This window comes from Crotalus tigris, unplaced genomic scaffold, assembly GCF_016545835.1.
Source record: "Crotalus tigris isolate CLP2741 ecotype Arizona unplaced genomic scaffold, ASM1654583v1 scf7180000017933.3771270, whole genome shotgun sequence".
In the NCBI taxonomy this organism is placed as follows: Eukaryota; Metazoa; Chordata; class Lepidosauria; order Squamata; family Viperidae; genus Crotalus; species Crotalus tigris.
This window is the reverse complement of record NW_024096726.1, coordinates 2,636,735-2,849,321: the sequence shown is the minus strand read 5'-3', so window position 1 is coordinate 2,849,321 and position 212,587 is coordinate 2,636,735. Positions and strand designations below refer to the sequence as shown.

The 212,587-nt window shown below is 38.6% G+C and overlaps 7 protein-coding genes across 11 annotated transcripts; 2 read left to right on the top strand and 5 right to left on the bottom strand.

The window, feature by feature from the left end:
* Nucleotides 1–6,401: 6,401 nt before the first annotated feature.
* Nucleotides 6,402–10,212, bottom strand: LOC120308505 (transcription cofactor HES-6-like). Its single transcript, XM_039344658.1, has 4 exons — nucleotides 9,757–10,212; nucleotides 9,509–9,595; nucleotides 9,311–9,392; nucleotides 6,402–8,447 (listed from the first exon to the last, which is right to left on the bottom strand). The coding sequence occupies exons 1-4, from the start codon at nucleotides 9,850–9,852 to the stop codon at nucleotides 8,002–8,004; spliced, it is 711 nt and encodes a 236-aa protein (XP_039200592.1). The 5' UTR covers nucleotides 9,853–10,212; the 3' UTR covers nucleotides 6,402–8,001.
* Nucleotides 10,213–30,902: 20,690 nt separating this feature from the next.
* LOC120308503 (transcription cofactor HES-6-like) lies at nucleotides 30,903–37,267 on the bottom strand. Of its 3 annotated transcripts, none has more exons than XM_039344657.1 (4): nucleotides 36,347–37,267; nucleotides 35,277–35,372; nucleotides 35,076–35,151; nucleotides 30,903–31,760 (listed from the first exon to the last, which is right to left on the bottom strand). In XM_039344657.1, exons 1-4 carry the CDS (start codon nucleotides 36,407–36,409, stop codon nucleotides 31,348–31,350), a joined length of 648 nt encoding a protein of 215 aa, XP_039200591.1. In that variant the 5' UTR covers nucleotides 36,410–37,267; the 3' UTR covers nucleotides 30,903–31,347. The 3 variants fall into 3 exon arrangements, with proteins under 3 accessions (XP_039200591.1, XP_039200590.1, XP_039200589.1); XM_039344656.1 differs by having other exon boundaries at nucleotides 30,904–31,757; nucleotides 35,076–35,154; nucleotides 36,347–37,260; XM_039344655.1 differs by having other exon boundaries at nucleotides 30,905–31,760; nucleotides 35,076–35,154; nucleotides 36,347–37,259.
* Nucleotides 37,268–50,664: 13,397 nt separating this feature from the next.
* CAB39 (calcium binding protein 39) lies at nucleotides 50,665–103,966 on the top strand. 3 transcript variants are annotated; one of them, XM_039344653.1, is made up of 10 exons: nucleotides 58,289–58,528; nucleotides 59,533–59,572; nucleotides 80,584–80,742; nucleotides 84,254–84,418; nucleotides 92,913–93,031; nucleotides 95,721–95,889; nucleotides 96,674–96,733; nucleotides 98,932–98,997; nucleotides 99,581–99,724; nucleotides 100,477–103,966. In XM_039344653.1, exons 3-10 carry the CDS (start codon nucleotides 80,629–80,631, stop codon nucleotides 100,663–100,665), a joined length of 1,026 nt encoding a protein of 341 aa, XP_039200587.1. In that variant the 5' UTR covers nucleotides 58,289–58,528; nucleotides 59,533–59,572; nucleotides 80,584–80,628; the 3' UTR covers nucleotides 100,666–103,966. The 3 variants fall into 3 exon arrangements, with proteins under 3 accessions (XP_039200588.1, XP_039200587.1, XP_039200586.1); XM_039344654.1 differs by lacking the exons at nucleotides 58,289–58,528; nucleotides 59,533–59,572 and adding an exon at nucleotides 50,665–50,838; XM_039344652.1 differs by lacking the exon at nucleotides 59,533–59,572 and having other exon boundaries at nucleotides 58,290–58,528.
* Nucleotides 103,967–114,915: 10,949 nt separating this feature from the next.
* LOC120308501 (integral membrane protein 2C-like) lies at nucleotides 114,916–127,697 on the top strand. Its single transcript, XM_039344651.1, has 6 exons — nucleotides 114,916–115,213; nucleotides 119,567–119,734; nucleotides 122,542–122,730; nucleotides 124,430–124,540; nucleotides 124,994–125,144; nucleotides 127,174–127,697. Exons 1-6 carry the CDS (start codon nucleotides 115,100–115,102, stop codon nucleotides 127,263–127,265), a joined length of 825 nt encoding a protein of 274 aa, XP_039200585.1. The 5' UTR covers nucleotides 114,916–115,099; the 3' UTR covers nucleotides 127,266–127,697.
* A 2,501-nt stretch (nucleotides 127,698–130,198) lies between these two features.
* LOC120308500 (tubulin alpha-3 chain) lies at nucleotides 130,199–141,882 on the bottom strand. Its single transcript, XM_039344650.1, has 5 exons — nucleotides 141,737–141,882; nucleotides 140,736–140,958; nucleotides 133,631–133,779; nucleotides 132,604–133,284; nucleotides 130,199–130,876 (listed from the first exon to the last, which is right to left on the bottom strand). The coding sequence occupies exons 1-5, from the start codon at nucleotides 141,737–141,739 to the stop codon at nucleotides 130,580–130,582; spliced, it is 1,353 nt and encodes a 450-aa protein (XP_039200584.1). The 5' UTR covers nucleotides 141,740–141,882; the 3' UTR covers nucleotides 130,199–130,579.
* A 9,754-nt stretch (nucleotides 141,883–151,636) lies between these two features.
* On the bottom strand, nucleotides 151,637–152,560 carry LOC120308466 (G-protein coupled receptor 35-like). Its single transcript, XM_039344549.1, has one exon. It carries the CDS (start codon nucleotides 152,558–152,560, stop codon nucleotides 151,637–151,639), a length of 924 nt encoding a protein of 307 aa, XP_039200483.1.
* A 13,683-nt stretch (nucleotides 152,561–166,243) lies between these two features.
* Nucleotides 166,244–178,855, bottom strand: ST6GAL1 (ST6 beta-galactoside alpha-2,6-sialyltransferase 1). The gene is made up of 4 exons (XM_039344548.1): nucleotides 178,835–178,855; nucleotides 178,004–178,105; nucleotides 171,190–171,364; nucleotides 166,244–166,485 (listed from the first exon to the last, which is right to left on the bottom strand). The coding sequence occupies exons 1-4, from the start codon at nucleotides 178,853–178,855 to the stop codon at nucleotides 166,244–166,246; spliced, it is 540 nt and encodes a 179-aa protein (XP_039200482.1).
* Between the last annotated feature and the right edge of the window lie 33,732 nt (nucleotides 178,856–212,587).

Here is a 212,587-nt window from a genome sequence, read left to right as displayed (position 1 = left end):
CTTGTACCATGATCTTCCTTATCCTAGTTCACCATCAGTTCCATTTTACTACACTGGTAAAAGTACCTAAAGACTTATCAGTAACATATTATGGCCTTCTCTTTTGCAGTCTAATGCCAATTATAAACATTTTTACAATAAAACTAATATCACTCATCTTAAGAATATTCTTTTGAATCCAATATGGATTCTTATTCCCTTCCCGATAACTGAGGTAAACTTTTGAATTTTAAAATCTTTTTGTAAAGTATCTCCTGAATTATATGTCAACTGTCAACATTCTTATAATTATATTAGGGCAGGAATGAGCAAGCTATAACCCCTAATTTCAAAAGGTGATTATAAAGAATTCATAATTCTGGGGGGAAAAAACAAAACAGTACTGTTTCTGCACAGAGGATGATGGTTCCCACCAATTTAGGTATTACCTTTACCTTCCCCCACTCCTTGCCTCAAAACATTCTGCAATTAAACACATTAAAATAAATATAAATTTAATTAGGAGCAACAAGATCCACTCATATTATTTGCTCCAGTCTGTCCAACTGTGTCATTTGTCCATTTGTACACATGTAGAGGGGCCGTATGCAAAGAGGAAATACATCATCAAAAGAAGAGGACAAAGAGTGACACTTACAAGGATTCATAGATGTATATATTTAGAAATAATTATTTTAATTCATAAAATAGGAAAGAAGGTCAGCATAACTTGTTCAAATGCATAATGAATCTATGACACATATAAAACTCTTGACTTTGCCTTCTTACAGTTTCAACTGGATTTTGACAGACAAACCTTCAAACAAATAATTGTTCTTTGTAAATTAGGCAGTATGGCTTCCTGAATTTGAGAATCAAGAACTAAATCATTTCCATTGCGATCAACACCATGTTAAGAATATGTGAATAGGAATGGCAGATTGTCTGGTTCCTATTCACTTGATTGGATTAATTATGACTTTTCATAGCCATAACAAGCTTTATACAGGTAACAAGCAACTCTCTTCTCAACAGATGAGAAACCAGAAGGCATCAGCGATCCTAGACTGATAATCCAAGGAGGTCTTTTCACCAAAGGATTAATTCCATCAATTTCTTTTAGCAATTCCTCAAATCACAAGTATGCTTTAGCATATTCACAGATAGGCAAATTTTAGCTTTTATTTTAGCAAATAAAAGCAATGAAACTTGTATTTATAAAGTGGAATTGTTTATTTCATGAACATTTGAAACCCTGGAAGTATTTCATTACTGCAATCAAAGACCAAAAATACACTATTTACAAAATTGATAAAATGATGAGCCACAATAAAACTATAAATACTAAGCAGTCATGTTTTGATTTGTTGTGTGGAATATGAACTCTACAAATAATATTTAGAGACATTTAATGAAATTATGTTAACTTTGTTTGAGTTGTATTGAAGTAAGAATTCATCTGAATGCCCTAGAAACTACAGATAGTCCTCGACTTATAACAGTTTGTTTAGTGACTGCTCGAAGTGACATGGAAAAAATGACATGACTTATTTTCACGCTTACGACCGTTGCAGCATCCCCAAGGTCATGTGATCAAAATTCAGAAGCCTGGCATCTGACTCATATTTATTGTAGTTGCAGTGTCCTGGGGTAATGTGAGCACATTTTATGACTTTCTAACAAGAAAAGTCAATGGAGAAGCCAGATTCACTTAACAACCATGTTACTAACTTAGCAACCAAAGTTATTCGCTAGACAACATGGCAAGAAAGGTATAAAATGGGCAAAACTTTACTTAGCAACATAAATTTGTGGCTGAATTGTGGTCATAAGTCGAGGACTACCTGTATTAACAGGGATATATATCATACACAGACATTCTTATAGGAGAAAAAAAATGAGCTATGATTTCCATAAGACCCATCTCACACCAATGAAGCCATCTTCTTATGGGATTTTCTTGTATCTTTTTTCCAGGATAACTCTTAGTACCATATTAAAGCATGCTGGGGACAAAACTCCCCTATATTTTGAAATTACATTTGACTTACATATCTAGCAATCGTGAAACAGGCTGACCACTAGAATACATCCTTTTTGGCAAACTACTTTGTGCTCCTTAGCTCTTTACAGTATATCTGGATTCATCTGGATTCTTTTTACATATTACAGAGTAAGAAAGATGACCTTAACAAAGATATACAGGAATCATTATCTAGGCAAAAGAGGCAAAATTATTTTTTAATTCCAGAACAAGAAGATAACATTTGGAAGCTGTTCTCATGCTTCCCTAATCGCTGATGGAGGCATATCACCATCAGACTTGCAAGATTGTGTTGTTAGACCTAATCTTAATTAGGTCTAACAACACAATCTTGCAAAGTCACAAAGTGACATTGGACTTCTTATGAAGCTGATTTCCTGACATAGTCTTCCTACTAAAGCTGATACATGTATAGATGCTTGGCTTTCTAGTTCACTTTGGACAGCATTCTCCCTCATATATTTAAACAAGGTGAATACAAAAAAAATCTGTCAGTTTTGAAATGAGTCTTTTGCCATGTGAGCAAATACTTGCAAGCAATAATCAAATCTACCATCATGTGGATGCCCAAATAGACCTTAAACAACCAATGGAGAGAGAAGGTTAGTTGGCCATATCCAATCCTTAATGGATAATCCCCCTTCTGCACTTTTGTCCCTGCTGGCCATTTAAAAATTAAATGAACTCACTTTGACAATATCATCTGTACACACTGAGAACCATTATAATGTAGGGGTTACACTAGAATGGAGAAAAACCAAATTCTAGTCCACCCTCAGTCACAGAGGCTTATTTGGTGAGTTTGGCCAGTTACTGCCCATCTGTCCAACATACCTCACAGGATTGTTATGGGAAAAATAGGAGGAGGAAGCATTAAGTATGCTGCCTTGAACTTTTTCAAAAGATAGGATATTAATCAAATAAATACATTCCCCCCCTCCATTGACGTTGTATACTTAAGTATCAATAATTTTCCTGTGAAGCCTTTTTATCAGGGTCAACATTATTTACAAGAAACTTTATTTTGATGTTAAAGCTAATTTCTCTAAGCATCTCCAATCTATCTCTTACTTGTTGCAGCATGATAGGGTAAGGAATGTGTGTGTGTGTGTATGTGTGTATAGATAGATAGATAGATAGATAGATAGATAGATAGATAGATAGATAGGGAGGGGGATTACAATCAAATACATTTAAAATCAATGAATTGTAAAGTATTGAGAATCCTTGGCAAATCTAGCATTATACCAATATAATAAATAACTGCCCAGTAATAGATTGCTACAAAATTTTTGTTCCTTAACAAACAACAAAGTAATTACAAAGCATAATAAGACTACAAAGCAATCAATACAGGAGGAAGGAGGAAGTTCGTGGGAAGAAGAGAAAAAGGATGACTACTTGTATAACTGCTGGAAATCACATTCCCCCCACCCCTTGGAGTGTTCCTCTTCCTGCCTTTATCAAGAAAGTGTCAAATCTGACACCTTTGCAATAAAGAAGTGAAAGTTTTTGAAAACCTTATAACACCTAATCAAGGGATGTAAACTTTCTGTAAACCTAATTTGTGGATTAAAGTATCTCTTAACATTTCTCAAATGCTTTTTTTGTCATTTTAATTATAAATTAGCCAGCTGAAAAAGGAAAGGATGAAATGGTCTTCAACCTACTTTTCTGAAAGAATAACTTTACATACTTACCTTCTATTTTAATTCTAGTGCCCTAACTAATAAACAATACAGTAGAATTCCTCTTTGTCTTTACTGTATTACTCATAACAATCCATCCTTTTAAAAAAATCTATTGATATATCTCAAATTCTGAAATCAAATCTCCCTTCAGCTTGAAGCACAGCTACTAATTCTTAGTTTTGTGCCCCCCCCCCCCTCTCTGGGTGTGTTCCCATTAGAATTCGTTACCCTGAACAGAGCAGGGGAACTGCAGCAACAATCACTGAAACCCCCTTTCCATTTAGTGGGAAGGAGGATCACCAGCACTGTAACTGGTTAAACTAGTTAACTTATTGTAAACTGAAGCTGAAAATCATGTTCCTACCTTTTTAGTAGGCATTAACAACTGAGTATAGTATTTGTTCTAAAATTGCTATTGCTTCCTCACTTCTAAGAAGCTTGAGTCTTGAAGCATGGATCTTGGATATCATCCTTTATTTCAGTCTGTCCCTTGCCCTTGAGTCCCACCTCCTTGATAGCTCTATATCTTATTTCCAGTTATGGAGTTTTCCACTGATCGATTGTACCTTGTATGACAGCATACTATACATACACACAACATACCTGATTCAAGACTATTACTATTGATGTCATCTTGAAGCCATTCTGTCCATGACAGAACCGAGGGGGTGAGTTCCTGGAGTTTATTTTTTTATATTTAATTTTTATTTAATATTTAAGGGAAGATAAAAACTAATATTAATACAAAGCAAAGATTCTTGCACTTTTAGGTTTCTCTTTCATCTCTTTTATTTCCTTTTCTTGGTTCATATTTCTTTGTAGTTCCTGAAGTTAACTATTGGCTTATTTTGATGGCTTCTTCATACATACAAAAAAATGCATGAAATATATGGGAGATCTTTTTCCCCATGCAAAAGATAATTTGATAATGAAGATTTGGCAGTTCTGACATAAAATCTTAGTGCAAAATATGGCAGGAGCAGGCGGGATTTTACCATTATCTGCTCTTTCCTCTGAAACAGAAGAAATGGTCAACTTATCTATTATGAGAGGTTCTGACTCTATAGTGATTCTGACATAAAGTGTACATGTGAACTGGATTTTATTTTTGCCGTTTTTTTTTTACTGTACCCCCATAACAACAAAGTTTCATTGTTGAGGATAGTTAAATTTTAAATAGCTGAGAATAAAATCTTCCACACTCAAATACTCAGTTTTGTTGTGGCTACATTGTTGTGTAGGTTATCCCAACTCTGGCTGCAGCCTCCTGAGCGGCTACACTTACTTTCCAAGGGAGATGGGGGGAAAGATCCAGTTCAAAAGGAAAATACAGAGCAAGGTGAGAAGAATTGAAATCTTCTTGTAAGACTTAATTGACAAGGTCTGTTTATGTTTGTTAGACTTGCTATCTCAACACATTGTATTATGTATTGTTTTTCACAAATATACACATGCCCAATTAAATACTTAAGTGTTCATATCCTTTCAAAATGCTAACTTTTCTGAACTTCTTTGTAAAAGCCTAATGATATTTACTTACCTTATCCATACTTTAACTTAATAAATGGCATATTGACATGCCCCTCATTTATCCATTCGAAGTATTAAGAGGTTTTATAAAAGTATTATAAAGGATAATTTAGTAACATTTCAGTCTTAAATGATTTCAGATCTATAATCTTTAAGACACAAATTTCCTCTTTCATAGACCCATACATACAGATTTCTAAACTGATGGACACAGGACAGAAGTTCTAAATGTATATGAGGCCATCCTAATGCTTTCATCAATGAATGCAGTTCACTATGTGCTGTGTAGCTTAGAAATGCACCTCAATTACTTCAAAAACTTCCAAAAAGCTCTTCCAGAATAGCTTGATTATGTAAAAATATGTATTTACATACACTATCTTTCTTCATTCCAGATGGAAGATTACAAAACACCTTTTATTACAATGTTCATTATTTATTAACATTTAAATTCTGAGAAGTATTCTATTCTGCTCTGTCTGCATGTATATGAAATATTTTCTAAACTCTTAACTTTGAGAACATCTTTTTACTCTCAAAATTGAAATAGAACATGGCACTGTCAAAAATATTCTAAATATACTTGTTTATTGTGTTGATCTTTTAGTGGTTCCTCATCATGGCTAAAACATTGTCATTTTTGGATGGAAAATGGGACTCTGTAGTTCCTTCACTACAATATATTCTCATGGTCTGCAATACAGAGGAAGAAACCAAGGAAGGATATAAAACCATTTTTGTTCTTTATTTCAGTGCTTTTAAATGCAAACAATCTTATCACTAGAGGCAGGTTATGTTTGACTTTAATGGAATTTAATCACATTACTGAATGTAAGCTAGTTCCATTGCTCCAAATACTCATACTATATACCATCAGTAGATCATATTTTAGCCATTGTCCATCCACTGCAGGACGAGGACCTCTTCCGCAATATGATCCTGAGCTTTCTTTTGCCAATTGGGCCTGCAATATTTGCTGACACTGTCAATCCACATATGGTGTTATTTCCACTCTCAATACTATTGCTTGATTTACACAAAAAACCCTTCCTCTATCTATCCTAGAAACAGAAAGGCCTTTCCAAGGGAGCTCATTCCTTCTTGGGGGGCAGAAGGGGAGAGAGAATAAGAAATTAGCACACTTGGAGAGAAACAACTCTTGAGCCAGGCTTTTAATTAAGACCATTCACAACAGATGGCCTAAAAAGCAGTTTACAATGCACACATTTTCCACATGGTTTCCGCTTTTTATTGTTCCACATAGTTAACAAAAAGAACTATTACACAGACAGCCCACATGTTTATCCCTCCCTTTTCCTAAACTGGGGCACTTTCATAGGTTTAACAACTTCTGCAATCTGGTGCCCAAAACACTGGATCCCAATCATCTTTGCTGGATGTACTGGCTGAGGATAAAGGAAACAGAGGATAGCAGATAGAGAAGACTGGCATAGGTATCTATGATATGAAGGCTTCCTGGAAAAATAACAGTAAGAGTACTAACACTTGTTTTTTTTTCAGAGACAAGTGAGGAAGGATGCAGTGGAAGATTGGTTTTTTTTAAGTTGTGGTTATAAGCTTTCTGAACAATTATGTGTCATTAACTGATTTCCATTCAACATTTCATTTGTCTAAACTGTCAAAGTTATTAGTTTTAAATTGGTTTCTATGCACATTTACTTAGGTCCAAGCAATACTCAACCCAGTTATCCTTGCTTCTAAATGAGCATGCTTGGGTAGCTTGAAAATCTGCTGAGATATATTTTCAAAGAATGAATCTGGAAGACACAGAACAAATCTGAGGAATTTAGTGTGCTGAACTCAAGATCTGTCCAAGAACAAATGACACATTCCAGCTTCTCTGGACTTGAACAGACAAGTTCAGTACAAGAATTAAGTGCTTAATTACCAATGTTTGCACTCAAGGGTACATATTTGTTAATCACTAACATGGAACTGAATATCCAGAGCAGAAATATTGTGCCTTAAAATACAAGCAATCAGCGAACTTTTATTTTAAAACAAGATTAAAATAAACATTTGACAAATGAATATATATGACACAGTAAAATTCATATTCATTTTGTGCTAGACGTGCACAAAACCCATTTCTAGAAGGCATCCTACCACCAATGTTCTAAAACTTTACCTAATTCATTTCTGGTTTCCAGTTTCCTCTTCCTTCACTGAAGGAGAAATCCTAGAATACTAAACTCAAGAAACTAGCTGCACCAATCCCTTTCAGGGATTTTCCTTGGCTTTTTTTAAAAATCTATCATTAAAATATACGAAATTCTGCATTAATGCTTTACTTCATGCCTTTAATTGGCTTAAACCAACAAATTCTCAAATCCACAAGGACTTTTTCTTAACCCAAACTACAGTGTATTGGAGGCACTTACTACATCCCCACAAGAAAAAAGTACGTTGCAAAAACAGTGCTGTGCATCAACAAAAGAGCTCTTTTGCATACACTTCCAAATCTTTTAACCCCACACCTCTAGTAATAATTAAGAAAAAAAACATACAAATTTCAGTTCTCATACTCACAGATGAAATGTTAAGTTACTTAGCAATTCAATCTGTCAGGATTTGACAGTGAAAGAGTGTCAGCTATACAGTCCTGCATACAGTAATTTTATGGCATAAATGCACTATATCTGAAATCCTCACCGTCTATATTCCAATGGCTAGAAGAACACAGGGCTCAAGTATTCTCCCTATTAGGTAGATCTGTGTTGTTTCTTGTGAAGTTTATTACCATGGTCTCCACAAAGACTTCAAAAGGCTGGAGGAAGGCACATTTTGACTCTGAGACCCATTCAGTCCATCCAAAGAGATGTGGCTCTGCTCTGCCTCTGGGTCTTCCAGATCTGAGCAAATCTCTTCACTGGAGGAAGGTGAAGGAAGAGATGAAGTGAGACTGGAAAGGCTTAAAGTTCCATGTGATTCCCCAGGCATTTGGGAAGGCCCATCTCCACTTGGCCACTGGCTGATGGAGGGATCTGATAAGACATCCACAATCAGGTCTTGAAAACTGCCTTCATTCAGGGGCATTGACTCCAAAAGGTGATTCAAGAGCTCTGCTGCAATAGTAGAATCAATCCCAGGACAATTGGAGACAAATGTATGAACTTCATGCATGCATTGAATATATCCAGCTGCAAAGCGTTCACTGGCCTCTCGCTGCATTTTGTCATCATCTGAGATGCAGGTAAACAAGGAAACACACACAACCAAGTCACAAATCACTTTCTAGTTCTTCCATCAATAATGTATTTGAATTCAATTCTCCCCCCTTCTCATGTTAACTAGACGTTTAAACTTTATTACACTTGCACTCATGTCTGTGAAAAACCCTTTTAAACTAACTTTAGGATCTCGAATGGAAGGATAATCAGAATTTATTTCAAAATTTATTGGAATAGCCACATTATTTTCAAGAGGGAATGTCTGATTGACATAATTAAAGCCTTTCAAATTCTATGCATAAAACTTATTTTTTGGCATTTTTTAAAATTTCACTTTTATGAAGCCACAGGGCTCTTCGGGTTTTGCTGCATCAGACTAATGTATCCAGTTAATTAAGACTGGTAAAAATAACTATGGAGATAAAAGATACAGAGAAAGGAAACACTGAAATAATTAAGAGTAAGGAGTGGAATAAAACAGGCCAAGGAAGAGGATCTTTGTTTTATTCTAAAAGATTATTTAAGATACGTTTAAAATATGAACTTGGGCCTAATCCAGTTGTAAGAAAGGAGTAATGCATACTGTCTAACTGAAGAAAAGAACAACAAAAAACCCCTAACAATCACAAAGTACTTTGAAAGAAAGGTATTACTGTCTTTCCCAGAGAGTAATTGCAATTAGTTCAATTATGAACTACATGAAAGTAACAGCCTATGTTCTCGATGAATGTGTCTTTTAGAACTGTTATCCCTTGTGCGGAAAAACTAAGCAGGAGCATCCCCTGCGGGAGTTCACTCGCCAATCTACCGGAGCGTCCCTTTTAATGTAGCCAACCCCTCCCCCCCTCGGAGGATGAGGCGCAGCCGACACTCACCTAGCGACCTGTTCTGCAGAATTCCCTGCACTCGCTTCACCGTCAGCTCCAGCACCTCGGCGTTCTCCATCTTCGTCTGGAACTAGCAGGAAGCAAAAACGCACAGCGGAACACAAGAGCGTCAGCCCGAGCCTCCCCGCCGCCCTTCTCGGGTTCCCTGCGAAGATCCCAACCCCGAATATTCGCCGGCCAAGTTACCTCGGTTTCCGACAAGATGAGGCGTAGCTCTTGTAGGCTTTCGTTGATTCGCGCTCGCCGCTTCTTCTCCACGAGCGGCTTTCTTGCCTGGCAAAGGCGGGAGGAAGAAAAAGGAAAGGGCGTAACTAACAACCGCTGCACGCGCGTGTGAATGCACGAGAGCCAGCTTGAGTTTCAGGGACACAGACACAACTCCCCCCCCCCTCCCCAGTTGGCATCTCTTGCCCGGCGGCTCCCAGGCGCCTCACCTTCCTATCTCCTCTGGCCTGAAAGAAATCCTCCTCATCCCGGCTCGGTCGGGTTTTTTGGGAGCGAAAGGAAGGAGACATAGCGGTAGAGGGCATACGCAACAAAAGCAAACGACAATCAGACAGGCTGGCGGGTAAAGGGGAGGAGAGGAAAGGCGGCTCCTTATGGCAGCAAAGCCGGGCTCCCAAAAGCTCTCCTCTCCCAGTGCTGATCTTCAGACCCCCAACCCCACTCGGCCCCCCTCCCGGGGCCGCCGCCCCTGCCTTATTAATAGTATCTGATTTGCATGTCAATGAGCCTATTGGACGCCGTGCGCAGAGAGGAAGCTCAAATGTGGAACCGAACCACCAATAACCAGCGGGCGCTTTGTCTGTTCGGAGGCCGCCAAAGCGGCTTCCCCGGGCCTCGGAGGAGAAGCAGCGAGGAGGGGAGAAAATCGGACCAATGGACGTGAAGTCCCTTCCTACGTGCGTGTAGGGGGGGGAGGGCGAGGATCGGTTGTTCGGAGCGTTTTGGTTTGTTTTGTTTTTTTTATCCCTCGCTGCTGTTGGCGTTTTTTTTTTTTTTTTGCGGAGCCTTTTAGTCGCGTCGGTTATAAGAAGAGTGGTAGAAATGGAGCGCTCGGTCTTCCTAATAAATTTCGTTACTAGATTGGCTAGAAAGTTATAATTCCAGAAACTGGCCAGAATGAAAACTGCATATTGGGGAGAGATATCTCAGGAATGCCTATATTTATGCACAGACATTGAGATTTGGGCAATTGTATTGTATAACAAAGACATGTGGTCGGGTCTATACTGTAGTAGCTTCTGTCTCATATTTTGCCATTGGGATTTCTTTCATATACAATATTGTACTAGTTTACATCTAAACTTGAAAACATCAGTCAAGTGAACTGTGAAAGAACAATGAAAGCCATCTTATGGAGTGACACCAATATAAAGTAGTTTCAGCTTTATGCTAACGTGGTTGAACATTCACAAGGCAACACTTTGTTCTTGGAACTAATGCTAATATAGCAGCACTGATAGATACGCCTGGCACATCACTAGCAATTCTGCAGAGGCCCACTATCCATAAAATTGCTCACTGCTTATTTCTTTATATATGAAAGCAGTATTCTGAACATGTTTGATGATGTCACAGAACATGGAGCACTTCAGCCCCCTTTTTTTTGCATCATAGCACAGCTGAAAAAATAATCAGGTAACTCACTGTGTACAGTAGAGTGTGGAACTGCCGGCCAATGGGCCAGTTTATCATACAGAGGCCATGCCCACCCCAGCTCTGGCAGTGCAAAAAAAAGTTGCGATACATCGCAACACATCATGTGACACGGCAAGTTTGATACCCGTGGTATACAGGCTGTCATTTATATTCCATCAACAGAGTATAGGGGCGAATTCTATAATGTTTGCATAATGCATGGAACAGAAGAACAACCAAAAACCTAACCAGGGCAACCTGTTATTTCTAAAATTGTACGTCCTGCTAGTGTTTGCCAGAAATTTGCACAGAAGGTTGTGCAGCTTTTTACATGGGAACTAATTCTCAGTCATAATAATTAAATAGTTTGGTAACAACTTTTCCAATTAACATATTTTATTAAAAGACATAAGCTTTCATCAAATGCACAGAGAAGCTGGACTGATGTATAATTTAAATTACACATCATTAAATTAAATTGACATGAAAGAGGAAGTTAAGTTGAATCCATATGAAAATATCATCAAATCTATCATATATATAGCCGGACAGTATGCTATGGTTGCATTTGTTCTAAACCACTTGATGGAGTTAAACCAGACATTTAGGACATTGAGTTAACCATCTATTGAAATCTATTGACAAATCAACAGAGTCAAATCAATTTCCAGGAGAGATTATTTTAAAGACCATGCAGACAAAACTATAAAACATCACTGGTTGTTAATAACAGCTTACAGCTCAAAATACTCAAATGCAATGTTAATATGCCAAAGCTCATATTGGACAATGGTACTATGCTTTTTTAGACACTGGGTGGCATGCCCATATTTACATACAGACTACAATCCAACCTGAGGTAGATTCTCACAAGCAATGAAGAACAACAGGACAATTATATACCATATGTATCAGACCCTGTAAGAAATCCTGGTGTCTACTTTGCCCCCAACCATACCATCGCAGGCCCCAACAAGATTAGAGGGGCCCTCACATGCTCTTCCACCAATATGATAAATGATATAATCTGCCAGCAACACCCCTCAGGATTCTACATTTTGTGTAAAATAATTCTTGGGAGAGAAATTTGGCATCAGGATTCAGAACAAGGACAACGAGAAACAGCATTTCAACCTTGGACATTCTATAGCAGATATTAAAGTGACTGTTTTGAAAAAATGGGTAACTTCATCACTCATCACTGAATGGGAAGTAGCTGAATTCAAATACATCAAAAGTTTTCAGGCATTCTCCGAAAGTTTGAAATAACCTATTCCCTCTTCATAATAGTATCCTGTATTCCACAATGAAAACATTTAGATAAATAACAATCATAAGAATGATAATTCCCAGTTGCCAAGCAGCAATAAACCATCTCCCGTAAACAACAGGATCCATTATGTCAGGAATTCTAATATAAGCACAGAAATATTGTGACTTAGCATAGAGGTAGCATACCTCTGCTTGACAAGCTGCATGAGAAAATGGTTTACAGATACAACAACTTTAGCCATCATTACATTTCCATTAACACATTCAAACTAATAAAAAGGAGTCTTGTACCATGCCTTTTGTCATCATTGAATTGCATTATTGTTCTACATGTTTAACTATCTCTTACAGCTTTTCTCAGTTCAGTGCATTCCAGATTGTTGGGTCTACAACTATTAAAATTTTTAAAAAGAGAAAGAAAACCAATAAAGTAGTTAGTCCAGCACAAAGCAAATCAAGCTAAACCTACTTTTGTTTTTAAAACAAAAATGCAGCAGAATGTCACATAAGTACAATTACACAATCATAGGAACTAGGAAATTTTGGAGTCTGCATAATTCAGTTTGATAATATTTGAAAAGTATATACCTTGCCTACTTATCTTTCTTATGTAGAAAGGAGAAAACTCTAATACCAGTAGTTACACTGTTTTGACTGACAGTGATTTGGTTTTAACAGAAAGGTTTAAAAAAGTCAAGATGGTGGCCATAACTGTATGGTTAAAGCCCCACATTCTACGTATGTCACTTCCACAATGCACTTTTAAAAAGGCTAGATTTTCTATTGCAGAGTCACCTTCTTGACTCTGACCTATCCCTATGAAAGTCATTGGCGGATGGAATGGAATCCATCCTCAGGTGCTAAAAGAGGAAAGATTATTTTTGCCAATGATTAAATATAGACAGACTCTACATCAGTGGTTCTCAACCTGTGGGTCGGACCCCATTTGGTGTCAAACGACCATTTCACGGGGGTCGCCAAACAACGCAGTCCGCCATTTTTTTCCCCTTTTCCTTAGCTGTGCTACTCCCTTTTATTCTATTGGCTTTTGAAAGCCAATAGAATAGACTCTCTTGAATAGAGTCTAATTCTATTGGCTTTCAAAAGCCAATAGGAATTGTCCAGTCTGTCTCTGCCCTGCTGAGCCCGCCAAAAGTCCCATTCTGCAAACGGTGCTGCACCAGTTGAGTAGTCCTCAACTTACGACCGGTTGAGTAGTCCTCGACTTACAACCGGTTGGGGGTTGCGGCATTAAAAAGGTTGAGAACTACTGTTCTACATGAACAGAATTTTTCTTTAAAAAGTAAATGTAATGGTTTGTGGAAATGGGGAATGATCTTGGGAGACAGGAGAAAACCACAGACTAGGCAATGGTAAAAAAAGAAACGTGAGCCCACGAAAGGCATAGGGGCGTGCAACTATCTCAAAAGGAAGCTTACTTAGTTTCTTGGATTGTAAAGGTAAGGGGAGACAGATGTACTTTCAGACTTGCAAAATTCTGTTAATGTAATCTTACAATAAAAATAGAAGTAGTACATTTGGGTATGCTTCTTGTCTGGACTAACTCGAAAGTTGACAAGATGTGAGTCTGCCGTATAGCATCATATATCATGTGATATCTTTCCAGGACAAGACATGCTATATAAAAACCCATCCCATTTTATTCTTGATTTCTATTAACAAAAATCCCTGAGGTTCCTTTTTCGTTAACTGCTGGGTATATTGTGCTATCAGCACCATAGCTTATTCTGATTCAAACATTAAACTGCAGTTGGTTTTATGCAAAATGCCAAGCATTAACCAATGTTAATAAGAACCTCATTCAACATACCAAGCCAAAACAAACAAACCAAACCATATTGTGGCTTGGCTTAAAGTATGAAGCGGGGCAGGATCAGGACAGTGAGTAAGTAACAGCAAAGTTGTTATTAAAAATTATTTTAACATAAATGTCACTGCAACTTTTTCTTGTAATAGTCTATGTGTTGCTGATCTGGTGTCTTTGCAAAACTACAGATTCAATATCCAATAATTATTAGTGTTGTTGCAGTGCTTACAAATGTAGAATGGAAGCATGTAATAAATTAGTTCTGCTTTTTTGCAGAACGAGTTAATCATTTTGAATATTTTGCTCTTTCTCTCTTTCAGGGTAAAACCTGCCCTGAAAATAAGCCTTAGCTTGATTTTTAAGGGTGGGTCTAATATAAGCCCTACCCCAAAAATAAGCCCTAGTTTTGGGGCGAGGCGCATGCCTAAAAATTAAGCTAGGGTGGAGGTGGAGCTGCCTCACACGCCCCGGAGCTGCTTACTGTTGCAGCCAGGCCTCCCTGCCTCGCCTCACTGGCCCACTTCTTCTGCAGCACCCCGCCCCTGGCCTGCATTTTGACATCAGAGGCCTTTCCAGAAGGCCTCTGTTGGCAAAATGCAGGCTGGGGGGGCACATGCATCAATCCATTCTCGGCTGCAGAGGCATTTCCTTCGGCTGCAGAAGAAGTAGGCCGGCTGGGCAGGGCTGTCAGTGCCATCGTTGTGAGGTGAGACCATGGAAAAGATACCCCCAGAAAATAAGACCTGGTGCCTCTTTTGGAGGCAAAAAAAAACCCCAATGAGACCGGGTCTTATTCTTGAGGAAACATGGTATTTACCTATTTACAAATTTTCATCACTTGGCTTTCCATTGCAAAAAAAAAAAAAAAAGATTCAGGAGAATTCAATAGAACTAAAATCACTGCATTATCTTTAACTAATATTCTCTATGATACCTTAATAGCTGCTTCAAATATACTTATTTTTTCCCATTAAGAAAAGCCATATTAGTTTCATACTGAAAACATTTTCTCTTTATTCATTTTTGCTGCTGGCATTTTCCTTCAAACTAAACAGTGAATTTGTGAATGTGAATGTAACTTGATGGTGATGACAGTTGGCAGCTGCAGTCCTGTCAACAGGCAGAATCAAAGGAAAGCATTAGATCTTGTCCCTAAGGAGGACAACAGTTGTTTGTTCTGTCTTCTCCTGCTCCCAGTCACAACAAGGATGCTGTGTTTCTGTTTGTCAATAAAATGAGATACAAATACTGTAGATGTAGGATCAGTTATCATAGACACAAACAAGGTATATGAAGACGCATTCAAGTGTATTTTTATTTTTTGTCAAACATTTTTATAAAACATTCATTTTTGCCTGTTTTGTTTAATTGTTTAAAATGAAATTAAAATGTTTAACTGTAAACCAAGAACTGTAAACTTCTTTTCACAGAAGATCTATAAATATACTGTTAATAAAGGAGGGGGGGAGAGAAATCCTATTAATTTTGGCTCAACTCAGAATAAGTTTGATTTATGAGATTAGTTTTATCATATCAGATACTGCCTTTTGTTAATTCAACTGACTAGCACATAAGTATATATAATAAACAGTGGAAAAGGCAAGCCAAATATGTATTTTAAGTATTGTAGAAATCTGAATGGTAATTTATGAACAATCATAAGGGAACATTTGTGTGGTGATGGAGATAAATTTCTTTTTATTACTATAGAGTTGTTGTTTTGTATGTATCCAAGAATAAATAGCAAAAGCATGAAATGACAGACAAATACGCTTTTTTCTATGTTATATATTTATTCTATTAATTCTAGATTTTAATATTAAAATATTTAAAAAATATTAAGCTAAAAAAAATTCTAATCAACTTCTGGATTAGCCCCTTAAAATAAATCATGCTAATCTCTCAACCATATTTTTAAAAGTGGAGATTCGTAGAAACCATAGTCTATATTTCAGTGCCTTAAGGAAATCATGTCGTTTATGCTACAAAATATGAACAGTCCTAAAAAAGCTTTGCATGTCTACATTCAACAATGATTAAGGTTTATGAAACAGCTATGGATATTTTATTTGCCTGGAAAATATACCACCATACATTACCATGTACAGGGTCATAAAGAGGGTTGTTGTAATATTATATAAGATAACTATAGGATTACTATATATTTACATATAATAACATTATACGGGAACTATAATAACCCTAGTTTTTACATGTTTTAAACTTTTGCATTTTTGCAATGGTAAAGTAGAATTCGAATTTTGTTTGAGTACAAATACAAACAAAAGAACAATGGAGGCCTCTTTAACTGTGTTTCCAAAATTGTGGTCCTGGTAGTCCCAAGTCCCTCTCAGAGGTCCACAAACTCAAAATTATTCACCATACTATGTTGAAAAACAATACAATATTATAATCCTATTAAAAATTGTGACAAGTGGTAGCAGTAGTTAATGCGCCAACTTTAATATTTAATATTTATAAATATAAGCCACACAAATAAAACCTCTTTTGGGGTTCTCCATAATTTTTAAAAGTAGGAAAGCATCCTGAGAGAAAGAAGTTTCAGTAACCTGCTTTACACTATGACAAAATTTGTAAAGGCAAAGATAAAGTTGGCAAAGGTATGTAAGATCCATTGGCAGATAAAAGAGACTATAAATGACGTTTCAGCTCTAGGAAAGGGGCAAGTGTGAAACAGAGACTAAAAATAATTACATCTTAGTTCCTTATGGTACAATAGGAGACTGAGGAAAACTCTGGCAAGATTTCAAGCTTCTATTATTATACCTTACAACAATGAAATATGGTTTCAGTAGTCTTTGTGTTGTCAACAGCTATCTCCCAGCTGCAAATGTCCTTTCTCTAGCATCCTTTCTCTGAAGAGGACGGTGATCATCCAGTTACAAATTTATTTGGAAGCAGCTGATTATCTAGATCCATTTCAGTCTGGCTTCAAGTCTAATTGTTGCATCCTGAGGAGGTTGATTGGGCTGAATGATGATCTGTTGGAAGAGAGACATGAGTGCTACTGGGTTGATTCTTCTGGTTCTCTGATGGTTTTTGGCATTGTTGCTCATGGGATATTGCCAGAATAATTGAGCAAGTTCAGAACTGGATGCCTCACACAATAGCCCAGGTTTATATGCTTTCTCCTCTTATATATATAAAGCTGTGGGATTGGTTATCTGGAGATACTAACTTCAGATATACAACTTCTCCCTCTTGGGAGAGGTTATATAAAAGCACTCACATATCATTTTTATATTTGTTTTTATAAAATAAAACATCTCCCCAATCCTTGTAGGCAGGTGTAAGGAAACCACCCATCCAGTGTCCAGTGCATTTGTATCTCTACAATCTAATCAATATAATGGGCATGTTTTTTTTTTAAAAAAAGAACTCATGACAATATGAGGCCAGTAAAATTTCCACTGCACCAAAAATATAATAGTCTAAATGAGCTCTTATAAAATTTAATCAGAAGAACCAACACATCAATCTTCATCACTCATTGGTGAGTTACCTATTTGTATTTTGGTATTGTTTGGTTGGCAATTATTTGTATAATCACTCATCTTACTAAAAAGGATTCTGGGTGGCATACAACAAGCGGGAACCACAGATATAAAAGTAACAGGTAAAAAAGTATAAAAATCTACATTAAGAAATAAGTAGTATAAAAACAAATATACAAATTCTTTAGTGAAGAGAAAATAAAAATGGCCACCCTGAAAATGGAGCCATATAAGCATATTTCTGGTTCCCTGGGAATCCCAAGCTGATAACAACGTTGAGACATTCTGGAATGTCAAAAGGAATAGAGTTAATCTAAATTTGTCCTAATATTATTAAACATTATCTTATGCTCTCTTCTCTGTTTCTTTCTAAAATAAAGAGTAAATTCTTCAAGAAAAAAAGATATCTTTGCATTGTGGCCAACACCTTTGTTTAACCAGACATAACCTGAGAAATTTTGAGGATGAACTCCAATACGTCTAGAGGGAACTAATAGGATGGGATACACAATTATTTCAGAAAAGTTATCTTTGATGTAATAAGCTATTAATTTTTTCCATGTGGCTTTCCATTCCATTTAGGTTCACTGAATAATAAAAAATATTTATTTATTTACATTGTATCTAAAAACATGCATGCATTGTCAAAACCATTTCTTTTCCCTGCAGGAATGCCTCTTTTTAACATAGGGTTATACAGTAGAGGTGACAAATAGATTTAAGGAATTAGATCTGATAGACAGTGTGCCTGAAGAACTATGGATGGAGGTTCGCAACATTGTACAAGAGGTAGCAACTAAAACCATCCCAAAGAAAAAGAAATGCAAGAAAGCAAAATGGCTGTCTGAGGAAGCTTTGCAAATAGCTGAGTAAAGAAGGGAAGCGAAAGGCAAAGGAGAAAGAGAAAGATACACCCAATTGAATGCAGAATTCCAGAGAGTAGCTAGAAGAGATAAGAATGCCTTCTTAAATGAACAGTGCAAAGAAATAGAAGAAAACAACAGAATAGGGAGGACCAGAGATCTCTTCAAGAAAATTGGAGATACGAAGGGAACGTTTCATGCAAAGATGGGCATGATAAAGGACCAAAATGGCAGGGACCTAACAGAGGCAGAAGAGATTAAGAAGAGGTGGCAAAACTACACAGAAGAACTATACAAGAACAAGCTTAACCTCCCAGATAACCACAATGAGTTGGTCCCTAGCCAGACATCCTAGAATGTGAAATGAAATGGGCCTTAGGAAATCTGAGCAACAACAAAGCTAATGGAGGAGACAGCATTCCAGCTGAGCTATTCAAAATCTTAAAAGACGATGCAGTAAAAGTGCTACACTCAATTTGCCAGCAAATTTGGAAAACTCAACAGTGGCCACAGGATTGGAAAAGGTCAGTTTACATTCCAATTCCAAAGAAAGGCAATGCCAAAGAATGTTCAAACTATCACACCATTGCACTCCTTCACATGCTAGTAAAGTTATGCTTAAAATCCTACAAGCTAGACTCCAGCAGTATGTGGATCGAGAACTACCAGAAACACAGGCAGGATTTCGAAGAGGCAGAGGAACTAGAGATGAAATTGCCAACATATGCTGGATCATAGAGAAAGCTAGGGAGTTCCAGAAAATATCTACTTCTGCTTCATTGACTATGCTAAAGCCTTTGATTGTGTGGATCACAACAAATTGTGGCAAGTTCTTAAAGAGATGGGAGTAGCAGACCATCTTATTTGTCTCTTGAGAAACCTATATGCGGGTCAAGAAGCAACAGTGAGAACTGGACATGGAACACTGATTGGTTCAAAATTGGGAAAGGAGTCCGGCAAGGCTGTATACTGTCGCCCTGCCTATTTAACTTATATGCAGAGCACATCATGAGAAAGGCAGGGCTAGATGAATCAAAAGTTGGAATTAAGATTGCCGGGAGAAATATCAACAACCTAAGATATGCAGATGATACCACTCTAATGGCAGAAAGTGAAGAGGAACTAAAGAGCCTCTTGATGCGGGTGAAGAAGGAGAGTGCAAAAGTTGGCTTGAAACTCAACATTAAGAAAACCAAAATCATGGCATCCGGCCCTCTCAATTCCTGGCAAATAGATGGGGAAGAAATGGAGGTAGTGACAGATTTTATTTTTCTGGGCTCCAAGATCACCTCAGATGGGGACTGCAGCCAAGAAATTAAAAGACGCTTGCTCCTGGGGAGGAAAGCTATGGCAAATCTAGACAGCATACTAAAAAGCAGAGACACCACCCTGCCAACAAAAGTGCGTATAGTCCAGGCCATGGTTTTCCCAGTTGCAATGTATGGCTATGAAAATTGGACCATAAGAAAGGCTGAGCGCAAAAGAATTGAGGCCTTTGAACTATGGTGCTGGAGAAGACTCCTGCAAGTCCCCTGGACTGCAAAGCGATCAAACCAGTCAGTCCGAGAGGAGATCAAACCTGACTGCTCTTTAGAAGATCAGATCCTGAAGTTGAAACTCAAGTATTTTTGGCCACCTAATGAGAAGGAAGGACTGACTTGAGAAGAGCCTAATGCTGGAAAAGATTGAGGGCAATAGAAGAATGGGACGACAGAGAATGAGGTGGCTGGATGGAGTCACTGAAGCAGTAGGCGTGAGCTTATATGGACTCCAGAAGATGGTAGAGGACAGGAAGGCCTGGAGGAACTTTGTCCATGGGGTCGCGATGGGTCGGACACGACTTCACAATTAACAGCAATACCATAGGGTTAAAATTTGATCTTTTTCTTTTTTAAACAGTTGGTATTGCTATGATTTATTTTATAATAAGATTGGTATGTGAATCTTAGAAAAACCTAGAATTTTGGACATTTTATATTTTATAAATATAAAATATAATAAATATAAAGTATTTCATATATCTGACTGTGATTTATTCTACCAAGGACTTTTTAAGCATTTGCTTCAAAATACGTATTCTTTAGAATCCATATTATTTTGTACTCAGATAAGTGTGAGGGAAGGTATATGAATACATGCATATTTACATTCTTCCCACCCATCATTTATTTAAGGTTCTGAGTCAAATGAAAGAAACTGGTTTCAGGAAAGCACCATAACTATTTGTTCTGTGAATTTATTTTAATCTGTATCATGTAAAGTATGGTGGGTGTTTTAAACATTTATCCTAGAAAATTTAGTGGCAGTGTGCTTGCTGCACCAACCATATTTATCTTCTAGACTATCTCATGTCTGATCATATTGCAGTCACTCTCTTCCATGCCTATCCCCCACTAATGAGATAGATACCTACTTTCTGGTTGACCAAGTATTTAAATAATTTAGAATAAATTACTTGTTTTCAGAAAAATAGAGGGCATTTCTGCAGATTATATCTCAAGAGGTCTTCTCTCTTTCTTTTCTTGGAGTAATTGGAGATCTTTCAGTCATATGACTACAGTATTACCCCAATTGTATTGTGACTGAGTGAGATGCAAAAATTGATTAATTTCATTGTAATGAATTTGGTATATGTGCAACATATTCACTAACAAGACAGGAAAAAAGAATAATCCATATTTTTCAGCAAAAAAGCAGGCTATACATTACACTAGGTTATAATGCAATGGTACTAATCTACTTAGGGAGAAGTAAGCAGTGGGGTACCACAAGGTTCTGTCTTAGGACCAGTACTCTTCAATATCTTCATAAATGACTTAGATAAGGGAATAGAAGGGGAATTCACAAATTTGCAGATGGCACTAAGCTGGCAGAAATAGCTAACACTCCAGGAGACAAGCGCAGGATCCAAAAAGATCTTGACAGACTTGAACAATGGGTCCCATCCAACAACATGAAATTTAATATGGAGAAAAGCAAAGTTTTACATTTAGGCAGGAAAAACCAAAGGTACAAATACAGATTAGGTGAAACCTGGCTCAAAAGCCGTAACTGTGTGAGAGATTTTGGAGTCCTAGTGGACAATCGCTTAAACATGAGTCAGCGGTGTGTGGCAGCAGCCAAAAAACTAATACAATCCTTGGTTGTATAAACAGAGGCACAGAATCAAAATCACATGAATTATTAGTACCATTTTATAAAGTCTTAGTAAGGCCACTCCTGGAATAGTGCATCCCAATTTGGTCCCCACATTACAAAAAAGATGTTGAGACTTTGGAAAAAATGCAAAGAAAGCAACTAAGATGATTAAAGGCCTAGAGTCTAAAACATATGAAGACTGGTTGCAGGATTTGGGTTTGGCTAGTCTAAAGAAAAGAAGAAACAGAGGTGACATGATAGCAGTATTCCAATATTTGAGGGGCTGATACAAAAAAGAGGGGGTCAAGCTATTCTCCAAAGCACCAGAGGGCAGGACAAGAAACAATGGATGGAAGCTAATCAAGGAGAGAAGCAACCTGGAATTAAGGAGAAACTTCCTAACAGTGAGGGAACAGCTTGCCTTCAGAAGTTGTGGGTGTATCAATGGAAGAGACTGGATCATCACTTGTCTGTATAGGGTCTCCTATAGACCATTGTATAGGGTCTCCTACTTGAACAGGTAGTTGGACTAGAAGACCTCCAAGGTCCCTTCCAGCTCTATTCTGATTGATTGATGTAGTTATAGAAAACATCAGTAGTTAGTCTAATAGTAGAAAAAACATAATAAAGTATTGATTTAAGACTTGGTCTTAAAGGCCTGACTTGCTTTTTTACTTTATTTTTTCTTTGTTGAAAAATAAATGCCTCATGCTTAATAGAACAGGTATTTAAGACATCCTTCTATGGCCTGGTCCATCCAGCTGTATTGTATAACATTCTAGTCATTCCCCAGTCTTTTAACTTTCTTCTTCCACTTGCATTAAATTCATCTTAGTGGCTTTGTTTTTGTTTAGTTAACTTTTGTTTGGTTGGTTTTTGTATCAATGGGTTTGGGCTTCCCTGTATTGATTCTTTGCTTCTCTGAAAAAAATAGCATTTCAGGTTCCAGTTCATACACATGAAATGCATAATTATTGTTGGGAGTCAAAACAAGTTTTGTGGTGGGAAAAACAGCATTGAATGCTAGAATTTGCAATGCCCTCTGTGATTCCTTTGACCTTGTACCCTTTGTTGATTAAAATATTAGTACACTGGTGATGGTGTTTTTTCTTTAAACAAACAGACAAATACTAGGAAGTCTGACTGAAGGATTTAGCAGATCAGAGACTTGTCATCACTAGCCCCCCTTCCCCCAATTCTCCATTCTGTTTCCCCTTCCCCCACCCACCATCTGTTTGCCTCCTATTGTGGAACACTTAGCTTTCCAGGTCCCACTTGGCAGCCCCTTCCATTGGCTCTTTTGCATTAAATGCACTTCAAGCAGACAGGGACTTACTAAGGCTTCCTTTCTTCTCTGTCTACTTTCTCTGCTGCCTTCCTTTCCCAGCCTTCCTTTCCAACTTTTTGATCAGTCAGAGCTCTGTAATTTCAAGGATATGATATCTGACAAGATTCCCTTGGTGTCTAACCAGACGATGTACCAAAGCTTCTCCCAAGTGTTAATAATGACATTGTTTTTCATTATAGTTCTGACCAGAGCAATGGGCAATCAACCTTGAAGGATAAAATAAATGTTTGCATTTATGTGCTCATGCCCCCTTTTCAATCCTAACCAAACCGCTTCTAATGAATATCTGCTGTGAAATTATCTTCTCAGACATGCCATACAAATATGTTTTCTTTCCATCCTATTTTCCTCTCTTTCATAAACATAGGAACTTGCTTTATATAGTGTTAGGCTTTACCCTGTGCTCTTCACAGATTACTTGTTAAATTACTAATTTGTAGAGTAAACAACAATGATTAGTTCATTCATCATAATAAGCCATAAATAAGGTTGCAAACTATTTTAGTTTGGTTTACCAAATATATTAAGGCAATGGAAGCAGAACATTTTTTGACTTTGCATGTGGATATCCAACTTTGCTTAAAAAATACTCTGTTTATGTCAAAGAAAGAACTATATGTTATTTGCCAATAAAGTCCTTTGTCTATTCTGTTTGTTTTTGATCCGTTGGATTTTAGATTGTAAACTCTTAGAGACGAGGACCTGTCTTATAGATAATGGTAATAACTATGCTGTATTCTCATGATTTGACACAAATGCAGAGATAGACTTACTATGTGACATGAATATGATCAAAATACTCATCCAGTCCTCCTATTAACTATTGTTTTAGAAGGGAAGTAATGAATATTTTTGTTCAAAATATGATAGTTAAATTAAAAAATCTGGAGAAGAAAGATTATTCCATATACCATATCCAGTGTAAGCAGTCTATGCATTATGAAGATACAGTATTGTCTGCAAAGTGAAATTGAATATCTTCCACAATAAATAGTCCTGCTGATAGAACTGTCTGCTGCACTTCTAGAGAGAAACTTGGAAGAAGACCAGTATCTAAGAATTGTGTCATGACTCCCTCTCCTGGTACTGAATGAGTAATGTTATGATAGAAAACACTCTAGAGCAGCGATTCCCAGCATTTTCTATACCCCACACCCCTAGAACGCTTCTGATATATTCTCCCACCCCCTTACAAAAGTTCAAAATAACAGCACAAATTATGCATATACACTATAATTTTGAAATCCCAAGTTTTTGCATCCCCTGGAATATTGTCTCGCACCCCCGGTTAGGACCCCCTGCTCTAGAGACTAGACAACATTTACTTTTGATAGTTCATTTGAATTTAAGGGAGAAAAAAAAAACAAAGTTTCTTACAAAAGGTCTGGAGCAAACACAGAAAACATGGAATATGGTGTATGATCCTCTTCTTGATCAGTTCCCCATTTAAAGAGAGAATAGAAAATTATCATTCCCACTGTGGAAAGAGAAACTGAGTTTCTTTAGATATCAATGTACACATGTGTTGTCTTCAAGTCAATCTTGTCTTCTGGCAATTGCCTGGACAAGTCCAGGTAGTGGGGTTTTTGGCACTGTCTAAGGTTGAGAGAGTGACTGGCCCAAACTCACTCAAATGGCTTCGTGCCTCAGGCGGGACCAGATTCACAATCTCCCAGTTTCTAGCCCAATGCCTTTAATCACTACACCCAACCGATTCTTGTACATGTAGCAATAAAGGTATGGAATTTGCTCATAATAAACAAATTATTTAGGATAGCTAATTTTTAAAACGATAGCAAAAAGCTCCAAAACTGTTCTCCAAACTATAGTTAGCTAAATTATATCCAATTTAGTTCCTTACCTCTAGTATTGAAAAAATGACTAGTGTAAGAAGACTAAAACTTAGTCTCAGCCAATTGCATCCAATGTCTCTGGGCAAAAAGAACTAATTTTCCTCATAATGGACACTATCCAGCTAAAACATCTAAAATAAATTTGGATAAATTTATGGAAGATAATGGTTATTAGACATGATTTTGCTATATTATCTGAAATATAAGATAGCACTAGCATGGGTTTAAATAATTAAATAATTCATAGTTGATTGAATATTTACTGATACCAATTCAATATCAATTGAATATATATATACTGATATCAATTCACACAATATATTGCCAAACCCCAAACCATACTATGGCTTCACATAATAAGTCAATAGCTTTCCAAATACCACTTGCTATGAAGCATCTTCAGGAAGATGCTATTGCTTTCATATCACATTTGGGGATTTCCCATGGGGAAATCCATTAGAAATAGAATGCAGACCATTAATATTATTTAGCATGATTTTTCTTTTTAATGTAAGATAGCCACACAGTCACATTATAGCTAGATGGACAGCATAAAATATAACAACAACAACAACAACAACAACAACTTCCGAATTCAAACAGACAAGCACCTGCAGCATAACACCCCGGACTTAACAATTGTTGATAAGAAAGACAAAAAAGTCTGGATAGTGGACGTGGCAGTGCCTGGAGACAGCAGAATAGACGTGAAAGAACTGGAGATGATAACAAAATACAAAGACCTACAAATAGAAATAGAAAGACTATGGCAAAGGCAAGTAAGGATAATACCAATAGTAATAGGTGCCTTGGGTGCAATTCCAAAACAACTGGAACATCACTTGAACACCATTGGCATTGACAAATTTGCCATTAGTCAATTGCAAAAGGCGGCCTTACTAGGAATTGCTTCCATCCTGCGACGATATCTGCAATACCATCAAACATCCACATCTGCCTATCCCCGGTCCTTGGTAAGGACTTGATAGGTAGACAAAAATGCCAAATCCAGTCTGAACATCTGGCTGACTGCGATGATCAATAATAATAATAATAATAATAATAATAATAATAATAATAATAGGATAATTATTAATAATATGGCGATTAAAATATACATGTTTTTTCAAGAATTCCCAGAACTCCTGACAGAAATCTTTAAAAATTCCTGGAGAAGAGCCAAATGACTGAAGAGCAAACATAATTCCATCAATATAAAAGGAAGATAAAACCTTACTTTTGAGTCTGGATACTACAGACAATTTAATACCTGAAGTAAGCAACATACTAAACAAACAACAAAACCTGCAAGCACCTAGGAATGAATGCTAGCATGCATTTGTCAAGAACAAATCATGTGAAACAACCCTTTTCTTTTTTATGACAGATTAATTAGTTTAATAGAACAAGGGAACATTATAGTTGTCTTATATTTTGATCCCAATCAAGCAGTTGATTTTCATGATATTCTTGTGGACAAAGTACATAATGTCAGCCAAATATTACAATCTGGTCAATTTGTGATTGATAGGACAAACGGTACTAGTAAGTTGTTTACAGTGACATATGGATATGGGTATCTGTCTAGGGCACTGGGCTCAACTATGTGCTATTCAATATATTCATAAATTATCTAATGGTAGAATGGAGAGGGTGCTTATTAAATCTGGAAGACACCAAGCTACAGGGTTTAGCTAATTCCTTAAAGGGCAAACTTATGATGAGCTCAGCAGATTGAACAGAGCCCAATTCAATAGAATAGGGTCCACTGATATCAAGCATAAGATTTTGCAACTGGGTAATGACATATCAAAAGAATAAATACTGGAGATCTGACTTGACAGCAATGAGAGAAAGATTTATGAATTCTAGTGATCCTTAGTTTATTATGAGCAAGAAGTGTTGATGCAGCAGCTAGAAAGGTTAATTCAAGCTTGGTTTCATTATCAGAAGTAATTCCTTCATATTACGGAAGTGATACATTTGTTTTGTTGTACTCTGTACTGGTAATAACACACTTGGAGTACGGTATTATGTTTTGAACTGGGCACCACACCTTAGGAGGGATGTAGAGAAGGTTCAAAGGGAAGCTGCTAGGTGAAAAGGAGTCTGGAAAGCAAGTTTGATGAGGTATGATGAAAGGAAATGGATTAGTGATTAGTTTGCAGAAAAAGGGGTGCTAAGAATTGGTACAGAAATAGTGCATAAATTGAATCTCTCTTTGATGAGCTTCCACCCATTGTTTCTTGTCCTATCCTTAGGTGCTTTGGTGAATATGTCAATTCCATCTTCTAAATTGCATTGTTTAGTTCCCTGCCTCTAATATTGAAAACATGACTAGTGTAAGGGTTTTTAAAACTAAAACCACATCCAATGTCACTGGACAAAAAGAACTACATTTCCTCATAGTGGAAACTCTCTAGCTAAAATGTCTAAAATAAATCAAGATAAACCCTGTGGGACAGGATAAGGAGTAAAAATTGAAATTAGAAGGAGATTTAAGCAGAATATTAGAAGGAATTCCACAATGGAACAATATCACTAAAGCATGGTGAGCCTTCCTTAATAGTGGTTATTAGAAGGTGACTAGATAGACATCAATGAAAGATGGTATAATAGAATTCTGCTTTGCAGGGGGTTGGACAAGATTTATTATTTATAAAGTTTATAAACAAAAGCAACAATATCATTTTCATAATCCAGTGCCTAATCGTGAAATGTCATGTTCCCTTTTGACATTCTTGTAGTTATTAAGGCAAGTTTTTCCTGTCAATACTTAGTCATTGGGATTTGTTTGGTAAACAATAGGAAATTGTCTGCTAAGAAATAGGCATTGGACTATATTGCAAGTACATGTTCTTGATTTGCACTCAAACATTCTGGACTCCTATTAAAATCATGTAATTACATTAACATTGCCCTAGTTATATTTTGCAAGTAAGAACACAGCTGCCAAGCCCAGCTGTATGAAGTATTTAGGCAGGAAAAGTAGGATAACAGGTATAATTAGCTGTTGCATATAGTTATGAGATCTTATAAATTTAATTGGTTTTCTATCATGTGACTTTCTGCAAGCCTCAACGTGTTAATCATGGTGAAATTTGTGAGCAAGTCATGAATGGGCTGTTGCTAAGCTCTAATACAAAATTGTTCCTGGCTTATAAATTGTAGTAAACTTTAAAGAATTTCTTACATATCCACCAAGGAAGCAACATTGGCTAGGGTCATTCAGCATATGAAGCCATAATACAGGTAAACTTATACCTGCAGTTGAAATAGAGTTTGTCCACAACAGTCATATATCATAACAGTTGGTCATGTGAATGACCCCATTTTACAACCTTTTTTGTAGTTAAACAAATGTGACAGTTGTAGAGCAAACACTGCTGTTAAGCAAACCAATGGTATTGGTGAAGCATTGCTGGATTTATTTTATTGCTGAAAACCGATCCTTTTCAGCAAAACCATCATAAAATGTGACCATGTGGCCACAGGATGCTGCAAAAAATTTTGTTTTTGCATACAAATAAAAAAATGGCAGATGCAAAGGCTGTTCTGCATGGAGTTGTCTGAGATGATGGCTAAAATCTTGGCACACTTATCTAGGAGCAAGTCCCTGTAAATCAAGCAGGACCTATGTTTGAACTAGTTCATTGTAGAATAAAAATAATTCAATTATGCCAAAGAATAGTTAAAACAATAGATTTCCACTGGTATTATATGCCGGGAATACAAGATACTGAGATGTAAGCAATTACCAGGCTGAGCCCAAGGGAGGGGTCAAATGTGTCATCAGTCTCAAGTCCCTTTGTACCCACAAGAGAGCAAAGTCCAGCCCACTTTGAATCCATTGACTCTTACCTACCACCGATTTGCTTTAACCATTACTAGTTCAGATTCTTTTAGAGAGCTTAAGCTTGCAATAAATCTTTATATCCATTTGAAGTTCCTGGACTTCCTGATTTTCCCTATGCTTGACATTAAAGGAAAAAAGCAATGCAGCTTTGAATAGGAATTAGTTATGATTAATATCATGGACTGAAAAAAGAAACAATTAATCAATCCTGATGGAAGACTGACTGTACCCCTGAATTGGTTCACAATAGTCAGGCAACATACAAGTTTAAATTCTTATTATGGTTGTTTCACAGTCAAGCCAATTGTTTAATCTGGATTTGACATTCTTGTCCACTTATCAAGTCCTTACCAAGGACTTGGGATAGGCAGATGTTTTTGTTTAATAATATTAAAGGTATCATCACAAGATGAAAGCTGTTTCAAGTAAAGCTGCTTTTTGCAGCTGACTGGTAATTATTTTGTCAATGCCTATGGTGTTCAAGTGGTGCTCCAGATGTTTTGGAATTGCATCCAAGGCACCTCTTACTATTAGTACTATCTTTGCTTTCTTTTGCTACAGTTGTTCTACATCTATTATTATGGTTGGTTGCACAGTCAGCCAAATGTTTAGACTGGATTTGGTATTTTTGTCCACCTATCAAGTTCTTCCCAAGGACTTGGGATAGCAGATGTTGTTTGATGGTGTTAAAAAATATAGTCACAGCAGGCCCATCCATCCTAACCCAAAGCCAGGAGAATAACGAGGTCTTCAAGGCTTTATGGAATGCTAATAGGGTGCAGACAACATGGATTTTAAGGGAGATCTCATTCCAGAGGCAGGCACCATGACATAAAAGACATGTTACCTTAGCCCTGATAGATGCCACTGATTAATCAAAGAGACCCAGCCAATTCACTTGGCATATACTGGCCAGGCAGAAATCTATGGGAGATAAGTCATACATATATTTAATGGCATGAACATGCATATATTTAATGGCATGAACATGTCACTCCTCATCTGAAATAGTAATGTTGACTTGATATGTGGAATTACATTCAGGCTTCCAGCTATTTTAAAATACTGTAATAGATTTTCTGCAAAGGCTGACTTTAAACAAATATATTTATACCACAGCATTCAGATAACCAAATACAGCTTTTCATACATATTACTAAATTGGGGTAAAATTATAGGATTAACCGGGGTGATGGCATTAGTAAGTAAATAGTATCTAATCCATGCTATGCAATAAATTGCACTACCTAGATTTGTAACCTAGGACCATGCTTAACTTATTTTAAGTACTTTCAATATAGGTAGTCCACCACTTACAACCACAATTGAGCCCAAAATGTCTGTTGCTAAGCAAGACAGTTGTTAAATGAGTTCTTTCCCCTTTTTACAACTTTTCTTGCCACAACTGTTAAGTGAATCACTGCAATTGTTCAGTTAGGAAAGCAGTTGTTAAATGCCCCCCCACTGACTTTGCTTGTCAGAAGGTCACAAAAGGTGATCAGATGAACCTGGGACACCGCAACCGTCACAAATATGATAGGGATGCTGCAATGGTTATAAGTATGAAAAACGGTCATAAATCACTTTTTTTAGTGCCATTGTAACTTTGAAGTAGGTAAGTAAGTAAGTTGAGAACTACCTGTATATGAGTAGTCTGGAAGCATCCATTTGATTAAAAGAAATGCAACAACATGTTTTAGCAGTGTGAAGATGCCAGTTATTAAGAGTTTTATGTCCCATTGAATTTTTGATAGACAGATCTTTAATAGAAATGCTGGTAGATTAAAGGAAATGGATTGTGTGCTAAGGGTGCAAAGTGTTCTGCATCCACCTATATGTAAGATAAGCAAATGATCAGCTTGTGCCAACATAATTTTTCTACTGTATATTTAGGGTTTCAGGACTCTTCTGCTGTAAGGAAATGTAACCATGTAGTTAAAAAAAACCCTAAATGCTTCCCATAACTAATATATTAGCAGCTTAACTAAAACAGTCTATAAAAATAGAGGGCAATATGTTCACAAGCTACTTGAAGCAATATTTTTATTATTCTATTGAAACTTTACAAATCTCACATTTTTTTTTGTTCTAAAGATCCCAGCTTCTACAGTCAGCAACGTCAAGCGCTGCACATTCTTGAGAAATTGAATTATTTGAAGTGACTGGTGAAAAAAAAGTGTTTAGGTTCCCCCATTTGTTTTCTTTAAAGCATTTAGCTAGGAGAAAACAAGATGCCAGATACAAGATGATTTTTTCATTTATTTTCACAGAATTAATAGAAATAAGCTATGCTGTTTATTTCCATAATATTATGGGCTCAGGTAGGAAGAGTGTATGTGTTAGGGAGAGTTTAGAAAATTATCATATAAACCAGAGACAAATGAGGGTGTCTTGTATTTTTTTAATATATTTATTAATCCTTGGTTAATTTTAATAGCATAGGAAAAGGAATATTATAAGTCATATACTGTATACTAGGCAGCCCCAGAGAAGATTCTGTAAAATAATTTAGATGTATTCATTAAATACAATATAATAGCAGCCTTCTATAATGCAGGCTACATAGAGATTTCCTCCGGCTTGAAGTACCCTGATCTTTAGTACACTTACAGGAGCAGACTTGCTCCAAAAAGTGTTTTAAAGAGACATATCTATAAGATACACATAAAAGAGGGTCTAAGATTAGAAACAATTTTCCCCCCAAGATATCTTTACCATGGTCTCCACATATCCAATGACCTCATGTTAACACCATTATGTGCAAAATGAGGTTGCAAAATCTCCCTGGGATGTGGCAACTCATGCTGATTACATCGAGATGGTGGTTGTGACTGAAATGATTTTTTCAATCCCAGTTTGACTTCAGCTGGATACAACTGATCCTGAGATTGGCTAGACCCTGTTGTATTTCCCTTGCCATTCACTGGAGTGGAAGAGTTCAGGTCCACCTTGCAAGTCTCCTCACTGGATTTGGGCAAGGATTTCAATAGATGGTTCAATAATCGTGCTCCAAGTGTCTTGTCCATCCAGTCACAGGTCAGGAGAAGGTTGTGGACTTCATGCATGCACTGAATATATCCCGTGCTGTACCTCTGCTGAGCTTCAAGACCCATTTTAGAATCTGCTAAATGAGGAAGAGAGATGCTTTCAATCATTTAATGCATAAAAACTCAAATCTGTTGAACTGGCTCTTTTCCCATAATAAATAACTTTAAATAACTTTAAATTCCTGTTTTGGATCATCTATCAGGATCCAATATTTGCAAATAGACATGAAATGGATAAAAAACCCCTAGATTATAATTATTCTTTTAGCTTAATACAAAGGAATTGTAGAATTTTTGGTGCTCTCTGAACTAGATTATTTGTTTACAGATGTTTCATTACCCAATGCCATGCACTGACTATGTTATCTAGTTGAGTAATGAAGTGTCTGCAAGCAAACAACCAAGCTCAGAGAGCAACAAGGACTGTACAATTCAGCACTGAGCTCCATATATTCTCTTCTATTGGAAACACTTATAAATGTATTTAAAAAAAACATTCTGAACCTATTATATGAAAATCTTTTTATGCAAGGAAAAGCTGTTACTTCTCCAGATAGCACATGAAAACCTTTTGAGGAACATTTAAATAGAGAAAGAACACTCTACCATATATATGATTATTATATATTACATAAACTCTACTGGCAGTGAATAGATAATGATCCCAGTAGGCACTGTCAGGCATGTAAAGAGTACCAATTAATAAAGAGAAAAGAGTTACAGGGTAAAGGCTTGATATATGGGTGCCCATTATACCAGACTCTTTTCAAACATTGGAAAAAAAAAACAATTCCAAACTTCTAAACTACCTTTACAAGGTGAATAGAGCAACTACATTAATGATCATATCATTGATACCGGTAAAGGAGATATAGAATAATCTGGCAAAGACCTTATTGGCTACCAAAGAGAAAAAAATGAAATTAAGAATAATTGAATGTATTAGTATCCAAGCCGTGTGTTGAAATTAAGTTCTGTGCAGACATGTGACAAGTGAAATTAGTTGCTAAATTCAATAGCTAAACAATGCCTCAATTTACTAGAAAGACTAAGACCCCATATGTCACTCTAACCAAAAGATTTTGGCAAATATCACTGGAAAATAAAATTAAAAAGGCACTCACTATCTCCAAAGCTATTTCATTTTAGCAAACTGTCCTTCAGAGCACACAGGGCCCTGCTATGTTCCAAAGATTTATACATAAAATCCTGGCAAGGGAAAATATATAAAGCCTACAGTGATGATCTACTGATCTTCTTTTGGAACAGCTAAATCCCAGATGTGTAGACTACTCTTTGCTAACTTTTGTTTTCAGAGCACAATTAAAATATGATTCTTCACATTTTTTTTATATCTTGGAAGAAATAAGATTGTGCTATCCCAAATGGTGGTAGATCAAATTGTTTGCTTTGAGTTGTATTAATTGTTTTTTGTTTTTTGTTATATTTAAAGCTACAATAATAGTAAGGCTACTTAGAGCTTCAGAAAGGCATATACTTTGTAGTAATAAACCAATGAAGTTATACTGTATGTAGTTTAACTTGAGAAGAACTTCCAGGCACATACAGTAATTATTTAAATTATATAAAGGTGCTTAGAATAAAACTGGCCAAATGTTGCCTAGAATATCAAGAGTGAAATATCTAGGGTTCCTAGTAGGAAATAGGAGTTTCCTAAATTCAAACTAAGGAAACCTAAAGTCATCCACAAACTAAGAAAATCTTTTCTAGGCTAACTGGATATTCCATCTGGTTATTCCACTCAGGCTTATATCTTACTGACCAATCTGAAAACAAGGACTAAAAGAGATAGGGAGATTCCAGAGTTTCAAAAAGCATTTGACGATTTAAGAGTTCATGTTAGAGCCCTATTCTTAAGGGGTCTAACTCTGACTGAACTTTCTCTGGAAGTAGCCATTTCTGATGTAAGACACAAGGCAGTGTCAATACAAATGGATAAGGACAGAGATTGTCCTTGTGGTTTATCCAGGGCTTTTTTTCTCATAGAACGCCCAGAAGTTCTGGCACCATTTTGGGATGGAACCTTGTAGGGTAGGCAAGGTGGGTTGTATGACATGTGTGAGTTCTGGCACCTTTTTTTTTTTTTTTTTAAGAAAAAAAGCACTGGGTTTATCTATGTACCAAAGAAGCTCACACCCTGACAACAATCAAATAGTATGATACAGTAAAACATATCTATTCTCACATGAATTATTGAAGTATGAGGTTTTCTTATGGAAGAGAGAATGCCATATACTACAGAGCCACATTAAGCAAGGCAGCTCAAATGTAGCATCTTTAGCTGCAGTAGAAGAGGATTTGAAAGAGAATGGGCTGCTCTTTCACCCAGAATTATGGTGCTAGCAGGAAGTCTGGCTTGCAGCCTGATGACAGCCAACAGCTCCAAGGAAATCAAAGGCTTGTAGTAACTAAAATCAAGAACACACATAGTGCCAGGCTAGGCGGGGGCAAGTAATTCAAGGACCCTAGCAGGAGGCACAGATTGGGCCTCAGCCCACACTGAAGTTCAGAAAATTAAAGGATCCAGAAAGGGTTAATTAAGTTGTGAAATAAAGGCTAAGGCACATGGGTAATCTGGCTGAAACAGTAACAGGCATTGTGTTGGTAAGACAGTATTATGACATTAACTCTGAAGAACACACTGTATCCTCTGAACCAGGGCTGTCAAACTCAATTTCACTGAGGACTGCATCAGCACTGCGGTTGCCCTGGGGGTGTGTGTGTGTGTGTATGGCCAGAGTGGGAGCAGCCTAATGGGTGGGTGTGGCCAGTTCTACATCATTCGTGTTAAGGGGGCCTGTGGGGGCCTGGGCAGGAATGGGACAGATCTGAGGGTCTCTGACAGAAGGGGGTGGGACCGGGGCAAGTGCCAAGGCATGGTCCACTGGGGCAAGTGCCAAGATGGCCACCACAAAATTGTACATTGGCTCCCGGTTGGCCAGGGCCAGGGCCAAGGCGGCCGTTCCCTCACTGTTTCCAGGATGGCTTCGCGGGCCACATGAAACCACTTTGCGGGCCTCATCTGGCTCCCGGGCCTTGTGTTTGACATGCCTGCTCTGAACAATGAGAAAAGGGGGAGAGGGTCAGGGAGGTTTATATCTAAGAATCTTGAACCCAATAAAATTCAAAAACTATTTGTGTGCACATCTCTGGTCAATTCCCAAATAACCATGTTATGTCATCATTTTATACAATGTACAACTTCACTGAAGCTAAATATATACATACCTTGTTTCTTCTCCCTCTCCCTCTCCCAATCTCATTCCTGCTTCATTATTTCTTTGAATAACTTTGCCAAGCTATTAAGCTGGGTTTCATATACAAAACAGGAGCAGCTGCAGTCAATATATAGGTACAGAACATCAACTCACCTATATTTCTGCTGTGTTGGATATTCTGTAGATGTTTTACTGTCATTTCCAAGATATCTGCTTTTTCAAGTTTTGACTGCTATTTTAAAATAAAATAACAAGAATTATTATCATATCCTATTTGAAAGCAGCTGAAAAATGAAATACAGATGGATATAAGGAAACGTGGGAGCAGAAAAATGTTAAAAATCTTATGCTTACATCAAGCCGAAAGGCTCCAACAACTGTTTCCTTGAGCTGGTCCAAACAATTGTTAATCCTCTCTCTTCGTTTCCTTTCAATCAAAGGTTTTCTTAGCTGAAATAATTAAAAGAGAATATTAGGAATGGCTTTCTTGACTTTATACAGGCCTTTAGATTTTTTTTCTAATGCAGATTCTTTTATCATACAATGGAACAACATATATGGGAACTATCAGACAATCTTTATGATCAGCATTTAAATAATTACAATTATGGAACATTTTCTGCAAGGCACATCCACATATATAGTGCAGGTTTAGATTGATCCAGTCAAATAAACAGATAGTATAATCCTATGCATATATATTCAAATTAAGTCTTAACTTTAGTCAATGGAGCATATTTTCAGATCAATCTATATTGGGTTTCTAATAATCTCATTATCAAGAAAATGGTTTGTGAGTGTAACAGGCACTTCTAAAATTTAGAAGTATAATTTGCTTTTCCTTTATCTCATGTAATATCAAATTTTATTAATAGATTTGTATTCTTGGCTACTCCTTTCATTCACCCATCCTAATTAGCCCTAAAGAGATTTAAGCTATTTTAATGAAAACCTTAATAGGCAGATTATCCAAGCCAGCTATGCCCTGTGCTTTTTATTTTTCTAACAATATATATTTCAGTTTAGCACTGTCCACAAATGTAGTCTGCTTTTATATACTCGTATTTTTCTGCTGCATCCTACAGCTGAAGACAAACTGTTATATTGTATATTAAATACATCAGTATATATAAATAGATTGATTCACCCTCAGCACTTTTGCACATACAATATTTTTTACCTCGGTTTGTCTACTTGCTATATGCACTTTTAGATTTCATTTCTGTCAAGGGTTGGAGATAAGTAATTACCTATTATAAGGAAATAATTCTTGAAAAAGCAAAGAAACACATCTAGATAGTATACCTATGCAGACAGTTTTTTAACAACCCCACAGAGCCACTGAAAAAGTATGGCACCCTTACTTTATCCCTTCAGAGATGGCAAGTTTCTTATAGTGAATTTATTTATAAAATAATGCATACCTTCCTTTCCTCTTTGGTATTAGAAAGTTTCTGCCCACAGCTGGCTAGGGTTGTAGCTGTCATTGTAGTCCTGCAGGCCTGCCTGAAGGCTTAGGGGAGAAAAAGGAGAAAGCCCTATAGCAACTGGCTTCTCCCGTTGTCTTCTGGAGCATTCTCTGTCATGAGAGCTGCACTCTGCTAGCATTTATAGCTGGATATTAGCATGTGAATGAGGAAATTGCTTAGCTGGTCTCCTTTTCCCACAGAAGGGGTTGAGGCCAGAGGCTTGTGACATCAATCAAGGCTGACAGGTCACTACTTATCAATGGCCAGATCACACACACAGTGTCTAAAGAGCGACAGATGTCCAGCTTCATGAAAGCTTTGCTTGGTAGAAATCTTTTGTTTAAGGAGGCAGAAAACAAGTGCCAGAGATTATTTTGCTCCCTTTTCAATCAGCATTGATTCCCAGGGGAAAAAAATATCAATAATCTAAACCATAACCCAACTGAGAAATATCTGGGCTACTGAGGTTAATGGATATATTAGCTTTGTATATGGATCTTTCTTGGTTCACCTATTTTCTGCCCTTTGGAAGGTTGAAGAAGCTACATGATGTTCCTTTTTCTACTCATTCTAGAAATAGACTTTCTGATTCATTATAAAACTATGATGGAAAAGTTATTGTTGCCACAGAAAAGGTTGGGGAACTCAACCTGGAATTTTTCTGTAATAATAATAATTTATAAATAGGATGCGCACTCCAAAATCTAACAACAGACTTAATAATTAGTGTCATGTATCAGTAGCCTTAAAGGTGACTTCAGGATGATCAGTCCTAGGAATGTTTATTTTAGATAAGTTTCATTGTGAACATCAGTTTCTTAGGAATATCATCATCAACATCATCATCATCAGAGTTTGAGGGGACTTTGGAGGTCTTCTCGTCTAATCCCCTGATCAATATGTACTAGCTCTAGGTAAAATATATATTGTTGTTTTAAATTGTATCCAATCTTTAAAGTTGAATGCACCATAAAATAATCTTAAAAACAAAACTTACTTTGAAGAAATTATGGTAAAGCAAGAAAGAAATAGTTAACTCTTTTCCAATTCATTAAAACACATCTTAATTAACACAACAGATTTCAGGACAGTGGCAATCCTGTATGTAATTATTTGATGTCTTGTATCAAGGAAGGTTACATAATATGAGTTTCTATCTGCTAACATCATGGCTCCATATTGTATAAAAATATATTGATTTTCTTGGATAAATATATTCTGCAAATCACTTCTCTGATCTATAGGTTTAACATTAACAAGTATAATTCTAACTTTAGAAGATTGAATTTGAAAATGCCCGTTGGAAAAAGAATTTTAAAAAAGTATTAAGAAAGAATGAGAAATGTGACATTGATTTTCTATCTTAGGGAAGTTTTGTTTTATATGACAAAATATCACTAATGGCAATTTTTTTACATAGAGTTATTAATTCTTGCACTTTTGATACAATCAATTAATCCAGAATTTCAAAAAAAAAAATTTTTTTTCCTTTTTTTTTTTTTTGCTTCATGCAAACATGTAATACCTCTTCCATCCTGGAGAAGGATGGTGGGGCCTTTACATTTTTCTGGCTCACTTCACATCACTAGATATAATCAATATTTCTTCAACCTCAGAAAATAGCAGAGAGGAAATTACTGTAACTCTTGGTGATCCAGGAGCTCATCTTGAGTTAACCATATTACCTATAATTTATAGAAGAAGAAAGGCCTGAGAAATTTCAGCATGTGGTTTTGTTTTCGACTTGCTGAAAAATAGATTATGACTACAGTGCTATAAGATATATCTTTTGTATTTGGGAGTAATATTTCTTCAGAATCAGGAACAAGGAAAACTATCTTAGATAGAATTACTTCTGTTGAGAAACATATAATGGTTCAGTGACTTTCCAATCTAAATAACTTGGCACTAATTCAAAGTCAAGAAGTCCATGGTGGAAAGATCATTGTGAAAACTGGTTTTTTTTGGCCACATGAAATTTGCTCAATGACTATTGTTAAGTCAATGTTTATTACGGTCAGAGACCAGAGATAGAGACCAGAGCAAGTTAAAAACACTCAAGGAATATCCAGTTAAAAATTAGAATAAAATAATAAATAACAGATAAAATCTATATTAAAATCACAATTTGGCATCCAATCTGTTAATTACACAGGAGCAAATCACAGCATGGCCTACCTATACTATAATATCAATCCTTAAACTGTGAGGCCTGTAGGAATGACTATTGAAAGGTACATGCTCTTTTTCTTCTTCTTAGCATTATTCCTGTGCTATGGCAGGGTCTGCTTTTTGGCAAAGCTGTCTCTATTTGGGTTGATCCAGGGTGTTTTCAGGGGCAATGCCCACGTAAATGTACATTTCTGAAAAATATTAAAATAACAGCAATTCAAACTTAGTTTAACTTGCACAATTTCAACAAACCATTGTTTTGTTTGGCTATTGTAATCTACAACTTCATTTATATTGTGTGTAGTGTTGTGTCAATATATTGGAATTACAACTGGAATAATTTAAAAGCTTCTTATGGACATGGATTTTTAATGTTATCAGGGTATGGGACTTTTATTTAGAAACACATTTTTGTCTGTTATTTATTTTAGTTCCAATAAAGATCTAATCTAGTATTATTTCTGCATCCAGAAGAGAAACTTTGGGCTACTGACTACTAATGACATCATAGTGCTATGTGGCTGAGCTGCCACATACAGTAATAGTATGTGGTACATTTTTTACCCCTATTTGACTTAGCAGAATTGCTTGGATTCACAAGGAGTTTTTGATTGATGTGCCATACCAAGGCATGAATCACGGCTCACAACCTATACTAATTGAGCTCCCTAATCATACTAAATCAAAACCAAACAAACTATTAAAAAAACTTTCAACTTTGCAAGTTCAGTCCAAACTATAAAATTCCAATATATCTGTTAAATTAAAAAAAAAGAAGAAGATATATCCAGTTAAAAATCTCCCATGCATCTACTGTGTCCCTTATTGCTGTATAGGCTGCATGAGTCCAAATATGTTACTTTTGTAGGTCAAGATATGTTAACCCATGTGATTACTATTTTTCCATAAGAATTTATTCATATATTGGAGGAACTATAGAATGATATTGAATATCTTTAGCTGGAGATTATTTTTTTATTTTGCATTTATGGATAGTATTGAAATTTTGAAAACTGTGTAATTATTCTCATTCAGGCAAAGTATGACATTTGTCTGTATAACTGAGTGGGAAATAGGAGTGCAAGTGCAAATATGTCAGCATGTTATTCAAGAGTCTACTCTGTGATTTGCTTTCTTCTCCTTTTTATGTTGCTCAATGCTAGGTTTTTTAAAAAGAAAAAGAAAAAGCCTTGAACTGCAAAGCTGTCCTTTTTTTCTGAATTTCCTAAAGCAGTGGAAGATTCATCTTAATTCTCCTTCCTGTTTTTCAGTATGTGTGAATATTTCATATATTTTAAAAGAAAACAGCATTAACATCTGTTCCTACACTTTTTTAAGATGACAAGAAAAGGAGGCTTGAAACTAGAAGACAAAAAAAAGGCAGATGTTAGTGAATCCCCTTCAAGGCAGATGTCTATTTTTTTTTCCTAAGAAAAAATGCTTTAAAAATCAGGTTTAAGAATTCATAGGACACGCGACTGCTCAGCTTGTGGAGGGATGTGGGAAAACTCTAATTCACAAAGAACTTATTCAAACCAACCTAATAGCCATGAAGACTCTAATCATCAGCAGGAAAATAGACAGCAAGTCCACCAAAGAGGCCAGTAGAGAAAATTAACCCTTTCTGATTTGGTATGTAAAATAAAGATAGAATTCTCATAGTTGGCCATTCTCATATCACATAGCTGCCTTGCCAAAGAATTCTGTTTACCATATTAATCTATGCAATGCTCAAACTTCTGGGTTAATGATTATGATTTACAGAGGGTTCAAATCAATCAGATTTTTTAAAAAAATATTGTACAAAATGAGTATATGTCAGGACTCAAAGGAGCATTTGTTCTTTACCTCAGGTATAAAGAACATTGTATAGGAAATTAACCTATGAATATCCTCGTCCACTTAAGGAGTTTACTAAAGAGGGACCACAGTTCTTTAAATCAAGGATTCTTCATTTTCTCCTTATATTGGAATAGATACCCCAAGATGTTAGGATCCCATAAGAGCTTTCATGTCAAGCATGCTTGAGCAGTTCAAGCAGCTAAGAAGTTTATTCCTGTTGACTATGGACTGCTTTTAATCTTAGTTCCATAAAAGTCAGGATTTGTGCAGTACTACATTAGTGGGGGAGGAGGGGATGCGAATTAAATTAGCAGTAGACAATGAGAAGTTAGCAGTAGACAATGAGAATTAGCAGTAGACAATGAGAAGTGTCAATACTTATTGAGAAGAATGCAGTCAAGCGGGCTCTGAGATGAGCAACAAGAAAAATATGAATGGATGGGGTGGAGAAATTCTGGTGTTCCAGAAGATGGTACTGAATGCAACTCCCTCCCTTACTATTGACAAGCTACTTGGATCTGTTTGGTGTCAAGGATCAATAATCTCTTAAGAGTGATAAGTCTCTCTCCTTCTCTCTCTCTCTTTCTCCCCTTCCCCTTTCTCTGTGGAGAGAGAAAGAGAGAGGGAAGGAAGGAGGAGAGGGAAATAGAGAGAATGTGTTTACAAGAAATAACAATAATTCTGTTCAGTTTCAGAATTCCTTAGGAAACATTACTTTAAGTGGGATTGAAAAATGAGTAGCTGTGAGAAAAGTCTGTCAGCGCTTAATAACTTTTCAAGCATAGAGAAAGTTGACTTATTGAAAATGATGAATCCATAGTTTCCTTTTCATATTACTCATTAATTGCAAACAGGATGATTGTTTTTTAAAAAGAATCTACCTATATAAAAATATTTAATGATAAATTTTATCTTTTCCAGGCTCAAACACCCAGAGTGGTTTGGTCACCAGAATTTTTTCCTCATAATAATCCATGAAGTAGACTGAAATAAAACATCTGTGATTTCATGAAATGCTTACTCATGTTTAATTAAACTATATTTTATATCATAAACTAATTCTGAGAATATAACACACTTGCCACAAAAGCTAGATTCATACAACACACTTAGACATGTGTCATTAATGTGTGACTTAGTATGATGTGTGCAATCCAGTGGAGTAGTCAACATCTCTCCCTCCCCATTTCTAATTAAAAACTATATTTTTATTGTTATTGTTATTAGAGTTATTTATTTTTACGGTTTTATTACTTTCAATGTTGTAAGCGGCCCAGAATTCATTGTGTTTATTATTTATTAAATTTATTTGCCACCTGTCTTGCCACAGGTGGCAAATAAATTTAATATATAATAAACAAAATAAATAAATATTCAATTTTACATATTGAATCTGCATTTTTCCTTTGGCCACATTAAATAAATGATACTAACCTGTAAGTTAGCTTTAGCTTCGTGTTTTCAGTGAAATCACTATAGTTATTAACTTACATTCTGTATTCATTTTATCATTGTGTCTTATTCAATACATCATAGTTAAACCAAACATGGTTTCATGTGATTTGTGAATCCAACCGTTATGGTTTATATATTAAGAGATAATAATAATTAAAGTAAGGCATGAACCAGCAATTATTCTTAATAGCCTTCTATAAGTGACCTGTGCATAGGGGTTAGCAGCATAGGTGCATAAGAGTTTCCACAACTATTCCTGTAAGAGAATCATTAAAGCAAAGTAATGTTCTAAAGCATGGGTGTCAAACTCACCATGTCATGTCACGTGATGTGTCATATCGCAACTCTTTTGCATTGCCGGCAATGGGGTGGGCGCGGCTTCAGTATGATGAAACCGGCCTGTGGACCGGCAGTTTGACACCCCTGCTCTAGAGCTTGGTATAGTCCTATTTGTATTTAGTCACTGAACTATAGTAGCCTAGTTTATATGAAGTTTCTATTTAAGCTGCAGCTTTAATGTTTGGAATGGAACTAAATTAAATTTGTGAAACATACTACAAGAAGTAGTAGTGTTACAGTATAATAAACAATACGGCAATAAACAATAAACAAAACCTTCCAAATGCATGGTTGATACTGGTACTATTACAGGAACAGTTGGACAGCTTTTGAAATAACTAAGGGAACTACTGTCTGCTTCTATGAGCTAACATGAAGATACAATAGCTTAGCATAACCACTTCTCAAAATCTGGGCAATCCTCAGATGTATAAGATCTAAATCTCAACAATAAGCATATTAGTTGGAAATTTTGTGGATTACTGATGACTTACATGGAGTGTCCCCAAGTTGTAAAATGGTACCTTTAAGTGTATCCTGCTATGTACTTTGACTTTAACTTTTCCCAGTGCTACATTTTTGGAACAGTCCTTTTAACTAGTGTTTCAGACTGTTGTAGATCAGTGAATAAACATCCTGTATCAAGATGTTCCTTTTACTGTATTAAAATAATATTTTAAAAATTGAAGTTATACAAAACCAGAAAAATGTCATGCCATTAATAGAGATGTATTCATAAACAGGACATGTTTCTGTTATGTGAAAGAAAGAGAATAGTTAGGCATGCTAAAATAAAATTAAAGTGTAAGGTTAAAAAAAACATACTAATTTGGAAAAAAAAGATAATGTTATAATATCTGAGATCTTATACTAGTATTTATATTTTACACAAAATAGATGCAGCCATATGCTTAACTATATGTCAATCTACTGATTTGAAAATTCTAAATTATACTTTGTAAAAATCTTCCAGTACATCACATAGGATATAAAACAATGTATTTTATGTAGTCTAGTCAGACAAACCAAACTGGCAGTGAACCACTTTCTGTAGTTTCATCACAGATCACCGATCATAGCCACTGGATCAAATGGTTAGGCTCTGGTACCAGGAAATGATAGGGTTAAGTAGGGGGAGGCCAACTGCTGGCTGAAGGCAGGTGGTAGGCCTGTATCTGCACAGTACAAGGCTATTTGTATCTGAATGCATAAAATCTTTTAGAGTAGTAAATGCAACCATAAATCAGGATTTTAAAAAGAGACAAACTCTCATCCCATCCAGACAGTCCTTCGGGCAATGTGTTTACACAAAGAGCAAAGGCTTTTTTACAGCATTAGGAAAACAAGGCAGATGCAGATGCAGTTTGAGCCAAAGAGATTTGGGATGAACAGTCAAATTACATCTGGTCAAAGTTAAACACAAAATCATTGTAGATTTCAGTGGGAAAAAAGGAATATACTGTAGTGATAAGGAACCATCCCACAACTCTGCTTTGTTTGATCTTTTTAAATATTGATAAGAAACTGCATAGAACTCAACTGAAGGATTGGATCATTTGGTCCAGTGCTCCCTGCTGATAGTAGGTATCTAGAAGCCTTAAAGAAGGGTCTTACTCTGCCTACTGACCTGAAGATAAATCTCAGATATTCTGCTTGTATGACAGGACTTTGCTAATAGGTCATTTCTCCCTGGCTTATAGTTTGGTTTGGGGATGATTAATAGCCATGGCATTTCTTTACATATCTTCACAATAGGCTATGTTCTTTGTTCTTTGCACATATTTTCTTTTAAAAAATTAAATAAACTCACTTCACCCTACTTACAATTCCTGATAAATTTACTGGTAATCTTAAATATTTTTTTTAAAAAATAAAAAGAACAAAGTAATAAAAGAGTCAAATAAGGCACAATTCTTGTATAATAATCCTTTGGTCCCTAGGAATATAGATATGGATTTCTGACACTATAGATATCGTGTTCTGAAGTTGGAATCTGACTTAGAGGGTGAACACTAATACCAGATTCCTGCTTCTTCTTCTGAAGTTGGCTCCTTCCAATATTGGTAGAATCTAATAATGTAGTGAAAAATCACTGAAGTGGGTGGGGTTGAGTTGGACAGGGGCTGGAGATGCTTTGAATCCAGATTTTACACCCCCCTCCATTTTTACATCTTTTGTGGGTAGGTGTGGAGTGAGAGAACTAAACCAACCTTTAAAGTTATATCAAGGGTTTCTCTTATATTTGTTTGTGGTTATATAAATTCTGGTGTGTGAATGAATTAGTTAACAAAGCATGATATATCAACAGTGTGCTGAATATACTAAATGATACACAGTATTACATTGCACGCACTGTCTTGGGGTTTCTTAATTTGGTTTTATTTCTGAATCAGATAACTTTTGCAAAATTCGTAAGCTGCTAGATTCAGCCTACTTATTAGGACCTTTGTCAAACAAACAAACAAAAATCCCACTAGTCTTACCTCACTTGACCAGATTTTTCAGTCTGCTGCTCTCCCAAAACTAACCATACTCTGAAAAGACCATGGTATCTAAGAATTAAGGAAACAGTGCCATTTGGAGAGTGGCAAGTAAGAAAAGCTAAAGGTCAGAGAAAGCCACAATAGTAGGTTCAAAATATATGAAAAGGGACATCACTTAATAATAACCATAGCCTAAGTTCTTAGGATATTAAAATCCAAAAGCAGCCTTATGGAATGAATCCAGTAACATATAGGTAGTCCTTGACTTACAACAGTTCATTTAGTAACCATTCAACATTACAACAGCATTGAAAAGTGACTTACAACCATTGTTTACACTTACAACTGTTGCAGCATCCCCATGGTCATGTAATCAAAATTTGGATGCTTGGCAACTGACTCATATTTATGTGGCTTGCAGAGTCCTGGGCTCATACGATTACCTTTTGAGAGCTTCTGACAAGCAAAGTCAATAGGGAAGCCAAATTTACTTAACAACCGTATTATTAACAACTACAGTGATTCACTTAAAAACTGTGGCAAGAAAAGTCATAAAATAGGGAAAAATTCACTTAACATATGTTTTGCTTAGCAACAGAAATTTTGGGCTCAGTTATGGTCATTAAGTCAAGGACTATCTCTATAGGAAGCCTCTCCTAATAACAAAGAATTAGTATGATAAGATCATGTGTTAATTCCCTGATCATGAATTTATAACTTTAGAGTAGTTCTATAGTGGTTCCAGTCATCAAGGTATACAAAAGCAATGTGGTATATTTCAGCTACCACTCAGCACTTTGTGACCAGATCTCTAGGCCAAATTATTTATGAAATGAAATGAGAAGTATGGTGGAAGACATCTTCCCCTGGCCCAGGTTCTTAATAAAAGTCATCCAATGTTTTTTATTACTTGCAGGTAGTCTTACCTAATATGAAAACTAGGGCTTAGCTAAATAGATGTAATTTCTCGCTGAAGCTGACCTTTCTCCCATAAGGCTTGGCTCTGACATTATCAAACTCTTTTCTGGAAGCAAGAGGTAGAACAGATACTGCTACAAGTGTATGTTTTCTCCTCAGATATTATTGAGAATAAGCAAAGGGCATGAGAGGCAGGAAGACAAAGGCAGGATTTTTGTAAATGAGGTACTGTAGATAAAAGCTGGTTGCATAACCCTCAATCAGTCTGATACTTCAAACAATTTTCCCCCCAAATGTAACCAGTAGCATTTTAGCCTGTTTTAATATTCTACCTTCAGCAATCCTTAAGGAAGATATAAGAATACATTATGTTTGCAATAGTGGTGAACACTCACCCCAATACATTATGTAATGAAAATTCTGCATATTCAGGAAGGGTATGTTCCAAACATTGGTCATGTCATTCCATAAGGCCATCTGTAGAAGGATATCTGCAGAGTTCTGATAGCTTCACAATACAAAAATCCTGATGGCTTCAGATTATAGAGAACCTAAAAATCACATGACAGGTTTTGTTCCATTGGATGCTGAATACTGTATAGCATTGTTATAAGAAATAAAACATTTAGTGACATAAGAATTATTGCATTTAGTATGTTACATAAAATGTATTATTCATTTTCAACAAAAAAACCAATGTGTTTTTATCCAAATTTTGTTAATCCTTTTATAAGGTTACAGTGTACAATAATCCATAATAAAAATTCATTAAATAATCTAAGTTGGATAATATATATTTGTGAATCCTAGATGCTTTTTTGTTGTTTGATTGAAGATCTTCAATGAACTATTCTATCATGGCAGCAAAAAATACGAAATATAGGTAGCTTAACTCCACCAGATTTATCTATAGGATATTTTGTGCATCCTTTCAACTTTAAATGTTCTACTTTAATAATAATGACTAGTATCCTTTATGGACCACCTATACAAAATAGCTGACAACAGCTGTAGTCTAAGCCCTTTCTATTAGAACTCAACCTATGGTATGTCCAATTGGGTAAATTTGGAGTCACTAAACTGTTTCTCCAAAGACGCTAACTAGATAAGAGATTAAGCATTTATTAGAAATCCCCCACCACCATCAATCTACAGGCTGATATTAGAGCACAAAATTTGTGAGCCATGAAATCTGGTCTCATCTTATAATAATGTATAATATTTATTGAAGCCTGTAACGAGCTCCACATACTTATCAAGGGTTGTAATCCAAAAGTGCATGGAATGGGGATACACTTTAAGAAAGATTCAGGAGTTTTTAGGAATAAATTGAATGCCTTAAACATTTGCATCCCTTCTGTTCCTTAAAAATCTCAAATCCATAAAAAATGTCCCTCCTCCCAAAAAAGAAAAGAAATCTATGCCTACCACTCTATTTTTTCCTATGCTGGTTTGGTCTGCTAGAAATTGGAGTTCAGGAATAACTGGGTCTTCTTGTTCTTCATAGTGATTAAAGGCAAGAACGCTCTTTGTCCATAACAATTCTTTGTGATTTAATTCTTTCTGTTTATCTTTAGTTATTAAACAAGCAAACATAAGGATGGTATTAATGGTATAATGTTCTATAGTTTATGACTCACTTTTAGGTCTTAAGAGCAAGAACATGACAATCATCCTGATAAAGAAGAATAATGGAAGATCTCACCCAATGTAGAGGCAAAAGTTTACAGAAAGCTATTTCAGATTATGATACCATTACACCACAGCCTTTTTTCCCCCTGAAACAAGACCACACTTTTCATAGGACATAAGTCTGTGAATCATTTGCATGCCACATAAGAAACATGCAGTGGCTACTACTCAGTGACAACTGTGCTACAAATTACCTAACAAGAAGATACCCCATCCACAACTTTATTAGGAGGAACATAGTTGCAACATTAGGGCCTTTAGGGCAAGTAATTGAAAACAATGTAAGAAGGATTCTGGAGCATTCTTAGATGAAGAATTTGACATTAATGAGCAATGTTTTCTTGGGGTGTTAGACAAACACTGTTATGCCAGGAAAAAGGGTGTAAGAGGAAACAAGAGAACCAGCCACTACTACATTACTAAAATATTTAACCAAAATCTAGCAATAGACTGCAAGCATATATGGTGTAGAGAGAAATCGCACCGGTAATTAGCCATAGCCTTCAAGATATTACAATTCTCATTAGCCTCAAGTTGTCTAATGGTGAGGAAAGCTGGAATTGTAATTATTCGGTGTGTAAGTTTCCTGACTTGTATTAGCCAAAATTTATCCAAAGACAGAATTCCATCCCATTAATACTCTTGTTAGATATTCATCCTGGCTAACAGCTTCAAGAAAGACAACTGACTAAGTTTCATATCGGCCTGAGAGACATATGAGTATATGGGAGCAACGATATATCACTTATGTCACCATGACTTCTTTCCTCAAATTCTCATACTAAAGATTAGCAATGATATTGAGAATTCTCTAATAATAAAAATAATTTGTGGAGGAGGGATTAGCAAATGCTTTTCATTTATCCATTTGTAGGTGGAGACAAGTTTATTATTGAAAAAAAATCTTACAGAATATTCTTTATTTGTTTTGAATGAAAAATCAGCATATATTTTTCCAAAACCTTTTCTTTTGCTTTTCTTGTTGATTTTCCCACTCAACTTCCCTTTAATTAAAGAGAAGATGTGGGAAGTAGATCAATGAAAGTCATGGTTATATTTAATTTAAAACATGATGGTTAATTGTGTTCAGAAGTAGAGATCAAAACAGAAAACAGAATGTTACATTTTAAAGACCTCTCTTAAAATGATAATAAGGGAAGAGATTACCTCTTGGTCTCTTGTATTTGCTTTCTTCAGTTTTCAGTCATCCCATGCCCAAGAAGGCCAAACTGTATCCCATTTCATTTATTTTTATATCTCTTTTCAAACTTGCTTCCTTCATACAGTAATACCAGTGCATATGGATTTCCCCTTATATTAACCTTGGAATAAGCTTGTGAAGATCATTGGAATGAGATACAATCAACCAGACCCAAGAGTTTAATGCTTAAATGGGAATTTAAAGCAAGTGGTCCCTAGGACTGATCTTAAAATGGAAGAAACATTTACCTACTTTCTGAAAGCCATTTATTTAAAATGAGCCATACTAATTATAACTTATTCCAAAGAATAGGTTTGGTGCTTAGAACTGTGGCAATGGCTTTGACCTGATGCTTACTAGCATTATATTTATGGTCATAAAACCTCCCTTCCTATATTTTTAAAACATCACAACAACTCAGTATAAGTGTTGTGCTTATGAAGATCTGGGATTCAGCCTTACCTGGAGGGTTGAAATCTTTCATATGTATGTATCTAGGACCTTCTGCATGCAAATTAGAGGAGCCAACACATGTCCATCTCCAAATTGTGCAGTCGTATAGTCTTTATTCCTACTATTGGGTCTGGGAAGGATTAGTATGTACTATACATGAGGCACAAATTGCTTCCCAGTTTGCCATCTTCAGAAATACTTCTCTTGTTCCTAGTAAGCAGAAAGTGTCTGTCTTAAGAACTGCCATATAGATATTCTTGATTTTAACCTACTGGTATTTCCAAGGGCACATACTTTCCACTAGATTTCACAAGTTCCTGGAAAACTGGTTTTGATAACAAAGCAGGAACTGTCTATTGGCTGAGTAAGTCAGTATGTACATTCTACCCTGCCTGAGATAAATATACCTTTTCTGTGCTCATGACACAACTTCCTTAAACCTCTTGGCTTGAACGTGGGCCAGTAAATGTGTGTGCCAATACCACATCCTGATTTCTAAAACTGAATGACATCTCTCACTTAGCAAGCTCCCTTCAGTAGCCCATTGGATATTTTCAGCAGTGCAAAGAACAGAATATACTTTGAATTTTCTACGTGTGAATTCACATGTAACATTTTTTTTAAATGGCATCAGTAAAGCAATCTATTTATTAATGACTTTTTTAAGGGGTTTATTTTCCTGTTAGGATTGTAAGTATGGGACAACATTTATTAATAAAGGAAATGTCTAAATTTCTCAGAAGTCATATTGCTTCTTGGTAAAATGCAGTTTCAACAGTAGTACATCAGGATATAGTACATCATTTCCTTTATTAATAAATGTTGTTCTGTACTTACAATCCTAACAAGAAAATAAATCTCTTAAAATGCATTGGATTCCATACTCTTCTTGGAAACTAACAGAACTATACTATTTTTATGGGGTATTTTTTGCTAGCTTAAAAAAATGGAGTACAAGTATAAAATATTGACATCACTAGCTGTTTTTATATATTTTAATATCTTTTAAAGAAAGAAAAAAAATCAAGAACTTTTATAAGCAATCATATTCCTCTCCTCCTCTTGGGTTTTAGTTTCAAATGTAGTCTCCCCAGGATGATACTGCAGGACTAAAACACTCAGGTGAATAGGTGTCTCAGGAGGAAGAAAAACAATTTCTACAACAGAGAAGATAATTAGATTGCCTTAGAGGATTATGGATTCTCTGGCTGGGAATGCACTGGAGTCAAGGTTCTACTAGAAAACCAATAAAATGTAATTTTGATTTAATATGTTGTATGAATACAATATTTATGGTTTGAAACCCATGATTTGTGAATAAGTGTACTATGTGAAGAGATCCAATTGTGACTTATGCAACAAACAGTAGCTAAGCACCAGTGGATTAGTATAAAATGAAGGGACTTCTTTTATGTATTGTACAGCAGCAATGAAATATGCACATTAGGGATACTTAGCAGTAGCTTTTCTGTTCCAATAGGGTCAGATTAAATGATCTTTGCATTCTCTATCAACTCTATTGTTGTGAACTTGTTTTTAAGATAACATGACCTTCTTCGTGTATTGAATGTATTGCTTTTTCAGGTTTAGAACCAATCCTAGCAACAATGACTTCCTTCTGCCTCATGTACAGCTCCATTGTTTCCAATTCTAGCACAGACTCTGTTCGCTGAAAGAGCCATTCGAGACTCTAAAAGGAAATGATTCTCCTGAATTGCTAACTGTTGCTGGGTGTGGGTGGATTATATCGTGTGTGCACAAGTTTCTCTGGAAGAAATGATGCAGCTTCTGCGAGTGGTACAAACACAACTGAATTAAAACAACAGAACAGCATGTGAGATATAAGAAAGGATTCTCGTTAGTCCCACAGAAGCAAAAGAAGTGGCAAAATAGTGAGTGTGACTTGACTTTTGATAAGCTTCACAATGCAGTTTTGTGTTATGGCTTTCTCCTCAATGAATCTTTGTTGGCATTTTTGTCACTTTTTTTTCCTTTAAACTATTACATACACATGTTTATAAGCTGAAGTCAAACCTTTTGGAGGAATTTTAAAAAACCAAAAGCCAAATGTTCAGTAATATAATTCAGCTTCATACTTGGAACCTTCTCTTTTGCTGCTCTGCATCTCTTCATTCCCTCTTTTATACTCCTCCTCCTCCTCCATGTTTTATCTTCCTTTGGACTAACCACAAAAGCACCTTCCCTTTTCCTTTTTCCTTTGAAACCTCAGAGGAATTAGCATACATTTGCATTGCATTATACCCGTTGGTCTGCATGTTTGCATATAGTTTGAGGTGGGATTTCTTGTTTTCCTATTTTCTTGGAGTGGTGAGTATAATAGTAGTACTCTAAGACTTCAGTTGGTTGCTAAGCGTTACTGAAATAAACTTGTCCATCTACAACAGGAGGAAGAATGAATCTGAGGACTGTGGCAAATCATGCACTAGAGATGCCTATAAGGTTAAATGGCATATCAGACATGCATTTTCTCTTAGAGCTTTAATGAACACAGCACATCATTTCTTAGGAGACAATGCTCTGAGATGTTACAATTATTCCATGATGCTATGCATAAATTTATTACAACTTTGCTATAGCTATTTACTAAAAATCCACATGTAGATCTACTACTTCTGTGGCAAAGCGAAGCTATTGCTTTTGCTAAAGCCACCAACCTGACATTCCACTAGTTTACATTAAACAGGACCTACATCTGGGTGATAGAGAAACCTAGTGGACTGTTTTCAATCAGATCACAGATTCAGAAATGACTGATAGAAAAAAAGTTTATTTACTAACTATGGTATCAATGCCTCTTAGGACCTTTGCAAGGGGCAAAGGAAAAATCATGCTTGAGATGTGGAAACACTTGCATTTGGAAAGTCAAAACTGCTAGTGAATAATCCCATTGTCCCAATCAGTGAATATGAAGAAACTAAGTTGGATGCAATCAGGAGCAAACAAGTTACACTTTTTGATTTATTATGCATCTATAATCTCTACTTGAGCATTCTTAAAAAAATAGATTGCATTTCTAGTATCTTGCCTTTTGTGTAGAAATACAATGCAGTACGCATTAAGGAGTGGGATAATTTCATGCTATTTCTACAACAGTCTAGAAAAATAGATTGGAACAAGATAGTGAGTTACCAATATTCACCCATGGGCTCCAGCAATTAAGTGGGAACTTAAACCTTAGTAACCTTCATCCAAGGGCAACATTAGTACTGTATGCCATAATATCTTTATGTGTTGTCTGTAAATTTACTAGATACCATGACTATATAATCAGAAGTGAGATGCAGCAGTTTGTTATTCCTCTTTAGTTTTTTATAATGAGCTGATACACATTCTCTTCTGATATCTTTCATATATTCATTTGCAAAGATTAACTTGGAACTACAATTTAAATGTTTTCAAACTACATCCTTTTATTGCTTGGAACATGGTTAATAGTACTTTAATTTAAATAGAAGCTTAAAGATCCAGCTTCCAATGTGAGGATTCTCAACTGAAACTATGTTTAAGTCTATCTATATCAGTGGTTCTCTACCTTTTTAATGCCGCGACCCCCAACCGGTCGTAAGTCGAGGACCACTCAACTGGTCGTAAGTCAAGGACTATTCAACTGGTGCAGCAACGTTTGCAGAATGAGACTTTTGGCGGGCTCAGCAGGGCAGAGACAGCCTGGACAATTCCTATTGGCTTTTGAAAGCCAATAGAATTAGGCTCTATTCAAGAGAGTCTATTCTATTGGCTTTCAAAATCCAGTAGAATAAAAGGGAGTAGCACAGCTAAGGAAAAGGGGGAAAAAATGGCGGACTGCGTTGTTTGGCGACCCCCGTGAAATGGTCGTTCGACCCCAAATGGGGTCCCGACCCACAGGTTGAGAACCACTGATCTATATGTTGTGAAATAAGTTTTCATTGCATGTTCTGATTGGTGTTCATGGATACAGTTTGCTAGTCTTCTGCCTGTCTGTCCTATATAGTGGTTGTTACTGTCTTTTTTCTTCTTGGGCTACTGGATCTTTTGTTTTATTTAAGATTTTTTGGGGGACTTTAGTTGGTTTGTATACTACAGTGGTGCCATATGGTTGTAATAGTTGTTTCTGACACATTTTTGATATATGGTCAGGCACTTTTTGATAAAGTGGCATGAGTATTCATTTTGTTGAAAAATGTGGTCTAGCGTCTGTTTCCTTTTGCTGGCATTCTGGGTTGCTGCAGTGTCTTTGTGCCTGTCTGAATAATGTTCCTACACAGTTCCTCTTGTGGAAGATTGGGTTGTTACTTTGCTAGTGGAACACTTGGCTAACGTGGGTGGTTTTCAAAAACATTTTATTGGCCACTTGGGAGCAGAATATTGGACTATACATAACTTTAGATTGATTCAGTACAACTGTTCTAATGGTTTATCTTCCAGAGCAAAGCATTAGTGGTTTATTACAAGAAATATATCAAGAAAGTTTCCAAATTTCTGCAGAAAATCTAAATGCTGGACCATAACTAAATCATGGAAGAAATAAAATATAGTATATTTCTGTCTGAGTGAATTTTTTGATCTTATAATTTCAAAATCAGTATAGGATCAATAGTCTGAACTTTAAAAAAACCTAGTACACATCTAGAGATTATATTTGAACATTATGATTGAATATTCATATTATACCTACAAATTCTTTCTGAATCTAGTATGCCCTTCTTCAACTTAATGTTTTCCAGATAGGCTAGTATTACAATTCCCAGTATCTCTATCTTAAAATCCAATGATATCTAGAGAGTATGAAGTTGGCAAAGAAAGCACAGTACATTCCTTTTTCCATTCAGTTTCAGGTACAACCATTTGTTGAAACTTGAAAGCTTTAACATAATTACAACCTACTATTATTTTAAATGAGGCATACACAGACTTAACATATTGGCTTTGAAAATTTGCTAGTCTCTCACAAATACAATGAAGAAAATATTAGATTAGAAAACACAGCCTTGGTCCCAAGAGGCTAAAATAAGCCTGCTTAGAAAAGCCTTCCTTAGACAAAACCACAAGTTTCACTGTATTTTGAAGCCACAGAATGAATGCTCCAGTTGTCTTTTTTCTAGCAAAGGTATCCATAAAAACTATAGCTATGAGACTGAGACAAAGGAAGCAGTGCAATCCTATACTTGAGGTCACTGGCACTTGAGGTCACTGGCACTTGGTCTTTAGTTAAATATGCTCAGTAGCCTTATATCTTTCTGTTGAGTTTGTAAGCTACATGTACCTCAAGGTGCTTTTTGCAAGCTTGCCACCCAGGTGAAAAGGAAAAAACCTCACCTTCAGAAGCAAAGAAAACTTCAAAAGTGCACCTTTGAAACCCCACCTTGTACTGCCTGAGTCAATCAGCAAAAAACAGCAATCATACAAAAGGGATGCAATTAAAGTTTAACTTTTTTCCTCCTGAAGTCCCAGTGACCCACTTCCACAAATATTTATTAAATATTGACTTGCACCATACTAAATTGTAAACTAGTCAAATACAGTTTTCTGAGCACGTTATGTGATTGCTGAGTCTATGGCTCAGTATTGTGTACTGGTGTACATGGTGTAAAGGGGAAGGCTTTGGATATATTAGTCACGATGTCAGTAGCTGGTCCAATCAAAAGATGTACAAAAGAGATGGTTTGCATCCATCAAAAAAAGGGACTGAGTTACTCGGCTATAAATTCACAGATTTTCTGGAGGGAAATTTAAACTAAACAGCGGGGACAGGGAGTTAATTGATACGGAACAACCCTGTCCCCGGCAATTTAAAAACTATAGGGCTATCAGTCCATGTAGCACAGATGTGTGTGTGGACAAGAATACCAACCTTGCTACCAATCAAAATGAAGCCTTTAATAGCGAGTGCCACATAAAGTGCACTAACCAAATAGGTGGTAAGACAATAGGGGAACTCAGGCACCACACAGGTTATGTAGAAAGGAAACACAGGGCCACCCACAAAGGACTCAACTGTTTATACACCAATGCACAAAGTATGAACAGCAAACAGGGTGAACTAGAAATTCAGGTTAATGAGGGCAGATACGATATTGTTGCCATTACGGAAACATGGTGGGATGAAACTCACACATGGAACCCACAGCTAGAGGGATTTAAATTATTTAAAAGAAACAGACCAAATAAAAGAGGAGGTGGAGTTGCTCTCTATATAAGAAATAACTACATCTTCACAGAAATAGAGTACAACAATGCTAAAAACTGTCTTGAATGCAATTTGGTCAATATAAAAGGGGGGGGAAATGACATTGCCATAGGTGTATACTACAGACCACCCAACCAAACAGAGGAAATAGATGAACTTTTGCTAGTCAGCTAACTAAGGTAGTAGGAAGCACAGCACAATAGTAATGGGGGACTTTAACTACCCTGACATCAACTGGGAGACAAACTCCGCACCAAGTGGAAGATCAAACAGGTTCCTGGCAAACCTAGCAGACAACTTTGTCTCCCAAAAAGTAGAGAATGGAACTAGGGGATTAGCCATTTTGGATCTAATTCTCACTAACAGAGATGAAATTATAGACGGTGTTGGAGCCATAGGAACCCTGGGAGGAAGTGATCAAGCAAATTAGAATTTAATTATAGAAGCACAACCAATAGAACACAGTCAAACTAGAGTCTTGGACTTCAAGAGAGCTAATTTCAATAAACTTAGGAGAAGGGCTTGGGAAGGATTCCATGGATGAGAATCCTCAAGGGGAAAACAACTCAAGAAGCTTGGGAAATTTTGAAAATGAGATAATAAAAGCACAGTCTAGCACAATACCAACAAAGAGGAAAAATAACAGCTCTCAAAAGAAACCAGCATGGCTGCATAAAGAACTCTCTGACAAATTGAAAGATAAAAAGGACAAGTATAGAAAGTGGAAAGAGGGGAACATAACTAAGTCAGAATATCAGCAAATAGCCCGAGCCTGCAAAGATGAAGTGAAGAAAGCCAAGGCTCAAAATGAACTAAGGCTTGCGACCAAAGTCAAAAATAACAAAAAAAGCTTCTTTCAACATGTAAAAAACAAGAAAAAAGTGAAGGAAATGATTGGTCCATTAGTGGGTGGAAGTGGCAAGAAGGTGACAAGCAACAGGGAGAAAGCAGAACTATTTAACTCATTTTTTGCATCTGTCTTTACACAAAGGGAAAAAACAGACCAACCTATCAAAAATAGTGCCACAAAAAACAAAACAGAAACACAAGTTAAGATAGGCAAGAAAATCGTTAGTGAGCACCTGTCCAGCCTAGATGAGTTCAAATCGCCAGGACCAGACGGATTACACCCCAGAGTTCTCAAGGAACTGGCAGATGTGATATCGGAGCCACTGAACTATATTTTTCAAAGATCCTGGAACACAGGGGAACTACCAGAGGACTGGAAAAGAGCTGATGTAGTTCCCATCCTCAAAAAGGAAAAAAAATGGATCCAGGAAATTACAGACCTATCAGCCTGACCTCAATACCTGGGAAGATCCTGGAAAAGATAATCAAACAACGAATCAACGAACACCTAGAGGCAAACAAAGTCATTACTAAAAGCCAACATGGGTTTGTCAAAAATAGATCATGCCAGACAAATCTTATTGCATTCTTTGACCAAGTGACAAAATTAGTGGATCAGAGGAATGCTGTGGACATAATTTACTTGGACTTCAGTAAGGCATTTGATAAAGTAGATCACAACCTACTACTTGACAAGATAGAAAAATGTGGGGTAGACAGAACCACCACCAGATGGATCCGTAGCTGGCTGACCGGCCGTACTCAGCGAGTGGTCCTCAATGGAACTGCATCTATATGGAGGGAAGTGTGTAGTGGGGTGCCCCAGGGCTCTGTTCTGGGCCCAGTACTCTTCAACATCTTCATCAACGATTTGGATGAAGGGATAGATGGGGAACTCATCAAATTTGCAGATGACACCAAGCTGGCAGGAATAGCCAACACTCCAGAAGACAGGCTTCAGATACAGAAGGATCTGGACAGACTTGAACACTGGGCACTAACTAACAAAATGAAATTCAATGGTGAAAAAAGCAAGGTTCTACATTTAGGCAAGAAAAACCAAATGCACAAGTACAGCATAGGTGGCACCATGCTCAATAGTAGTAACTGTGAGAGGGACCTCGGAGTCCTAGTAGACAATCACTAAATATGAGCCAGCAGTGTGCTGCAGCTGCCAAAAAGGCCAACACAGTGCTAGGCTGCATTAACAGAGGGATAGAATCAAGATCACGTGAAGTATTAATACCACTCTTCAATGCCTTGGTAAGGCCACACTTGGAATACTGCATCCAGTTTTGGTCACCACGATGTAAAAAAGATGTTGAGACTCTAGAAAGAGTACAGAGAAGAGCAACAAAGATGATTAGGGGACTGGAGGCTAAAACATATAAGGAACGGTTGCGAGAATTGGGTATGTCTAGTTTAACGAAGAGAAGGACAAGGGGGGACATGATAGCAGTATTCCAATATCTCAGGGGCTGCCATAAAGAAGAGGGAATTAAGCTATTTTCCAAAGCACCTGAAGGCAGGACAAGAAGCAACGGGTGGAAACTAATCAAGGAGAGAAGCAACCTAGAACTAAGGAGAAACTTCCTGACAGTGAGAACAATTAATCAGTGGAACAGCTTGCCTCCAGAAGCAGTAAATGCTCCAACACTGGAAGTTTTTAAGAAGAGACTGGACAGCCATTAGTCCGAAATAGCGTAGGGTTTCCTGCCCGAGCAGGGGGTTGGACTAGATGACCTCCAAGGTCCCTTCCAACTTTACTACTATTACTATTACTATTACTATTGTATAAACGCATACGATTGCATTAATTCTGTAAACCACAGTTAAATTAAGCTTGGCCATGGTCACAACCTAATTATATGTGAGATGGGAGAAAGCTTACATTTCTTCTTTCTGCAATCTTGGTGTGTTATGGTTATGTTCGCCTGACATACCAACGAACAAACTAGCCCATCCTATTTTAACCTAGCTTGCTGTAAAAGCTCGGACTATACAATAATTTATGGTGCAGGATGTTGTGCACATCCAGAAAACGAAGCAGGGTTAAATAGTGCACAGTTGCTAAATATCTCGATAATATTGAAAAACACTTTAATAACAGGTCAGACTGTGACTGGCGATACCGAAGAAAGGCCACCGCGGACTTTGCCCAGGTCCAGCGGCATTCCCTACCGGCTTGCCATTGAATTCTGCAGAATGCCGGCGGGCGGTGAAGAGCGCCTGGGCGGCACTAGCAGCTCTGATCCCTCCGCGCCGCAGAGGGAAGCAGCGAGCTCGCGTTCCAACCAGGGCTCGAGCTTCCTTTCCCTTCCCGCCACTGCTCGTCAATCGTTAGTATCCGCCGCCGGGCTGGTAAGGGAAGAGAAGGGAAAAGAAGAGCGGAGAGGGGGTCGGGTCGCTGCACAGCCAGGACCGCGGGGCGAGGGAGGGGCCAGCGAGGCCGACAACTAGTCGGCTGGGGCCTCGTCTGAAAGCGAGCCGACCCTCCAACGACAGCAGGCCGAGGCCGCCCGACGCCTCTTCGCCAGAGGAAGAAGGTAGGTTGCGCTGGGTCTGCTCGGGCCTTGCGGGCCGCAGCTGACCAAGCCCAGTGCGGAGCGGAGCCTGGGGAGGAGGCATCTTAGGGAGCACCCTTCGCTCCTTTTGCTTTTCGAGGCCTGGCCGGGCGGGGCAAGGGCTCTGCCTTCCGAGCCGCCTGGTCGTGGAGTGGGCGAGGGAAGCGTGTCTTGGACGGCGGGGGGGGGGTGCTCTGCGGACGGCCTGGCACAGCTTGAACTTCGTTGGGTGGAGAGAAGAGAAGCAGGTTTCTCGTTCTCGTCGTTTCACACAACTGGGGCTTCTAATCCACCTTCTAAGCCTCACCGTGGAACTGCGAGGTGGTGCTCAGTTCCGGCTTCACTGTTAAGAGGGGGGGTGATCCAAAAGGGCCGCGCTCCTGGGCGACCCCGGACCGCTCCTTGCCTTTTAGTGCTGGGAGAGCCGAGCATAGTTAGCTAGGTAAGCAGAATCCAGGAAACTTTCCTTGCCTGGAACGGCTTACCCATTAGTCCCGTCTCTCCGTGTTTAGGGAAGAAGAGACCTTGTTCAATCCGGAAATGTTAGGTTTTAAAAAAAATGCGGCCTTTAAAACTGAAAGGCAAAGAGATTCTTGTTAGGTTTGTTCAGCCAGTTTAGTGGTGCTGCAGAAATGAAAAGTTATTTGCTTTTCTCTTGCAAAACCATTACGCACACAGAGCCCAGTTTAGGTAAACATATCTACATCGATAAAAGTAGCACATCTTAATTGCTAGATCCGTTTGATAAAAGTTCTATATGAATAGGCCTGGGACTGTGTTTAAATATTTAAGTATCCTACTAGTTATTACTGTGTTACGAGAGATTTACTGTATGTTATTCTCGGTGGTATGTTATCTTAGTTAATTGGTTTGACCTACTCTGGGTATTCATCGCACTATAAAGCTAGATAATTTTGGCTTCCTAATGTTTATAAAAATGCATGCTTCTGTATTGATTTTCATAGAGCTGAAATTTATTTTTTCAGTTCTTGGTAATGTATGAAGAATAGCAGAAGACAACAAAAGGTAGTGTAAATTTTTGTTTGGAAATTGTAGATCAAGGTTTTCAGAAAATGTGTTACTTAATGAAGATGCTTCGTTAAGTACAGTTTAATGAATATGTTTCAAATCATACAGAAGTTACAAATATGGACTATAGACAAACTAATTCTAAAAGCTGAGAAATGAAACAGAGAGAGAGAGAGAGAGAGAGAGAGAGAGAGAGAGATCTGAATAAGCTCTTGATCAAATGAGTTCCTCTTTTTCAGTGGAGAAGCTGATAATAAAACTTTCCATGCTGATTAGTGAATGCAAAATAGAAATGTAAAGGTATAAACAATTTCCTTTTTGTTTCTAAACATAGAATAGTTATAAAGCATAAACAAAAGTGACCATTTTGAATTATGTTTCTTGATGAAATGTCCTTGTAAACACATTCCAAGAAATGTTAAAAGAAAGTTTGTTTTTGATAAGGCTTTATATGACATATGCTGTAAATAAGGCTAATAAATTATTACAGATATATATGAAACTATTAAATTCTAAATTTATTTGTAGATACTAAGGAAAATGGGTATAAAATTAAATAGGAATTTTTTTATACTTAGCATTCAAGTTATAATTCATTTATCTTATTTCTGCAATGTGATATTTTTAAGAACTTACAATGCTACATTGCATAGAAAATATAATTGGGTACACTAAATTGCTTAAGTTTTTATCTTTATCTTCAAAAGATCATTTTTTTAAAAAATAATTTACAGCAAAGAAGATGAAGTATAATTTGATGCATGATAATTGTTTATTATTTAAGACAAAGATAATGTAACTTTCAAAATTGTTGTCATTTAATAGCATCATTTCTTTTCAGAGAACAAAGATATGTAAATAATATAGTCAAACTATGTAAGAAATTAGTTGATGTAGTTTTTCTTCACTGAATCCTAATAAAGCAGGATTGTTGCTTAATAACATACATCAGATACTTAGGTAACAGTTCTAAATATGTAAATTTAACTATCATAGATTTTCTTAAATTAAGCTCATTTTCTCTCAGTATCAGTGTTTCTTCTCTCTCTCTCTCCCTCTCTCTCTCTCTCCCTCCCTCCCTCCCTCTGGTGACATTTGGGACAGCTTTTTATGGGGCGTCAAGGTTGCACTTAGAATGGAGTATTTGAGAAAGCCTCCCTGGCTTTTTGGATATCAGCCATTGTTTCCACTAACCCTGTAAATATTCATTGCAATTACATGCATTTTGGAAATCACATAACAGCTTACTGTACACCCATGCCTACTGATTGTTTCAGTGTTAAAAGACTCTTAAGAGATTATATCATGTATTACTGTTAGTCACAGGCCAATGACTGGTTCTGTGAAGTTATGTCAAGAATGCTCTACCTCCCTGAAATGTCTAGATTCCTAAGATAAAATGTTTGTTCAGGAGGGGAAGAATGTTTCTGATTCTGATATGATTGACACTTTTTAATATTTGTTTTTAAAATCCTATTCTTACTATAGTTTTATTTTAATAAAGCTACTTAGTATCTGTCTAGTTCTATACTTCTTTAGAAATACTAGCATTTTAAGTAATATCATATTCATGAGTGTGAGACTAATATCTGCAAAGTTAAAGTTCAATGAAAATAACATCACTAATTATAGCTCCTAAGATATATTTCCATATGGCTTGTTCCTTTGAGAACAATTTCAAGGCAATTTCTTTAAGTTGAAAATCATCTTACTAAATCACACATGTATTTAAATTTTACTAGATTTTTCTTGATATTTAATTAGACTTAGTGTGTATATTATATTAATATGGTAATAATTGTAGTATATTTGGGGGCAAATTAGATTTTCCGCTATTGAAGTCTAACAGTGAATTTTCAGTATCTTTGTCGCATAATCAGCTGATTAAAAAAAGAAAATGGGATTGCTTCCTTAATAGAAAAATCCTAGATGCTCATAATGATTTTATGAAAGCTGTTTACTTGGCAAATCAAGACTCTAAAATCATGTCGGAAGTAGCGGAATTTTGTTTGGCATCTTGCCAGAAATGTAGGAAATAGAAGAAAGTAGAGAGTATTGGTTTCCTTTTTCATTATTGCAATTTACATTGATTTATGTAGTCTTATGCAGCCTGTATATCTCTGATTTTATTTTAAAATGAAAGTGTAATGCTCCTTTGCTACTTGTTTGAGATAATAGTATGTTTGACTGGTTGGTTTAGAAACCACAACAATGTTGTATGTCTATATTTCAGGATCAATTTCTACTTCATATTTCATGAAAAAAAATCTGTTCTGAAATGTTAATGGTATGGTGCTGGTCTTTTCATTGGATGGACACCTGTTTTTTAAATTAATAATTGAAGCCGAGCCAGAAATAACCTAATTCTTTAATTTATATTCTAAGAGGAAATCCAGCAGTTAAAAGTTGTATAGTAAGATTTACAACTTGCTTTCAAAATAAAGCATCTTTATTTCAGGAAATGTTTACAGAATAAATATTAAATCGATGAAACTGATGAATTCAGTCATAGTTATTTTTCATAGCAATTTAGGTACTGTAAAATCAGGCAATATTGTGCTACCTATAGATTTTTAGGATCAAGTTGACAATTTTGTTATCATATTTAATTATTTGGCAGTGAAAAGTTCCAATTACAGGTGGTATATCTAGAAGCCCTTTCACTCTCTTGTGCAAATAAATATTCTCTTGTTGAGTATTTAAGCAACACCTGATGACTTAACTGTACTGAATTTTGTCACCTCTTTCCTGGTTGTGCTTGTAAGAAACAAAATTCCAGTCATATTAGGGCTGCTTCATGGGACTGTACTGAATCACAGTAGTGTAAATGTGTGAGTTTATCATCTACACAACATTTTTTCGAATATTACAGAAAGGATGGAACTTACGCTATTACGTTTTGTTTGTTGACACAACTTAATTTGTAACATGTATTAGCCTAATGCTGATATAATCTTTCAAAATGTGATAGTTTTATATTAAATTATTTGTATATTATCCTTGCAAACAATCCCAAACTGATTTACAGATTTCAAAGTAAGTAAATTGTTGAGGTTAGGATTATTTTTATAGTAAGTAGTACTTTGGATGGGGAAGGGAACAAAGTATTTTAGTGTGGGTGTGAGCATGGGCATACATGTAATACCTGTCACCTTAAACCAAATGTCTTTTTATGAGATCATATTGAAGCTCTGGACAGTTATCCAATCCCAAGAAAAGTAATAGCTTTATATTGAGAGGTGCTTTGTAAACAAACATTTCTAATGCATACTTACATATTTATATTATGTATAAAAAGACAACTTTACAGATAGTCCTTGTTTAATAACCTAATTGGGACCAGAATTTTGGTGGCTAAGTGATGTCATTAGGTGAAACATCACATGACTGCATTGCTTAGCAACATCGGTTTCAGTAGTCCTAGTTCACAGGTCGGCAACCTGTGGCTCTGGAGCCGCATGTGGCTCTTTGAGCCTTCCCCTGTGGCTCCCAGCCTCCTCTGCCATTTGCAGAGAGAGACAGAGAGAGGCAATTGCGCCTCTCTCCCCCCCCCTCTCTCTCTATATATAAGAGTGCACTCACAGTGTTCTCCGAGGAACTGAAAAGCTTATTGGGCGGAGCTCCTCCCTTTGCTGCGTCTCTGCAGGAAGCAGGAAGGGCAGGAGAGAGCTAGCTAGCCCAGCTATGCTGACTCAGGAATCTGGGAGTTGAAGTCCATGAGTCATAAAAGAGCCGAGGCTGCCTACCCCTGAGCTTGTTGGAGAACGGCTTGAAGCCAGCTTGCCAGGTGAGCCACAGATAGGAGAGAGGGGGAGAGAGAAAGAGAAAGAGAGAGAGAGGTAGGGAGAGAGAGAGAGAAAGAAAGAGAGTGGGGGAAGAGGATTGGCAGACCAAGGGCAGATAGAGGGAGAAAGGGAGACAGAGAGAGACCCTTTTGACATCTAAAATGAAGATAACACTGCATATATCCTTTTTTACCTGTGTGTGTATGTATATATATATATATACACACACACACACACACACACACACACACCTATAATAAAGGTAAAAAAGGATATATGCAGTGTTATCTTCATTTTAGATATCAAAAAGGTTTTGCGGCTCCCAGTGTTTTGTTTTCGGTGGGAAACGGGTCCAAGTGGCTCTTTGAGTGTTATGGGTTGCCTACCCCTGTCCTAGTTGTTGTTATTAGGCCAGAACCTCACACTTCTCCTGCCCTGCCTCTCTAGTCTCCACTTCAATTCCCCTCATTTTCCTATCTCTCCCCCCCCATCTTTATCCTTTTGGCTACTCTACCCTCCACTGCCCCATCACCTTGCACTCTATCCTGCACTTGGCCCTTTGTACTCTATCTCATACCTTGGCCACATCTGTCACCCCCTTTACCTTTGTTGTCTTCTTCCTCTCACTGCTGACAAGGCACAGCTGTCCATTCACAAAGCAGCTACTAGAGAGCCAGAATGTTAGGGATAGCAGGAACATTGGAGTGCAGGACAGAAAAGGCAACAGAACCAAGGGCGACCAGAAGAGTAGTCAAGGGAGGAGATAGGCAAGTGGGGGGAAAGCAGAAATGTACCCTGCAGTACTAAATGCAGGTGGACTACCAAGCACCTGAATTTTGATCATGTGACCACGGGAGTTGCAACAGTCAAAACTTTGCAGACCAATTGTAAGTAGCATTTATCTCTATCATAACTTTAAATAGTTGCTGAACAAACACTAATGACTACCATTTATGACCTTAGTGCCCCTCAGTCACATGATCACCATTATAGTCAATATGAATTATCCTGTGTCTGAGCTGTTGTTTTTATTCCTTCCCTGTAGAGAGAAAGGGGTTACAAGAGGGTAAGCAGGTATGCAATGGGAAATACACATTGAAATTAATGTGGCTTTTCTCCCCCCAACAAAGAATGGAGAGATTGTCTAAATAAACAAAAGGGGGGGGGAGGAAAAATCCAAGTTAAATAAATAATTTGCCTAACTGTAGGCAGTCTCTCCTATGCATGGCTTTTTTTGTATGTGTGTGTGTTCTCCTCTCGACTGACAGAGTAGAGATATTGGAGAAGAAGGGATTTCAAGAGAGAAGGCAGGCCCACAATGGGAAATACACCGGGCTGTTTACAAGTGAGCTTGTGGCTGCCAGCTTTGAGCGTGCTTGAGCTGCTAGTCTACTGCATTCCTTTCAATATGTATTCCTTATTGTATGCCTACTTACCTCTTAGTAATCCTTTCCTCTCCAATGAATATAAATGGAAACAATTCCCTGCTTGCTTATTATCCCAGAATTTGAATGAGCATTCTAAAGGGTGGGAAGTAGAGAAAAAGAAAGCACAATTTTGTGATTTTCCATTTATTGACGATTTCACTTAATGATGCAGCTGCCAGTCCCAATTGTAGTTACTAAATGAGAACTACCTATATGCTGCATATTGTTGATTTACTGTCAGCTAAAATATTTGTAGACAATGAACAGTTTTAAAAAATACATAAAAATGAAGTGGGATAAAGCACAGAATCAAATGTAATGTTACAGAGTTCACCAACATTCCTGGATTTGTGGGTGGGGGGAAGAAGATGGTTTTGCGTGAGCAGCCAGCAAGTCCATGCATGAGCACACAGCTCCATTTGCATGAGCGGCGTACACATGCGCCTGCCACTCATGGAAATGGAGCATGCTTGCCCGCTGCTCACACAAGTGAGATGCGTGCATTCACCAGCCATTTCCGCAACCTGGTTGCAATCTCCTCATGGCCCACTAGTGGGGCACGGTCCACAGGTTGGGGACCCTGTAATACAACATGATATAAAACATCAAAACAATCATGTATTTTCTGATGCTAAGATGAATGTCATTCTAAATTGTAATGTGGTGTTTGCTTTAAGAGCAGATTGTCCATGGTAGTAAATGTTGGAGCAGAGAAGGCCATCTTTTGGCTGATGCCAAATGAATGTCTACATAATATACCTGTAGGGCTTGTGAAGTATCTGGCATATCTGTAGCAGAAAATGTGTTCTGTCAGTTGCCATAATCCCACGTTGTTGTGCTTCATTGATTGCTAAAAAAATCCCATCCTTTAAATCTGGCCTGGGAACAAGTTCTGTTTGAGAGAATCTGAACTACGTCATAGATTTTGTATGTGAACTTTTTATTAGAGATGGGGAGAGTTTATCCAGGTTTATTGACAATAGTTATTTGAGCCAGTTTAGAGGTCAAAAATATCAGAATAGTGCAAGCAGTGAAAGCAGTGGTATTCCCCGTGACACTTTAGGGCAGAGGTCCCCAACTTTTTGGGCACCAGGGACTGGTGTGTGGTTTTGTGTGCTGCCTTTGCTTGTTTGTATGGACCGGTTGCTACATGCCATGGCCCGGTACTGGTCCACAGACTGGGGGTTGGGGACCCCTGCTCTAGGTAAGCAAAAGCTGGAATTTGAAGAAATAGGACAGAAAGAATATTGACTCTTCTGAATTTTAGTGTTGATGAAGTCTCCCGAAATTGTCATGGACAGCCAAAGAAAAAAACCAATGAATCATCAAGCAGCGCAATCACAGAGGTCTTACTCAAGGCACAAATGACCAAAAATTATCTTACTTTGACAGATTATGGAAAACCTAGCTTTCTGGAGAAGGGAATGCTGAAAAAGGTGTAAGGAAAAAGAAGAGGAGGATGACGAACAGCAAGGGGGATAGACTCAGTTATTATGATGATAGGTACATCATTGGAAGACCTGAAGGACCAGGTTAGGTACAGATCCTAATGAAAAACATCTCATAGTTGACAATGAGTTGAAGGCATATAATCAGTGAGTTAAAAATTGGTTTGATGGTCATGACTATTCTCACAGATGCTTTATAATCCCAAATGCAATAAATTTTCAGATCTTTGAATAGAAATAATTCCTGCACCTGTTATAATACTGAGTTATAATATTGTCAGTATTATAAATGTAGCAATTATGAGACTGATAACTTTTTTTCATTTTTGTCTACATTGTAAATCGGGCAATTACATGCGGGCCTTTGTGTTCTTTAAACGTCTTAAACCTGTACGCCTGTACAGGTTGCTATCAGTACTTACGCATTTGAATGTAGCTTATATAATTGCTATTACAAAGTGTTAGACATCAGTTGTACATAGTTTATTGATTAGAACCATTCCTTAGACGCATAAAATGAGAATAATTTACATCTTATAAAATTGTTCAGAATTTCTAAAAGATCTAATTATCCATACGTTACGTTAATTATAATGGCCATTATACCACAATCAGTTTCAAAAGCTGAATTATTGTTCTACGTGCATTGGCAATACAAAGCTATTTCAGTAACAGTGAATTCTTTTAATATTTATTTGGAAGTGTTAATGAAGACATAGGAGTGTCAATTTATGTATGCATTTTTCTTGATTAAATAATAACTGACTTAAGTGTAAAGCAGATATGGGTATTTTATGGCTTGTGGGCCACATCTGGCTCTTTCTCCCTATCCAGACCATAGGCGGGGGTGGGGGCAGCCCTCCACAATGTTTCAGTTTCTCATGTGGCCCCCTGGGAATATTAATTGCCCACTCCTGCTGTAGAGAATAAGGAAGATTACCTTGACAAAGATTTGCAATTTCCTTTGCTAAGATGATAAAGTATTTAAGTCTAGAACATCCAGGTAACATTCAGAAGAGGCTCAGCCAGACACCTCCCTAATTCTGTGACTTACCAGAAGTTGGAAGGCATACAACATAGTCAAACTTACAAGGTTTTGTTATTATAAAAATAAAAAATAAAATAAATAATCATTTTTGAGTTCCTGTAGAGTTGATTTGTTGGTCTGGTGTACCTAGTGAGGCTGACACTTAGGGACTTTTGCCATATCAGTCAAATATGAATAATCCTGGTCATTTAAGTAATTTGATAAAATCAGCTTTATTCTGTTGCCTTTGCTTGAATAATATAATAGTTTAATGAAAATTTGTGCTTACATACGTGTTTTCCCAAAACATATGTTTATCCCTTTTCTCCTATGAGGCTGTTCAAAATGTTACCCAGTTTGATTTGTTAATACAGTAAGGTTATCGATAGATTTGTCAATGTAGCATGATAGCACTTTTTTCATTTGCACAGCAGCAGTTCCATTTATGGCTCCAACAGTTGTGATATGATATTAGTAGAATGCAGCAATTAGCTAGGGGCAATTGTTTGCCATAGGCAACCAAAACATTTTGAATCATTAGATTTCATGATTGCGATGAAATTTTGTCATGCATAATTTCTTTTGAAACTAGTGCTTTTTGCAACTTACATGTCTGACTCCACAGTGTCTAGGGAAGCTAAATGATGTGCTTTGTAAATCAGTTACAATGGGTGTGTTTGAAGCAATCTAATTCAGGCACATACACTTTAAAATAACAAAAATATTGGAACTGTGTGGAATTTATGGCATCCTCTTTGTCATGAAAGACTCAAGTAGCCTTTTGTGTGTTAAAATAGTATGCAAATTCCTTCTTCACTTAATATGGAACTATTGCCTTATTTTCTCCTTCACCTCCCCCACACTAAATATGAATTAAATAATTGTATAATTATTTTTTCTAGAATAGTCTTTTATATAATTATACTTCTGGAATAGTCTTTGCATTGCACTTATGAGTATTGGAATGATGTTCAGTTATAGAAACTTTTGTATTTTCTTTCCACAGTCTCTCTGATACTAAACATGCGAATGAAAAACATTCCTTTATCATTTTCAGGATTGAAATATGCAGAAAATATTTTATATTGCTAGTGGAAATTAAATTTCCCAGCTGGGTGAGCAATACAATTTATAAATACAGTCCTTGACTGACGCCCCTCAATTGGGACCGGAATTTCCATTGCTAAGCAAGGCAGTTAAATGAGTCATGCATGATTTTGTGACATATTTTGCCATGGTTGTTAAGTGAATCACTGCAGCTGTTAAAGTGAATTGCATTCTCGTTAAGCAAATCTGTCCCCCCCATGCTTATTGGAAGCCAGCTGGGGAGGTCGCAAATGATGATCATTTGCTGTAACCACGTGACTTTGGCGATGCTGCGATGGTCATATGTGCAAGGACCAGTTGTAAGTCATTTCTTTCCGTGCTGTTGTAACTTTGCTAAAGATTTGGTTGTAATTCAAAGACTACCTGTATTTGTAATTTTGCTTTGAGTTTTTAAAAGGGTTTTCAGACACTATGGAATTCTTTTATGTGTAAATATGTCATTAAAATGTTAGGTTATAGAAAAGTTGACTAAAAGTCACCTCACATTTTAAAGAACCTCTTCAATTAGCTTGCAATGTGTGGATAAAGTTTTCATTAGCAAAAGTGTTTACTTCTATTACAAATGAGATTTCATTCAATTATGTGAAGTGAACAAATCATTCAGTGTTAGCTTGAATTAATTCAGGCAATATGAAAAATGATATATTTGCTTTTAATGTCACCGAGACCTGTATTATAAAATGCTACAGTTCTTTTATTTTAAAAATGAGTTAAAATGAAGATGAGGAGTATAACATATTGAAGTTATGTTTATATTATGGTAGATAATTACTAGATTTTTTCCCATGTCAATCAAGATTTGAATGAAATTGTGAAAGAGACTTGACAAGTACATTGATTATGCAGAAAAGTATTTTACTTTGTTGAATTGTTAAAATAATTTGAATGATACAGTGTTATATTTTTAATTATGTTGTTGATTCAAGTTGAAGGAATAATTCAATCAAATTTTCATTGAATTAAAGCTTCCCAGAGTCATATTAATAACTTTTGGGTTCTCTTTAGGTATTATCCTTCAAAGCAGAATAACATGATAATTAAAACTGTTACTGTTTGATTAATGAATATAATGAAAAAATGTCACCATGCTTGTAGAAATATTTAATATAAATACTTAAAGGGTTGGTATTTACATAGATTGTGCAAAGGATGACAAATACCAAATGTGCATTGAGTACATTACCATTAATCTATGTAATTATAGTGTATAAATTATAATTTCAATCCATGTCCTTATTTGGTGTAGGCACCAAGTTTGAAACTGGGACATTGTGAATTTTAGTCCTGCTTTAGACACAAAACCAGTTGGATGACCTTCAGCCAGACACTGTTTCTCAGCCCTAGAAAGCAGACAATGGCAAACTACTTCCAAAATCTTGCCAAGGAAATTGCAGGGATTTATCCAGGCAGTCTCCAGGAGTCAAATCTGATTTGAAGGCATAAAAAAATTCATACACCCCTATGTCCTAATTAGTTCTGTTATTATGCAAAGGGTACCATAACAATAGCCACCATTTCTCCAGCACCAGAGATGAAGAATCCACCAATGGGTTAGCTCTGCCTTCCTGCCCATTAGACCAAGTCAGCCAAACTTGCCACACCTGTCTTGGGATAAGCCACTCCCAGTCTTGACTTGGTCTTCAGCCCAGACAGACTTGACAAATTTGGCTCCCGGTCTAAGGCAGGTAGTAGAGACTAATACATTGGTGGATTCTGTTCTCTTCACACTCACAGCTTTTTCAGCAGCGCTGGGATGAGCGCTAGGTGAAATAGTCTGTAGGAGGCTCGGGGTGGGTCTTTCCCTTTCCCAGATCTGAAGCTTTTGCTGAGGCTTCAATTCCCTCCAAAAGGGGAAAGCCCTTGTCAGCTGTTCAGTGCTGGGACCAGCGCTGCAGCCAAAGCCTATCAAGTTCTCCCGGGGGTGGGGATTTCCCCTCCGTCCCATCACTGAACTGAGAAACTGGCTGGGTTTCTGCTCCATCGGATTGGCGGCCGCCATCCTTTCGGATCCTTTTCTTGCCGGTTTTCTTCTGCTTCAAGCAGCCGCTGTGCTTCTCATTTCTTCGGATGGGGGACTCAATTGGCGCGACAGAGCCTTACCATTCTTCCCTTCACCCTCAAGCGACCGCTGTACTGAGCTGAGCGGTCGCCTCACCGCTACACCTGTTTGTCCCGGTCATCATTTTGGATGCCGAGACATGCCGCGGCAGCAGGAGGCACTTCCATCGTGTTCAATTTTCCCACCATTAGAGCGGAAGTCTTTGTGAGCGACCATCCCTTCACACCAAACTGTTCTGGTCGCCATTTTGACTGCTGGGACAAACGTGGCAGCTGATCAGGCCGAGTAATCTCTGGTGGAGGTTTGAGCCTCCCCAGGGAGGAAGATACAAGGATCGGTCCCTCTTTCTCCTCCTGAAGGAAGGGAGAGCCGCGTGGCTGCGGAGGCCATTGCCAGCGGTTCAAAAAGAAAAACCTATTGCACCGGCCCGCTAACATTTGGGCCCACGCATAATCCTCAACATTCTAATTCTCACAGCTCATAAATAAATAATAATTAAAAAAATATTCATTAAAATTCAAAATTCAAATTCATCATCCTAATTCATTGAACAATTCTTCAGAAGCTTCTGCTCAGTGCTCTCTGGTGCAACTCATTGCCCTGACCACATTTGTAGCATTATCAGGCGATCTACGAGCAAGCAGGTTCGCCATGGCTGTAGACAAGACCGGACCCCAAAGGGGAGGGGAACAAGCAGTCCGCTTCTTCTACCGGTCGGGTGGTCAGAAGAGCAGGACGACTAATTCCCTGCTTTACCTGCTCAGCCTATCTCGCCAACTGATCCACTGCTAAAGCTCCCTCGGTACCGCTGAGATAGCTCACCTCAGGATGGAGGACTCCACAGTGTCTCAACCTAAGAACATTGCCTCCCCACCCATGAGCTGCAAAAGGCAGAAATCCTCCAAGCAGGAGGCTGCAGGTAGGATCAAAGCAAAGGCCAAGACCATTTCTGGAAGGAAACCTTCCAAGTTGGCAGAGAAACAAGCTAGCAGAGGCACCAGGCTTTGGCGAAAGAATTCTCCAAAGTGCAGAAGCAGGCCAGGGCAAAGGCGGAGCAAACAGATGACGCGCTCTTTGATCTCCCTTTGGGGCCCTCCTCTACTCAAGGGGTTTGGTTCCCGGAGGGGAACCCTTCTTCTCCCGGGATGGATCAGGTCCAATCGATCTAACAACCGTCACTGTCACTGCGGGTCACACATTCGATCCCAGAGGCCACCTTCACCCCCATAGCAGCAGGGCTCGGGGGCTGAGTCCAAGGGATCTCCTTCTGAGGATCGGCTCCAAACCCTGATCACTCAGGCGGTTGACAGGGTGCTTGCCGCCAGGTCACGGCATTATAAGATAGATCGATTTGCATCTGCGGACGCTTCCTTTGGAAGGAGGATCCTTCAACAGGTGGCTATTGGGGACGTGGCTAGGGCCTCCGCTGTTCCCCCCCTTGGGACAGTGAGGCTTTGGTATGTCCCATTGGTGGGTTCTCCATCTCTGGTGCTGTAGAAGTTGTCTTACCTGAACGCCTTTTCTCAGCACGGAGATGGAGAATCCATTCCCACCCTTACGGTCAGTTAGGCCATATTAGGGGTCCGGGAGCCAACACGTCGGACTGCCTTCATCAAGACTTGGAGTGGCTTATCCCAAGACAGGCGTGGCAAGTTTGGCTGACTTGGTCTAATGGGCAGGAAGGCAGAGCTAACCCATTGGTGGATTCTCCATCTCCGGGCTGAGAAAAGGCGTTCAGGTAAGACAATGCCCCTTTCATGCATGCACATAGTAAATGATCAAGGATATGAAAACCAGTATATGCAAGAGTTCAGATGAGAACAGATTGTAGAGACCAGGTAATTGGATTTTATTATTTAAATGGACCCTTATAGTTCTGATTCTATAAATTGGTTTCTTTTATTCTGTCGTCATTATGTGCATTATACATAGCAAACCAAAGATGTTTCTTTTGGTGTGGTGGCATTTGATGATGTGCAGTTATTGAATAAAGTGACTTAAAAGTTACAGCTTGTGCCTTTCTATAAGGGCTAAAATGCTTTATTCTTGTCTTGTTGAATATTATTGGTATTCTTATATTACTAATTATTATTCTTTGTTGTGTATTATACTGGTAGTCCAGCATGTTTGTTTCAAGATCAAAGTTACTTGTTTTGGGTTTACATGTATTACTGAATGAAAAACAATGCAAGGAACTGTATCTTTGCCAGTATTCTCACATGATCACCATGAATACTATCATTGTGTTAGCATTGTCATCTGCCAGTTAACATTTAAATCTAGATTAGTAGCTGATATTACTGTAGCTATTTAGTGGTATAAAATGTACATTTCTGCCCATCAATGTCAGAACATTTCAGCTTTAGGCTTGTTTATAGTTTAATTATATCATGTGTCTTGGATGCATCACAATTTGGAAATTTTATAATAGAAATAATTAGCTGTGAATTCATAGATTGAAGCTAATGTCCTTCATGATTTTAAAATACAACAAAGCATATCCAGTTCAATGTTATATTGATTATACATTCATTTTAGGTATAAATTATCAATTGTATTGTGTTTAAAAATCAATTAAAAAGGATAGTATAGTCTCAAGCTCTTAGAATGATGACATTGGGCTTTGACAGAATTTATGAAATCTCCCCACTCACCTGGGCAGGAGGTAGGCCCAAGATCTGTGGGTACCTAGCCAGGCCCAAAGGACCCAGTGGAGTGGGAAGGATAGGTGGGTGGGAGCAGTTGCCATCTCCCTGTGGTTGTTTGTAAGGACTGGCTAAGTGCCTGAATTTTCATCACATGACCATAGGGTACTACAGTGGCCATAACTTCTAGTGCAGATCATACAGGTATTCCTTGACTTACAACCGTAATTGGGTCCAGAGTTTCTATTGTTAAGCAAGGTAGTTGTTAAGTGAGTTGCATCCTATTTTACCATTTTTTTGCCCTGATTATTAAGTGACTCACTATAGCTGTTAAGTGAATCATGTAGCTGTTAAGCTGATCCAGCTTCCCTGATTGACTTTGCTTGTTGGAAGCTGATTGGGAAGGGGGATGAATGGTGATCACGTGTCCCTGGGGACACAACCATCATAAATACATGCTGGTTGCCTAGCACCCAAATTTGATCACCTGATCATCTGGATGCTGCAGTTGTTGTAAATGTGAGGACCTGTTGTAAGTCAGTTTTTTTTCAAGTGCTGTTCTAATTTTGAACTGGCTGAATGTCAAGAACTATATGTTCCTTTGTTCAGTATCATAGTAATTTTGAATGGTTGCTGAATGAATGATCCAGGACTAACTGTACGTTTACATTTCATTTTTCTAGCATTTTATTTTTGTGTTTCCTTCTTTTGACATTGTACAAAAGTTGCTGTCTAAATGGGGATCATATGACTAAACACAGAACCCCATTATTGCTACAATAGCTCTAAAGTAATTAACTCTTAGTTGTTTCATTATTACCCTTTCAATAGTTCTGTTTGTTAATTAATTCCGAACTACTAATTGTTCAAGTGAGGTTCCTAATTCTAATTTTATGAACCAAGCATATACATATTCCACTTACAACAGTTCAAAGTTACAGTGGCACAGGAAAAAGTGACTTAATGACCTTTTTTACACGACCATTGCAGCATCCCCAGGTCATGTGATCAAAATTGAGATACTTGACAACTGGCTCATATTTATTATGTTTGCAGTACCAGGGTCATGTAATCACTTTTGTAACCCGAGGAGCAAAGTCAATGGGAAAGACAAATTCACTGAACAACTGTGTTACTAGAAAAGTTGTAAAATGGGGCAAACGTACTTAACACATGTCTCACATAGCAACAGAAACTTTAGGCTCAATTCTGGTTGTAACTAGAGTACTAGCTGTATGTGAGTTTCAAAAATATATACTGTATAATATTATTGGTAGGAATAACACAGTGATGGCGAACCTTTTAGAGACTGTGCCCAAACTGCAACCCAAAACCCACTTATGCATCGATGAGTGCCGGGTAGGTGTGGCCCATTGGCTGGGTGTGGCCAACTGGGTGGGCGTGGCCAACTGGGTGGACGCGGCTGTGGTGGTAATGGCAGACTGGGTGGGACTAAAAAGTTCAATCAATCAATTCCAACTTTGCAAGATCTTTTTTTTCCCCACGAGAAGTTGAAATTAATTGAACCTTTTTTTTTTTTTTTTGCACATGGTGGCAGAGGACTAAAGCGAAAAGGTTTTATAAAACCCAGCTGAAGGCCTAGGACTGGGGCGACGACGCGCGTGCCCACAGAGAGGGCTCTGAGTGCTGCCTCTGGCACCCGTGACATAGGTTCGCCACCACTGGAATAACAGACAATCCTATAATGGACTGCTGAATAAAAGTCAGAACAAGAATATATAGTACACAGAACTTTTTTTTCACAATACTATGTAAACTTAGATTTATACCAGTAGTTCAACTTTAAACAAATTTCCAGAGCTCCTTAGTTTTGCTAACTTGGAAACTGAATCAGTATGAATATATAAACAAGCAGTATGTTGTTCCTTTCTATCACTGTATAATAATCTTACTTTAAAAGGCCATAAATGCATGTAAAATATTTGAAGGAATTATTGAAATGTGTAAATAGGTCTGAGGCGATTTTGGGACTCCTTGGCATGCTGCAACTTAGGGGTTTCTTGGCGTGCCACAGCTTTGGGCTGCAACCCCCCCCCCCCCGAGCCACAGCATGTAGCTGCAGCTGCCCCTGGAAGCCCCAGCTGTTCCAGCCCAGTCCTAGTCGCAGTCACTCTTGCTACCTTGCACTTCAAAGTACTTGCAGTCTGCTGCCTAACTGACCTTCATATGTTCTTGCTCCTGATGATGATGAGATGTGCCTGGCCACAGCTTTGTAAGGTATATGCTGGCCATATGAAGCCAACTTGCAAGGAAACTGCAATCTTAGGAAAATAGTCTTGTGCAGCCAATACCTATCTTGAAAAGGACTTGGTCAGCAGTGCGACAAGATGATGGAAGTCAACTATTAGGAGCCATTGTGCGCAGGTGCCATTGTGCGTAGGTAGCCGAAGGGAATAGATGGGGGGGAAGATGGGGGGAGTGGAAGCACCTTGGTGGTCCTAAGTGTGGATGTGGGTGTGGGCTAAAGGCCTGAATTTTGAGCACATTATTGCAAGGGCACTGCAGTGGCCTTTAACTTTGTGCATGGGTGGTAAGTCCTTTTGTTCAGCTCTGCCTTAACTTCAAATGGTTGCTAGACAAATGGTTTTAACTTGAGAACTATCTGTAGTTCTCAAAGCCAAATGCAGTCATTGTTTAGGAAAAATGCACTTTAATCTGTTATCTTCGATTGAAAGAAACTAGTTGATAGTGCAGTCCTATATGTGTATTCTCTTAAGTAAATGTGTTCATGTACTTACTCCTAAGTAATGAACAGCAACCTTAATTTAATATAGAAACGGTATACATCCCCTTCTTTCCAAACAACCCTCAGCTGGAGAAGTGCTAGAATCACGACTTCAGGGAAAATGGGAATTTGGGTAGGTGTCTGTGAAATTATGTTACTTTTTTAGAATAAACCTTTTGTTGGTATTTAAGTATTTTTCATCTGTTAAATTATTGATGATTATGAAATATGTTAAAACTGCAAAGTTATTTTTTCTTGATCTACCAACATTATATGACAGCACCACAGCATATTCTGAAAATATGCAAGCTTCAAAGATTTTATGTCACCAAGAAAAGTTATTTGAAATTTGATATTAGCTATCTCTTGGAATAAGATGGAGGATCTAAAGCAGGGATGCCAAACTTGCAACATCATGTGACATATCACAATGTATGGTGACTTTTTTTCCATTGCTGGCAATCGGGGGGGGGGTTCACCATGACGCATCCAGCCCGCGGGCCGGCAGTTTGACACCCCTGATCTAAAGCGATTAAATACTTAGTATGTATGGCAAAAGAGTTCATTGAGTTTTGTATTTTTTAGCTTTCAGGATGATTGGTCACTCCTGACTTGCCTTCCAAATGAAATCATACACAAAATATTATAGCCTGCAGGCAGTACTTGCTTTAAATTTTACAGTTGGAGAATTGGAAATGGACAGGAAATAAATTTACATTAACTCTTCTTTTTCAAAATTGTTCTGCATACGACAAAGAGGTAGGGAATCTGTGTATCATTTATTCTAAAATCCCAGCTATTTTGCTTTAATATCTGAGTATTAGCCAAAATAGCCATCCACTATTTGAATATGATTAAAATTTAGACTCTTGTATATGTTTATTTTTAGAAACTTTTTAATTAATTGTGGCTCTCTCTATCATACAAGTAGTCCTTGAGTTAATACCATTTGTTCAGCAACTGTTCAAAATTACAGCAGTGCTGAATGAATGTTACTTTTGCCCGGTCCTTGAAGTTGCAGCTTGTTGACCTCCTTGGAAGCAGCCCTCAGTTGGTTGCCATTGCAAAACCTTTGGAAATCTTCTGAGGTCTTCTGAAGCATGATAAAAATGGGGTGTGCTATTTGGAGAATAGTAGCAGTCAGATTTGGGAAGAAGGCCTGGTGCAGCCAACAGTTGCCTCGCGTAGGACTGGGCTGGCCTGGCCTCAGTAGCAGAAGACACCTATAGTCAGCTGGACACAATGGGACCTTGGAATATAGGGTAGCAGAGGCGATGGGACCTTCTCGGCTGCTGCTGCTGAGAAATACAGTTGTGCAGGGTGTTATTTTGCTTTCGTGTATTCTTAAATATCGCATAGCTCCTAATTCTTATTATATGTTTCCTTTCCCCGTAAAATAGATTAAGATTTTTTTTACAGCTTCTTGAATATTAATCACCCCTGTGCATGTTTTTGATTTGGCACTTCTCATCTGCTAACAAAAACATTACAGCTGTTTTGTCAAGTAGGTTTTCTTTTTATTTTGTCATTCATAAAAGACTTTTGGAATCTAAAACTAGTTGCTTAATAATTTATGAAAAATATTTGCAAATACAAACCACTTTGTGTGGTACTGGCATGTCTCATATAGTATTTGAGAAATAGCTAGTAACAGATGACTTGGAAGAGGTATTTTTCCAGGATTAAAAATGTTGTTTTAATTAGAATATTTAATGAAGATATTTTAATAATCATTTTGCTGTGAACAGTTTTCTATAACCCAATCATCTAAAGTTCAGGAATGTTTTTCTATATTCAAATATCTCTGCTTCTCAATTTCCCATTCATTTAGCCTTCATTTTAAATGATGTCTCTTAATATTTATTTATTTATTTATGAGACTTATATACCGCTTTAAGTACAAGCACTCTCTAAGCGGTGTACACCAGTAAGCAGTGTGTGTGTGTGTGTGTGTGTATACACACACACATACATACACATACACATACATACATTGCCCCCAACAATCTGGGTCCTCATTTTACCTACCCCGGAAGGATGGAAGGCTGAGTCAACCTTGAGCCGGTGAGATTTGAACCGCTGACCTGCTGAACACAGTCAGCTAAAGTGGCCTGCAGTACTGCACTCTAACTGCTGCGCCACCTCGGCTCATGATTTAATTATTTACATTGGTTTTTAACAATTCTTTTCTTCTACTCTATATTATTATATCATTTAAATTGCTCAATGGAATGGAATAGAGTAGACACATCAAACACAAGGCCCGCGGGCCATATCCGGCCCACAATTGGCCAATATTTGGCCCACGGAGATCTCATGGCGATGGCGAGGGACTGCACCCCACTGCCCTGGCTCTGGCCCTGCCCAGCCCGGCAGCCCCCAAGGCACATGCACTGGAGGCAATGAGCACACGGGGGCTGCTGTCGTCTGGCAGCAGGGAATGCATAGTCTGCTGTGAATACTGGGCATGTGATGTGTACCGCCGGATACACCTACTTGGTCCCATTTTTTTGTTTGGAGAATAGGTCGCCACTGGACGTGTCAGCCCCCTCAGTGTTGCTCTTGGCCCGCAGGTGGAGTGCATTCCCCTTGCGCACCTTGGTACCTGCCACAGCCATGGCTGCCAGCTGCTTTTGCAGGTCCATTAGGCCACTGCCCAGAGTTGCAGGCCCATCCAGCACAAAGGAGGCGAAGCAGTCAGCTAGGAAGCCCTGAGTAGTGGTGGTAGAGCACGCTCCAGGACAGCAGGCAAAAGGCCATCTCAAGCAGGGAAAGCCGGATCCCCATCGGTGCCATGACTGTCCAGCCCCAGCAGAGATGGGAGGAGATACGCAATCCTGGCTGGGCCTGGGCAGCCATGGCGCTGATGTGGATCCGGCTTTCCCTGCTTGGGATGGCCTTTAGCTTATTGGGCATGAGCATGCTCTACCACCTCTACTCTAGTTTCCTAGGTGGCTGCTTTGCCTCCTTTGTGCTGGGCGGGCCTGCTGTTCCGGGCGGGGGCAGCTTAATGGACCTGCACAAGCTTCTGGTGGCGCCAGGCCAAGGCAAGGCTGAGGTGCATGAGGGGAACAGGCTCCACATACAGGGCAAGGGCAAAATCTGCAAAGAGGCCAAGGAGATGACCAACAGTGATCTCTCCAACTCCAGGCAAAAACAGATGGGATGGAGTAGGTGCATCATGTGCCTCCCACCCCCTCACCTACCCTACTCTGCCTGCTGCTAGAAGGCTGGCCCGGTATTTGCAGAGTGTGCCAGTCGAGGGGCCGGCAGACCGTGGTTGCTGACGCACACCGTCAGCCCCCATGCACTCGCTGGCCTCTGTGTACGGGGGCTGATGGTGTCAGGCAGCAGCAGCCTCGGCCCATGCCTCACCTTGCCCCGTGGTAATAGCATCCTTGCCCTGCCCCTTGTTTTGCCTCACCACCCCGCAGAAGATTCTTGCCCACCGACCTACCCGCCAGAGACCCCCCCCTGGATCTCCCCCAACCCTGTCCAGCCCCCACAGGCATTCCCCCCCCATTGAGCAACAGTGAGGTGGTCACACCCACCCACTCAACTCTGACCACTGCAGCCACATCCACCCAGTGGGCCACATCTACCCGGCCCCCCTGAGGGCACCACAATGCTGATGTGGCCCTCAGTGAAATTGAGTTTGACACCCCTGGAATAGAGGCAGCCCACCAAACCTAATTCCTCTGGAAATGCTTGAATTCCACCTCCAAAAGCTCCAGCCAGCCTTAACCATGTTAGTTCATATTTGTGAGGACTAACTAAGCAATTACATTTTGCTTCCTGAGTACATTTCATGGGGCAACTACCGGTATGTTCCCTTAGCTTCACCAAGCTGTTTTTTGTAAATAGCCCTTTAGTTTTTTTTTAAAGGCTGTTTTTGTTCCCAGTCATAAAGTAACTTGAGGGATTAATTATTAAATAGCACTTTCACCTACTTGGATGCTGAGAAACTAATTAAATAAATTCAGGTTGAACTTGATTCCTGTGCCGATATCCTTACAGATAATATATCTTTTCAGCAACAGTATGGAAGTGATTTTCCATTGCCTTTTCCCAGAATGCCTCCAGACATGATATTCTCTGGAACTGTCTTGCTTAGTTAGTGATGAAGCCTGATCCTGCTTAGTTTCTAAAACAGATAAATTTTGAGTAGGAACTACCACCTGTATATTTTATAAAATTGAAAGAGTAAACTGCAAAAATTGTGTGGAACTGTTCTATACCAGCTGCTCCCCCCAAACCTTTTGGGTGTCAGGGACTGGTTCCATGGAGGGCTTTTTTTCTGTGGGCCAGGGAGAAATGGTTTTGCTTACTGCCTGTATCCTGCACATGCATGGATTGGGCTTCACTTGCTGGTGGGCTTTGGACTGGTGCCGTTCCACAGTTGGTTGGTTGGAGACCCCTCTTCTATAGAGATAATATTTTGCATATTTAAGATGGCTCTAATCTGTAGTTTAAAGCATTTGGTCTGCAGATGGTTTTTGGAAAGTTTATTGCCCAAAATATTAAAAAAGTCAGAACTGTTTTGTATCTGTAAGATATTAATTTGAAAATTAATTAATTTGGATAGGCTAAATTCTAATTTTTATAGAGATTGCTAACTTCTGTAGAACTAACCTTATACTGATATACTCCAGTGTATCTGTGGTAATTTGAAGCTGAAAATCTCAGGCTGAATTCTGCTTTTTTGTATCCAGGTGTTACATACTTTCTTTACTACTCTTAACTCTCTCCCTTCTTAATTTTTAGGTAAAAGAAGACTTCTAGAAGAAAAGACACTTGTCGTTTGCAAGCATGCCATTTCCCTTTGGCAAATCACACAAGTCTCCCGCAGACATAGTGAAGAATTTGAAAGAAAGTATGGCAGTTCTAGAAAAACAAGATATTTCTGACAAGAAGGTAGAAAAGGTAAAGTTTACATTTTCTTTTTATGGAACTGTCCTGGAGGGATTGTTTAACGGTACAAATTTTCCCAAGCATTTTTGTTAATCCTCAGCAGCAGTATCTGTTGTTTTATTTTTGGCAAATAATGATTATAACCTTTGTAGAAGGACATTACATGGAACATCGACTGCCGCTGAAGCTTTTCCAACTCTTACTAATTTGTTATCAGCATTATTTTAATAACATTTATATTTTTTCTTTGAAACTTTTCTCTGTTCCCATATAAACAAACAAAAACTTTCTTTACTTTCCCGTTTGCATTTTCACTGTCGCCTGATTTTCTTATAGTTTATATCCCACTGTTCATTAATCAATCATTACTCTTTTAATCTACCAGAATTCTTATTTGCCTAATCTATTTCTCAGTTGAAATGGTAACTTTATGATTTCAGAATTAAGAATTCAAATTATATAATTAAATGTTATTTAAATATTTTTATTGAATTGTTTTTAATTTTATATACATTTTATTATATTTGTTTTTTTATGTACACTGCCAAAAGTCACATGATTGAAACAGTATAAAATCTAATAAACTTCATTGAAATTTAAATTTACCATACTTTATAAAGTATGGATTGCCCACAGAACTTGTTGGGGCTAAGAAAACAATTTAAATGATTAAACTTATTTTCCTGCATATATGAAGCAGAGGAAATAACCAGAGGTCATTTTACTTTTTTGAATTTATAACTGAGAATGCAGTCATATAACAATATTGCACTCCCCTGACTTTCTAATCATAATTCAGTTAAAAATCTATACAACTGATGCATGTGTATAATTTTTATGCAGTGTAATTTCTTATGCAGTTTTCCTCAACATTTATTGAAAGAAGCCAAGAACAGTTTGAGTCTGTTAGTAAGAGACAAGCTAATATCCTGACTTGAACATAATAAGCAAAGGACAAGGTCTTTTTGTTTTTGGTTTAAATTATACACCTTGAAGGAGAAGCCTGTTCTTGGGATTTTGGGTGCAGAATCCTAAATAGTTGCATTTAGTAGCTGGTATATTAGGGTGACTTTTTGTCTGCTTCTGAATATATGTTGATCTAATTCTATCTTTTTGGTTAACCTCAGCATTTATTTTTAAATTGGCAATGTGCTTGTGGTGTGTATAATTACTCTTGATGCTATAAATAGTCAACTGTATGAACTTAATTAATAGTCTGTCTCCTCTTTCTGCCTGACATTTTTTTATCCTTCCAAGAGATTATGATAACTGTTTTTTTACATCCTCCAGACATCCAATATCTCATCACTAAGCCACCCTAATGTCCTGAAAATAATGCCCATTGGTCCTACCAGTCTGGTTTCCTTTCCCTTTCATAGAATCATAGGGCTGGAAGACACCTTGAAGGTCTTCTAGTTCAATCCCCTATCCAAAGCAGGTGTTCTGACAAATGTTTGTCGATCTTTTCTTGAAAACCTTTAGAGATGGAGCACCCACAACTCCGGAAGGCAAGCTGTTCCACTGATTAATCATTCTCAGTGTCAGAAAATTCTTTCTTATTTCCAGGTTGCATCTCCCTCTGATGAGCTTGAGCTTGCATCTATTGCTTCTTGTCCTACCCTTTGTACTATGGAGAATAAATTGTCATCGTCTTCCCTGTGACATCCCTTCAAGTAATGGAAGACTCGTGTCTTCCCTGAGCCTTATCTTCATTAGCCTAAACATACCTAGTTCTCACAACCATTCATTGTATAATTTAGACTTCAGAACCCTTATCATCATGGTTGCTCTCTTTTGCATTCTTTCTAGGGCCTCAGTATGTTTTGTGTCATGATGACCAGAACTGGATACAGTATTCCAAATGTGGCAATACTATAATTTCCCATGATCTTGATGCTATTCCTCTGTTGATGCAGCCTAGAACCAGCTTTTTTGGCAACTGCAGCACCCTGTTGACTCATACATAAGCTATGATCCACCTAGATCCCTCTCACAGCTACTACTGTTGAGCCAAATACTTATTCTATACTTATGTATTTGGTTTTCCTGCCTAAGTGCAGGATGTTATTTTTTCACCACTGAACTGCATCTTCTCGGATGGGCCAATGATCAATCTTTCAAGGTCCTTCTGAATCTTGAGCCTATCTTCTAAAAGTATTAGCAATTCCTCCCAGCTTGGTGTCGCCTATAAATTTGATTGAGTTCCCCTTCTGTTCCCTCATCTACATCATTTATGAAGATATTGAAGAGCACCGAGCCCAAAACAGAACTTTGATTCTGCCCACTTCATTCTTCTTTCCATGTAGATGTAGTTCCATTGAGGACTGCCTATTCTACATTGTTCTGTTTTGCCAAGAAGTAGTCTGTGGTTTACTTTGTCAAATGTCTTACTGAAGTCAAGGATACTATATCCATAGTATTTCCCTGATTCACTAATTTAGTCACTTAATTAAAGAAGTCAATAAAGCTTCTGTTTTTAGCAAACCCATGCTGGCTTTCAGTAATTGCGTTCTTCATTTCTAAATGCTCACATTTCTCTCTTTCTTTTCTGGAGTACTGAGCTTTGTGACAGGATATACCCAGCAAAACAGCTGGGAATATGCAAGCTTTTCCAATGTGACCATTTTGTGACATATGTATGACAATGTGTCAAAAACTAAATGTATTTAAGTGTGCGAAATAACTTGGCCCCCTGTTTTTTTTACAGACTATAACAGCCCAAAAAATAGTTAGCAAGCATGTTGTAAAAATATGTAAAATAGGGGTATTCTAATAGTCCAGAGAATCTTTTACAGGTTCCTAAATAAGAAACTTTATAATAAAAAAGGTGTGATTCGGACGTATTTTATGGGTTTTCAGAAAAAGAGGGTGGCCTAAATGAGATATCTTCAATTCCAGAATTGTTCAGCTTAATATCTGGGAGATCAAAGGTGCTTTTCCAAAAAGCAACTGGAATTTCTTGTTTTATTTTTCCTTGAAAAATTTTGCTTCTCATCTAAGAAGCTTCTTCAGTTCTGATGAAGATATTTTTACAGTGATAAGGATGCTCTACTGTTATGATAAATTACATCCCATAACTTTGGGATCTGATTATTTTTGCAGTGATTTAGTCATATTGAGTTTTGGGTGTTGCTAAATGAATTATTTTTGAAAAATTGGAAAGGTAGTAAGGATTTGATTCAAGAGATATATAACTTAATTGCTTTTGGAAATAGAGTGTTATCTATAAATCATACTATTTAATGACTAAATATATTTTTTACATTGATTTTATGATATTTTGTAATGTTAGTGAACTATCTTTTTAAATATAGAATGAGAAACTCCTTTGCAATTTGATATACATGCGTTATATTTCCCCTTCTGTTGTTTTTTTGTTATTTGCTTTTTTTTTGTTTTTTTTGTTTTGATCACATCTTTTTTCTTCAGTAAAGGTGTGTTAAGATAAATGAAAAAAAAGTAGTAAAATTAGTAAAGAAACGATTTTCAGCTTTAAAAGTAACTAGCCTTTTTCTTTGTGTAGGCTACCGAAGAAGTTTCAAAAAACCTAGTTGCCATGAAAGAAATCTTATATGGCACCAATGAAAAGGAACCTCAGACAGAAGCTGTAGCTCAGCTTGCTCAAGAACTATACAACAGCGGTCTTCTTAGCACCCTAGTAGCTGATCTACAACTCATTGATTTTGAGGTAGGAAAATATGTACTAATGATGATTTCAAATTTGAATTTCATCAAAAATAATTACCAGAATAGATTATTTTTTTCTAATCTCCATGCATGGAATGTGGGGAGAAATTGGGTTCCTGCTGGATTTATGGATTATTCCTTGCAGCTATTTTTTTTTTTGAAAACTAAACTAATTCATGACTGTAACAACTGAAAGAAACCACATTGATGTCTTTTTGGATAGAAAAGGATTTCTTCGTATATATAGTTGTATAAGATTATGAAACATACTCTGTCAACAAGAACTGACAGTGCCCTAGAACATTCCAGAGCTGACAAGTAATTTGCATAGTTGGGTATCCACTGAGGCCCATGGAAAGTTGAGGGATTCATACAAAAATAAAAAAGAAAAACTCCAGTAACAAGTTGAATGAATCTCTTTCCCAGAACCTGAATATGCCCATTAATTCCATATGGCTATTCTATAAATGGAAAAATAAAAACTGCTGAATAAGCTACCATTGTGGGAATGTGGTTTTCTCTCATTACCTACATTATTAGTTATTTGTAATTTTTATATAACAAACTATGTACTCTGCCTTTAGGGCAGGATGAAAAACATTGAGGGCAACTAGAGTTTTTTGATAAGCAAACCACCTTCCCTTCTCTGTATCACAAGTGACTTCTGTCTGAAGGCTCCCTGTGTTTCAGAAGCAGTAAGAACTGGAACATGTGAGAGAGAGAGGTCTAACTTGGAAATGAGGAATTTCATGACAATGAGAACAGTTAATCAGTGGAACAGCTTGCCTACCGGAGTTGTGGGTGCTCTACCGTTGGAGTTTTTTAAAAAAAATATTGGACAACCATTTGTCCAGGATGGTATAAGGACTCCTGCTTTGGGCAAGGGGTTGGACTAGAAGACCTCCGAGGTCCTTTCCAGCCCTATGATTCTATGAGGAACACGTGTTCAAAAACACATGTTAAATGGGAAGTGCAGAACCTGTTGACTAATTTTGAAGCCTGGCCTTTATCTTACTATTTTTATAGAATGAATTACATTTGTATAACCTAGTAATGGAATATATCTTTAGAGATGTGCATATATATATATATATTAAAATAGTTTTTTCTATCAAAAGGATGTTTATTCTTTTAGACTAAAATTTAACAATACATTTGATCTTCAGTAGCTTCTTGACAGATACAGAATATGATTATACGCTATCTCACTAAAGACAATTATTTTTTCTGTTTGCATCAAAAACATGGAACTTTTCTTCTTCAACACTTCCCGTGTAATATATGTGATTATCATCATTACAAAGTTACATCATTTAGAAATGGAAAATAGTTCAAATAAAGTGTTACTGTAGTTCATAATCACGTTTTTATGACAAATGCTGGCATTCATGATAAATCCAGAAAAAAAAAATCACAGGACTTGAGGCAGAGTTGGCTGGGCTATTGAATAATTTTTGATTATTGTGATATGCACTTTGAGGGAAGTGGTTTCTAGAAACGTTAGTCAAAGGGAAAAACTACTGCTGCTTTGAGTCAGTTTACAGTGGAATTACAAATATTTGTATTTGGACTGTAGTCAGTCAGTGCCTCCTGTCTTCCTACAGAAGTATATTTTGCAGCATTTATTCCTGTAGTCTCATCTCTGTCCCCTTAGTAATATAACTAACAAGTTATATAACCAACAACCAAAAAAATTAATAAAATATTTGCATTCTTTCCTCCTGTGAATAAATACAATGAAATACTAAGAAATCTAAATAATGTGTGTAAAAGGAGGAGAATCACAGAAAATGATTCATTATAATCAGCTGTTGTATTGTCTGTGTGTATAGAATAGAGAGTTGTGGTACATACAAACATTTGTGATTGGCTGATTCTTTCAAAGGGATTAGAAACATTCTCCAGCACTGGAGATGGATAATCCACGCAGTGGGTTGAGACTGTATTCCTGGCCAATCAGATCAGTCAGCCAAAGTTGCCACGCCCTGTCCTGGACCATGATTCTCCAGTCTTGACTGATCTGGCCACACAAAAAGACATACAACTTTGGCTCCTGGGCAGGTATAGTTCCTTTCCATTGGGGGGGATTTTCTTCTAGTAGCTGAAATTGCTTAGTTTAAAAGTTAATTAGAGATAATTTAATTCAATTTAATTGATTACTCAAAAATTTCCTAGCTAAATTGTAAGACTCAGGAAGTCAGATTCCCTACAGGGGAAACCACCCCCACTTAAAAGGGGAAATCCCTAACTCCCCTCCCTAACCCAAACCCCAACCACCTTCCAGCAGCCGCCTTAAACAAACGAGGAGGCTCGTGCAACTCCTCGCGTTAAAAAGAAAGAAAGAAAAACAGAAAGGCAGGCAATTAGCGAGGGGAGCGAAGGACAAAGGGGACGCATGCTGGGAGGGAGATTGATTAAGGGAAACAGCTGGCGTGCGAAGGAGCAGTCTCTTTCACTCACCAGGCTGCTCAGGATTTTTAAACAAGGCGCCATTGTCTGCACAGCTGGGAGCACGCGCGGCTCTTTGTTACAACCGCACGTGGCACAGGCAGCCTTTTTAGCACAGGCGCAATAATCTCCTGCTCCTTTTAACACATGCACAGTAGTCTCCTGGCAGCGGCGGCCATATTTTTGTCCAAACAGGGGATCTAAGGCTCCATGTGAAGCATAGGTTCAGCCGCTGGAGTGAATTAATAGGCAAGCAGTACTGGGGTACTAAAGCATCTATTATTCATTCAGAGACATTCAAATCAGACACATAGCTGCGGGTTCCAGGACTTGGTGTCTTCAATTTAAAGTAAATAAGAACCTTTCATAGCTAACTGTGTTTAGTTGCCTTTGGCTCTTTCCGGACTTCGGGTCCCCCATTAGTGGCCCGTACGCGTCTGGATTTAGTGGTGGGTTCCAGGCATCCCCAGTCGCGTGCCTGTCCTTACCCACCATAGTCAAGCCGGGTTCCAGGCATTCCCATTACCGTGCCTGTTCTTATCCATGCACAGTGACTAACTCTGACAATTTTGCAGAGTCTGCTCCTGAGTTCCAGACGCCCCCAGTAGTGCGCCTGTCCTTACTCAAAGTTGGAGCTCTCCTACTACCTGGGTCCCCCCTATCGCGGCCCGGTGTTAGTGGAGAATGGAGGAAGCAATCATTCCCTCCACTGGAGCCCCGCCTTCATCCTCTGGAGCACCTGCTTCAGAGGATTCGGAATCCTCTGCAGCCCCTAGAAAGGCTGCAAGGAAGTCATCAAAGAAGGCTGACAAATAGGCAATCAGAAGACACCAAGCCCTAGAAAAAGAGTTCAACAGAGCCCAGAAAAGGGCCAGAATTGAAAATAGGCAGAATGGGGGGATAGGTCCTGATCTACCGCTGGGTCTTCCTTCATCCCCATGGGCCATTTGGTCATTAGGGAACTCATCACAGTCCCAAACAGAGGATGGGATAGGCGAATTCTCATCGCTCTCCCGATCCACCTCCCCACGGAGGTTACAGGAAACCCCGAGGACCATGCTAACCATAGCACCTGCAGGGTCGCAGGCAATGGTTACTCCTCCTGCATTGACGGGGGATCTGCTAGCTACCCTAATAGCGCAGGCAGTGGACCGTGCATTTGAGGCCAGGGCTCAAACTTCCAAAGCCAAGCCTCTAGGACTTAGAACGAGGCATCGGGAGGAAACGGAGGACCATCAGGACCTCTCCTCCTTCTCAGACTCGTCAGTCTCCGAGGAAGATTACCTGGACCAGCCAGGTACGTCACAAGGGATTCAAATGTCTGAGGAAGAGGAGGACACCTCACCTCAAGGGCCGTCCTTCAGCGGCCTGTTTAACCCTTCTCTTTTTGTTACCATTCTGCGCAAGGCTGAGGCCACAGCCCATCTGGGGCATGGGACACCAGCGGAGCCTGTCACAGTTGACACGGAGGCTGAGCCGACGTTCGCCGAAAAGGTAACCACTCAACACTGCATACCATGCCCGACCATGTTCCTAAACACAATAAGGAAACAGTGGGCAGCGCCAACCTCCCTACCGCTTCCTAGCAATGCGGAGAGGAAGCTATTTAACGTAGCAAGGGAGCTAGAGGGAACATTGGAGGTGCCGATGGTGGACGAACCCATAGGTCTCCTGATATCGGACATGGCCATATCAGGAGATTTTGCTGAGGCTCTTAAAGCCGAGGACCGAAAGAGTGAGTCCAACTATAGGAGAACGCACCAGGCAATAGCTTGGGCTACCAGGGCGACTACCTCCGCGTCCTTTTTCACCAGAGCCACACTTTGTTGGCTCCGTGAGTTACAGGGCCGGGTTCCCATGGAGGATATACGCACTCACCAGGAACTCAGCAAAATGGTAGCGGTCACGGAATATGCGTCGGACGCGACACTTTTAGCGACCAGGTTTTCAGCCAAGGCAATGGCGGCAAACAACACGAGCAGGCGCATCCTCTGGCTAAAGAACTGGCAGGCGGATATCAAATCCAAGTGGAAATTGGCTTCGGCTCCGTACCAAGGGGCAAAGCTGTTTGGTGAGGCACTAACGCCATACCTTACAGAGAACAAGGACAAGCGCAAGGTCCTTAAACACATGCTTAAAAGGCAGGACAAGAGACCCGGCTCCTGGGGAAGGAAACAATCCTTTCGTACGGAAGCCAGGGTCAACTACTTTCAAAATTCCCAACCCTTCCAAGCTAGACAGGATAGGGAAAGACAGGGGGACAGACAGAACACAAGACATAGGCAAACGCAGGGAAGACGGCCCTTTCGGGGGAACAACCGCCCCTTCCGCCGTACCAGATGACTCCCACCCAGACCTTCCCATAGGGGGCAGACTAGCAGGGTTTGCTCCCCAGTGGGAAGAGACCACCACGGACGTATGGGTCAGGAACACCATACATCATGGTCTATCTCTAGAATTTCTCTCAAAGCCCCCAAACCGCTTCCGCCCGTGCCCCTGTCCCACAAACCCAACAAAGAGAAGGCTCATGAACGAGGCCGTTCAGCACCTTCTAAACATACGGGCCGTAGAGCCGGTGCCTATGAACCAGAGAGACCAGGGGTTTTATTCTATCCTCTTCGTGGTCCCAAAACCCTCGGGGGGTTGGAGAGCCGTTCTGGATTTAAAAAGGCTAAATTTCTACATAAAATACCGCAAATTCAAAATGCAGACACTACGCTCCATCCTTGGAAGCGTAAGGAAAGGGGATTTTCTGGCATCGATCGACCTCACGGAGGCATACTTGCACATCCCTATCTCTCTGGCTCACCGCCGCTTTCTACGGTTTGCCTACAGGGGGCACCATTTTCAATACAGGGCACTTCCATTCGGCCTGTCATCAGCGCCCAGGGTGTTCACCAAGATTCTGGCGGTTCTGGCAGCACACCTAAGAAACGTACCAGTCAGAGTCCAGTGCTACCTGGACGATATTCTAATCCAGTCATCGTCCGCCTAGCAGTCTCGGGCGGACCTAAAATTAGTGATAAAACTGCTGCAGGACCACGGCTTCTCGGTGAACTTTCCAAAGAGCCATCTAACCCCAACTACGAGAATACTCCATCTGGGAGCGGTCATAGACACAAAGGAGTGCAAGGTGTACCTATCACAGGAACGCCTCAGCAGCATAAAGAAAGCCGTAAAACAGGTAAGCCGCGGTCAGTCAGTGACGCTGGTCTGCCTCTCCCAGCTGCTAGGGAAGATGATATCGACCATAGCAATAGTTCCTTGGGCAAGGCTGCACTCAAGAGAACTGCAATGGTTCATGCTCCCGTTTCAGAGACAGCAAATCAGTGCATCCCGGAAGAAGGTAGGCATACCTCTGAGAGTACGACACTCCCTCAGGTGGTGGCTATCTCCAGCTCCCCTCAGGGGGTCCCCCTTCAGGGAACCAGACAGAGTAGTAGTCACAACAGATGCGAGCTTATTCGGCTGGGGAGGCCACTTGGGGACCAAGTGGACACAGGGCCGCTGGTCAGCGGTGGATCTCCGACACAACATAAACTGGCTCGAGCTGCGGGCTATTCACCTAGCGTTAAGGCATTTTCACAGCAGCATAAAAGGCAGGCACGTACTGGTCCTGACGGACAACGTGACAGCCAAGGCCCACATAAACCGTCAGGGGGGCACACACTCTCGCTCGCTCTCGGCCGAGGCCCTCCTACTGGGGGCCTGGGCGGAACAAAATCTGGCCTCCATAAAGGCCGACCACATATCGGGGGAGGCAAACATCCAAGCAGATCTGTTGAGCAGATCAACAATAGATCACTCGGAGTGGCAACTACACCCGAGGATCTTCAGGGAGATCTGTCACTGCTTCGGGCTTCCCCAGGTGGACCTTTTTGCCTCTCCTTCCAATGCCCACCTAACTCGCTTCTTCTCCCGATTCCCATCCAGGGGAGCAGAGCAGACGGACGCATTACGGAGCCCATGGCCAAGGGGACTCCTGTACGCGTTTCCACCCTTACCTCTCCTTCCGGCGGTAGTATGCAAGATTCTGCGGGAAAGGGCCGAGGTAATCCTTGTGGCCCCTTATTGGCCAAGGAGACCTTGGTTCGCAGACTTGAGGAGTCTCTCCCGCACGAATCCATGGCGGATTCCTCCGGAGAGGATCTCCCTCAAGCAGGGGGAGATCTCCCACCCAGAGCCACAATGGCTACAACTAGCCGTCTGGCTCTTGAACGGTCAATTTTAGCCAAGGGGGCTTGCTCACAGGGTGTAATTAGGGTCATACAGGCATCAAGGCGCCCCTCCACGAACCGTATCTACGAGGCCACGTGGAGAAGCTTCCAATCATGGTGCTCTAAACAGGAATTGTTACTCGAAGGGATCACAATTCCCAAGATCCTAGAATTTTTACTAGATGGCCTAGAGAGGGACCTCTCGCCAAACACACTGCGCAGGCAAATCGCCGCCCTCTCAACTATACTTTCTGCCAGCCCCGGTGAATCCTTGGGCAAGCATCCCTTAATACGATCCTTCCTCAAGGGGGCTGCGAACATCAGACCGCCAACCGTGCACAGGTATCCATCGTGGGAACTACCACGAGTACTACAAGCTCTTACCAGAGCGCCCTTCGAACCACTCAAAACATGTGACATTCGCTACCTGACCCATAAGGTAGCATTCTTAGTAGCTATCACGTCAGCTCGACGGATATCCGAGTTAGCTTCTCTCTCAACGAGGAAGGACCTGTGTCATTTTCACAGGGACAAGGTAGTCCTAAGAATAGACCCTTCATTCATTCCAAAGGTCAACTCCTTTTTTCACAGATCACAGGAAATAGTCCTACCAGACTTCTGTCCAAACCCAGCTCATCCCCTGGAGCAACAATGGCACACCTTGGACGTACGAAGGGCACTAAGACATTACATTTCGCGCACAGCGGAATTCCGACGCTCGGAAGCGCTTTTCATATCCTTCCACCCCGCTACTAGGGGCCGGAAGGTCTCGTCCTCTACCATCGGTAGGTGGATTAGGGCATGCATCACTGGGGCATACCAGGCGGAGTCCTTGCAAGTCCCCAAGCATATCACGGCCCACTCCACAAGGAGTGCTGCCACCTCAGCAGCATGGGCCATGCAGGCTTCTATTGAAGAGGTATGCAGGGCAGCCACTTGGGCCTCGCCCTCTCCATTCATTCGCTATTACAAAATCGACAAGTACTCCTCTGCAGAGGCCTCCTTCGGTAGGATGGTTGTCCAGCAGGTTCTAGACCAAAGTTACACACGGGACCAGTCTATTCCCCAACCCAAGGGACAATAGGCTTTGGTATGTCCCACTGCGTGGATTATCCATCTCCAGTGCTGGAGAAGGGGCGTTGACTTACCTGAACGCCTTTTCTCAGCACGGAGATGGATAATCCACACCCACCCTTATAGACTAGGATAATAAGGTATATTTAGTGGAGCCAAAACGTCTTACTGTCAGTCAATGACTGCGCTCGAGTCAAGACTGGAGAATCATGGTCCAGGACAGGGCGTGGCAACTTTGGCTGACTGATCTGATTGGCCAGGAATACAGTCTCAACCCACTGCGTGGATTATCCATCTCCGTGCTGAGAAAAGGCGTTCAGGTAAGTCAACGCCCCTTCTATTTTGACATGCTAATAATAAATTCAGAGCTAGTCAAGATGAACAAGGGGTAAACTATGATGGCTGGAGAAGTTGGGTTCTTGGTGGCAAAGAGAAATTTTCTTCTGTAACTTCAGAATGTAAATATACAGTCATAGGTGCAGTTGAAAGCAGTAGTTAAAAACTTTTATTGTAGGATAAAATAAAATCCTGCACAGGGAAATTAGTTTTGGTAAAATTAGGCAATAAAAAGCTGATATATGTTTGTGAGTGTAAACTAATTATATTTGCTATTCAATAGAGAATAAAAATATATATTTATATTTATAAAATATATATTTTATAAAAATAGTTATAAAACACAAGTCCTTCGATTGAATCAATCAGTTTGTCTTTAAAACATAACCAACATAACATCCTAGTTTGTATTTTTGATAGGGCAAAAAGGACGTGGCTCAAATATTTAACAATATTCTGAGAAGACAAATTGGTACTAGAACACCCACAGTTGAATACATCTGCACTCAGCAAAATATATTGTTCATGCTGTTAAAAGGGTATGTATTATATTGTAAATATGAAATGATTGTTGTTTTGCTGATATAAAACTAGTTTACATTTAATTATTTTCTACCTGGGTAGGGCTATAGTATCTATACCTTAATAATTAGTTGTATAAACTTGACAATTACTTTATAATTGTAATTATAACGTGTCAACTAGTTTGTAGACCTAAAGAACTGCTGGTATTCCTGTAATTATCTGCAGTGGCAGGAAAATTCTGAACTTCAATTACTTGTTAAAGGACCTCCTATCCTGCCCCCGCCCCCCAAAAGCCCATTTCAACCAAATTTCATCTATGGACCCTTCCAATAGTCTTGTTAGCACAGAGGTTCCCAATCTTTTGGACACCAGAGACCAGTTCTGTGGAGTGAGGTTTTTCCACGGACTAGACAAGGTGTGGTTTTGTGTGCTGCCTGCATCCCATGGATGGGGCTTTGCTTGTTTGTGCAGATCGGTTGCTGGAATGCTGTGGCCTGGTACTGGTCCATGGATCAGGGGTTGGGGATCCCTGTGTTAGCATAACAATAAGAAGTTTGAAAAGTTTTGCATCTGCTGGTTGTTAACCACAATTTATTATGTCATCTTAACTCTGGGCAAACTACTATTAAGTTTAATTAGTGGAAATGAGCCTTGTTTCAATAAACCATAATGACAGAACGGGATATTATACTAAATTAAAACTAATGTGACATGCAAACATACCAGCAACATGTTTTCAACTTAACTTCCAGTTTCCCTGCAAGATAGAGGAATTAAAACCTGTACTTCTATGAAATTCTTACCACGTTAACTGTAGCCTAGCATTATTATTTTTAATAATAATGTTTTAGAAACAAATCTACTATATTTTAATGAAGAGAAGGATGAGGGGGGACATGATAGCAGTGTTCAAATATCTCAGGAGTTGCCACAAAGAAGAGGGAGTCAAGCTATTCTCCAAAGCACTTGAAGGCAGGACAACAATGGATGGAAACTAACCAAAGAGTTAGTTTGACTCAAAGCAACCTAGAACTAAGGAGAAATTTCCTGACTGTTAGAACAATTAACCAGTGGAACAACCTGCGTCCAGAAGCTGTGAATGCTGCAATACTGGAAGTCTTTAAGAAGAGAGTGGACAACCATTTGTCTGAAATGGTATAGGGTTTTCTGCCTGAGCAGGGGGTTGGACTAGATGACCTCCAAGGTCCTTTCCAACTTTATTATTATTATTATTATTACTACTACTACTACTACCACTACTACTACTACTACTACTACTACTACTACTACTACTACTATATGGAAGGTACATTTAAGATTTCTCTGAAAGGCATTAGTCAAATATCCCTGCAGAAGAATACTAATAAGTGTCTTATTTTAAAAATAAGCTTCCTGTTCTTTTAATGTGTCTTCATAAGTAGCCTTTAAGCGTGGAATTGTTCTCATTATTTTGTTTATGGGTTTTAATTTTGTAATTGTTTGCATATTTTGTCACCTTGCTATGGAAATTGGCCCTTAAACATTGAATGTTTGCTTATCATTCATGAAGTAGACTGAAGTCTTCCTGCACAATGTGCTCTGTGTCTCTTGATATACAATTCATAGCCTTGTAGCAATGAAGAATTATTGGTTCAGTTTTCTCAAATAAAGAACAACTCATTGTGTATGTTCCCCACCAGATTGCTATTTCCTCTGCTTGTATCGTGCATTATTATATTGGAGCATCATGCTTCATTTGTGTTCACAATCACAAACAAACGTGAAACCTTTCAACAAATTAATAGTGAAGTATTGTTGCTGTTTAGCACAGAGGAATATTTATAATTTATAATTGTTTTTCCCCACGTTTGGGGGAAATGAAATCCCTTCCTGTCATTTAAAAAAGTTAAGTAATGCGAGAAATAACAAAATAGAAAAGTTTGTAAACAGAAAAGTACTTATTTCTTTTGACCATTGTTTGCTTCTTACTCAGCACATGAACAACAAACACAATGCATTCAAAACTTGCAAAATGTTGCTTATTCCTTCAAACTCAGCAAATAAATAATACACTAAAATTCCACCAAATTTTAAGGTCATATAGTTAAACTGTAAATTACTTAGGACTTTGCCAGTAAAATCAACACTTGTTTAATGAAAGTCTGAATATTATTCAGAGTATGATGGTAATATTCCTGGAATTCCATTTATGAAAGCATTTTGAAATCTCATTCTGCTTTATAGGGACTTCTGATATGAATGTAAAAATAGCAAGTCTTTGGATGCCATTGGCGCCTCTCGGTTCTTCTTTAAATTCCCACTGAAGCCCCTAGCAGTTGGCAAATCCCTTCCCTTGCACAGAGTCCTTTGAACTTTATGTACACTCTTGGGGGGGGGGGAGGCGAGATAGCTTTGCTAAAAGAAAAAAGACCTTGGCAAATGCAGTGGAGAGTAAGCTAGCATTAAGTCAGCAAAAGATGAAAGAGAGAAAAGTGGAGGGGAAAGCACACATACCTGTATAGAAAAGCGGGATACATGAACCATTTTTTACCCAGAATGTTTTTTTTCTCCTTCCAAGCTTATCTGAACATAGAGACATTCATGCAGTAGAAGTGTATCAATAAATACGAACTTAAATTTTTAGGAGGCAATTTAGAACATACATTTATAATCTGCTCTGAATGTATGCCTTTTTTGTTGATACTATATTTCTTACCTAAACAGGTATGAATCTCCAGAAATTGCTCTGAATTGCGGAATCATGTTAAGAGAATGCATCAGACATGAACCACTAGCGAAAATAATCTTGTGGTCAGAACAGTTTTATGACTTCTTCAGATATGTGGAAATGTCAACATTTGACATTGCTTCAGATGCATTTGCCACTTTCAAGGTTGTATTGTTTATATTCGACAATAGTTAAAAATTTATATCATGACTGCTCAAATTCATTTTGGAAAATATATCAAAGAATCAATTAGAGAGCCACAAAATAACATTATTAAAATTACAGAAATAATACCAGTATTAAAATGTACATCAATCTTTTACCAAAGAGATAAACAACAGTGTATAGCTTTTCAGCTGTTGAATTCTAGAAACATAATGATGAAGGTTAATACAAACTTAGTAATATTGGGGTGGGGCTGCAGGTTCTCCATCTCTGCTGAAATAAAAATTGCACAAAAATTGCGATTGCATAGTTTTCTTGAAAATAGACGTAAGCTTAACTGAGTTATGTGGCATATGAATAATTAAATGGAAAAGAATACAGGTAGTCCTCGACTTACAACAATTCATTTAGTAACCATTCAAAGTTACTGGAAAAAGTGACTTAAGACCATTTTTCACAAACCGTTGGAGCATCCCCATGGTCACGATCAAAATTCAGACGCTTGGCAGCTTTCATATTTATGACAGTTCCAATGTCCTGGGGTCATGTGATCACCTTTTGCGATCTTCTGACAAGTAAAGTCAGTGGGGAAGCCAGATTCACTTAACAAATTGTAAAATGGGGCAAAACTCACTTAACTAATATCTCACTTAGCAACAGAATGTTGGGCTCAGTTGTGATCGTGAGGACGAGCTGTATTGTTAAAAATTGTTTCAGATATCCTGAAATTATAGAAAAGGAGAGGAATTATCTTTTAAATAACAGTGTATTTTCTTATTTCAAGGATTTACTTACAAGGCACAAATTGCTAAGTGCAGAATTTTTGGAACAGCATTATGATAGGGTATGTATTTTTATTTCTTTGTTATAATTTCTTTCAACTATCAGAATAATCATCACATTATGAGAGTAAAAAACATTTCTTGTCCAGCTAAATATCTATGAATAAAATTGTTTTTGTAAGAAGCAAACAACATACTCTCACTGTGTTGCCGTTCCTGATAGTGATGCTAATCAGAGAAGTACATATGACAACCTTGCTCCATCTACTGGCCATAGCTAATGATAAAAATATAGAGTTGACTGTTTATAATCTCAAGTACCGTATATTCCAGCGTATAAGACGACTGGGCGTATAAGACGACCCCCAACTTTTCCAGTTAAAATATAGAGTTTGGGCTATACTCGCCGTATAAGACTACCCCTCTTCCAATGCACACCAAATAAAAATTAAAAAACATCAGATTTGATTTCAATATGGTAATTTTAATTCAAATGCTTATGATATACAGGTACTTAGCAGGAAAACTGTCATTTATAAACATATAAACATGTTTATATGTTTATAAATAAATATTTTATATTTATATAAATAAACATTTATATAAACATAGCTGGCTCAGGAATTCTGGGAGTTGAAGTCCATGAGTCATAAAAGAGCCAAGTTTGCCTACCCCTGTATAGGCCCTAGGGAAAAAGTGGACAAGCTAATTCCATGAGGGAGGAGGGAAAGGGAGCGCAGTTTCTGAGTTCTCATTGGCCACTTGTAAGCCCAAATGAGTAGCTCAGGGTGTGTGCGTGCGCGTGTAGGCATGCGTGTGACTCCCCGGGTCCCTTCCATTGCCCTCCCCCCAGTAGCAAGCTTTGGCTTAGAGCAAGCAGGCTGCACACAGGGATCTCCTCCTCTCAGTCTTCCACCCTGCGAATCCTCCACAGCCTCCCTGAGCCAAGTGAGCAGAAAGCCTGCCTGTTTGTCAAAGGCTCTGCCTTGTCAATCACACACACACCTTGATGAAAATTGCCCTGCCTGCAAAAGGACTTCTCAGCAGTTTTTTAAAGCAACACTACCAAGAATGAAATTGGCGACAGCCAAAATGTTTAGGGAAGAAGGAAAGGAAGCAGTTAATAAACCGAGTAAGAAAGGCATTCGCCCTTCGAAAACTTGCATTTCCACAAATGTGATAAGTTGCCCCCTTTTCAGGTAATGGGGGGGAATAAATGCTTTCCTTTTAATTTGTTATTAAAACTCAGTGCACTATAGTACTTATAGATGGGAGCCAGATTGACCAGCCAGGATCTGTCATAAATAACACCACAAATGTACCATGCAAGTTTATTTAGACTGGGGTAGAACTGCTTGCATAAGCTCGGTGGAAGTCGACATGGGAAAGGATTGTGTAGCTGTTTTCTGTCCCCACTCCATTCCTGCTTCGTAAATCTGAGAGGAATTTAGCTGACACCCCTCCCCTTCCAGACCCATAAGCTCCACCTCCCCCAAGCTACTCTCACTGGCAGTGAGAAGTAAATGCTGAAAAGCCTGCATGAAGAAGCGCTGAGAAGTGCCTCGAATGGACGCAGATGCTTAGGTTTGTTTTCATTATATAAAAAAAACCAACCTACAACTCTTTTCCCCCCTTCCCCATTACATGGGCCATCCCTTTCTACTTCCTTTGAATGAATTAATCACGGGACGGCCACTACCAATCCGCAGTTCTGGAGGGGTGGGCAAGGAATTGGGATGGCAAAAGGGAGGGAAGAAGAGAGGAGACGGTTTGCAATCTAGCATTATAGAATGGGGAATAAACCTCCAGGAAATCTTACCATCACGACAGCCAGATGCCTATCGTACTCCCAGTATAGAGGCTGGAAAGAGATATCTTTAGTTGATCGGCTGGTTTTAATAATAATAACCCTAGGACTCTTTTTGAGCGAGGGGGGGGGAGAGAAAACTTGCTGAGTAATATTTTTCCAGCGTATAAGACGACCCCCGACTTTTGCGAAGATTTTAAGTGTTTAGAAAGTCGTCTTATACGCCGGAATATACGGTACGTTTGCCTAAAGAATTAACTGAAAACTCCATTCAGTAAGCTGCAGAATACTTATTTAGTTGTTTTATGTATGTAGTACAAGAAAAATACTAAAAAAAATTAGAATAGTCTCTAAATGCATTGTTGTTTTTATTATTTCTAATTAAATGAGTCAAATAACTTGGGATCATTCTGTTGATTGAAAAGGCCATAATTATTTTTTTCTCCCATCCAGTTCTTCAGTGAATATGAAAAATTGCTCCACTCAGAAAATTATGTAACAAAACGACAGTCACTTAAGGTAAAAAAAAAAAATCACTATGCAATGGTATAAGAAGACTTAGTTATTCTGTTTTTCTATATTAAAATAAAATGTGTCACGAAGATTCTGAATCTTAGGAAATTTGTATGTTATTTATGTAACTTGTTAACACCAATTCTATAAGTATGTGTTGCAGTCAATACTAACTAAAGCTTTTTAAGCATGTAATATAAATTTCTCCTTTTTACTATAAACACTACTCATTTTTTTAATTGGAAGCAGCAGTAGTAAAAAGATCATTTTGCCATTTTCTTCCACCTTCCTTGCATCTGTGGTCTACTCTGGAAGAAGGCGTCTATATTTGTTCTTCGTGCTTCCATATGACAATTATTGGTCCATAAGGCAATGATGACCTCCATTTTTTATGATTTTTGGAATGAATCCAGATAATTTTAATAGTTTACATGGCAGAGAATAGGGCATAATAATAAATTACCTAGTATCACTACTTATCTTTTGGAAAATAAGAATTATGCAAAAGGAAATGCAACCATTGGCTCTGTTAACTATTGTGTGCTTTATAGTTCTTATGAAAAACAATCCTGTTTGTTTATTGCTGTAGCTACTTGGTGAATTGCTACTGGATAGACACAACTTCACAATTATGACAAAATATATCAGTAAACCTGAAAATCTCAAGCTAATGATGAATCTTTTACGGGACAAAAGTCGCAACATTCAGTTTGAGGCTTTCCACGTCTTTAAGGTAATGCTGATTTACAATTACAATGTAATACAGTTGCCTAGTAAGATTTGAATAAATGGGAAAGGGATGGAGCCAGCAATATTTTTTTGTATAAGTTTCAGAATCATAATATGTAAATCCAAGTAATTATTCTTATTTTTTAAATCCAGCATCACAGATCTAAACTATGGTATGAATAAATTTATTGCTTACGAAAATAAGTATCGGAATGCTGATTTTAGTTTCTTAATTAATTAACTCTGCCTATTTATAGAACTTTTAAATGGGTCTTCTTTGTATTTTGCTAGTCTTTTATGGATATTTGATCTACTTTCAGTTTGGAAACAGCATTGGAAACACTGCCTAAAGAGAAGCATGGTGGCCTAGAGGTGGAGCTCTTGCCTCACAATCAGGAGGCTATGAGTTCAATCCTAAGTAGTGGCAGATATTTCTCTCTGGGCACAAAGAGAAAATATCTGCTGCAGACTCCCTGTAGCATCAGAAAGAACGTTCAGCTAGTAAACGCTCAGCTCCCTTGAGTTGCCAACTCCACCCTAATGCAAGAGATTACAGAGTCATTAAAAGAAAAAAAAATGGAAAAACTGCCTACATTGTGTAATTGTGATTCTGACAAATTTTATGCATGGATTGCAATATTGTACATTGTACTTCAGTCCTTGTAAATTTCATGCATTGTATAGAGAAAATCGTATTCTTCTGTTAATATTTGCCAGTGCATTCTGATTTTAATTTTTCTGAAAATTGTATTGCAGGTGTTTGTAGCCAATCCTAACAAGACGCAACCTATATTAGATATTCTCTTAAAGAACCAGACCAAACTTATTGAGTTTCTCAGCAAGTTTCAGAACGACAGGACCGAGGATGAACAATTTAACGATGAGAAGACCTATTTAGTTAAACAGATCAGGGATTTGAAAAGACCAGCACAACAAGAAGCCTAATCTTCTATAAACCCCTAAAATATTAAATCCAAATTCAGCATTTGCTGTTAGATATTCAGCATCAGGCACTCTTATCACTTCATGAGGAACATTACTGCTAATCCGCTGTTCAGTGAACAGTTTGTTTGTTTTTTCTTCTCTTTATTTTTTAGTCCGAGTTGACAAACCTAGCTGCTGCTTTCTTGCACAATGTGGACTTTCTTGATATTTGTGTCTGAATTCAAGCACGCCGCTTGTTTTTAGAAGTCCAGGGTGGGGGTGGGATGGGAAAGATTATTGGTTCATGAAACAAACATATAAGACAGTTTGAGATAGGAGAGAAGGTATTAGACTAGTTTATAACAGGGTGCATGCTAGCAAATCTGATTCAATCCATATGTTTGCACTTAACCTTGTATGAGATGCGAGCACAATGTGATCTGTGCATATTTGGCACCATAGTATAAGATTATATGCCTTGATTTTTTTTTTAAAAATGTGCAGTGCTTTAATTGTAATCAAAGGGGAAATGTATCTAAGATGTGAGCTTTCTGGGATGAACAGTTGTCTTGCAAATAAAATTGATACTGAAACATAGCAATGTCTAAGAATGACATCTCAATGTTCATGAGGAAAATGTATATATGCCTTTCATTGCTTTATAGTTTGTTTTTGACAGTGATTTTCTGAGAATTGAGATGTAGACTTGGAAATACATTATAAGAATTTTTGTTACTTTTACTTCAAATTGTGTTTCAGACAATAGAGCTTAGCAGTGACACTTCGTGTTTCTTTTCAACAATGCTTGTTTTATTCTGTATATAACTCCTACGCTGCTCATTTCTTTAAAAATGATTTAATTTGTACAGCAGAGGAATGTTAATGTATTAGTCTGTAACTTTTACCTGATACTGATACTGAATTTTGCAAAATGAAAGCTCATGTAAAATGTTACCTTGGATCACATGAAAATACTGATTTCACATTTCTTAAATACTGCAGCATTAAAAAGAATCCATTTTTTTCTGTATTTGCAAGTATAATGCAGTGCCATCAGTTAAAGTAGACTAAAAATATAGCTCTGGAACCCACTAAACCTGTATTCCTCAATGTTGGCCTTCTCCATTTATATCAGTGCTGTGTTTGGCCAATTGTAAATTATAAAGATTATGCTAAATTAATTCAGATTTGTTTTTCATGTGGGTATAAAGAGAATCTCTCTTTTCATATCGTTAGTATAATAGTTGTGTTGTATTTAACTTATATTTTCCCATCAACAACCATAATTTTCATAACTGTCCTAGTGTCAATATCCTGTTCCTTAATGCTGCAAACTATCAGTATTTTTTTAAAGACTGATTTTGCACCACTTTTTGTTACTGTGATCATAACAAAATGCTAGATATATCTAAAGTATGTTATCAAAATCTTATCTATTCACCATAATAGTAGAACTGAGATGACAACCAGCCAACTTTTTGAATTAGGAGTATGAAAGTTCAAATTCCGCATGACTGAATCTGATTGAAAATGCTATACAATTATTTATTGCTTTCTAGCATCTATATGATTAAATTATTTTACAAATGATTAATTTGCTGATTGACATTTTAGCTAATTTTTAAAGCCTTCATAATGGAAGTTGGAATAAAGTCCAGCAAATAGAATTCTGATAATATTGGATATATGTTTCTTTCAGCAGTCATAAGCCATTTGCAAAATGATCTGTAATATCTACTGAAAAAGATCATTATCCTCTATTGCAGTGTTTCTCAACCTTGACAATTTTAAGGCATGTGGAATTCTGGGAGTTGAAGTCCACATGCCTTAAAATTGTCAAGGTTGAGAAACACTGCTCTATTGAATCATTTATATAGACAGGCAAAAGCAGCCGTGGAGGTGGTAATATTATAGATCAGTACAGTACTTTGTCTTTTTTTATATTTTGGTTTAGTATAGCTAAGACAAGGAAATATTAGGTGGCAAGTTATTCTCCATTATGCACAAGGCTTCCACTTTTAGAAAAAAATATATAGACATGCTAAAAGTTGTATATCTCTGTGTATATATATCTATATGTGTGTGTATGTGTGTGTGTACACACACATCTATCAAAATAGATATATGAAAGTTAAAAGATGGATCTGGATATTGATTTTGCTTCTCTTATTTGGCATGGGACAAAAGGTTATACTTTAAAAAAACATTAATCCTTGGAGTGTTGGCTTTCAAAAAAAGTTGTATTTAAGACCATTTGATGTGCTATTCATATTAAACTATTGTACTGGAAATGGTTTCTTATCTGTGTGAAGGCTTAAAGATATTACTAAAAGTTATTTAATGTGAGCTTTTGGGTTTTTTTTTCCTAAATGTGTACAATTGTAAATTTACTTCCATGAAAGCATCTCATTTCTTCAAATGAATGCATTTCTTATTAGAAGATCTGGCTGGCCCCTTAATTTAAATTGAAATAAAATTTTGAAGAAACACGAATTGTGTGCTATATAATATGTATCAAGAAGAAAGTTCACCCAAAAGTGAGTATTTCTCCTAAGAAGTATTCCGCTTCTTGTAAAACATTGGCCGTGCATTTAAAATTTTCATATACGTACATAATATCAAACCAGACATATTTACCACCTGGTCTATTCCTGGTTTATGCAATTGTTAGAGTTCTTAAAAATTATTTTAAGTTAAATTTTGGTCCTTCTAATAGAAATGGTCAAATATATTTGGAATTTAAAAAAAGACTATTTTTTTAGGACCGATTTGCTTTGCAGAAGTATTTGAGGTTGTACTGCCATTGTCTTCTCCAAAGTATCCGAACAACTATTTATGGGTGAATATGTTGAGAATAGTAAGGCATCTGAGCAGTTTTCCTGCTACTTGAAGAGATCACTAAGTAACTTCACGTTTCAATCTTTAGAGTAGAATTGCCATTGAATATTATATATAAATCTATGCCATATCATAAATGGTTTTGGAGTTCATAAATGATTACCTAGGCAGCCTCCATATATCAGTTTTCTGTAAGAGTAGTCCTTTCTGCCTCCTAAAGGTATACTCACTGTTTAAAAATTTTATGCAATTTTTTAATAAATGCTCAGATCCGCAGCACCAATAAAAAGTGCTTCTTCCCTTCCCACCCCCCAAAACTCTGCTAGATCTTATACAAAAGTGTATTAAATTATTAATGATTACGCTTGTTCATCACACTTAAATTTTTGTCTTTGAAACTTAACAGAAATGTTAGAATACATACATTCATACATCTTGGAATAGCATATTTGTAGAAATAAAATGCCCTAATTTTTGCAAGATTCTTGATCTGGTCTTGAATCTTCTTTTGTCACTGCTCCCGGTAGAATCAAAAGAAAATGCATTATAACTACAAGCTGGCAGAGGAGCTGAAAACCTATGAACTTAAATCAGAATGAAGTGGGCTAAACCAAACTTGTTTGTACCAAGAAGAAAGTAGGTTTAAATATTAAGTGTACACACAACTGGGCTTTCAGTGAGAAGCATATAATTAAAACATGCCTAAAATCAGCACACTGCATGTCCTGCGTCTTTGTTATCCTCAACTAACGTTTGGGGATGGAGTCGGTATTCCTAGGTAAGACGTGCAATGGATATATGATTGCATCAATTTTACCATTGAAACCAAGTCTGCCCCAAAATTACCACTATTATCTATTAAATTACAAGTAGTCCTCGATTTACAACGGTTCGTTAGTGACTGTTCAAAGTTATGACACTGAAAAAAGTGACATGGCCATTTTCACACTTAATAACCATTGCAGCATCCCATGGTCACGTCATCAAAATTCAGGTGCTTGGCAACTGGTTCATATTTATGAGACTTGCAGTTTCCTGGGGTCATGTGATCAGCTTTTCTGACCTGGTAAGCAAAGTCAATGGGCCAGTTTCATTTAACAACCTTGTTACTAAATTAGTAACTGTAGTGATTCACTTAACTGTGGCAAAAAGGTCATAAAATGGAGCAAAACTCACTTAACAAATGTTTCGCTTAACAACAGAAATTTGGGGCTCAATTATGATCGTAAATCGACGACTACCTGAATTTTAGAATTCCAATCTTCCATTTAGGAGGAAGGGATCTAGTTTTGTACTGGTAGTCCTGAATCCTACACTTTCTATCCTATCCCTCACAGTTACGGGTAGAAGGATATTGGCATTCTTCTGTAGAGTAGCTTAGCTGAGAAGATCAGATTAATGATATTAGGCATATATTCAAATCAGGCCATGTGAGGTTTTTTTAAAAAAAAACAACACTAGAACACTAGAAATACGTTATATTACATATCTTTTAATTTGACTATATGGCTAGAAGAAGCTATATAGTAAGGATATAGAACAGTGTTTCTCAACCTTGACAATTTTAAGGCATGTGGACTTCAACTCCCAGAATTCCACAGCCAGCATTGCTGGCTGTGGAATTCTGGGAGTTGAATCCACCTGCCTTAAAATTTATCAAGGTTTAAACACATATAGAAGAAGACAGTGCTTCAACTAAGAAATACGAAAGAGAATAAACTTCCTTTACTATCTAATGAGAATTGAGCATATTCAGAAGGCAATTTACTTATTTCAATATAGAACTAGAGCGCCTTTTAGAGTGGCTTTTAATAAAATCACAAAATATCATTAAAATAGCAATAGCACTTAGACGTACATACCACTTCATTGTGCTTTACAGCCCTCTAAGCCAGGGGTGTCAAACTGCCGGCCTGTGGGCCAGACGCGTCATGCGGAAGCCGTGCCCATCCCATTGCCGGCAATGGCAAAACTCCCGATACGTTGTGCGACATCATGTGACGTCACGAGTTTGACATGTCTGCTCTAAGCGGTTTACATAGTCGGCATATTGCCCCACAATCCAGGTCCTCATTTTACTGACCTCAGAAGGATGGAAGGCTGAGTCAACCTTGAGCCTGATAAAAGTATCAGCATCTGTAATGGAGCCCTGCATTTTACTGGCAGCTAATGCACTCCTCTCGGAACAGAAGTAATATACGCCCAAATACTATCCTTACTTTAGCATTCTGTACCAGCTCCAGTCTCCAGACCATCTTAAGAGTAGATCCACAGAAGATGTTACAATCCAGTCAGAGCTGATTAACTATGTGGCCAGGCTGTCTACAGAAATGGATGATTATCTAACTAAGTTGTGCATAGATACACCTAATAGAAGCCTTACCATTAAGAGATAAGTAGAAAATTTAAGAAAGGAATGGCAAAATGGAACAGAACAGAAAATGCAGAATGGAGATCATAGCTAGTGATTAGTTATGATGTTTAGCCATTCTAATATTTTGTTTCAGAACCTATTTGTTTCTAAAATTTCTAAACTTGTCCTTGGTAAGTGACCTAGTTTCGTACATGCTAAGGAGAAATTGTCAGAAATTAAATATCTTGCTGTATTTGTCAGAAGAGCAGAATGTACTTTTAGGCATCTAACCCAATGCAATGGATGGCTAGAATACTTCACATGTAGCCCATTTCAGTTTTGCATGTATTTACTCAAAACTTTTGGAATGTCACTTTCTCAGATGTAGTTTTCCAGGAAAAAAATGTGAGAAAATGCAAACATTTTCTAGCATCCCAAATTTGGTGCAGACAACCAGCACAAGATCTGGTTTTATATTTAAGGACCTTGCTGTGAAACTGATATAACAGGCTGAATATTGTCTGCATTTCCATGTTATTAAAGAATCTTTATCCAGCTGCTATGATTTTGAGAATTTCTGGGGTTTGATTCTTAATTTCTCAAGCAGAAATGTTTGTAAATTTACCCTTAGTAAAATTTAAGAATGGTATATGTTCTCCCATAAAACTTGTGGAATGGGTTTTCCTCTTTGTTTCCTCTCTTCTTTGTTCCACGCAGCTTCCTGGATATTTGCCAGTTATTCACAAACCGCATCTAAGCTTGGCCTGCCCACCAGACATGGAGTTTACAGTATCCATAATTTCAGTCAATGAGTTGGCTGTTGTGGGCATTGTAGTCTGCCCACTGGAATGGATTTGGTTGGGAGGATGTGTACATATTACTTTTTTTTTCTTTTTAGCAAAGGTTTAGTTTTACAATTAACTAGCCAGTTTTTCACCAATATACTTGTGTTAGCCTTTTTAGGTAGACCAGATTAGGAAAGAAGACACTCATCCAAAAAAAAAAAAAAAAAGACATTACTTTTTTGGGCTGAAATTATAATATGGAAAACTTGACAGCATTTTTCTTTTTCTTCCTCTTACACCAAAAGGAATCAAAGTGGGGCAAACATTCTTTTTTGTGCCTTCCTGTTTTTGAGCATTAAGTTCCTGAACTAGTGGCTGCTGAATAGTAAGGCTCTTCTACAACTTGGGAGTTAACTATATATTTGGATAGTGACTCCCTTTAAAATCTTGGGAATAAAACAAAAAGTATATCTCGGTGCCCTGTAACATACGGCCTGTTAACTTTTCAGATTGCCCGGCTTCATGCCTAAAACCAAAAGTAACAAAGAAAATGTTTATTTCCAATAATTATCCTCTGCATTATATGCATTTTGAAGGCATTCTGAAAAAAAATGAAGGAGTCTATAGTGCAATGCTTTTTTTTTTTTTAATATGTCTCGCTCACCAGGAAAAAAAAATCTAGTAAAGAAACATCTGGAAGGCTAAATGAAGTGGTGGCACTGAGGCAGTCATTTTATCAGAACGGCCATGTGTTTTCAGCTTAGAAAGGTTCGGAACCCTGGTCCAGCTGCTGTAGGTCTATCGGAAACAATGATAACCGTAGTTTATGCTAGCCCTATCCTTATGGGATAAGCCCCTGCCTTATGGACTATTCTCCCCTCCGAAATTAGAATGGCCCCAACTTTTCGGCTTTTTGCAAAGTTTTAAAAATTTGGCTGTGTTTCAGGGCCTGTAGCTTGGAATGTGCTAAGGACCCTGTTGCTTGGCTTTACTATTAGTTGATTAATCATCATTGCTGCTTTTTGTACATATTTATTTTAAGGAGGTTTTTATTGTTTTAATGTTTTTTAAATTGTTTTAATTGTTTTATAATTTTAAAATTGTAAGTCGCCGAGAGTCACTTGGTTGAGTTGGGTAACTATAGAAATTGAATGAACGAATAAAGGAATGAATGAATAAATGGAATGAAATAATGAATAAATAAATAATAAATACTAGTCTTTTGTTATGCCTACATATCAAAGGTTCTAAGTTAGCTGAGGACATTTGAGAACAGATAAAGGCAATAATGTGAAGTTTTCCACAGGGGTTATTCCAAATTAACCAAAAATATTTGCTTCTACTGCTAGTATTTTACATATTAAGTCCTGAAATAAACTTTGTATTTTAAGACATTTTGAAAGACTTTATTGAATTTATTGCCTGGTAGTTCAGTTGCCTTGACATAAGTGATCTATCACCTAGGCAATGAAACTGGCTACCATAGAAACTGGAAGGCACCATTCTTCACCACCTAGATTTTATCTCAGCCCGAAAAACAGCTGCAGTTTTAGAGAAGTAGTTGAGCCACCCTGTTTCAGGAAGTGTTAAACTGTTTTCTCCCAAAATTAAGTTTGTTTTCATGCTCTTTTCTAGAACTCTCAGAGTAGACTACACTGTTAATGATTTAGTCTGCTTCTTATTTACTCTGAAGTAAAACCCACTGTATTCAGTGAGAATTATTCTGGTATATGTGTGCACAGAATTGCAATCCTACAAGAATAAAAATATATAGATTCTAGTGCAAGTTACCTGTCACATTAGAGAAGCATTTGCTTTGTAAATTGAGCAACTACCAATAAATTAAAATTTGTTAGCGGAAGAATATCTTAAACCCTTACATTTTAAAAAAAATAGCAAAAAATTAAATACATAAATAGAGTTTACTACATAATGTACAATCAAAATTTATCCCTCGCGACACATACGCACAAAGAAAAGAAAGGGATAAGAGTCTGGAAAATTTTCTAAGGAAACACTCCAAACAATGTGAGCAGATTGCTTGATTGTTCTTTACTGCCCTTTGTTTAAAAAAAGAACCACAAATCCAATTCTAATGTTGACAGACCACATACATTAGCATTCTATTGATAAAGTCAAGAGTAGATTTGTTCTTCCAGTGTTGCATAGCTCAGTGCATTTGTCCAACTTCTGTACATATTTAATCTACCAGATATCCTAAATGCTGGATATACAGTCAAGCAATACATGTGTGTTCTTAATCAGCAACAATTATTTAGAAGTCATTTTAATCTATAACTTTAGTTATCCCAAAGATGCTTTTTCACAAGGCAACTGGACTTTCTTGTTTTTCTTTGAGGATGTTTCCCTTCTCGTCCAAGAAGCTTCTTCAGCTCTGACTGGATGGTGGGGAATGGAAAGATTTATACTCCAGCAGACAGCTGTTCATTTGCATTCAGACTTTGAAAAAGAGTTATATAAGACCTAGTAATAATTTGTTAAAAGGCCTAATTTACATAGAAAGTAGATTTACCTAGTATATAGTGAACGTTTTTTGTGAGCAGAAGAGCTGAGATTATATCTACAATCAGTGTCTCAAAGGTGCTTTTTCAAAAGGCAACTGGACTTTCTTTGTTTTTCCTTGAAAATATTTCGCTTCTTATCCAAGACGCACCTAGGTGTCTTTTGAAAAGCACCTTTGGGACAATCATGACCTGAATGACTAAGAATCTCCATAGATATCTACAATCAATATCTTCCATGTATGACTTACAGCTTAAAATGCAGGTGTATGAACTGATTTTCACACAAACTGGATACTCAGTAGTTGCCAATATTGCACAGATCCTGAGGAGGCAACAAACTGGATAGTTGTTCAAAACTGAAAAAATATTTCAGATTTTAAAAAATGGATTACAGATTTGTATTTGCTTCCCACTTATGAGAAGGGGCTACATATTCCTCAGAAAATGTATGATTGTAATGATTTATTTGTGTTCCAGTTCATTTTGAAGCACCTTATTGTCATAGAAGTTGAAGCATTGCCCTATTAAATACTCTAAATTCAATTTGCATATAATCCTACAAAAAATCTGTAAATATTAAGATTTACAAGCAAAAAAAGGAATCTATTCAGATTGTCTCCAGCAAGTCATAATCATAGAAAAATGACTCTTTTGCAATGATGTCACAATACCAGCTATATGTACTTATAGCCCATATTTCATATGCATATTTCCTCAATCTCCCCATTGAGTCCTGATTATCGATGCCCATGGCTATTACATGAACCACTTTTTTTTAAAACAAAATTTTATTTATAATACAATTAAAAAACATTGGATGTAACGTGACATTCCAGTATATACATTCTTATCAAGTTGTTCCACATTTTACAATCGATTCTTCATCTATAATTGTACATCTAAGTTTTTTATACAGTTCTTATTCTAAAATAACATATATTTCTATCTTAACGCTAACCTTTAATCCCAACCGTCCTCCTCGAATCCCTCCAACAGTAAAATTTATCCCAGTACATGAACCACTTTCTTGTTGTTGTTAGTTGCGAAGTCGTGTCCGACCCATCACGACCTGATGGACTCCAGGCCTTTCTGTCCTCTACCATCTTCTGGAGTCCATTTAAGTTCACGCCTACTGCTTCAGTGACTTCATCCAGCCATCTCATTCTCTGTCGTCCCCTTCTTCTATTGCCCTCAATCTTTCCCAGCATTAGGCTCTTTTCAAGTCAGTCCTTCCTTCTCATTAGGTGGCCAAAATACTTGAGTTTCAACTTCAGGATCTGGCCTTCTAAAGAGCAGTCAGGTTTGATCTCCTCTAGGACTGACTGGTTTGATCGCTTTGCAGTCCAGGGGACTCGCAGGAGTCTTCTCCAGCACCATAGTTCAAAGGCCTCAATTCTTTGGCGCTCAGCCTTTCTTATGGTCCAACTTTCACAGCCATACATTGCAACTGGGAAAATCATGGCTCTCACTATACGTACTTTTGTTGGCAGCGTGATGTCTCTGCTTTTTAGTATGCTGTCTAGATTTGCCATAGCTTTCCTCCCCAGGATCAAGCATCTTTTAATTTCTTGACTGCGGTCCCCATTTGTGGTGATTTTGGAGCCCAGGAAGATAAAATCTGTCACTACTTCCATTTCTTCCCCATCTATTTGCCAGGAATTGAGAGAGCCGAATGCTATGATCTTGGTTTTCTTAATGTTGCGTTTCAAGCCAACTTTTGCATTCTCCTTCTTCACCCGCATCAAGAGGCTCTTTAGTTCCTCTTCACTTTCTGCCATTAGAGTGGTATCATCTGCATATCTTAGGTTGTTGATATTTCTCCCGGCAAACTTAATTCCAACTTTTGATTCATCTAGCCCTGCCTTTCTCATGATGTGCTCTGCATATAAGTTAAATAGGCAGGGCGACAGTATACAGCCTTGCCTGACTCCTTTTCCAATTTTGAACCAATCAGTGGTTCCGTGTCCAGTTCTCACTGTTGCTTCTTGACCCGCATATAGGTTTCTCAAGAGACAAATGAGATGGTCTGCTACTCCCATCTCTTTAAGAACTTGCCACAATTTGTTGTGATCCACACAATCAAAGGCTTTAGCATAGTCAATGAAGCAGAAGTAGATGTTTTTCTGGAACTCCCTAGCTTTCTCCATGATCCAGCATATGTTGGCAATTTGATCTCTAGTTCCTCTGCCTCTTCGAAATCCTGCCTGTACTTCTGGTAGTTCTCGATCCACATACTGCTGGAGTCTAGCTTGTAGGATTTTAAGCATAACTTTACTAGCATGTGAAGTGAGTGCAATGGTGTGATAGTTTGAACATTCTTTGGCATTGCCTTTCTTTGGAATTGGAATGTAAACTGACCTTTTCCAATCCTGTGGCCACTGCTGAGTTTTCCAAATTTGCTGGCAAATTGAGTGTAGCACTTTTACTGCATCGCCTTTTAAGATTTTGAATAGCTCAGCTGGAATGCTGTCACCTCCACTAGCTTTGTTGTTGCTCAGATTTCTGAAGGCCCATTTCATTTCACATTCTAGGATGTCTGGCTCGAGGTCAGTGACCACCCTATCATGGTTATCAGGGACGCTAAGCTCGTTCTTGTATAGTTCTTCTGTGTAATTTTGCCACCTCTTCTTAATCTCTTCTGCCTCTGTTAGGTCCCTGCCATTTTGGTCCTTTATCATGCCCATCTTTGCATGAAAAATGTCCGATTTTCTTGAAGAGATCTCTGGTTCTTCCTATTCTATTGTTTTCTTCTATTTCTTTGCACTGTTCATTTAAGAGGCCATTCTTATCTCTTCTAGCTATTCTCTGGAATTCTGTGTTGACCGTGTGGTGATGTCCATGGTGATGCCATCTCTTGGGTTGTTGGTAAAGAGTGTTTGCTATGACCATCATATTCTCTTGACAAAATTCTATCAGCCTGTGCCCTGCTTCATTTTGTACTCCAAGGCCAAACTCGCCTGTTATTCCAGTTATCTTTTGGCTTCCTATTTTAGCATTCCAATCTCCCATGATGGTTTTTTGGTGTTGATTCTATAAGGTGCTGTAGGGTTTCATAGAACCGGTCAGTTTCATCCTCTTCAGCACCAGTGGTTGGGGCATAGACTTGGACTACTGTGATATTGAATGGTTTGCCTTGGATTCGCACTGAGATCATTCTGTCATTTTGGGGTTTGTATCCCAGTATTGCTTTTCCTACTCTTTTATTGACTATGAAAGCTACTCCTTTTCTTCTGAGGGATTCTTGCCCGCAGTAGTATACCTGATGGTCCTTTGAATTAAATTCACCCATTCCTGTCCATTTTAGTTCGCTGATTCCTAAGATGTCGATGTTCAGTCTTGTCATCTTTTGTTTGACGACGTCCAGCTTGCCTTGATTCATGGATCTTACATTCCAAATTCCTATGGAGAAAAGATCTTTAAAGCATTGGACTTTTCTTTCACCACCAGATGCATCCACAGCTGAGCATCCTTTCAGCTTTGGCCCAGTCGCTTCACTCTTTCTGGCGCTACTAGTACTAGCCCTCCGCTCTTCCCCAATAGCATACTGGACACCTTCTGACCTGAGGGATTCATTTTCCAGCGTCATATCTTTTTGCTTTTTGGTACTGTCCATGGGATTTTCATGGCAAAGATACTGGAGTGGGTTGCCATTTCCTTCTGCAGTGGATCACATTTTGTCAGAACTCTCTGCTATGACCTGTCCGACTTGGGTGGCCCTGCACGGCATAGCTCATAGCTTCATTGAGTTATGCAAGCCCCTTTGCCATGACAAGGCAGTAATCCATGAAGGATTCTTGTTATACAAACATTGAAAATAATTATGTACAAATTATGGAAAATCTGAATGAATTTAATAGTCTTGAAATGAATTAATACTATTAAAAATGGTTTTCATCTGACAGCTCTTCCTTAGCCATCAGTGTGGAAATATCCTCTCATCCAAGATTAGAATGGCTCCAACCTTATTAACCTTTTGCACAGCCCTAAAAACCTGACTATGTTCCTGAGCCCTGGGAGGCTAAATATGCTAAGGGCCCTGTTTCCTGGCTTTATTGTTAATAGGCCAAGTATCTTGGTTGCTCTGTATATTTATTTTTGATTTTTTTTTAAAAAAATGTTTTAATTGTAGTACTTTTTAATTGTAAGCCACCCAAAGTCATTGATTGAGATAAGTAGCTACAGAAATTGAATTGAATCTCTTGTGCTTTTAAGAATTACTGACCTCTTATATGTATCTATCCCACCAAGCTTTTTGTAAAAGCTGTTTATTCTTCGAAGGATTATAAAATGTTCTGTAAGAAAATAATTTCAGTTCCTGTTTTAAAAGTTGAAATAACACTTGTCCCTATTTATAAGACAACCCCAATTCCTTAATTCCAAGTTAGAATTTAAACTTCTATAAATATTATAAACACAACAACATAATCATACCCACCTTGAGTATACAAAGCCTTCAACACAAGCATTCCAAACCAAGTAGGTAAGCAAAACAAATAAAATTGCCTTTCCAAATCTGGTTGGGGAAACAACCGGTTTCAGCTGAACCCTGATTAAGACAGAAGTGGATACTTGGAATCCAGAGGTTTACCATCTTTAGTTCTGGATAGGAGGGCAGTGCCCAGACAGTCCCAATTCAGAACTTTGGGGTTCATCTAAACTTGCGACTCCTGCTCGTATTGTGGTTGGGGGAGCCTTTGCACAATTTTGGATTGTACACCAACTGCACCCTTTTCTGGACCATGAGGCTCTATGCTCAGTTACTGGTCATTTCCCATTGCAATGCATTCTTTATGGGGTTATTCTTGAAGAGTATTCAGAAGCTACAATTGGTCCAGAATGCAGCAGCATGGACACTTTTGGAGATCCCTAGGGTGGCACAACCGTTACACAAACCACTGGCAGTAGATTTGCTTCTGGTTCCAATCCAAGATGTTGGTCAGTACCTTTAATGCCCTTTATAGCCAGGATATCTGAGGAGCTGTCTTTCTTAAATGGGATTGACCTAACCACTAATGCTGGCAAAACAAACAAACAGCTGGCGGGGTCCTAGTGAAGAACCTTTTTTGTCATATCCCCCCCCCCACCCTGAACAATTTGCCACAGGAAGTGAGGGTCACCCATCTTTCTGGCCTTCAAGAAATGCCTTAAAACTTGGCTATGGTGGTTGGCACGGGGCCCCGAAGAAGCTGTTGGCTGGAAGTGGCTAATATAATAACAGAGAAGTCACTGCCACCTCTCCACTTTATAGCTCTGATTTTTTTTTAGTTTGTTTTAACCTTTTGTAATTTTAATCTGTTTGTATTTATAATTACTTTTTACATCCATGTTTTATTATGTTATAAGCTGCCAGTCTCCTTGAACTGCAAGATGAGCAGTATATGAAATTGGTAAGTAAATAAATAAAATAAATAAATAGCATCAATTCCAATCTCTCTCTCCCCCCTTCATTAAATAATAAGTAGTAATAATAGCAGTTTAGCAGTATGTAGATGACTGGCAAGTAGACAAGTAGCAAACAATTTTAGTGTTTCAGTAAAAAAAAACAGGCTGGCCCTTTTCATGCTCTCGAATTCCTACTGTGTGTCAATTAGACTGACATTCTAGGTAGCTGGTTTTTATCCTGAAAGATTTTACTGGATTTTATTAAACTCCTTTACCTATGGATTGCCAGATTTCACACGGCTTTCATCCCCAGACTCGGCCTTGCGTGCTAAACATTCCGAGTAAAATTAAGGCGGGCTTTTAGGACGCACGTGCGACTGAGCCTCTACAGTTAAAGGCTTCTACAAAGAGAGCACGAGTCTTCGCCAGTCAAACCCCGAGGAGAAACGGAGCTGCCTGGGTAGATCGTCGCTTCTCTTCGCGGAGGCGGGATCTCAAAAGCCCCAATCTTCGCGGCGCGTTGTGAGAAACGCTTGAGCGAGTTGCACAGCCGGTGGAGTTGCAGTCGAGCCATGGTGAAAATCGGCTTCCAGCCGGTTACACCAGCACTGAAGCCGGAGAAAGAGGCGGCGGTTGCAACGCGCCCTGGGGCCCCAGCAAAAGGCCTCGTCCTTTCTCAGGATGCGGTAAGTACCTAGGAGACCACAGGCGCGCTGGCATTTTCAGATAAGGTTTGCATTTCAGTTAATGATGATGATTAAATGAGCGCTCTCAGAAGTCGACGATATTATGGTATTGCAGTGTTAAACACAGTTACTGAAGTTGCGCTAAGCGTAGACGCGATTCTGGACGATTACTCTTTCCGAGGATGGGGCTGTTGCATCGCGCAATATGGCCTTACGGTATTTGAGTAAAACAGGTAAGACTGAAGTAGGTCCCACGGGCGGTAGAACTGAAGAAAAGCGCTTTCATCACAAGCGATTAGAGCCCGGAGGCAGAACAGAAATTCCGTTCATAGAGGGAAGGAGTCATGTCTTTTTTAAAATGCTACTGCTGTACGACTTGTCTCTGGCTAGGACGACTGGAGAATAATTCTCTTTCCCCAGCAAGCATAGTATAGTGAGCGTTTCCTTTCCTTTCCACACGGATGCTAGAAAACCAGAAGTATCTGCTGTTGGTTTCAGCTAATAATGAAGCAAATCAAACCAAAAATCCCCTACCTTCAACTCTGGCACCGCTGATCTGTTTCCATCCTTCCTGCCAGCATAGTGGAAAATGGGCTGCTGGGTATAAGGGGAGCTTATGAAATCAATGTATGAGGTTAGAAAAGGTTCCACACCGCATCCTCTACAAGTTACATCTGCAGTGTAACAGTTGGCAACCAGGCCCATATACAGCGGTGAATGCTCCAACACTGGAAGTTTTTAAGAAGAGACTGGACAGCCATTTGTCTGAAATGGTATAGGGTTTCTTGCCTGAGCAGGAGGTTGGACTAGATGACCTCCAAGGTCCCTTCCAACTTTATTATTATTATTAGCTGCAGCTCTCTGGATTTAGACAAACTGTTTCCCAGTCTGTTAACTTTGATAGCACAAGCAACATTTGCTCAATAGGAGTTTATTAAATCTCTATCTTCCAAATATTTACCCCTTGTTGTACTTGTGAAAGTATACATGTAAAAGTATTTTGAAAGATCATGATCAGAGCCTGGTATCTCAGTGACAAGATGGTAGGATATGGGTTGTTTGGTACTTAAAAACTGTATTACCTTTCATTTAAATAAGTCAGATGAAGCTCCAGCAGAAGTCTGGACCTTCCAGTCTCCTCTGTTCTTGTCCAGTCTTCCCCAAACCCTCTTTTGTTCTGTATGTTTGTGACTCCAATTCCTGCACAGTATCATGTTGCCTGAGTTCACGTGAATCGCAATCCATAGCATTTCAGAAGGCACCAGGTTAGAGAAAGCGGGGTTCTTAATTATTTCACCTGGTAGATTGGATACTTCTGGTGAAAGCCATATCTGACCTTGAATAATACTGTGAACTTCTGGCTAGATTCTCTATTCCCACTCTAGGATTGGTTTGGCAAATTTGAATGATATATGTTTCAGATTACGGTATTCCTGATTCTTTGACATGGATGAATGACTACCGTTCTTCTTAGAGACTTGAATATCTCCAGTTATACAATCAAGGGAAAAAAGCCAAAGATTTCTGGGCAAGCAAGTCTGTTCGTTACCATGGGGACTTTCTCTATCAGCCTTCTGAGGGATTGTTCTGCTGCTCTGTGTTCTTTTTTAAAAATAATTGGAACTTGACTTCATTCTTTGTTGTTTGTGTTGTTATATAATATCTCTACTGTTATCATGTTGGGGACCTATTTTTGTATTCCACAAATTTCAATAACTGCAGAACATTAAGCTGAAATCAAGTTAAGAATATTTCTAGTTCTTGTCATCTGTAATCTAAAAGAAGCAGAGGTAAATTTTCCATCTTCTGTAGTTTGCATGTGACCATGTCAATGGCTTTTTTTCAAGTCTTGTGGTTGCCTTGTGCTGTGAATTGTGCTTGCATTAGTAGGTGAGATTAAAAGATATAACCAGCTCTACTAATCTTATTTTTAGGAGGCACATTCTGGTTAGACCATGTGTGGGTGAAATTTTGGTAGCCAAAAATTACATGTGTGGTGTTTTGAGTAATTTCACAATGAGGCAAAGCATGTGGCACCACAACATACACATGGAGAAGGTCAGGTTTTGTGCTATTTCTTCCCCTGTATTTGGGAGAAAAGTTTATGCTTATAGATTGTAGGCCTACACTGCATATGTGGGTTCTCTTCTGTAGAGTTAAAAGAGGTTGAAGAAGGTTGTCACTGTAGACTAAAAAAGAAGTATGAAATTCAGTTTAAAAGATTTATTTTTATATTTATTAAGCTTTGTGTTTGCTCCCTAGGTCTTTTTTTTGTTTTCATGTAAGGACCTTTTGCTAAATTTCTCACACATACTCTTGCACATAAATCTCTCAATCCAGGCAACATAATTTTCAAATCCGAACCTGTAACACATTTTATTACAAAGAGTTTCATATTACTGTTTTAGTACAATATTTCCTGGAAATTGTTCCTTACAGAAATGAGAAGATAGCTTAGGAAAGTCTTTAAATCTAAATTTGCTAGAAATTCAAAGTCTTTAGAGATGAATTTATAACTATTCCCTCTGTGTTTTGATTGATGTCATATGTCAGCCCTTGATAAAAATAAATGTTTTGCATTCATGCAAAATTCATTCACAGAGCTACCTAATGGAAACAACTTTAAGTAGAATATTGACACATTAACTGGACTAGCCCCACACCTGAACAAAAATTCATATTTTGTGTTGCAGTCTAATAATTGGATTGACAATGGAGGATTATATCACATTAGCAACAAAGATGGTTCTCTTGAGGTTTTTTTCTTGAACTATAGGAACTACCATCTTTTTAAAGAGGGGATGAGGTGGAGAAGAGATTTTAAAAAACTAATCTTGTCTATTAATTTATTTTAATATGGCCTAGATGTTTTTCATAATTAGGAAAAACTAGTGTATGATTGAGGAAATTTAGGCTACTTGATATCATTGTATATATTAATTTTATCACTCTCCTAATTTCTTTTCTGGAAAGACTGCACATCGAAGTTATGGCACTCAAGAGTACCTGCATGCCCACAGACAGTTTCTCTGGTGCTCAGCAAGTTCTGTTTTTAATTTATTTTTATGTATTTAAAAGTAGCATCCTGCAAAGCAAGTTATGTCCAAAAATGCTCTAGAACAGTGGTGGCGAACCTATGGCATGGGTGCCAGAGGCGGCACTTGGACCCCTCTCTGCGGGCACACGTGCTGTTGCCCCAGCCTTGCCTCCCCCCGCGACCCCATCCTCTCCAGCAGCCCCCCTGAAGGAGACTCACCCTTGAGCATGGCCCACACGGAGCAGCACAGCCAAGGACATGGCAGCCAGGCAATGTAGACAAGACTCTGCCCTCACACCCCATCATGCAGTTGATGCTGCAGGGCGCGAGCAGAGGGTGTGGCCACCATAGTGCTGCTGGGCTGCCTGGGCGATCTGCGGCGGGCCCTGGAGGCAGTGAGTGGTCCTGTGGGCAGACGGGGTGGGGGATGGGGGGGCAGAGTGGGGGCGGGGCCAGTTTTGGGCACTCAGTCTCTAAAAGGTTCGCCATCACTGCTCTAGAAGCACATAATTTATGTTTGAAATGTGCTTAGAAAAAAAAGTGGCAGATAGTATTGATAAAAAAAATCTGAAAAAAATGGAGTCAGAAGCAAAAAATAATTTCATTTGTTGAAATTTATGATTTTTTCCTTCTTTCCTTATATTGCAATATGCTAATTTGTAATGATTATACATAAATTATATATAAAAATACACAGAGACATGCATGCATACATACATAAATACAAACATATAAAGCATAAGCTGTGCCTACTTTAATTATTGTTGATGGGAGATAAGCTATTTACAGACATCCTTCTTTGTATTACTTCACTGTAGCTTGCTGTTACAATGTTGAATTGGTTTTATCATTGGGTAGGCTGATCTCATGGACACTGGAACACACAGTGATATCATTTGTTTGTTTGAAATGTGTCTGAGGCAATGTGCAAAGTTAAATTAGAATAGATGAGTTAAGGAACCAGAATGTGAAATGGCAGTTCATTGTTTGTTTAGGCTACTTAGGAAGGTTTCATGTACATTTGTAAACATTCTGCATCAATAGAATAAAAGAATCAGATTTGATACTATTTCTTAGTATCAAAATAAATTAGCTGATCCTATTATGTTTCTTCCACTTTCCAAGGAGATCAGCAAGTCATGTCAACTCAAGCATATTTTTATCTTTTATAACCTTTTAAAATATTATTTTTCCTTCTTAGGAAGCCTGTTATAAAAGAAAACAGATGTATACAATATGGAAAAGAAGCTTGGCATAGAACCATCCTGCTCAGGATATTCCATTAATTAGCAGTCTTGTCCCTTTTCTTTAAACAGGAGAAGCAGCCCTTATCTTTGCCACAGCAGAGTTGGAGATCTCTTACTTGCATCTTCTTTTTGGCCCTGGGATTTTTGTTGTTACTGCTCGGCTTGATTTTAACATCGACATACATCTACAAATATTTATCTCTTACTCACTCAGTTGCTCACATGGGCATGGATATGGTATGTATGATTTGGTTCAAAGCCTCCACACGATTGGAGGATTAACATTAAAGCTTGTAAAGTAGTTGTTCCGTTGGTCTGCTTGAACTACATGGCAATCTGAGATGACTGAGTTTGCCATTTTAGATAGCCAAAGTAGTTTTAGCATAAGTTCCCCCTTTATATATTTTCTATATTTGATAGATCATGTTTCATATATGACAAATATTTACAAACATATAATTCCCAGCATAGCCAGAAGAGAAACATTGCCAAAATGATGTTTGATAACATCAATCCTGATAAGACCGAGTGGCTTTGGATGTTGCCTCCCAAGGATCATGTCGACTGTCCAGTGTTACTCTAGCGGGGGAAAATATACCCCCTTTGGAGCGGGTTCGCAACTTGAGTGTTCTCCTTGATCCACAGCTGAATTTGGAACATCATTTGACGGCTGTGGCTGGGAGGACCTTTGCACAAGTTCATCTGTTGCACCAGTTGCGACCCTACCTGGACCGGGAGACTCTCCTTACAATCACTCATGCCCTTGTCACCTCACGTCTGGACTACTGCAACGCGCTCTACATGGGGCTACCCTTGAAAAGTATTCAGAGACTACAGTTGGTCCAGAATGCAGCTGCGCGAGTGATAGTGGGTGCTCCTCAATACACCCACATTACACCTATCCTCCGTGAGCTGCACTGGTTGCCTATTGGTCTCCAGGTCCAATTCAAGGTGTTGGTTATTACCTTTAAAGCCCTATATGGCTCAAGGCCAGGCTATTTGCGAGACCGCCTACTACCTCATAGTTCCCTTCATCCGGTTAGATCCCACAGGCTGGGCCTCCTTCAGGTCCTGTCGGTCAAGCAGTGCCATTTGGCGGGGCCGCGGAGGAGGGCTTTCTCTGTGATGGCGCCCATGTCTTGGAACCAGCTCCCCCCGGAGATTAGGACCACTCCCACCCTGTTGGTTTTCCGTAAGCTGCTTAAGACCTGGCTTTTCCGGCAGGCCTGGGGTTTATAAAATCTGACCCCTGGATGACTGTTATTGTACTGTTTGTTTTGTCATGTTTCATGGTGTTTTTATTGTTAGCCGCCCAGAGTCCTGCGGGAGTGGGGCAGTTTATAAATTTTAAAAATAAAATAAAAATAAATAAAATAAAATAAAATAGATAATATGTGACTATTAAACTATAATTTATATTCATCAGTAATAACTGGTCATGAAGTTTTGCCCTCTAATACTTCTTGTGTTTTCTGAAAAATTGGTTTTCTATTCCCTTTCTGTGAATGCACAATTTCTATGTTTATGGTTTCACATTGAGAAAGCCTTTTGCTATATGTCCACTGAATAATTTCCAAAGGGTTTTAGTAAACAGAGCCTTGTTTTGATAGTTTCAGCCTTTCCCCATTACTTTTCCTGGAGACTTGTCCTTGCTTGAGGATTTTCTCTTAAGTATTATTATGAATTTAAAATTTGCATGGTAACTGCTGCTTGCCTATAATTCCTGTCCGTATCAACTTGCTTTTCACCTTCCATTTACTCTCATTTCTGATATACATGAGGGTGTAATACTGCTTCTCTACTTCAACCCACTCAGTCGCCTAATTTCATTCAATAAAACAGCAGCAACATATGCCTTCCCTACCATTTCTATTTCCTGCTCATCTTCCTCATTGGGAAGAAATATGCTTTGGTCTAGCAGTAAAAACAGGCATTTCAGTGTTATTATATTTGGATCCAAAATAACCTCTTCACTTAAAAAATATAATCGACAAGGGCAAGAGGAATATGCTTCATTTGAGTAAATATGGTATACAGAATATCAGATGAGGCATTTATAATATGCATGATATGTACAAATCTGATGAATCCCCTTTTGGAAAAATTGCAGAAAAGCTGCTTTAGGAGGCTTAGAGAAGGAGTATGGATCTATTTAGACAATCCATTTTGCAAATTGTTCTTTGCAATCACGTTTACAAGAATTATATGTGAGAATATTTATTTTTATTCTGCCTTTATTATTTTTATAAATAACAAATGTGGCAAACATATCCAACAAACCTTCCTCCTCTATTTTCCCCACAACTACAATTTTGTGAGGTGAATTGGACTGAGAGTGACTGGCCCAAGCTTAACCCAGCTGGTTTCCATGCCTAAGGCATGACTAGAACTCATGGTCTCCTGGTTTCTGCCTTAATTAAAAGACTAAACTGGCTTTTGGATACTGAATAAAATATAGAAAAAAACTTCTGCCAATAAGCAGAAAAAAAAAAACCTGGTAGGAAAAGAATTAGGGCTGCTTTTTTGTAACCAAAATGGCACTCATGTATATTAGAGTTACCAGACTTGGACTGCAAATATATGTACATCCAGCAAGGAGTTAAAGTTTTCTGTATCTCATTGTGCCATCTTGTGGGGCTTTTTTAAGCTTAGAAATGATGGATTCTCTTCTGAGAGTTTTGTAACCTGCTCCAGTAAAGGGAGATTTATTTGGAGGAAATACATTATAGAGCTAGGCAAAACCTAGCTAATTGCATCCTACCAGGTGGTATATTCAGAAGTATGAACCTGGATAGAGAGACAGACGGAAGTGATCTCAGATAGACAGAATGATAGACAAAAACAGGACAGAGGGCATGTATAAAATCAACACTTGGTTACACATTTCTTATACTGAATTGTTGTCAGTGGGAATGAAATATCACTTAGTTTTAAGTTTCTGACATATTCTGCAATCCAAACTGAATTTGTATATTTAAAAAGTTTAAAAATGAGACAATAACACAGCCAATCATGCTTGAAAACTTTTTATTAAACAATTTTAGCAAAGGACGGAGTATTACAATTATGAGGAAGGAGGTTTGGAGTGTGATTACTTTGAATTCGATGATTCATCTGAAATTAGGACAGTGTATGAGGATGTGAAGATTTACCTTGGAGAGGATTATGAGGAGATCAGCATCCCAAGGCCCAATGTTGGGCATCCTGCAGACATTATCCATGATTTTCAGCAGGTAAGAAATTAGGCTGCATAGGCTTTGATAGAAATGTCCAAGATAGAAATAAAGAAAAGTATAGAAAATACTTTTTAGTAAGTTATTTCCTTGCGCTCATATCATATATAATACTCCTTTCAATATACTTGCATGACGAATTTCAGATAGAAATTGGGTTGAAAGATGGGGGACTGGGAAAAATCAAGCAGAGATTTTATTGTTGAGTGGTAACTAGAATGTGTCTTGCCATCTGACATCCAACATTCTAAACTAGGTTTGTCCGGCCCTTTGTCCAACCCATGGCCCCAGGGCCACATTCAGCTCTGGACAGCTAGTAATGCAACCTTGCAAGATCATAAACTTTTAACATTATTGTGTTATTTATATATATTAATTACATATTCTAGATGTGGCCCGAGACAATTCCTCTTTGCTCAATGCAGCTTAAACAAGCCAAAAGGTTGGTTATTCAGGGTCTAAACCGTATAGTACATGGCCCTTTTGAGATTTGATAGTCTGGTGATTTACATTGGCCATCAGTGGGTCCCATTGCCTTTCTGGGGTAGCAAACACTGTCACAGGTCCCCTTTAATATCTGAAATTATCAAACGGTGGCCTAACTCTGCCACTTTAACAAAACCCTGTTTGTCTCAGCACTTCAGTAATAATACAAAATATTCATATGGGAGAGCCTCGTACCAATTTTAAGCATTTTAAGGAGCCTGGTAGGTAGGCATATAATTGTTTGGAATGCCATATCAAACTTATTTTCTTTTGACAATTCTTACAGTTTTGTAAGACATGCAGAAACAAACAAAAGAGATCCAGATCCTGCTTCTTTCATTGGGAGGTAGTGTGGTTTCAATCTGGGCATATATTTACTGGTAATAACCATGGCATCACTCATCAGTGGAATATTTCAGTCTTTAGTCAGTGGAATCTTCAGCTGGCTGGTTAAACTAAATTTTGGGCCTCAGAACAAAGCATATTGTATAATGGGATGATATTGTGAACAATGTACCTTAATCTTTTTTTATTTAATTTAATTTATTGGCCTAAGTTGGATATGTGCTGCTAGAATTTCTGATCAATTTATTATTTATAGCTTCTTTGTGTGTGTGTGGGGGGGGTTTCTATTTTGTTCTGGCTCTTGACTGGCCACAGCTGGAACTGGAAAGCAGCTTTCTATGAGAAGGGTATAAAAGGTTAAATCATGATTCTAGTAGCCTTTTCTCTGAGTGTCAAAAGTGACTGTCATTGGTTTGTCTCCTAATACAATCTTTGCAACAACAAACTTGTGAAGTTGGGCTGTGTGGGGGTACCTTTATGTTAGCATTGACTCTGGGTAACTTCCTGGAATAGTCCCTACAGTCTTCCTAGCAGAAGTTTTTTGGAAGTAGTTTGCCAAAGCTTCCTAGTAACTAACAGAGTAACTGGACCAAAGTCACCCAGCTAGCTTTGTGCCTAAGGCAGGACTAGAACTGATGGTCTCTGGGTTTCTACTCCTAATGCCTGAAGTTGGGCTGAGACGCTACATCACCCAGTGAGCACGGAGATTGAGTGGGGACGTGAAACATAATATTTTTAGTCCAATTCAAAAACTGTCACCTTTATCATATACAGGCTTTAAGCGTCCCAGATTGTTCTGTAAGAATTCTTGAATCTGTTTTGAGCACATTCAACTTGTTTTTAATCTGTTTATTTGGTGTGATTTCAGGGATTGACTGCGTATTATGATTGGGTAGTAAATAAATGTTACATTGGAGAGCTAAATACTACTATTGTGATGCCACTAAAGCATTTCTGGGAGCTGACACTTAATATAAAGGTCAGTAAACAATCCTTTTTATTCTATATTTGATTACAGCTATATTCTGTAACCATTGCGCACACCCTTGAAACTGATAATGCTTTCCCTTGTGGTTCCAATAATAATAACCAGCTTAGAAAAGCTGTAGTAGGTTGATGGAACCCTGATATTTCACTGTAGTATTTTGACTTTTGAATGAATGTTATGAATTGAGAAATTCTTACTCAGCATTGATGAATTATCATCAGAAAAATGCAAAATAGCCATCATTTTGTAGTTCTAATCCCATTGTTATTCAGTGTATAGGTTGCATTATCCTCAGGTGATACAAATGGCTTATTGTTGCTTGAAGTAATATACTGAAGCTTGGATCAAAAATTCTTGAAAAGTGAAAATCATAGTTTTGGGCTTGTTGAAGAGATGTTTCTTTCCAGAGTTAAAACAAGTTCTCAGTGCATTCTTTGATTACAGAAAGGGGAGTATTTTCCACAAACCAACATGATCCACGAAGAGAAGATGGTGACAGAACATGCCACTGACCCAGATCTGTTTGGCTCCTATATTCGTAAACTCTGCCAAGGCAAAGAAACCTTCAGATTGGGCCATAGGATAGCAAGAGGATGTAAGGAGACCATCATTTTATTTCTTTTGCTGAAGTTTATATTGTGTTTCTTAAATCAGAAGTCCCCAAACCTTTGGGCACCAGGGACCAGTTCTGTGGAGAAAGATTTTTCCGCGGACTGGAGGGGGCATGGTTTTGTGTGCTGCCTGTATCCCACGAATGGAGCTTTGCTTGTTTGTGCGGACTGGTTGCTGGCATGCTGTGGCCCAATACTGGTTCACCGACCAGAGGGTGGGGACCCCTGTCTTAAATGGTCTGTAAATTTAGAGCAGTTATTATTTTTCAGTTAAACATGTGATATTGGCAGAAGAAATATACTAATTAGAGTAAAGCAAATTTTAAAATAGTTGTTGCATATATATTAATATCTCATTAATGAATTGTTATATATGATAATGGGCTCATCCACACAGCTTCTTTGATCTGGCTTGAAGGTACCTTATTTAAATAAACTTGCCGAGTATCTACCCTCATAGTTGAACCTCCATCTAATAACTATCTCAGAGAGTTGAACAAGGTTGAAACCAGTCCAAGGTGTTCCATCTTGAAAGTAATGTTTCTTCTTGGAAATTAGAAGAAAACCTCCCATACAGGCATTCTAGGTCAGTGACCTGATGAACTCATTTCTCTACTATAAGACTACGCTATCCAAACAAGCTTCTAACTGTACTGACTGGCTATTCAGTGATAGTAGATAACCCCCCCCCCCAATTCCAGGCACTTGGTAAATTATAGTATTTGTATTTTGTTATATGTACCACCTAGAGTTACCTCAGAGAGATGGGCAGCTGTCTAAATTCTTGAAAAGTGTCAGTTTTTCAGTTTAAGCAAATAGCCAGCTACAAATTGGAAATGAAATGTTTAGAGATTAAGGAAAGAGAAATTTATGTTCTTCATTTGACAGTTTAAAAGTCAATGTTAAAAAATGTACTTTTCATTTCTTTTTTAAGTTTGTCTAGATCAGGGTTTTTCAACTTTTTCACCCATTGTACCACTTTTAGGATATGGCAATATCTGAGTACCACCAGTCGCTTAGCAAGGTGTCAAAAACTTGATGACCAAAAAAGGGAAAAAGTGATAAAGTACAGATAGTCCTCAATTTACAACAGTTCATTTAGTGACTGTTTGAAGTTACAATGGCAATGAAAAAAGTGCCCCCCAAGCCACAGCCAAGCAAGACACCTGCCTGCCCGCCCGGCGGCGCTCTTCCTCCTGTCTGAGGTTTTCATTGTTGTGGCCATTTCTGTTGAGGATTGGCAGGAGTGGGGTAGGGGGATGTTTGGTTTTTATTCCCCCTATCTGGGTGGTTGCAGCAGGTTTTGGTCACTTCACATGATCCTGGGACACTATGATCGTCATAAATATGAATCAGTTGCCAAGCATCTGAATGTAAATCACAGGACCTTGCAGATGCTGCAACATTCCAGTGGATTGGTGCTTCTTCAGGGCTCAGCAGAAGCACCAGGATCAGTGCCGAGCTCCAGCTGGAACCTGTCGCTGATCCTGGCGCTTCCATTGAGCCCTGACAGCCCCAAAGCACTGATCAGCTGGAGCCTGGCACTGATCCTGGTGCCTATTGAGCCCTGACAGCCCTGCAGCTCCAGTCATCTCTCACTCGGCGTGCGCGGTGCTGCCACCGTTTCAGCTCATTCCCCTCTCCTGCTACTTTTCTAGGATGGTCACGTACCACCTGCCAGGTGCCACCAATGTACCACAGATGGTACCCGTACCACTGATTGAAAAGCCCTGGTCTAGATGCTGTTTCTGTAACAAATTGTTATATTTTGGCAGTGTATTTGGATCAGAACATTTTATTCTGTGTAAATCATGTAAAGTGAGAAAACAGCTTTTGAGAACTGGGTTTAATACGTGACCATATTAATGTTTGTGATCCTTTCTATGATTTGAATTGTTTTTGTGCTCTTATTTCTACATACTTAATTTAGAAGTTAAATGATTGCATTTCTTTTCTTTTGTCTCTAAGAAACACCTACTTAATTTGACTTTCTTTTCTGGTTTCTTTTTCCAGATATCCATCAACGAGCTACTGAGAAGTGTCATCACATTCGCCATTTTGCAAATACTTTTGTGGTTGATACAGCAATTTGCCAGCCACTGTGAGAACTGCCACTTAGATGTTTTTGTATCTTGGGTTTTGCTTCTTTCTTTTTGTAAGAAAATTTCTAAGAAAAAAAACCCTATCATAGTTATTGCTAAATTGTTATTTCACTGGTGTTTAATACTGGGCCAGTGCTTTATATATTAATTTTCATTAATTTTTCATAGTGAAGAGTGATAATAAAAAAACATAATATAGTATAGCCTTTTCAGAATACATGATGTCCTTTAAGTCTAGAGCTGGGAACAGGACGATAAAGGAAAAAAGCACAAGAAAAGTTGGAATAGAAAACTTTGACATATTGTTTTTGTGTCTTTTGGCCTTTTTCAGACAATATTGTGTGAGCTACTTCTTTGTAAGAACATCTGCTGAGTATGTAAAATGTATACAAGAGTGCAGTATTAATAAAATATTTTTCCAACTTAATATTTAAACCTTGGTTTAATAATATTTTCCACTAATTTTATCTCAACCAATAATTTTCTTTGATCGTGTTAAATTGTGGAAAACCCAAACCATGTTGATAATGCTTACTTTTTTTAAAGAAAAAACTAACATAGATTTTAACAGTCAGAAGATCATTACTATGGAATAGCCATCTCCAACCTACTTGGGAGTCTTTCAGATGTCAAAACTTTGAAGGATGGACATTTGCTTGGGAAAAGGTGCTCTGGGATGAAAGTAAACATTTAATGCTTTGTATATTTTATCTAGAAAAACATAAGATAATAAAATATTTTACTAAATTGCTTTGTTTTCCTGGAGGAAAACATTTTAAGGGTTTTATAGAAAAAAAGTTTGAAGGTTTTTCAGGTTTTCACAGCAATGTGTACTAGTTATCAGCCAGAAATTATATTTTGGATGTACTATTTAAAGACCTAGTTCTCTTGAAAAATTTATAACCCTAAAAAAGGTGAAAGAAGAAAAGAATGATTAATAGCAAAGTGGGATGGATTCAATCATAGTAATGGGTATTTAATTAGAAAATCTGAATGGTCAGATTGGCTCAGATGAACTTGAAGATTTATTTGGTGGATATTTGGCTGACAGAACAATTAATCAGTGAAACAACCTGCTTCCAGAAGTTGTGAATGCTCCCAACACTGGAAGTTTTTAAGAGACTGGACAGCCATTTGTCTGAAATATAGGGTTTCCTGCCTGAGCAGGGGGTTGGACTAGATGACCTTTAAGGTCCCTTCCAACGTTATTGTTATTATAGATGACAGACTTGAAGGCACATAATTGTGATAATCTAGTTTTTTTTTCATTATTTCATTCTTTACCAGCCTTGTATTTTTAATTTGAATTTTCAGCTATTGCCATATAAAACACTGAACTTGAGGTCATGAAAGTTAAACAGTGTGAGTTAAATGAAACACAAGAACTGTGCTGTAGCCTTAATAGTAAAGCAATAGGAAAAGCACTATATAAAGGATTTATATATAGTATCACATTTTCCAAATAACACAATATAGCTATGCTATTGAAATACAAAATTGACTTCTCATGACAATCCATGCAGACCAATATTGTGGAATGAGCAGTCATGTATTAACAAGAAAAAAATTCATGAGGATTTAAGGTTTTCAAAAATCATCTCATCGGGAATATATAGACAATAGGATTCTGAGACTAAAGGGGGAAAAGGTTCACTCAAATATAACCTATTTTCAGCCACTGAAGTTTTGCCTCTTGACCATGCATTCCAGGGAATTAGAAAAATTCCATAGTCTAAAATTTGAAAATTCTATCGTATTACACCCAATTTAACTTCATCTGCAGATTTGATAAGCATCTCTACCTCTTCACGCTACTTCTTACTGGATTAAGGACAGGATTGAACTTTATAGTATTCTATTTAAGTTTCCAATTTAATGAGGAACTAGTGCCAACAATGTGTTGAGTACAATATTGTAATTAAACTAGCTACCATATATTTAATTGTTCAGGCCCTCCAGCTTATAATACATTGAAGCTAATATACCAACCCCTAAATGTAAAAAGGATGTATTGATTAAAAAAAATGAATACTATCACTGGTAACTATTATTTATGTAGCAATATTCCAGACATATATTTGCTTGACAAATGTAGAGAGCCAGGGAAATGGCCTTGAAGCAAATATTCAGAAAACATTTAAGCAAAAAGGACAGAAACATTACTTTAATCCTGAAAAGGTGATGGTATTAAGAACTCAACTGACCCATCCTGGCTCACTTGGGTGGTGATGGGGGGGGGGGAGGTTGACACTTTCAATTCCAAGCCATCACCCCAAATGAAAATCAGTATGAGATCTGTACAGCTGAACATGGCCTAATATGAAATGCAATCAAAGTTGTTTTTGGATAACTGTGAGGAAATAGGACAGAAATAGTAAATTCCTTGATTTGAAAATAAAAGGTCAATGAACTGAATAGGGCTTCTCAATAAATATATGTAGGTCTAATTATTATGTTATCTGTAATTTAAGATAGTTAATGCATGCACATAAATTAATTTTACCATGGAACTGATCAAGCCAATCAATTTCATTTTTTTTGTAATCCAATTAAGTAGACTGCATAACTTCAGGCTGTCATGCTATTCTGTTTTCAGACCTTTACTATTAAGTGATAGAAAAGTTTGAAATCTGATATAGCTAAGAGTTTACCACAAAATGTGTTACTGCTGGGCTTAAATTTTTAAGATGTTAATCAGCTAGCAGAATATGAGTACCAAAATATTTCTTTCAATGTAAATCAAGTTTGTGTTAGTGTCTCTTAGGATTAATATGCTTAAAGTTGATTAATTATGATCAACTTTAATTTTCACATACTAAAGACCAGTAAAGCTGCAATACTGTATTATTTTATAATCTCCCTATTCTGAAAATGCATTGGATAACGTGAAGATGAAACCAGATTAGACCAAATTCATTGATAAGATTGCAACAAGATTTTCTTATTCACATTACTTTAATTAACATAAAATTCCACCTACAATCAATGACATCCCAATTATCATTTTCATTATATACATACATGGCTAAGATGCAATAACATTTTAATGACTATTTCAGAATACTTAATAAGTTCTCCAAAGATTCTGTAAGAATGAAAGGGAGAAATAAAGAATGGATGGATATGTTTCTGACAGGCGTAGTTTTACAGAAAACTTTTATTTTATGCTTTGCTCAAAGTTTATAGAAATGTTTTCAAGGAATGGTTTTAAAGCTATTTTAAATAATAGCTATTAAACTTGAACACTTAAAAGTTTATTTGTAACCGAACAAGTGAACTTGGTACAAAATATTGAAATATATATCATCTGACATAGCTTAATATTCTTCTCCTTCTTCAGCTTCAGCTTCCACAGAATCAACACCAACTTCTTCATAATCTTTTTCAAGTGCAGCCAGATCTTCTCGAGCTTCAGAAAATTCTCCTTCTTCCATTCCTTCCCCTACATACCAATGCACAAAGGCTCTTTTAGCATACATCAAATCAAATTTATGATCAAGGCGAGCCCAAGCTTCTGCAATTGCAGTAGTGTTACTCAGCATACATACAGCACGTTGCACCTTGGCCAAATCTCCTCCTGGTACCACAGTGGGTGGCTGATAATTAATGCCCACCTAAAGGAAAGCAAAAACATTCATTAAATTTCTCTCAATAGTGCAAGGAATTTTCAAATGTCAACTTCTTCTCTCCCTCCCCAGCATTTTGTTGATAAAAGCATAATGGGAAACAAAAAATTAGATATGAAACTATCTTCAAATCAGAAAGGGAGCTAAAGCTGGAAAGAGAATGTATTCACATATACCTCATAATAAAACCCCTAATCTATGCAAATAGCCTCACTTTTATCATGACAGATACACATTAATAAATGGAATTAAGTCTTAATTCCCTTAAATATACTTAAACTCTAATAAGCACACTAGCTTTTAGAATACAGATTATTTATCCTAAGTATGATTGTACCAGAGTTTAATAACTGAAAATGCATTTATTTATTTATTGAATTTATTTGCCATCTATCTTGTAAAGAAACAACTGTTCATGTAATGACATGATTTACTTCACTGAAAGCCAGCTGGGTGACTTTGGGTTAGTCCACAGGTCGGCAACCTGCGGCTCCGGAGCCGCATGCGGCTCTTTGAGCCTTCCCCTGCGGCTCCCAGCCCCCTCTGCCTTTGCAGAGAGAGACAGAGACAGAGAGAGGAATTGCGCTTCCCTGCTTCTCTCTCTCTCTCTGTGTTTTTTTTTTTTTTTTTTTTTTGGTGTGTGTGTGTATAAAAAAAAAGAGAGTGCACTCACAGTGTTCTCTGAGGAGCAGAAAAGCTTACTGGGCGGAGCTCCCCCCTTTGTTGCGTCTCTGCAGGAAGGGCAGGAGAGAGCTAGCTAGCCCAGCTAGGCTGACTCAGGAATTCTGGGAGTTGAAGTCCATGAGTCATAAAAGAGACGAGGTTGACTACCCCTGATCTTGTTGGACAACAGCCTGAAGCTTGTCAGGTGAGCAGCAGATAGGAGGGGGGGGAGAGAGACAGAGAGAGAGAGAAAGAGAGAGAGGGAGAGAGAGACAGAGGAAAGAGAGAGAAAGAAAGAGAGTGGGGGAAGAGGAGTGGCAGACCAAGGGCAGATAGAGAGGGAGAGAGAGAGAGAGACCCTTTTGACATCTAAAATGAAGATAACACTGCATATATCTTTTTACGTGTGTGTGTGTGTGTGTGTGTGTGTGTGTGTGTATACATATATATATACACACACACACATACACACACACAAACACACACACACACCTATAATAAAGGTAAAAAAGGATATATGCAGTGTTATCTTCATTTTAGATATCAAAATGGTTTTGCGGCTCCCAGTGTTTTGTTTTTGGTGGGAAACAAGTCCAAGTGGCTCTTTAAGTGTTTTGGGTTGCCTACCCCTGGGTTAGTCCCACTCTCACAGCCTAATTCATCTCAAAGGGTTGTTGTACAGCAAATAGAGGGAGGACTATTCGGTGTGTTTGCTATCTTCAGTTATTTTTTAAAACCATAAAAGAATTTAAAACACCTACTCAAGTTTCATATATCTGAATATACTTCATATACTCTACAGTTAGCACCACAAACATTAGTTAACCAATAAATAAATGCTGATCAACATTTCCAGAACTAGGAGCATCTATCATCTAATCTGGACAAGAAAAAACTATTTCCCTTCATGTGGATACTAAATGCAATCTTATTTATGTATTATTAGATTATATTTCTTTCTTGCTTTTATTATTTTTTATATTAAGTTCCAGCCAAATCATTGGATTTCACCAAGATTATACTTAATTTGTTTATATTAGACAATATAGTACCTTGAACCCAGTTGGACACCAATCCACAAACTGAATAGTACGTTTTGTCTTGATTGTTGCAATAGCTGCATTGACATCTTTTGGCACAACATCACCTCTGTACAGCATGCAACATGCCATATATTTACCATGGCGAGGATCACATTTTACCATCTGATTAGCTGGCTCAAAACAAGCATTAGTAATTTCAGCCACTGACAACTGCTCATGGTATGCCTTTTCAGCTGAAATGACAGGAGCATACGTTGCCAAGGGGAAATGGATTCGTGGATAAGGAACAAGATTTGTTTGAAATTCTGTCAAATCTACATTCAGAGCACCATCAAAACGTAGCGAAGCTGTGATAGAAGATACAATTTGACCAATGAGACGATTGAGGTTGGTGTAAGTTGGACGTTCAATATCAAGATTGCGTCGACATATATCATAAATAGCTTCATTATCCACCATGAATGCACAGTCAGAATGTTCCAATGTGGTATGTGTAGTAAGGATAGAATTGTAAGGCTCCACCACAGCAGTAGATACTTGTGGAGCTGGGTATATTGCAAATTCCAGTTTGGATTTTTTCCCGTAGTCAACTGACAGTCTTTCCATTAGCAAAGATGCAAATCCAGAGCCAGTACCTCCGCCAAAACTATGGAAAATAAGGAAACCCTGTAGACCAGTACACAGGTCAGCCTACAAAAAGACAATCCCCCCCAAAACCCAACAAAAAGTGAGCCATTGAACAGAATAATTTCAAAAATATAAATTTAATATGTAGATATTATCTGCCATGGTAGTCATTTAAAAATATTTGCATTATCAATACCCTTCAAAGGGTTTTAATTAATTAAATTAAAAATTAATATAGTATATTTAAATTTTAAATATGCATTCCTTATTTAAACAGACCAAGTATTTTTTAAACATGGTACTTTTGAAAATAAAACTAGAATTTCTATGCTTTTGACTTTAAAATGGTAAATTTTCACATTTCATATTTTTGCACATATTTTCTAATTTACATCTTATAATGACTCACCAATTTTCGAATGCGATCCAGCACTAGATCAACAATCTCTTTTCCTATAGTATAATGGCCTCTAGCATAATTGTTAGCAGCATCTTCTTTTCCAGTAATGAGTTGCTCAGGATGAAATAATTGTCTATAAGTACCTGTACGCACCTCATCTTTGAAGATTAAAAAAATGAAACTTTGATTAATTCTAATTCAAAATCCAGTGATTTATTATTTTTAATATTCCAAAATCTCAGAAATGATATATATAATAGAATAACCGAGTTAGAAGTGATTCAATTGTTCTTGTTAAGCATATATACAATTATATTTTCACATTATCCAAAACCATTACATACTTTAGAACACTGTTGATACTTGTATGAGATCATTTCTGGCTAATATTTCTGAACAAAAGATAGGGTTTCTTTTTGCAGGAATTAAAATTAATCATACACAGACAGATAGAAGACTCTCAGCATGAAAAGATGTGTTAGTTCAAGAGATAATGCCTGCACAATTTCAGATGACTACATGGATACATCAATTTTTTTTTTCTTGGTAAGAAAAAAAAACATTAAAAAATGAGCAGTGAACTCGTTATTCTTTTTAATACATATTCATATAAAAGCTATATTCCAAACCATTACTTTCTCCTCATGCACCCTCAAAATGTGATTTAGTGTTGGGGACTTCCGGTGGTTAAAGCGGTGGAGATGGCGGCTACTTTGTAGCCGTCCTCCTGAGAAGGTGTCAGATCCGCGGAGCACAGCGTTTATCAGCTGGCCCGCGGCTCGCAATCCCCTTCCCGGGCGAAGGGAAGGGGTAGAGATCGCATGAATAGAGGTAGAACCTCTTAACTCTCCCTGGATTTTTATTTTTAGGGGGGTAGAAAGAGGGTTCCCTCGGAGTTCATTGCCTTCTCCGCCTCTCAGCTGTCTTTGTTTCTTCGGAAACAAAGCGAGACGCCGCTACCATCTCCGTACTTAAAGAAACCGTGAGTAATCTTAAACCGGACAGAACTGTTTAAAGGATTTTATTTATAGTTTAGCTTTATTTTATTTTTTTTAGTTTATTTAGTTTATTTAGTATCTGCTGATTTTTTTTTATTTTTTTGAGCTTTCTCTTTTTTTTTTTTTTTTGGGCGGAAAAGTGAGAGTGAAAGTAAAATGGCGTTTTGAAAGTTTTTTTTTCCTTTAAAAGACGGATCGGCTGAATTGTTGTTTAATATTGCTTTTTTTTTACTTTTTTTACTTTTTTATTCTTGGGGACTTTTAGATTGATCTTATCTTATTCTATTTTATCTTATTTTTAATTTTTTTTTGGATTACTTATTTTTATTGGTATTTTTAAGAAGAAAGGAAGATAAATTAAAATGGCTTCAAAACGACAACCAGCTACTGCAGCTTCTAAAGTAACTTCTTCTCCTGCTACTTCTACTGTGCAACAACAACTTAAAATAATACCCTCAGTGCAGCAACCTAAATCTACTCCACCTTCACCTCCCCCATCTGGCACATCAGCACAAGACATTAAAGAAATAATGGTAAGTGCTGTCTCACAGTTTAGGGAGGAAATGAAACAACTTTTGGATCAGAATAAATCTGAAACTAAGGAGGAAATGAAGAAAGAGATGAAGGAGCTTTTAGAACAGAATAATGCTATTTTGAGGGATGATATACTTCTAGCTCTATCTGGAATGGCCTCAGTGGTTGTGAAGCTGGACTCCAGAGTAGAGGAAATTGAAGAAACAGTTGAACTTTTGGATTATAAATTTCAAGATATGGAGAAAAAAGTGGAGACTTCACAAGATGATATTCTTATGTTCCAGTATAGACAGATGGAATATGCTTTGAGAATAAGGGGTCTGAAAGAAGATAAAACTCAAGATTTGATGGAAATGGTGATTAATGACTTGGCTGTTATTTTGAATATTGATAAAGAAGAGTTACGTGGGGATGTGGAAAGAATTTATAGAGTTAATTCTTGGATTGCAAAACAGAGGAATTTGCCTAGAGATGTGGTGATATATTTTGCTAAGAAGTCTTTGCGAAATCAGATTCTACAAACTTTTTATAATAAAAGATTTCAGATTGCTGCCCAAGATATTATTATTTTAAAGGAAATTCCACCTAAAATTTTAAGAAGCAGAAAAGATTTTGCTTTTTTAGTAAATGAACTTAAAGCAAGACAAATGCCATTTAGATGGGAGATTCCGATGGGCATTGTTTTGAGCCATGCGGGGACACGTTATAGACTTAATACAGTTGCTAAAGCTAAGGAATTTTATAAAACGGTCCTGGGAGCAGGCTCTCCTTTGCCCATGATGCATAAAGTCTTGAGTGACAAAGAGATGGAACAGAAATCTGAAGGTACAGGGATGATGACTGCTGGACAGGTGGTATGGATGTCTCAACCAGAGGTTAAAGAACAGAGAATGACCCGTGCAGCACATAAACGTAAAGAAAAAGAACAACAGAAAAAAGAAAAAGAAAAAGAAATTGAAGAATCTACTCAGCAAATTGCTTCAGTGCCGGTGGGAGGAGCAAGACCCAAAAGCTCTGCTACATATTCATCAGCAGCAGAATTTGAGCGGATCTTCTCCAGGCTGAAGGCCAAGGGAGATGGCAAAGCTCCTGTCCTGGAATGTTAATGGATTAAACATTCCTCAAAAGAGAAAAAAAATTTACCACTATTTGAAACAACACAACAATGATATTATTTGCTTGCAAGAAACTCATATTACAGCTAAAGATCAAAAATATTTAAATAATCCTCGCTTGGGATCTCATTTTGTATCTCCCGCCCCTGGGAAGAAAGGGGGTGTGGTAATCTATGTTAAACAGAATTTATCTGCTACCTTGTTAGAATCAGATCCTTATGGAAGATATGTTATGCTTGAACTTGGTTTATATGGCAAGAAAATTCTTATTGTGGGGTTGTATGCACCAAACCAGCAACAGGAGCAATTTTATAGGTTACTACATCAGAAAATAACTTTGTTGGACTATAGATCCGTGATTTTAATGGGAGACTGGAATGGTGTCTTAGATATACAAATGGACAAAAAAGGCTCTTCTACCTTTTTTAAACAGGCTAAATTACCTAAAGCCTTTTTTGACATGAAAGAAGATTGGGAATTGAGAGACTATTGGCGTGAACGTAATCAAGAAGAAAAGGATTTTACGTTTTTCTCAGATAGACACCAATCTTTCTCAAGAATTGATTTCTTTTTGATCACAACAGATTTATACAACAGGGTGAAGAATGTAAAAATTTTTCCTAGGACATTGTCTGATCATAGTCCAGTTTGGATGGAACTGTTTGTAGAGAAGGAAGATAGGAGATCCTGGAGGGTGAATGAGAATTTATTTAAACAAGAAAAAAATGTTCATAAATTAAAGGAATGTTTAAAGGAATATTTTACTTTAAATATGAACAAGGGAACATCAATGTCAATGGTCTGGGATGCAAGTAAAGCTTTTATGCGTGGTATTTTGATAAAAATGAATAATTTGCATAGACAGAAACAGATTCAGAAACGGAAAGATTTGGAAGAGGAGATTAAATTAAAAGAGAAACTTTTAATTTCAAATCCCTTAGATGAAAAGATTAAAGGAGCTTTAAAATTGTTAAAAACACAATTTAACATGCTGATGGCTGATCAAGCTGCAACTAATTTGCTATTTATGAAACAAAATACATTTTGTAATGCTAATAAACCAGGGAGATGGTTGGCTTATCAGTTAAGAAAAAAACAGAAACAGAGGAATATAGATAAAATAAATTATAATGGTAAATTGGTTTATCAGAAAGAATTGATTAAGAAATCTTTTTTAGAATACTATCAAAAATTATATAAGGGTACCAATATTCAAATTACAGATATAAATAATTATTTAGGCAAAGTCAACTTTCCTAAATTAACAGAAGATCAGGAAAAAAAGATTAACGGTTTAATTACTAAGGAAGAAATTGTTACAGCTATTAAACAATTGAAATTGGGCAAAGCGCCGGGTACGGATGGGTTGACATCTATTTATTATAAAGCTTTAGTAGAAGAGATGATTCAACCGTTGTGTGAACTGTTTAATAATTTATTACAGGGGTTAGAGATCCCTCCATCCTGGCGTAATGCATTTATATCATTGATTCCAAAAGATAGTCAAGATCTTACTTTGCCTAAAAATTATAGGCCTATATCTCTTTTAAATGTGGATTATAAAATTTTTGCAAAAATTTTAGCTAACAGGCTTATGGGGATCTTGCAGCAGTTTATACATAGGGATCAATCGGGTTTTATAACTGGAAGGTATATGAAGAATAACGTTAGACAAATTATTAATTTATTAGAGTATTTAGAAAAGAATAACCAAGTCTCTGCAGGCTTGATATTTTTGGATGCTGAAAAAGCCTTTGATCAAGTGAATTGGCAGTTTATGCTGTGTTTAATCAAGGAGATGAATTTTGGACAAAATATATTACAAGTATTATCCAATATATATCAAAAACAGACTGCTCAAATTATTGTAAATGGGGGTTTGTCAGAGGCTTTTGTAATAGAAAAAGGAACAAGACAGGGATGCCCGTTGTCTCCGTTATTGTTTGTTTTAACACTGGAAATTTTGTTGATTAAAATTCGGGAGTCTCAAGAAATAAAAGGAATAGAAATTAATAAAAAAGAATATAAATTAAGAGCCTTTGCAGATGACTTGGTTGTTACTTTGTCTCAACCTGTTTCTTCGGTGGTGAAATTATTACAATTGATTCAACAATATGGACGTGTTTCTGGCTTTAAAATTAATAATAATAAGACCAAAATATTAGCTAAAAACATGACTAATGGTGATAAACAGGCTCTAGTTAACTTAACAGACTTTGAAATTGTTGATAAGGTAAAATATTTGGGGGTTACATTATCTGCTTCTAATGTAAAATTGTATAAAAATAATTATGAAAAGCTGTGGATGGAGGTACAGAAGGATTTAAAAAACTGGAATAATTTACAGTTATCCCTTATGGGCAGAATTGCAGTTATTAAAATGAATGTCCTGCCAAAGTTTATTTTTTTGTTCCAAATGTTACCTATCTTAAAGAACGAACGTAATTTAGATGAATGGCAAAAAGGTATTAATAAATTTGTTTGGGCAGGGAAAAAACCAAGGGTGAAACTTAAAATAATGCAAGATTTTCGTGAGAGAGGTGGACTCAAGGTACCAAATATGAAATTGTATTATGATGCTGTAGTATTGACATTGATTAGCGATTGGGTGAATTTAACAAATATAGAAATACTTCATTTGGAAGGCTGGGACCTATTTTTTGGATGGCATGCCTATTTAATATTTAATAAAAAAGTGGATTGGGTTTTTAAGTCTCATATTATAAGAAACTCTTTGCTAAGAGTGTGGAGAAAGTATTATAAAAGTGACTTCAAAATACCATTATGGGCTATACCTCGGCATGCCATAGAAGGTATAAGGAAAGGGGTAAATATGGACAAGGTCTCTTACGTACAGTTATTAAGATGGGATGGCCAAGACTGGCAGTTAAAATCTTTGGAAGAATTAACACATGAAAACTTAACTTATTCATGGTTCCAATATAGACAAATAGTGGATAGATGGAAGATGGATTGTAAAATGGGCTGGCTTAGAGAAGATGGAATTTTTTTAAAACAAGTAAGAGATCAAAGGCCAACCCATATTAAGAGAGTTTATGGGGTTTTAGTGGAATTAGATTCAGAACTTGAACTAGTTAAAGATTGTATGATTAAATGGGCACAGAATATTGGTGAAACGATTTCAATGGATACTTGGGAACTTATTTGGATAAGAAATGTTAAATTCACACAAGCGCAAAATTTAAGAGAGAATTTTTATAAGATGTTTTATAGATGGCACCTTGACCCAAAGAAAATGTCCATTATGTACCCTAATCTACAGCCGAAATGCTGGAGATGTGGATATTTGGATGCTACCTATTACCATATTTGGTGGACGTGTAAGCATATAAAAGCTTTTTGGATTAAGATATGGTGGAATATTCAAAGAATTTTTAAAAGAAGGGTAAAATTTACTCCGCAATTATTTTTACTAGGTATTGTTATTGACTGTGATGCTAAGGAGGTTATATTGATGTTAAATTTGATTACAGCCGCTAGGTTGTTAATAGGACAATATTGGAAGAAGGAATCTTTGCCTACTTTACAAGAATGGTTTCATAAAGTTTCGTATTTGGCAGAAATGGCAAAGATTTCGGCTTTCTTAAAGGAGCAATCTCAAGAAAAATTTTTTGCGGTATGGGAAAAATGGATAAATTTTATACAACATAATTTGGATATGGAAAAATATTATTTAGCCTTTTTATAATTTGTAATGATTGTTTTTTCTTTCTTTCTTTCTTCTTTTTCTTTTTTATATATATACATTTTTAATGTATTATTATTCATATATTTTTTTTTTTATATATATATATGCTTTATTTTTCGTCTACTTTCTTCTTTCTTCTTTCTCTCTCTCTCTTCTCTTTTTATTTTTTATTTTTTTTCTTTTTTAGTATATATTATTCATTTTAAAGTTTATGTTATGTATATTATTTCTATATATATTATTACTGTGATTTTTATTATTATTATTAATTATTTTATAAATTGCAAATGTTATTTTTAAAATATTTGTTAAATAATCCTATATTCAGTTCTGGGAAGTCGGGGGGGGGGTGGGGTGGTTGGGGAGGGGGGGGTGGATTTTTATTTGTAAAACTTTTGAAAAATTTCAATAAAAAAAAAAAAAAAAAAATGTGATTTAGTGTTGAGAATAAAATTTGAATCATAATGGAAGATAAGGGAAGGGAGGATAAATGAAATCATTTCCTATGTTACCATTTTTGTTAACAGAATGTACAACTGGATTTCATTTCATAAAGTCAATGTGTGAAAGTCAAACTTCACTTAATGAGGGATGATTTTGTAATTGCTTTCATCAAATTTCAGGTTTATTTAGGAAGAAATCCCTATTTTCCTTACTTCTAAATAATGAAAATATTTTATAAATGTAATTTGTTTCTGATCATCCACATGTTGATCCCACATTTGAAACATATTTCCAACCTCTTATACTGTACATACCAACAACAGTTGGCTCAAGGTCCACAAAAACAGCTCTAGGTACATGCTTGCCAGCACCGGTTTCACTAAAAAATGTATTAAAAGAATCATCTCCACCGCCTATGGTTTTGTCACTGGGCATCTGACCATCTGGCTGAATTCCATGCTCAAGACAATATAATTCCCAGCAAGCATTACCAATCTGAACTCCAGCTTGTCCAACGTGGATAGAGATACATTCACGCTATTAAAAAAACGTAATTTTTTTAAAAACAGGCATGATTAATGCTTATTTCAGAAAATAATGAAGTACCACAAAAATGAATATTGACCCAGCTCTATATTTTGATAATTTACCCATTTGATTTCTAAAATATATTTTAAAATATGCATTTTAATGATCAATTGCCCTTAGAACACTCAAGCTTAAAAAAATGGTCTTTGAAAACGGTTTAATGCTAAGGAGTATGCTTTCTCTACAGCCCACTAAACACATACTTCTGTACCTACTACGCGATTATATAAAATTTCTTTCTCAACTTGAATTATGCAGTACCTCATACTTCAATCCCATAATACGTTTTCGCCATTACTTCACACTACTTTTTACTTTATTATACAGCTCTTGTGATGCCAAATAAATGGGACTCTATGCAACAGATCTCTTTCGTTTCTTGTTGGTTCACTGTTCTTCAGAACCAAGACTATTATATTCTCCACCCCCTTTCCCCCCCCCCCCCGTTCCGCACCATGGCAAATCCGAGACGGAGGGCCTTTCAGCCCTCGTGCTTTGCCAAATACAAGAGCATACAGCGCCAGGCAAGCCTTGTCTTCGACCATATCGCGCCTTTCGGAGATAAGAAGCCTCCGAGGTAAAGTTCACATGAGGCAACATTTCTCCATGACCATATCATTCTCGTACCCTACGCTCGCGATTCCCTCATAGCATTTCTATGCCAAGAGGCTTAAAAGATCCCGATCCCCACTGAACGAAGCCCAGCCACCCAAGTTCCACTTCGCACCATGGTGCCTCACGAAGATGACGAGGTTCACTGCTTTCCCTCGAGGGTTCGACGTTCAACTCCCGTTTGAGGGTAGCCTCAACTGTCGACCGTTAGAGCAACGGTTCCTTACCGCCAACCCCTACTATAGTCTGCTACTCTTCATTGGTGGAGGCTGTTTAACTCCTGGAAGCTGATTGGTTAAACAAGTTCTTAAAAAAAAATATCTGGGATGATCCTCAAGTGGAGGAAATCGGTGGAATTTTGAGCGGGAAATGGCTTCTCCGCTGAGGGATATCGACTGAGTGTCTGTTAGGATCCAAATTTCATAGATTTTCCTGCCGCAAGCTTAAATTAAAAAAAAAAGTGGAATCTCTTGCTGTGTGATTCTTGATACTTTCTGAGATATTATTTCATTGCTATATTTTTCACACTTTCCTGAGAGCCGGAATTCATATGTTGTAGTGAGAGGCTACTTCTGTCTGTAATTTCAGACAGAATATTGTAGATAGATAGATATTCAAGAATGATAGATAGACAGGCAGACAGACAACGGTATAAAAAAGAAATAGAAGTATTGTAGCATATTTTTTTTTTCCTGAATAGTATTCCATAAAATAACTATATCTGTTATTCTCTAAGAGGTTATTGTTGATACGTGTATTTTTGTATGTGACAATATGCATTATATATTCCAGTCAGAATAGAATCAGGTCTTAGTATTTAAAATATTTTAATCCTTTAAATGCCATTGCTTTTCAAACTTTCTTGAAAGACTGAATACATTAACAGCTACAAAGAAAATAGTTAACTCCACTTGTTTTCTGTTGTAAGATGCTGTTTGGAAACTTCATTTTCTCATTCTTAGCCAATCAATACTTCACAATTATCTTATAAATTACTTTTTATTTAGACTGCTTAGAAATGTGGCCCAACTGACAAAATGTGGTGGATTCGTGTATCATATATTTAGAACCCATAAATTAGGCCCTGGTGGCGAACCTCTCTGTGGGCACGTGCGCCCTCGCCCCAGTCCTAGGCCTTCAGCTGGGCTTTATAAAACCTTTTCGCTTTAGGCCTCTGTCGTTGTGTGAAAAAAAAAAAGGTTCAATCAATCAATTTCCACTTCTCTTGGAAAAAAAAGATCTCACAAAATTGGAATTGATTGATTGAACTTTTTAGTCCCACCCAGACTGCCGTTACCGTAGCCACGCCCACCCAATGGGCCACGCCCACCCGGCACCCAACGATACATAAATGAGTTTTGGGTTGCAGTTTGGGCACTTGGTCTCTAAAAAGTTTGCCATCGCTGGATTAGGCAATGCTGTTAAACAAGAGAATTGTACACTATAAAGTGAAAAATGAATAATTTTCATTGAAAATTAAATATTGCTAGATTGTAAACTATTAAGAAAAAAATTCATTGTTTTAGAAACTGAGTAATGATTTAAGCAGAATCCTCATTTCTTTACTAGGCTTTTGTTCTGGGAGGAGGATATGAATAACATTGCTCTTACATGTCATTTAAGCATATTTTATTTATTATTTTATGAAGAATTTGTTAAACATTGAAGATAAGAAAAATGAAATATTTTAAATAATGCAAAAACTTAAAAAATTAATTTGGTAATAATATGTGTAATTTTAAAGAAAAAATATACTTTTAAATATACATATTCATTTTTTTTGCCCAGAAAAATATTTTATGGAGTAACATAATCCCCTAGGAATCGGTTTGTTCACATAATCAAAAAATGGTGATCACTTAACTGAATAGTGCTGGAGTGGATGATATTAGTGGTATCTTCTAACTCTGTTTGTATGAAATGTGAATAAAACATTCATTCATTGAAAGATTCTTTGAGGCTTTTTATTTTGATGAATTATTTTAGAAGCTCCACAATACCTTCTTTTTTGTATATATTGTTGTTTCAAATTTTTGCTTTTTATTGGTATATAGCCTTATACTTAATCTGAAGACAAAGACTGCTTTAAATGTTGCATTAGGTACTGAGTCTACTGGGCAGTACATAATATTAATATTACAGATGTTTCCTTTCCTATACCTTTAAATGTGAATCTGATTGTTACCCCCCCAAAAAAAGAATTAAAGAGAAGAATGAATTACAAAATATTCTTGACTGTTTTTTCAACTATGTTAAAACATAGTAGGTATATACTGTATATACTATATAGTAGGTCTTATTCTTGAGGTCAAACCCTAGAAAAGTGGAATGCAAAATAATAAGCAGAAACTCATTTTGGATTTATAATGTTAGTAGACAATGTTCTAGAAAAAGAGATGTTGCTTAGGAAGATGAAGGAAACTAGAAAGGAAGAATATGAATATGAATAAGGAAGATGTCCCTGGAAAAACTACAAATTCAAGTTGCAACTGGCATTTGTCCATGCAAGGACAAGAAATTGTTTCCATCTGTAAAAAATGTCAAAAATAATTTTTAAATTTTGAACTAAGTATAATTAGTGTGTTAAATGTGAGGATGAAATGTTTTTGACTAAGCAATAATGTTAAGTAGATTTGTATCTGTGGAATGATAATTTGCTAATGTATATTAATGATTTTAACTAAGCATCAAAGTAATACCTCAGTTTTGTGTACTTAAACTTTCCTCTTTTGCTTAAATTGTGAGGTTTGTCTAACCCTAAGTTGTGTATAATGAAAGAGAAGCCTGCCTTCCTTCCTTCCTTCTTTCCTTCCATCCATCCATCAATTTTTTTTAAAACCACCTATCTCCTTTACTGAGAGAATTCTGGGCTATGTACAAGTAAAATATATTAAAACATAAAAACAGTATATGGAATTTAAATTTAAAAATACTAGGGAGGATTAAAAAGTTAATAGTTAATTAAAAAGTAGGGAAGGGCTTTCAGGGCACTAACCAATCCCACAGCTGCATGTTCTTCTCTGAGTCCCATGCAAGGCTGCAGAAACGTTTTTACACCTTTCTCAAAGGCCTGGAGAGTGGGAGCCCGCCTCCCTTCTGGAGGAAGACTGTTCTATAAGATAGGGGCAATAGCATAGAAAGCTTTTTTCCTGGTCCCTGCCAGTCAGAATTCTTTAGCTAATGGGGTCTGCAAAATACTTTCCCTGCCTGACTGAATGGGATATGTTGATGCAATATGATGAAGATAGTTCTGTAGGTAACCTAGCCCCATGCCATGTAGGGCTTTAAACGTCATATCCAACACTTTGAATTGGACTTAGAAGCAAACTGGCACCCAATGCAGCTCATGCAGCAAAGTGTTACATGCACTGTTCTTTGAGCACCCAGATTGCCCACTCTATACCAACTGAAGCTTCTGGATATTTTTCAAGGATAGCTCCATGTTCAGCACATTGCAGCAGTCCAGACAGGAGATGACATGGACATGAGTGACCAAGCAGAGAGCCTTCCTATCCAGGAAAGTGTGAAAATGGTACCCTCCTAGCCACAGCTGCCATGTGCCCTGGATACGTCTGGGGTAGTCAGCCACATCTAAGATCAAAGATAATAAATTTCTGGATGCAGAGGGGTCCAGCAACTCTATTTTACCAGGATTTATCTGAAATCTGTTGTTCCTCATATAGGTGCCCAGCCTCCAGGCACTATGAAAAAATGTCCGCAGCATCACTCACTTCATCTGGTGGTGGATATATATAATTGTGTATCAACTGCATACTGGTGACGGATGATCTCACCCAGTGGTTTCATGTAGATGTTGAAAATGAACTGAGGAAACACCAAGCCCTGTGGCGTTCCACAAAGCAGAGACTATGAACTAAACTTCTTACTCCCTATCAATACTGATTGGGATTGGCCTCTTTCTTCTGAGGTGAAACAATGCAGAACTCTGCCACTCAACTCCAACTCCCTAAGTCGTCCCAAAATAATGCCATGGTCAATGAAAAAGCCAATAAAGAGAATATTTGTAGCTCAGGGTTGAAATGAGGGGTCCTTGGTGCTTTCTGAGCTTGGTTGTTTTCTTGCAGATGTTTTGTTACTCAAACTAGATAACACACATCATCAGTGCTAGTATGGAAAACTGCCAGGACATAAAGAAGAGCAAGGGTGGAAGCATCATCTTCATCCTGCTCCTGCTAAAGGTCATCTATGAATGTGATCAATGCAGTTTCTGTTCCATATGCAGGCCTGAAAACTTACTGAAAAGGGTCCAGATAATATGTTTCCACCAAAATCCTTTGTAGTTGTAACTCCACTGCATTCTGAACTACCTACCCTTTTTAGAACAGTGGGGAGGGGGTCCACTGATGGTTTCTTGAGGAGGTGGTCACCAAAGTCTCTGGGAATCTGAGAATCTGGGAATACCTCCTCCAACAAAGGTGTATTGACTATCGCTTGGATTCACCCACATAACACATAACTTCCCAGGCAGCCTTAACCAGCCAGGAGGAACATTGATCTAACACATAGGTGGTAGTGTTTACATTCTGGAGGATCCTGTTCACTTCTTCAGATCTGACAGAATCAAGCTGTTCCCAGATTACTGGATAACTATGCTCCCCATGCGTCTCTTCAGGACTCTCACATTTGGTATCAAATGGATGATTATTTTTTCCAGATGCATGGAAAATTTCTCTGCATGGTCCTGCAGATGAGACCCCAAACTCCCCTTTCTGAGGAGTTATAAGTGAGTGCTGGGTGGCATTTTGTGAATGTAATAAGAGTGGGAAAGTATCGGCACTTTACTGTTTTTCACCTATGAGGTAGGTCTTGATAGCAGCTCTAGCTCTTGTTTGGTCATGTTCGTTCTTCATTTTCTTCCAATAGCATTCTAAGTGTTTCCTTTTCAGTTGCCTCAAGTCCTCTGGGAACTATGGGGAAGTAATGGAGTGATGGACCAAAAAAAGCACAGCTCCAGCCATCTCACTATTTTAGGTAACTACCAGGGCCTCCGCAGAACCATTAGTTGCCGGGGTAGACCAATCAAATGGTTCCAGCTGCTGTATGGAGGGAGCGAGCATAAGGGAACCTCTAAGTCACCAGGGTGTGATCTGACTATGACAGAAGGGCCAAGGCAAGCTCCTCTCTCAGATCACATTACCAGACAAGAAAACCACATCCAGAATGTGGTCACTGTCCCAAGTTGGGCCAAAAATGATCTGGGAGAGGTCAATTGCTATGACGGTGGTCTTGAACTCCAATGCCCCATAATAATAATAATAATAATCATCATCATAGCAGGAAAATTGAAGAAAGAGACCGAGGGACTAATTCTGGCTGCACAAGACCAAGCCTTAAGGACAAATGCAAACCAAGTCAAAATTGAGAAGACAGCAACAGATAGTAAGTGCTGTCTATGCAAAGAAGATGAAGAAACAGTGGACCACCTGGTAAGCTGCTGCAAGAAGATCACACAGACTGACTACAATCAGCAGTATGACAAAGTAGCAACAGTGGTACATTGGAAGATCTGCAAGAAATGTTATTTGCCTGTAAGCAAGAACTGGTGGGATCATAAAATAGAGAAAGTCATAGAAAATGATAAAGTTAAACTACTCTGGGACTTCAGAAATCAAACAGACAAGCAGCTGCAACATAACACCCTAGATTTAACAATTGTCGATAAGAAAGACAAAAAAGTCTGGATAGTGGACGTGGCAATACCTGGAGACAGCAGAATAAATGGGAAAGAACTGGAGAAGATAACAAAATACAAAGACATAGAAATAGAAAGACTGTGGCAAAAGCAAGCAAGGGTAGTACCAATAGTAATAGGCTCCTTGGGTGCAATCCCAAAACAACTTGAGCACCACTTGAACACCATTGGCATTGACAAATGCCATTAGTCAATTGCCAAAGGCGGCCTTACTAGGAACTGCTTCCATCCTGCGACGATATCTGTAATACCATCAAACATCCACATCTGCCTATCCCAGGTCCTTGGTAAGGACTCGATAGGTAGACAAAATGCCAAATCCAGTCTGAACATCTGGCTGACTGTGCAATGATCAATAATAATAATAATAATAATAATAATAATAATAATAATAATAATAAAGTTTGAAGGGATTTTGGAGGTCATCTAGTCCAATCCCCTGCTCAGGCAGGAAACACTATACCAGGGGTTGGCAAGCTGAAACACTGAAAGAGCCACTTGGACCTGTTTTCCTCACAAAAGAAAAAACTGGGAGCTGCATAATGTGAGCGCGCATGCGCGCGCGCACATGCGCACAGAACAGTGCTTGATTAAAGAGTGGAGCCTAAGGTGAGACTTGCACCGGCTCTGCCCCCATCCAGCTCTGTCCTGGCTTCTTCTCCTCTCGGAAAAGGCTGCTCCCCCCCTGCTCTTCCTCTCTGGGACTTTCTTCTTTCCGCCTTTCGGCGTGAAGGTTCCCAGGGAGCAGAGGAGGAAGCTGATGGGGAGAAAGAGCTGCTGCGGCAAATCTTCCGAGGCAGCAGCAGACAGCCACTCAGGCTCGCCTATCTCAATCTGCTGTGGGAGGCTGGAGTTGAGGCTTCTGGCTCGCTCTGGGAGGGGTGCTCGGAAAAGAGAGGATGAGAAGCGGAAAGTAGGAGAAAGGACGTCTTTCACCTCTCTGGGGTTCTTTCGCTGGGAGGGCGAGGAAGCAGCAGTTCTGCTTCGCAGGAGGTGGGAGCAGGCAGCCTCTCCTTCAAGCTACGCTAAGTGACTCCAGGAGCGAAGCGAGGTCCAAGTCCCCGGAAAGTCAACTTTGTGAAAGAGGGAGGCGGTGGTGGTATTAAAATAAAGTGTGGGGGGGAGGAGGTTGAGGAAACCCAGCAGATGCCTCTATCAGAGGGCGAGCAAGAAAGGCAAGATCGGGGAGAGGAAGAAAGCTTTTGGGGCTTGCCCAGCAGGCAGCTGCTCCCCACTCTCAGGCAGGGACTGCGAGGAGCAACCAGGATTGGAGGAGCAGAAGTCAACACTACCAAAGAGGAGGAAAGAAAGGAAAAGTGGGGGTCTTTGAATAGTCACGCCCACTTTTTCCCCAGACATCCATGTGTGTATGGGTGTCAGGTTTGGAAGCCTCCATTTAAGTCTGCGTGCGTGCACAGACATAGGCTGACTCCTCCTCATCTCCTGCCCTTGCTGCTTCTCCTGTGGAGACGCATTTGCGTCCCTCTCTCTCTCTCTCCCTCCCTCCCTCCCTCCCTCTCTCTCTTTCTCTTTCTCTCTCTCTCTCTCTCTCTGCCACTCAAAGCCATCCCGCAGCTCAATCCTTGAAGCGGTTTCAATCGGCCATTGCCAAGCGTCTCCATGGAAGTCAATGGACAGCATGACTGAGATAGACAGCGGCTCCAACTCTGGTCCAGGGAAACAAGAGCGGAGCGGTGCTGCCTATCTCAGTCACGTGGAAGAACAGCTGTGTAAACAGCACCAGATGGCACCACCGCTGCCGGTAATGAGCAGGCTCAGGGAGACGCGTGGCTGGCTCAGTTGCCCAGGGATGGCCCAGGGAGTAATGCCCCCGCCAGCCGCCACCCCAGCCAGGACTGCTACCCAGACCGGCTTGGGGAGACACAGGCCAGCTTGGCTGCCCAGGGAGTGATGCTGGCACCGGCCACCGCCCCAACCTGGACTACTGCCCGGGGGCAGTAGGAGGAAGAAGGGGAGGAGGAGGGTGAGGAAGCTGCTGCCGCCGCCCCAACCAGGTCTCCGTGCTGCCTGGACTAGCCCTCTGCCCATCGGATGTAGCCGTGGCGGACCATGGCAGGGGGCGGTGCTGCGTGGGCCTCTGGCCCTGGCCGCAATGCTGTGGCTGCTCTGCTTGACCAGCCCCTCCGCTGGCCCGTCTGCTCCCCCCAGGACACGCCTCTTGCCCCAGCACCCGCCCGAGCTGCCCGGGGGGCAGCAGGAGGAAGAAGGGGAGGAGGAGGAGGGCAAGGAAGCCGCTGGCGGTGCCGAGTCCCAGGAGGAGGCTCTCCTCTCCCACCATTGCTGCATCTTCCTCTTCCTTCCTGGCAGCCAGGATTCCGGCGCCCCTTCCCAGCCAGTGGGGCCAACAGAGGTGCTGACTGGGGATCGCAGGGGCTGCTCTCTCTTGGGCCGAGGCTTGTGGCAGGCCGCTCCCAGCGGGGATCCCGAGGCTTCCCCGGGAGGCTCCACGGCCACGTGCGCCTCGGATGGGGCCAGCCCGGGAAAGGGACTTCCTGGCCACACTTCTACCAGGGGGTGGGGCACCCGGGCGCAGGGCCAATCAGGAGCCCTGCAAGGGGGAAGTCCGCATAAGAGAGAGAGAAGGGAAGTGCAAGTGCCCCCCCTCCCCCCTATCTCTCCAAATGGCGGAGGAGGCTCTGGAGCCGCAGGTGATAGCTCAAAGAGCCGCATGCAGCTCTGAAGCCACGGGTTGCCGACCCGTGCCCTGTACCATTTCGGACAAATGGCTATCCAGTCTCTTCTTAAAAACTTCCAGTGTTGGAGCATTCACCGCTTCTGGAGGCAGGTTGTTCCACTGGTTAATTGTTCTAACTGTCAGGAAGTTTCTCTTTAGTTCTAGGTTATTTTTCTCCTTGATTAGTTTCCATCCGTTGCTTTTTGTCATGCCTTCCGGCGCTTTGGAGAATAGCTTGACTCCTCTTCTTTGTGGTAGCCCCTGAGGTCCACTTTAGAGGTCCACTCCAGGGACAACAAGTTGAAGTCTCCCACAAGCCTGGGGAACTCCACAGCCAGCCCTGAGATTGTCTCCAGCAGCTCAAGCAGGGAATTGCTATGGAACAGGGAGGCTGGTACAGAAGCAACAATCTCAACTGCTCCCATGAATCTAACTTCAGGAGAGAGTCTCACAACTGGGAACTTGTGAAAGCAACAGCTTGAGAGCTACCAGAGATTCTGGATGACACCACAAGCCCCCCTCCCCTGCCCTGTGGTCTTAGCTGGGGCAAAACCTAAACCCAACTGAGTATATTTCTGAGAGGGCAGCCCCCAACTGCCCAGCCAGGATTTGGTAAAACATGCCATGTCATCCTGCTGCTTATGACATCATAAATAAGAGGAGTCTTTTTATTGACTTACCTCGCATTAAGCAGGAGTAGTTGAAAATATTTGTCACATATGGAACTATTTGAAATTAAAACACATGCTTAAAAAATCCAAATTCTAGCTAATGAAAAGTGATGTATACTATTGCCATATGAATAAAAATTGACATTTTAAATGTTATCTTTACTGTGTAGAACAATTTTTGATATGCCACTAAAAGGAAGCCAAATACACGGAAATTTCATGTGCTTATTGTTCTTTAAAGCTCAGGCATGCAAGTTTGGCATGGAACTGACAAAATTTGATCCCTGAATTTAACAGACAGATTAACTTTGCAAAGTGGCTTTTTCACTCCTTTCAACAGCATGAATTACAAGTTCATCAGGCAAAGTGAAAAGTGTTTATTAAGGAGGGTCAAGTAGGGTACAAAATAGGGTACAAAAGCACATGCTATATATATTTGGGGTATGTGATACATCAGAAAGCAACAAATTGTATTTGCCTAGTGTGGGAAAACAGGTATCACCAGAAGAAGAGAGGAAACATTAGATGGTGTAATATTGGATCTAGACTGAATAAGTTAACATATACCGCTGAATTACTAATGGACCCAGACAATATGTTGTTTATTAAGTATTTGATTGTAAAACTAGAAAATTAATAAAATATTTATATAAAAAAGAAAGCAACAAATCAAACAATAAGAGATATTAATTAGATGAGATAATGAAACAGCAACATTTCCAGGAAGGAATCTGCATTTCAAATTGATTTCCTGAAATTTGTAATGTATATTGCATATACATTGGAATGTGTTGTCTTCATATGAATACCTTAATGGAGAAGACAGAGCTGTACTTTATCAAGAGCACGAAGAAAATTCTAATAAAAACTTTTAGGAGGAAGATGATTCCAGAGAGATCTGAAAGTATCAGAATTATTCATGGAGGCGTGGCTTTCCTAAATAATTTTAGTATCTTGATTCTCAGGCGCTTGATTCTGTGTCTTTAGTACTAAAGAAGCCTCCTGAAATTCCTGGCTTACAAAGTAATAACAAAATGCATCCAAGCAGCAGTTGGTGTTAGCAAGAATAATAACAACATTTAGAAACAGGTTTTGTTTAGCATCACTAGCATTAATCAAATCTATGTAAATAATGAAATATGCAACATGAAGTGGTAAAAAGCAGATGATGAATGTGGTCAAATTTGCCAGAATTATATTGATTGCTTTCTGAATGACCTTTTTTTCATGAAGATGGATCTTTTTCTTCCTTGTGAGTTTTTTAATTATTTGAACAGAACAGAAACTCAAGATAATTAAAGGTATAAGAAATCCCCATATTACTGCAGCAAAAGAAGGCACTGATGGTATTCTGTAATTTGTTTGAAAGCAAATTGCTTTTTTCTCTTCTTTATCCACATATGTGGATACAAATACAATACTTATAATTATGATCCAGAAAAGTCCACAGACAACAGCTGACTTTAAAGGAGACCTGATATTCTTTGCTTGGAGAGGAAACCTTATGGCGATGTATCTATCAAGTGCAATGATGATAATAAGAAAGATGCTCATGTATCGGTTGATAAAATATGCAATCTCAAAAACCATGCACAATTTGTTCATGTATGTAGGTATAGATATTGTATATATATAAAAAACGTTAGAAACTATCTTGAAAGGCAAAGTGAAGAGAAATAGACAGTCTGTTATGGCTAAATTGGCCATATATACTCTGGTTTCAGTCCATTTTATCAGTTTGCAACAGAATACCCTTAAAGCAAACACATTTAGGATAACTCCAATAAAGAACACTGGTACATAAATGATTGCTTGAGCAAGAAGAATGTTTACTTCACTAGTATGATTGCTGAAGTTCATTTTTAGAGAATCATTACTGTACAGTATGTACTGTAAAAGAAATGTTAAAAATGATTATTTTGTGACATTTTATTTATTGCATAATTAATAAATATATAATAATTCATATTAAGCATTATGTTTTATATTTATGTACAACTTTGGATTTTGTAAAGTACAGTTATATTAATCCTTACAATAATATTATAAGAGAAAGTTAGTACAGAAAGTTATTTATGTGGTACTGAATTGTTGCCTACTGTATAGTCTGCAAATAATTATTTTTGCAAGCTATAGTACAAGGCTGCATAAATGCAATATTTTCCTATAGTTGCTAAAACAAATAGAATCATATAACTGAACATTTTTCAATCTAATTAGTGATCAGCTAAAAGTGCGGTGCTTCTGGATAGATATTTTCTATCACTGAAGTTTTTCCATTTTTAAAAATAAAAAATATGGAGAAAGCATTGAAAACTTAGAGTGAACAATATAGTTGTCAGACTGTACTATAAGATTTTATGACCGAAGCATGACAATTATAACAACAAAAGACTTATTTGGAAGTATCTAGACATATTTACTCAAAAGAACTTATGCTTCAGAATTTTAAGGATTTCACTGATATTCTTCTGTTTGCTTCTAGGTTTTTCCCCCCCTCTCTCTTTAGGATGATGAGTCCTTTTGCTCAGCCTGCTTTTTGTCCATCTCTCTTTCTTCTGTTAGGTTAATCAGCTCTGTCGTATTCCTGTGTTATAACAGCGTCATATACTAACACTGAGGTCAGGAATGGCCTTATCAGCATTCAAAATCAAGTCAGGCTTTCAGAAATTTTAAAAAGTTGATCTTGATAAGTTTTGGAGTTTCCCCAAAAATGGCTTTAGTGAAGACTTAGCCTGATGAGTTATTGTAATATGCTGATTGAAATGAAAATCCACTTGAAACTTTTGGTTGCACATTTCACAGCTAGCATTTTAGTTTAAAATATATTTTACTGAGTATCTCTACAATTCTGAAGGGTTTCTTCTGAGGGGAGGAACTTAAGGGTGCTGGAAATGCCACTGTCCTTTTATGGAAAAAAAAGATAGTTATTTAGTATAGAACAAAACAGTGACTAATACATCTGCTGCTCAATATTAAGGAAATAATATTGTGTCGTGTGGTTTATCACAGAGTAAAGCAGCATTTTTCAGTGGCCCAAACCTGACAGGAAGAGACTATTGCATTTTAGCATAGTTTGAAATCTAGCGGCTTCAGCCAGGCTTACCATAAAGAACAAAAACTATATATATAAAAACATATATAAGACTTTTTATGGAATGTTATATATTTTAATTTATCTATCCATTTTCAAGCCTTGTGAACTGTCTTGGAACCATTTTAAAACATTTTAACAAGAATGATTTGAAGACTGAATTGCCAACCTGAATTTTTTCTAGGTTTCTAGAGTGCAGTACTTGTATAGATAAACTTCTTATTTTAAACTTTCACTTCTTTCTACAATTCTCTTTTTCTTTCTTTAATTTTCTTAATATTTGTTTCTATTTGTATTTTATCTTATAATGAACTTGAATAAAAAGTGGGGAAAAAGAAAAGTGAAGTTTTGTGTGTGTGTGTGTATAGTAATAATATTCCTTCAAAAACCAAAGGGGCAAAAGTAACATTTGAGGAAAATACTTAAACCAGGAAACTGATATCTGTGTCGTGATGAAAACTTATACATACAAATTACTATCACAGTGTATATGGTCCAATAATTACTTAGTAATTTTCGTAAAAGGAATGGAAAACCATCCCCATTTGATTTATAATAAATGGCAAAATATCCACTGCTTCATTAATTTTGGAAAATGTAAAATACTGATCTACTGATCAATTTATTTAAATAATTTTTAGGAGTTGCATGTGAGTTATTGGTTTAATTGTCTCAGTAGAGCAGTTTTCAGGTTGCTGAATGCTTGAGTACAGTATGGGAGCTATTGAGGGAAGTTACTGTGCTTTGTTGTTGTTGGTGTGTGTCTCTGTGTTTGTGCCTGTTGTAGTTGGATGGATTCCATGGTCTGGAAGCATGGGGGTGGGGTGAAAGTAGAGGGAGGAGAAGTAGGCAAAGGGCAACCAATACCATCTTGATCATGACAGACAGAGGAATAATGGCACAAATCTGCAGGCGGGCCAATCACAAGGATGGAAGACCCATGGCTGAGATCATTCCCACTTTCACCCCTTATTATTTACTTCTGATGTCAGATCCTTGGATCCCCAACTCTAGTTGCTATTATTGAATGCCAGAATAATGTTTCATAGAACTGCCCTCATCCATAGTTTGATTTTGGATTGGGCAGCTGACCTGGCATGTTTAATGAAGCCAGAGATATACTGAAGGGAAATTGGACAGCAATATGTTGCACTCCAAACAAAAGCACAGCCATTTTTATGATTTTATGATTCATTTGCCATATGTTTAAAGTGGATCTAGCATGTAAGAAAGCCAGGAAACCACAATGAGCATTAATGAACTCTGCTGAAGATCCCAGTAACAGCATGATAAAAGATGCAGATTGAAAGGAAAAAGTGACTAATTTCTGCCATATCTAAGGTCAGTGCTTTTTTTGTAAAAAAAAAAAGAAAAGAAAAGAAAAAGGTGCCGGAACTCACACATGTCATACAACCTGCCTTGCCTACCCTACACCTACCCTTTGTGTTGAAAAAAAAAAACCCTTCAGTTATAGTGTATCTAAAACAGTGGTTCTCAACCTTTCTAATGCAGCGACCCCATAATACAGTTCCCCATGTTGTGGTGACCCCCAACCACTTATACATCACCGGGTGCCAGGGGCGTGGCCAAAGAAAAAGGGGAAAAAATGGTGGACAGCCTTTTTTGGCGACCCCCGTGAAATGGTCGTTTGACCCCAAATGGGGTCCCAACCCACAGGTTGAGAACCACTGATCTAAAAGACTAGGATTTTGTTCAAGGTAAGTTAATACTATTAATGTTACCATGCACTGTGTGGCTTTAAATTACAAGAAGGCATTTTATTAATCTTTTGGGACATTTATCATTGACATACCCATTTAGTTTAATGAGTGGAAATGTCATTTAATGGACATGAATGAAATTGGGCCAATAAAACAAAATTTGGTTGCTGTAAAAGATTGAATTATTTTTAAGAAGTTATCAAACAAGGTGGAAAAGTTTACATTTGGAGTTTAATATGGATATTGACTTGAAACAAACTAAGTTGAAACTTTGTCAGTGAACAGGTTACTTACCTGTACACTACTAAAACTCTCATCATGACCTTTAATTGGGCACAACTATGTATCTTAGGACAACAATTTTTGAACCAAGGTAGCTAAGATGGATTAACTTACAGAATTTATCCAAAATATGGTGCCATGTCTCCTGATGGAATGAAATTTGGGGAAGTTGGGACTGTTTCAGTACTACTGGCTGCTGCAGTAGTCACATGATCTTCATTTTCTACTTTCTGTGATAGTTTCCTAATCCTTCTCATCCTCCACCCAGCAGCAGCCACTTTCTTGCCTGCTAGAAAGGAAAGGAAAAGGAGGGAGGAAGGAACTTCACGCACCCTTCCTGGGCCAAGCTATCCCACTGTGAACATTCCCGACCTGTGCTGCCCCTTGCATGCCTTCCTTGGCTTGTACAGCACCTCTTGTGCAACACCCTGAACTTCCTGAACCCACAGCCTTCCCAAATGCCTTACCCTACCTATGTAGCACTTGTTGGCCACCCCCATACACCCTTCTTGACCCTCAGTACCCCACCCAGCAACAGACACTTAACTGTCCCCTGGTTACAGGCTTGGAACTCCCTGCTGGATTCCCCAATGACTTTCTCTCTGCAAGCTTCGCCCAAGCTAAATAAATGGGGAAGTCAGTGGAATTCTAGGGAGGGAGGGGGGAGAAAAGAAAAAAGGAAAGAAGGAAGAGGAAGGGACAGTAAAGAAGAGAGGAAGGGTGTGATGGAAGGAAGGATGGAAGGGAGGGAAGAAGGCAGGAAGTAAATAAATAAATAAGAAGAAAACAAGGAGAGGAAGGAAGGAAGAAAGGAAGGGAGAGAGGGGAGGAACAGAAAGGGAAGAAGTAAAGAAAATTTCTGATGCTCTCTGCCAGATTTTCACAAGGAAATTCAGTGGAAAACACAGAAGGAAGTAAAAAGTGACTCCCTTTCCCACTGCTTTTTTGTTCATTCATAATCATGAGCATGCCCGCAGTGCCAGATCTGGTGGGATGGACAGAAATCATTAGTGAGAGGTAGTACTGCAAGTAACCTGCATGTAACTATGCCATGTAGGACTTTAAAAGTAACATCAAGCTCACTGAATGGCATCCAGAAACCTACTGAGAGCCTTTGCAATTCATGTAGCAATGTTATATGGACATACTCTGGGGTGCCCAATACCATACATGTTGCTGCATTCTGCACTAGCTGAAGCTTCCAAATGCTTTTTAAGAGTAATACCATATATAATACATTGCAATATTACAATAGGGAGCTGTGAGCAGTGTCTTCTGATCCAGGAATAGACATAAGATGCATTTGTGCAAAAACTGTCCTCTCAGTTGGTCCAGAAGGATTCCATAATCAATCATATTAAAAGCTGCTAAGAGATAAAGAATGGCCAGAATTGTTTCAATATTATACCAAATCTGACATTTATAAGCATAAACAATGCTGTTGTGGTCTAAACCCAGATTGCAGCAGGCCAGATGATTTGCTTCCCTCAGAGGCCTTTGAAGATGTAAGTCTACAAAATTTTTCTCCAAAAAAGCATGTTGTAGATTGAACAAAATTTATCCAGTACAAGTGGGTCCAGAATTAGCTTTTTGGTTGAACCGCTGCTTTCTTCAAGGCAGGTGGAAGCATTTGCCACTGCTTGAACCCAGCCATGTATCTCTTCCTAAGAGAAACTAATCAGGCAAGAGTGGCATGGATCTAACACACAGATGGCTGGGCTCAGAATCTCAAAGATCTGGTCAACTTCCTCAGGTGAAAGCAGATCAAACTGGGCAACTACCAGAGGACTGGAAAAGAGCTGGGAAGATCTTGGAAAAGATAATCAAGCAACGAATCAGCGAACTCCTAGAGGCAAACAAAGTTATTACCAAAAGCCAACATGGGTTTGTAAAAAACAGATCATGCCAGACAAATCTTATTGCATTCTTTGACCAGGTGACAAAGTTAGTGGACCAGAGGAATACTGTGGATATAATTTACTTGGACTTCAGTAAGGCATTTGATAAAGTAGACCACAACCTACTACTCAATAAGATAGAAACATGTGGGTTAGACAGCGTCACTACCAGATGGATTCGTAGCTGGCAACCGGCTGTGCTCAGTGTTGTGTCCTGGGCCTGATGAGGCAGCTCAGCAGGTCCAGAAGTGTTGCAAACAGTCCCGGGCAATCCAAAAGCTGTCTGGGACCAGACTGATTGGCCCCGGCCTTGCGCGCAGGCGCAAGGTGCGAACAAAGGAGAATTATGATAGGCTGTTTGGAAAACTATAAAAGGCCTGCGAGCCTGTTGGTTACTGAGTGGTAACGGGAAACAAATAAAGAAGAACTTGGTTACAATGTGAGTGTGTGTCACTTCAATGTTGCGAACCCCAAGACATAAAATTCATGTGGTCCTCAATGGAACCACGTCTACATGGTGGGAAGTATATAGTGAGGTGCCCGAGGGTTCCGTTCTAGGCCCAGTGCTCTTCAATATCTTCATCAATGATTTGGATGAGGGGATAGATGGGGAACTCATCAAATTTGCAGACGACACCAGGCTGGCAGTATAGCCAACACTCCAGAAGATAGGTTTAAGCTACAGAAGGATCTGGACAGCCTTGAACATTGGGCGCTATCTAACAAAATGAAATTCAATGGTGAAAAAAGTAAGATTCTACATTTAGGCAAGAAAAACCAAATGCACAGGTATAGTATAGGTGGTATCTTTCTCAATAGTTACAACTGCGAGAGGGATTTTGCAGTCCTAGTAGATAATCACTTAAATATGAGCCAGCAGTGTGCTGCATCTGCCAAAAAAGCCAACACAGTGCTAGGCTGCATTAACAGAGGGATAGAATCAAGATCACGTGAAGTGTTAATACCACTTACAATGCCTTGGTAAGGCCACACTTGCAATACTGCATCCGGTTTTGGTCACCACGATGTAAACAAGATGTTGAGACTCTAGAAAGAGTACAGAGAAGAGCAACAAAGATGATTAGGGGACTGGAGGCAAAAACATATAAGGAACGGTTGCTGGAATTGGGTATGTCTAGTTTAATGAAAAGAAGAACTAGGGGTGACATGATAGCAGTGTTCCAATATCTCAGGAGTTGCCACAAAGAAGAGGGAGTCAAGATATTCTCCAAAGCACCTGAAGGCAGGACAAGAAGCAACAGATGGAAACTAATCAAAGAGAGAAGCAACTTAGAACCAAGGAAAAATTTCCTAATAGTTAGAATAATTAATCAGTGGAACAACCTGCCTCCAGAAGCTGTGAATGCTCCAACTCTGGAAGTTTTAAAGAAGACACTGGACAGCCATTTGTCTGAAATGGTATAGGGTTTCCTGCCTGAGCAGGGGGTTGGACTAGATGACCTCCAAGGTCCCTTCCAACTATATTACTATTATTATTAAACTCAGATAACTGAACCAATCTGTGTCTCAGTCATCTCCAAAGGACCTGCACAGCTAGAGTCTAACCCCCCTCTAAAACAAAGCGACTTTATCCATCAGGTGAGGAGCATAATTGTCACAATGAATTTGCAGGGGTCCTCTAACCTCTCCTTATCCAGGAGAAACTGGGTCACCCAAAACAAGGTCACTAGGCAACTATCTGCAGACACAATAAAGATGGAGAAATTAACATGTTTTCTAATCTTTATTACCACAAAATAGTTCTTAATGTAGAGTTTTCAGTATTCAATTAAATGTTTCAGAAGGTTGACAATATGACAATGAATTTCCATGAAATAGAGGTTTGCCAGACTATTTTAACTAAATACTTACAGTACAGCACTGTTTAAATCAATTTCAGATAGTGATCTCTAGCTTGCTTGTTTATTTATTTGTTAAATGTATAGCTGCCCATCCCACTTCCTTGACACTTACTTCTGATTTTTGTAAGCTCATGTAACCAATCTAAACATACTTAGTATAGATAAACTCCTGAGTCTTGTTAACTTGCCTTAAATCTAAGATCACACCTATACTTAATCATGTTATTTTTCCATATTACGTATGCAGATAACTGTACTGAATCACTGAATCATACTATGTGCCATATTAAAGGAAGTCTACAAAACAATTCTTCTGTTCTGTTTGTACAAATATTTCATTTGTATCCATTAGTCATGCGGAAATAGAAAACTGTCAGCTGAAAGTTTTAGAGAACCTTTGCTTATCGTATAGAAAATATTCAGGAAGATGAAGTTTGAAAAAACTCCCTCAGACATGCCACCTACAGTTTCCAGAATGACATTTAAAAATTGTTAACAAGAATATCATGTTTCCATCTGACTACTGAATCTGTCTGGTATATCAGACCTTAAATCTATTGCAACAGAAAGAGTATACATGAAAAACTGTCAATTATTTAGATATTAAAAGTAACTGAAATAAGAAGACAAACAGAATGTGAATAACGAATACATTAATTTGAGGGGTTTCTATCTTTTGTTTGGGCTACTGTTCTACATGTTTCCTATGTACTGTATACTTTACGTCTATCAATTGCAGTGAGGTCACAAAACCATATAAATCATTCCAGGTTGCAGATAGCCACCAAATTCTAGGGATATTATCCACTGAAAAAAGCTCTCATACATGTCAACTACACAGACCTGCTAATATGCTTGCCTTCCATCCTTGGAAAGGGAGAAAAGTAGGCCAATAGAAAGATCACTGCCCCATAGCCTGGACATCTTTTACCAGGCTGAGGCAGGGTAAATTACTGGCTTAGCAATGAGCCAGTGATGCTGCCTTCACAAAAAGTAATTGGATTGGCTCTCCTCTTCCTTTGCCTTGTGTACAAGGGAGTGAAAGGAGTTGCCATTGGAGCATTGGATATTGTTATGCATAATACTAAGATGAGATATAAAAGAAAACTCAACTAATCAACGCAACATTTATTTTAAAATATCTATTTGGTCAATAAATTCATTAAAATTGAATACTACACTGCGGTGAGTTTTTGACAGGAAGACGAAATAACTCAACTGCTACGCTTCTCTCCACCCCCAATCAAATGAAATCTATATGCTACAAAATTTCTTGTTGTCATGACTTTTAACTGGGAGAAATTGGGCATCATAGAGCAAGCATTTTTGAACTCAAATGGGTTAACTTACAGATTGAAAATATAGGACCCATAACTCTCAAGGGAATGAAATTTGGGAAATATGTGATTTTTTTTCAGGGCTACTGACTGCTACTGCAGCCATGAGACCTTCATTTTCGATGTTCCGAGACAGTTTCCCAGCTAGTTCCCCCCCCCCCCCCAGAAGCAGTCCTTTATCTGTCTGCTGGAAAGAGAAGGGAAGGGAAGGAGAAAGGGAGGAAGATTTCTGAGGAAATTTTTTAATGTTTCCTACTAGATTTGCACCAGAAAACAAAATGAAGAAGAAACTGATCCCATTATTATTATTATTTTTTGCCTGCCCTTGGTCATTCTGTTTCACTGTTTAGGTAAGGAAATATATCTGAAAAGATGACCCAATGGGCAATGGGTTTAGTAAACAGTTAAAGGCAAGAACAGTAGATATTGGCCAGAGTTGGTGTAAAATCTATAGTTTTTATAGCCAGAAGTGACAGACTAAATTACAAAATGTCCTGGCAGCAGGCTAACAATGAGATAGAGGCTACCTTGTCAGGACCTGTGAAATGATAAGGTATCTTTGCAATATAAAAAGTTGGCTGGGTACTTTTTTCATTTCTTGAACAATTATAGGAGTACTTCACCATTACATACTTTTAAAACTGACTTTTCAATATATTTATCCATAGCAGCTTCATCGAGATTAGTCTTGGAATATAATTATTTTTTAAAAACTGCCAATTCTGTCATTATTTCTGATGCTCAATGTAACAATTTTGAATCTTTAATGATGATATTTTTGTATTTACTATGTCTAATAGTTTTCCTGGTATATTTGCATGTTCAAAATTTTTCTATTTGGAAAATTTTATTTTATTTCATTCTGTAATTCTTCTGTTTCTAATAAATTTAATTGTAGGGCATTCAACAACCCTGCAGTAGTTAGCTGGAGAAGCAGAGGACCATTTGCTTGCTGTTTCCAGCAGAAAAGATCAGGACTCTATGTAATTTCTCCAGTAATAATAATAATAATAATAATAATAATAATAATAATAATAATAATAATAATAGTAGTAGTAGTAGTAGTAGTAGTAGTAGTAGTAGTAGTAGTAGTAAAGTTGGAAGGGATCTTGGAGGTCATCTAGTCCAACCCCCTGCTCAAGCAGGAAACCCACTTGAATTTCAGTTCCACTTGAATTTCAATTGGATTACATCGTATCTTTACAGTTTCGAATTCTAATTTCGCTTCGACTAATGAAATGTCACAAAGCAAATAGGAATAGAAACCATGACTTTACAGAAATTTATTACAAATTTTACATCTTTGGGTCCTTCAGAGTTATTTCAAATTATTTTAAAGAATATTGACAAATCAGACATTGATGTTTTACAGATTTAAATTAAAAAAAATGCAAACACTTCTTAAGAAAACAATTCTTTACAGGCATATAAAAATAATAAAGAAACACACCTTGAGATAAGGTACATTTTGGAGCAAAAATGAAAAGTATTTAATATTGGCTGGGATTTGGACCTTAAGAGTAATTCTTTTGATCCAAGTCTATTAAAAATACAACATTATTGAATGACATCATTGTCTTCGTATGGTTTTGGAAAATAACATTTTTCAGGTTTGTAAAATTGGTTAAAGAAGACTTATTATATAGTTGTTTTAGATGCTGTAGCTGGGTGGAGTAATTCATATGACATCATTTCATGTAGAAAGACTGCATAATTAACGTTTGCTCTAAGTATCCAAATTTTAGTTGGGGATGGCTGTTTTGTCCAACCTCAACAAATATCCCTTCGGTGCCTTGGGAAGTTCTATATCTCCCCTTCATATTATTTAGATACATGAAAAAACAAGACAGTGATCTAACTAAAGAGATTCAAATAAATATATAGAGATTAATTGTAAGACTAAAACAGCTGGTGTTTATCAAATTGGTTTTATATACACTAGTAAATTAGAAGTTGAAATACCAATGTTACCTTCTACAAATTGCATCTGTATTCCTCAAAACCTTACATTTTGTTATGTCTAATTACATACTGTACTTAAAGCTAATAATAAATTAGAATAGGACTCAGAATAGTCTCCCCTGCCAGTGTTTTTTTCACTGAAACTAAGAGAGTGCAGAACTGGGGAAACATGCATGACAAAAACAGCACCCCTGCCACCATTTCAGCTTGGAAAGTGACTTAAACAAGCTGCCACAACACATTATTATCTTAGCAGTCTAGTTCTTTTGATGACCAGTCAAAATTAAACAGCTTGGGGCATACAGCTCAGAGGAACTATATTGGATATAAACTAGTGAGTGTGTATATGAATAAGCATATGTGAAAAACAGCAACATTCCTGTCTAAGGTTATATAGCATTAATTGAGTTTTGGTCTCTTTCAACAATAGTTCTATGAAAAACACATGATTTTTCTTAAATTATCCAGACTATATAGAAATTGTAGAATCTGCAGAAAAAGTTTTTTCCTTGTAAAACATACTCTGGAAACAAAAAAAAAAAAAAAACCACACAATTATTTTAGCACATTTTTCATGGCTCCATTTTTAATGACATATAGGGAAGACGGATCCAATTAGGTTTGTAAAGATTTCCCTATATGTCATTAAAGATGGAGCATATCCCACGCCTGCTACATTACTCTGCTATCTTTAATAGCACGGGAGAATTAACTTTTGGATAAAGTAAGAAAGAAAAATCATCTCCTCCTTCACTTTAGATTGCAAAATGTCTTGATAAAGGCTTGAGCTCATTCCGTAACAGTGATATAATATTTTTCATTTCCAATGTCTATGGAGATTCTCAGTCATCCAGGTCATGATTGTCCCAAAGGTGCTTTTTCAACAGACAACTGGACTTTCCTTTTTCTTGAAGATGTTTTGCTTCTTATCCAAGAAGCATCCTCATTTCTGACTGAATGCTGGAGAATGGAAGAATTTATATTATTTGCAGTCATCTGGTCGTTAGCACTTTGAAGGTGGGTCATTAGCCCTCTGAGAGTCATTGAGGCCTCTTGGGGGTGTCTGTTCCCTGAAAATCACCTGCAAATGGGTGTGGAATCTTCTTGGAACTGTTGAAAGGGCTGTGTTGTAAATAGGAGATAGACGGTGTCCTGTCCCTCCCCACTCTATTGAGAGAAGGCTGTTCAATTTTAACATAGATGTCCTCTTTTACTCCTTTTACTCCTTACTTTCTGAATTTCCAGTCTTTATTTGTTTTGTCTATCAGCATGCCTGACCTTACAAATGGCTCTCTAAATTCATATATTCTTCTCACAATGTTGCCCTCTTGGATCTTATTGGCTTCTGAACAGTCCAGAACAGACACATCTGAAAATAAGGCACAGAAATCCTGGTCCCTCCAACATTGGCTGTTTCTAAAATATGGAAGCCTCATCTAGAAGCTTTCAGTGTTGGTTCTGAAGCAGCAACTGCCCAAAATGTTATATTTTTAAAAAAATTCAGTCACAAAAATTAGACACAAACCAATTATGTTTAATTTTTGAGAATCAGATTTTTAATTGTATTTCTGTAATAACTGCTGCATTATTTCATTCTTGGCACTCATTAGAAATGCATTCTGCAGGGGTTTCTGGTTCCTGCATGCAGTGAACCAGTTGAGAGACTCAGGACTCTGAGCTCTCCAGCTGAGTTTCTTCCTATTAAGGGACCCTAAATGGGCCAGGAGCCACCCTGGAGAGGTGGCAATGAAGGAAGGAAGTCCCAGGGACCTAGGAGAGATGGCGGTCCAGGAGAAGCCTTCCAGAAACCAACAGGAGAAAGGCTGGCTTAACTTCAGAGTCCAGCCCTAGCTGCAAGCAACGGAAGTCAAAAGCACTAATTTAAGCTGATCGTAAATAGTGGGCTTGAATCTGGGTAAGAATCATTGATTTTCTCTATCCTACATACTTTCCTGAAGGGGAGAAAATCCTGTGAAGCAAAAAATAAAAAATAAAAAAAAAATCCTCTGAAAGTGAAGAAAGAAGGGGTTGCCCTCATCCTTTTCCTATCAGAAGCTGGGAATTTTAACCTTTCACGAGGAATAAAATCTGAAAAATGAACCAGTCATGACACCTACTGGTGGATGAGGATTATGACCGTCAAGGTAAAACCAGGGGAAAAAGAAAATAGATGATGAGACCTATCAAAGAGAATACTTAAAAAAGGAACATTTGTTTGAATATGGTTAAAGAAATAGAAAAACTTTGGAATATATTATTTTAAGAGGGATAAATCCTCTAAACAATATAGTATGCTTTTTTCCTTTTGTGTTCTTCTTGCTATGAGTAACATAAAAAAGTTGAAATAATTTACTGTATATTCCGGCATATAAGGCAACCCAGCGTATAAGACGACCCCCGACTTCGGCGCCGAGTCTCATGCCTAGAAAGTCATCTTATACACTGGAAACTACTGTTATTTCCGGCGTATAAGACGACTCGGAGTATAAGACAACCCCTGACTTCTGCGCCAATTTTAACACTTGCGAAAGTCGTCTTATACGCCGGAAAGTACAGTAAATAAAGGAAATGTTTTAGATACTTAAATGTGACTGAATCTAAGAAAATAAAAAAAATGTTGTGAGAGGTAAAGGACTAGAGGACTAGATGTATTGAATGGAATGTTTAAAGATCAAAGATTAAATATATTCTTAATTATGGTTAACAAGAATAAGAAATTAAGGAATAAATATATATTAGCCTAGGAGGGATAGACATTTTAAATAGTATGTTATTTCTTATGTGTCTTTACTCTTGTTCTCCTTTCTCTTTTTTTTTTCTCTTTCTCTTTTCATTGTTCTATCTCTTTCTTAAGAAATGTAAAAGTGTGAAATGGCTTATATGGAAAAAATAGAGTTAAATTTGTAAATGTAAATGTAATTAACCTTTGAGAAAATTTTCACCAGCAAGAATATCTAGAATTTGATGGGAGAAATAAACTAAAATAAGGATTGTAACAGGATTTATGATGAGGCAATCAGAATGATTGAATAGAAAAGAAATATTATACTAATACGATTATTATTTTTAGGTATATTGGAAAAAATTATATATTGTTATCTATCAAAATAATAAGAATTGTATTAACCCAATGCTTGCAAAAGAGGTTATTTTGGGGAAAGGGGATATCAACTAAAATTAATATGTGGAATATGGATTATAAAAATTAATTATTAATGATTCTTTTACAAATGTAACCCAGACAACACACAGTTCACCAATTATTGAGTTGAAAAAAAATCAATAAAATATATTTTTTTTAAAAAAAGAAATGCATTCTGCAGAATGCTAAGTATATGTCTGTGATTCAAGACAGGCTTCCAAGCCCAGAATATGGGCTTTGCACTCCTAACATTGTGCTTTCCTTAAGCCTGGTAAAGTCACTTTTCCATAATTGTAAATATCTTCATCTGTACCTTGATTAAGGTGCTTCACCATATTTTTTTCATAGAGCTGTGGGTGGTAGGTACCCCATGTGCATGCTTTATCAAGGGTATCCTGATAATAATGGCAAATATCTGTTTGTCTCTTAGAGGGAAGAAACTCATAAACAGCAACTTCATCACAGAAGTGCATCATAAGAACAATGCCTAGAGAAAAGAAAAAGAGAGATAATTTTAGGCATGTTAAAGAAACAATTTAACAGTAAAGATATTAATAGTGACACAAAACAAAACAAAGAAAAAAACCTCTTCTTTTGCCCAGAAAGCCCCAACAATAGAAAACTTGAAGGACTCCATACCAATCTTTTCTTAACTTGGTGTCCACTAGATGTGTAAAACTGTAAGTACTGATAAATCATTTAAAAGTATTAATCTAGTCTAATATCCAATTTAATCTATCAGAGAGTGAATAATCACAGGGACAATTTCAGAAACGCTAAGTGCTGAAATTATTCTCTCTTGATCTTTACGTGAGGTTTTTTCCCCCCCAGAATGCACTTAACAGTAGGCTGTAACATCAAAAAAGTAAAGTACTTAAATTGTACTCTCCTGTTGGGTTTGGAAATTAAGTAGGCTGGGACATAAACTAATTTGTAAGATAGCACACCCCTGTGCTTTGCAGCAGCAGTCCAACTGGTATGATGTTTAAAGTTGGTTCTATTTTATTTTACTAAATACAGTATGTGCACAAAGATTAAACAGCATTTGCTACATAGTTTAGGACAGAACACTATTATTTTCTATATGTGTTTGGTGTGTATGTGTGTGTATGTATATATATATATATATATATATATATATATATATATATATATATATATATATACTGCTAAAAAAAATAAAGGGAACACATCCTATAGGATTTCTTATAGGATGTGTTTCCTTTATTTTTTTGAACAGTATGTATGTGTGTGTGTGTATGTATATGTATATATATATATATATATATATATAGGCTAGGGAATTCTGGGAGTTGAAGTCCAATGTCTTAAGATTGAGATGGTTGGGAAGGTAGAGGTTTGCAAAACTGAGTTCCTTAATTTTTGATAAAGGTTGCCATCATGCAGCCGATGGTATTCCATGTGACATTCTACGAAAGCAAAAGTTGGATCTTGAAAAAATAGGATAAGATAGGAAAAGTATTGACACTTTTGAATTTTAATGTTGGAGAAGATTCTGTAGAGAACAAAAACAAAACAATGCAACATTGAACAAAGCAACCCAGTGTTCTCACTTGAGCACTTATGTACATCAGACACATTATGTGAAGACTTAGTGCTCCAGAGAAAGCTCTCATGCTGAGAAAAGTGTAAGGAGAAAGATAAAGGATGAGCAGCAGCAAGGTGAATGGTTACATTGGTGATGAATGCATTATTGGAAGACTTGAAAGACTATGTTAGGGTGAGATTGTCATGAAGAAAAACTATCTATGGGGTTGCTAACAGTCAAAACTCCTTCATGGATTACTGCCTCATTGTGGCGAAGAGACTTCCGTAACTCAATGAAGCTATGAGCTATGCCGTGCAGAGCCACCTAAGACGGACAGGTCATAGCAGAGAGTTCTGATAAAATGTGATCCACTGCAGAAGGAAATGGCAACCCTTTTCAGTATCTTTGCCATGAAAACCCCATGGACAGTACCAAAAAGCAAAAAGATACGACGCTGGAAGATGAGCCCCTCAGGTCGAAAGGTGTCCAATATGCTACTGGGGAAGAGCAGAGGGCTAGAACTAGCAGTGCATGAAAGAGTGAAGCGACTGGGCCAAAGCCAAAAGGACACTCAGCTGTGGATGCATCTGATGGTGAAAAGAAAGTCTGATGCTGTAAAGATCTTTTCTCCATAGGAACCTGGAATGTAAGATCCATGAATCAAGGCAAGCTGGACATGGTCAAACAAGAGATGACAAGACTGAACATCGACATCTTAGGAATCAGTGAACTAAAATGGACAGGAATGGGTGAATTTAATTCAGAGGACCATCAGGTATACTACTGCAGACAAGAATCCCTCAGAAGAGGGGCTTTCGCTGGATCCCAGGAGAACAGCAACTCTTCCGTCAGACCAGGCAATTCCTCCAAACCGGCGAACGAAAGGACCGGCCATAGAAATATAGCTCATCCCTAGACTGCAGACAGCCAAAGTCACACTACCAACTGGCAACTTCAAAGCAGCATGGACAGGACTGGTGAGGTTTGCCTCTCTTACATCCTAACTACTTAATTACCAGCATAAGCTGCTAAAGTACTTTCCCCCCTGTGGTGAGGGAAGGGGGATTCTAGCCCTCCCTCCAGAAACAGCAGCTATCAACCACTTGAGAGTTTAAAACATTGGAAAAATACTGAGATCTCAATTGGAATCCTATTTCCTAAAATTGGTGGATTATAAAATTTGCAACTTTCTGCTCTCTATATATATATTTCTTCCTTGATTTTTATTCTAATTACTATTGAAGATTTGGGGTTTTTTCCTCCTTAAAATAGAGCAGAAAAAAACCCTAAAAAGATCCAACTAACTCTAAGACATAACCTGCTATTCTCTAAGAGACTTGTTGACAGCTTTGAAAATAGACAAGATAAAAAATAACCTTGAAACACCATCTGCAAAATTCAGCTCAGCTCCCCATTTGGTGGACTTCCTGACTGTCAGTTTCTTTCTCTTGAGTTTAATATATTACAATGGAAGGAGAACAGGAAAGGATTTCTTTTATAGAGGAAGTACAGGAACAAATTCTTTGAATGTTAAAAGCGATGATCCAAACTCTATGTATGCAAGCTCTGGATATACAAACTCAAACTATGACTTCAATCAAAGAATTATTTATACAGAATTCTATAGAGAAAGTGAAACAACCAAATGTTATGACAGAAGATCAAAGAAATTCCAAAGAAAGGCAATGCCAAAGAATGTTCAAACTATCGCACCATTGCACTCATTTCACATGCAAGTAAAGTTATGCTTAAAATCCTACAAGCTAGACTCTAGCAGTATGTGGATTGAGAACTTCCAGAAGTACAGGCAGGATTTCGAAGAGGCAGAGGAACTAGAGATCAAATTGCCAACATACGCTGGATCATGAAGAAAGCTAGGGAGTTCCAGAAAAATATCTACTTCTGGTTCATTGACTATGCTAAAGCCTTTGATTGTGTGGATCACAACAAATTGTGGCAAGTTCTTAAAGAGATGGGAGTACCAGACCATCTTATTTGTCTCTTGAGAAACCTATATGCGGGTCAAGAAGCAACAGTGAGAACTGGACATGGAACCAAAAGAATTGAGGCCTTTGAACTATGGTGCTGGAGAAGATTCCTGTGAGTCCCCTGGACAGCAAGGCAATCAAACCGGTCAGTCCTAGAGGAGATCAACCCTGACTGCTCTTTAGAAGGCCGGATCCTGAAGTTGAAACTCAAGTACTTTGGCCACCTGATGAGAAGGAAGGACTCACTGGTGAAGAGCCTAATGCTGGGAAAGATTGAGGGCAATAGAAGAAGGGGACGACAGAGAATGAGGTGGCTGGATGGAGTCACTGAAGCAGTAGGCATGAGCTTAAATGGACTCCAGAAGTTGGTAGAGGACAGGAAGGCCTGGAGGAACGTTGTCCATGGGGTCGTGATGGGACTGTTCTGTCCCAGCCTACGTCCTTGTTACTTCACAAGGCAACCCCTCTTTAACAGGAGGCTGGAAAAACCAACCCTTTTTATTTGATATACAGTTCTGATAATTTTCTCGCAAAACAAAAGCAACAGAACACTTTTCCAATGGATAGTTTGTTCAAAAGCAAAACAGAGCACGAATCAAAAAAGAAATAATTCACAGGCAAAACAAACAGACCATGATCCCTTGACACTGAAATTCTTTGCAAACGATTGCCTCCAGTAACCAGCCCTGCCCACACATTCCCTTTTTGTTATGCAGCCCCCAAGGCGTGGCTTCTCACTGCTTCCTCCTTCTCCCCTGGAGTTGACCCATTGCCTCTCTCTGATTTACCCATGTGACCTGCCTACGTTTATAAGCATCTCTGAGGTCTTCCAGATGTGCTTCCTCCGAGTCTGACTCATCCTCCCAGCACAGCTGGCTTTCAGCTTGATCACGAGTGGAGGGGCCAGATTCTTCCTCACTTTGTAAGTCTTGTAACTCATCAGAGCCTTCCTCTGACTCTGATGGCTCCCCAGGCCCCTCCTCCTCCTCCTCTGATTCCCCGGACTCAGCTGCCAGGATCACAGGCTGGCATGGAATCATAACAGGGTCGGACACGACTTCGCTACTAAGAACAAAGAGTCAAAAAATGACTTGATGGTATATAATCATAATTTTGCCCTTGTTTTTAATTTCCAGCTTCACAGGCCCAAGAGTCTGCTCCCATGTTTTATATGGGTAGTCCTCGACTTACAACAGTTCATTTAGTGACCATTCGAAATTACAACAGTACTGAAAAAAGTGACTTATGGCTGTTTTTCACACTAATGATTATTGCAGCATCCCCATGGTCTCATGATCAAAATTCAGACGCTTGGCAACTGGCTCATATTTATGATGGTTGCAGTGTCCCAGGGTCACGTTATCCCCTTTTGTGACCTTCTGAGAAGTAAGGTCAATGGGAAGCCAGATTCACTTAACAAACGTGTTAGTAACTTAACAATTGCAGTGATTTACTTAACAGCTGTGGTAAGAAAGATCATAATTTAGGGCAAAACTCACTTAACAAATATCTCACTTAGCAACAGAAATTTTGGGCCCAATTGTGGTCATAAGTCGAGGACTACCTGAACATAATAGTAGTTACTCATGATCATCTTTGAATTTTATTTCTCTAAAATAGGGATACAAATCAAAAGGAGAAACCAAAGACTTACAAAGCATGCCAGTAGAGGGTGGATTTGGCTGAATATCCTCTGGTGAATTCTCCTGGAGGATATCCCAAAGTTGCCATTGCATGTAGGGGTTCAGGATATAAAAAGGCTGCTTGGGATGTCTCTTCCTATAATGCTTGTAGATTTCAAAGAAATGGTACTCTGGTTTCTGAAACCACTGAAGCCAGAAATGAAAATGAGTTGCAAATCTCCTCTTTGCAAATATGATCATTTAAAAGAAATATTTTATTGAAAGTTTTAATAACAGAGGGAAAATAAAATACAAACTAAACTGAAAAACAAAGGAAAACTAAAAAAAAGAATAAAGAGTACACAGAAAAAAAGAAATTAAAAATATAAAGAACTAGCTTCCACACACACACACACACACACAAACAAACACACACACACACACACACACACACACACACACAGATGAACCAATTTACGGTTGGATTTCTCCCATTCTTGATAAATTTGATCCTTATATTGCTTTGTTTTACTCATTTCTAGCAAGTAAATGGCAGATTTGACCTTAACATGTGTTTTCATTAAACAGATTTAAAAATGAATATTAAACTGTTAAAGGTAAATATAAAATAACAATCATTTATAAATTTCTTCAACATTATGTAAATATTTATATGATGTGGTATAAAAAGTAGGAAGGAAGAAAACTCTTATAACAATTGTTGCTGAAATGACAATCTCAAATAATTGTGTGTGTGTGGGTGTGTTTACAGGAGCTCCTTCTGTTATCCCTGAAGCAATGATACACAATAAAATATAAAATAGCATATCATTAAATAAATACAAAATGTAACAGAATTTAAATGTACTTTTACTAGTCTAAATGTCCTTGGATCTCTTTCCCAGATATAGTTTAAGAATAAATAAGCTAGTCCAGAAAGAATACAGATGTCTTAAGTAATGATTCCTTGTACAAGAACTCTCTCTTGTGGTTATAGATATGTTAAATTCAAAACCTTTTTTTTTACAAAGCACAAAGTGAAACAATCAAAATTAACAGGGAAAAGAGTTCCGATGAAAGAAATTCTGTACTTTACTTCTGTTATGTCCCGAGCCTTTGCAAACGGCTCGGGCGTTTGCAGGCAGTCCCGGGCAGGTGCAAAGCTGCCCGGGACCAGACAGGCTGTCGCCAGCGCCGTGCGCATGCGCGGGTGCTGGCGCGGGAAAAGTAACCCATTTACCCGGGAGTTGCCTATATAAGAGGCTGCGAGGCGTTTGGGCGAGGCTGAAGCCATCTTCCTGTAAGCTGAACGCTGAATAAAAGAAACTGAGAACTCCAGCTGCTTCTCATGTCTGTTTTCCCGCCACGGACTCAACACTGGCGACGAAGGTGGGATGCCTTGCACTACCTGGAAAGGAAGAAGTGTAAGCTTACCCAAGGAGTCCTGAGCGGCGGAAGAGGAACGGCGTCGACTCGGCAGCTGCCCGCCATTCCGGTGCGCATTCGGGGGTAGGCTGGCTGATAGACCCGTCTCCTGAAGATCCGAAGATGGCGAAAATCGGAAGGCTTTCGGAATTCGACGTCTCACATCCAGAGCGGTGGGAGTCCTACGTATCCAGAATGGAGAACTACTTCAAGGCAAACCAAGTGAGGGAAGATAGCTTGAAGGCGGCCACCCTGCTTTGCGTTTGCGGCAAGACGCCTTCGAAATCGCAGAAAACCTTGCAGCACCTGTCCCAGTAGAGTCTGTAAGCTACGCAGACCTGAAGAAGCTGCTGAAGGAGCACTTCCACCCCAAGGTGTCCGTTATCTCATGGCGCCACACCTTCGAACAGAGGGATCAACGGTCCGGTGAGTCAGCCAAGGAATACATCGCCGCGTTACGGAAGGCCGCCAAGCCCTGCGAATTCAAGGACCTCGAGGAACGACTGAGGGACCGATTCGTGTGCGGGTTAAGGCATCGAGAGCTACAAAGAGACTTTTCGCTAAGGAAGAATTATCCTTCCAAGACGCCTTAAGGGAAGTCACCGCAGAAGAAGCAGCAGGCGGCGCCGTCAAGAACATGCGGCCGATCAGAAGCAGTGCAGAGGGTGCGTCCGTGCACCAGGAAGACGTCCGACAAAACTCCGAGGAGGATCCGGACGAGGAAGTCGACCGTCTACACCCCGCGAAGGAAGAGAACCAGAAGGGAAGCTCTTCGGCTCCGCTCAAGTGCATCGGCTGTGGAGGTCGCCACAGGAGAACCGACTGCAAGTTCCGCTCCGCTACCTGCCGGGCATGCGGCAAACAAGGGCACATTGCAGCTGTGTGTCTGGGCCGACGAAAGGCACAACCCCAAGAAGAACGCCTGAAGGGTACCAGATTCCCCAGCCAGAATAGGGTAGGTTTTTGCGCTTCGCGAAGAAGCATCTGTAGAACAGGCACACACAAGCCCATGAAGAAAAAGCTGTCACTCAACGTGAAGCTACAAGGGGTTCCATTATCTATGGAACTAGACACAGGGTCTGCCCTTTCCATTATTTCATTGCATACATTTAGGAAGATTTGTTCCAGTAGTGGGACTAAGGCCAAGTTAAGGCCTTCTGATATTGTATTAACAGATTTTCAGAACTCAAGAGTGTGTGTTAAGGGGGAGGCCACCCTTAACGTGCAATACAAGAGTTTTGAAGGTCCACTAGACTTATTAGTAGTAGGGGGTGAACGAACGAGTCTCATAGGACTCGATTGGTTTGAGGCCCTGGGGATACACGTCACAGGACTCAACAGCTTACAAACACTCGACCTACAGGAAGTCTGCAAAGAATTTGCAGATGTTTTCAGCCCCCAGCTGGGCACATTCAAAGGACCACCTGTGTCCTTAAAGCTAGACCCCACTGTCACTCCCATTAGGATTAAAGCAAGAAGGGTCCCTTTTGCTTTAAAAAGTAAGATTGACACTGAGTTAGACAAACTAATCCAACAGGGAATCCTAGAACCTGTTGATTCCAGCCCGTGGGAGACCCCCATTGTCACGCCTCTAAAGGCAAATGGGGACATTCGCATTTGTGCTGATTACAAATGCACACTCAATAAGGCATTGCAGCAACATGCCTATCCTGTTCCTGTGGTCAGTCACATCCTGGCCTCTCTCAAGGGGGGGCGTGTTTTTGCAAAGCTTGACCTAGCTCAAGCATATCAACAGCTGCCTGTTGATGATGATGCTGCTATAGCTCAGACCATTGTGACCCACAGGGGAGCCTTTAAGGTAAAAAGGCTACAGTTTGGAGTGAATGTCGCTCCTGGGATTTTCCAAAGCGTAATGGAAAACACACTACGAGGTATACCAGGGGTCTGCCCCTACTTTGACGATGTCTTGATTGCAGGAGACTCCACACACATTCTAGCTGAAAGGCTTAGGGCTGTCCTGTTAAGATTCAGGAAATCAGGCCTTAAGCTCAGAAAAGACAAATGCAAGATTGGGGTGCCTTCTACTGAATTTCTGGGATTCAAAATTGATGCTGCTGGGATTCATCCTGCTGAATCCAAACTAACTGCTATTTTAGAAGCACCCAGGCCAAAGTCTAAGGCCGAACTTCAGGCCTTCTTAGGCCTCCTGAATTTCTACAATTCTTTTCTTCCACATAAAGCTAGTGTAGCTGAGCCTCTTCACAGGCTACTAGACAAACATGCTGTGTGGCTGTGGTCACAAGCACATGAGGCTTGCTTTAAAGAAGTCAAGGCCTTGCTCACTTCTAACAGTGTTCTTGCACATTTCAACGAGTCCCTTCCTGTGTGCATCGCTTGTGATGCGTCCCCCTACGGGGTTGGAGCTGTCCTGAGTCACCTCAGGTCTGATGGAACTCAGGTTCCTATTGCATACTACTCCAGAACACTGTCTTCTGCCGAGCGCAACTACGCTCAGATAGACAGGGAGGCTCTGGCTGTTGTTGCTGGAATTAAAAAATTCCACGATTTTCTATATGGCAGGCATTTCACGGTCTTCACTGACCATAAGCCTCTGCTGGGACTGTTTACCACACGTAAGCAGACTCCCCACATCATTTCCCCTAGAATGCTTAGGTGGTCTATTTTTTTGTCTGCATATGATTTTTTCATACTCCACAAGCCTGGGAAAGAAATGGGCCATGCTGATGGCCTCAGTAGGTTGCCTCTGCCAGTAGTAGAAGCTGACCCCGCGCCAGCTGTCAACATTCTATCAATCCAAGCCTTGCCCGAGCTCCCTCTTAGTGCCAGGGATGTTACCGCTGAAACAGGTACAGATCACACACTTTCACGTGTCCGCTCCTGGGTCCTGTCCGGGTGGCCTGAGCACTGCCCTAGTCCTGAGTTTCAGAGTTTCTGGTCCAAAAGGAACGACTGTCCCTTTCTCAGGGTTGTCTGCTTTGGGGAAACAGAGTTGTCATTCCCACCTCAATGAGGACTAGGGTCTTAGAATCCCTCCACGAGGGTCATCCTGGCATTGTTCGTATGAAGGCTCTTGCACGCAGCCACTTGTGGTGGCCTGCTTTAGATAAAGATATTGAGGCTAAGGTGCATGCATGCCACCTGTGCCAACGATCTCGCCCAGAGATGCCCCAAGCTCCTGTGCATAGATGGGAGGAAACACAGTCCCCATGGTCTAGGGTGCACATTGACTACGCTGGGCCCTTTCAGGGCCAGTTCTTCTTGGTCCTTGTTGACAGCCATTCAAAATGGCTTGAGGTTGTGCCTGTCTCATCCACCACCACTGCAAAGACTATTCAGGTACTGAGGGGGATTTTTGCTGCACACGGGCTGCCAGATGTCATTGTGTCCGACAACGGCCCTCAATTCACCTCCTCCGAATTCCAAGCTTTCTTACAGGCAAACCTGATTCGTCATGCCACGTCTGCGCCTTTTCACCCGTCCACCAACGGTATGGCTGAACGCATGGTGCGCATCGCAAAGGACGCCTTGAAGAGACTCACCTACGGGGACTGGCATCACAGGTTGGCTGACTTTCTCCTTTCTTATCGCACCACACCGTCCACTTCTACAGGGAGAAGTCCAGCTGAACTTCGTTGGGGGCGCCAACTTACTACTAGACTTGACCGGTTGCATCCGGACAGACTGCCTTCATCTACCTCACATCCTAGGGCACCTAGACAACTACTTGTGGTGCCCCGGTTTGGGCTCGCAATTACGGGCCTGGTCATACATGGGTCCCCGCTTCTGTGTCCAGGATCACAGGTCCTCTCTCCTACGAGGTTGCCCTGGACGACGGTCGTGTCCTGCGGCGGCACATCGACCAACTTCGCTTTAGGCGAGACTTTTCTGATGAGACTCCTGGGTCTTTTCCAGGGGGGGAGGGGGACCCTTTGGAGCAAAGGGAAGGGCAAGAGCTACTGCCCACCTCCACTGAGGGAGCCACAAACGGCCCATCTCAGGGTTCTGCAATTGCTCCGAAAAGAAAGTCATGGAGCTTACCCACACAACAGGCACTCACGCCTACTCCAGCCAGGGAGTCACCCCGGGGGCATACTCACTTTCCACACACATCACACAGCACTCCAGTAACGGAGGATACCCGGGGGCATCCCAACAAATCATTCCCCGCAAGAGAGCTGGCACAAAATTCCCAAGGTTGGCCTGACCTTACCCCAAATCCTACAGGGGTTCAAACATACACAGAGTTAGTCGAGGAACCAAGTCCCGACTACAACACCCCTAGCACAAATCAGGGAACACCTGAGTTTTGGGAAAGTACAGAAACCCACACGAGCCCGAGCACAGAATGGGGTTCAGGGAATGGACAGCCTCCTGACAGGTCTTGGACTGACCTAGGAGGTTCTACAGAGACGCCCAGCAGTGGCTATCACTTCAAGGGGCCTGAGGGTCTACAGCTAGGTAGGACAACCAGGTCACAAAGCAACAGAAGCCCTGGCCTGACGAGCCCGGTGGGCAAGCAAGCAGGCCAGGCATCGGGGCACAGTCCTTGGAAGACACCAGGGCACAATAGAGAGAACAGGCTCACGCCTCCCTCCAGTCAGGGGACTTATGCCAGTAACCCAGAGCTAAGAAGGTCACAGAGAGCAAAGAAATCTCCTAAGTATCTAGAAGATTACATAACATTGCTGGCAAGGCAAAAGCCAGTAATCAGTGGGAGCACTGGGGAGCAAAATGTCATATAAAATAAATGTTGTATGTTGGTAGTAGTTTTAGCCCGGGGGAAAGGGGTGTTATGTCCCGAGCCTTTGCAAACGGCTCGGGCGTTTGCAGGCAGTCCCGGGCAGGTGCAAAGCTGCCCGGGACCAGACAGGCTGTCGCCAGCGCCGTGCGCATGCGCGGGTGCTGGCGCGGGAAAAGTAACCCATTTACCCGGGAGTTGCCTATATAAGAGGCTGCGAGGCGTTTGGGCGAGGCTGAAGCCATCTTCCTGTAAGCTGAACGCTGAATAAAAGAAACTGAGAACTCCAGCTGCTTCTCGTGTCTGTTTTCCCGCCACGGACTCAACAACTTCCAAGTCATACAATAGTGTTTTGGGGAAAGATAGGAAGGCAGTAAGTATGTTTATATTGTGTTTTGTTACTGCGTGTCTGTGGCACCAGCAGTACAATACTCAGACTTTAGAGAACAGCTTTATTTGAAAACCTATAAATTATGTTAAGTGGCTGTTGCCAATCTCCCAAGCAGGAATATTTTCTGTGATGCTGATAGTAACGCTATATTAAAAGAAAATTCCATAAATAGTTCATTTAAATTGGAGACCAGAAAACATCTCACTGAAATACTAAAAGGAAGTACATATGAAATATGGTACTATCCATGAAACTACACATGGCCCAACTTTTCTAGACATCCTATATACTGTGCACCATTAAAACTTACCTCATAAATACTTGCATGATATGGTGCTGGATCCCATACAATGAGGATTCCAAAATTGAATTGTACATCTGAAATAAACTTCTTTTCTTCACGTGTAATAAGCTAGGAATAACAAAAAGAGATGGAGATCTTTTCATTCTTCCCTGTTTGAAATCCTGGGGCATCCCATTCCCTATCTGAATGTCCTCCATGTATATCCAGTCCAGTTCCTAAAATACTCAGTTCATTAGAATTCCGAAAGTTGAAGTGCATATATCTGAGATTGTTGAAGGCTAACTTGAGTTAGTTGACACGGCTTTATTTGGACTATTATTTTAGATCAGGGTTCTCCAACCTGTTGCTTTCCAGATGCATTACACAATTTTCTTTGCGTAGGACTTGAGATAACATGGAAGATATTGTATATACAGCATCACAAGCAAAACCAAACATACTTATTTTCATGACCCCACCAGCCCTTAATTTCTGTGACAGTAGAGTTAACAGGAATACATTATTGCTGCATGAGTTTTACATTTTCTTTTCTTGCCTGAGTGAGGTTTCAGTCATAGTAAATTACATACTTTGAGCAAAAAGTATTCAAGGACATGAATACAGGCTTAATATGTGAGTCATATATAAGGTGATCAACTTTTTTACAATGAGAAGGAGGACACAAATAAATTGAAGAAAAAAAAGTGAGTCTAATGCGTGCATGTGTGCCGTGCCATGTTTCGGTAAGAAGTAAACAAAGCCACTTGCGTGTGGCACACTCTTGCGTGCGGCACACTCTCTCAAAACAATTCTGTGCGGAGCACATGCATCTCATAATCGTGTCTCGCCGCATTGTACCGAGCCTTGACAAATCGTCATGTCAAATACAAATACGTCACATCACACGCAACGGATCGGATCAGCATTGATTGAATACGGAGATTTACAGATTAGTCTTCAAATATCAAAAAGGAGGATATGTAGGAGGACATCTTTCAAGAGAGGACAGAACTTACAAAAGGAGGACTGTCCTCCCAAAAGGAGGACGGTTGTTCACCTTAGTCATATAATAACCACACATATGTACAGACTGAGTCTAATTCTAATTTTGAATGTTTAAGCAAAGATCTGAAATGTATTTCTGTTGCGTCCTTGGCGGGAAAACAGACACGAGAAGCAGCTGGAGTCCTCAGGTTCTTTTATTCAGCGTTCAGCTTACAGGAAGATGGCTTCAGCTCAGCCCAAACGCCTCGCAGCCCCTTATATAGGCAACTCCCGGGTAAATGGGTTACTTTTCCCGCGCCAGCACCCGCGCATGCGCACGGCGCGGGCGACAGCCTGTCTGGTCCCGGGCAGCTTTGCACCTGCCCGGGACTGCCTGCAAACGCCCGAGCCGTTTGCAAAGGCTCGGGACATAACACCCCTTTCCCCCGGGCTAAAACTACTACCAACATACAGCATTTATTTTATATAACATTTTGCTCCCCAGTGCTCCCACTGTTTACTGGCCTTTGCCTTGCCAGCAATGTTATGTAGTCTTCTAGGTACTTGGGAGATTTCTTTGCTCTCTGTGACCTTCTTAGCTGTGGGTTACTGGCATAAGTCCCCTGACTGGAGGGAGGCGTGAGCCTATTCTCTCTATTGTGCCCTGGTGTCTTCCAAGGACTGTGCCCCGACGCCTGGCCTGCTTGCTTGCCCACCGGGCTCGTCAGGCCAGGGCTTCTGTTGCTTTGTGACCTGGTTGACCTGCCTAGCTGTAGACCCTCAGGCCCCTTGAAGTGATAGCCGCTGCTGGGCGTCTCTGTAGGACCTCCTAGGTCAGTCCAAGACCTGTCAGGAGGTTGTCCATTCCCTGAACCCCATTCTGTGTTTGGGCTCATGTGGGTTTCTGTACTCTCCCAAAACTCAGGTGTCCCCTGATTTGTGCTAGGGTTGTTGTAGTCGGGACTTGGTTCCTCGACTAGCTCTGTGTATGTTTGACCCCCTGTAGGATTTGGGGTAAGGTCAGGCCAACTTTGGTGATTGTGTGCCAGCTCTCTTGCGGGGAATGATTTGTTGGGATGCCCCCGGGTATCCTCCGTGACTGGAGTGCTGTGTGATATGTGTGGAAAGTGAGTAGGCCCCCGGGGTGACTCCCTGGCTGGAGTAGGCGTGGATGCCTGTTGTGTGGGTAAGCTCCATGACTTCCTTTTCGGAGCAATTGCAGAATCTTGGGACGGGCCGTCTGTGGCTCCCTCAGTGGAGATGGGCAGTAACTCTTGCCCTTCCCTTTGCTCCACAGGGTCCCCCTCCCCCCCTGGAAAAGACCCAGGAGTTTCAGCAGAAAAGTCCCGCCTAGAGCGGAGTTGGTCGATGTGCCGACGCAGGACACGACCGTTGTCCAGGGCAACCTCGTAGGAGAGAGGACCTGTGATCCTGGACACAGAAGCGGGGACCCATGTATGACCAGGCCCGTAATTGCGAGCCCAAACCGGGGCACCCACAAGTAGTTGTCTAGGTGCCCTAGGATGTGAGGTAGATGAAGGCAGTCTGTCCGGATGCAACCGGTCAAGTCTCGTAGTAAGTTGGCGCCCCCAACGAAGTTCAGCTGGACTTCTCCCTGTAGAAGTGGACGGTGTGGTGCGATAAGAAAGGAGAAAGTCAGCCAACCTGTGATGCCAGTCCCCGTAGGTGAGTCTCTTCAAGGCGTCCTTTGCGATGCGCACCATGCGTTCAGCCATACCGTTGGTGGAAGGGTGAAAGGGCGCAGATGTGGCATGACGAATCAGGTTTGCCTGTAAGAAAGCTTGGAATTCGGAGGAGGTGAATTGAGGGCCGTTGTCAGACACAATGACATCTGGCAGCCCGTGTGCAGCAAAAATCCCCCTCAGTACCTGAATAGTCTTTGCAGTGGTGGTGGACGAGACAGGCACAACCTCAAGCCATTTTGAATGGCTGTCAACAAGGACCAAGAAGAACTGGCCCTGAAAGGGCCCAGCGTAGTCAATGTGCACCCTAGACCATGGGGACTGTGTTTCCTCCCATTTATGCACAGGAGCTTGGGGCATCTCTGGGCGAGATCGTTGGCACATGTGGCATGCGTGTACCTTAGCCTCAATATCTTTATCTAAAGCAGGCCACCACAAGTGGCTGCGTGCAAGAGCCTTCATACGAACAATGCCAGGATGACCCTCGTGGAGGGATTCTAAGACCCTAGTCCTCATTGAGGTGGGAATGACAACTCTGTTTCCCCAAAGCAAACAACCCTGAGAAAGGGACAATTCGTTCCTTTTGGACCAGAAACTCTGAAACTCAGGACTAGGGCAGTGCTCAGGCCACCCGGACAGGACCCAGGAGCGGACACGTGAAAGTGTGTGATCTGTACCTGTTTCAGCGGTAACATCCCTGGCACTAAGAGGAAGCTCGGGCAAGGCTTGGATTGATAGAATGTTGACAGCTGGCGCGGGGTCAGCTTCTACTACTGGCAGAGGCAACCTACTGAGGCCATCAGCATGGCCCATTTCTTTCCCAGGCTTGTGGAGTAATGAAAAATCATATGCAGACAAAAAATAGACCACCTAAGCATTCTAGGGGAAATGATGTGGGGAGTCTGCTTACGTGTGGTAAACAGTCCCAGCAGAGGCTTATGGTCAGTGAAGACCGTGAAATGCCTGCCATATAGAAAATCGTGGAATTTTTTAATTCCAGCAACAACAGCCAGAGCCTCCCTGTCTATCTGAGCGTAGTTGCGCTCGGCAGAAGACAATGTTCTGGAGTAGTATGCAATAGGAACCTGAGTTCCATCAGACCTGAGGTGACTCAGGACAGCTCCAACCCCGTAGGGGGATGCATCACAAGCGATGCACACAGGAAGAGACTCGTTGAAATGTGCAAGAACACTGTTAGAAGTGAGCAAGGCCTTGACTTCTTTAAAGCAAGCCTCATGTGCTTGTGACCACAGCCACACAGCTTGTTTGTCTAGTATCCTGTGAAGAGGCTCAGCTACACTAGCTTTATGTGGAAGAAAAGAATTGTAGAAATTCAGGAGGCCTAAGAAGGCCTGAAGTTCGGCCTTGGACTTTGGCCTGGGTGCTTCTAAAATAGCAGTTAGTTTGGATTCAGCAGGATGAATCCCAGCAGCATCAATTTTGAATCCCAGAAATTCAGTAGAAGGCACCCCAATCTGGCATTTGTCTTTTCTGAGCTTGAGGCCTGATTTCCTGAATCTTAACAGGACAGCCCTAAGCCTTTCAGCTAGAATGTGTGTGGGGTCTCCTGCAATCAAGACATCGTCAAAGTAGGGGCAGACCCCTGGTATACCTCGTAGTGTGTTTTCCATTACGCTTTGGAAAATCCCAGGAGAGACATTCACTCCAAACTGTAGCCTTTTTACCTTAAAGGCTCCCCTGTGGGTCACAATGGTCTGAGCTATAGCAGCATCATCATCAACAGGCAGCTGTTGATACGCTTGAGCTAGGTCAAGCTTTGCAAAAACGCGCCCCCCCTTGAGGGAGGCCAGGATATGACTGACCACAGGAACAGTATAGGCATGTTGCTGCAATGCCTTTGAGTGTGCATTTGTAATCAGCACAAATGCGAATGTCCCCATTTGCCTTTAGAGGCTTGACAATGGGGGTCTCCCATGGGCTGGAATCAACAGGTTCTAGGATTCCTTGTTGGATTAGTTTGTCTAATTCAGTGTCAATCTTACTTTTTAAAGCAAAAGGGACCCTTCTTGCTTTAATCCTAATGGGAGTGACAGTGGGGTCTAGCTTTAAGGACACAGGTGGTCCTTTGAATGTGCCCAACTGGGGGCTGAAAACATCTGCAAATTCCTTGCAGACTTCCTGTAGGTCGAGTGTTTGTAAGCTGTTGAGTCCTGTGACGTGTATCCCCAGGGCCTCAAACCAATCGAGTCCTATGAGACTCGTTCTTTCACCCCCTACTACTAACAAGTCTAGTGGACCTTCAAAACTCTTGTATTGCACGTTAAGGGTGGCCTCCCCCTTAACACACCCTCTTGAGTTCTGAAAATCAGTTAATACAATATCAGAAGGCCTTAACTTGGCCTTAGTCCCACTACTGGAACAAATCTTCCTAAATGTATGCAATGAAATGATGGCAAGGGCAGACCCTGTGTCTAGTTCCATAGATAATGGAACCCCTTGTAGCTTCACGTTGAGTGACAGCTTTTTCTTCATGGGCTTGTGTGTGCCTGTCCTACAAATGTTTCTACTCGAAGCGCAAAAACCTACCCTATTCTGGCTGGGGACTCTGGTACCCTTCAGGCGTTCTTCTTGAGGTTGTCCCTTTCGTCGGCCCAGACACACAGCTGCAATGTGCCCTAGTTTGCCGCATGCCCGGCAGGTAGCGGAGCGGAACTTGCAGTCGGTTCTCCTGTGGCGACCTCCACAGCCGATGCACTTGAGCGGAGCTGAAGAGCTTTCCTTCTGAGTTTCTCCCTTCGCAGGGTGTAGACGTCGCTTCTTCGTCCGATTCCTCCTCGAGTTTCGTCGACGTCCTTCCTTGTGCACGACGCCACCTCTGCAACTGCTTCGTGATCGGCCGCGATGTTCCTTGACGGCGCCGCCTGCCTGCTTCTTCTGCGGTGACTTCCCTTAAGGCGTCTTGGAATGATAATTCTTCCTTTGCGAAAAGTCTCTGTTGTAGCTCGCGATGCCTTAACCCGCACACGAATCGGTCCCTCAGTCGTTCCTCGAGGTCCTTGAACTCGCAGGGCTTGGCGGCCTTCCGTAACGCGGCGATGTAATCCTTGGCTGACTCCCCGGACCGTTGATCCCTCTGCTCGAAGGTGTGGCGCCATGAGATAACGGACACCTTGGGGTGGAAGTGGTCCTTCAGCAGCTTCTTCAGGTCTGCGGAGCTTACAGACTCTACTGGAACAGGTGCTGCAAGGTTTTCTGCGATTTCGAAGGCGTCTTGGCCGCAAGCGCAAAGCAGGGTGGCAGCCTTCAAGCTATCTTCCCTCACTTGGTTTGCCTTGAAGTAGTTCTCCATTCTGGATACGTAGGACTCCCACCGCTCTGGATGTGGGACGTCGAATTCCGCAAGCCTTCCGATTTTCGCCATCTTCGGATCTTCAGGAGACGGGTCTATCAGCCAGCCTACCCCCGAATGCGCACTGGATTGGCGGGCAGCTGCTGAGTCAACACCGTTCCTCTTCCGCCGCTCAGGACTCCTTGGGTAAGCTTACACTTTTTCCTTTCCAGGTAGTGCAAGGCATCCCACCTTCGTCGCCAGTGTTGCGTCCTTGTCGGGAAAACAGACACGAGAAGCAGCTGGAGTTCTCAGTTTCTTTTATTCAGCGTTCAGCTTACAGGAAGATGGCTTCAGCCTCGCCCAAACGCCTCGCAGCCTCTTATATAGCCAACTCCCGGGTAAATGGGTTACTTTTCCCGCGCCAGCACCCGCGCATGCGCACGGCGCTGGCGACAGCCTGTCTGGTCCCGGGCAGCTTTGCACCTGCCCGGGACTGCCTGCAAACGCCCGAGCCGTTTGCAAGGCTCGGGACATAACAGCAGTATTAAGCAAAGTTTTGTAAATATCAAGCTACATTCTGTTGATTCACCACCGAGAACAATTATTGTAACTTTATCAGGTAACGGCAGCCATTAAGGGGCAGCAGACTTACAAATTGTCTTTTCATTGCACAAACCTAAGGTGAAGTACTTTTGGCCTCTTATCCTCTTTGAATGAATGGAAAAGTTGTTAAGTTTGGGATAGCAAAGAAGAATATCTGATAGTATCTTTGTATATGTTAGCATAAACTATGTGCTCATTTTGGTAACTCACTGAGAATCTATTTAATAACTATGGACCATGTTTGCCTTTCCTATAATAAATGCTGTTGGTCTAGTATCTGTTAAGTCTTCCTATCTGGTATTTGCTAAAATGTACATGGTAGAGGATCTAATTGTAAACTTCCATTTTTTTATCCAGTAGATCTCTCTGTCTGCCTGTTGACTGTCTCAAAACTAGCTCTCTGCACCCATCACAACTATCAAGCCATGGACAAAAAAGCATAAATCATCAACTGGTGGAGGCAGGCATTCTAGGTATAAAGGAACTCTAAATTTTTCCCCATAGGGAAAAGTAGTATTGGCCTTCCACCCTACTTTGTTCATCAGGAACAGAAGAGCTTTGGCTGAAATGGGCTCCTGTCTGAAAACTGAACTGAACTGAATTTAACATCATCTTATTTGTTGAGACAAAAGCACATTTTTTATTTGTAGGACGTTCACATAACTTCTGGCATTAAGTAAGTAAATAAATAAATATAAATAGTACAATATTAATTGATGGATGATTTTGACAGGCCATGGATTTAATCATCTATCAAAATCACTCCAGGCTTTGCTAAAATCTTTTTCCCTGCAGGTTTGTCCATTAAATGCAGGAATGAGTTTTGGTAGTGCTTTGTCTTTGTCTGTTCAAGCCTGATCATAGATAGATGATATTGATAGATGATAAATGATAGATGATGAAGATAGATAGATAGAAGATAGATAGATAGATAGATAGATAGATAGATAGATAGATAGATGATACTGTAGATAGATAGTTGTCTCTCTGATCAAAACTCTTGAATGCTTTGACCTGTGATCTAAACTAAATTTCCAAGCACTTAATATGAATATGTGTCTTGAATTATAAAAAGCATATAAAATCTTTAAAAAGTATCAAATCCCAGAAATGTTTTACTCCTTGTCTTCTACAACACTAAATAAAAATGTAAATGAAACTGGCTCTGTCCACAAGGGAACTGGAGTACTTAAAAAAAAAATACTGCCTGAAACTAGAGGAACATGAAATCCAGTCTGATCATACTTCAAATACCTCTCACCCTTCAAAAAACATCAGACTAGGACTTGAACTTTTCTATGGTCTATAAATATCAACGAACAACTGCTTTTGCAGAGGAAAAAGGAGAAACGTTGGAGTCATTTCTTTTTCTTTTTTGCAGTTCAACCTGCTCATGAGTAGTACTTTTGAATTACACTCAAGTGCAAGAATGTTCAGATGTGGCTACGGTTAGTTTTCCCAACTCACACATAAATAGACTCAAGCTCAGGAAGTGCCTTTAATCACTAAATAGCCCTGTGCTGTATACTAACATTTGAGCCATTCAGAATAAAAATAGTCCTTGGAATCTGAAAAATAAAGTTAAAGGTTAAGGTTCTTGTCATCTACACCCAGAAGGATTTTGTTTCCCTCCAAGGTCTATGGGAGCAGAAGGCAGATTGCGAAATTTTTCTCTTCCCCCTTCCTGAAAATCTCCACAGAAAAATAATGGCTCATTTTATATGCAGATTTCCCAGGTTTTTAAAGGGCAATTTACTGTCTGTGGTATTTAAAGTGATATCACGAATGGGAGGTTGTTCCCAGTAATCTACATTTTAATAGTGAAATTGCTATTGTAACACAAACATTCGGACTCCCTATATGATTTGCAGTTATTTGGAAAAGTGACTCTTAATAGAGAGTCAAAAGGACAGTGCATTTTATTACTGCTTGGGCAGCAGGAAGTTTATTGAAGTTAGATAGGGTGAGTTGGCATCTTCTCCTAGCCAGCGTCTGTTTTCAAAGCCCAATTTTGTTTTATTTATTAGATGTTATTTATTAAATTTTTATCCTGCCTTTATTACTTTATAAGTAACTCAAGGCAGTAAATATACATAACATTCCTTCTCTCTTCCTCTTTTCCCCACAACATCCGGATATCCTGTGAGGTGAGTTGGGCTGAGAGAGAATGACTGGCCTGAGTCACCCTGCTGGTTTTCATGCCTAAGGCAGGACTAGAACTCACAGTCTCCTGGTTTGTAGGCTAATATCTTAACTACTGCCCCAAACTGGCTCCCAATTCTTGAGCCCATCTACTCAGAAGCATCTATCTGTTTCTCATCATTTTCTTCCACTCCGTTGTGATATCTCTATAACTTTCATAGTTCCTACTTCTTTTTGTTTGGTCCTCACCATGATCTCACTCTTCTTAACCAAGACAGAGATTCAGTTACACATCCAGAAAGAATCCTGATAGAGGTTTACCATGGCCAGACAAGTCAACTGCTTTGGATACTGATTCTGTGCCTATTGCTTCTTTATTCTCATCTCAGGTCTCCTCTAAAGGGAAGAGGCTTGCTTGGCACTACTAATAATGGGAATCAAAGCAATGGAAGGGCTGACACTGTTTCCACCACTAAATGGACAGCATTGCTTATTTCCTGTTTTGTAGGATGGCTATGGATGCTACTGCTGGGACTGCTTGTTTCCCCTTGAGGTTAAGTACTTTAGCTGCATGTATCCAAAAAATAGACTTTGACTCCATGGAAACGGATCTTTTCCTCTCAGTGGAAAGTGGCTAAGCAGCTTCCTCTGCCTCCAGCATCTCCTTAGTAAGCATAGGTTACAACAACTTTCAAAGAAGAAGAAGAAGCATGACATTAAATACTATGTTAGTTTCTACATTGCCAGAAACTAATCTTCCAGAACAAGAAGTTTGTTTGTGTATTTTGAATGCGATTTGGATCAAAATATTCCTGGAGATTCACTTTTGGAAACAAACTTTCCTGGAAATATTCCTGAGGGAATATTGGAATGTTGCTCAGAAGAGATCACATGGTTTTGCAAGTTCTATTAAGAATGGCAAAAATGAATCTCTTTCCCTTTCAGAGAAATATTAGTAATAATTTCTTAATATCTTTTAGTCTACTTCCTTAAAAGTTAAGGTTGTATTTTTCCCATTTCAACCAGCAAGCAAGAATATATTCTGAACATTTTTAGGTGTTAAGACTTTGCAAGTATGTACAAGGTAGGGACATTCATTCTGTCCTTGCCTCTCCTCGCTTGCTAAATTTCTACATATCTAAATACTATAGCAGCAGAATTAAGTCAATATACCTCAATATATTTATGAAGGAGCTATTATGTTGATATGCATCAAGCAGAAATATATGAAATGCATCTATAGGAAGAAACTATCAAACTGTTGAATTTCTATGTAATAGCTATGGGGTTTTCTTGGTAAAATACTGGATTTACTTGACATTATATTCTCCCATGTTATCTTTGCTGTTGTTATATTGCTGCTGCTTGATAGACATCTGTTTGCAACTGGGATGACCTCCCCAACTTGGGTGACTTGGGTGACTCTGCTGGGTGTACATTCCTGTCATTCTTCACTTATCCCTCCTAGAAACAAATACATGCACACAAACACACACTGCCAGAATGAGGTAGCACAACAAGATCAATTTAAGCTATGGGTGCAGAGATTGTAACTTCTAGTCTAACGAATCTAATATTTTCATTTGAAATTAAAACTTTAATGATTGGGTGCATTTGAAATTGTTACAACTTTTAAAACCTTCCATCTCTCAAGCCTTTGGCTTGGTCTTACAATGAAACCAACAGTGTTGTTTTGTTATCACCATGCTTTTATTTGATTTTTTTTTTTAAATAAAAACTTCCTGCCCATTAATTCAGATAATGAAGCAGAAGTATTGCCAATATCAATGGCTTAGTGAGTATAAGAACCATATTCTCCTAATCAGTCTCAACTAATTTTTTTTCCCTAATAAGCAACATTAAAACAATAGATGGGTATAGTTTTGGTTAATAATTTTCTCCTGAGTTGTAAATGGAATTTATAAACATATTTGCTTGCTTATTTATGAGCATCTAAAACATCTCATCCTAAACCACTCAGTCAATTTATTACAGTCAAAGGCCACACATAATCAAACATCCAAATAAAACAAAACTAAGCAGAATCATCACAAGTGGACATAGCAATACATCACATCTTAAACCACTCTAATACCACACACACAAGCACTATATGTATTATATTGAAATAGTGCTTAAGAGAATTTCAAAAGCAGTGTATAAGAAAAGAAACCACACTATACTCACATAAAACATTTCAATCAAGATGCCCTATCCATGCTTGTCAGGGTCATCCTCTTCATATATCTTTACCTAAAGCAATGAATTTAAAAACAGAAAGTCACTGAACTTACAAAAGTAGTTTATCATTCATAAATAAAAGTAACCTCATCAGCTCCTGTTGTGGGGTTGTAGTTTTTGATTGCATGCAGAAAGAAACTTATTTTATAGTATTATTTTCTTGAAAGTGGGGAAAATAATTTCTTTCACCATTAACAGTCCTCCTCCACTGTACTGCTTCTGGTTCCATTTTTGTTAAGGAAACTAGACCTGTTGAAGAAATACAGAACTGGTGACAGGGAATGTTATATGCTAGCAAACACATTATGTTAGTTTTCTGTTTGAATAACAATTTTCTTCAGAGGGAATAGCTGACCTTTAAGAGAGACCTAAAGGTCAGCTATGCACAATAACTCTTAATTGTTGCTCTCTCATTTGTATTTCATGATAGAAATAATTATTTTTCTTGGAGTCACTAAAGAAGACTTGTTTTTACTTGATCCACAGATTCTCTAGTGTTATTATAAATTTTTGCTCTTTATGTACAGGAAATACTGTTAATTTCCGTCAAATCAAATTGTATTAATTTTTTTTAAAGGATCCTTTTCTTTCTTTTCTCCCTTTCCACGCTGTGTATTTCTATCATGATAAAAGTGCTGCAAAGTTTGTCTTCCACATAAAGATGCAGGCTTTACTTACACAAGATGAACCTCCCAAATCATCAAATAATATTGAGGGGTCCTTGGTGCTCTCTGAGCTTGCTTGTTTTCTTGCAGACATTTCATTGCCCTAACTAGATAATATCATCAGTGATAGCCAGGTTTACAGGTCTTTGTGAACATTGTCAGGATGGGATTTTTGGAAGGATGCTATTCCAGGCAAAAGATCTGCTGAGGGTCCTTGGTGCTTTCTGAGATTGATTTTTTTTTTTTTTTTAGTTTTGTTTTGTTTACAACTAGCAACTAGCACTGATGATTTGAGTAATGAAACATCTGCAAGAAGACAAGCAGGCTCAGAGAGCACCAAGGACCCCTCATTTCAACCCTGAGCTACAAACATTCTCCTTTATTGGTATCAAATAATACTGTCTGGCAAGGAGGGATTGCAATGGTGAACAATTTTAATGTATCCTTATTTAGGTGCTGCAGCTCTGAACTGAGAAATTCTATTTCAGGATAGCATACTCTGCTTTAAGAATGGCAGTTTACCAGGCCTTGTGGTTAAACAGGTTGTAATCCTCTCAGCTGGGCAGATTTTTAATTGTCCCACTTCCCATTTCTGATTGGGATGCTGGCATGATTAAATCCAAACGCAGCTTACCAGCTCTTGGGGCTTGGAAGGCAACAATGGCTTGACATCACACTGGTTTGATATCCGGCCCTAGGCTTAGCCACTCTAGTAACTGCTCATACTTCATTTAATTTTATTTATTTATAATTTTATTTATCATTCATACTGTTTATTTTTTAAAATAGTTCACTGCTTTGGTGCTTTATATTTTGACGCAGATTTTGTATGCTGTTTTTGTGATTTTTGTGCATTAATGCTGTATTCTGTTATGCCATTGAAAATAAATAAAATCAACAAGGAACACAGAAATAGAAGGAAACGATAGGAATGAATTCTCCTTTCTTTTCACAGAGAGGAGGATGAAATACAAATTTAGCTGCAGACTTCAAAGAATGGGATGTGGCACTCCATTAGAAACCAGCAAGCAAACTCTGATACTGACAGCTCTCACCTACCAGTCAGAAAATGCAAGTGCTAATTGCCTGTCAGTTTTCAATGAACCCTCGGGTTTTCAAACATTAAACATCCCTGATGCATAGCTGATAAAAGATGAAGAGATAAAAAGGCTGTTCATCTGGAAATGATTGATAGATGAGAGAGAGATTCAGGTTCTCTCTGTGCATGTTTGTATGAATTTGAGTATATGTGCAGTCAACCAACAAGAATAATAGCAAGGGAAACCTTACAGCTTCCCTTGTGAAAGTAAATATAATACCTTCTTTCATTGCATTAGGATGAATTAAATATGTTCACCATATGAATATGACAGTTTAAAATATTTTTGTAGAAATATTTGCTACATCCAATGCAAAGATAATTCCCTTTTATGACCCTATAATCCAGGGTTCTTAACCTTGGCAACTTTAAGACTTGTGGACTTCAACTCCCAGAATTCCTCAGCCAGCTGGCTGAGGAATTCTGGGAGTTGAAGTCCACAAGTCTTAAAGTTGCCAAGGTTGAGAACCCCTGCTTGAATAATCCCTTAATTTAGGATAGAGTCGGGGCAACAGGATGGAGCTGAGCATTTACTGGTCAGATGCCCTTCCTGACACCACGGCAGATAGGAGAAAAACATCTGCCATTATCTAGGATTTAACTCTCAACCTTCCGAGTCGGAGGTGAGCGTTTTCACACTAGGCCACCATGCTGCTCTCATCCAATTCAAACATACTAGGGGCAAATTCAATTACATCTAGGAATAACCATCCAGTTATAGTGGAGGATTTTCTGAAAACCAAAGAACTCAAAGCAGAGCTTAATCCTGCTTGCCTGACTGATCATTTGCTTCTCTCTTGCATTCTTGAACCCCATTCACTTCCGCACCTACAGGCTCTGGTGGCAGCAGTTTCTTGTTTCTTCATTATGTACTCCCTTTATTACTATTTCCTGTACTTTATATTTATTTAATTATTTGTTAGATTTATAGCTTGTCTTTTCTCCAAGAGTTCTAGATGGCTTACATGGGGCTTTTATTTCTCATAATTGCAATCCTGTAAGGTAGACTAGGCCAAGAGAAAATGAAGGATTGAAGTCACCCAGTGAATTGCTATGGATATGGATGGATGTGAGGTGACTCTTCCTAGGCCTGTTCTTGCACTTTAATCAATACCAGCATTTTATCTGCAAGCCGTGGTGCTAATTTGGAATGTGGGATTGCTGTTTGTCCCCTAAGATGCAATGTTTAGACACTTAGATGGCAACAATGCTCTGAGGAATTTTAAAATAACCTGTTGCTCATGACTGTCACTATGCCAGGAGCCATTCAAAGCTAACTCTTGCCTAATGTTCATCCCATTCAAATCAGTGGGATAACTTGATGATGACGATTAAAGAGCTATTGGTTTCATATAATATAGCATGTTTAATCTTGATCCAACCCAATGCAGATACAAATCAGGTAAGAACAGAAGTAGGATTCACTGCACTCATTGGAACTTCTGAATAAGTGAGTGCACATATCAAATCTATCCTCTAAAATGGGATCCCCAACCCCAACCCCTGGGCCGTGGTCCACTACCGGGCTGTGGCCTGTTCAGAATTGGACTGTGCAAATGGTTAGCTGGAGCGCATGCATGCACATGAAGCTCAACTTGCATAAGCGGTGGGCCGGCAGGCACTCATGTTTGGGCGCATGCACCAGCCCGCTGCTTGTGCAAGTTAAGTTGCACACATGCATGCCAGTATGCCACTCACACAAAGGTTCCCCTCTCCCTCTCCCCATTGGGCTGCCAAGCTGCAAAGGTTGGGGCTAAGCAAAATTTGAACTGAGGTTCAGCTCAATCTGTATTGCAGGAAATTATTTTATTTAATTCTAGATACCTAATGTTCTATGCACGTATACTCAATAAACGAGATACTGGCCCATATGCTAAGGCTCATCAGTCCAAATGATATGGTCAGTAATTATTTCTGAATTTACAGTTCAGTTCTATCTCACAGCACAAATGTCTTGCAAATTTATCACATCAGATTACAGATCATCATGGGTTGAAGCGATTCACCATTTCAAACGACAAGAATAGAATAGAATAATAACTTTATTATCACTTTGATTGTACACTAATCGGCATACATTAAAATGAAATTTCGTTGCATACAGCTCTCAAGGGTCACCATCTCCAATATACACTACATAAATATGACAGAAATAAATAAATACAAAATTATGCATATACCCACATACTGTATATTATATGACACAGAGAAACAACAGTCTAATTTGGATTATGTATACATGTGCATAGCGAAAAAAATGAAGAGAGAGAGAGAGAGAGAGAGAGAGAGAGAGAGAGATCACGTAAAGTGTTAATACCACTTTACAATGCTTTGGTAAGGCCACACTTGGAATACTGCATCCAGTTTTGGTCACCACAATGTAAAAAAGATGTTGAGACTCTAGAAAGTGTATAGAGAAAAAAAAACAAAGATGATTAGAGGACTGGAGGCTACAACTTACAAGGAATGGTTGGTGGAATTGGGTACGTCTAGTTTAATGAAGAGAAGAACAAGGGGGGACATGATAGCAGTGTTCCAATATCTCAGGGGCTGCCACAAAGAAGAGGGAGTCCAGCTATTCTCTAAAGCACCTGAAGGCAGGACAAGGAGCAACGGATGGAAACTAACCAAAGAGAGAAGTAACCTAGAACTAAGGAGAAATTTCCTGCCAGTTACAACAATTAATCAGTGGAACAACCTGCCTCCAGAAACTGTGAATGCTCCAACAATGGAAATCTTTAAGAAGAGATTGGACAGCCATTTGTCTGAAATGGTATAGGGCAGACATGTCAAACTCGTGACGTCACGTAACGTCGCACAACATATTGGGACAGTTTTGCCACTGCTGGCAATGGGGTGGGCGCGGCGTCCGGATGATGCGTCTGGCCCATGGGCCGGCAGTTTGACACCTCTGGTATAGGATTTCCTGCCTGAGCATGGGGTTGGACTAGATGACCTCCAAGATCCCTTCCAACTTTATTATTATTATCATTATTAGGCCAGCAGGTTGCAACCAATAACCAGCAGTTGCCAGAAGGAAACAAATCAGCTAAGTTGATTGGCCTGTTGTTTTGCCAGCAAGGAAGGAATAAGACTAACTGTTGTGGTTCCATGACACAATAACCAGCACCTCAAGTAGGGATTTCTGTATTGATATCACCTTGTCCCATTTTGTTGCAGAGACTCCTGGTACAAAAACCTAGTTTTGAGGCAGAAAAATAGGCCTTATTTTGGAGTGAGAGCCACGCAAAGAAAAGCTAAAGATGCACAGCTGTCTTGCTGGCATGTGCCAAGGCTTTATAGAGAAAGCAGGAATTAGATTAAAATCTCACACCACACCAAATTTCTGTGGTGAACCGCAAGGAGATGGGAGCATATCAAAGCATCACAACATTATTTTTCATGCCCTAGCATTTAAGTATAATAATTGCAGTGACAAAATGTCCTCATTAAAGTATACCTTTGCTGGCATTTATTTATTTCTGTATGAGAAAATGAGATTTGTTTGCCCTTTGAAGATAATCCAAAAGATACTGACTATCAAGCATTGAATAATCTTAAAGAGGGATATTATATATAAGCAAAGAAAAGGATCAGAAGCATTATCTGCATTATAGCCATAATTTAATTTACTGTAAGCAATAAAGCCTCATGTACTTTATTTTGGCAGCATGGCATATTAAGGAATAATTCAATTAATTTGGTTTTAGTGGGGAGGGGAGTACAGCTGTTGAATACTAATGATTCGTCACTGTGACACTGAATGGGACAGTTTATCTCTGAAAGAATGGCAATGTATAAGAAGGATTATTTAAATAATAATAATTAGCTTGGATTAAAATCAGTTCAAAGATTTCATTACAGATAAAGTCTGCCTCTGTTTCCATTTATTTTAAAAGAAATTTGACTGAGTTAATCTTAACTATAATTATTCCCAACTATGCACTAAAAGGAAGATAGCGAACTATTTATATCTTTGTTTGCTTATTTCTTTTGCGTAATTCTGCAGATACAAAAGATACTTTGTAATTAAATTTAGGTAAGGATAAAACATATACATTAAGCCCATAAAGACAAACCACCAAAGCAATCAGGCAACAATCATACATAATATTCAGATTTTACACTGTATTTTCAAGTCTAAAATATTCATTTAACTGTATACTTAAAAAAACTTCTCTGTTATCCTGAAGTTGAAAGCAAAAATAAGTAGTTAAAATTTGATAGATGTATTTTACAATGCTGTATAGTGGGAGAGGGAAAGATTTTTTACCTTAGCTCCGTCAACATATCATTTTCTTTTGATCCCCATTAAAATAAGGGGGGGGGACATTTCCTGTGTTTCTTTCAGAGACAAAAGAATGAATTATAATTATGAAGTGAGGTATAAAAAAAGGCAGTAAGACTTTAATAAGAGACTAAGATGTAGATTTTGCCATTGTCAGCTTCAGGTAGCTTCACACTAATGGCTGGAGCTGCAAAATGAAACAAATAATTTAGACCTAATACTATTTATTATAAATAAATGCTTGATTTTCTAGCTATCTTTTGCGACACTCAAAATTAGGTTATCTTCTAAGCTCCAAGTTCTTCTAAATTATGGGCATTGAAAACCAACCCATATCCAACTTCAGATGGGAGCAGGGCAAATATATGTCATTATATCTCTATTGCCTTAATTATCTTGCCACATTGGATTGTCAATCAAAAATTCCATTCTAAAAGTATCCCCATATATTCATTGAATATGTGACAGGCATACAGATTATGCTAACTATGCATTACCTGTATGCTGAACTGTCCTCTCTAAAACTACGAAATCTGGATTGCAAAAAAGATTTCTGTATCTCTTTGTTGCCATCTAGTGGTCATTTGGATTTTTGCATGCCAGGTCTAATAGCTCTCGTCTCTTTCCAAGGAAGCTATCAGTTGATATTTTCCCTTTTTCCTTCCTTTGTGTCATTCAGTCAAAAGCTTGTGATTTAGAGTTCAGCTATAGAAACAGAACAGAAAGACTGATATACTGGATTGTTTCATGCTTTAATGATTGTTGTTTACTAACAGCGTTGCTATAGTTATTATAAAGATGATTGTGTACTTTATTGTGGAATTAACACTAACAATGCTAAACGAAAAACATTATTAGTTTTCTATTGGAAATGTTTTTATTGATTTATTTTTATCCCGCCTTTATCATTTTTATAAAAAAAAAACAACTCAGGGCGTTTTTTTCACATCTACTACTCCTTCCTCCTTTCTTTTCTCCACAATAGTGATCCCATGAGGCAGGTTGGGCCAAGACAGAGTAACTGGCCCAAAGTCACCCAGTCAGCTTTCATGCTTAAGGTGGACCTAGAAATTACAATCTCCCAGTTCCTAACCTGACAAAAATTTTTCAGTAGACAAGATTGGCTAGTTAACCACTAAACCAAACCACATAACCTGTGGTTGAGGAGATATAGCTGAGTTCTAGACCAGGGGTAGGCAACCTTGGCTCTTTTATGACTCGTGGACTTCAACTGCCAGAATTCCTGAGCCAGCCATTCTGGGAGTTGACGTCCACGAGTCATAAAGAGCCAAGGTTGCTACCCCTGTTCTAGAGCATCTGGGAATTTCCACTAGATCTCTAGAATGCAACTTTCAATCATTGTTGACAACCGTAGGCTAGATCACCGGATAGGATAGCATCATATTGCCTTGGAGTAGTGTTACATATGTATAAACTAATTGCCAATATGGTATCACTGAACTTCAGTTTTTCTCTAAGAACTTCCCTAATTTGAAGTAATCTTGGATAGCAGTTATCAAGAAAGCATTGTTCCCAAATGCTCCTTCTTATACAACATGTGCATTTTGTATGTCTTTATTGCTTTACAACCCTACATTACCACTGAACTGAGAAATGCATTTCCTTTATAGCAGCTTTGAAACAGTCTTCACAGTTTATCTTTTTGCCTAATTCTTTGCAGCTGTTCCCAGCTGCAGAATCTGCGGTGTGCACAGCATACAAGGGAAGCTGATTGTAGCAGCCAATTGTTGTAGAATCATTTTGCCATTTCTGCTTTTTTCCGCTTAATCCCTTTTTGCTGGCCATGATTCTAGGAGTGCCTCACAAAAAAACAGATGGCAGTAAGTGATACATTCTGTAATTGTGGGCAGTTCATGGTACAGGATAACAATGAGATAAAGACTAGGCAACTCAGACTCTTCCAGACCAGCAGCTGTGCTGCTGCTGCTGCTGCTGCTATTTTAACCCTTTTAAAACTCTACAGAGAGTCCTTAGATCAGTGTTTCCCAAACTTGACAATTTTAAGGCATGAGGACTTCAACTCCCAGAATTCCACAGCCAGCAATGCTGGCTGTGGAATTCTGGGAGTTGAAGTCCACATGCCTTAAAATTGTCAAGTTTGGGAAACACTGCCTTAGATATTTGCAAATATTCAGCTAGCAAAGTGATGTCCATGGCCATACATCTGTCACATAAAAACAAAGACATGGACTCATTCCAACACTTCTGAAAGGCATCAAGCTAGGAAAAGGTGCCTTAAAATCTCAAGAGCAAGTCAGACATGTTTGTCCAGGCATTGTTTACTTTTATTTGTTTTATTCGTTTATGTTTTGTGTTTCTTGACCACCCATCTCCCTCAAGGAGGAACTCTTTGGGAGATAATACTTTCTACTTCTAATGGCCTTTCAACATGCTATTGGCCTAACTGCAGATTATTTAACCTACAGCCGTATGAACCTTTGTGGCTCTCAAGAGCAGCAAATACAGGATTTGTCTCTGGAATCCATCTCAACAGTAGTATTAATATGACTTCAAGTTTACTCCAAGAATTATGCTTTCCAAACTACTATAACTTCTAAAACTTCAATATATTTTCAAGTTCCTTTTATTTGCGAAGTTTACTTTTTCTTTTTAGACAGGTTATAAAGATAACCTGTCTAAAAAGAACTATCCTTTCAACCCCAGAGAGAAGAGAAGGTCTTCAACAGAGCAGCTTTCATGTCAATTGTATCTATCCTCAATTTTCTGACAGACTCTGGAAATTGGCATGTTTCACATTAATCCATCATAATTTGTAACAAGTTTTGAGCACCTTCAGCCATTTTGTATTTCCTCATAAATGTTTGCATCTATCCATCCACATATCTATCTATCTATCTATCTATCTATCTATCTATCTATCTATCATCCATCTATCTATCTATCTATCTATCTATCTATCTATCTATCTATCTATCTATCATCCGTCTATCTATCTATCTATCTATCTATCTATCTATCTATCTATCTATCTATCTATCTATCTATTTATCTATCTCTATCAAATATAGCCAATGTCATGCAAAGTGACTCTGGGCAGTGTGATTATAGATATTGCGAACTACCTCATATTTCCTCTTTTGAACTGTAAGTGAAAAGGGCAGTTGAGTCACGTTTAGTCTTCTAAAAGTTGATAGGAAGAAGCTTCTGCACATATTGCATGCAACACATATTACAACATTTTCCAAATAAGGATCCTCAAAGAGACATGTAAAAACATGGCCACTCTTTCCATTTCTAGGAGGAGCCATGAAATGTTTTAAAGGGCTACCTCAGATAAAACTTCACTGAATTGGAGCATGCCTTCAGAATTTTACCAGCCATTAATAAATAGGTCTCCATCACTCAGCATGAAGAGGAAGAGATGATGGATTAATGTCTGTGTTGTTTTGGATGAAAATCAGTGCTGCTGTATCATATGAGTACAAATTTTATTGGTTGGTCTACCTGTCTGCTTTTTTATATGTTTTCCATTTGTGCAGACCAATTTGTGTTCACTCATTATTATAAATTGTAACAGCTTAATATATATCATACTTCCACCTTTTATTGGCTGAGGATGTATTTAAAAATTCAATAAATGAGTGTTTGGCAAAGTACCTTTTAAAACATCATACTCCTCCAAAATTAATTTAAACAAAAAAAAAAACCAAAAAGTAATCCTAGGGCCAATTATTTGTTTAAGCCCAATTGAAATCAGAGGGATTTTCTTTGTGGTAAATATGCATGCTTGACAAAACCTGAGCTTCTTATAAAATCTCAGTTCCTTAGTTAAAATAAACTTGCGTAAAACTGATCTTCTGGATAACTAGTGTAATTTTCAATAAGTCAGATATAAGAACAAAGTAAAATAATACAGGTTGACTCTGATATTCATCCTTAATTGTGGTGATATGACTAACTTAATATTTTTGCCATAAATGCAAAATAATATTTAACATATATTATTATATGCACAGACATAGCAAGTAAAATAATGCTTCATAAAATTACAGAATATGTTATTATGTATTATCAGAATTGAGATGTTTATTAACTTTTGGAACTAAACGTTTTAAATAAATACCAAGAAATAATCATTCAAAACAGCATCTCATTTAGGAAAGCTATTTTTTAGGTAGGGATGGGATTTGCTAAATAAGTTTTAAACAAATGACATAACTTTCAAATTACTTCTGTTTTGCACTGTTTTAGCTCCATATCACTTTTAAAGTATGTTGCATGTACAACTCAGTGTCTCTTGAGCAGCTGAATTGATTAACTTCCAGATCAATTACTGCACGTAAGAGGATCTCCCCAGTGATGGGATTCAAATATATAAACAATCGGTTCTCTGTGTGGATGCCGCTTCCGGAAGTCCGTTCTGGGCCTGGGCAAGAAAAAATTAGCTACTGGTTCTGCCGAAGTGGTGTGAACCAGCTGAATTCCACCACTGGATCTCCCTGAAGACAGTTTTTGACTAGAAATAGTAGAACTCTGTGAAGCTTCCTCCATTGGAGAAAGTCTTATCTATCTCACTTCATGGACCCTAAATTGCAGCCACCTTCCCACAAAAAGTCCTAAAAGCCAAATTCTGGGCTTGACAGCTCTAAATTTCCCCTCAATAGCTCAGCTGAAGCAAGCAGGGAGGAAACTAAGAAGCATTCACTGGTTTTCCTCTTGCTATCTTGGAGCTAAAGGATTCTTAGCACACCCAACCTCTTCCTCAATCCAATCTTGCTGTCATCCTCTTGCCCTTCTACCATTGGGAACTTTCTGTAGTTAGAATATCTAGATCTTAGGAATAAATGAGGAGTAGGAAATCTGATATTCCAAGGTCAAAGCCAATATTAGAGATGTAGATCCCAAAAAACATTCTGACTGCTAACATGTGTTTTTTAAGGAAATAAGAAGTTGTTCTCCAGTTTGACAAATCTGATCATAAGGAGTTGTAAATTGCTGTGTTTCTTTAGTAGATTTCGTTTTTTTTTAAAAAAAAAATAATATTCCCAATCTGAACATTCAATGCAGAGGTTCTAAAAGTCTTCTAATATTCTTCCAATATAAAATAGAAGGGAGTGCATTGTTTATTGTACTCTCTAATGTCCTGTATGTGTGTGTGTGTGTAAAAGAGAGAGAGGAGGGAGGGAGGGAGGGAGGGAGGGAGGGAGGGAGAGAGAGGGAGAGAGACAGAGACTTTGCTATTTTTTGTGTTGACGCCTGGCAACTACCTGGACTAGCAGGATTTGCCTGCAATTTTATTGAGAAGATTTTGGAAATGATTTGCCCTTGCCTCTTCCTAGGGCTAAGAGAGGATGATTGGTCCAGCTGGCTTTGTGGCTAAGTTCCGACTATAACTCACAGTTTCTAGCCTAGTGCCTTAACTACTACACCCACCTGACACTCCTTGGTGACAGAAAGTGCGCAAATTGGGAAGGTCAACCTTTTTTTTTCATATATTGCACTGGAAGCCTAACTGCCAGATGATAAATAACTGGTTCAGCTTCTGCCAGTGCTTCCTTGTAAGCATGAAAGTACTTTCTAGGAGATTGAAACTTCACAAAGTCCGTCAGTGCAATACAAACAGACAGACAAACAAATAAGTAGCACCCTTTTTCGAAATATTAAGGCAGTTGCAGCCTTCATTTTCACAGCAGTCCAGGATAAATATCTGTAGCTGCATACACCTCACACACAGAGACAACTAGGGACACTCTTCCAAGTGTTAGTGATTGGGGAAACCTTTTGACCTTCAGATATTCTCGTAGAATTGATTTCTTCAGGCTTCTGGGTAGGATGACTCATGTAATAAAAACAAATAGTTATATGAAATGATGTTTCTTCTTTACAAACAAAAACAAGGTTTAACAAGGCAATTAATTTCCTTGCTATTTAGAAGTGCTACTGAATTTGAGTATAATTTAATGACGCATACATATAAATAGAATGGCAGTATTTTATTCTGTTTTTTGTTTTGTTTTTTTCACCAATCTCTCTAATTCTTCTACAAACTATTCTATGGCACCCTCTGCTGTCAAATTAAGCAATACACAAACCACAAGGATTAACCCCTGTAACAAAGTGTAAAACCAGCACTTTATAGCTTTAGGTTGAAGGCACAAAGCTGTAGAAAAGGTAGTTTTTGTGTAAGTGTGAAATGACACATGGGGATTGAGCATCCAAAGGACTTTGTGGGCAACTGGGATTCCCAGTCCCAAATCTTCATGAATCCAGTTTTAACACTCACCCAGATGGTTGTAGCCAGTTTTGACAATTTTTAGAACTTTTGGAAATCAATATCCTATGAGCATGGAATTCCTTCAATGCCAACAAGTCTAGAATTTACAGAGAACGATCACCCTACCTGTTTTTGCTCTTTCTGGCCATAAAGGGTCAAATCAATACCTGCTTGCCTGCCAATCTTCATACTTCTTCTAGTCCCCTAAATTCTATGTCTTCTCCTATTAACTACAGGCAGAGACAAAAATGGAGAAGGAAGTGGGAATAAATTGCTAGCATTTCTCTGTGTTTCTGTATTGGTGGTAAATTTTGGGGTGTACTCAGAAGGTCAAAAAATCAAGATAGTGGCAATGACCTTATAATTGAGATCCTTTTTTAAAGTATGTCACATGTAAAATAAAGATCGTGTTAAAAAAACAAAAACACCCATAATCTTAATTTTTGGGAACCCCTCCTCCAATACTTCTAGGCAAATACATGCTGCCTTCCAAACTCCTAATCCTAACATGCTGATCATCCGTGTCTTTGGGCTCTTTTGCCTAACATGTAAATTACTTTATTGCAGTCATTATTCAGCACAAGAGAATTGATATTCAAATATTCAAAATATCCAAAGCTCAATCAGAACGTGCTAACAGTCTTGCTCAGACTTGGCATATATTTTTACCTGATAATGCCAGCCTGATGGTAGGAGCCGGGAGAAAGAATCAGACAAGAATACCATCCAAATGAAATCACAAACTGAGCACAAAGCAAGAGCAAGTTGCCATATCTGAACTGAAATCCACTGCTTTGAAGCATCCACAAATAAAACACCAGTGGCACAGGAGTGTACTGAAATTGCTTGCAACTGCAAGGCTTTCGTGATGATGTTACTTGATCATTCTCATGATGTCATCTTTTCTCACTACAACTTTACCAAGAAATCCCCTAAGGTTCTGCAATACCTGTGAATCTGGAAAAAGCTTTGCCCAACCGTGTGATTACAACTCTCTAGGGAAACACTGGTAGGACATTTTGAAAATTGTGATCTTTGCACTTCCAGAAGATCTCAAGTTGGAGGAAGCTACTCTAGTGTATTAGCTTTGTCGCTACTATCAATTAATTTAATAATAATAATAATAATAATAATAATAATAATAATAATAATAATAATAATAATAATAATAAAAAGTTGGAAGGGACCCTGGAGGTCATCTAGTCCAATCCCCTGCTCAGGCAGGAAACCCTATACCATTTTAGACAAAGGGCTGTCCAGTCTCTTCTTTAAAACTTCCAGTGTTGGAGCATTCACAGCTTCTAGAGGCAGGTTGTTTTACTGGTTAATTGTTCTGTCAGGAAGTTTCTCCTTAGTTCTAGGTTGCTTCTCTCTCTAATTAGTTTCCATCTGTTGCTTCTTGTCCTGCCTTCAGGTGCTTTGGAGAATAGCTTGACTCCCTCTCCTTGGTGGCAACCCCTGAGATATTGGAACACTGCTATCATGTCACTCCTTATCCTTCTCTTCATTAAATTAGACATACCCAATTCCAGCAATTCCGTTCCTTATATGTATTAGCTTCCAGTCCCCTAATCATCTGTTGTTCTTCTCTGTACTCTTTCTAGAGTCTCAACATCTTTTTTACACCATGGTGACCAAAACTGGATGCAGTATTCCAAGTGTGGCCTTATTGTGAGATGTATTGAAAGTGAAGGGTCAACATTCAGGAATAATCTCAGCTTTAATAAGATAGGTACAGTGAAAGTTTTTCCTGGTAAGGACTGAAGAATTTGGATTCTGAAACACATATCCAACACTCGAGAAGCAACTGTTACTTTGGTGCTTCATGCAGAGCCTGTCATGTGTCCATAATCCTATTTCCTTCAAGGAAAACAATAAATTTACTGTGAGTTTATGGCATTGGTCTGTTCATCAGTTTGGCTCCTATCACCAAAGTTCTTTTCTTATCCCTGGCCTCTCACTTCTGTAAGCCATACAGTAAACTTGTATGGTTTGATTCAGATAATGCCAGCGCCTCTGCTCACGTGCTCATCCTGCTGGAGTTGCAGTCTGTGGACGAACATCTTGTTTTTGCATTTGCTTTCAGCATTTGTTCCTGCAGCTGACCCAGGGCAGAACATTTTGCTTGTGTTCCAGAAAAGGACAGCTGCACCACAAATTACCTTAAAACTCCTTGCTTCAGGGATTAGCCAACCACAGTCAAGTGTGTGTATCTAAGAAAACGGGACACTTGGTATTATAAACATGATTATTAACCTTTTGTTAACCAGGCACATTTTTAATTAAAAAAAATTTCTCAGGGTAAGCATTCTCATTGTTGATGATAAATTCTTTAAAGAAGGATTGATTTGTTGTATAAGAATAGAGGGGGGGAGCATTTATCTGAATTTTCATCCAGGTTTCCTTAATGTTATGATTCTAAAACTAATAAATCAGCTAAAATGTTGATATTTAGAACTTCCTGAACTTGTTCTCCATTTCTTAAAAATGTTCTCTTATGAGAAAGGGTGCATAAATACTCATAGAGTAACATATAAAACTAGGTCATCTTAGGAGAAATTATCCACAAAAATGTATACAAAGTTAACATATTTGCATATACAATTGTATATTTTTGTGTTCATATTTGTTTAAAAAAGTGAACTGATTCAGAAAGACAAGTGAAATGAAGTTAAGGTTAGAAAAATTATACTTCTGTGTAGAACTCTGTTTTATTTATAATACTAGTTTGTCTTCTGTCTGTTATTTGGGCATTTATGTACCAAAAGTCATAGATAGTTGTATTCCACAGCACAGAATAATAAAGACAGGTTTGCCAAAATGTATGTATTTTTGTTGTTTGATATGGCAAGAACATGCAACTTACGATCTTCTGGCATTTATTTTGAGAAAGAAAGAAAGAAAGAAAGAAAGAAAGAAAGAAAGAAAGAAAGAAAGAAAGAAAGAAAGGAAAGAAAAAGCAAGCATCAATGTTATATTCCATTAAAGGAAAGTGAATCTGTAGAAGAAATGTTTAGATAGTCTTAATTTATATGTTTGTATACCTCCACAATATACATATCAAATATTGTAGTCATTCAGAACAGACGTCTGGAGAAGGTTGGGCAGAGCTAAAAGGGTTAAAACTCTGATGCACTCTTGGAAACGTTAGTAGATCATCTTTCAACAATGGAAGTAAAATCAGAATGGCACTTGAATTTTCCATGGTTGAACCTTGAACGTGAATCATTATATTACCATGTAGTTACTGATTTCAACAGGAAAAGGATTACACTCAGAAAATCAGGTTAGGAACATGAAACCTGACTGAGGAAAATGGCACTTTTCTGGTGCTAAAAATCTCTTGTTATGTAAAAATAGAGTAAAATTGCAGGCAAGCGATTCAACCATTTTAAAAATGTTGCGTGTCATCTGGGAAAATACCAAAAGGTAAAGAAGTAGTAATAGTGGCATTCTGGACAAGTGTAACATATTTTAATATCTTTTAATATCTACAATGACATCCTCAAAAGCATGGATCATCAAAATAATTTTATTTCACAACAGCTCTCATCAATGTTGAGTCAATGTCTAAACCGACACACTGTTTTGCTGGGAATTTACCTTAGATTATACAATTTTGGAAACAAAATAATGCTAGATTATTATGATTAGAATTTTAGATTAGATTAGCTTCATGATTAGAATTTTCTTTTGCAAAAGTATGAGAATGACCTTGATGAATCAAAGAGAACGTCCATTTTCAATGTTCTGCTGAGTCAGAACTTCCTCTGGCTGTTTTCCAATATAGGCAAACTACGACGTGATTCTGTAGTTTAGGAGAAGCGTAGTGCTTGGATTCAATTCCAAATGTACCTTTAGAGCAATGGTTCTCAACCTGTGGGTCGGGACCCCATTTGGGGTCGAATGACCATTTCACGGGGGTCGCCAAACAACGCAATCCGCCATTTTTTTCCCCTTTTCCTTAGCTGTGCTACTCCCTTTTATTCTAGTGGCTTTTGAAAGCCAATAGAATAGACTCTCTTGAATAGAGTCTAATTCTATTGGCTTTCAAAAGCCAATAGGAATTGTCCAGCCTGTCTCTGCCCTGCTGAGCCTGGCAAAAGTCCCATTCTGCAAACAGTGCTGCACCAGTTGAGTAGTCCTTGACTTACGACTGGTTGAGTAGTCCTCTACTTACGACCGATTGGGGGTCGCGGCATTAAAAAGGTTGAGAACCACTGCTTTAGAGGAAGTGAAGGTGCAAATGTAACACTTGTCTGGATCTTTTTAATGTATATTTTTTTCCAGGATGATATAGCAGCCGCAGAGAGAGGTCTTAGGAAAAGAGGTAGCTGCTTTAAGAAAAATTGCTGACAGGGGCTACCTGCACACCTTCATCACCTCCGAAGAACCTTTCTGGAATTGAATGAGAACTGTTGCCTAGTAGTTCACTTACAACAATTAATAATAATAATAATAATAATAATAATAATAATAATGGATGTGGCAGTGCCTGGAGATAGCAGAATAGAAGAGAAAGAACTGGAGAAGATAACAAAATACAAAGACCTACAAATAGAAATAGAAAGACTGTGGCAAAAGCAAGCAAGGGTAATACCAATAGTGATAGCCTCCTTGGGTGCAATCCCAAAACAACTGAGCACCACTTGAACACCATTGGCATTGACAAATTCACTATTAGTCAATTGCAAAAGGTGGCCTTACTAGGAACTGCTTCCATCCTGCGACGATATCTGTAATACCATCAAACATCCACATCTGCCTATCCCAGGTCCTGGGTAAGGACTCGATAGGTAGACAAAATGCCAAATCCAGTCTGAACATCTGGCTGACTGTGCGATGATCCATAATAATTATAATAAAGTTGGAAGGGACCTTGGAGGTCATCTAGTCCAACCCCCTGCTCAGGCAGGAAACCCTATACCATTTCGGACAAATGGCTGTCCAGTCTCTTCTTAAAAACTTCCAGTGTTGGAGCATTCACTACTTCTGGAGGCAGGTTGTTCCAGTTACAGTTTGTCTAGTGGTAACTGATTTCCAATTCAGTCAAATTACATTTAAAGTATTTTAGTTTGAAGCACTTTAAATTAAAACTCTATTTGTATATAGGAGAAGAGCTGTACTTCACTCTGCTATCTTTTCTTGTTCATTTAGAGACCATTTGAATTTACAATGGGATTGAAAAAAGTGACTTATGACTGTTTTTCATACTTACGACCGTTGCAGCAACCCCTGATCATGTGATCAAAATTCAGATGCTTGGCAACTGACTCATATTTATGACGATTGCAGTGTTGTGGGGTCACGTGATCATCTTCTGTGACTCTCTGACAAGCAAAGTCAATGGGGAAGCCAGATTCACTTAACAGCCATGTGACTAACTTAACAACTGCAGTGACTCACTTATCACCTGTGTCAAGAAAAGTCATAAAATGGGACAAAACTCACTTAGCAAATGTTTCACTTAACAACAGAAATGTTGGGCTCAATTGTGGTCGTACATCAAGGACTACCTGTAGTTAAGATCCAGCAGCTACTGTACATCTTGAAGCTGTATCATCATCACCATCATCTCAAGGAAACAAACTTTCTATGGAAATCTTGGTTGGGTCTCAGCAATATATGGTTATAGTGTAGCTATTGTTTTACAACAAAATAAGACAAAATATAAGGAAGGAAATAGAACTTGATATTTCAGTTTAGACAATAATATTCTACTGACCTACACCATTTTTTATAGGTAAGTAAATGGAAGCTGAAATGTTCTATGTTTAAATTATTTTATTGACTGGTTTGGTATTAAATGGGGAGGAAAAAAAACCAGTCTGGGAACCCGTATATTAAAGCAAACAGACTTTCTAAGATAGATTTGGCAATGGTCATGCATCTGACATCATGTCCAGTCTGTTCCCAAGTACCTCTTGGTGAAAAAATAATCTTGGTGGGATTTATCCTAAGTCCTCATATTAAAAGCAGAACTTTTGAAGGAGGATTTTCATAAAAGTGCATTTTGCACCAACTATTATCTTGCACACCCCTGCTAAAGAAACTGAACCTCAAATGACGTATTAAGTTAAAATAGAATAGATGAGCAATAAGCAAGGCTCAGCCTTTATTAAGTAAGCACATAAGTCAACTAAGCTGATGAGGAGAAGGAATTTGCAAGAGTGTAATGAGAGATATGTCCTCAGTGACATAATGGCTAAAACAGTGACTGGAAAAGCATTACTTTAGAGCGACTAGTAGAGAGCCCTGCTCTGGGGGCAGCACCTGGCTGACCTTGAGACTGATCTCGTAAAGGTTCAGACTTTATTAGTACTTGGATGGCACACTACTAGGAAATCCCAGGGCCCAAATACTAAATTAGCAAGTTAAGAACAAAAATTCTGGAGAATAAAGAAGTAGATTGTTTTCATATTGTTGTCAAGAAAACTTCATGAACATGATATGTAGAATTCAACTGAGTAGAATTCAGGGAACACTCTTCTTTGAAACTATACTAAAACATGGTGGCAAAATGACTACATTTTGGCAATGCAATATTTTTCCTGTCCCTTTCAGATTTGGGAGTGATTTTAAATGTGGAAATGGGGATAGTTTGCTTTGCAGAGGCCTTTCCTTCTAATCCCCAATAGCAATAGCAATAGCACTGAGATTTATATACTGCTTCATAGTGCTTTACAGCACTCTCTGGGCAGTTTACAGAGCCAGCCTATTGCTCCAACAATCTGGGTCCCCATTTTACTAACCTTGGAAGGATGGAAGGCTGAGTCATCCTTCAATCAGGATTGAATCCAGACTATGGGCAGAGGGCATTCTAACCTCTGCGCCATCAGAGCTCCAATATTAACCCTATCTCAGAAGCTCCAAAATGGGCTATTTTCCACTGACGCTAAAGTATCACTGGATTGTCTCTGATGCACTTTCCAAAGATTTGGGGACTGAGTTGTTACCTGACCAGTCCCTAAAATGTTGCCCACCCTTGGATTAGGAAATAGCCATGAGTGGAAACCAAGTCAATCCTTTTTTCTCCTTAATCAGATTAATTCATGTACGAGTAAACCAATATTTACATAGGGCCGTATGCTGATATGGGATCACATAAAAATATGAAGTGGATTAGATCTAAATAAGGTCGTAGGAAAGTTTTTACTGCTTTCTCTCCTGCAGTCATTGTGCCTCCACTAGGAAATGCTCAGAAAGTACGGAAATCTATGAGGGGGTTGGATTTGGGGCTAAAAAGGAATGGAAAAAAATATTATTTCTATGTACTTTCTTCAGACCAAGCTGCCATTAAGATTGTTCATTCTATGATAAGGATAGGTTCAGGTGTCTCAAAGGTGCTTTTTAAAAAGGCAACAGGATTTTCTTTGTTTTTCCTTGAAGACGTTTCACTTCTCATCCAAGAAGCTTCTTCAATTCTGAAGAACTGCCTTTTGAAAAAGCACCTTTGGGACAACCATGACCTGGATAGCTGAGAATCTCCATAGACAGATAGGCTCAGGTCAAACCCAGTTTATTTCTAATTGTTGACATTATCAGATGAGAACAGTGTTATGAAATATTATGAAATCTGGATTTTAAAATTCAGAATTAAACCAATGCATACCACCTGAATACCTTGTGAAAGGAGAGAAAAGAGAGAGCACCATTGGAAAGGATGATGTACCAAGCCTGATACTGTAGCCTGAAGAATGAGTTACAAGAGTCCAAAAGACCAAGCAGGCAGAAAGACCTATTTATCAGAAACATAAAAATATTTCATGCTGTTTCTGAACTGGGGGAAGCTGTTTTTACAAGGATTGAATCTCTCTAGTAAAAGTTTGTCAAAGATTTATCAATTGTTATTACAGGATCAAAATTCATGTCACTTATTCAAGGTTCCCATAATCTGCCATGGCTACTCTTGTAAAACCTTGGTTTTCTGTATTTAATAAGTTCAGGGATCAGAACCAAAGAAGGCACGCATAATAGAATGTACACACTGGATTGGCGAAGGTGGGGGAGTGGCTGCATTACAGCAATATAAATGAACTTATTTGATATCATTCTGCGAAGCTTCAGACTATGTTGCCTTAAAAGCCATGGCAAATTTATGAATGGAGCTGTGCAGAGAGGATTTAAAAAGAGCTCAGCAGCATGTGTTACGGGCCCTGGATGTAGCCTGCCACCAGCATAGCATGAAATCATTTGATAATTACACCATAGCCAAGGTGGATTAGTGTTCCATAAAAATATAGGGCTGCATTATTTTTATTTATATAACAGATGTATCATAGAGGGAGACTTTTTAAAAAATGAATGCAACACCATGCCACTGTTGACAGAAGATTTAGACGTGTTACAGTATAACCCAGCCAAAACTGGCATATGTCACCATACCATATTTTCTTTCTGTTGGGGAGAGGAATGTTGGACAATGAATGTTTAATAAAGTGAATTACTTAGAAAGCAGCATTATCAGAAAGGAGAGATTCCTGTATGTAGGTAATTTGCTTTACTATTTTTAATAAAAGGGCATTGATTTTCTCATGTTGATTCAGCATATATATCAATACATTGCATATACTTTATAATTAGTGGGATACAAGCAACAACATACAAGGTAATCTCAACATTAAATGCCCTAGCTTGCATAGAACAGTATAAGGGCTTTAAATTCTTCTGAGCACACTGGCTAAAAAGTTCTAAAAAGTGATCAAGCATGTGCCATGGATCCAACAGAGGCTGGTGATTTGGTATAGATATTATCTATTTTACTAAAAAGGAGTATGTGAAGGATTCATTTGATCAAAATAAAAATGATTTAGGTCAATGGCAATAGGGCCTCTGCTGATTACCATAGGATATGGAAGATGGTAATTTGGGAGGTGTAAAAGAATTAAATGGTAGAGAGTATGACATGATGAATGAAAAGAAAGAAAAAAAATCTTATGTTTTATTTCTGTGAAATGAAGAGAAAAGAGAAGGATAATAGATCTAAATAAAATTGGCCTAATTTTGTGGAGTGAATGAATATATCTGGGAAAATTAAAGTAGATGTCTAATTAATAGTGAAAGAGCTAACATGTATGTCAGAAAGTATGGATTTGTATCATCAAGGTATTTGTCAGTATATCTGTTTTAAAAAGGGTTTTTTTCTTTTGTATATATGGTTTAAGCATTCAGACCAGCCACAAAACTTGAGAGAATGAATGAAAGAAATTTGTTTATGAATAGAATAGAATAGAATAGAATAGAATAGAATAGAATAGAATAGAATAGAATAGAATAGAATAGAATAGAGCTGGAAGGGACTTGGAGGTCTTCTAGTCCAGCGCACCCCCCCCCCCCCGCTTAAACAGGAGAACCTATACCATCTCAGACTTTTTCAAAAGGCAAACTTTGTTTTTCCTTGAAGACATTTCAGTTCTCATCCAAGAAGCTTCTTCAGTTCAGTTTCTTGGATGAGAAGTGAACATCTACTGGGGAAAGACAAGCATATTTAGGAAAAGTGGGACAGCCACCATCTCTCAGCCCTAGGAAGAAGGCAATGGCAAACCACTTTTGAAAAACCTTGCCAAGAAAACTTGCAGGTACTTGCAGGTACTTGCCAGGCAGTTTTAGAGAACTGGACATGATGAAAGAAAAAAATTATTCAGAATACTAGTGATTCTGGGATTGCACCAGGTTTGACTCTTAAGGGGGTTGAGTTTCCCTATGGAACAGCAGTCTCCAATTTGGAGGTCTTCCTGGATTTACACCTCCATAGCTGCATGGCCACCAGTATGTTTCCAGTAATTCAATGTTTACAGTAATACAGTAATGCTGTATCACTGAAGCCTGAATAACTACAAAGCTACATAATTCACATAACTTCTTCTCACCCAGTCTGAATTGCAGGAGAACATATGTGAATATATCCATTAATTGGGTCAGGAAAGAGTAAGGGGCTATGGGTGAGGTGTAGGTCAGTGGAGATGAATGTGTGAATGGGAGAGGAGGACTAATGTGAAATACCACCATTACAAAAAGTTTAATATTTTAGGTTGTCCTCCTTGAAATGTTGTCCTTTAAATGTAAGAATATGTGGCAAAGTCTGCATCCAATTTAAGGCCACCAGATCTGAGCTATAAAAACCCACAAGACTGCAGCATCTTCTTAACTGGTAGTGATAATCCAATTGAATTTCAGAATGGCTATGGAAAATAAGACTTCAAGGACATCACCCTGCATTAATGAAAAATACAGCTTGGGCCTCTTAGAGCATGATCAAAACGTTTAAGTTAAAATAGACCTTTTCTATCTTCTGTCCTCTTTAAAAACTTAGGAAGCAAGAAGTCAACAACACAGCCAAGAGGGACTAGGACTTAAATAACACAGCTGTGGGATTAGGAAAAAAAGATCAAGCACAAGTGTAGTTTAAGCCTCTGTTGTAATTGAAACGAGAAATGTGGAACAAATTGCATTTTGGGAGATCAAGTTTATAAAATGCTTTATATATATTTCAGGTTCTCCTAACAGGAAGACGCAGGGAAATACCGGATATATTTTTACACACCCCGCTCATTAGTTTGATCACAAAACATACTCAATGAAAAGCATATTAACCATTCATCAATAATAGTAGTAACTAAGACTTTTTTTTACTGAAGATTTGTTTACAGTTTTTTTTATACTGCCTCAGATCAGCATATCCGTGGGTTAAAAAGCACTTTCTGTATTATTTTCAATAGACACTGCTATGTACACTTTTTTAATTCACCTATTTATTTTAATACTAATGGACTATCTTTCCAAGACTCAAGATGGCCTAGAAAACTCTATTATTTCATCTTTCTGAAGGTAAAATTTATTCAACTTTCTAATCCTTTCTTCTTTTTAGTTACTTGTGGTGCGTTTGAAATCTGTTCAAGAAGTGTAGGGGACTCTGTGAAGAAATGGGAAACGGGCCTATGAAGTGCTGCAGGAGAATGTATTCCCCTTTCCATCAGTGGAAATTGCTTCTGCTATAGAATATTTGGTTTGATTTTGACTTCTGTGAGTGCTCTTTGTTACAGGTAATGCTGCACACTGATTGATGCTAGCCTTATCAATGAGAACCAGCTGAAGAAATCCTTGTTTGTTTGTCACATACACATTAGGTCAGTTTTTAAATGCAACATGAAAACCTGACCACTAGGTCAGTAGAAAGCCAGAGAGAAAACTCACATTATCAGACTGACCGTGGCATAGTCTTTCCATCATAAAAAGGTAATTTTTATGCTATTCCCCATGATAGTTCCTCATATAATAATTGATTTTTTTATACATGCAACAATTCAAAATTACATTCACATCTTTAAACCATATAGAT

Coding starts and splice junctions, on each gene's coding strand:
- LOC120308505 (XM_039344658.1), bottom strand. CDS start 9,852: ATGCCCTCTACCGCTATGTCTCCTTCCTTTCGCTCCCAAAAAACCCGA. Junction 9,393..9,508: donor TCATCTTGTCGGAAACCGAG/GTAACTTGGCCG, acceptor GCTTCCTGCTAG/TTCCAGACGAAGATGGAGAA. Junction 8,448..9,310: donor TCTGCAGAACAGGTCGCTAG/GTGAGTGTCGGC, acceptor CCTGCATCTCAG/ATGATGACAAAATGCAGCGA.
- LOC120308503 (XM_039344655.1), bottom strand. CDS start 36,409: ATGACAGCTACAACCCTAGCCAGCTGTGGGCAGAAACTTTCTAATACC. Junction 35,155..35,276: donor TTGGAGCCTTTCGGCTTGAT/GTAAGCATAAGA, acceptor ATTTTAAAATAG/CAGTCAAAACTTGAAAAAGC. Junction 31,761..35,075: donor CCAACACAGCAGAAATATAG/GTGAGTTGATGT, acceptor TTCCTCATTTAG/CAGATTCTAAAATGGGTCTT.
- CAB39 (XM_039344654.1), top strand. CDS start 80,629: ATGCCATTTCCCTTTGGCAAATCACACAAGTCTCCCGCAGACATAGTG. Junction 80,743..84,253: donor CTGACAAGAAGGTAGAAAAG/GTAAAGTTTACA, acceptor TTCTTTGTGTAG/GCTACCGAAGAAGTTTCAAA. Junction 98,998..99,580: donor CAAAACGACAGTCACTTAAG/GTAAAAAAAAAA, acceptor TTATTGCTGTAG/CTACTTGGTGAATTGCTACT.
- LOC120308501 (XM_039344651.1), top strand. CDS start 115,100: ATGGTGAAAATCGGCTTCCAGCCGGTTACACCAGCACTGAAGCCGGAG. Junction 115,214..119,566: donor TCGTCCTTTCTCAGGATGCG/GTAAGTACCTAG, acceptor TTCTTTAAACAG/GAGAAGCAGCCCTTATCTTT. Junction 125,145..127,173: donor CCATAGGATAGCAAGAGGAT/GTAAGGAGACCA, acceptor TTCTTTTTCCAG/ATATCCATCAACGAGCTACT.
- LOC120308500 (XM_039344650.1), bottom strand. Junction 133,285..133,630: donor TGGATCGCATTCGAAAATTG/GTGAGTCATTAT, acceptor GTCTTTTTGTAG/GCTGACCTGTGTACTGGTCT. Junction 130,877..132,603: donor GGTGTCCAACTGGGTTCAAG/GTACTATATTGT, acceptor GCTTTCCTTTAG/GTGGGCATTAATTATCAGCC.
- LOC120308466 (XM_039344549.1), bottom strand. CDS start 152,560: ATGAACTTCAGCAATCATACTAGTGAAGTAAACATTCTTCTTGCTCAA.
- ST6GAL1 (XM_039344548.1), bottom strand. CDS start 178,855: ATGACGATTTGTCAAGGCTCG. Junction 178,106..178,834: donor TGACGATTTGTCAAGGCTCG/GTACAATGCGGC, acceptor TGTTATTCCTAG/CTTATTACACGTGAAGAAAA. Junction 166,486..171,189: donor ACCCTCTACTGGCATGCTTT/GTAAGTCTTTGG, acceptor TCTTTTCTCTAG/GCATTGTTCTTATGATGCAC.